At 42.8% G+C, this 251,680-nt stretch overlaps 4 protein-coding genes and 3 non-coding genes across 12 annotated transcripts; 2 read left to right on the forward strand and 5 right to left on the reverse strand.

Annotated features, from left to right (window-relative positions):
- The first annotated feature begins 2,094 nt into the window (after positions 1-2,094).
- Positions 2,095-9,033, forward strand: SERPINH1 (serpin family H member 1). Of its 3 annotated transcripts, none has more exons than XM_049822957.1 (5): positions 2,095-2,213; positions 4,872-5,485; positions 5,670-5,768; positions 6,183-6,415; positions 6,595-9,033. In XM_049822957.1, exons 2-5 carry the CDS (start codon positions 4,903-4,905, stop codon positions 6,895-6,897), a joined length of 1,218 nt encoding a protein of 405 aa, XP_049678914.1. In that variant the 5' UTR covers positions 2,095-2,213; positions 4,872-4,902; the 3' UTR covers positions 6,898-9,033. The 3 variants fall into 3 exon arrangements, with proteins under 3 accessions (XP_049678914.1, XP_049678915.1, XP_049678917.1); XM_049822958.1 differs by having other exon boundaries at positions 2,109-2,213; positions 4,869-5,485; XM_049822960.1 differs by lacking the exon at positions 2,095-2,213 and adding an exon at positions 3,361-3,383.
- Positions 9,034-12,511: 3,478 nt separating this feature from the next.
- On the reverse strand, positions 12,512-18,856 carry RPS3 (ribosomal protein S3). The gene is made up of 7 exons (XM_049822979.1): positions 18,746-18,856; positions 17,709-17,839; positions 17,363-17,456; positions 16,094-16,188; positions 15,037-15,224; positions 13,568-13,764; positions 12,512-12,580 (listed from the first exon to the last, which is right to left on the reverse strand). Exons 1-6 carry the CDS (start codon positions 18,773-18,775, stop codon positions 13,571-13,573), a joined length of 732 nt encoding a protein of 243 aa, XP_049678936.1. The 5' UTR covers positions 18,776-18,856; the 3' UTR covers positions 12,512-12,580; positions 13,568-13,570.
- On the reverse strand, positions 13,233-13,369 carry LOC126048534 (small nucleolar RNA SNORD15). Its single transcript, XR_007508889.1, has one exon. It is a non-coding gene; the product is annotated as a small nucleolar RNA SNORD15 (small nucleolar RNA).
- Positions 14,121-14,268, reverse strand: LOC126048521 (small nucleolar RNA SNORD15). Its single transcript, XR_007508876.1, has one exon. It is a non-coding gene; the product is annotated as a small nucleolar RNA SNORD15 (small nucleolar RNA).
- LOC126048532 (small nucleolar RNA SNORD15) lies at positions 15,563-15,709 on the reverse strand. The gene has a single exon (XR_007508887.1). It is a non-coding gene; the product is annotated as a small nucleolar RNA SNORD15 (small nucleolar RNA).
- Positions 18,857-39,374: 20,518 nt separating the features above from the next.
- Positions 39,375-202,564, reverse strand: FCHSD2 (FCH and double SH3 domains 2). 3 transcript variants are annotated; one of them, XM_049822947.1, is made up of 21 exons: positions 202,284-202,564; positions 199,359-199,456; positions 168,095-168,140; positions 115,062-115,138; positions 113,443-113,587; positions 108,575-108,708; positions 107,146-107,200; positions 106,603-106,731; positions 81,560-81,682; positions 77,402-77,497; positions 76,306-76,377; positions 66,393-66,509; positions 64,773-64,877; positions 51,399-51,560; positions 46,720-46,854; positions 45,816-45,899; positions 45,506-45,683; positions 44,917-45,137; positions 43,790-43,919; positions 43,567-43,649; positions 39,375-41,629 (listed from the first exon to the last, which is right to left on the reverse strand). In XM_049822947.1, the coding sequence occupies exons 1-21, from the start codon at positions 202,302-202,304 to the stop codon at positions 41,546-41,548; spliced, it is 2,295 nt and encodes a 764-aa protein (XP_049678904.1). In that variant the 5' UTR covers positions 202,305-202,564; the 3' UTR covers positions 39,375-41,545. The 3 variants fall into 3 exon arrangements, with proteins under 3 accessions (XP_049678904.1, XP_049678905.1, XP_049678906.1); XM_049822948.1 differs by lacking the exon at positions 202,284-202,564 and adding an exon at positions 201,225-201,390; XM_049822949.1 differs by lacking the exon at positions 76,306-76,377.
- Positions 202,565-231,145: 28,581 nt separating this feature from the next.
- On the forward strand, positions 231,146-241,982 carry P2RY2 (purinergic receptor P2Y2). 2 transcript variants are annotated; one of them, XM_049822972.1, is made up of 2 exons: positions 231,146-231,255; positions 238,466-241,982. In XM_049822972.1, exon 2 carries the CDS (start codon positions 238,470-238,472, stop codon positions 239,544-239,546), a length of 1,077 nt encoding a protein of 358 aa, XP_049678929.1. In that variant the 5' UTR covers positions 231,146-231,255; positions 238,466-238,469; the 3' UTR covers positions 239,547-241,982. The 2 variants fall into 2 exon arrangements, with proteins under 2 accessions (XP_049678929.1, XP_049678930.1); XM_049822973.1 differs by having other exon boundaries at positions 231,149-231,209.
- Positions 241,983-251,680: the final 9,698 nt, after the last annotated feature.

Raw genomic sequence — 251,680 nt, forward strand, 5'->3', positions numbered from 1 at the left:
ATGCTTGGCACCCAAAAGGTCACCCAGTGAGTGAGACCCCTTGGCACTTTTTCCCTATAACAGTTTTTGTGCAAATGACACCGCAAGGATCAATTCAGCCATAATAAAGGCTACTGGGAATGGACGAACGGGACAATCTTTCTCACAGCCAGAAGCAAACACCCAGTGACCAGAACAAACCTCCTGTTATCTGCTACCACTGTTATCAAGGTCTTGTTGCTGCAAACGGTGCTGTGAGCGAAATCATCGTAGAAGAACACATTTTGTTTTGCTATTAGAGCTGATTTATTGCAGCTGGTGGAAAATTTTGTACAGGGAGGTCTCAAAGACCTCCCCTCATTTGAGGTGTGGAGTATCTGCACACACAGCATCATCTGAACAGTTTAGACAGAAGAAAAACGTCACTTTTTGATGCCATCTTCTAGAATCGGTACAGTGATGTTGTGCAGGGAATGCAAGGTGCTTGCAAAACAACAACTCAGGTCTGAGGGCAGAATAGTCAAAGCCAGAAGACAAAATCAGATGCTGTTTTCTACTATAGCAACAAGAGGTAGCAACCTGCGAAGACTCCTGTCTTCCGAGGGAAGCGGAGAAACTTGCAGAGCCAAAACCAGGGAGGAGGGGGGCAATTGAAATTATATGGTGATTAGAAGCAAGGTAAGACATAGACATCAGTTAAACAACGATGCAGCATCCTTCTGCTAATGTGGCAACCACCAATGAGGATGGTGCTTAGTCACGGGGTGGTACCTAGCATATCACTATATCCCAGTTTGCCATTAAAAAAAAATCCCATGCCTGCTTAAAATGTGACAGGGTTGAAACCGAGTGGTGCTCAATACTTGTGACTCAGCGCCGAAACTTCTCTATAGCGCAGAACTTCGCTGCAAGCGCTCTCAGCCAGGCAGTCTGGCACAGGGCGGCATGAGCGTTTAACTCCTTCGACGTTACTTTGGGGCTGCGGATATTTGCAGCCATAACGCCTTTCTAGACTGCCTAAGTTTGCCAGACATGCGGATTTTGCCACGGTGTTACACTACGATATAGAACAGCCCCCAACCGACCTGCTGCTCTCACACCTAGGGTGCAGGGGAGGTTTGGAAGTATGGAAGATGTGATGTTCGCCACTTCAGCAGCCCAGCTGCGGGGGAAAAAGAGGGGGTTTTAGTATGGGGGGGGGAGACGGATGGAAAACCGGTCTCTGTGGGATACAGCAATATGAGGAAACTCTCCCACTGCCTGTAACTTGGCCATCAGGTCCCCGCAAAGCAAATACAGGTCCTCTCGGGTGTCACCGAACTGGGGGGCATTTAAGAACATAGAATCACAGAGACGTAGAACATGGGCAGGGGCATTTTCCACTAGACCAGGTTGCTCCAAGCCCCATCCAGCCTGGCCTTGGACACTGCCAGGGATGGGGCAACCACAGCATCCCTGGGCAACCTGTGCCAGAGCCTCACCACCCTCACAGCGAAGGATTTCTTCCTAATATCTAATCTAAATCTACCCTCTTCCAGTTTAAAGCCATTACCCTTTGTCCTATCACTCCATGCCCTTGGAAAAAGCCCTTCTCCAGCTTTCTTCTAGGCCTCCCTGAGGTGCTGGAAGGGCAAGACATGGCCTGAACCAGGTGCAGACATTAAAAACTCGCTGCCTGTAACTGCTCCGGTCCTGCCTGAAACCCTTTCCAACACCCCTAACCTCACAGAGGATGACACCCCGGGAAAAAAAAAAAAAAAAAAAAAACAAAAAAAAACCAAAAACCCACCAAAACCCAAATAAATCCCCCACCTCACGCACCAACAACCACCCAGCCCCAAGAGGTGCTGGGGTGGGGGCGGTGATAAGAAGGTCCAGAGCCCCGTAAAAATCCAAAAAGCAGCGTTTGGGCTTGGGAAAGCCCCCCCCCGAGCCCTCCCGCAAGGGCTGGCGGCAGAAGGAGGGACCACGCGTGTCCGTCCGTCCGTCCCCCCCCCCCCCCGGACCCCCCCTCCGCTCTGCAGCAGCGGGGCCGGGCGCTCCCTGCTATTGGCGAGAGGCAGGGAATGCTTCCTCGGATCCTCCCCTTCCTCTCCCTCCCCAGGAGTTTTTTTTTTTTTTGCGAGGTTTTTCCCAACTTTCCAGAAGTTTCTCCCCGGCCCCTTATATACCCCCACCGCCGGACCGTGAGGTGCACAGGGGGAGTCGAGCAAAGCAGCACCCCAGCCCCGCAGGTAAAAAAAAAAAAAAAAAAAAAAAAAATACATATATCTATATAAAGGGGTGGTGGGAGGGGGAAACGGGGGCAGCCCGGGTTCGCAGGAGCGCTGCCAGGCAGGGATGTGGCCAAGCTGAGATTGCAGCGGGCTGCCTGTATTTTTGGGGGGTCCTGGCTGACCCCCCCCCCGGGGCAGGGAAGGCGGCGGGGGGGGGGGGGGGGGTATTGCATGGGGAAGAAGGGGGTTGTGTTGGAAGTGGGGTCGGGTCCAGGCTGCCCCACAAGCTGGCTGTGTGGGTTTTTTTTTTTTTTTTGAGAAAAGCCATTAAAAGAGCAGCCCCCGCCTTGCAGTGAAGCCGCACCCTGGTTTTACCCCCAGGAGAAATTTTAAGGGGGTAAAGAAAGAAGAGGGGGGGCGGGGGGGGGGGGTAAGGGAAGCACCAACTTGGTCTAAGTGGTCCCGGAGCTGCCCTGGATGGAGAAAAAAAGCCTCCAGCCCCTGCTCCTGCCCAGCCTGGGAGCCTGCGGGACCCTGGGCACCGGCCCAGCGCAGGAGGGGGGGGGGGGGTCTCACGACAGGCTCCCCCCGACAAGACCGACTAACCCTGCCCTTCTGCCTGCCTTGAAGTGTCACGACCCTCCGCCGACGTGGAAAATAGCCTTTTGCTTGCATGTCTCCATCCTGGGGCTTTGTCTCGGTCCTGGGAGAGATACAGCCCTCGAAGGGGTGCGCGCCTCTGGCCGGCTGTCGTGGGCGATGGTACCTCCAAATCCTGCCAGGAGAGAGGGTCCTGAGCGGCCCCACGGAGGTCTGCGGAATGCCACGTTGGCACAGGGCGTCCCCTTGAAGGGCTGGGCCGTAGAAACACAAGAGAGGATGTTATCGGCTGCGCATTCCCCTACGTTCCCTCTAATTTCACCCTGGGTTATGAATTCACCGGTAATCTCAGCTGTAATCCAAGGATGGGCAAAATTTCTCTGTCTCGCCGCCGCAGGCTGCGTCACTCGTCGCAGCCCAGGGCACCCAGACAAATTTCTCACCAGTCTCTGAAGTAATGAACTTTTTTTAAGCTGAGGATGTAAGAGGTGTGGGCTGCCCGTTGCTCGCAAGAGAATTACTCCATGTATCTGTTTTTTTTCAGAATGAAAAAGGCAAACGTTGACCTCACTATGAAACAGTTTCAAGGTATCTTTAGAAATTAAAGGGAAGAAAAAAAAAAAAACCCCAAAAGAAAAACCCTCAGATTTTAAATGCTTGCCGCACCCGATGCTGTCTGCACCTTAAAAGTGCATCAAGGGCAGTTTTGAGCCCGTTGCACAAATCCGTGCTCTTAGGTAGCCGGGATGGCTCTTCCCTTCAACGGAAGGCTTGCTCCCAAAAGGATTTTAGGATACAAGCTGCCTCCCTCTCTGAGGCTACGTAATTCCCAGCCTGGCAAAGGGTCCCTAGCGCAACTGCGCACTCTTCGCTTCGGGCTGTGTGCGTGTTTCCTTCCATATGTAATCCCAGCGGGCCCTTCGCTTCCTCCTCTGTTGGCTTTAACCCTGAAGCTGCCCCGTTGCAGCCCCTTCTTGTCGCCGCATGCGAGAAGCAGCCTCTGAGGCTGGCCAGGAGCAGGGTGGGAGGAGAGGACCGAGGATCAGAACTTCACGGTAGCCTTGGGCATGATGCAGCTTGTCGAGGAAAAGCTCGCCCAAAAGCTCGCTTCGTGCGTGAGGGTGGAATTTAAGCCCTGAGGATCTGCTGTCAGGAAGGTTTGCTGTGAGCAGCGTGAGGTCGGGAGGGAGGGAAGGTCTGGGGACAGGTCACAGCCTCCGAGGCAGGCGGGATGAGCTCCAAAGAGCTTTCAGGCACGGCATTTAGGACTGGTCAGCCTGCAGATTTATCAAAGCTAGTAGCTCAGAGCCCTCGCCGGGGATGGGTGCACCTACGTTGTAAAGAGATGCATCTACCTAATGCACGAACGTATCGGGAGGGGGCTCTGCTGGGCGAAAGGAGGGCTCCACCACCTTCCTCTGCCCCGGAATCTCCCTGGCAGGGCTGTACAGACAAAACTTAAGTCGGACGAAGCTGACCAGACAGTGCTGGATCTTCTCAAGCGGCCCCTCTGATTTAGCTTGGTGGAAGCTCATGTGCTCCATCTAGTGTCTAGAAAGCTGAGCATTTGGGTACCGAGCTGGGGTCCCCAGAGAGGACGATCCCTGCCGTACACTGACCCCAGTAGCCTCTAGATCGACAGGCAGCACTGTGCTACATGGCCCTTGGGCAAGAGAAACATCCTACTTTTAGCTTTTGCCCCACCGCGGCAGAGGTTTGACCTGCTACTCTGGGGACAGAAATATCTGTTGCTTCCATTCCCTGGCCCCTCCTTAAGTCATTTACTGTACGTGAACATACGGTAATATAGTGAAATTGCTTAAAAAGGAAGCATTCATTCAAAATGCACAGGCTCTGCGTGCCAGAGTGCAGCCTGGACTCTTGAAGATGAACTGTTGCTCAGGGGAAAGCCCCGCGCGGACTTGGGATCGCTGTACCCCAAGCGAAGCGTTGATGCACGTACTCTGGCTATCACTGGAGCCTAGGAGTGGGTTTCACTGGAAGAGCCCCCGGGGTCTCTGAATGCTCCAGGAAGGGCATCAATCGTGCTGACGGTGAGCTCTTCTTGCCCAGCAGGTCCTCGGAGGTGTTGGGTGCCGCTGAAGCCATGTGGATTACTCTGGTGCTCGCTCTCTGCGGCCTCGCTGCGGCCGTGCCGTCGGAGGACAGAAAGCTGAGCGACAAGGCAACAACGCTGGCTGACCGCAGCACAACGCTGGCCTTCAACCTCTACCATGCCATGGCGAAGGACAAGAACATGGAGAACATCCTGCTGTCCCCCGTGGTCGTGGCCTCTTCCCTCGGCCTCGTGTCCCTCGGGGGCAAAGCCACAACCGCCTCCCAAGCCAAGGCAGTGCTCAGCGCGGACAAACTGAATGACGACTACGTGCACAGCGGGTTGTCCGAGCTCCTGAACGAGGTCAGCAACAGCACAGCCCGCAACGTCACCTGGAAGATCGGCAACCGCTTGTACGGCCCTGCCTCCATCAACTTCGCCGATGACTTTGTGAAGAACAGCAAGAAACACTACAACTACGAGCACTCCAAGATCAACTTCCGAGACAAGAGGAGCGCCCTGAAATCCATTAATGAGTGGGCAGCCCAGACCACGGACGGGAAACTCCCAGAGGTCACGAAAGATGTTGAGAAAACCGATGGGGCCCTCATTGTCAATGCCATGTTCTTCAAGCGTAAGTTCTACCTTCAATTCTTGATACAAGTGACCCAAAACCTAGCCTGAGCCAATACAGCAGCCCAAATGGGAAGGTGAACAAACCCTGGGTCCGCTCTTTTTTCAGAGCGAGTAGTTGGGAACTGTGCGTGAGATTACCACCCATTCCCTTTTCTTACAATCTGAATTTCTCTTTCCTGCAGCTCACTGGGATGAGAAGTTCCACCATAAGATGGTGGACAACCGTGGCTTCATGGTGACCCGTTCCTACACTGTGGGAGTTCCTATGATGCATCGCACAGGTAAGTTGCAAACCTCCTGCCCCACGTCAAGACCAACCGGAGTTATGCTTGCTGCTGCTCCGTTACCCAGTTTTCCACCAACTGCTTCCAAGATTGTTTTGCCTGACGGGCATTAAGTGAGAGAGAACAAAGCAGGGTGCGCTTGTTCTGCTGATTCAATCTCTCTGTGAGCCGAGAGAATCCATGTTTCCTATTGGGTGCTTGGCTGTTAGGAATAAATCCTAGCTTATCACGCAAATGAAAGCCGCAGTTTTGAGTTGCTGCCAACTCCAGTAGCGCTGGGCCAGTTCCCGAAACAGCATTCGGACCCGCTTCCCTTGCTGGTCAGGGAAAGCCCAGCGTGAATTCTCAACAAGGCTGTGGGTAGCTTTGCCTCTGCCCCTCATCTTACCGTTTCCTGCTTCTGATTTTAAGGTCTCTACAATTACTATGATGATGAGACAGAGAAGCTCCAGGTGGTAGAGATGCCACTTGCTCACAAGCTCTCCAGCATGATCTTTATCATGCCAAACCACGTGGAGCCTCTGGAGAGGATTGAGAAACTGCTGAACAGGGAGCAGCTAAAGGTCTGGGCTGGCAAGATGAAGAAGAGATCAGTGGCCATCTCGCTGCCTAAGGTCGTCCTGGAAGTCAGCCACGACCTTCAGGTAAAGTTGGTCCTTAAAGAAAACAGTTGGGCCTTGCAGTTCTTTGGGGTGGGAGAGAAGATAGTGGGAAGATTTTTCTGTGCTTGTCATCCTTTTTCCAGCGGCTAGCCTAACCATGGCTGGAAAGGATTGCACTGTGTCATCTCTGGGAGGGTTGCTGACCTCTTTTCTCCTCCTAGAAACATTTGGCTGATCTGGGCCTGACAGAAGCCATTGACAAAACCAAGGCTGACTTGTCAAAGATCTCTGGCAAGAAAGACCTTTACCTGTCCAACGTCTTCCACGCCGCTGCTCTTGAATGGGACACGGAAGGGAACCCCTACGATGCTGACATCTACGGCCGAGAGGAGATGAGGAACCCCAGGCTCTTCTATGCTGACCACCCCTTCATCTTCATGATCAAGGACAGTAAAACCAACTCCATTCTCTTCATTGGCAGGCTCGTGAGGCCCAAAGGGGACAAGATGCGTGATGAGTTGTAGTTAGGGTTTGTTTTTTTTTTTTCCCCAGAGCTTTGGTTTGTGTGTTTTTTAGTGGGGGATTTCAAAAAAGGGGAAACACTATTTTGTATCCTTCTCGAACTATGGGTGCTATTCAGACCAGGGTGCATTGTGATGAGAAACCAGCATACACTTTACCTCACCCCAAAATACTTATTGCACAAACCCACCTCCAGAGAGGAACGGGGAAGCCTGGCACAAGAGGGTCACCAGGAGTGGAAGGGAACCGGCATGCACTGTCTCAGCTACTGGCATTCTCAGCTGAGATGTTCAGGCTGATGCCTAGCTCCTCCCTACACTAGAGTTTAGCCTCCTGCTAAGTACCTTGCTGCTACCATCAGCCCTGCAAAGGCATGAGCCCTCCACCCTTCCATCTCAAAACGCTTCTGCACATTTAACTCTGCCACTTACTTTTCTCCCCCTTTGACGCTATGCGGCACCACACCAGAGCTGCTCTGGTCGCTTTGCAGTTGTTCCTTGCTTCTCTCTTCAGCGGTGTATAACAGAGCACAAAGGGCCAATCCTGCAGTCCAGCCCCCTCTATGGCCCTGGGAGCAGAGCAGAACTGTGACAGCACGTAAGTGCAGAGACTGCACGGAGTTGTGCCCTTCTGTCCTGCCTAACCCTGCTCTGCGTGACCGTTCGTTAGATGCTTCAGCTGCAACGGGTCATCAGCTCCTTAGGTAGAACACTCGCTGCAAAGCCAAGCGCAGCTTTGCTCAACGCTTCACAGAGAAGTAAGTGGCTTAGGGGTGTCAACAGAGAGGCCAAAGAGCAGATGGGCTTCTAGAAAGATAAACCTGAGGTCCCTTCAACACTCTTGCATGACAGAAATGGCCCTCGGGATCACGAAGGGGGCTTTTGGGCCAACATCTGGAATTAAACACGCTGTACTAGGCAGAGGGACTCCACTACTCTTCGTGCTTCTGCATCAGCACATAGGGCTGGGAAAGAGAGAGTTACCACTCTAAAGGGTCTCCCAATTATTGACTAGGGCTGGTACCCATCAGCTCCCGTAGCAGACCAAGGGACTCCTGTGGGCTTCTCATGGGGGGGGTGGATCAGGTTCACTTCCACTTTCTTGTTTAAATACAAAGCTTTAGAGCTGCCGTTACCTGACTTCCTAATGACCCTTTTCTGAAGCTCCTCTCCTCCATGATACTTTAGCTCCCTGTTGGCTGACCTGGATAAGGGCGTGCGGAAAACCAAATGTATTTATCATTATACTCGTATTTATGTCTGATAATTAGCAAGTTTCACAGCCTGCTCCAGCCTAGACTTGGAGGCTAATGCTATCTTCTCTTCAAGGGATATCATCAGGTTAGTACTATTCAAAGAAGTAACTGACACGATCCCACGAGCATTGAAGCATGCGTCAGGTAAGCCTTGCTCTGCACTGAGACATCATAAAGCAAGTAAGGACAAGATTATTGAAATGGGAGAAATCTGTGCGTCACAATCTAAGCGCCAGTTATTTGAAATCAGTAAGGACAGTCACTGCATTGCTTTTGTTTGTTTTTATTTCCCTGCTAATGTGCTTTGTGTCAGGTTGCTACATAGAAGCCAAATACTGCATTTTTTCAGACCATACACAGGACTATTTCCACTTATTTATTAAGTTACGAGTACAAAGTCTCTTATTGGGTGTCTTCTATAGTCAAAAATACGGCAGCTTGACCTGACCATGCCTTCTCCAGGTTTGCAAGGTTACACAATCACAGAAAAGCTCATCTGCCCTAATTTCTATCCAAGCCGGCCGGAATGGGAGATTCTTGTCCTTAAGCCTCTTCCCAGATCATATTCCCAGGTGCTTTCCCCACAGTGTTGGGAGGTAGGAGGCAATCCACAAGGATGTACCCAAATGCACAGGAAGCCTAAAGCCCAGTGTGTATGCGAAGACACTACCCGCTGAATCGGCGCACTGAAACCCACACGCTGTAGCACATTATGGAGGATGGGGGGTGGGTGGGTAAAAGGGGTGGGCAAAGCAAGAACACACTGTGGGATATTGTGAATAATTTGCATCATGTGGATGCAGGCATCTGATGGCTTTTATTGTCTGTTCTTGTACCACACAATGACAGTTGTATAATTTTGCAATAAAACTTTTTCAATGAACCTCCGGCAGCCACAGTCACTTGCAGGGTTTGGGTAGAGGCAAAATACTCTTAAAAGAGCTTAGGGAGGTTCCTTGCCATCCTTAAATCCAATACACATCTCTTAATCTGTTAATTATGGACAAAAATTACACTTAATACACAACAGATGGGTTCTCATGACATGTCTGTTGCTATTAGCAGGTCAGCTTTTCACTTCACTTTAAAATTTTTCTCCTGAAACTGCAAGTATCCAGCATCTTTAATGCTTCACAGGTGAAGGACTTACTGCCCTGCCCTCCTCTGACATTTAACAGAACAGTAAATGGCTGTTAAAATATGGCAGCGTAGGAAGAAAAAGCGAGCTGTTAGCTGCAGGGATCAGCCTTCCTGACCCTACAACTCAAAAGCTTCTCTAGCTGGGATCCAATCGAAGGAAATAGAGGAGGAAAAGGAACTGCAAGAACCTGCACCATTGCCGTAGCCATACAGCTAAATATGACTTCCACAGTTGGAAAATCCAGCAGTGTCAGACCCTGCTGGCCCATGTCCTTCCACTTCTGGGAAGGGATTAACTTTCTGCCGCTCAGTCACAAGCAAAACTAAAGCTACAGACATCTCGCCTCCCCTTTTCCCTGAGCCAAAATAGCACGTCTGGGAAGGACAGGCACCCACATCCGTGTGGAGCTCCTCACAGACTGAAAAAGCACCAGCTGCTTGCCAGATCAGAGTCTTTCACTGCACAAAATTACAGAAGCCATCTCCAGCACCAACCATAGCAGCCCAGGAACACCATCAACCTAGAATAGCAATACTGCAAGTTAAAAGCTTTCCAGAGCTCCTGAGCTCATCCTACCCCCAGCTCATCTTGCAAACAGCTTTAAATACTCGTGTTTTTCATCCCAGGGAAGACAGCACCCTCAAGACACAGGGAAGTGAATGACCCCCCCTACCCCTCCTTTAGCAACTTCTTCTAACAGCTCATGGTGGTGGCATATTCCAACCAATGCGTGCTAGAAAGGTATTCAGTTCACATATGCCAGCCTGCACCATTATGGGACAATCACAGAATCACAGAACGGTTTGGGTTGGAAGGGACCTTTCAAGGTCATCCAGTCCAACCCCCTGCCATAGGCAGGGACACCTTCAACTAGATCACGTTGTTCAGAGCCCCGTCCAACCTGACCTTGAATGTTTCCAGGGACAGGGCATCGACCACCTCTCCGGGCAACCTGTGCCAGGGTTTCACCAACCTCAGTGTAAAAAAATTTCCTTTTATCTAGTCTGAATCTTTCCTCTTTTAGTTTAAAACCGTCACCCCTTGTCCTATCACTACAGGCCCTACTACAAAGTCTGTACCCATCTTTCTTACGAGCCCCCTTTATGTACTGGAGGCCACAGTAAGGTCTCCCTAGAGCCTTCTCCAGGCTGAACAACCCCAACTCTCTCAGCCTGTGCTCACAGCAGAGGTGTTCCAGCCCTCGGATCATTTTGTGGCCTCCTCTGGACCCGCTCCAACAGGTCCATGTCTCTCCTGTGCTGAGGACTCCAAAGCTGGACGCAGAACCACAGGCAGGGTCTCACCAGAGCGGTAATCCTTGATGTTGTCCTCAACTTCTCACAACATGATGGATCTAGCAAGAAGAGAGGTACAGCAATACCACTCTTAAACACACTGCTTGCACATCTCTTGATCTTACATACAAAGCAAACTATAAACACCTCTTGATTCTATCAGTAATTGGCACTGTGAGATTAATAGGCTGATGGACCAGGTTGGAAGGCTTTAAACCAGAAAGAAACTGAGCCATCTCCAGGAAAGCCAGTCGTCACTGGAGGACCGCAGGAGAAGTTTCTAGCTGATCATCGTCTAGTATATTAGGACATTTTAAGAATTTAGACACAGTGTGCAAGGCCTTGCACTGTGTGTCACTCTTACATTGCTTCAGGCCTGCCAGCTTTCATACGTTTCCTGCTCCTATAAAGTGGCAAAGCTGGCCTGTCACTTTTTTTATTCCAAATTCAAATTTATATTTAAAAAAATAAAAAATGAATGTTGATATTACTTACTCTAACACTTAACATGTAATAACTTTTTTTTAAAGCTTTCCACTCAAAGATGTGCACAGAAACCTGAAACCAGACTCACTCTCTGACACCCTGAGAAGGCACATCCGTTTCTCACAGACTTAACCAGCTTCCCGGCCAGCACCCTGCCTGGCTGGGTTTCCAGGAGGCCTGCCAGAGAAGCTGGGAACAGGAAGGCTGAGGCTCACACATCCACACACGCTGCCAGACAGACCAGTTCCTGACACCGTCAGTTTGAAATTCCAGTTCGTACAGTGCCTGCCTAGCTCCTGCAAATCGAAATCTGGATGTAAAAGCTGTTCTTAAGCAACAAATTTTGCAGATTTGTACAAGTTTTGTTAATGTAACAAACAGGTTCTGAGTTTCTCAAAATCAAACAAAACAAAGCCTTGATCTTGTGCATGTGATCTCTTGCGATGTGCCCAACAGTCTCTTCCCATTATGCATCAGACTTTGAAAAACACACTGGGAAAGGAGCTGGCAGAACTAGTATCTCTGCCTGAAACTTAACCAAATGCTCAATCTCACTGCTTTAGCTACGAGGCTTTAGTTTGACCGCAGCAGACAAGAGCATCAAAAGTAATTCATACAGCAATGGAACAGAAGTGAAAACACATCCCACCTACAGACTACGTGTTTCAATAGCTTAAGCAGCCTTGTCATCTATTATCAACTTCAGGATCTACCTGTGTTATCATACAGCTCATTAAAGCCAATTATTAATACATTGACAAATTAATGGACTATCTACTCAAGCCTCAAAGGAAGGAAAGTTTTCCCCCCCCCCAATTGCTTAAATATATTACCATCTCAAAGCTTAGGACAGATGGTTTGAAATCCAGAGTGTACACTTCCCCCGCCCACCAATGTGTAAATACCTACTCAGAAGTTTGTCTCGCCCCACACATTCACCGACTAAGGTTACCTGACCCTAACAGGAGCTATAATGTTCCCATATGGTCTATAGCCTTGAAAGTCACATAGTGAATGTCTTTTCAGTGACAAGGGACGTGGATGCACAGAGGTGAAAAAAGTATTTAGTAGAACATAGTAATATTTCAGTTGAAGCCAGAAAGGTATAAACTACTGCAACTGCTTCAGACATTGATAAAAAAGCTCCCCCTCCTGGAAAACTCGGAGAAAGGGACTGGTATGCAAGTGAAAAGTTACCAGTACTACTCCAGATCATGGGGTGTTATTCATGACCCTCTAAACACTGGATTGCTGCTCCAGCTTTACCTAGAAATCAGCATTTTGTCCCCACTTTGTTTAGATCAGGATCTGGTATGTTCACTCCAAAAGGGTAAGTAACACAAGCTGGAAGAAATGCAACAGAATTTCTTCCATACCAAAGGTGGGAGCAAGGCTTTCCTGGAATACATCTTGCAAAAAAAAAGCACCTCCACAAACACTGTCTTTTGTGATTTTATTAAGAGATGTTTTCAGGACAGTCAAGCTTCTGGCTGCAGATGTTACAAACCCTACAACAAAAAACAAAATACTGAGTGAGATGGTGGCAAACCGTTTCCCATAACCATTCTCCTACCCGAAACACTAAATGAACAAACAGGCTCCAAATTTTCAAATTAAATGGCATCTCTCACTTCTTGCATTTTAGCCAATGATACCCCTTTTGCCCACAGGAACAGACCTTGCTAGTCAGATTCCCTTCTTTCACTGTGGCCCTGCAAGCTCCCTGAACTCTCCCTGTTCACACGAGGCCAGCTTCAGTCAGAGAACACCACAGCCGGGCTCTCACTGGAAGCCAAGGAAGTCTTCTGGAAGAGGCCTTAGGCCCTGTGCCTCCTGCTGCTCTAACTGGAGAAAGCGAGCAAAACTTTTAAAAGCAGCAAGTTGCACATTTTCACTGGGAACAACCCAGAGCAGGTCTCAAGACAATTTCAAGCTATCAATTTCTCTCTTAGAAGCTACTCCTTCAGGGAGACAGGATTTCAAACCTTTATTATTTACTTATGAAACTAGCCTACACATTGTGCTTAACGTTACTGGCTTCTAAATCTATCCTAAACTGGATCCCATGGAGGGTGGGGTATATGAGGAATATATACCCTGTGCTGTCAACTGCACGCTGGTAGCAGGTGGTACAATGTGAAAACATCCAAGGCACTGAACCCTTCTCAGACAAATGCCTCTAAGTCACTCAAATTGTGACCCAAGGTCCCCAAATCCATGCTGTAGAACACAACACAGAATAGGGCACTTGGACAAGCATATTCCCTTTCAGATTTGTCATCTCATCTTCACTGGAGGGTGTACTTAGCCAGTTTGCAGCGTGCCTTAAACCATGCCCCCTTCATCCAGGGCAATACTCTAAACCCAACCCAGCTGATCACTGCGCCTGGTACAATGCAGCAGCTTTTCCTCCCAGTATCCCAGCTACCGTACAGCTTTTTTGGTGACATGACACCTTTTCCACATGGATCCTCCCACCACACGCAGGCACTTACTCCTCAGGCAGTGGGAACCGGCTGAGGCATAGCTGGCTGTTCTGGTTTGCCACCTTTCTGCTCTGAAATGGGGGTGGTGGGCAAGATCTCTTCTTTGGGTTCCACAATGCTGACGTGGTCTGGCAGAGGCTTTTTGGGGCCAATCTTTCCACTCGGGTCCCACGGCAACATAATCTTTACTTTGATGCCCAGTACTCCTGTGAAGAGTGACAGGGTAACACAGACACGCTCATTAGACACAGATCAAGTACACGTTCAGTAGGGACAAGCCCCAAGGTCACAAAATATGCTATCTGCACCAAAAACATCTCCTGACAACACTGAAGATGCAAGCTGATTGACACAAACGGGCTATAGCTTAAAAATCTAATTACTGTGAATTTACATCAGCGTGTTTACCTTTATCCAATTCATTGCCTTTGTTAACTGCAGCCTGGGAATACACTGAAAATGTGCTATATCCTTAAATCATGCTAAGCCTGGTTTTAAACCCTGTCCTTCCTGAGATAACTCAGCTCACTTTCCTAGGAAATTGCACTGGGTTTTTTGCATCCCTTCTCAGACAAATGCCTCTAAATCATCCAATGAGTAGGACATCCTGCCCAAGGCAGCCTTAGCACAGCACCACAGAACATGGCACTGAACAGGCTGCAATGACACAAGGACATCCCTTCTGACTCGTCATCGTATCATCACCGAAGGGAGGGCGGAGAATAGTTTTGTCTATGCTAGTATCCCTATATCAGGTGTTCTGCAATTAAGTAACCCAAAGCCAATTAAGATGCAGAAGTCATTTGTGTTTTACCAGGGGGAAGGACAAGTGTCAGCAGGCTTGGCTAGTTTAGCTGGGAAGACTTGCCAGGTCACAGCTAGGGGGGAAAACTGTCTGACACTTGGTTTTTCATGGGTCTTGTAGCACCCGTGTTCTGTCTGCCTACCCCTGGGAGCCAAGAATCCAAACTGCCAGCAGCTCTTAAACTCCATCAATATGCATTTCAAGTTGTTTGCTACCCAACCTCAGAGGCCACAGGACACAAGTGACAGTATCTGGAAAATCTAAAGCCACATTCTCAACTGGAAAAAACATGCAATCCCCACCACTAGAAAAGTGGATGACCTGGGATGACTACACAAAATTCTGCTGTGTGCTCATGGCCCCTTCTCCATTTCCCATTCACATAAATGCAAATAAAGCTCTACTTCAGATGTAATGTGCAAACTCCACAGCGAGAGCTTAGTTGCAAAAGCCCAAGAGAACAAGAGATTTTCAGAGTCAGAACTACCGGTAGCACAACCGAACCACTTTGCAAGATCAGTGGTGCATCAAAATCATGTGAGTTACCGTCCCAGGTGACAGAGGGAAACCTCCAACCTGCAGGCACGGGATGCCAGGAGTTGAGATCTGGCTCTGAAGCACTGATAGAAGGAACCAACAGAGCTGCAAAGGGATCTGTATCCCAGCCACTCACCCTGCCGGAGAAGGACGTGACGCACAGCTGTGTCAACGTAGTAATTCACTGGGTCTCCACTGTGGATCATCAAGCCATCCACAAACTTCATGGACTTGGCACGCTGACCTCTGAGTTTGCCGGACACAACCACCTCGCAACCCTTGGCACCGCTCTCCATGATGAAGCGGAGGACACCATAGCAGGCTCTGCAGGGAGAGAGCAGCAACAGCCACAGCATTACTCCCACTCTGCCAAATCCACGTGGCTCCGTGGAGGCATTTTACACCAATTTCAAGCACAGACAATCACACTTCAAGTTCTGTTTGTGAGAAGCCTTCCGAACGCACACCCTGTCAATGCTATGCAAAGCAGCAAAAATCTTCACACTGTTTTAGCGGTCAAACCCAGCCTAAGAAAACCCCTGTGACTTATGGTCCTTGTAAGGTTGTGGGAACAGTGATAAGCACACAGTCTTTGTGACACAAAAGCAGCTCCACAGCTGAAGGTGGCCAACACACCCATGTCAGGAGTGCAGCTTCCCATCCCTTCTCAGACAAATGCCTCTAAATCATTCAATGATGACAGGATGCTCCTGCTGAAGAACCACACACAGCATCACAGAACATGACGCTGCCGAGGTACCGCAACAAGAGCCACCCACTTCTGACTCGTCATCTTATCATCACTGAAGGGATCTGAGAAGCAAGGCCACTGTCACCTGAACTACAATTCAGCCAGAAGGCATGAAATTCTATTTCACTCCTCCACCAATTTATTCACAAAGAAATAAATGCAAGCTTTAAGCACACCAGTCAGACAACTTGTAATCTGATCTACTCTAAGACTACAACTTTCATGTCTGACATACATTCTAACAACTACTATCAAAGGTAACTAGGGACTAAACAAAAAGCTTCCATACGGTAGAATTATCAACATAAACTGCCCTCTCCAAGTGCAGCATTACTAGGTTAAATATTCAAACTAAAGATGAGCCGGCAAGGAGGTTTTTTGAAATGGTATTGGAATCCCATGCTTCCTTAGTGTGCCAACACATCCAACTTGCTCTACTCACCGACGCACTGCTAAACCTCCCAGAAGCTTGTACCGCAGGGACTCTGCCTGAGCGATTGCGCACAGACCTCTTGTGGCCACCTTCTCAGCATAGAGCTACAAAGGAGAAGAAGTAAACTCAGAAACAGAGCTGTATTTCAAGACAGTTTTCAGTTAGTCCTTCCCCATTCACATGCAGAAGTTTTTTCCTTGGACACTACACTCCCGTAAGTCCTTCAGCGCCTGTCTCCTACTCCAGGCAGAGCTGAGACACAGTGATGAGACTCCAGTGAAAGTCAGGAGACTATTAAAACGTCCATGCTGCAGTCTCCAAGAGCTGCTGCTTCAAACAGCCCCAGAACATTAAGTATCACTGGAGAGAGGTATCCAGACGATCACAAAAACTTCACTTGAGACACAGTTTTTACAACACATCAGTTACATTAAGTCTGCTTAAGTATTAAAATCAAACCTAAGAAAAGGTTTGATTTTTGAAAGCTGGGAGAGTGAGGTGTATTAAATCTAACATTTCCAAGAGACCAAAGTCTGATACTTCAGAAGAACCAGGCATTCAAAATCACGCACATGATATTCCTAGAACTGACAAATCATGATGCGCTCTGTGAGCGTTTGTGCCATTCAGTGTGTTTAAGCATTTGCTGGAGATAATCGGCAATCTTCACTGTTTAATGGGATCGAGCAACACTGGCCAAGCAGGAATCAATGCAACCACCACACCAGACCACACATTCCCCATCCCCCCCAATTTGTTTTAGAGGAAAGTACTAGTAAGGTACAGATTTCAAACATTAAAAGACCAGAAATAACTGGTGTGTCACTTACACTGTCTATTTCATTACAGTATCATACTCAAAAATCTCAAAGATCCTTCTGCACCAAAAGAATTTCTTTGTAAGGACAGAAGCATTTTGAATACAATAAGGGTAATGGTAACACACGAATACCAAACATTATGCTGTTAGATGAGCTTCTCACCTCAGTATCGGGACAGCGACATTCTCTACAAAACATTACAGGTATGTTTAAAAAGTTTTATCTGCTTCCTCCTTTTTGGGTCATCAGAGAAAACGAGCTGAAGTGACAGTGCTCAAAATACCACACACAGCAAAGCATTTTGTATTTCAGTACAAGAGGGTTTTGTGAGAATAGGTAAAACAGGCCCCAAGTTATCTTCAAGTCAAACTGCCTTTCGGCTGACAACATCCAGACAGTACACAAATTAACTACACAACCCACTTACCACTTACTGTTTTAACCAAGACACTTTTACCTCAACGCTTCCCTCAGGGAAGCCAAACCTCTTCTGCACGACAGCTGTCAGCTCCCGGATGCGGCGTCCCTTTTCGCCCAGGACATTCTGAGTTCTGCAAAAAAAAAGCACAGTACGCCTTAGAAAAGTGTCTCCAGGTCTGAGCCTGTAACCATCCCAAAGAGCTTCCAGCCCGAGCATCTAACTTAGTTGAGGGGTTGTAACAGTGCTGTATCACTAAAGATCACTTCAAGATCTCTTTCTCAAGTAGTTTCCCCTAATATGGACCACTTTAAGCTTCAGCCTGCAGCAGCATCCCTTACAGCCGTGCACAGCACCTGTGAGTCAACAACAGCATCTCAGTTACCTGGTGGCAAGTATGATAATCTCAGTCCTGGTTGGAGTGACCCGGACTTCTACTCCGGAGTACCCATCTTCAGCCAGTTCACGAGTCAGAAACTCATTCAGCTCAGCTTTGAAGATACCATCAGCGACAAACTAAAAAACAAACAGACCAAGTCAAGCTCTATTCAAGTGCTCAACCTGAACACAAGATTTTCACATTCTGAGTTTGGGTGCAACCCACCCTGCACACTGCCAGTCTCTCCCCACAAGGAGAGGAAGCAGCAGTGGCGAGAAATAAAAGCATCTCTGCTGAAGTTCCCAGAGACAATTCACTTCTAGCAGGAGCCTACCCCACTGCCTGATCCACACCTCGCTACAGCCACACTTCCATGCTGAAATCATAGCTTGCTGCTACATCTTGCCATGGCACTTTGATTCGGTATGAATTTATATAAAATAATTACGGGGTAGGTGTGTGTGTGTGTGCGTCCCAACCCTTTACCATCCCCACAGGGGCCTGCTGCTAGGGCTCCCACTCCCACCCTGACAGCGCACAGGCCCCAAGCCCCCCTCCCTCCCTCTCCACGACAGGCAGAGCCCTGCACCCTCCCGCCCCCTCTGACCCACAGAACCAGGGAGTCACTAAACCCAAACTCGTCCCACTAAAGAAAAAAAAAAAAACAACCCACAAGGAAAACCAAGCAAGTTCATCAGCTTCCAGCACCGCTCCGCGTCCCTCAGCACAGCCCCCGCCTGCCTCCCTTCTGCACACAAGCTCGGAGCTCTGTGCAAGCCCCAAGCAGAGCTGGGGGGGTGGATCATGGCTTCCCCCCGCCGGGTCCCGCGCAAGGCCCTCCGCGCCCTCCCTCACTCCGGCCTCCCGCCGCTGCCGCCATGTTCCCCGCCGGGCCGCCGAACCGCATCCGCCGCCATCCTCCCGCATCCGCCGCCATCCCCTCGCCGCCGCCCCGCCCCGGCGACGCTCGGGGCCGCCCCCGGCGCGAATCCACCGATATGGAAGTGCCCCGCGGCCCCGGCGAGCCGGGCCGCCGCCCTCACCTTGCGCTTCTTGGAGATCTGCACCGCCATCTTGAGCCGCGCCGCCCGGCGGAAAGGAGGGAGCGGGCCCTAGAGGGAGGGCTATATCTGCCTTCTGCCGCTTCCCATTGGGCCGGAGGATCACGTGGGCCGGCGGGCGGGGGCCGATGGGAAATGTAGTCTTCCCCGTGCCTTGGCGCGCCGCCATGTTGGGGAGGCTGAACCCTACCGCTGTCAGTGGGGTTTTCCAACCTGTCAGGTTGCTGTGAACGTCCACGGTCTCCATTAAAACTGTTATAAAACCGGCATAAACGGGCACAGGAGCTGGCAGCAAGATAATTCACCCCGATTTGCTACTTGGAGGCCCGCTCTGGCGGTAGAGATGCCCTCCCCTCATGGCACTGTGGCTGGCCGCCCCAGGTGTGAGGGGAGCGCAGCTCGAGGGCCGGCCTGTCTCCTAACAGGCTGCTGCTTCTGTCGTTTTAACCTTTTTTTAGGCAGTCACAGAGGAAGGAAAGGCCCATCAGGAAAAAGCTGTGAAAATCACAGAGAGGCTGTTTGGTTATTTCCAGGGAAACATCAAGAGTCTTTGCTGCCAGAGGATGCTGCACTGTTATCCATTAACTTGCTGCTTAATGTAAATTTTAACAGTAGCTATTAACTATTTATTGGTAACTGTAAATAAGTATGATCGCTAACTGTAAACTTAAAGCTATTGCAGGTCTTCCCTACTCTGTGTGCAGCATCTTGAGCAGCAGGGCTATAGTCCCTATGCCTCGCTGCAAGACAAATGATTCAGTAAATAGGACAGTCGTGGCTCCAGGGCAGATCTTCTGTGGGTTTTTTTGACTCCTATGATGGTATCATCACCTCACCAGTCCAAGCATTGGGTTAAATTAGTAATAGCAGGATGAGATTTCTCGCTTGAAACTTCTGCCGTGGCCAAAGATGGGGAAAGTGGCAAATTTTTTTGGAAATGGTTTAGGGATTGTAGGGGATTACAAGGGTTTGGTTGTGCCATTTCTATTAGAAATAATAATAATGGGCAGAATCGATACATGAAAATACCTGCACACTAGTGGGTAAATATGGTCTGTTTGGGAAGAGTCGGCAAAGGGAAGCCCTGCCTTGCAAACCTCCCAGAAGGGAGCCAGAAGATAGGGGATAAGGGCAAAAAGGTTGAAATGAGCAGCTTGGCTTTCTGTAAGGCTTCTCTTGGAAAGCCTTGCCAGAGGTTTTACAGAAACTGAGCGGCCATGGGCGACGGCAGGGGCATTGCACAGCTCTGCTCCTTACATGGAGCTTACATGCTGCAGGGGTCTGTGCAACAAAAGAAGAAATGAAATGTCAGAATTACCAAAAAAGAAAGAAGAAATGGGAGACCATCATTTCATGGCTCTGTAAATAATTCTGTGGTGTGCCCACTGGGTACATCTGATCCTGTGTCTCCAAAAGGGTAAATGAGACTCGGGAGAGAGTCCGAGCAGTACAGCAGGGATGCTTACAGGTCTGGCAGCACCTATGCGTGAAGTGAGCTGTGCAGGTTGGGACTCAACCTGGGAAAGATAAAATGGGGTCGAAATCTACCAACCCACACAAGCTTTGAGAGGACAGGCAGGGTCTGGCTATTCGCGGTTCTCCCACGAAGAGCAGATGAAGGCAGTGGGAGCTCGGTGGATGCTGCAAACAGGTTTGTCATATTTTCAGTTTTCTTTGGGCTTTTGGCTACAGAAGGAAATGCTGGACTAGATTTCTTCTGAGCAAGCATGGCTGCTCTCTTGTTTGTAGGTAGCTGACAGTAGCGGATTGCTGGTTAGGGCCAGCAGTCGTTCAAAATTAGACAGTTGATGACCCCGTGTCCCCACCAAGAAGCATTGCCACCGGCTGGTCTGCCTGGCAGCCACCTCCACACTGCCTCTGCTTTTGGGCTGGACCGCTTAGACCGTGCAAAGTTGATGAGCAAAGAGTAGTCCCCATAAACATGCTGGGCAGCAATCAGCATCACTCTGGGAACAGCGAGGTGGAGAAAACATCTCTGCTCTGGAGTGGTACCAACCCTTAAAGGGAGGACAGAGAGTGGAGCGGGACCTCTGCCACCCACTCTGAATCCACCCGGGAGTGTGGGTGAGGGTGTCTGACGTGGCCCAGCCCTCCTCTGGCTGTTTAAGCTCTCTCCCAAACAGGGGGGCCACATCCAGACCCCTGTTGCGGTTTGGCACCTGTTAACTCCTGGGCCAAACCCCACCAGGGCCCTGTGAACAGTGTCACTGTGCCAATGACGGTGTTTTGGGGCCCGTCTTTTTTTGGCATCGCTTTGCTGCCTCATTGAGATGTAGCCGGGCAAACCGTGCAGGGAATACCAGTATGACCAGTGCAGCGCTGGTAAAAGACCCCTGCTTCAAACACCCACGCCAGCATCGCCCGTGGGGAGCAGTGGGGAGGCAGCAGCCCCTGGAAGAGGCAGCTCTCTTCTTTACCAGGGAAAGGACTATTTTGCCACTAGATGTCAGTGGAGACGGTTTCTAGAGTGGGAAAAGCTTCGTGTCTCTCCTCTCCTCCCTCTTCCCTCTTTCCCGGGGGTTCATTCGTCCAGAATTTGAGGGATGACGGAGACATGGTGAGACAGAGCCTGTCTGGAGCAGCCCACGGCCCCCTTCACAAGGGCAGCTGCCGGTGAGGCACTTGTGTCCCCTCTTGTCACCAAATACCTTTTTCTTTCACTCCTGCTGTGTCCAACCATCACACCCTGCCCTCAGCCAACTCCTTCCCCTCTCTCTCAGCCTGTCCAAGCTTAGCTGTCCTTCACCCTCCGACTTCTCTCCCCACTCTCTGCAGAGAGCTATGATCTCTCCAGAGAGAAGGGACTCGGCAGGAGACACTGACCCTCACCCCCATCCCCCTTTCCTCGCTCTTGGGCTGCCAAAACACGCTGACCTCAGTGGTCTCTCTGGCAGCCCTGTCCTCCTCTGGTTTCATCTCCATGCTCCTCAAGTGCCAGTTACTGTCCACGGACTCCAGCAGCACTGTCAACGGGGACTTCGTCTTTGCCAAAATTAGGAGCCACAGCTCCACCAATCTCTTCCTGATCTCTCCCCCAGGGGCTGAGGCCGTGGCCAGGATGGAGCCAGGTTGACCACGGATGGATTTGAGGGGCAGTGAGGGACCGGGGCTCAGACTGGGCTGACGTAATGTGGACAGAAATACCTGCTTAGGCACTCAGTGAGCTCCTGGTGCTCTTCTCCATCTGCATCCATGGACACAATGAGACAAAGCCAGCTCCCATCCAGATAGCAGAAAAGGTGCTGGTCCCTTCCTAGCACTGTATAAATCACCACCAACACTCCATCCAAGCCTATACCTGCAACAAATTGGCCTGGGTCTAAAGTACCCTAATTTCTGTCCCCCCCATTTAAGCCTGCAGGTTGCTCCTCACCGTGCTTTCTGAACTGAACCCTCGGAGAGGGACCCACTGAGCCTCATCCTCTGGAGGAGCTGGGGCCGTTGGGCTACGTGGAGCTGTGGCAGATCTGCAGGGGAGTTCAGGAGGGTGCCCAGGATTTAAAGCACGTGGGAAAAGGGGATAGGGTAGCCACCTCATGAGGAGATACTAAAGCCACCAGGCCAGGGATGTACCTCAAACATCCCTCATCCATCTGGATGGACCACAGGACTGACCAACAGTGTTTCTGCACTGGATGCAAACAAGTCTGAGTGCACGTGTGACCTTTCTCCAGCCCATCACCGAGACAGGAGATGAGCAGGAGAAATCTCAGCTCCAAGGAAAGCTTTCCTTTTTTCTTCCAGCATGGTGCAGTATCGCATTTTCCCTGGCAGCGAGGAGGCTTAGAGGAGCTCCCATCTTTCCTCCCTCACCCCTGCCCCTTCCTCCCCCCTTCCCTGGCCCATCCTGCTGTTTCTGGAGCCCGGCTGTCAACCAGCTCCCAGAAACAATCCAACACAAACACACATATATTTTGGAGGTGGTTATTTAAAGCCCTGCTCGTTTCCCTGCTCCAGCCCAGCTCCACAGCAGCTTGTGGGCACCAAGGAGAGGGCAGCAAATTGTGGCAGGGGGATGAGGCCAGGCAAGAACATCTTGCTCAAAAGGCCACAAAGGTGGTCAGGTTCGGGGTGGCACTTGGGGAACCCACAGTCCCAGCACTATGCCAAGTTGAGGGCACGTCTGCGTTTGAGGTCCTCAGCCCAGGATAACACCAGACCATCAGACACTGGCTTTAGAGAAGTGGCCAGGAGCTGAAGATGTCTCTGTGCAGGGATCTGAGCCCAAGACCCTATTAACCAGGGTCTCAAACAATTTTTAAGACCCTCCTAATCTGCACAAAACCCACTCTGTTTGCTGGTTTCCAGCTTGGGACCATGATAATTCCAGAGCAGGAAGTATCTGCCCAATATCATCTTTTTTGGGGGGGCTGAGTTTACCCAGGAGGGGCTCAACCAATATATTTCTGGATCATATAAAGACAGGGAAAGGCATGACATTAGCAAAAAGCCTGGCCCTGACGTGCATCGCCTTTTCCATGCCCTATTAAGGAGAAACTATGTGTTGTGTCAGCATTTCAGGGTCAGCATCCACAACCGGAGTCGGGGTCAAGCTGCACCCTGGTACAAAGCAGGGGCCTCGGTGACTTTCGGCAGCAAGGGAATGTCCCCTCTCCCCCCAGACGTGGCCCAGCTAAGTCAGCGGGCTCCAAGCTGCGGCCTTCGCAGCCGGGAACATTTCAGTCCCTTCCACAAATAGCAATGTGGGATTCCTCCCTCAGCTCTGGCCATCCCCGTCTGCAGCCCAAGCCAGCCGGCGCAGCTCCCAGAGATATGTGGTGATGCTCTGAGATCCTGTTTGCAGCCAAAAGGGGGTGAACTAATCTCCACTCCATCCCTGCTGAAACGGAGGCTGGCAGCATCCCGAAAACGCTGCGACGTGCCCGCAAGCCCTCGCCTTGAGCTCAAATCTGGTCCAACAAAGCAAAGGGGTCCTGGTGGCTTCCCGGCCCCAGTGAGGCCAGTCGGTGGCTTGGTCCGCAGTGGGCCAAGGACTGTCCGTAAACCCCACGACGGGAGCGGCTGTTGCTCAGGTTTCTGGGGCCGAAGGGACCTGGGGAAGGGGCCGCCACCCTTGGGGACTGCAGCCCGGCTGGCCCCCGTTTCCCTGCTGCTGTTGTGTGGAGCCAGCTGTGAGAGGGCAGGGGCTGCCTCCCCACCAAGGAAAGGAGCTCCCTTTGTCCCCAGGGCCCTGGGTGGATGGAAAAAAACCCTTGGGGTTGCGGCAGCAAAAGGAACAGGTCCCCGGCTGCATCCCCAGAGCATTGCCTCAGGGCTCCCCCATACTCCAGGAGCGGGATAAACTGGGGTGGTCAGGAAGGTGCCAGTGATCGCAGCTCTGTGGCAGAGCCTGGCCCCACTCCACTGCTCGGGACCGGGGGTTAGTCCTCGTAGGCTGCCACAACGATGCAGGCTCCGGCTCCGGTCATGACTCTGGCTCCCAGGCACAGGATGGGCACTCCTGACATCCCACCTGCCCCCCAAGTTGGCATTAAAAGCCCCCACTCTTGGCACACAGCACTTGGATCTCCTCTTGCACTCGTGAAACAGGTTCTCTTTCGCAGCCACGGGCAGGAGCAAAGCCAGGGGATGCACGGGAGGGACGCTACCCCCGGCTGTGGCATTTGGTGGCACCAGGGACCCCCCTGTGCCCCCGCCGAGGGCCCCTTGCAGGAGCTGGGGGGTTAGCAGCAGCAGGCTTCCTCGCTGTGGGGGATGCCGGCTTAGAGCAGGTTCGGGAATCGGGAGCTTTCCTGCCTCCTCCCAGCTCCTTTCATTGCCCAGACAGCAACATGGTTTATGGCAGCCGAAGGCCATTGAACAGGCTCAATTAAGCCGGCATCCCCGCGTTTTCTCCCCAGGAACCTGGCTCCTGTTCAGAGCATCCAGGAGGGGCTGGCAGCCCTTCGCAGTGAAGGGGCCAGGACAGCCAGCAGCTTTTCCGGCTTGCAGGCATGCTAGATTTTGGGATACCCCCTGCTTCCTCTGGACGATAGCGAAAGGTGACACTGGGAGCAAAAGTCCTGCCTGGGAAGGTCCCTGACTGCCATTGCTGCTGCTGCTGCTTTCACGCGGCAATAAAATGCTAGCGCTGCAGAGAGATCCTGCAGGCACACAAGGACCGTGCTGGCTCTGCAAAGGAAGAAAGCATCAGAGAACAGCCTGGGGGTCATCAAAATCGCACCCGGACAAATTGGTACGGGCAGAAACACAGGGCCTGTCCCTTCCTACTGTGGCCGAGGCAGCCATTGCCCAGCGACACAGGGCAGCTGCGGCCAGATCCAGCCTCTTCCACCTGCGCTCACAGAGCGAGATGCAAACTGAATTTCACGAGAGAGAGGGAGGTGAGGTAAAACCTCCGCCCTGCGGTCCCTCAAGCTCCGACACCTGCAGGATTTTGCGTTACGAGCTGGGTCCCCATCCAGGACAGGACAGGGCCCATCATCTCACTGAATGTGCCTGAGGAGTTCAGAAACCTCCTTTGCAGGAGCCCGTTTCTTCTGATTTCTCTCCCTGCAAAAACAAGCCGTGGCACGGTCCTTGGGGCCATGCTACGGGGGGATTTCGACAGCCTCGGCAGAGACCTTGTCTCCATTCACGGCAGACCCCTAAAGAGCCCCTCGAGAGCGAGTCCTCACTGTGCGCTCTCTTCTGAGCTCTGGCTCTGAGGACGCACCACCTTCCCCCAAAAAGCTTTTTGGGGTGTTGGAGGGATGTTGCTCCTGCCTCTAAAATCACCCCTTTCATAGCAGATGAGCTTTTCTCCTTGCAGCTGTGGGCAGCAGGAGATGGAGCTGGTCCTAAAGGAAAGGGTGGCTGCTCGGAAGGATTTGTCTGGATATAAATCTACTGACTGAGGCCGATAGATTTGTCTCTAACAGACGGGCTCCCTGGGGCTGGCTGTTCCCCAGCAGGATGGTGTACTACAACCCTGTGCTGTCAGGGCAGAGACTCCTGGACCGAGGACCAGTACGGGGCTCACCAGACCCCAGTCGCCTGGGGAACGGCAAGGAGGAGCTGTGGAAGACCGACATGGCCTCTGCAAGAAAAGAGCTGCCCCCAGCAGCAGGAAATCTGATGATCACTATTACAGGAATAACTAAATCATATAAAGAAGGGGGGGGGGGGGGGCGGGAAAGAAGAAAAAAAAGGCATTTATACCAGTGAGCTCCCAACCACATTTCTCGGTGGCAAGGAAGCTCTCCTGTAACGGGGTTGTCCCAGGGGAGAATGTCTGCTATGGGAAATGGGGGACGGAGCAGAAACCTCAGCCAAAGCCGAGGCCCCGCTGCGGGCCAGGAGCTGCATCACGGCAGCCCAGTGCTGCCAGGACCAGAGAAGGGGACCAGGATGACATACACAAGGAGCCAAGGGCAGAAGCTCTCTTCACCTCCCAAACGGAGGGTGCCAAGCAACCTCTTCACAGAGTGCTTCATTGTGAAAGGAACCACTCCCCTAAAGCAGAGTAATTTGAGCACGAGCAGCCCAAAATACCTACTTGGATGAGTATCTGTTCGGACACATCATTCAGACTGGTTTCCATCAGTTCTGGCCAGCCCGGACAAGAGCTGGGTGCCAGGGCAGGACACAAGACCCAAGAGCTTGATGCAGCTACCCAGCTTTGTGTCTGTAGGATGCTGCTGTCTTCACACGGCCTGTGAGGGGTCCCCAAACTGCACCATCACCATCCTCAGAGGAAGAGGCTGCCTGTCCCACGCTCCCGAGAGCCTAACCCCCATCCAAAGCTCCCGAGCCCTGCTGTGACACCAAGAAACAAGACCAAGGTCAATGCACCAAGTTAAGCCTACGTTGCACCACCTTTTTGTACAGGAGCCAGAGGCCTAGAAAAGAAAAACATCCAAATCGCCATCCCTACAACCAGCAATTTCATCAGACGCACCACAGAGTTAATGAATTTTCCCAGCAAGTAGCTGTGGAAAATGAAACCCAGGGTAGAGATGGACAAGATGAGATAGTTTGCATTAAATGAATGGATACTGGTGCTGGAAAGTAATTCAAGTAGAGATATGATGAATTGCAAGCACCAGTTGTAAAGCATTTGTAAAGTCTGACTCAGATGGGAGTTTTATTGCAAGAGCCACAGTATTATAGTTTATTACTGCAGTTGGAGCAGCTGCTACTGTTGGAGTTGAATTGCCATGTCTGTTATAAATCCCCTCACCAAGTTACTCACAACTCTCTGGCAGCTCTGGAAAAGCTCCTGAGAAATGTGTCCTGCCCCCATGGAGCTGGCTGCCTTATGGGGAGCCCAGGCCTTGCTCTGTTGAGCCTCTTCCCGCACGGAGCAGCCCGAGGAAGCCGTCGGAGCAGGGCGAGATGGAGTGGAAACACAGCCAGGAGGAGCCAGAGTCAGGGCCATGTTCACAGCCTAAATTTTGTAAACATTTCATATGCAGGAGGATTTACTGTTTCTTGGCTTGGCAAGAACATGGGGGGATAAGTCCAGCAAACCTTCCGGCAGCAGTGGAAGGTGGCGTGATCCTGCAGGACACAGAGGGGAAAGGGCACCGTGTTTCCAGGCAGAGACAGCATTCAGCTGCCCCAATCCTGTCTCTTTCCCGGCAGCTGGCTAAAGGAATCCAAGGCCAGGATTAAACTGGAGCAGAAAACTGCTCAGGTCTACGCCAAGGACGAGTAACTGTGGTCTAGTGAAACGCGGCTCTGGAAAATCGTGCGTGAATCTCCAGGAGGAGACTTCACACGTGTGAGAACGTGGTTAAAGCTTTTGAATGAGGAGGCTTCAAAATCAACACCCCTGAACTTACAAATGGGCAAACTTAGAAGTTTTGCACCAGAAGTTCTCTGGACTTAATCCACAAATTGCAGCAATCACCAAACCATTACCGAGGCGCAGAAGTCCTACCCACCAGCCTGACTCGACTATAATCCTGGCCCATTACCTCCATTAAATCTGATAAATTGTTGGCAGCTTTTTAATGGCTGTTCACAAATGGGTCCATCACTCTGACACTTTCCTTTGGGCATCTGCCCTGGTAAACAAGATTTTGCTTCGCTGCCTGGATTCACTTAAAGGACTTTAAGCACATTAGTAAATAATTTATACTTCCTTTAAAAACAGGAAATGAAATAAGGACACTCAGCGTGCTATTTAGCTAGAAATTGTTCGGCTCTTTACTATTTAATGAACCGACTGGCTGCTAACAGAGGTCATTCCAGCAGCTCACACCCTGGCCTTACGGCTCTGTGTGAGGTACGTAAATTGAAACTTTAATGGGCATTTTGAAGAGAGCAGTTTGCCCTGGTAGTATCACTTGAAACCCATCAGCTTAAGTAAGTGGTTCTTAATCAGCTTTCAAGCTCCAGGAAATAAGCAGAGGGCAGGAAGTGGCTGCTCTCCCCTGCATGCCGCATTTTACGATGATTTATGGGTGCATCTGTATCGGAGGCACTGAGATAAGGCCGTTACCTGCTCTTCCGTGCACTCCCTGAAATGGCAGCTCATGGTTTAACCGCTCGCTGTGGTTACATGACACAGGAGGATGTGGAGAGCCCAGGACTCTGTTGAGATGGATGTGGGTGTGCATACACGGAGCATGCACTCAATACGAGGACAAAGTGGGGAGAAATCAAGGGAGAAGGGTTTGCTTTTGCTCCTCTGGCCAGCATGCATGGAACACCGCAGGTATGCTATGCTACCAGCCAGCACAGATCCCGCAGGAGGCATTTTTGCTGCTTTAGATTGAAAAAAAGTGGAGAGTGGTAAAGTGCCGTGGTACCAAGTTTTAGACTCCTCGGTTCCTGCCACCGCTTTTTGCCCTAACCCACAGCAGCACATGGTGCCTGCTCTCGGCAGCGTCGTCTGGAGCGCTCAGGGATGTTCATGCCTCATTAGCTCGTCTGGACAAAACCTCCTGAGCGGATGGCAATCCCAGCCATGGCAGCATCGAGACGATGAGGGGTCTTCCCTGCTGCTGCTGGGTTTCTCGGGCTATCTCTTCATGCAGCTTTTGATTTTCTGCTGGGACGCCGGCCCTCAAGGGAAGTAATACTAATGCCCCAAAGCACAGAGTGAAAAAACACAGCCTGAAACCTTGATGTGCCTTGTCCTCACTGCGCTGCTACCTACAGCGTTATGCTCCTTTCTCTGCTAGGTAATGAGATGATTAAAAGCAGTAATTACAGCAGGAGAAATACAGTGCCAGAAAAATCACACCCCTTTTATATTTTTCACAAAGATGTCGCGCCGCATCGGAGACTTAACTGCAGAGGAGCTTTTCCTCCTGCCAGCAAGCATTTCCTAACAGTCCAGAGGCTCAAACATCGTGGTGGGATCTCTGAGCGTTGCACGCAAGTGCTTTCCCTCTTGCACGCGAGTGGAGGAGAATGTCTGGCTGTGATGCGCTTGCGGGCATGCAGGTCTCTCTGCCCTGGGCTCAGAGAATGACATGTGTTTTCCACACCTACCTAGTGCACGTGTACCCCCCTGCGATGGAAATGTTACTTATTTTACAGTTGTGAAAGGGGACAGGCAAGAGAAGAGTGCACAGGGAGCTGAAGCGGTTCAGTGGAGGAGAGAACACAGGTGCCTCGTCCACTGCACTGGTGCTTCGTTCCCCACACCTCTCCACGTGCACCCCGTCACCGGCTGCAATCAGCTCAGCCCGTATTACTCCCCTCTTCTCCCAAACAGGAGTTGTGCTCCTGTTGTTCCTAACCACCAGTAGCCATATGGCCCAACACGAATCCACGTCTCTGCCGTTCTTCACTCAAAGTTTGGGAAACAGCGCGTTAAGAGCACAGGTTTATAAATACACTTTTAAAATACCTTCCCCCGCCCATGCTTCTGGTAATGGAAAATGTCAGCACTGGCCCCAGCTCCAATGGGAGAATTGCAGGACGCCCGCTGACATCCCACGCCGGCGCTGCGTCATTTGGGGATGATCACGAGCCCACCCCTGTTCTGGGCTCGGCGTGTGGCACTGGCGGGCAGCTCGGGGGTGTCCGAGCCAACGCGCACACCGAGCGCTGAACCCCATTGCTACCGCGGGCGTCAGGTGGGAGCACCAGCATCAGGTTTTGAATGGTTCAACTGGCCTCTTTTTTTTTTCTTCTCTCTTTTTAGCGCAAAGCAAAGCAGTTGGCACAGCTCTGCGGAGCTGCTTCTCTGAGGAGCGCTGGATCCATAGGCTTCCTCCTGCATAGCTGCCCCTTGGTGACGTTCATGCAACCCCAGCTGTGGCCACAATCAGTCGCTGTGGACCCCGCAGCACTGCTATAGGTGCTATAGGGCCTGTTCCAAGCATTCCCTCTTTTTACCTGCTCCGGTGCAGCCTGCAGCCCTCCACGGGCAGCCAAACGCCGCCAGCAGCTTCTACAGCAGCTGCCGGGCCAGGGCTGCAGATCGGCACCGCGCTGCACTCACATTTGTGAAGTCCTCGCTGGCCACAGACTCACAAAAACATTCCTTATTTTCACACTATTACGGTTGAGTGATGATGCCCTGAATAAAACTACAGGCGTATCAACAGCCTGTGTATAACGAGGCCATCAAACAGCAGACACTGAGGCTGGGGGGCAGTAAGTTGGCCGTGCTCAAACAATTTAACTGCCAGTTCGGTCTCTCTATAAACATGTAACACCTACACTCAATGCTGCCCTCATCGCTGGAGCAGGCACGCAGCCACCTTGCAGAGGACATGCCGCTTAAGAATGTGAAATCTGTTACGCTGCAAAGTGATAAGAGATTTTGGGGGTTTTTATGGGAGTCTGGGGATTTGGAGGATGTGGGATTTTCCCTACTCGGGGGAATGAGAGAGGAACAGTGCTCATCCCAGCCTGATTGCGATAAGGTGAATGAAAGCAAAGCTGAAGGTGAAAGAATCCAGGTGGGGAGCACTAACACTCAAGGCTAAAAAGGGCCAGAAATCAGCAACGTTTGCTCTGTCTCCGAGACACTGCACTTCTCCGTGGAGCCGTCCATCTGGGAGGATGGCACCTTCAAAACATTTTAAGAGAACTGGAGGTAAGTACTGGTGAAGTGACTTGGTAGGGCTGCAGCAGGAGGCAGTGGAAGGGCAGGTCTCGACGCCCAGACCTCTGGTCCCAGAGCTGCGCCTCAAAAGATTTCAGCTGCGTCGCCTCCCTGTTTGAGCTAGGGGAAGCAAAACTACTTTGCAATGCAGAGAACGAAGATGAAGGCATCAAAGAGGCAGCATCCTTACTTGTAATCCCACACGAGGGCTCCTCGGGGAGGCTTTCTGATCCAGCGCTGGCTGACCTCCATCCTGCGGTTCCTTCTAACGGCCGTTGGCAAGAGGACAGACTGACTACTAATGGGGCAGAACGCTCTCTGAGGTCCCATCGCCAGCTGAGGCTCGGGGTCCGAGCTCGTCCTTCACAATATGTACATCTGATCTCTGTAACTCATGGTTTGCCAGCCTGCCCGGCTCGGTGAAACCCCGGGTCAGCCAGGAACGCTTCAGGCTCGGGACCGACGGTGTGGCAGCAGAACCAGAGCCGTTGATGAGCAGCCTGGCAATAACCTGGTTCTCGCTTTGCCCTGCTCCCGCAGGCAGTTCTCCACCCCCAAGAAACAGCAAGAGAGCAGCAGGGATAAAATGGCTGTTAGTCTAAGCACAAGGTTATTTTCTAGGACATTAACCAGAGTCCTCAGAAGCCAGCTTGCAAGAGACCCATGAAGAGTGAAAAGACACCTGACCAGAATGCAAAAGCAGAGCCGCAAACTTAACACCCCTTTTTTTTTTTTTTTTTATCTTTTAAAAATAGCTTTAAAGAAAGGGTGAGCTCAAACCAGTGTTAGCGGTTTGAGTGGCTATTTGCTTTAGGAAACAAGCAGTTTCAGCAAAAATATCAAATGACTGCCATCCAGAAAGCTCTTATTTTCAGTATCTCAGCTATTCACATCTCTAAATAAAACATTCAAGCTGCAATACAACACAACTGTTTTGCAGGGGCTAATAAATAAATGAAAAGTATTTACCAAGCTTGCTTTTCTGTGGGAATAATACCCCTAACATCCTAGAATTATCTCTATCTATGTCTGGCTAGGACTTCAAATCAATAAATCGTCTCCTCATCCTCGGATTAGCTCAGTCAGATAATTTCGAAAGCAGCGGCAGCAGTTCCCCACTATTAGTGGTAACAGCTCTGCCAGCTGAATTAACATGAGATCCCCCTTGTTATCCGAGAACAATCACACTCTGCCAGTGTCCTTGGGTAACAATTTGCACTGACCTCGACAACAATTTGCGGTAGCCTGAGAATCGGCTGTGATGCGGGTTTCCTTTCCAGGAACATTAACTGCCTGGCATGCAGTCTTCTCACACCCAGCGTGGCTCTCTACTGCAAGAGCCGGGATGTGGCAACACCGGTTGAGGGAAGCTACGCTGATTTACGGTGCAGGGAGACTCGGCCTCGCGAAGGCAACGGCAATCAAAAGCCAACTAGTAGGAGACGTTCGAGAGATGAGAGCTGGGATAAAGGAGATCACAACAGCGGATTTACCGACGCACCTCTTGGTTCCAGCCACCTCTCTCCTCTGCGGCAATCCCTCAAATGTCACTCCGAGCGAAGAATTCAGCACTCCCTCTTTCAATCTTACAACCATGCAGCTCCTGGGGCTGTGTCCTGCGTTGCAGTGGGCTTCCACTTCAGACCTGTGCAGGCTCACTGCCAGGGGGCTGCTCAAAACGTGGCATGTCTGTTCTGCTCAGAAGTTTAACTAACGTGTCAAAAATAGATATTTATGAAGTTTAAGACTTGGAATGAAATTTCTGTTGAAACTCTGGCAAAAAAAACCCACCTGTTTTGGAAAAACTGGAGGCAGATTCCGTGAATCCCAGATGCCATGACCCAAAAGAGGGTCCCCGTTACTGGCAGGGAAGCCCCATGAGGCATCAAGAGCTTCTTGGCTCTGGACACAGCCAGTCCTTGTCTCTACGTGTTGTTCATTCCAGCTCCCCACAGGCAGCCTGCAGCTGCGATGTTCCTTGACCCTGGTAGGGAGGCCTGTCTTCAGTGGAAACCCGGGAGACCCCAAGGGGACTGGAGTGTGGGCAGGGACTCGGGGGTTCGTGAGCCTCAAATCCGCAGGGAGACAAAGCTTTTCAGCAACGCTCACCAGGCTTTGGGGTGGTCCTCTCCCAAGTTTCCACACAACTGACTGAAGCAGTGAAGTGTTCTGTTTATTTACTGCTACAAATCTTCAAAAGGTTTTGCCAAACCAGAATTTCCTAACAAAATCTGCTTCATTAGAAAAAAAATTCATGTTTTTCTCAGTTTGCTTTTTCGTTTCAGAAACAAGACCCGGCCCAGTGTCCGCCAAGGCAAAGCAGAACCAGCCCTGGCACCAGTTCGTCTCTGCTGAACCAGCTACAACCCATAGCACAGAACTCAGGCCAGCTTTCCCTCGCCGCACTGCCTGCAAGAGGACCTGCAAAACCTGATTTGACACATTAGAGCGACATAGACAGATAAAACCCAGCCTGCTGCTACAGAACTTAAGTTATTGAAGCCTTTTGGACGCATCTGAGCTGGCAGAGGGAGTTTATCTGGACCAGCGCTCCATCTTACGGGGCCATGGCATTCTTGGATTAGCACAAGGTGTCCTAAAGCTGGATTTACTCTATCACTGAACCGTGGCCTCAGAAAGCCTCCTGCCGCTTTCACGTCTTAACAAGTGATTATTATCTGGCTTAGTCTCAGCTCTGCTGGCTCATGCCCCCCAAGAGGAGTGCTCAGATCCTTTCACTGAAGTTCCTGGGAAGTCCAAGCACTCACTGCTTCCCTCTTCCTTCCAAAGCTCTGCCCAAAGGAGCCTCCCTCTGCAAAGTCTTTCTCTTCTGGCATCCGAACACGCTGGCTGGTCGGGTGCTGCCGAGCAGCCCTTCTCTGCCACTCGGTTTGCTGCCTCCCACCGTTACTGATGTTCTCAGTAACTAGGCACGTTCTTCAGCCACAGTCCCCTCTTTGTCTCTTCTCTTTCTGCCATATGGAGCACCCCTTTCTCCTTTTTAAGGAGCGGCAATAATTTGTCACCTCATTCCTGAAAAAAATGCCAATTCTTCTGTTCTAAAATCAACTCTGCTCACTCCACAGCAATGCCTGCAGCAATAAACCAAGGGAGCATAAACAGAAAACCACACAATGCAATGGATCATGCCTCACTTCTCAGAAACCAAGATATTCTTATGAAGGAGGATGAGAAATTAATAATGGAGTATGTATTTTTTAAAAATCCTGTAACCTTACTTTTAAATGATCAGCCTCTCATGTCTCTTCATGCAAGTTTACTCAGCAAGTTGTTGCTGTTTTCTATCCACACTTGATGCCTGCAGACGGTGCCCTCACTTCATCACTCCCCTAATGTTAAACAGGAAGGAGGTCCCAGTCTTAGAGAAATTAATTAGTGCAGTAATTTGCCCGGGACACAGAGGTGAAGCCAAATTTGGCCCACTCTGCAGGATTCAGCTCAGTAAAAAAGACAAATAGCTGTGCTGTGGGATTTTAAAAAGCTGCTGTCAGCATTCCCAATGCAACTAGACCTGGAAATTCATTTGTCTTTCAATAAACAATGGAAAAAGGAGAAGCAATTACAGTAGAGAAAACTCATTACACCAGAGCAGAAGCATACCTCACAGCAACTGCTCTTGAACCTGCATTAGAAATGAAAAATCTAAACCAAAACCACTCCATTAAAAGAAGGTAAAAATTTGGGAGTGGAATAAAAAACAATTTCAAAATAGCAGGGTACTTTATCATGCAGCTCAATAATGCACAGATTTGTCTTTGTAAAGATAAATCTTCAGGTGATGCTGGCACTGCTCTGCAAACAGGACACAGGGGCACAGAGAATTTGTCCAGGGAAGCTAACGTCAGAGCAGGGAGCAGAAATGAGCTCCCAGCTCCTCAATCCAATGTTTTAACGTAACCATTTCTTCCACGCTCAGGCCCATTTCACATTTGGCTCACTCATGCCACAGCCACGACCACTTTTGTGTGGACTGGCAATGCTGCTCTCTCAGCCTGACCTCTTCCTTCAAAGCATGCAGTCGATTTTCTTTCTCTCCTCACGGCAAATCCAGAATGCAACGTAAAATAGTGTATTCTCATGCAGTGAAATCCCATGGGTTGAATTGTAACTATGTAATTCGTGAGCCGTTCTCAGCCGTGTGACGACACGCGGGCGTACTGGTGATCTGAGCCTGACCGCCAGCCTGAGCAGCACACTCTCTCCCAGTGAGCACTGGGAAGAGACCCAGTCTTCTCCATCTGTGGGTATCTACGCTGCCCGTTCCGCATCCAAGCGCGTTGTTGATATGATGTATTTAGGTGCAAGAAGAACTGGAGTAGCTGGGGAAATCACCTGTGGAGCTCAGCTTGCAGACTGGAGGTTGAGTAGCTTCTACTTCTACTGGCAAAGGTGAAGCACTAAAAAGGCAAGCTTACCCATGTCTCCTGTTCTTCACAGCAAATACTGGATGACTCAGGAGAACATTTAAAAGACATTCATGTGGTTACGTTTTTGTTGGGTGAAATGATGTAAGAGAACCCAAAGCTTTCTCTAAGTTGCATTTAATCCTTGGCCACTTCCCAGGCTGTCAAGTAGCAGGGACGGTTTTCATGAGAGGCGATGCCTGCTCAATAGAGCTGGATGGAGATCGCCAGGGCTGCTTCCTCCACCGTGTTCCCTTCAGATACCAGCTGTGAAATTCAGAAGACAGCAAAAGAGGGTTTTAAACAAAGTGGCGGAAGAACCACCGCTTAACACATTTGCGATAGGCCGAGAGGCTGGAAAATTGATTGCAGGGAGCAAACTTGAAACGGGAAGAGAAGGAACAAGATGGGGCTGCAAACTGATCTGGCAGACACCGCAACATGCCTCATTCACTGGTGATGTGGTCCGGACTCGGAATCTGAAAGCCTCCACAAGCCATTTCCAATGTACAAAGTAGCCAGTCTCTATAGTATGTGTTTTCTTCCAAAGTGTTTTTGGGAACAGAAACAAGGCCATGTCAGAACATTTTTTTTGTGGACCATTAAGGAGGTACAATTTGAAGCCTTGATCCTGTAATCCCATTTCTGAGTCTTTGTGGCAACTGCACAGCACCCAACCTAACACACTGTTCAACACAGAGTTTCTCTGTGTCGGACCTCGGAGACTCCAGACCAGCTGAAGCAGCAAACTGGGATCCACAGACAACACCAAGTCCACAGCACTTGCTTTCTGAAAGGTTTCTGGCTGATTTAAATGTTCCCTTTTGCAGGGAGCGCATGCAGAGAGGTACAGAGAAAGGCATTTTCAGCCCGGAGAAGAGAAGGCTCTGGGGAATCTCATCAATGTACGCAAATACCCAAAGGGAGGATGTGACGAGGACGGAGCCAGGCTCTTCTCAGCGGTGCCCAGTGCCAGGACCAGAGGCCATGAGCACAAACCGAAACACAGGAGGGTCCCTCTGAACATCAGGAAACACTTTTTCACCGTGAGGGTGACCGAGCACTGGCACAGGTTGCCCAGGGAGGTTGTGGAGTCTCCATCTTTGGAGATATTCAAAAGTCGTCTGGGCATGGTCCTGGGCAACCGGCTCTGGGTGGCCCTGCTTGAGCATGGGGGGTTGGACCAGACAACCTCCAGAAGTCCCTTCCGACCTCAACCAGTCTGTGATTCTGTGATCCTTTTCCAGACAACAATCTCATCAGCTTTCAAACAAAGCAGCTCCGTATACTTAAGACAGAAAACTTGGTGGTGGCTGTATACAAGAAATAGTTTTAATAATTTACTAGGAGATACTTCTTTCACTCAGCCCGTCTCAATTTTATCCACCGCTGAGTCTGCTGTATGTGATATAAACTAAATCACGGTCTACTACAGATAAAAATAATTCTAGGGTGTATTTTTGAGGGGGGGAGGGCTGAGTTTTCCCTCGGGACATAGAACACATGCCAGCATGGTAAACGACAGCCTGGCGACATGCTGCCTCCACTGCCTGCAGTTTTTCTTCAGCTTGTGTAAGAAGTACAGCTGAAATACGATTGTACCCAGACTCCACACACAGACGCTGCTGTGTTGAAATGGTGAGCGACTGCGCTTGTACTTGAGCAAACCCGTTATCATTCTCCTCTCCTTGCTGCCAACAGAGGGGTGGTTATTCACCGCACGTCTGGTGTTCAACTCCACTAACCACAGAGATTTCTTACCTTCTCCAGTCCAGCGCCGGTATCACTGCAGTGCTTTTATTTTCTGGATGAAATGACCTGCAATGCAGAGGCTCACTTGCTACAGTGATCCCTCCTGAGATCGGTAATCCTCAATCCTCCTGGGTAACGCCTGGAGTAGGAAACTACTTGGTATAGTAAGCACGTCAGCATTTTCCTAGCTGCATTTTTTATTGGCTCATTCACTGCATCCCTGACTTCAGTTAAGTTTTCTTCCCTTTTATCCCTCGCTCTCTCCAACCTCCCCCTGCGCCTTGAACTGAGGTCTCAGTATCCCCAGGCCCACCTCTTGAAGAGAGCTGGCCAGATGTAGGCTAGGAGGGGGAAGAGTACTCCCCCCCATCATTTATACATAGGGCAGCAGATCTGCAAACGGAGAAAATGTGGGGAGACAGGACTCTTCCCATGGCAGCAGCATCTTCCCTCCCAAGCTTCCTGGGAGACTGAAGGGAAGGAAAGGCTGATTAAGGCAGATTTCCTGCTCCTCCTGCCTCTGCTGTGCTGAGATTTGCAGGTTATTAATTATAGGGACCTTGCTGGAAGAGCAAGCAGGAAAAAAGTGCAAGTTGCAGAGCAGCCAGTCCTTCACCTTACAGGCGGAGAAGCAAAAGATCCTTTATTTGGAGAAGAAGGTGGGGGTTTTGTTCTCCTTTTTAATCACTAACAGCGAGAGATGCTTGTGCTATATGGAAAGAGAACTCACTCACATGCCTGGGTTTCCTTTAATATTGCCATGAATCAAACACAAAGAAAGCCCAGCACAATTAATTTGTTGTGAGGTGCATTACATCATTTACCCCCACCACTTCTGTCGAATCTCAGTCTCGTTATCCTTTTTGACAATCTGGGAACCAGAGCCATCAGAGGAAACCCCGGCTCTAACGGAGCCAACGACGGTCCCACTGCCAACTTCCAGAGACCAACATTTCAACCTCTGCACTGGGCAAGTTCCCCATACCGCTTCTCTAAATATCCCAAGCAGAATATATAACCACGGAGCTTTTTTTTTCCCTCAGCACCTTACTTTTGCCTCTAAATGGCCACTGGGTGCTATCAAAATCACAGCCATCTCCCACTTGCAGGCAAATGGCAGCAACGGGGGCTTGCCACAAAGTTGGGAAAGCACTTCAGGGTGAAGAGATTTTCATGGAAATAAGTTATGCTCATGTTAATGGCAAGAATGATGCAATCACAGCACACCTGCTGAACGGGCATTATCTGCTTGGTTTGTTTTGTCATAGCACAGCTTTTAAGGGAGGGGGAAGGAGAAAAAGTAGAGGCATGAAGGGGGCCTGTTAAAAAATGGAAGAAATGAAAACTAGCATCATTGGTGGATTGAAGGATTAACATAATTTATAAGCGATACTGACAGTGAAAAGAACCTCAAGCAAAGATGTTTGTGTGTGATGCAGCGAGAAAAGAAGACATGCAACGAGCAAGAAGCTAAGAGGACAAAGCGGTCAAAGCAGCAAGCCAGGACAACAATTTCTGGAGGAGCACCGTGAATGCATATAAAAAGCAGGGGAAGATGGGATTTCTCAAAGGAAGAGGCTGCAGAAGCTCAGGGGAAAAAACCATAATGATGAAAGTCTGTGTAACAGTTCTGTGTGAACAGTGGAAATGAAAGATTAAAGATCTAACCCAACACCGCGGCAATGCCCAGCGGCTGATCGTGCAGCGAGCTGTGTTCAAACAGGGTAAAAGAGTCTCAACTCCAAACAGCTGAAAGCAAGAATTGGGAGGAAATCAGCACGCAGAGCTCACCTATCACTTAGCACCTAACATAAAAAGCACTCGCCTTTGAGAAACTGAAATTAGCCAAGTGAGGAGCTGGTCACCAGAGGGTGGCTTCCGAGTGCCAGTAAGAAAATACAACATGGAAACCCAGAGCAAACAGAGATCCTAAAGATAGAGGGTTTGGGATGCAGTGGCAATACTCCTCACACAATCAGGCAAATCAACCCTGTTAAAGGACAATCACACTGAAGAGTTATTATCAATCACTCTCCCTTGCTTTCTTTACGCAATTATCCTAATTGCTTAAAGGCTATTAAGCAATTATTTTGATAACTGGAGCTTTGTTACTGGCTCTTCATTTCTGGCATAGTTTTGTTCCTCATATAAATACCACCTTAAAGCGATATTTAAAGATCGCTTTAAGTACAGGCGTAAGTGTTTTCCTGAGCAGGAGATTCAAATTTCTGTGTAAAAGCATAAATCATAAAAATGATACCCAAGAAAATGTACATCTTTATCCCCAAATGCCAGGTTCTCCCGTAGTCACAGATCTACGCCGAAATCTTCTACCGACATTTTGCCATAGGCATAGCAGCGGTGTCTGTATCAAGATAACATCATGGATTTAGTTCCACTTTTTTATTATTCAACTTTTTATACATAATAAATACAAACTTTTTACAGCCAATATAAAGAAAGCATTTGCACCTATGCTTTCAGTGTACTGACGCTGTACATGATGATACGTCGAATACATGCCCTGTATGAAGAAATCATAGTTAAAAAGGAGGCATATTTTTACAACTTTTCTTTTTTTTTTTTTTTAAATAAAATTAGCAGCTCTTACAGAAAATATTTTAAAATACAACTAAAGAGACTTTAAATAACACTTTCTGAATTTTGAAAGTCCAGGTATGAAGGACACAGAAAAACTGGCCAAAGAAATTGAACATGAACGTTATGGCAATCAATACTTGCTTTTCTTCTGCATTGTGAAGCTTTCAAAATTTTTGCAAACAGTTAAATCTTTTTTAAAAACTTTTTTTTTTAAACTTAAGAATAAGTTTGATAAACACATAAAAAGACCTCAAACAGATCAACAGGACAAGAGGTGCAAAAGAATGAAAAATATGGAAAAGACTTCATTGGACAGTCACCGATTTCATAACTGATCCATGAATTGTTTTCTTCAAACAGCCCCACTCTTGGTTAAAGATCCCACTGGGAAAGGAGATTGGCAAACACAAATGTCTCAGAGACCCAGCTTGGGTTGGGATTTACAAGTATGTGCAAAGTTTATGATAAAATCTTGTTAGATGATTTTTTTTTTTTTTTTTTTTGTAAATGCAGCCTCAAAAAATAGCCCTTGTTAGTAAACTAAAAGTAGAAAACTTACTGGCTTAGAAAAAAAAAAGACATAAGAGCGCGTTCAATAGAACCCATATAACAGCTCAAAAAAACCAACCCTGTGATGCCTTTTAACTGAAACTTTGACCTGACAGAGATTGCTGAAAATAATTTACTAAGGACACAAAGAAAAACCTGTTTTCATCCAGTTTTTCCCTTTCCTCTGACCATTTCTCTCCACGTTAAACCTCAGAATATCCTCTGTCCTTTTCTTTGAAACAACAACAACAAGCTCCCTTTTCAGAGATCTCCGATTGAAAATTAGCTTTGAAATTCCTTCACTATTTCTTGCCCAAGAGTAATTTGAGACCATAGTCTTGGCCACAAAGGTGGGCTGAAGGCTCCGCAGAAACCAGAGCTTTTCCTGGCTCTCTGGCTTTGGCTAGTTAACGGGCTTCGCATGGGAAAACGCTACAGGACCATCCAATGCAAAAACTAAATAATGCATGTAAATACTCTAAATGTAACTTCTAACTCTAGCCAGATGTTTTGATGACAAAGATACACTGCTAATGTTGGATAATAAAGTACACGGCAATAACTGGGATAAGAGTGACCCAAATACTTTAAAAAAAAAAAAAACCAAAACCCCCAAAATCTGCTAAGAAAAAAATGAAGCTCAATTTCCAGATCTAGACAAAATCTCACTTACTTTTCTACCAGTTGGTTTATGCTATGGAACAAGATGTTGCTACTAATTCAGCACCTCCATATTAGATACTCTATTACTAAATGTACTGCATAAATATTAATACAAAGAACATAACAGTTTAACTGTTAATTATTGAAGAGGTGTGCATTAATGTAATTAACGCCATATGATCTGCATCAGTTTTCCTTATCTATAAGATTATTTTCCGGTTTCTTCCTTTCTGCAAGGGGATTAAAGAGGAGCCAGCCTCTCCTTATACTTATTTTTCAGTTCCCTTTTTCATTCCGCAAGATCTGATTAATACCTAATCAGACAAGTAATGCTACTTGAAGAATTGACAATCTTTAACACATTCCTATGGCAACAGTAATATACTGTACTAATGCACGTGATCGAAGTATGCTATGACTAAGTTGCATGAATGAGGCTCTTTCCTCAGCCTCTGTACAAAAATTGACCATCTTCAGCCAAGAGAGAAACCTGCTCCAAGGCAATTCCTCTGCTCGCTGTTTGGCCGGTCTTGGTTTGTGCTAAGAGAGGAAGAATGATGTATATAAATCAAACCAAAAAAAAGGCACAAAATATTCATGACTGTGGGAAGGAATCCGCCATGTCACTGTCACATAAAATCCTCCCTATCTCTTGCTCTATAGTAAAAGTCTTCATCATGCAAAGGTGCCTAAAACCGAGATTGACCAAATACCGCGTTTGGTCTTGATTGTAGCACTACTACTTAACTAGTCCAATCATTACACCAGAGTAATTTCCACGTCCTCTATCTTCTCTGTTGTCCGGCGATGATGCTGTGTAGGGGGTGGTGGAGCTGCTCGCACCTGCAACAGCCAGAACCAGCCTGTAACTATCAGAAAACTGTCAAAATTTCAGAATTTGTATAGACTAAAACTGCAACTTTGGGCTCATACCTCAAGATGATGCAAACGTATTGAGATCAACAGAACTACAATGAGTAACCAGGTCCAGTGGTCTCCAATTAAGCCATCGAGGCTCTTCCTTATAACCTGTCACCACTCTCAGGTGATTTTTCTCCAGGATGACTAGCAGTCATGACAGGGCAAATGCACATTGTGAAATAACTTATCTATTCTGCCTGTACCCATGGATAATCCGGTACGTAAACCTGGGACAGACTTTGGACTTTACACCAAATGCTGAAATCTGCTGACGCCCTTGCCTGGAACTTACGCGGACTGGAAACTACAAGAACGCCTTGTTGCATCTATGTGGCTTACTCATATTTAACCAATCACTGACCTGAACAATACACAGCTGAAATCTGATGCTATTTTTACACTCTGCCACATCAATAAAGTTATTCATGCTCCTAATAGAGATTACCTTAAGCGCTAACAGCATTTCATGAAGCAGGGTTTTTATCACATGGTTTCAGAATTAACCAGAGCGACTTGCTATGGAAAACATGAATTGCGGAGCAATACCATAACAAACTTCACAATATTTTCAAACCAGGCATATTCAAAATGCAATACTAACAAAATCCTCTCAATTAAGGCCTGACGCTGTAGTATTATCTTGAAAAGACAGTAAATGGCAAGAAACTTATGAAGAAAACATAAATCTACAAAATGGAAAAGCTGAATCAGTGTGGTTTTACACAGGAATAAGACAATGTGGAACTTCTCTGTTCAATACTTAAATACTCAACGATGCAGTACTACCTCTGCCTTGCCTGTATCAAGGAATAAGGCTAACTCACTGACTACTGGAATATTCAGAATATAATTTCTGAATATCCAAAAATGCTCTTTTTCTACAACCTCATTCATTGAGAATACCAGGAAAATACAGAAGTTACATCTTAATATGATTTGGTTTAGGACTTTGAAACCCCCAAAACTTGATTTCAAAGTTAATCAGAGGAGATGCATTTTGCAAGTTCTAAGTGATTAAATTCTTCCGATCCTTTTCTGGCAAAATCCCTCTTTCTAGGCAGCAAAAACATCACAAAATATATAGATCTTATTGTCAATAACTTTTAATCCAAACCTCTTATATCAAGGGGTTTGGAAATAAATGTAACACTAAACGCAACGGAGTCCCAAGGACTGCATATTACGTCAAACTGCTGGCAAACACATTTGTCTGCCAGCACAGCAGAGAAGAAGCAGTTGTACAAATCATATCATTAACTGTTCTCACATTTATTCACCACCTCTTTTTTAGTTCTGTTTAGGGGTTATTACATGTGGCAAGAACAGAAAAAACCTCCCAGTGCCTGAAAAGGCAGTATAAGTTGATTGACTAACATCTATTTTACTATCATTATAGATGTAATTGCCTCCCAGGTTAGATTTCATGATTCATATGCCTCACACAGAGACATGCAGGTATTACATCCATGAAGGCAGATACAGGAGGGCAGGTTAGATGAAGCATAGGGGACAGATGAGATTCAAGGTCATCTTTAAACACAGTGACTTACTGTTTAAACAAGTGCAGCTTTGTTTTGTTCTTGTGTTCACTTAATCTCAAATAGCTCTCACGTTCTATAGCTTTTTGACACATCTATGGTATTATCAAAGGGGAGTAAACAGACCTTTCCTTGCGCCATTCATCTGAGATACCGCTTTTTTTTTTAATACGTAGTAATTGGATTTGCAGAACACAGAGCGCCAATTCATCAGGTGCTCTATCACCACCCTGCTTTGAATGTATCTATCCTGATTTACCTAGGCTTGGCCTTATGACTTTGTAGCATCAATAAAAACAACAGCATTTAGTTTTAACTTACAGGTCGCAGTTTGCCATATGAAGTTTCCGGAGGAATTCGCGGAGGCTGTGAGAATGCAGGGGACTCTGAACTGAAGCTGTTTTCTGAAGGAGTAAGCAACAACCCATCACAAACAAGTCACTCAGTATTGCTGAATTAACTCTGTCTTGCAAAAAAGCTTCCTGCCCGCCACTGAAATGTGAACATTCTAAATTAAACATTTAGTTATCACAAAATTTCTTACCGTTAGTTGACGGTGATCTGGGGAAGTACTGAGAACCTCTTTTATCCGGACTGTGGTAGGGACTAGTGGGAGGCTGGTCATACAGTGGCAGTGGTGGAAGGGCATTATTAGGCTTCGGAGTTGGGGATACCTGTGTTAAAAAAAGACAGGGGTTGCAGAAAGCCTTACTCCTCAACAATTTTTATGTACACACCAAGGTGCAGCAAGTTCTGTGACACATCAGGGTGCTAGGAACTTTCATCTGGAGAAAAACTATCTGTCAAAAGTGCTGTCTGGTACGTTTGGGAAGGAAAGCCAAGTTATCCAACAGTGATTATATTTTTTTTGAATCACAGGTTGCCACTGAGCAGAAATTTTCATCCTCTCCCAGATAATTTAGACAGACTTTTTGAAGGTTATTTGAAAAAAGTCAATTGGCCAGGTGTGCTTCTCCACTTATATTTACACAAAAGCATTAAGATAGTGAGTTTTATCCCAATTCAGTTACATATATATCATTTCAGTGTTAAATTTTCATGGTCTTTTCAAATCAAAGAATAAAAATACTGGAGAAATTACTTTGTAGGAAACATAGAAGTCCACTTTCTAGCACCACGATTACACATGAGAATGTGTCTGATTTTCTAGTATGATATAAGGATTACAGAACTATGCTGGAATGAGGACGTTTTTGCAAAAATTACTGTAATACAATATTTGGCAGTATTCTGCCCTTCAAAAATTGAGAGGATACAGAACAGATTTAAGTATGAAAACATTAAATTAGGGCTGAGAGAGCCTGTAATTCTCTTTTTGCCAGGTTCTGTTTGATGTCTCAGTCTATGCCATAAATTAATTACAGGAAGTAGACTGTGAATTTTCTCCTTTAGTTCATTTCCTTTCTACCCAAATACTTGCCTTTATTCACAAATCTGTTAGTTTTGCCAAAATATATCAGCTGATAATTATTAGGCTGGGTAAGAAACTAAAAGGTAAGCACCCAGCGTTGGTTGTTCCCCTCGCCCGCCCTTAAATTGGTTCTGATTTTTTTTTCCCTCTAAAGTAGTAGCAGATCTTTGCAGCCTGGCAAAATTGCCCTCACAACGTAATATCACATGTGCAAGCTAGCACCTCAACTCTTTACATACCTGAATATCTCCAATCCACTGAGTCTCTCCGTTTTCTGAGGCTGTAAGCTCTTCAACTAATACTGATGGGAACACCCCAATGCGTCCATTGAATTCTCCTTCCCAAAAGCCATCATCATCTTGATTTTCCTTGTTCAAGATGCGGATGATCGCTCCTTCTGGGAAGGACAGCTCATCATCTGTCTGGCCCTCGTAATCATAAAGTGCTTTTACAAAACAGACTGAAGAATGGAGGAGGAAAAAAAACAGTGTAATTGGCATGAGCGTAAAAAAAAAATAACAGGTACTATACATACTTCTACGGTTGGACTCGATGATCTTAAAGGTCTTTTTTAACCTAAATGATTCTATAATCCTATAATTGCTGAGTCAAATTATTTCAGTTTTCCTTAATTTTAGCTAATCTCAACTCTATGAGATAGGCAGGTACATTTCACAGATTTGGTATCAGATAGATAATTATTGAGAACAGTTGTACTCAGTTACAGGTCAAATATCAGAAATTCTCATGTGTGACATCCAAACTCGATATGCAGAACGCTTTCGAGAACAAGCTTAATACACTATTTATTTGTTTATTGGTATTTACCACCGGAGTCTCCATTCAGGCTGCCTGAGACTAAGTCGGCTTCAGTGGAGTTATTTGAGGTGTGTGATCGACTGTCCAGTGCCGCAAGGGACTGCAGCATACTCAGCAGACTGCTGGATGTCGGGAACTGCAGGTACTTCTCTGGCACATAACCCACTTGACCCGCTTTATTTCGTGCCTGTAAGTAAATGACATAAAAGATGCTCTGCTTTTGCATACTACTATGAAAATAATCCAAATACTTTCTCCCGTTCCAAGTTCTATTTCTAAAAGTGATAGTGAAAAGAAAACAATCTCAGAAAAATGGTACCTTTACCCAGTCTTCCATATCTCCATCTTCAATAACCTCCAATACCTCATGTTCCTCTATGGTCAATTCATCTGGCTGAGAAGCCTGAAGTATATAACAGGAAGATTAGAAAATAAAAGTGTTTTCAGGTGCATGGGACAGGCAGTGTAAAGAACATTCTCATCCAGACTTTTACTAAAACTTATGATTTTTAAAAATTTGAAAATTTAATGATGTAGCATACTTTGAAATGTCTTCATAAGGGTTCTTCTGTATACCTGCTGACATTCACAAGACCCTTTTTCACTCAAGAGGATAGATGGAAGCACCCTGAATACCACCCAGCGTGTCAAACCCTATTTACTTTTGAAACCCTAATTACTCCCTACCCCAAGACTACGTCGGCCACTGGCTTCAGCTACCGCAGTGGTGTGATTTACAGCTGACCTAGCAGTGCTAGCAGAAGTAAAGAGCATGAATGCAGTTTGTCAGCAAAGCTTTGACTCATGAATGGTGGTTTCACTATTATAGTACAAAGAAGAGCTTTGTCGTACAGCATACAAGCATGCCTAGCACTGAGAAGGCGTTTCTAATATAGCCACACCGGCTCAGCAACAAAAATTAGAACGTCTTCTAATGGCAGGCACACAACTGGTCTCCTTGAAGCCAGACAGAGACGTGTCTACAATTCATGCACAGACTTCAGCACCCTGCTGAACTGCAGTTTAAATGTGTTTCACAATGACATGGATTTCACACTGCTGCAGTGTTTCAAAACTAGATGTTAGATACATTTAATGTGCACCATTATTGAGCCAAATGCTGACATTCTACCCCAAACTCCCACAGAACAGTTACATCTGTTACTTGTTTGTTGCATAATTCATTTTGCTAATCAAATTAAAAAAATAATAATATCACAAACCTTATATGAATAAACAACTTTGCAGGTGAGAGGATAATTTCTTAGAGTACCAGAAGGACTAGAACTACTGTCATCAAAAACATCCATGCTGTCTTCAAACTCTTCACCTTCTTCCTTTTCTGCATCAGCATTAATCTATTAAAACAAATTAAATTTGGCATTGTACTATCAAATAAAAATAAGTGAAGAAATAACAATAAAAATTAATTGATCAATATTCTTCAGTGTGGTTTCTTTACTACTTACGATTATTGAAACTGGACAAAAAAGAAGACTAAATAATATCCAATGTACAATTCTCGCATAACACCAAGAAAGCAGCCATCAAACAGAGCAAACACAGGGAAGCAAAAGAATAAGAGCTGTCACCAAATTACATATTTGCTTAACTCAGCTGTACTTCTTCATTCAATCACAGGCTTGTGGACTTTAAACAGAACTGTAGAAGATTTTGGAAGCTCCAACTCAACTGATGGACATTTATCTATTTTTTACATAAGCTGTGAAACAGTGACTAATGTACTTTGAGATGCCTTTTCAGAGGCATAGCAAATGCTTGAATGGAAAAAAGAGTCATTTACTGAGAATTTATACTACTAAGAGATTAAGGTACCTGTGACCACAAGTTATGAAATGAAACTGCAGTGGAAATACTTAAACTTGAAAAAATAAATTAAAAATATCAGCGTTCCAGCTGGTATATTCTGCACAATAGATTTGCTCCAGTTTATTAAAAAAAAAAAAAAAAAAATCCTTAGAAAAAGAATGATTACTAAAAACTAGCTATAAAAGTCTAAATAAAACCTGAAGTCAATACACTGGAAAAACACAAGTTTCTATAAATGTAGGTTGGGCAACATTGACATGAGCTGTGCTTTGGCCCTGTGCCTGGATTAAATTTTGAATAAACACTTTATCTCATGTGAAAATAGGCAAGTCCTTCGAATCAAAGGCAACACTGTTACACATTTGCCATCTTCCCTGTACTTATTCCTTTCAGTTTGGGACTGAATTTGGTATTCCTCATGAAAACTAAAAGGCTGATAAATCAACAAAGAGACCAACAAGGCACTGTGCATGCTCCCTAAACCAGCTGTCTCCATACCTCTGCTCTGTAACATCTTTCTTCTTCTAGACCTGGAGTAGAAGAGCACAAAGCTTCATCATTTTATGACTTATATTAATTTTTATGTTACGATTTCTAGACTACATCCTTGTAATTCATATGATTTTTTCTCCGCTCATTTTTATTCAAGTGCAGCTTGCGTCCTTTGCTATTTAAATGCATTCATGGATGTTGTGGTAACAAAAAAATCACTGTCCTGCCTAGCTAATGCTTTGATATATTACCAACCAACTACAAATTACGGCAAATTTAAGGTTTCCCCCTCCAGTTTCTAACTGCCTTTTGCTGTGCATGGTCTACGTCCCAGCAGCCAAAGCTGACATTCAGCTGACAGCCATACGAAACATCATGGAAATTAGTGTATCATGTCTAGAAAGACTCGTTAGTAAAACATCTGGTCCTGGTTTTCTAACATGAGGAGAAAAAATACATTTTAATTTTCAGTGTGTGGGCTGCTCAAACTCCTTGAATAGGATCGTTTGCAAAGTAGGCACATAGAAGGAAAACAGCATTAATGACACAGAAAACTTAGCAGTTTGTTTAATAAAGCTCATCTTTCTACGAAGTCTGGTAATGAAAGACAGCGTAAGCGAAGACTAAATACATCAGCCACAATTATACTGAAGGTATGTAACAGACAGCAAATAAAAGAATAAATGCAGGTAAGAAGGTGACAAGAGAGCTTGATTATACATATGAAAAAAGGTATGCAAATATATATCTATATAGATCTTGTTTTGTTGTATATCCTACACGAAAACACAAAAGAGATCTGATACAAAAAGAATACCAAGAGCCCTTTTTTTTTTTGTCCTCCGAAATGCAGACACCCTGGCAACAACAGAGAACACATTTATACTAAACCACCTCCAGTCTGATTTGGCTGTATGACCTGTAGGAGCTAAAAAAGGCTAAAATTTCCTGCCAATTCGCTAACAAAGTGGTCCGCCGGAGCACCCAAACGTATCGATCAGTCAGATGCAGTCTGCAATACGTGCATTTAGGGACTGAAACCACAATTTGTTTCACACAGGTTACTGGTATCAGATGACAATCAGACTTGAATATGAACCAGTAGCCTAACAGTTGAAAGATGCTATAACCTTTTACAAATAAAAGATGCTATGTCCCTGTACAGTTAAAAGCATCCATTTTCATGTTCAGAGTAAACGTACCAACTGCAAACTTTATTTCTAACTCTGCAATACTGTACTTCTACTGTACAAATGTTTCTTGTAATTGTAGCAAATACAGCAAATACAAAACAAAACACAAAACCCATAAAGACATTATTCTCTCTTCCTTTTTTGAATAAATTACATAGTGTTTACAATATATTTGTTGTACGCAGCATAGGCACTGCATACGTTTTTCAGGTGACATTAAAATTCAAAATGCCAGTGAACTGTTTGGTGGCATGTACACTGGAAAAAAAAAAAAAAAAAAGTATTCCCTCCCAAGATTATGCATTTCATCATTACATCAGAAAGTTAGCCAACTGGGTAGGTGATGGGATATTAACTCCTTCAGCTCGTTACATTACCATAATAGGTTAAATAAATACAGCGGTATCAAGGCATCAATGTTGTTTTCTTCTTTTTAGCTCTTTAAAAGAAAATGTATCAAGAGCTTTGCTGAACAAATTATGTCATGACAAGTACTGGCACAAAGAGCAAAGGTGCGCACACCGTAAGGATGGCAGATAGCTGCTTTCTGAACATTAACCACTGCCTGCTCTTCAAGGATGAAGTGGAAGTGCTGCTTGCTATATGCTGCAGTAATTGTTCTAATAACTGCGAGCAGCGTAATTTCGGTAACAGTTCGAAGAATTCCATCTATGGGCTGTCCTCATCTGGCCTGCCAAGGTCAACAGTGCCTTTTTTAATATGGGACCATACGTAAGTGTAAAAGGGGAAAATAAGAATCAGAGTTTAACCTCCCACACTGTGGCATCTGCTGGCTCACCAGGGACTAGCACGGGGTTTGGCTCCAGGGCCAAGTGTTGGCACGTCTGATGAAACAGAGAACAAGGTACTGGGCACAATCCAACATGCACAATGGGAAGTTAAAGGAGGTGGAGTACAAGAACAAAGGGTAAAAAACGCTGTTAAACACAGCTATGTAACATATCCTCATCTATCCCGGCTAGAAAGGATATGAAATGAAACTCAGCACAAGAACTCCTTTGGGATTTGGGAAGGCTGAAGCCTGGATCTGCATACAACAACTGTAATCTCTAATTATACTACTAACCACGAGAATAAAGCCTGCAGAGCAGTGATTATAACAACCTTTACCGCAAATCACTGTCAATGTGTTTGAGCTCTGCACGCAACGTCCTAGAAGAAACATCCTAACACCCTGAAGAAAGCAAAAAGTGGATTCAGGAGTCTCAGGATTTGTTGAGACTCTATTCAGCGCTCGCTCACTTTTTTGAACTAAAGTTGACACAAATGAAAATAGCTGTACATCCAAAAAAACCTTTCCCTCTAAGAGTTTGCCACCATTACCAAGAAAACAATAAAGTAGTAGAAAAGCAGGAAGAAACAGGAATGAGCAGGATTTTTTGTGTGTAGATAGCACATACTTGCTGAAATGGAGATTTTGTTTCTCTTAGGTGGTCAGCAAAAGCAAGCCATTCTCCAAATCATCTGCAATGCAATGAAAAACCACATCCCCATGCCCCCTGAAAGCTTTGTTATACAGAAGATATATTCTAGCTGTCCAAAGCATTTAAGATTAAAAAGAAAGTGTAAATGAAGTAATTTTAATAGTGTATGAAGACTATAGTTAGGAAAGTATCCACATGCAAATTGAGACTTTATAAAAGCCTCTGAATTTTGTTAAATAGTAAATATATAAATATGCACAGAAATTTTATAATTTGTTTGAGGCGAACTGACCAAACATTCAGGAATTTTATTTTAGTTGGTCACCAGTGAAAAGCAACAGATTGGTTAGTTTTACTGCCAAAGGTGACAGCTCAGCATCGCGTGCCATGTAGGGGGATTTAAGAAAAAAGAAGAAGAAAAAAAAAAGGTGGTATTATGAGCTTTATGAGCTCTTTTAGCAGTTCCTCTTTTCTGAACAGCATTTCTTCATTCAAGCAGCTGTTCGATTCAGCCATCACTATTTATTTTGAAACACTTCATTCTTCGGGGGGGGGGGCAATTTGGAAGAATAAAGCCTTTTATCCAAGTATCTCAGATAACATCGTAAACTATTAATGAAACTTCAAAGAAACATGCAGACTTTTTCTTTTTGGGAGATGACAAATAAATGTTATGGCACTTATCCAAGGTCAGAAAAATCATTCTAAAGTAAACTCAGCAACAGAACCCAGAAATCCTTTTTTTGTTGTTGTTGTTGGTTGGGTTTTTTTCATGAAGTTCAGACACATGCTTCAGCCATGTGAAGCTACAAGATTCTTCCAGTTAGCTAACAAACTACCAAATATTATCAATTTTGTTTTATATTCAATATTAAGTTAGGAGTTGCTACTAGGAAAGAGCCACGTGGAGACGAGGTGAGGTTTACGTGTTGGAAACCGTACCAGGTGTGAAGAGCCGTTGTTGGTCACTGAAGGCAGGCTGGCCCAGCGTTCGTTTTCCAGTTCTTCCATCACTTGGTTCATGGCGCTTTTTAGCCAAGTATCCACGGACACACCGATCTGCTTCAGCAGATCGAGACGGGCTTCTGCTTTCAGCTTAATTATCTGAGAAAATAAACATGCACAGGTCAGAATTCTTTCAAGATTACATTTCACTCCTTGCCACGATTCAAATGCGTTATTTCCTGATCCGCAAATTACTCAGGTGGCTCCGAAAGCTGCTCCATGCGGAAACAAGTCCAGTTCTTCATTTCCTTGCCTGCAGGAATGTGGTGTGAGCCAAGAGACAGGGAATGGTTTTCTAGAGATGTAAAACTACAGGCACAGCCAATTTCACAAGTTGGTGTTTTTAAAATAACAACTCTTAGTTTATGCTAACTTTCTATTCATATATTCTAGTGGTCGGTTAGTTTAGATTAGTTTCAAAGTGCAAAAACCCAGACAAAACCCAGTGCTTCACAGTATTTTTAAAATTAGGAATACTCCTGGGCTGCAGGCCCTGGATGCTCTTTTGGCTGGTGACTAAACTGGATGTGATACACAAATAAATCTGATGTGATAAACACACACAAACCCCCCACATCAGCACTTGCCAGAGATCATAGGGACCTTATTCGTTATGGAAATGGAATACCCTAATAATTCCAAAATCAAATAAATATCAGACTTCAACAAACAGTTGCATGTTTTTTGTCTTTAGAACAGAATGAAAATTCAGGTTTTCTGACAGCTGGGTTCACTTCCGCATCCTGGCACGCTTTCTGGCCGATGGAGCCAAGGCTTTAACAAATTCATGGCAAACCACCACCCTGATCCAAATTATTTAACAGTCTAAACAGAAGAAATGGAAAAAGTAGCATGAAGAAATTCAGGAGTACAAGAAATGCAAAATTCAGAATTTCAAGAAAACAAAACCAGAATTTCAAAGATCACATCAAGAAGTAGGGGCAAACCTAGAAGTAAAATCGAGGATATTTATGTCCAGTCCAGCGCGATCACAATCATCCTGTTGCACTTGTTCACCAAAGGAACAAAAAAATCAAGTGATTTATCAAAGGTCCTTCAGCAAGTCACTGATGGAGGCAACAACAGAAACCCACTGAACTGCCCTGGAGTTTTTCCTGCATTTCCTTTCACAGCATTGTTCATTCTTAGCATGTTACTGTGCAAGCAGCCAAGTTTCATCTCTGTTCTCACCCTTCCAGCCCCTTCTGGGGGGATCAGAAGCACCTTACTTCCGCATCTCTGCCTGTATTGACGCATCACGTTGTCATTGGCACTGGGAAACCAAGCAAAACCAGCAAAAATAGATGGGTCTAAGCAAAAATTAGAGGGAAAATTTCTTTTCTGTAGCGGCTGAAGCACAGTAGACTATGCAAGAATGTATGTCAAAATGCCAATTAGTGCTACATAGATTTTTTTTCTCTCTTCTGCATATCCTTACTATATACAAAATTTTGTGTTGAACTGAAATGACACTGGTATTTTTCTTGTTTTTGACATGCTGCTACACTTTATTATTATCTTTCTATTAAGAAGATAAGTCAGAAAATAAATGACTATTATTTTCATATAGTTAAACCTCCAAACATGGATCCATTTTCATTTTAAAACTATTTGCAAAGGTGACTTTAAGCCTGTTTCAAACCATGAAACTACTTTTGAGAGATACTATTTTTAATTATGTTTAGAAGAAATGTGATTTTTAAAAAGCAGGTAAGTTATTAGAGTAAAATTTATTATGTGAAATGTATCTTCATATGGGTACAGCTGCATGCACGCACTCTCCCACATAATTAGGTATGGAGACTGAAAGATTGGACAAGTTTGAGAAGTATTTCCCATGGGAAAAGCCAAAGCGACTTAGCCAAGTGAAGTTTTCCACTCCTCCTTGCAAGCGGTCTTCAGGTGAATGATTAACAGGTATCGTAAATACTGTTCAGATATCCGGGAAAATGAGGAAAAAGGTAAAATATATGAATATGCATCACACTACTTCAGTCAAGATTCAGAAAATACTGATTTAAAAAGAATAAAAATTCCAAAGATCAATCCACACATCAGCATTTACATTTGAAAGGCAGATCCTTTCAATTCAATTGCGGCATCGAGCATCTTCTGAAAACCTTGTAAGTTAGTATGGCCTAAGACCCAACCTGAAATTTGTAAATATTTACAAAAGCAATACCTATGAGAAGGTGTGAAATCGGAAGCATTAGATGGTGTTAGAGCTTTGAGTTCCAGGGGCAAATGGAGTAGGGATTTTATTCCTTTACTGGTCTTAGAAGGTAATACCTCTCACTTAGGTTTTTTCCTTTTGCCCCTACTTACATTAGTTTGTATATTTTAAAGCTATAAGAACATGGAAACAATAATAATTTTAATTAACCATTAAACTTTTCTTTGGACAAATTTGTTCTAGGAGCACTTATCAAATTGAGAAGTGGATTTCTCACGGTATCAAGCGAAACACTTTTAAACCCAAGATCTTAGCACAGAAGGGTTGCACCAAAAAAGCTGAATCCAGGGATGCCAATTCCTGCACGTGAACACACCTCTCTCCTGTAAATAAGTATTCAAGATTTTGAACAAAACCACTTTCTAACCACATCTGCTTTGAAAGAAGGGGAGATGAGTGGCTCTACAGCACCCAGTGAAGACGAGCACTGATCCTGCCTCTCATTTGGGTGCTCCTACACCCAAGATGAACTACCTGCTAGCACGATGCTGGAGCATGGTCAGCTCCAACCTCGGCAGCTGCACATTAACATGCAGATGCAGACAGCTGTAGTGTGAGAACAACCTCCTCGAAGGCAATTGATTCATGTGGGGTTGATTTGTGACCGTGGTAGGGTATAGGTGGGTTAGCGGCTTTGGTGGACACGTCCTTTTATTGGTTTTCTTTGAAACTGTGATAGATTGACTTAATGCAGGTCAATGCAAGTCATTGGCTTTAGCTTGTTAATGAGAAAGTCCCCATTTTATCATGTTACCAAGCTGAGGTACCTCCGTGTTTATATATACCTGTAAAGTAGCTATCCCCTAATATGTCTTTATATTCTTACATTATATTACGAGGACTTTCCATATGCCTTCAACCAGAGTTGCCTAGGAAATGATCAGACTAGTTGTTTTGCTGTTTTACCTTGTTATGCAATTTCCAATTAGCTTGAGTTATGCAACAGCAATAAACATTAGTCTAGGCATGCTATAAACATTTGTAGTTCATATTAGTACTCAGTCTGCTGTAAACCATGTTGTTTGTGCAAACTTGTTAGCTAAAATAAACAAGCTGCTCCAAGATCCTTGACTGTACTTGCTAAGGGTCAGACAAGAGTTTTTAATTCAAGGTACCCAGCAAATCCAACCGAGTTACCCCACTCTATTTATGCATAGGAGTCTTAAGAGTCAACAAATGTTTGTTCCAAACCACAAATGTTTTGAGCTTCATTCCATTGCAGACAAGCCATAAAAGTACTTACAGTATTAGGTCAGGCCTGCACTTGAAAGATGTATAACACTATTTACAAGCATACATACATACTTTTACCCAAATAATCATACTGGTAGACCAGGGTTAACAGCTTCCTACTTACATGAAAAAAACCAACCACCAACCCCACACCGAAAAACCAGACAGTAGTATAACTTTATTCTGCTGCTCACACAGGAACAGCTACATATTTAAAAATAAAAGCACTTCATTCAAATATCACTATGTCCAAGTTAGGTGGGGTTTGATGCTTTCATTAAGCTGGAATAAAATGTTGAGTAAGAGGGAAACAAGGGATGACCCAGTGGAAATATTGGTGTTTTCACCAGCATCAGGTCACGCAACAAGCTTTTCTGTATGTGTACCCAGACACAAGGTACGCTCTTCCCTTTGGAAGGGGAGGTTTCTGCAAGCTGGAGTCCTGACTTCATCAAGGAGGGACCCACCTTGCACAAAGGATGCAACTTCAGATTGTCCAGTCTTCTTTCAGTTTTTGATGTGGGAAAATAGCCAGAAAGTGATGCATTGAAATAGGAAGAGACATGGTGTACTTTCTGACAAATCACAGATTTGTCTTACGTTGCAGAACCACACAAGACTACAATACCCTTAACGGATGCACTTGCTCTCAAAGCCTTGTTCCCTCAAAAAGATCATATATTTCAAATTAAAAACTAAACAATGCTTTAATCATTGATTTTCTCTCTCGACAAAATGGGACGCTAGCAGACACACATGCCGCACTTCCCGACTGAGTGACCTCCGCTGACAGAAGCTCACAGACCTGAAAAAATTTTATATCAAGTAACCACTTATATTCCCAGCAATACTAAGTATCTCCAGGAAGGCAGCTGAGTTTTGAAAGCACAGGAATGCTGGAATCCAGCACTCGCTCCAAAATCTGGGTGCTGCCCAAATTTCATTGTTATTAAGTCTCACTGAAGAACAAATATTTTCCCATTTAATAGTGAAATTGCTATTTACAATTACTACTTACCTATTACTATTTAATAGCTAAGGACTGGGATATCTTTACATGGATTTAAAACCATCAGCCACCCACAAAGTTTACAAACAGTGTTCTGGGTGGTTCCTGCTTCTCTGGGCTGTTCTTTTGCCTTAGCTGATGGTAGGTTATACGAAGATGAAAGGAAAAAACTCCAAAGTTGTAAAAAATATAAATACTGTTATCTGTTTCTCACATACCTATCGTTGCTCTACATGGAAGAAAGCATAGCTTTGTTTATTTACTGTTCCAGTCTTAATTAAGCAAAGGCTTTAGACCTACAGCTTGCACAAGATGAAGATAAACAACATGGAAATTAAAACCAGCCAGAATACATTACATAGCTGCTCTCTGTTCCCAGAAAAAAAAGGGCCTATAAGAAACCAAGTGTTCATTTACATCCCACAAACACCTCGGTTACAAGTCTTTTAAAGTAATTTATAAAAGTGTTGGTGTAAAAAGCAAACACAGAAATATACCAAAGCTGATCTAATGTGGCCCCTTAAATATTTTGGTTTATGGTTGTTAGATCAGTTTTGAATGGAGTTTCTTGAAAACAGAGTTGCTTTATTTTCCATGATTTTTCAAGGGGCAGAACAAGACCATGACCCCAGCCCATCAGAGTGTGCTTCTCTCCCTGCTGTACATCCCTGCCCTTTTTGATCTGTACTAAAGCCACCTGAAGCCCACTGCCCAGCCCATATTTTTTCTCTTAAAGAATTCAGAATTATTTATTTTAGACAAAGGTTATACTTATGAGCACATTCAGATATTAAAATCAGATTAAATTAGGATTACAAGTAGGCCTAAAACATCTTTTGTGAGAAGCGTTTTATGCCATTGCAACCTTTTTCTAGTGGCAGGAACAAAATTAGTGGGTTGGATAGTCTCATTTGGCAAGTTGTTTTAGCCAAGAAGAAAACAACATGGAAAGGTTGGAAAGAGATTATCTTTATTTTTCCCATGTAGAGTAATTTTTGTTTAAATTCTAGGCTTTTTTAATTAAAAAAGTATGAAAATGAAACCATTCTTTTAATGAGAAATGCTGTACATTGAAATTTTGGGCCACCAGAATTATTTGCACAGTGATAGGTAGAAGTAACTGTGAGTACAGTAAAAACAAATATTGGAATGCCACAAATTTCTCGCAACCCAATGTAAGCCCTCCCCTGCAAATCAGTTTTAAATCGGAGTCCAAGGAGCCAATAATCCCTGAAGTTCAACCTTCACTGCCTTGTTGATGTCTGGGGTGGAAAGTGAGCTATGGCTATGCCAAAACCACCCCAAGCAAAAAAAAAAAAAAAAAAAAATCCTATCCAACCTGACACCTAAAATTTTGATCCCTGAGGCACAAACTTGAGCTCAGCCTTGAAAGGGGAGTGTATCAGTAATTTTAGCTGTACAATGTTCATCTGCAGTACTGTAAATCAAGACCATATGATGCCAGAGATTTATAAAAAAACAGGTAAGAAGGACATTCTGCTCCTACCTGTGTTTCCTTCGTCTTCTCTGCAGCCAAAAAAATACACTTGCCACCTGGCTCCAGGTGAAGCTCAGCCACTGCTTGCATCAGAGCAGAGTCCTGCAGCAACCTGGAAGCACCTGCCCCTAGGAATTCACCTGGCCAGGACAGAAAACCCCCAACCCAACACTTTTTCTGCACCAGCTAGGGAACTAGCTAATAAATGACATTTTTCAATACAACACTGAGTGGTTTTTTTAAGCAGGAGGATGGGCAGGAAGTTTCTACAGATATTACAGCAGAGTTAGTTAATTTATATGCTAAATATTCTGCGTGGAGTTAAATCAAACAAGACTGTTAGGGTGAAGCAAACAGGAAATGAAACGCTGACACAGATAACGTGTCTCAAGAGTGAATGCCAAGCGTAAGAAAACAGAAGTGAAGCTATTAGTGGAGAAGAGCCCACCTGCGTAGCTCCAGCCCAACTGGCAGGCTGATTTTTCCCTAGCTCAAGCATAAAAAAAACATTAGAGATTCCTAAACAGAAAAGGCAGTTGGTGGGGAAGGAGATTGAGAGTAGATGAGAGCAGTATCGAAGCATTTTGTACAGTTTAAGAAGTTGTTCCCAGGCTACTGGTAATGGGGCTGAATGGAAATTACCCAAATTCCTAAGTAGAAAATGAAATGTATATAAAAGGTATGTATGCAAACCTTTATTAACACATTTCTTCAGTCCTGGTAATAAATACTGGTTCTTAATATAGTGAAAGACCTATACATTTCGTAGTCAAAAGATTCAGTAAGATTTAAGCAGAGGCTGGACCAGAGACATCCCCAAAGCCCCTAACCTGAAGGACCCTATGAAATGACACTGCATTCAAACCGCAGGTTTAAGGAACCGAGTTGGATTTTCAGTGTGATCCACCTTTCAAAAGAACTAAATAAAAAAAAAGGACAAAAAGAAAATCTACAAAACAAGCAACATTAATATTCTTGTAGGCCAGACTAATCCCTGATCCCTTTACCAAAAAGATCTGAAAGAGAGTCTACTGCCTGAAGTCCTACAGCAATTATTCTTCATCTCAGCAACATTTAAAGTCATGATGACTATTATCTGTAGGATGTTTTCAAAATGACTTATCCATTTGTTTCCATAAATAAGGATATCTAGCCTTTAGAGTACATAGGGATCTGTAAGATATATAGAGAGCAAATATGGCTCTTCAGTTGACTATATCCTTACAGGAATCTTTACAACTGTATTTCATCATTAGCTTCGAAACATCTGTGTTTTTTCCTACCTCTTCACCCCACAAAATACCTTCCTCTGTTAAATGTCCACTAATGAAAAACATACCCTTTATTACTATGTGAATTCATATACCCCAGTCTTCTAAAGACTTCCTTTCTCATCGCTCATACCAGAACAGGCACGTTTGTCAAAAAAATATACTGTGAAATATTTAAGCAGGATCTGAGCATACTGCATGCTCTCCAAATTTCTCACTTACAGCAAGTCCCTGAAAAATAATTATCATAAAGTATTAATTCAAGATAAAAACTCTCAAATGCGACAGTATAATTTTTGCAACACTGCAGTCAGAATGATTAAATGTTTGGATACAGCTGATAAAGTACTAAGACTTGTACATCTTCATAATACCATAATACAGCTTCAGGGCTCTGCTGCTGTTCTTCTCAACAACGACATTCTCATCTCTGCAGATGCCTTCACTAAACTGCTTTTCACCAAAAGAGTTCAAAATTCGTGATCTGGGGATGTCGGCGGCATTTTTCCAGGCTAGTCCTCATTCCACCTAGCCAGAAAGACTAACAGCTCCTACAAATCTCATACTGAGAAGGCAATCTGTTTACTTAGCACAGCTCTCCCAAGCATATGTTTCCTGAGCAAAGCTATAGATGGTAGCAAGTGACATTTTACAAATTCAGCTTTTGGGGGGTTGGTAGCCTTATTCCTTTTCATTTATTTTAGTGAAGCATATGGAATTAGCTTTTCTCACATTTCTTATGAGCAGAGAATGACACCACTCTTGCAGTTGAAAGGTTCAACTGCAAGAACACACTAATAACAACAGGCTGAAACGTAGCTACGTCTACTTGAGATGCAGTAGGACCACATGCAGCATACAATTAATAGATTAGATCCTAAGATAGAACAGGAGCCCAGCCAGCAAACACAACTGTTATCACAGCACAGTAATAAATATTCATAACCAAATATAAGGGGAGGGAGAAAACAGCCTTCCATTTACAATTAAAAATGGACCTAAGCTTCTGAACTAATCAAACGAAGTAAGCAGCACCATAATGAGTCTTAATCAAATCTTATCTGGTACGAATACTCTCTTGAGAGTTGTAGATATCCTAATGATGAGACAAAATACATCCCCCTATAATTAAGTGGAAATAGGACTAATTGCTGTGGAGACCCCAAGACCTTCCTTGAGTATAGAACTGAGCCCAAATGGGAAATCTCCCATCATCACTGAGAAAAATTATGTCAGCCCTGGGACCAACAATACTGCTTGGTGAGACTCACACCAGGCTATCGAAGTATTGGAGTCTTTAGTTTGATAGAGACAAAGTAAGATGAGAGGAAGAATTCAAGTAACCCAGCTTCAGGGTCCAGATGCAGGCTGAAAGAAGGATTACAGAAACCAAAGAAATAGCTTCAACTTTTTTTTCCCCTTATTTCTGTACCACACATCAGTGGAGAGAGTAAATTTTTGTCTCCAATAGTTTAAAGATAAAGGGACGCAGGCAGAGGAGAAATGGAAAGCTATTTTAAGGCAAATCAGATCTATCCAAGTGGCTGAACTAACAGCTGTAAAACGCCCAGCAACCAACCTTACTGTTGTCACAAAAATGAAACCTTAAAATACAGAAGTTATAGTTCAGTTACCTGAGTTGGTTGGTTCAGTGCCAAGGAGCTACACGAATAGTTTATTTTCTCAAATTATTGAATTACAAAGGTGTTGACCTCCTTTACAGATGACGCTTGAATCGTACCACCTTCAATTTAAACAAGCACCCTCAGTGCTTGCCTTTATCAAAATCCATCCCTGACGCAGCAGTGGTCAAATGCTGTTTTGACAAGGATGGAGTTCCTCTGGATCTAAACTCTATGGTGTAGCATTAACCACAGTCAATTTTAGCACTCTGCCAGTGCCAGAGGTATTATCAGACATATTCTAACACTCCTTTAAAACAAGTGAGCAAAACAAACAAAAAACATTTAACAAAACAGAAACTTCCAATTTTTAAGAAGAAAATATGTGTTCTGGTTATCAGTTACAGTCATTGTATATCATCTGCCATGTATCAATTGTACAGGAGCACTCTGGTGTAAGCTATATTTTTCTCCAAACTTTAATCACAGAGTCTGCTCCCTGAAACATCACAAGGAAAAATACCTCCTATCCCAGGGAGAAAAAGATCAAAAATAACCCACTGAGCTGTGAATGTGCCAATCTAAGTTTTTATGTTCAGGCAATGCATCTTGCAGAAGATGAAAAACTTCAGTTTCTTCAATATGTCTTGATCCTATGCACACTTTTACTCTAGTTCCTTGCCGTACCTTCAAATTACGCCTGCTTCCACACCCGTCGTGCTTGTCAGAGAACATGTAAGTTATACATGGGGTACAGTTTCTCAGTTCCTCTCAGTTATTAGATTTCAAAGGATTCAGGGTCTCTGAGGAAAAGGGCAATGAGATGAATACATCTATGCACAATACACCCTGGAGAAACTGCATTACCAATATATAACATCTCTAAAATGTTCTGACTCAGCTCACATTGTATTAGATGGCACATACAGACCAGTTTGTCTTCTGATAGTTAAGCAGGCTGGCACTGGAGCGATGTGTCAATAATGTAGAATTCAGGGAGAAACGTGCAAGTGGAAGCATCTAGCAATGACCAAAATAGCTTTGCCAGAAGAAAGGCAAAATTTAATCCCAATGTGCTTGTGAAGTTATCTTCCCCTCCAGAAATGATGAAGAAACAAAAGGAGGAAGAGAGTAGATTTGCAAAGGAAAAAGCACCAAAGAGCGGGTCAGGAAGCCAAATTGGGATAGAACAACAGGCACGCTACTCCAGAAAGGAAATAAAAAGTGTTTCAAGAGAAAAACACACAAAAAAAACCCAAAAGGAAGAAGAGAGACCACCTCTGGAATGAGGACGACAGTACACACTAACACACCACAAGAGGAGAGAAAGTGTGTGTACGTACACACACACACGCGAGTTACAAATAACATTCAGCAAAATGTCCGTGTCTTCAAAGCGCTAGCAGTACACGCACATGATCATTTAGAAACAGTAAGTCCTACACACACTGCTCTGTAGGTATCGCAGGCTGATGCAACCATTGACTTGAGAAAATTATCTCAAGGTTACAAAATTCCTACCCAGCAACCCTTGTCATCTTCTAGGTGTACTATCCTCTAGCTGCTTTACTTAATTAGAATAAAAGGGAGATTTCCACATCTGAGACTTGACCTTCATGGCAAGAAACAACAGTACAGTAGCCAACACTTGTTGCAGTTGCGAGCAAAGTTGCTTTGCTACGCTCCCAATAAAACACTTTGGTTTTTTTTAACGAAAGAAAATCTACATGTTACCATCAAACACTTTCAGACATGGCACCAGAACATATTACTCTTCCAGTTACAATCACAGCAGTATCCACAAAGTTTTGCAGATGGTAAGGTTTAATGTGACAAGGTGATCATGAACTAACTAGTGTTAAAGGGCTAATTACTTTGGCTGTTCACACAGGTACAACCATGTATGGTATCAGGTAACTGTAAAATACTATGCCTTCAGTAACAGCTGCAAAAGTAAATCCAATTAACAGTTCTTTGCATGTTTTGGGGACTTTTTTTTTCTGTTTTATTTTATAAAATACATACATCAAAACTGACTTTCACAAAAAAGAAACAAAGCCTGTATAATCTTTCTTTTTCTACTTTTCAAGTCCTGTTTTTCTACTAACATGGAGGTGCTGAAAAATCTTTCTCCTTCCTAAGTCAGGTCCTTTCAATAATTGGCTGTTGACTCCTGCCAACTCTCCAGACACCCTTCTTTCCCCACTTGCTATCCTGAGAAGGACATCTTTGAAGCAGTGTGCTAAATCAGGGGTCTCTCTGCTTTGCTTTACTTACCAGCTGCAGCTCCTTGATCCAAATGCAGTGCAGCAGGACAGGGAAAGGGCAGTTCCACAGCTCCCCTACAGCCTATATATGTGATTGTAACCTTCTGCAGAAATACCATTCCCCTACCCAACCACCAGCAATTCCAGCTTAATCAGCTGCACTTAAATATGCAGGAATGCTGCAAGTGTCTCATTTTCACATACTGAAAAGAATTATAATTGCATTACAAAAGAAAACATTTTTACTCAAAGTTTACATAGTTTATTCTTCTATGGATCGTATGTGTGCAAAAATCTCTTGTCTAATTAATGGTCCTGAAACTACTTAATAGTGCCACTTAGAGGAGTGGGGATTAATAAGGGTTGAAGCTAGAAGAAAAGGCCACCCCTAAGCAAAAGTAAAAAAGCTTACCAAATTCAATTAGTAGCTTCTCTTAAAAAAATTCTATACTATAAATAATGTTTCCCAGTGGAGCTCTATCCATCCCTCTGCTCTTGGAAAAGACTGCTGCCTTCTACAGTACACTACAGGGTTTATTTCAGATCTCGCATCTCTTTTTTTTTTACATAAACCTTCCACTTCTTGGCACTTTCCTTCTATTCTCAGTTATATTTTGTGGCTGCGGCCAAGGCAACTTGCAATTTTGTCTCAAGCTCTTTTAACCAATTCTCTCAAGAAAAGCCAACCTTGTGCTGGGCAAAAGTCCTCGTGCTCTTAAATTTCTTCTTCGCTGTATCTGCATAGATAATAACTGGCGTATTAGCCCTGCCTTTGTGCTCTCTGTATCATTCATACAGGACCATGGCCTAATTTCTACTGCGGTGATCCTTCTTAGCCATTACTATTGTGGCAATTACTTTCAAAGTTCTAACTTACTAGAATTTAACAAATAAAAAAATACTCCTGTCAATTTTTGTCTCCACCACCTCCACCAAGGAAACATGTTATCAATTTGCTCAGTTTCCACTGATTCATTGGGTTCTTTTAGTTATGCATTCTTAAGCCTTGCAAACACTTAAGTTCCAGACTGATTTCATTTGTAGTTTTTATAATACCTTTATGTGAGAACCTTCTCCTCTGCAACTTCTTATCTTGATTTTATTTCTTTCTGCTGCTGCTTGTATCTTTCATTCTCATGCTCTCTGTCCTTGCATATTTAATTATTAACTATATATACACTGAAGTACTTTGGAGTATAAGTCTATCTGAAATAGTTTACTCAAAATAAAAGCCTATTGCATTTTAAAACACTTCCTGTTAAGAGAGCATATTCTGGATTTATTTTAATAAGAGAGCCTAACATTTATCACACCCATAGGAGGCATATTTTTACTCTACATTTTCTAACCTCTTGAACTGTAAATCACATTCCTAATTACATCAGGTACTCTGAATATCTAGCAGTATGAGAAGCACTTAACTGAAACAATTACGTTTGCTCTACAGTTTTAATTAAGCAACCCACTCAGCCGAAAACTAATAGATTAGTTCCTGTTGCTTGCAATATGCTTTTTGAATCACTGGCCATGAAAACAGTTAACTTTTACCAATCCAACACTGGCAGTCAAGTATGAAGCTAGTTTATCTTTTCTTGAGTCTTTCTTAACCCAGAACAGGTCCCATAAAGCTCTGTAACCTTTTCAAAAGTACCTCAGAGTAAAAGCTGAAAGACATGCCACGATTATTTGAAATGTTTTCCCATCAAAATTACAAATTAACACGTATATCAAAAAATACTAGAATAGAAAGGCACATCAGCATGTGGCAGTTCCTTCTAGGAGCCAGAACGTGTGAAGATAGAGGTATGATCACCATTTTCTGGTATTAATTCCTTCAGGCAGAAGGAAACTAGTAAACTTGAGATTGTTTTTTTTCTCTATTAAAGACAAAGACCCTAAATACAGAGATTCTTGACCTTCGCACAATAACGGAAAATGCAGCAAGTTTAATCACTCTTCATCAGGAGGTTTTTTTAATATTACTCTTCTAATCTCAAGTCTTATGATTAAGCTGATTCAGTGATTTGAGAAGGATGAAATCAAGGGAAAAAAGGACATCTTGAAATTCCCTGATTTTTGATACTAAAAGCTTACATTTCCACAAACAAAATTAAATAGCTGTAACATAAATCCTTCTGTGGTAAGAAGCTGAACATGCCAAAATAATTTCCTTCTTACCTCAGCCTTGCGTATACTCTCTCTGGCTTCATCTATTTTCTGCTCCAGTTCTGCTCGGGTTTGCTCAGACATCACAGGCCCATGGCATTCTAGCTCTTCAAGTGTCTGTCAGAAATAAGAAAAAACACCACAGATGTAGTAAATGCTAGCAAGCCATTTACAAGGTAAATATTTACAACAAGTGAGGGAAATTATTTTTTGATTAGATGCTGGGTTGACCAACAATAGTCCAACACCAGGAAAAAAAGATGATGACCAAGACAAAACACCATATAAAAGCACAGTATTTCACATGGAAATTCCACTTAGGGAAACGCTTCAACATCTTCACAAAAACATGATATTGTGGCATGAATCAACTCATCTATATGTTGATAATTAAATATTTAAAATGGGTGTGTTGCTCTGCATTTCCATCAGGATGAAAAATTGCATCTTCAACATGGAGAAAAAGTTGCTCATGGTAGCCCTGCTGTAGAGGAAGCCAAGACAGGTTTCCTGCATTTGCAGGAACATTATGTCCAGAGGAGAATTTGCTGAATCACAGAAGACATATTGGAGTTTCTTAGGTTCACGTACATGTTTGTTGACTGTACAGATGAAAAATAACAAAAGCATGTGACTGCACAAATCATCACCAGCTGTCTGCAAGACTGTGCCTGTTTATGCATTTTGTGTTAAACAGTCTTTGGGGAAAGAGTAGAAGGAGCATCAGGTGCATTCTCCTGAGTAGTTTGAGGAATGGCTCAAATCTCTAAAGACTAAAGTGGAACTAGAAGCCAGGTCCCCCACTTCCTGGGCAGCCGCTCATTGAATATTACAGATATTGTAGTATAGACTCATTAACTTAATTTAGTCTATGCACGTTAGGCTTAGTATGGCTAAGCATGTGAAACACATGTTTTTAGTCAGAAGTTAGCACAAGAAGGTAGCTTGAGTACGAACATTCTCTCTCACCAAGAGCATGAGAGCCTTGATACAGATGTTTAAGGAATTTGGCGACCCAAGGGATGCATTTCTACTGGCTGATTTTATTCTCACTCCTAGGCAGTCTCAGCTGCATTCCAAAATACAGCTACCTGAAGCCTCAGTTAGGACACCCAAATACAGCCCTAGGTTCTTCTATGTTGAGCCACATATGTAGAAATGAATTTAACAATACAGTCTTAATTTTGTGTCTTCACATTAGATTTAAGTGCACATTACTCGTGGATTTTCCTAGTGTTGAGAAGACTTTTGATATCCAATTGAATGTATTTTTTCCTATGGATAATATATACATGATATAGTGGAGGTAAGAGAATCCTTGAAACTTTAGTTTGAACAGAAGGATGCTGTGCAGAGTAGAGGTAGGCCTGTAAGTTATTTGCAGTAAAGTAGAAGCCGTAACTTCAGATTTGTATGGGAATAACAAAACGTATTGATGAACGAAAAAGTTTGAGAGGCTGCTAACATAGCCGTTTGAGTGTATCATATCGAGAAAGGCTAAGATGAAAATGGCAGGTTGCCCAGAGAGATAACAGGACAAAAGTAATTCCCTAGTGCTTGCAGCAGCTCCTCTTTCATGCAGTGGGGAGCTGCAACAAATAAAATCTGCAAACGAATGTTTTCCTAACCTACCCGCTGACTGTGGATGATGTTTTTGTGCTCACGGGCTACACGGGTAGCCCATTTCCGAGCCTCCTTGTTGAGGCTGTGCTCTTCAGTTGTTCCAGTTTCCGATTCCAGTTGTCGACTCTGCAACAGAAAACAAGAGAACGAGTCATGACATAGACCCGGGGCTAATTCTGTAGATACGATGATATTTAGTTACAGGATAACTTTATATTACATTTATCAGCCTGGGATCTTGTTTCATACAAAACAAGAGGTTCAATTAAAACAACTCTCTTCCTTATGAACTTTGTGATGGTACCATGTTGTGGAAAGCCAACTACGAAAGCAAATCAAAGTTCACAAGAATTAACAACTCAACTGTTTCAGGAAGATCAGCATGACAGTGAATAGCAAACACAGTTCTATTGCAATGAAAGGCATTCATGATGAATAAAACTGAAATACTGTTTCACCCATACAACGTACCAAAGAAACGAAGGGTAGCTAGCCAAGGAAGACACCTAATTTCTAAAGTGAACATGCATCATAGGAAGCAAAGTTGAAAGGTTAAGTGTGATCCAATGGGCCATTTGGGCTCATTTTTTGTAATTTGTGATCAAATCATAATGCCATCAAGCATTTTAGAATAGCACAGCAATTTCTGTCCAAAAAAAATTGTCTGCAAAACAGCAACTCACATTTCAAGTGACATTTTTTGATATTGTTTCATCTCATGCCTGCTTTTATTGTGTCAATAACAACAAAAATTCTCCCCCTCAAGAAATTCCAGCTAAACCAAGATGAAGTAGCTCTCCACTGTCTACGAATTTAACAGAACACACTTGAAACTCTGAAAACAGACTTCCCAGAATTTAATTACAGAAATAATTCCCGATCTTTCTATAATTTCCATTAGTGCACTACCCAGTGCATTTACATATACATCTCAGTGTTTAGGATGTAAATCAGTCTCCACCTTTCCACTAAAGCAGGCTTCCTGATATTCCTTCTATATTTGTGGGTATGGTGTACACATTTAGCACACCTATAATGCATAAGGATGACTAGTAAAAAAGATTCATGGAGAGAGTCCAACAAAGGGCCACGAAGACTGGAGCATCTCTCCTGTGAGGAAAGGCTGAGAGAGCTGGAACGGTTCAGCCCGGAGAAGAGAAGGCTCCGGGGGATCTCATCAATGCATATCAATACTTGAAGGGAGGGTGCGAAGATGATGGAGCCAGGCTCTACTCAGCGGTGCCCAGTGCCAGGACCAGGACATGGGCACAAACTGAAACACAGGAGGGTCCCTCCGAACATCAGGAAACACTTTTTCGCTGTGAGGGTGACCGAGCACTGGCACAGGTTGCCCAGACTCAAAAGTCATCTGGGCATGGTCCTGGGCAACCGGCTCCAGACCAGATGACCTCCAGAGGTCCCTTCCAACCTCAACCACTCTGTGATTCTATGACTTTTTTTTTTATGAGCCAGTCTCATACTCTTCCCATCAATAAAATTAGTTGTCAGGAGACATTATATTCACCCCACCTTCCCAGGGTGTGCTCCTGGCACAACAGAAGAGATTCTCACAACAGGCATTTCAGTGGTTTCTCCAATTTAAGTGAATCAGTACTCTGAAGGGGATCCTCAAAACCAACTCCTTTTCCTGGAGGACTTGCTGACTCATGCACATCTCCCTCCCGAGACAGTCACTGCAGCGCAGAGCCACCCTGCACTCCTTTTTATCACAAGTCCTCTTCAGGCTGATATAACCTTGCACGACCCTTGAGATCAACTGAAAAAAATCCCCTTACAAATTATCATTCAAGAAGAGAGAGTATGCTTAGTGCTGCTCAAAACAAACCGAGATTGCGTATGCATGTGTGAAAGAAATGTCTGTTTCATGAATTTCTCGCTCTATGGTTCAAAAGACAGGATTTTTCTTCATCAGGTGTAGCTTGAAACTAGAGAAGATTCCACAAGTATGCAGAAGTTGTTTAGGAAGGAGAAATTCAAGGTTAGGCAGCAGGAAAAGGGTAAGCAAGAGAGCAGAAAGACAAGGAATTATTTTCAGGTTAGGCGAGAGGCCCCCAGCAGATGCAGAAGGGATGGTGTTATCAGGTATTTTAGCTGGCAAAGTGGTACAATTTGTGTCAAGGAAGGAAGACAATTTTAATACCAGCATTTGGTATAGACTGTAAAGTAAAATCAAGAGATACCAGGAAGCAAACCGAAGTGATACTGAAAGCACAATTTTTAAGCCTTTAGATTACGCTGCCCTCATGGGAGAGGCAATAATACTAACTTATGCTAACATCCTATCAGAGGATTTAATTGAAAATGAGGCAAAAATTCGTTCAGCTTGTTATTTTGTTCAGCTAAGCTCCTTTTCATCAGAATTGAATCTGGCCTTTATTCTTATTCATCCTCTTATTACAAGAACCCACCACAGGGCTCTGAAATATATCCAATGGTTCAGACGACTCCTGGGCCACTTTCTGCCTCTAGTTCAAGAAGCTGTAACTCAGCCAAGATGCTTGCAGTGCTTCAACTTGTCCCTAGAGAATGCCTTAAGGTATACATTAATAGACAACAAAAGAGGGGCAGAGGGGAGGTAGCATCCCTGTGCTCCTCACGGTGACCAAAAAAACCCCCCAAACCCAAGAGGCTTTTACAGTCCAGCATAAGATGTCAAGGCATTTTAGCTCAAAGCCAGAAATAAACATTTCCATGAAGTTCACCCACTGGAGTGGGACAGAGCCACAAAACCTGTGTTAATGGTATTTTCAGAGTAAAAGCAATTGTTAGACAAGACATAGAGCAGCCAAGAAGAGGAGGAGGTAAGCTATAAGCACATGGTTAGCTCTGGCATAAACAGGTAGGAAGGCAAAGCTGGCTCCCAAGCAAAGAACAAACAGGTGCAGCTCTCTACACCTATCCCCTCACTTTAAATATTAAGTTGGCTTTTGCCTGCTTTTATTGAGGTGGCTTTATACGATCTTGTTTCTCCGTTACTGTTCGACCTCTTCAATTACCTACGTCAAACTACTCCACTAGGTCACTGCAAAATGTAAAGAGGACAGACACACTGATTTATTTAGGCACATCCAGTCCTTCAGATAACATTTGACCTCTGTTTTTTTCCCCAGCTTACTGGAGTAAGCATTTTTTTACAGCTTCTTCCACAGTTTCCAGCTGAGTCTTAACAGCTGCAAATCTGAGCAGAATCATTTGACATTGCCTCTCCCCTACAAAACATCTCATAATGAATTTTCAACGTTCCCATTGGTCTTGCTCCTACTCAGCATCTCATTTTCATTAAGAAGGAATACAGACTTCTTTTCAGTGGCTTGATAACCTTCTGCATTATCCCAAGTGTGTTTTCGGTTTTTAATCTATTTATCAAAAGCACTTGATCAGAAAAATGAATGCAAACTTTGTGGCTACTCCTAAGGGCATACTAAAAAAGAAATGAATTGTTATTGGATCAGAGTGGTTATATTAGTTATTCATAAAGCAGTATTGTATCCAAGCAGACCTCACCCTTGCTTAAAGGTCTAAAAAAAAAAAAAACCAACGTAAAAATGAGGTAATAAAATGAGTTGGGGAGAAACCTAGAGCTGTGGTCTGTGTGGATACCAAAAATACAGGCAAAAGCAGGAGACAAGATCTAGAGGCAAAATTTAGTCTCCTGGGGAAGCAGCTGAAAACAGGGACTCCGAAGCTGGACAAAACCAGAGAAAGCGGTGGAAAATGCACAGCCTGAATACTTGGCTGAGAAGACAGTGCAAGGAGAAAGGTTTCAAACCCGTCAGGACCTGGAATGCTTCCTGAATAAATGGAGCTGGTATGCCATGGAGGGACTTCACCCGACCTGTAAAAGACCACGCTGCTGGTGCTTAAGAAAGCTTGTGAAGGACCTCAGAAGCAGAGGAGCAGTAGCAAGCTGACTGGCAGGGAAGAATACACACTTCAGGAGGACTTCAAGGATGACCCGAGAAGTCTGTATCCTCAGGTAAAGATAGGCTAGTGGGGTACATCAAGTAAGAAATGAAAAACCAACTGCCATTTAAATAGGGATGAAGAAAGGAGCTAAAACAGAGATATATCTGCTATAGACAAAAAAATCAAAATGGGAGGAAAGAAGGTGGGGGAACTCAAGTACCTGGTCCTAACTTGATTTACTAAATTAAGCGCTTGCTTAAGTGTTTTCAGGACTGGAACTTGGTGGTGGCAAGATGTCCAATGACTCAATTTAACCTCTTTCCAAAAAGAGGGAAACCAAACCCACTTACCATGGCCGAGGAATGAAGGAAGAGCCAAAAAACCTGAGCTAAACATAGATGGACATTCTGCCGTTCTCTAAGGGTTTGGATTACAGCAAAAGCAGTGTTTAGTGCTAAAAATTCAATCAGTAAACCAACTGAAAGTACTAGATGACTCCAACCAGCTAAAGAGCTTAGAGGCTAGCAATGCTGGTTCTTAAATTAACAAATGCATTTAGTCTGTAGACACATGTCGCTTCTCCATTTTTGTCTGAAATGTTGTTGCAGGTGCAGAAGTTGCCTTATGACAGGATCAAACAGACGGCTTGCATTCTCTTATTTATGCAGTTATATCTGGATGCAGATGGCACATATACAGTTTTAAGAGCAAAAAAGAAGTTGGCCCTTGAGCCTAAAAGCTCCTTATTTTTGTAGCTGCAGACCAAAAATGTTCACTTCAACACAGGAAAAAAAGCAGTAACATTTATTGCATGCAAATCACCAACACAAAACACACCTAAAAATCAGCCATTTCTTCTAAAGAGCTGAAAACAAGAGGTTACCATGCCAATGTTGAAAAGCAAGCTCAGCCTTCTGATCAACACTTCTAGGGAGGAGGAAGGAATATGCATGACATTTTTCACACAACTCACAGCTAAACACAGCAGTTATAGGAATGTCGTGAGTCAAAGTTTGGTGCTCATTTTAGTCTATTATTCTAGAACAAATTTAATATTAGTTTAGCCGAGAGTGAGCTAGGACTAAGTTGCATTTCAGTAAATTTTCAACGTTACAAACAGGACAGGCCCCATGTTTAAAAATGAAAGATTATTTGCATACAGGGTTTTTTTTTTTCCACTCAGAAGAATAAAAAAGGACCTCCATTCACTATTAATAGGTTATGTAAACCTCTGTACATATGTTATGATAAAGCTAAAAACAAGCCAACCTACTACTGCTGCTTTATATAACTACATTCTGCTTTTTAATCTAATAAATTAACATCTCACAGTGGTGAGTGCTGGGGGCTGCAGAAGGATAAGGAACATCCTATCAGGCAGGGAATAAAGAAAATAATTACATTTAAACTTATCACAAGAAAGATGGTTGTGGGATATCTGAACAGAGAAAGGGGATCCTGGGACTTCTTGACATCACCTGGGCTGAAATATAGTCCCACCGCGATTGCATGTTTTTTACTAAAAGCAAATAGCAAAATTTTCTATAGCAAAATATTTAAATGCCAACAAATACTGAAGGTATTGTCTGACATCTGGTGTAACCGAAATTCTCCTTACTAAAAGTACCCATGAAAGGAACAGTTGTACAGCCATACGTATGAAATAATTTATCCAGTTGGTTTTTAGGGGGCTGTTTATTTTTAATTCTGGTTCAATAATTATTTGGGGGGATCACTGACCATTAGCTAGAAATCTCCTCTGAAACATACTATGCACACAGACTGTTGTAGCAGCTGATGCCAAACATGTTAGGATACGGTTACTGTAAAGGTTGTAGCTCTGTTTCTTCCCAGCTCTGGGGATTGGGATTTTTTTGGAAAGACTAGAATCTTAAAAGTACTGGGTTTTGTTAGATGTCGGTGATTAATACAGCTTCGTTGTTCCTACTGCCTTATGGTTTTGTATTAAGCACTTCTGTTATACAGCAGAGATTAAAAGCCACAAATATTTTTGTTGTTGTTGTTTTAATCTTATATATTTTTAAAGGTTTTTAATCTTCTCACTGAAATTAATTTTGAAATTAGAGTGCAGTACATTTTCGTTAGTGTACTTACATTCTCACCCTCATAATTATTGTCATTTGCCTCAGCTATCACAGCAGCTGCATTCACATCCAACTTTTGCAAAAATCTATAGTGCATTCTAATATAACTAGAAATACAGAAAAATTGCTCTCATTAGGCAACCAAAGGAAAAAAAAGAGTACCTTTTGAATCAACTTTGACACAAAGAAATTGATTTCATAGATATTTTCAATGCAATATAAACAAAGATCTATTTCTTAAGTGGCCACTTCTTTCAAGTATGACTTCTGCTCTCTAGTCTCACTGTTAGAAATTATTCAGAGCTTTGCTTCAATAGTGTTACCCGACTGTAAAAAAAAAAAAAAAGAATACTAACAGTGTGCTCTTCAAGTGAAAATAAAATCAATTAGGTAGTGAGCTAATTTCAGCTCATTATACTTAAAGTAAATCAGAAACGATGTTAACATTCAACCCGAGGTAAGAGAGCCAGTAACTCTAGGGTGTGGACTTCCCCTTTTCTTCAAACTAACCTTTCAGCATCAACCTCAAATACGAGTATTGTATCTCAGACCTTATTTTACCCATGACTGGGGAGGGAGGAATTAAGTAAAATTGGTTTTAGTCACGTTGGCCATGCACAAGACATGTCAAATTATACAGGGAATGTACAGCTTTGCCAGGCTCCCACTTGCATCAACTGAGCATTTCTTTACCTGAATGGCTGTATTTCTCCTCGGCAGAAATTCGTAGTACTTTATACACTGATAAAATTGAATAATAACTTTCTTCTTTCTATATTTAGCTTAAAAAAAGTTATAGTTAAAACCAGTCACCTTACTCTGTTCTGGTGTTAAAAGCAGAGGCTACTCGAAATACAAAGTAGTGCATTCTCTGAACTTGTTAGTTTGGGCTAACTTACATGAGGGATTATTTTGTACTAGCAGTTTATATTTCATGAACCTTTTTTGTATTTAAATATTTAGATCAAACATAAAATATTTATATTCAATAATTGTAAAAATAGAATATGTTATTTAGAAAACAAAGGAATTTTAAAATATTTAAACATATTTAATATTAAGTTTTTAATATATTTTAAATATTTAAATAAATTCAATAATAAATGCTGAAATGTGTAAATACCTCTGCCTCTGTATGCATGCACAGAAACCTGCTAAAAGTAGTCTGACAAAGTAGACCTTGACTGAGTCCTGATTCCTATTTACACAGTAATTTCTACTTACTTTGAAACCCCTGAGCACTTGCTGAGCTGAGAAAACATGCCTTGCCACAAGCAAGAATGATGTCCTTTAGTAAGTACAGCTAACATAACTTCTATTATATGGCTTAATATAAGCTGCTCAGAAATTCAAGATACTCTTCTGCATATGATAGTGAAGTGAAATTCTCACAATCTAGCCATAAGACTTGTATATCCAAGTAAGAAGGGGTGACCCTGCAAAACTTCCCACTGATCTTACTGAGATGTTGTTTTTCTGCAAATTACAGTGAGAAAAATGTAATTTTTTCATGTCGATAAGCTGTCATGCAATTAGATTTGGCTACTTTTTTTACTTGCGTGCTCAAACAAAACAACAGCATCAGTAATGTACAGGGGAAACTATAGTCCCAGGCAACACGCAGATAAAAAACAGGAAAAAAGACATCAGAAGTTTAGTGTCAGCTTTTTGTTGCCATTATCCTCCCGCACTATGGACATGCGTTTTGTCGTCTGGCTCATTTTCTCACATGATAACACACGATTCAAAGAAAAAGAATCTTTTCCAAACAGGAAACAGAGAAAAGCTGGCTAATTTCCTTTATATTTCACCCTGTTCTTACTGCTAGGGCTTATCTGTGAAGCATGGGGACAGTATGTTTTCAACGCAATAGATTTCTACGGACTTAATAAATACCATTTGCCTCGTGGGAGGATGTTTGATGATTAAACTATCACTACACTGAATATAACAGCAGCCTCTGTGTAAGGTCAGCATATACTGACTGGTTTTTCTTGTGAGGTTCAAGGTATTTCAAAAGACTCTTATTTTTTCCATTTTGCCATCCGTAAAGGCCCAATCTGTTTTGTGAATTCATTTATTAAAAGGATTAAAGCTGGTTAGGAATCTATCAATGATTTCTTAGTGTTTCCTTAAGAGAAAATGGTTTAAAAAAATTTCAGAACTGTTTTTAAAAAATATGAATTTATGTCAGTCGAAATTAACCAAGACACTGAAAGAATCTGAGTAATTTAGTAACATGAACAAATGTACAAAGTCCAAGCTCAAAACAATTTATTACATAATGGAAAACAGCTGATAGATGCAAAATATTTTGTAGTGGCCTTCTCCTTCGTGGACACTCAAGAAGTCTACATTTCAGCCAGTGTTAGTGTGATGTTGGGAAAACAAAAATCCTGAGAACTTATAGAAAACCATTTCATACCTACCTTTCTTAGGAACAGACTCTTTTGGAGGCTCTGACTGTGCACGTTGAGAGTATTTTGAAAGTAAATGGAGCTGTGGGCTTTGTACCCGACTCGAGGATTGCATGGCAATCCATTCTGCGTTACTCTTTGGCAACAGCTCTCCCATCATAAAACAAAATTTTGAGATGGACCATGTAAAACTAGATTTACAAAAGCATTCAGTGTTTTCCATATAGGTGAGTTCCACATCCATGTTGTTTATGACATTCTTCTTGCCTACAATACTCAAAATTTCATTCCAGTAATGCTCCAATCTTTGACCTCAGTCACAGTGGATCAGGTGTTTAGTTTGAAGAGAGGCCATAATTTGTTCTTGGGAAAGGTTAATATTAAACATTTGATTAGATGTATTAATCACTCCGCTTATATTTCTTTCAGTGTTAAGTCTTCAGTGTGAAAATTATCATGCATAACCCACAAAAGCCAACTGATAGTCTCTGCAGATCATCTACAAAGAGAATATGTGGCAAAAGAATGCTTGATAATTTTTCTTCAATGAAATGTTGTTCAATTAATTAGAAAACATACAATTTCTGACAGATTTAAAAGCCTGCGCAAAAGCCCTCATTCTCTTGTACCTATCGATTAAAAATGGTGAAAGTGTAACCTCCAATTGACAAGGCAGGATCCTGTTAGCTGAGCATAACTGTATGGATCATAAAGAAGCCTGCATAATTTATTTATTTTTGTGAAAACTGGTTACAGCATAAGCAACTAGAAGCTCAAAAGATGCAGTGCAATGAAGAAATGCAGTAATTCTACAGCCCAAATGGGTCAGCCAAGTTAAGAAGTCACTGCACCTGAGGTACTGAGACAGCTTTAGACATGAACGACCCATTCATTGCCTTCTAAAAAGCTCCTGAAGTTGAGCAGTACAAGCAGCGCACGTGTACACTGTCAGACCACACAAGTGCCATGTCAAAGAATCATGTAATTTTTAATGTTGTGGAGTTTAATAAGAGTGAATTACAGTTCTTTTTACATGGGGATAGCCCTCTGGAAAAAGAATAAAATTAAATTAGTAATAGGAGTGCATTTCATCAGTGCATACTAATAGCCTCCAGTTGTTATACAAGCTTCCCCATTCACATTAGAGAAGTAACCAATTATACACATCACTATCTTGAGCTGTGAAATTTTAATTCATGCCCCCAAAAGATTAGAATATCAATTATAAACGCTGTGCAAGTGCAAAAGATAAGTGTGAAGCTGATCCCCACAAATAACACAGTTAAATTGCTTTTTCCTTCTTTAACTTAAGTCTTATCGTGGAAAAAGCTTTTTTTTTCTTTTTACATATATATATATATATATATATTTGATGCATTCTGTTGCCACCTCTACACGAGTGTAAATTCAGCATCCCGAGCCACATGCATACTAATAAGGTCACAAACACCAAAGTCTGATTGTAAATACTACCTCTGCTATAGTCATTCTCATAGCACTGACAGGTGAGGGCTCAATATCCACCAGCTGAACTGCATTAAAACTCTAGATGCAGAGATTGCACAAGGATGAAAACACACAGCAGCAAAGGTTAGAAAGGCAGGGCAAAGACAGTTAGAAAGATTCTGCTCACTCTATTAAGAACAACCCAAAACTTTATGGAAATAACTGACTCTATACAAAGGAGCTGGAAGAAAAATAAAAATCAGTTTGTTAAAATGGAAAGACAAAGGAAACTGTGTTATAGGTGTTGGTATGTCTGGAAAAATCACTCTTGCTTATCTGTTAACAGGGTTCTTGAATTTAATCACCCGAATTGGAGATTAAGACATCTCCATCCAAGTCAGTTTACTAATGAATTCAAGTAATAAAAAGCTGCACAAGGTTAACTTTTTTAAAGATCTAGACTTATTTTAAACTTATTTCTTAAAATAGCATTAGTAAAGTCGGTGGGACATCAACAATCCACTTTTCCTAAATTGCTGTTTGGAAATGTATTTACATACTATGATTTACTCAATTTTAATGTCATTAATACTTGCTTTGGAAGCAACACATACACCAAAATAATATTTTCTGAGATTATTTTGGAATACAATGGTTTAACAGTATTCTTTCTAAATCAATAATTTCTTATATGGATCTCTAGGTATTCCTTGAGCAATTTAAAGGTACACAGACACTTTATTTGACACAGCATCACACATGTAACCCAGTATTAGTGAATTTTATGAGAACCTCACCGGCATGATAAAAAGCTAACAAAATGTAGTAAGAATTACGCTGAAAGCAGAGAAACACAGGACTGCTAGTCACAATCTGGAAGCAAAAAAAGATTCTGCTCCTCTGTGGATGATGTTGAGCCTGTTTGATGCTTTTGTTATGATTACCCACCTACTGTAAGCAGAGCTGGTGGAATCAGGCCACTCGCCCCTTCTTTTCCAAAAATACAGAATGAGGTTAAACCAGACTGGGATACCTGTGAGCACTATTCTCTTACCCATTTGTAACAACATTCTTTAAAATAGAGCAAGAACAAATAAATCAAGGAATTCAGCAGGGTTCTTACAGTGTCGCTGTCACTTGGTTGGAACTGGAAAGGCTGCGGTTTGTGAAACACAGAGTTCTCCTGTAAAAACAGCTGTAGATTGTAATCCCGCACCACCTGAGAAAATAAAAAACAGCATTTAGATTCGTTATTTTGTAAACTTGAAAACATGTTCTATAGTAAAATTAGTACAGTGTTTCAAACAGAGACCAAACCTGCAGCAGAACCTTGAATGCAACAAAAGGAAATATAGGACCCGATTCTGGACAGTACTACCCACAGTTATTGAAAAGTGACTGGCAGGACACACGCTGGGTGACAAAGACCTAAAATATACCTGCCATTAACCTACAAAAAATACCACAAATTCAAAACGGGGGGGAAAAAAGCCAACTACCAAGTGTACAGTATGTGGTGTCACTACCATAAATATTTTCCTCTCCTCTTGCGGATAATTTCTTGTGCACAATTCTTTCTTAAGCAGAAACATCTTATTTTTTACACAAATTACTAGTTGCAGGAGCTGAAAAGACTATTTGGAATAATGTAGACAAAATCAGTTACAAAATTCATCTCTTTTTATTAAATGGCTTTCAGAGAAAACTCTCAAAGCTTGCATTTTGCTAAACCAAAACTACTTCAGCTACTAAATTTGTTTAATGATACATTTCAGATAGCATGACACACATCCCTAAACAAATCTCTTATGTCACAATTTACACATATTTACAAAGAAAAACTCAGTGATTGCAATATGAAAAAATAGTATCACTGGCTGAATAACTAGAGAATATTCACTGCTTCAATTGATGAAAATGCGTAAATAGCAGCATGAAATTATAAAAATCTACTACCAAACTGAGGGTTTAAATGTACAGAAGTGTATAATAAAGATGGTATTTATCCAGAAATAGCAGCAGCATTGTGTATGACCAAGAATTCTGAATACACTATACGCACAATGGTAAACACAACATGTTCTCTAACGCATCAAAATGTTGATGCTTGTGTTAACGAAATACTGAACTGTAAAAAATTAATCTTCAGTTAAAGAAAGTAAATAGTCCTCCAGGGCCAATAAGGCACTCATTTAAAACAGTAAAGTACATAATTACTGTGCCAATTTGAGCAGTTGTATGTAAACACATTCAAATGCGTAGAAAACATACAGAGAAGGCATACGGGGAGTCTATATCAGGAATTCCCATAAATAGAAATTCAGAACATACTAAAGAAGGAATCATCTGCAGCTTCAGATGATGCTCAGCACTGACCATGGCATCAAGATCATTTATGTTAAACAGCTCCAGCCTTCACATGGTTCTCTAGATGTATGTGAACACCAACCGTAGTGCACAACTCTGTGCCATGTCAAATATCTGTCACTATTTTAAACCAACTTCAACTAGGAACAACCCCAAAGCGTAGTTACTGAGGACGTGAAAACCTATACAGTTATTTTAACGCAATAAGTTTTCACTGTAGACCTCTAACCCAAAAGCAACTCAGTTCTTCCCTCAAAGCAACAATACTTAGTTATAAATGAGAACAACTGTTATCACAACATGAGACTTGGAAGAGTGTGCAAGTCCAGTAAATTAATACCCAGGAGCATTTTGCACAATATATTTGACAATTGTTAGAAAGAAAATAAAAAGACTCCTAAGCAGCACAGTAGTCTCAGGATTAAGCAGCAACTTTTCCAGATGGATTTCCAGTTATTCAGAAATGAAGTCAACGTTCTCACACAGTTTCTTTATGAAGTCAATGTCAATTGACATGTTAGAATAGACTTGAAATCAAATGTTAAATATATACCATATGCAGAAAGAAGGATAGTCAGAGACGCACATAAATGAAATTATTTGTCCTAGGCTGGTGAAGCTTCTTACCAGAAACATCACAGAAATGTAACTCAAAACAGCAAATGGAATTTCAGAAAATGTTCCAAAGAAAATCAGATTTTTTCCATAAGAGAAGTGCAAGAAGGACAAGTCTTGAATAAGGCTGTTCGAGTGAAAAGGAAGTTAAATGGCTTTTTCATATGCTCAGTGTCAGAGGGTAATACTTCCTTGACGTGCCAGAGGCATGACGTGGGTCACCCCAACCTAGCAGTAATAAAACCTCCAAAGCTGCAACAAATGATGCTACGATAAACTGGGAGAAACCTTCATTTTATACAGAAAAGTTGTTTTTGAGACGTTTCCCTCCATCTGCATTAGCATTAGGTGACTGACAATCTCCTAAGCAGCTGAATACGACACAGTCCTGCCCATCCACAGCAGCCACCTCTGGCTCGCAACTTGTCTCATTCTAAAGCAAAAATAATTTAATTCCATCCTGTAAACAGAAATACAGTCCAGATGGAAAAACGAAAGCATTCCTACCAATGATCTAAATGTCTTTTCTAAACGTGTGATCTCTTTTTCAAGCTTGTGATCTTGTACTTTAACAAAGAACAGGTGAGTATTAAAAAACCTCCAATAAATATTTCAAATCTTTGCTTTGATGGCAGGCTGGTTTTTATCCCAAATTACTGAATTGCTAACAAATTTGTTACATGTTTAACACTCAAGCTACTTCTGAAACACATGCATTGCTTTTGATACAGACTTTCTACTCTGGATTCACCTCTTCTTTTTGAGTTGACTGATTCCTGCAACATGGACCTACAGGAAATGCTGAAAGTTCAAAAGAAAGGATGAGCAAAGCCCTTGTCCGTGGAATAATCCACCAATTAATGTGTTAGTATTTCAGAGCAAGACACACGTTTTCAGTAGTAGTGCAATACAAATTTTTCTTTTCTGCATTCTTGAACTGCAAGGAGAGAAGAAAATTGGTGCCGATAAGCTATAAACCAGTTGTAAAAATCCTGTTCAGACCTGACAGCTGTATTTACATTTTTTTCATTCTCCAGGCATTGTACTAACTTAGTAAAGCAGAAACAGAACTATTTTCCTCAAACATACAGCATGACGTTGTTACTGTGTAAAATAAGCCAGACCTGCAGGCTTCTGGCCACACAGAGGCTTGCTAACACAAGCTATCACAAGCTCAGTGTACACAAACATACGACGAAGGTATTCCTACGCAATGAGCTGTTTGGAAACGACAGTTTAGTTAGCTGAAAGTCCCAGCCAGGCAGCACTCCAAGTATTCTGAACCCAAAGGATTTAAGGCAATATTGAGAAATTGATTATGAAGATGAAGACATCATATATAAGCATCTTTAGTTGCAAGATTCAAACCCAGCATTTGCGGGGAAGATATTTTAAGCTGACCTGAATGGTATACACCAAGGTAAATTACTGAAAGTCCTTTTCCAACAGAAGATAAAATGGTGTTTGCATTATCTTTACATTTGCTGCCAAGTAAATTCAAAGACAAGCTAGCGTGAAGCCAATTTCTAATCCACTCACTTTATACCTAATAAGGTGCGAGTTAGCGTGCTTGTAGGTGAGTAAGGAACGTGTTAAATATGCTTTTTCTAGCTAAGTCCCTGCATAAATGAGCTCTGTTTCTGTGAGGGTGGTTAAGGTAAATGTATAAAGGAATATTATGACTGCACCAAAGCAGCTCGTTTGAGCTCAATGGCAATTATTTTTTTTTTAGCCCGTCAGATGAATTATTTAAGTATCAAAATTATCCTGGAAGCGATCACGTATTTCTGATTCTGGCTGCTTGACAAAGCAAACAAACCACATCTATGACAAGACTCTAATCTGTTTTCTGTATTTGCCATTCTTAATTCAAGGGAGAAAACACCGTAATATTTTGGTTTTTAAGTTGACAGTCAATTATTAAGAAATGATCCAAACAGCTTCCCAGGGCTTTACTGTGATGGATGACTAATGTGGTTCCAGATTACACAGTGCAGAACTCTCAGCTGCAATTTCTCTTTCCAAACATGCAAAGCGAGTATAACTGAGCATCTCTTGATCGCTGTTCTCTAAAGATCTTGTACGGTTTAAATGCACTCAAGAGAATGCAATCTGGGTGGCAATAGGAAAAATTCTCCCCAAGAAAACTGTCTCGTTTCTTTTAACTTAATACCACTCAGGAGTAACCAAAAATAATAACCCTTCAGTTTTGTCATTATTTTGGAAGCAAATCTTAAGCCTGGGAACTTATATATGCTGTAAGTATTCAGTTACAAAGGTTCATTCAGTTAAAACTTACCCTGCTGGAAGTCTCCAGTAAAAACTGGAATGTGTTTTGTACAGCTTGGCATGACTCTAGTTCAGTCCGGCTGAATGCCATTAAATAATCCTTAAGGTGATCATATACATTTCCATCAAGAGCCTGTAGGAGGGAAAAAATTTAAGAAAATTAAGAAAAGCAGTAGGTACTTTTGTCTATGATTTATTAGTATTCATGTTTAGATTTGCAAGATGCTCATACAATTTTTTTTAACACATATTCCCCTATAATTATTAGCCTGGATAGTGACAGGTGGGCGTCTTTCATTTTTGACAAGGGAATGACAGTGCCTTATTTCCATTAGATGGCACCACAGAGCACCATAACAATATCACATTATATTAAATGATTTCCATCCAGTTGTGTAATACAGCCATAGCAGAACAGTGAGGTCAGGTTTGGAGAAGTGAATACACTCAGGGAGATGTCATTTATGTCAAGAAAGGGACCTAGTAACTCTGAGGATATGGGGCTTCTACAGCCACAGCACTCCTCAAGTCACTGCACAGCGCGCCAAACGCCATTACTGAGACATTCAACGTCTGTATGCTTCAGATACACAGCTATGTGCTTACTAAAACCCACTGACCGATAGCTGCCATTTCACATAAACACAACATATCCCTTTTGTGCACAGAAATACCAAATACATAACAAAAATTTATCACAAACTTTGTAGTTACCAGAGGACAACATCAAAGTTCAATCTCAAAAGCCCTGTTGTAACCAGAGCCGTAAAATCACATCGCATGGCATACGTCACATGTAGGTTTAAGGCAAGTTCTGTATTAACATGTATGACTTTGCAAGTGACTGACAATTTCCTTTAAATATTCAACTCTGGATATATTTAAATATATATTATATGTATTTTTCAATATACCACATTGCACTGAGAGCCATTTAAAGAGTATACTCATTGACACATTTCAACAGATTCACGAATGCATTTCTGTATAAAATTGCATTTGATTATTTAAATAATTTTGAAAAGTCAGAGGCGGGGGGAAGTGAAATTGTACAAGCCTTAAGAAATAGTTTCTGCCCCAGCAAAATCAAGCCCAACATTTAAGACGAGGCTAACAGACACATGTAAATCAGGGACAAATCATTCAGAACTTAGGATGAACAGAAAAGACTTTCCTTCTGCAAAAAAAGTTTCAGCAACCAGCAGATGAAATTAAAACTTAACATACAGACGTCCTCAGTGAAAGATGCTTTGAGGAAAATAATAAAATTGTGTGACTGGAATTCTTGTGTTCAAAATTTTATAGCCAAAATCTACTTTATGCTACACTATTTTCTTCATCCTCCACCTACCAAGAGTAAAGTACTTCCTAGGACAGGCTGATTTCTTTCCTTCAACCGTAGACGTTAAACCTGCCTTAAACTTGCTAGCGCAAAGACTACGGCCATCAGAAAACAGATAGGCCGCCATGCCAAACCAGCAGCAAACATGGGGATTTCTTTCAAGGAACCACAATGTAGCCGGCTCACTCAGCCATGCTGCCAGCTCCCCGAATCAAAGGCCGGGCTCGCGGGGTCAGCAGCCAGGGCACCTACTTGAGGCCCCCAGCGACGGGACGGCTCTGTTAAGCGAAGGAAGACGCACTGTACGGCTGGGAAAGAGCTATAGGTTAACTTCTCCAGGCTCTTACAAGTTATGTCAGCTCCACCAAACACTCCGTTAAGCATAATTAAAAAAACCCCAATTCTTATTAAAAGAATTATATAATATGAGTATAGGGCTGGGATGTTCAACTGATAAAAATGTCAGGAAATTCCCAACTGCAAATCCATAAAAAACCCCACAGTGATACACATATGCAGCTTCAGTTCTTGTCTGTCTTGGTATAGGCACAGCTTTACTGGAATTCATCTTGCAATGCACATTTACTTCATAAGGCGTAGTCCTAGGTTAGCATGAGGATTTTAACACTTCGTGTGCTTTTATAACGCTAAAGGGATAAGACCCCACTATCACAGTTGTATGAGCACGAAAGTTACCATCCCATTTCAAGGGCATTTTTTTTTTTTTTTTTTTCACATCAAACACACACAGTCCCAATAGCAGATCTGTCTTGCACTTTCAGGGAATACAAATGATGTATAAAATTGCTAAGACTAGTTGTGTTCTCAGGAGAATTGCTGCATGACGACAGCAATCCTGAAACTCCCCCAAAACAGAACTTGCAGACGTTTATGATCAAGCATATCTGTTCCTAAAGCTTTTCAGATCAAACACCAGGCTGGAGTGCAACTCTGCTAATAAATGTAAATAAATAGCTTAAAGTTGGCAAAGCAATTATAAGTGCTCAGTTTGCAAAGCAGCTGTGATTTTTTCATTCCAGTATGCTATAAACAAGTATTTCAGCGCTCGCTCCCCCTGCCTTCGTATCAAGCCCATATGTTCTTTTTATGTTAAACTCAGCAGGAGGGGTTCATGTCATTTAACGTAAGACTTCTACAGTGCAGACATCTACATCAGAGTTTGTCACTCTAGGTCCTTTTTAGAGTCAATGGAGAGAAGTTGGTACTTCTGTGGTGTGATTCACCTCCCTCTAAGATAGATGGCTAAAATAGGTCAGATGAAACGCAGCATGCTAAGTGCCTATTCCTCTTCACTGACCGTAAATAGCGCCCAGACAATTAGCTTAGATATACACGTCTACACAGGGGTCATATAAAGAAAGCTGAGTGAGATGAAGCCCATCGCAACACGTGTTTCTTCTCTGCAACTATTACCTATGGAGCATTAGAAATTAATTTCTCTACAGTTGCCTTTTGTAGTTCTAGGAATATAAAAAGATATGTAACTATTAACTTCATTATTTCCCCACTCCTCTTGCAATGACCACAGCTCTGAAGTTTTGTGCTGAGATGCCAGAATACGCACCCCCGAGTGTGATACAGAGATAGATAAGAAAGATAAATAAGAAAGAACATCAAAGTGTAGCAAAACATTAGGAAGCATACAAATCTGTCAGCATGTGAAAACTGCATTACAGCCGTTCACCTTTCATTAATTAAAAGTGGTTTCAATATGATGAAGTTCTTAAATACTGATGAGAGCTGCCAGAATTGAAGTTATTAAAGTCAGTGCAATACAACCCAGGCATATTTGTCAGCCAAGTAAACCCACGGCTAAGCGTGCAGCTCCAACACATGCTAAAAACCCCACAGTTGCACAGAAAACGTGACATCCCAGCAGTTACAGGATTAGAGAGCTGGTTGGCTACAGTTGCTTTCAATGATAATGTATCTATTCATTCTATAAAATGGTAATTACTATATCAAGCTGGATATGTTAATATTAAAACAGAAGACATGACTTGCCGAACTACATAATACAAATTAACATTCATGTGGGATTTTATAATCTGAATCTCATTTACTCACAAACACTCTGACCCAAACCACTGAACGTATCAACTTAGGTTTGAAATAAGAAGTCTTTTCAAAATTTCTGATCACACAACTTGAAGGGGAAGCTGAAAAAAAATTTTTTTTACAAAAAACCTAACACACATTATTCCACTACAATGGCTTTTGTTCTCTTTCTGAATCTCAAAAGATTACTAAACCACTTAACTGTATTAAAATCAGACTGAAAAACCTGTCTCTTTTTTCAGCCTCAAAAGGAAATCAAGGCTTTTTTTGAAACAAAACTGGCATCAGAACTAAGATAATATAAAGTTAAGTACCACAGAATTACAATTTCCAAGGATAGAAAAAAGTCAACGTTTTTTAAGAAATAATTTTTTTACCGTGGAATTGTCATACTTGCAAAACTACTTCCCCACCTGAGTCCAAGCTTTAGAAGTTAACGGATGAAATTAGACCTGAGAAGAACCAAAACTGTTAACGAAGGCAATGGATACACAACCAAATTAAAGCATATTTTTGTAACAAATCCTGTACATTAATTCAAATCAATAAAATTATGTGGGAGGGGGGCAGGACAAGAACATTTTTCCGATTTCAACAGAAAGTTTCAAGTATAACATAGCACCGTTTTCCTAGGAAAAAATATCAGTCCCAGTTCAGATCACCATTTTTAGGAAGTTTTTCTTTTTAATTCAAGAGATTATATTAAACATTTTAGGAACTTGGATGCATTGGCTTTAATCATTCTACATTCTACAAATACTTCCTCAAAAGCAAAGATGTAAATAAAACTATTTTAGACATTGTTAGTACATTTGGTTGCCTTTGGGACATTGTTCTTAATCTAAGATGAAAATGCGGAAAGTAGAAAAGACACTGTTGAACATATCATGTTCATTCACGTAACTTGCTTCCAGGTCTCTTCACTAGAACTACAGGTCTCAGTCATACTCCATTTAAAAATTACCATTTCAATTTTTTAGAGCAGACGGAGAACAAGCTAAACTACTATTTATTTTTTACTTTAGAAGACTCATTCCTTCTCAAATCCCAAAGAAAAAATGGAAACTATGTGACCCACGCATAACACAGACCAGAGTCGTGCAAAGCCACCAAGGCAAGTCTTCCATTTTTATCTCATTTATTTCTGAAATATTCCTGTTGTTCTATTCATGTTTGTCTTGCACAGAAACTGCTAAGCTGTGCTGAAGCTCTGCATAATATTTTCACAGTTTAAACTCAGGTGTTCAAATTAAGCCTCTCATTTAGAATCTGAATCCACCAGGCACCACCAAAACCTGGACCTTACAGTACTAAGTTAAAAAAACACAATTAAAACCACACTTGTAAAGCCAAGTGTGTTTTCACTTACTAATTTACACTAGTCTCATCTGAATCATCACTGCCCAGAAATAATTATGTATTTTGAAACACTAGCATTTATATTTTTATATATTTTTGAACTCTCTAACCCTCACTGGAACTCCACTCTTTCAGTAAGATGACCATCGTAGATCAAATTAAGTTTTCACCTGTAAACATCCATCCTTTTGTGAGTTGATGCAACTCAACAGTTGACCTGTGCTAATTTTGCCTATGCCGAGCATTAAAAACCTTGACAAATACTTCGTACGCTGCTACCACTTTGCCGGAAACAATATAGCTGATGTTGAAGGCAAAGAATTTCCTTACATGGGTGGAGGTAACAACAAAATTAGACCTAACCCTACCCCACCCCGACTACAGTCTGAAAATGAAAAGATAAGGAAAAGTTTTAAATGAACTGAACAAAAATCATTGTGTTCATGGAGTGATAACTTTTCTATGAAGTCAATGGTATTGCATCACAGTAATTTGACATATGTTCCTGTTTACTAATCATAGCAAAACCCCTAAATAAAGAGAGATCCATATCATAGATGCTGCCTTCTATCTATTTTAGGTAGCCTATTAAAAATGAAAATTAAGTTCTTATTCTCATTTGGTTTAGAAACCCTGTTTTACTTATCCCTGATCTGTTTTGTTTTTAAAACCTGTAACCCATTAAGAAAGGGACTCTCATTTTTCATCCGTATTTTCTGTAACAGTACTCCAAACTTTTTCTTACTTAACATTAAAAAAAAAATAAAAAATTACATAACAAGCATGCTGAGTAAAGCTTTTTGAGTGTTTGTGTTTAAAACTTATGCCTATAATCCATTAAATAAACAGTGCGATCTCATGGATGGTACAGTCTGGGAATTTTCAGTTGAATGATTTTGGTAAATGAGACTCCACGTGTTTTAATTTTTATCCGCAAATACCTCAGAATATAAAAAGGAAAGGTTGGGGTAGGTACACTAATAGCTGAATTGTTAACAGGAATTATTACTATTAAGACATTAGCTTAAGTGTCTTTCTGGGTCTATGAGAGGTTAAGAACAAAAGTAGTTAGCATGTATTTTATCCCAAGCATAGCAGTGGATCTCATATTATTTGACAGTGAAGGATAGACTATTTTGAAAAACCTGTCTAAAACTCAGAAGTAATAAAGGCAACCACTTGATTCAGCTGGCTTTGCTGAACTCAGCCGTATTCAGATCAGTGATGCGTAACAGCATTTCCCAAGGACACGGGGAAAGAAAGGAAGGAAGGTCAGGAAAACCCTTCCTTTTCAGTTAACAGTTACATTCCACAGTGATTTTCCCTTAAAAATGCTGATTCCTGGTAGTAATTTATTCTAGGCATCAATTTCTCCTAATACAGAAGAGGAGCTTGCTTTCTGTACGTCTTTTTCTTTTTAAATTCTTCCATCACTGCAGTATCTGTCACTGCTGAAATACCCGTCTTCTCCATCAAGACATCCTAACATGAAAGTAAATCAGGTCTGTGACTATTTGTCAACAAAACACAACTTCTATATACAAATTACCAACAAACCCAAGATCAAAGCAATAAAAGTGTCCCTGAACAGCATGCCTGCAGCAACCACGTATCAGCTGACATAAAACTATTGCGAGCTTCTGCATTTCTCACTCATTGCAATCCTGTAAGAACAACTGTGGAGTGTCTGCACCGATCACGACACCGAAGTCTGAAGTCTGACTTAAAAGTGACTACAAGTCTGCTGCCTAGCCTGCCCTTTACAGGGTAAGCATTTGATAAAAATCCTACTTTTCTGGTAAACGATATGCGCAAATAGATAAAGCTGCTAAGAAAAGCGGATGACAAAAACCTACCCTCTTGTCTGGATCAAAAAGTTAGTGCTGGATCTCCTCAGCCTGCAAGGAGAAAGGACCATCTAAGGTTAGCTCTGCAAAATCAGAATTTCAACTTAGCGGTAGTGCAGCCACACAGTCTGCATCCAACGCAAAGTAATGTGAAGCTAAGGCCATAAAATTCTGCATATCCCAGGAAAATCATGCACATCCAGAGCTGCTGTGGTGATAAGCCTCCTTCACAGTGAGGTCCTGGTCCAACTCACTCTCAGTGAAGTAACACTAGCCAGCTCTGCTTGTGAACATCTGGAATCTAGTGGGGTGCCACAAAAGGGAAACACAACTACCCTAAAGATGACGCATCTGGACAGAGCGAGGAAGGCCTCTATTTAATTCGGGGCAGGCAGCTGCTACTCAAAATGCAGAGCTGCAAGAGCTGGGAGCAGTCCCAAAGGGCTAAGTGTAAAAGGCAGGATGGGACTGGAAGTCTTGGGTTTTCTTAAATGACTGCTGCCAGGCACCTACCTGGGATGTGAACAGGGAAAAAAGCTTTCTAAATAACAACAGGGTTCCACCAGCATTTGCTACTTACCCAAGGCGTGCATTCCTCTGCAGAATACTGCTCATCTGCTTATGCTGGTCCCTTCAACACTTTGTAGAAATTAAATAATGCAGCAAAACCACTCTACTTTTACTACCAATTAAAATTGCTTTTGATTGCTTCCTCTGTAACATGACATCTTCAGCTCTACTCTGAAGTATTTCCGTAGATAACCAACCCTAAAGAACGGGTGGACAGCCAAGTGTCCTGGGCACCTCAGTTGCCCTCAAGTCCTGCAGCAGGTAGTTTCTTTGAACCTCAAGCATTATCAGACACAAAGCAGCAGCCAAAACAAACAAACAGAGTAGTAACTTGCAGACATTTTTACTCTGCTAGCCCTTACAGCAAACTCTTCTACCTCCCCAGCCACCAACCTGTTCTTACCTCCTTGAAATGAAGAAAGTTTTGGCCCCGTAACTCAAGAGTCCCTACACAAAGATCCTCTGCCACCTCTCCAGCTTCTGCTCCTTCTTGCAGTTTCATAGAAAATAATTTTAAGGAATTTTTATAACTGTCTTACTGTACTGTTGCTGTCAAGCTAATTAGCTTCTCCTGTTTCTTTTTATTTTCTTTTTCTTAAATCAACATCCTGCATGACTGCCTTCAGAAGTACATTCTTAAACAGCCAGCTGTGAACTAGGAAGCGAAAGACATTCCAGGGACATACCCATACTGCTCAGGAGTGGAGAAATGATAAAAAAATCTGGGAATGAGTGGAAATAAAAAAAAAGCAGACCAAACGGTAGGAAGAGAATGTGATGGAAAAGGCTGCAAAATATATAAAGCATCTATTTCAATCAACAAAGGCTGCAGAAGCTATCTTAAGTTTCCTCCTCTCATCCCCCAACCTAGAGAAGGAGCTTTCATCACGGCAAACAGGGGAACAACAAACACCAGAAGACAAGTGCCCTGACTTCTGTTTGCTTGCCTTTCAGCTTGGTGCTCATAAGCACGCTTTGCACTTTCCTTTACCCCAGAGCTTTGTATTTTCTAATGTCAATAGTTTTGGGCTTGTTTGCAAGTTCTTTGTTTGGTCTCATTAGTCACTTGATGATTGTTCTGCACATCATTTTGTTCCTTTACAATTTAGGCTGGGTCATTGTTTTTAATGACGAAACTTTTGTTGCTGGTGCACTGAAGTCTACTCTGAGCACAGAAAAACATGGAATGGCAACAGATGCCCATCACCCAACCCAACCAACAGATGCCCATCACCCTCCTCCAATCCCGAGAAAAAGTCCCTTCGAAACAAGTATAAGCAAAACTAATGATAATATGAAGTACTCCTCCTAGATTTGCCTCCACAGATCTCATGGTAGTACCCTGTAGTTGTCACATTTAATGATGAGGGTCTGGTAGGTGAACACAGGCATAGAAGGAAATCTCCTGTATAATTCTTTGCCCCACGAGGCAAGACAGCCATGAGAGAGTTACCTGATGAAGACAGCGCTAAATTAACACTTCAGGGTTCAAGAATAATTCCACTTAAATCAGTGGGAATACCCTGATGTAAAATTGCCATAAGAATGGAAAAGCAGATCTTCAAATTCTACCATATAAGGCTTAAAAAACCCTGGAAGATTAAAACAGATTCTTTATAATCTAGAAACACACCTACTTTCCCCAAAAGTTTTAAAGTATCATCGCCAAAGACTTCTTGGCCCTATTTTGCTTTTTCCTTCATAGCACTGGAATAAATCCCACGGGATCCTTCTTCTGACATGACTAATTTTCAATAAATTGCACTGGTGCAATCATCTTTGCTTTTGTACTTCCTCATTCTTGGAAAAAAAATTTCTGGCTCGAATCCAACAGTCAGAAGAACACTTTGTGGCATACTGTCACCGTCACGTTACCTTCATATCTGAAAAATACTCTATACTGTTCCTGCCAATAATATTTGGCTTCCTTCACGTGGAAAAATGTATATTGAAATCATTCAGCATTTTGCTACTGATTTCTGCTATTCAAGGGTTATTATGCTGACCACATCATCATCATCATAACGACTGCAGAACAGCAGTGGAGTATGTGCTATGTCTAACAATTGCAGCTGGCTTTCTTATTTTTTTCTTCAGTAGGAAAACGTATCCAACAACAAATTATTTTGTTTTGCAGTTTAAAAAGTACACATATACTTTTACATAATTTGGAAGGTAGGCTAAAGAAATGTACTTTGCTCGAGAATAGGCTAGAACCATGACAATTCTTAGCTCCTACAGGATTTGATCACACACAAACACAGACCCATCTCCGAGAAAGCTCTTGAAATTTCCCCTTATTACAGACTTCCACTGTGTCAAAGATGTGGATTTACCAGCAAGTCTCCATATAAGCCTTCATACTATAGATGAAACATCCTTGACTCAGACACACCAGCTCTTCTGGATAAGTGCAAAATATTCTGTGTTCTACGAGAGTATAGACTAAGGAACAGAAACCTTAAATTGACACAAATATGCATATGAAAATGCTTTTCACACCAAATCCCATGTTTCTTAATAGTTAAAAATACTCCCTTGGCAGATAAAATGCATAAAAAAGTGTAAAAAAGAATCAGATACTCATCATATGCATTCCTCATGAGCTTTTCTTTACTCTTTTGCATTTTCCATTTTTTAACCATCTATTTTGCCATTGCTGGTTTTAGTTTTTATTCAGTTGATTCAATCTCTATATTATCATTTTAACAGCAGTTAATTTTTTTGTCCAGTGCGCTTTTCATTTACTTCTTCAAATAAATCTGTTGAACAAAACCTTTTCTGCTCCAACACAGGCTGTTGTTCCCAATTGCTATTTGGATTTATCACTTCCATATGGGTTTTCTTTCTGTACACGGGTTTAAAGTTACCTGTCACTTCCAGCAAACTATTCAGTGAACAGGCTTTTCAAAAGATGATTACAGAGTAAGTTTAGGGATGGCAATATTGCAATATAAGAAACTTCAATAAATTTAATCTATTACTGAGCATTTCAGATTCTTATCACACCAAACAGACATAACCAGCAGTTGATGTGGTCCATGTAACATTGCAATGTCTAATCCACAACACAAAGGGTCTTTTCAGGATAATGAAGACATTTTCCAACTCAAATTAAAATGCATGTTTTAAATTTTCTATTAAAATGACAATTAACTGAACAGTATGAAAAAGGCAGAGCATACTTCATACAGCAAACCCCACATCCCTGAAAAGGCACTCTACTAAAGGATTACTAACTAGTCCTTACCAGTCATACTAAAACTCAAGGACCAAAGCAAGTGAAACTATTTTTAGAAATTTTTGTAATCTACACAAATGAGAAACATGTTCTTAAAAGGAAAATGGCTCAGAGTCACGGGACTGTGATTATTGTAATAATTATAGAATCATAGAACAATGAAAGAAATTATCTCAAACAATAAAGGAAAAAACATCATAGGGGTATGCCAAAGGTATAGCAGCTGCATTGCAGCATAGAAGATTAATCTGTTTCCCAAATATCGCTCGGGAATTCCACGTGCCAATTATGCTTTATTACTTTCAGTAGTCCATTCTCATTTATTCCCAGGGGAATCATGCTAACAATTTATGCGTGCACTCCTTATAAGCACCAGTGGGTGAGGAGAAAGATAATTTTAGTCTGAAGTCTGTAATTAAAAATATTGTGAAAGGTTTCTCCCCTTCAAACAGATTGCCCCCACTCTCAACATAAAGCCTGGCACAAAAAAACCTGTTACAAGCAGTATTCCTAAACAAGCATTGATGGGTTTATTGGTTGTACCATTTTCTCCAGAAGCTGACAGTATTTTATAAGCTTTTACTATTTGATACACAACAGTGATGGGTAACAAAAATGAAAAGTCAACAAAATGGGATCTGGTGGTGTTAAACTATCTTTTAATTAAATCACTTTTTAAGCATGGCCTGATTGAAAACACCTAAATATATTTTACTCTCATAACATCATTTGATGAACATAGTTGCATTAAAGTAAGCTTCTTTTCAAACTTATTTCAACAGTGCTGCACACTCTATGATTAACGCTTGAACCTCTTCAAAAACTACTTAATTTCACAATAATACTGCTCAGATGTCCTAATGACAATACACAGTCAGAATAGCGCAAGCAATGTTTAAATCACATAGGAAGAGATGTCCCAAGAATCTGGTAGGCTCGGGATTTCTTTGATACAAGGCTATCTTTAATACCTAGTCTTTCCTATTAAATAAATTGAAACAATCACCAAAGTTAATTCGATGAACACTGTTTCTGACATCCCCTTTTAAACCTGAAATGGGGCTTCTAGACCCAGCTAGATAGCAGGGTCTGTGGTAAACCTTCACATTAATGTTGATACATAGAATTTAAATACAGACATTCGTACTTGAAATCACACATGCGTACCATAAAACCAGACTATAATAATCCAACACAATCAATGCCCATTGAGAAGAGCAAGGTATGACAGAAGTGGGTCAACTATTATGACTTGTTAAATTATTTGGGTATTCATGTAATAGTAACAAATATTTGTGAAGATATTTTACTTAGAAACAAGATGCGTCTCAGATTTGCCCTCTTCTTTTTATCCATCTTTTTCCTAGGGCTCCACAACATCTTTAATTTCTCTTTTATTAAACTGAATTCTCATCTATTAAATGAAATCATTATATCTAAGGTCTAGGACAAAACACTGAACAATCTGATTAATAGGAGCAGTTGAAAATTTTTTTTTTCTAATATCCTTTAGCTGGAACTAGCAACGGATTTCTGCCCATCTCCACATACGTTGTTTTATACTTCAGTCAAAAGTAGCTTCTCCAAGTAAATTTAGGCACCCAAAAATCAGGATATTGTCATGATTCTTTCAACAAATTTTCTTCCAGGATCTGTAGATCATTTTCAGCTCCCATAACTTTGAGTTATGAGAGATTAAAACCCTTGAAGCTAAGCATTTAACCTTTCCTGAAGTTTTTTAAATCTATTAAGGTTTTTAAAAGGCACTAATGGGAGAGTGCTGCTCAACGCTTCTGGACAATGCTGCTGCCAAGGGGGAAGCGAGTGCACACACAGCAGACAGGGTTCAGCTGCACTGACCAGGTTCTTCCCATTAATGATGAGCAACACTGGGTATACCAGAGGGACTTTTAATTAGCATTCAAATCCTATGAGCAGTTACCTTAGTGCTTCAGTAATTTGTAAAACATTACATAATAATATCCTTGGTCGGCTGGACTACACTGTTCCAGCTAGTCAGTTGTATGGCATTACGGATCTAATGGATCTACTGTTAGGGAATATTTGCTTCCCTTTCATGACAAGGGGGTTTATCCTAGCTATAAACCCTTTTTAGCAGAGGACAACTTGAACAGATGGGAATTTTTTTTTTGTCTGTATGAAAACTAGCAGGTAGATGGACAAATCATATTGCAGGATTCCCCCTCCTCCTCCTCCCTTGACCAAGCTTTTCAGCCAGCTTTCCAATCAATTATCTCCCTAGCAATTTGTAAATGCTAAATAGGAATTTCTTGCCTCCTAATGCTCTTCTGTGGCTTAATTCCAATGGTGCATGGATCAGCTCTGTTCGTGTCCTTTCAGAGCAGCTCACAGTGAAGGAACATTTCTCTCTTCTAATACCAGCTGCACACCCCATTCATTGCTGATGGAGCCCTGAGCTATTTACTGACCTCTCAAAAGGAGCTGAAACCCAACGTTGTGTTGCCTTTTGAGCGTGTGCTGCAAGCCACAGCACCTGTAAAGGTTCACAAGCACAAGCCAAGAATTCAGCTGCAGGAAGGGATCCCAAGGCAAGAGAGTTTTCTAGAGACTGTAGCAAAAAATACAGCTCAAACGGCCATTGTCCACAGGTCCTTACCTCCATCCACCCATACTAGTAAAACATACCTCCACTGTCACCAAACGGACTTATGTTGAAACAGAGGAGCAAAGCTTTTGAAGGTGTAAGAACAAAAAGCATCTCACAATTTGGCAGCTATACCCTGTATAAACCTTCTCAATTCTGTAAAAACTCTTACCAGGTTTGCCTCCCTCCAGGGAGACACCAAGATGCAAAAAAATAATAAATTAGAAGCCATTTTCCCAATAACTTTTTTTAAAGGATTTAATTACGCTTCAAATTCAGTGTGACGTTTTCCATCTTAAACTTATTGGGCTTGTGCTATTTTGGGTCTTATCTCCTTATAACTCCTCTACCTCTTTCACAAGTTTAGCCTCTCAGAAATGTTTTCTCCTGCCGTTGACATACAAGACACTACATCAGCCCTCACAGGCTCCATCAAAAGATGGTGATTATAACATGTTTTGCCTTCTTCTAAACCGCTTTCCATGTTCCTTGAAGACAACAAAATCTATAGCAAGACTGTGCTTCAAACACTTTTAAAATTTTTTTCTACCATTCCCAGAGGCTTCGGTAGAGGATTAAAACCAGCTCACCTTTGCAGCTAGCTCCGATGCGTCCAGATAACCACCTTCAATTTGCAATCTATATTAGCTAAGTATCATCAAAAATGAAATAACTAGCAAGACAGCTAGACAACTAGATCTTTCCTTTTTGATGAAGCAGCAGTTATTCACAGAAACCTTTGGATTTCACTTCAAATCACCCAACAGAGCATCTGAACATTTTCAGTACCAACTCCATTCTCATTTCAGTCCTAAACTGCTCTGGGGGCACAGGACAGTTCATTTCTCATATAGACTTGAGTCCTACAGACTGCCATTCAGATCATGCACACTATTAGCTGACTGTTTCAATGATGTTTATAGTTAGTATCTCACTTAACAGGACAAAACCTGCGCACACACATTCAATTTTAAAAACAGGACATGAGGTTTTCACATAGTTTCCATATAAGTATGTGTAAATTCCAAGTAACTCACTGAAACACTGCATGGTTATAAGTGATAGCAGATAAAAATGCTTTTTAAAAAAAAAAAAAAGCATTTCTTCCCTTGCATCTTAATTCCTCAAGTGAATCCAGAGTTGCTAAAAACAAAAAACCCCAACTAAACAAAACCCTGTGAATGATCTGTTCGGGATGTCTGACTCCATGACTTCTAAAAAAGGAATGTCGCATGTTTCTAGTTAAAACTTCTCAACACAGCCCCACCTGCCTCCAAACTGGAGCACACCAGGTGCTTCCTGAGTTTGGTTATTTCTCCTGCTAGCTACAGAGTGACTCGAAGGCATGCAGGCTGCTTTCTGGCAGGGCAAAGTATTTCGGGAACCGTTGTTATTGTATTACAGCACGGCTTTGAAACAAGATGGCAAAGTTTCATTTCCTGTTAAAAACGGGTAGTTTTATGACATTTGACAGAAAAATCTCAGAGCCCAATTCAAATCCTAAATGGTTTCTACATAAAATCTTTAAAAGCCAAAAAAAAAAAAAAAAAAAAAAGTTTTAAAGTTTTCTTTTAACTCCTTAAACTAGATTTCTCACAAAACTGCCCAGATTCCTGTCAAGTACCCCCTTTTTGGCCTTAACCCTTACAGTGCTTTCCTTGTGCCCTCTTCCTAGCAGTCATTTTGAATTTTTTTTGGCTTTCCAGTTATTTTCCTTGTTCTACCACATTGCTTTCAACCTTCAACACTGATTATTTCTCTTTATTCCTTCCCAAGTCACTCCCACTCACTGCACCAACAATACCAGCCTCCTGTTAACTTTCTCATATAAATACATCCATGGCTTCTTCTGCATAAGTCCTATACAGGAAATACCTTTCACGAGCATCTGTACAATCACACTACATTTTTCGCAATCAACCCTTTTCTAAAGTAATTTCTGTCAATATGCCAAAGAAAAACTCACTGACAAGTCAGACGTATTATCAAGAAATAGTTTTATTATCCCATGAAAAATGATTATTAAGATAATTAAGTTGCCCTGATTTATATATTAGGCTTTGCTACGCTCTGTCTTTACACTATACACTCACCACCCATGAAGGAATAAACACTTAGCCCCCTGGAAACAAAGAGCCTTTTTGGACCAAATACTTAAACAAGGAATTGACTTGTGGTTAAAACACGAGGCGAGACAAAGCTGACTGTCATAAGGCAAACGTGACCATCGCTCAGTTTTTCACATGCACAACAGAAATAGTTGTGATTCAGACCCACTCTTTCATCTCGAGTTCGCTTGTAAAGCCTGTGTGATGAGTAACATGACCTTTCAGCAGTGGATCCGAAATTGAAAATATTAGATGCTACCATAGCTAGTGGTGGCAGCACCACTTACTGTTAAGGCCATCTAAACTTCCCTTGCTTGTTATTTTGCCAAAATTGCCACCAGAAGTAGTGGGAAGCCTCTTTTCACTTCCCTATAAATGTTTACTCACAGTCAGCCAGAATATAAGTGCTCAAAAGTGAAGGAGCTAAAGTTCTCCAAAGCAGCACTTCGGTATCAACTGGGAAGTGTGATATATGAGCATTTAAGAGAAAGCCTAAACAAGAGAGCACAATTTTGTATTAATTATTCAACAATTTACGTGGATGCGTAATCACACTACAAACAGGGCCTTTAATAAGGAATCGATTTCCCCAAGGTTTTATGTGCACGTATGCACACAGACTGATGTCCCTGGAAGGGAAAATAGCGTGGTATCCCCTATTGTGAAGCCTACAATGAGCATCTTCTGGAACACTCATATCATGTGTTGGGCAACTGCCTCCCTTCACTCATCCTCCATTCATAGGAATGAACATGAGAAAGCAAGGCACATTCATCGACCGTCTGTAAAGGAAAGTTACTGTGCCCATCTGATACTGTAGATAACGCAATCTATGGCTGGCTTAATTGTAATTAGAAAATATTTGTGGCTTGAAGCTCACAAGAACGGGAAGTGAAACAATAGTTCTTTCACTTACATAAATTCCCTCTACATTTTAAAGGGAGTATTACAGGATCTTAAAAGAATAGCTAGTACTGAATTAATAAAAGAGATTTATAGAAGAAAATGGAAACCTCTCGTGACTTCAAAATTATTTTATCTTAATGCTATTTTTTCATTTAGGACAGAATCTCCATTTTAGAAAAGTAATTCCCTGGGTGCTTCTAAATCATTCTAAAAAACATAAAACAATAACGTGTATGTAAAATGATATCTTACAGCGATAGTATTGGTTCTGCTTCTTCTGGAGTCCACAGAAATATGCACTCATGCAAATGTTAACCTTTTATTTATACAGGACACACAGTGGCCGACCATTGCTAGGATAACATTCCTGAGACAACAGAAGACCTTCAGCTAACATGTCAACTTACTTTTCAAGTCAAACAGAGTCACCAGAGGAAAGAACTGTTTGCTATACACATCATATTAATTTCTGGGCATAAATGAAATTCTTAACTGAAAACCATCAAGTCCTCAATCTTGGGTCATTTTTATAAACACTGCCAGCTTCAGCTGAATCTCATTTGTACAAGTAATGTTTGGAGTCTGTATTTACATTTGTCTTAAATGATCATTGAAAGTGTTCCATAAAAGTGGTGGATGACTATGCTGAAAACACAGATGTCGACTTGGCTTCACAAAAACTCCCAATAATGCTAATAAGGAAAAAACAGGGATCATCAAAACATGAATATTCTAGCACTGCTGGCTCATGCAGTTACTCCAGTTAATGGCAGACACCCCCCCCCGAAACTAGAAGTTAGGAGCTCCCAAGCAGAATCTTCCTAACAGAAAATGTTATTTCACGAAATCATAGAATAATTTAGGTTGAAAGGGAGATATCAGTCCAACCTCTGCTCAGAGCAGGACCAAATAGATCAGGTTGCTCAAGGCTGTGTCCAGTCAAGTTCTGAATGTCTCCAAGGTGTGACATTCCTACCCTCCCCGAGCCCCTGTTTCTGTTTGACCACCTTCATGGTAAAACTTTTCCTTATATTTAATCAGAATTTCCTGGTTTCAATTTGTCCACCCCCCATCATGCCATCACCTTCAAAAAAATAAACCTGGTTCAGTCATCTCCATATGTTCCCCACTAGGTAGTTGTAGATCATTAAGACTGTTAATAGATCCCTTTTCTTAGGCTGAGCAAAATCAGTTTTGCCAGCGTCGTCGTCTTCATCATGTGCCCCAGGTACAATATACTCACTCGTGGTGTTCCCTTGCAATGGCTCAACCACTACTCATGTTAATCCTCATGACTGCCAGCTCATTCCTCAGAAGCCAGACAGATCTCTTCCTCTAGCAGAACCCTTTAAGACAGTGCTTAAAAACAGGCAAGGATGTGAAAACAGTACACATAACCTGTAATTTAAAAACCTGATGTCTCGAATTAAAAAAGCAATGCTGTAACATGTCTCTGTATCATCACCCATGCATAAGTAAAGATCTGTTCCAGGGAAATTACGTAACATGAAGTTTCTCTTTAAACCTGCCAAATCACCACAAGAACTCTGATCAAGAGCAAGAGCCAAATTATACAACTGCACTTCCTCATGTCAAGCAAACTGGAAAGTACAGAAAAAAACAGAAAAGATGACTGATACTTACAACAATATAAAAAACCTTAGTGAAACCACAAGGACAAAAAAAAAAAAAAAAAGGCAAAGCACACTAGCTTTTGATACTATTCCTCCAACAGTCTTCAAACACCAAAGACCACACAAGGTATGATATGAAATAAATTTTTTTAAAAAGCAGAAAGCTTTATTCAGAAATGCCTGCTGCTACTGCTTGCTACCTTATTGAGAGTTTTTCATTGTTCATAAAAAATGCATCACTATCTGTAAACAGTTCCCCAACATTAAGATCACACTCGATTGCCAATTGTTTGGTGGGGTTTCTTTCTTTATTTCTTTTTTTTTTTTTTTTAAATTACATCCTAAGATACCATTCAGGATCCTTAAAGAGTGTTTAGCTACAAAGGTGACTGTATGTTTGGCATCAACCCCGAAGCTCTGCTGATGACCGAGCTCTATAAAATACCTTTGAAATCTTAAGGCAGATTTTCTTTAAAGGTTTCAACTTTGAAATACAAGCATTAACAGGGAAACACTTGAGAGCAACAGATTTTGAAATACAAGCATTAACAGGGAAACACTTGAGAGCAACAGATTTTGAAAACATACCAGAGAAACAAAATAAAATACATTATTAAAATATTTTACATTGTGTCAAAGACCTTGGTTCGTGTGAAACTCAAACGAGACAGTCCTGAGCCCCATGCCTCGCATGCACACGTGTGCACCCACCTGCCACAGGCTGCAATGGAATAAACTGCTAAGTTGTCATCTATAAAAGTCTAGACTTTGAAATCAATTTAAGTTTTAGTTCTCTTTTTCTACTAAAAATAATCCAAGAATTTTTTTTAAAATATTCATGACGCCTCCTTTTTTTCAGATCAACATTTCCTCGTTATAAGTTGCTTTATAAAGTCATTTTCTGAGGTGGTTCATGAGAGGAACTTACAGAGGAGTTAAGAGCAGAGCAGTAAAAAATGAAATCCAGTAACAATAAAGTTTCTAAAAAGACAGGTATCAAACCAGCCCTGAATTTACTTCAACCATCGTCTTATACTTCCTTCCGACCTCAGTTTAAACTTCCGCAGAAGCCTGAGCACCAGGCAGGCAACTTATGCTTAAAGGGTCTGCAGAGTGTATCTCAGCAATCAGGTGATGGCAACTGTTCTTTAGCAGCTTGTGAGGAAACTGGCAAAGAATAAAACATTACAATGTTTTAGTCTATGCTTTTTTTTTTTAATTTAAATTTGACTACAGAGATTGAAATGCAGAGCTCAGGTCTATGTCACAACTTTGCTACATCCAGATGTAAATTCTGGACAAAAAGGACAGGTACAGAAAAAGGCAATAGGATTCATATTTTTCCTAAAGAGAGATCTAGAATGGTTTTGTTTCTCATTTACTGATGTAACCGATAAACTAGGATGGCACTGTAAAAGTAATTCTCAATTCTTTTAAAAATGCTGGAAGCATTTCGTATTTTCTTTCTGAGCATCTCTGTTTTGTTTGTGATGGCTTTCACAGTTACAAACACAGCAGAGTGAATCATTTTTTCTTCTTTGCATAAAAATGTTTCAGACTAAAGTAATATATTCTAAAGTACCAAAAATTATCAGAAGCTGTATGTGACCAGGAATCTCGTTAATGAAAATGTCGATTTGTTGCCTGGTACAGAAAACTAAGTAAGGCCACGACACAGATATGTGATTCACTTGTTACAGGACAGTACAACAGCAGTATTTCTGAGTCAGGTACAAGAAACAAAACCAGCGCTGGCTTCCTCTGAACACAGAGTAGCCCAAGGTGTCTCCAACCCAACACACATTTTGCTTTCCCAACAATAGTTTCGCAAATACCTTGTGCCAGCATAAACCAACGCTGTTACTGCAAAAATATCACTACCCCTCCTTTCTCTTAACAATAGTATGAACTTTTATTGGATTTTATTGCTTATAAAACTACTGGTGAACATGCTATTGTCTAGACTGTCGGCAAGCCGAGGTATGCATTAATGTTACCCGTCTGCGTTCAGTTCAACTTGTACAGGATGCAACGACCAACCTTGGATGTACGCATCCTATAATAAACTTCAGTGTTTTGCCCTCTTCACTGAGTAGGAGTCAAGGGACATGTGTAGCAAAGAGTTCTTGACAGCTGGGTACTATAAAACTGAAGGCATAATTATAGAATTACAACTTAGTTAAATGCGCACAAAAGCCTTTAAGAAAAGTCACAGAAATTGCCACTTTTGGATCGAATGTCATTAAAAAAGACATTGTCTTTAATTTTTAGCAAATTAAAACCAAAGGTAATTTAATACAAGAAGAAAACAGATAGAAACAGACAGCCAAATCAGCTTATTTATTTTAATTCACTATTTATCAATGTATACAAGTTGATGTCCAAGTTAGTAAAGTTTCAAGTTTTCTAGGAAAGTGAGCACTGTTTGCACACGCAGATGGTCCAAAGTGATGGTTTCAGAGTGCTACACTACAGCTCAAACCCAAAGCCAGCAGCAGGCAGCGTTTCATGGCCAGACACTGGCTGCGTTCCAGCCAAGCCAACCCCAGCTTCAAACAAGCCAGAGGCTGATGATTCTCTCACCAACAAAACCCACACAGTACAAATCTCATTCTGGAAACAATAACTCCACTAAAACTAAAACCTACAAAGAAATTGTTTGTGATGGACGCAAACAGAAACAGTCTCTGAAATATTTGTAAATAAGCACAAGCTTTACTTTCTTACAGAGTCATATTGCCAAGTATCAGCTGAAATGTCTTCCCAGCTTTTTCCATTTCTAAAGTTTTTACCATCTTTGGGTAACGTAACTAGAAGAACATGGAAAGCTTCGACTCTTTAGTGAAATCCATACTGATGCGCTCCAAAGGAGCAGTACCAAGAAGCCATCATTTATTATCTAAATGCCATTTAAAACAACTGTTCTAGACAAAGGATATATAAGATCTGTCTTTAAAAACAGAACAACATTACACACACACACACACCCCCCCAACTTTCAACGTGATTTTTAATGGCTCTGTTGTAAAACTGATCTTCAGCTAAGGAGTAGGGAGATTTTGAAGGCAGGGGAGGTGGGGTAGTTTGTTTTTCAAATCTGAAGGTTACTATATTAAACAAGTAACATTCTGAAGTATTATTTAGATAAAGGATTTATCTACAGGTTACTGAATAACTCAAAAACCAGCCTGCAAATAATTTAAAATGTACATATCTGCCACATACAAAAATAGTTGCCCCGACGAAAAGGTGAAGTCATAAACCTGATTTCAAAAAAAAACCTGGATGAAACTGGTACTACAGTCATATCTCACTATATAGATGGTGTGGGTTACAGGAATCTCACCTGGTCTACAGAGTGCAGATAATCGCCAATTTGCAGAACTCATCCTGAAAGAGTAGACGCTAAATAACTGAATAAGCCCTATCATCTTTGAGCTGCTACTGATTCCACTCAACAATGCCAACTTGTTCCCTACAGAAGTCAGTCTCTCAGTTTACTTTTAAATGGGGCAGCTGGTACGAGAAGTGACTTTTTCAGGAATGGTTACTCTGTCTTGGAAGGTCTTGGGCAAGAGAGAACCAAGAAAAGAAGCCGATTATCTGCAAGAAGGCAGTAACTTCAAAGGTGCTGCAAGACAGATAAAAGCTGAACAGTTAAAGGAGAAATTTGATGTGATTTAGAAAGGTGGACAGCCCTGCAGAGTCCAAACAGAAGGAGGTGTATCAGCTCAAGGTGTATCAGATAGCAAGGTGGCCACCACTACAGGAATACCTAAGGACTTTTTAACATTAAGATGCATTTTTAGAACGTTAAGCTTTACATGTAAATGAACATGTTTAGTTTGGACACTACAACTGTATTATAGCATGTAACATATATGGGGTCACACAGCCACTCAACCTACTAAAAAAAGAACTGTGCTGCCTAGAAAGGGTTTTAATAGCCTTTCAAAATACCTCCCTTGCTAGTGATGCTACCTAGAGGAAGGATTAGAAACATTTAATAGAAAATGTCTTCATTTCTTTATCCTTCAATCCATTTTCCAGTTCTAGTATCTCTTTTATAAATAGTAATGGCTATTCACAAATCTTTATTCTGTAGGCAGCAATTTTCTCCCCAACTGACTGCTTTTCTCTTTTTAACATGTGCTATTTTAATTTCATGTGCTATTTTCTTGCCTGGTCAACCAAAATTATCAAGATCTTACTCCACCTCTTGGTCTTAAGCTTTACATTTGCTTATACTGAATGATTCTTCACCTTCAAATTACCACCTCTCTCTTCGGGTCCTTCTCCATATTGTTTATGTTAAATCATTACGCTAAATAAAATAATCATTTTGTCAGTACGTTAAACAGCATGGTTCCCACACGCATTTCAGGAGGAGGAGATAGGTAAGAGAGAAACCAGGACCTTGCTAGCAATTCTCCTTCCCTTATAATTCTTAAGTATTTACTTTAATCCCACATCTTCTGTATCTCTTCATCAGTTATTAATCTATGAGAAAACCCTCACCGCCCTACCTGTAACAACGTTATTCTTTTACGTAAGCAGAGACTGAGTGGGAAGTTTGTTGAGAGCTCCCGGCAAATTCGAGACATTAAATCAGATGAATCACCCTTATCCCCAGGCTTACTGACTCCTTCAAGATCTCTTTTTGAAGGATGCTTTCCCTCTTCAAAAAAGCATGTTGATTGTTCCCACCGTATCATACCTATCTGCGTGTGAACTGACTCCATTCATCACTGCACTTGTTTTATTAGCCTGCCTGGTAGGGAAGTCGGATTTCTTCATCTATAATTCACAGGGCCCCTCCTGGAGCCCTTTTCAAAGGCTGGGACAAACTTGTTGCTTTCTGTTGGCATTGAGGCAGGTTTTAGCACTACTGTTGTTTATATTTAAGCAGTTTCACATTTGAATTTACATTAGAGCTCTTGGATAAATGCAGTTGGAGCCCAGTGATACATTACATTTGATTTTCCTGAGGATTTTGCCCCTGTCTTCTAAAACGCATTCAGTAGCCATTTCAGTTTGAGACTTTGCCTTTGACTTATTCTCCCCCTTGCTCCAAAGAATGACCCTGTCGCAAGAACATGTGGGTGTGCTCCCACGTATTTTTTGCTCGTGAACAACAGCGCAAACCCCCCAAATTTACAGTTCTGCATTAAGAACACAGTTGTTTACTAGACGAGGACATTCAACTGCTATAAATATCTGAGAAAGATGCTGAAAAAAACCCCCTGAATGTTGCCCTTTGCTTCCAAAGTAATTTGGCTCGATGAAAGTACTTGCAACTTAAGTTTTCAGTAAACCACAATTATTTATATACAAGAATAGGTTGCACAGAGAGGTTTCCTTATCAAAAAAGTTCACCTTGAAAAAAGCTTCAAAACGAATTCTGCAAAAGAAAGGACCAGATAATAGGGAGCCCAATAACTGGGTAAAGAAACCACCATAGATCAGCAACAACTTTAGCAACTGGAGCCCGTGCACATAGAACATCTATGGACAACAGCACACATGCACAGGAACGGCACCAGCAGGACTTGGGTTTCCATTGCTGTATTTTTTCAGTCTTTCAAAAATGATTCAACAGTTTTTAGTTGAATAAAACCCCACTTATAACTTAAAAACCCTCCACATTCCTGGGGTATCTGCAGGTTTCTAACACCACGGTACGGAAAGCCCACACCATCCAAAACACATAAACATTTATGGAAACTCAAAGAGATGAAGGTCCTGCCTAGCTCACTATGTGCTTAGTTTGTCATACACGCAAAATGTAGCCAGACATACAGAGGAAACAAGAATCCCTTTGCAGGGATTATGTTACAACGCCCTGAGACGAAAGCAGCCATAACCCACCAGAGCCAGTCATAATTTTACCTAGGCTATCTGCTGGGTATTTTTAATTATTATTTCAAATGTCCTTTTTGGTTGTTTTGTTGTGAACATATTAAATTCACTCTGGCATTACTCCCAAGTAAGAGTGTTAACTGATGACAGCCAACCATGCATGTAAGGATGGAATTATCTTGTGTAAGCATCAACTAATAACTTTATCTCCAGTATTATAAGAAAATATTTACTTTATAACCATTACCATGTACTAAACATTTAGTCAGCACAAATATTCATGTTTTACTAATAGAAAAGCACAACCACACACACACGTACAGAGCAACGACAGGGTTGCTGCCTCAAGTACGATCAGCCCTGCATGGCCTCTGAGATGCCCAGACCTGATTTAGCCTTCCAGGAAGTCAGATATTAGGCATAGCAATGAATTTATAACACGGGCTGTGACAGACTCTAAAAGGCACGCATATATTGCTGGAGGAGTGGTTAACTAAGTCAAGATATAATGGAATTACATAGAAGAATCCCTTGGAGGCCTCCTTCTGTGCTCTCATTTTCTACTTAGGTTACGTGCTTTTCACATCAATATTTTTTTCCGCTAGTATGCAAAAGCATGCTGATAATACAGTGATTTGTTATAATACAGTGATAGTTCTTCAATAAAGCAATTTTAAATGCAAATTACAGACTTCTAAGTTGCCATGCCTGATTGCATCGCCTGGACATAGTTTGTAGATAGCAAATTTAAATAAATTTGAAAATGTCAATAGATGAAATGCAACTACATAAAGTATGAATTAGCTTTAAATAGCTGATTTTACAGATTTTACAATTTCTCTCTAACTACCTAATTCTAAGACACAGGAATAGCATACATTTAAGTAATTCTCGGATGATATTAAAAAAAACCCAAAACTGTGAGCAATCATATTTGAACTTTTTAAGTATATAATTTCCTATGAGTTCAAGTATCTAATCCTAGCTCGACTTGGCAAGCTGCCACGTGTGAGAACAGCAATGCTGATTTGCTGTTCTCTAAAATTCATAGTTTGAAACCAAGATATTTAGTGATTATATTTTCATTAATCATACCATGAACAATTGTTCTGATCAGATAACTGGATACATATCCCATGGGATATGCTGCTGAAAAACTACAAAATTTCCAGCTTACTTAAGGTCAACTACAATAGGAAAATACAGGTCTAAGTTTTACAAACGTGATTCCTTTATGCAAGTGAGTTTTTCAGAAAAAAAGTGAATTAAAAAGTAAAGGTGACTGCTTAGCTTTGGGCCTTGATAACTGGTACCACACACTACTGCAGAATCTATTATTACTACACTGCGCTCTCATCTATTGGAGCACGTTGGAAAAGTCAACATCGCTGTTGCAAAGCAACCCAAGATTTTGTACTTCACTCATTTTGCTTTCCAGATTTTCATACTTCCCAACTCCCGTAAATAAATTAGCTTCCTTACCTTCATAATGTTTACTAAGTCTGTTTGATAATAGCGATCTTGGTGTGCATTAGCAGCTGCTAAAGTGAGAAGATAATCATTCCTTGCATGGATAGCCTTGGAATTACACTCGGATCGTCGCGCTTTTAACTACAACAAGAAATGGAAGTTAAAAGAGAGGTACTAATGATAAGTTAAATGACCAAACATGTATAAATAATAAATTAATATGCATATGTACATATTAATATAGTCAAAACTTTAAGGGATTAATAGCTTAACAGTTTTGTTAACAGTAAGGGGATTTCTAATGTATTTTTCTCTCATGCAGTTGTAATTTCACATGCGGTCTTCAAAGAACACTTAAAACTTTATTAGAAAAAAATCTCCTTGTAAACTTGGTCATATGTAATTCTGCACACTGACTGCTGAGAGAGTGCTCTTATCTCATCGCTGGTTCTAACAATATACCTTCCAAAATGTCAGTCATCTCTAGATTCCAGACAACTTTGGTGATATGCCTCATGAAATTAGCACCAAAATTTAACTTCTTCTTAAACTCACCTTTACACTTGCCTTCTGCAAGCTTATTCTTGACTGAAAAAGACTAAGTTTGGACCTGAAACAGAAATTAACAGAAGATATTACTGTCTTACACCATTTCTATAAAAGTACAGGATAAACAGTCCATTGCACTTCACTTCTGCAAAATTTTCATTTAAATAACTGTTTATGCCTAAATTTTTATTTGTAAAGTTTTAAGTAAAGCTTAAGGATAGAGGAAAATATTACAAACTATCCTCTGCTACATCAATAGTATCTTCATTGTATGTTCTGAAATCTTTTGCGCACCTTACCCTGATTTTGGAACAAAATTTAAATACATTGTGAAAGAGGAATTGGGTGGCAGCTGCAATTCAAGTCATTTTGGTGTTTGATGGATTTTAAGTTAGCTCTCCAGACACAAAGTGCTATAAATTTGAACTACTGGTCATCTGAAGGGATATTAATGTAAAACCATTAGTAATTATATTCCAGGAAGCTAGAAGAGTACCCACATACAGACACATTTTTTTAAAAGCATAATTGGCTTGATTTTCACATTTGGATTCATGAAAAAGAATTAAGAGAACTACTCAGCTATTTGAAACATGGTGGTTTAAAAAGTAAGAAAGCAAAATCAAGTAAATAGCTATTTTAAACTGCCCAATACTGCAGCATGAATCTGTCCACAAATTCTCAAGCTCAAGGTTTTGATTGTTTTGCTTGTTTCTTTGGTGTTTTTTTTTTTACTTTCTTCAGGTATTACAGGTAATCTTGTTAAAGTTCTTCTTTTCGTCATCCAGCCCCCATAAAGTGAAGAGAGAAAAATTCTCTAATGAAACCATAATTTCTTTTCATTCCCTGAGAATGATTCTGAGTAATTTCTAAAAATATAAAAAAATAAATAAATTTGGAAAAAAGGGTCAGGCAAATTCCCACAAGACAGGCCAAACTCCAAACTGAAAACATGTGAGTTACTTCTTTCCTGAACGGAAGGAAATCAACCTCTTTAGAATGTCAAGGAGCATAAAAACCTAAAGCTTCAGAAATTTATCTTCAAAAATGGAAAACAGTGTCCCATCTCCTCTCCCCCTCCAAATGGACTGATACCAAATTTGAGATATGTGGAGAGAAAAGGAAGTAAGCAGCCTTTAATATCAAAAAGAGTGCCAGCTCACACACTGTTCTTTGAAATTTCAATTTAAAGCAGTTAGTTTAAACTCCTTCCTAAAGAAACCAGCCCAAGTAAGTTATACTTTACTATCAGGGTAGTAGCATGCTTGAAATGGTTACAAAAACGTATATATGCAAAAAGAAAAAAAATTGGTATAAGCTCATTGAAAGCAATTATCTTTCTTCCAACATAATATCAAGTATAAAAAACAATACAAGTACAAGTCTGCTTTATAAGCATGCAATTATTTATACATATGCTATTATAAAAACATACTTGGCCTCAATATCAGCTTTCTCCCGCACTGCTTGAGCCATCTGTTCAGTCTCAAAATATTTCTTTTTGCCTTTAGCTAAATCTTTTACTGTCTCTTGTAATTCAGCTTGGATCCTTGTCAACTGGTCCACGCACTAAAAAAAAGCATCCAGGAAACAAAACATTAATTTTTTTTGCATCCAAATAATACTATCATCACAATTTTACTACATTTATTTAATACATTTTACATGAAACAACACGGTCTCCAAGTCACTCTTGGTCAATTATTCATGCCTTTCTTTTAAAGCTGATCAGAACGTAAAATCATATTTCTTTCTTTCTACTGCTGTTTATTCAAATTCAACGATAACTTGCAAATTAAACATAAAAGTTCTGAAAGCTTTGGATGAGGTAATTAGTTGAAATAATTGGAATACAATTGGGAAAAATCCAAAGGCAATCTACTGGAGGTGATACAAAAAATAATTAATCTTTCCTTCTCTAAAATGTACAACATATGAGAAAAGCTTCCATGTAAACACAACAACACAACAGCAACAAGAACCATTTGATTAACATTATTTTAAGAGCTCATTTTTCTTTAACTATTTTGAGAGCTTTTCAACAAATAGGGTTATATCAGAAAGCAGTGTCATTCACGAAGAAAACTTAGAGGCTTAAGATGTATAGCAAGCTAGTCAAGGAGTGAAAATAATTCCATCCATTTTCCGTATGACCCAACCAGTGTTACCACATACATTTTAATGCAAAAAAAAAAATATTCAAAAGAATAGCAGAAAAATTACTGTACTGGTTTTGGCTGGGAGAGTATTAATTTTCTGCATAGTAGCTGGTATGGTGCTATGTTTTGGATTTGTGACCACAACTGTGTTAAATAACACCGGGATATTTTAGCTGTTGCTGAGCAGTGCTTACACAGTGGCAAGGTCTCTTCTGTTTCTCGTGCTGCCCTGCCAGCAAGTAGGCTGCGGGTGCACAAGAGGGTGGGAGGGGACACAGTGGGGACAGCTGACCCCCACTGACCAAAGGGTATCCCATCCCATACAACGCCGTGCTCAGCAATAAAAGCCGGGGGAAGAAGGAGGAAGGGGGGGACATTCGGAGTTTGGATATCTGTCCTCCCAAGTCACTGTTATGCCTGATGGAGCCCTGCTTCCCTGGAGCTGGCTGAACACCTGCCTGCCAGTGGGAATGACTGAATGAATTCCTTATTTTGCTCTGCCTAATAAACTGTCTTTATCTCAACCCACAAGTTTTCACACTTGTACCCTTCCAATTCTTTCCCCCATCCTGCGAGAGCAGAGTGAGCGAGCGGCTGCCTGGGCTGCACTGCTGACCGTAGTTAACCCACAACTACCAAAATGTTCAGCAATTCTTCAAACATCCTATCAGCTTCAAAAAAAATTTCTGGGAAAGGATCTATGTTAAACAGAAAGAATCTACTTAACAAACCAAATGTGAGTTATCAATATTTAGAATTATACTATCTTTAAAAAGAGATTTGTAAAGATTTTCTTTACCCAAACTAGCTTAAGTACATATAAGAGCGATAGTTCAATACATTTATATTTAATTATAGATATTACAGGCTAGATGTGGTCAACGAAGGCTCCAGGCAATACTTAGAGGCATAGCCTCAAGCTAGCTTAAGGAAACCAGTTTGCCTTTCAATTTGCCTTTCTGTCCTTCAAAGACTAGACCCAAGGTCCCACCTCTTTTCACACCATTATCACATACCCAGCTTCTCCCATGCAAGGTGCCACATGTTGTCCTCTTACTGAACACCCCTCCTAAACACCCAAGGTTTTTCATTACGCTAATTATTAATGCACGTAACCTCTTTTACAAGCACTGCAAGACTAATAAGGTGATGTAATCTAACAATGTAACATTAATTTCACAGTATTCAACAACTGTTAAAAGTAATATCCAGCCACCTGCAAAAAAGAAACTTTTTGTTTCAGTCAATAGAAATTGCTCATCTTCCCATCACACAATTCTGGTCTCACTAAAAGTGTCAAATTCCTTTCTGGCTCTTAAGTACGTAAAAATTCATATAAGTACACACTAAAACCAGTATTTGATGTGGGCAGAGCAATAAAGCAATGGGCTCCGTAAGGTAAGCTTCGCAGTGGGTGGTTTGTGGAGTGGCTGAGGACAGGATTGGGTTTTTTTAAGACCCCTGAGTGTATGATAGAAAAATGAAAGGTAGAAAAATCTGTATATATTGGACAGCTGAAAGAGACCTAAAATCATTTCAAAAGGACTGGGTTTCTGCTACATCAATCGGTATTTTGATCCCTGAAGTCTCCTGCCGGCATCAAAAAATTAAAATATCAAATAACCCTAGTTGTTAACACAATCATTTTAAAAGCATAAAATAATCTTGCTTTGGCATCTCTTAAGAATAAAAAACTGTCAGGAGACTGGATGTCATTTAGGGGTTTTGGGTTGGGTATACACAGGTTGTATGTAAAAAGCTGTTTCAGAGAGCTGACGGAGATGATTCCTTGATGCAATGCCTCCATGCAGAGCGATTTTATTCCGTTTGCCTTTCAGTCTTCTGATACAGATCCGTGCGAACGTCTGCAAGGGTGGCCACATCATCTTTCCTGAAGATACCTGAAGATACCTGATGGAACGCACACGGCAACTCTCTGCCTTGTCTTCCAAGGCCGACGTATCAAACCACACATCACTTACGGGATAAGCTTACAAGCTCTCTGGGGAAAGAGAATGGCAGAGGGGGCTGCTGCGCTCTGAACAGCCTTCTCGTCTGTGTCCAAGAGCTGCTGAGTGAGGGCAGGGGATCGGTTTTCTTAAGCGGTCAGACGTGGTCTACAGGAGACACATTTATTACCCCTGCTCCAGAGTCACTTTGCAATTTAGCAATATTTTTCAGCAAATTATGAAGAGGTTTTCTGAAATTGTTCCAGTTTAGTATTAAAATGGGTCATAAAAATGAAGTTTCTATATGCTACCAAGTCCTGGAAGTAAAAGTTTACAGAAACATCTGGAAAATAAAGATGACATCTCATCAAGAGCAACTCAATACCTACTGCAACCTTGGAAGGAGACGCTGTCTCTAATAGAAACTCGATTTTAGATGGGCATTCCAGTGTAACGTTACAAGTATTTTACTGACTCTGAATTTCAATTTTGATAAGCTTTGTCTGAATGGAGGTCAGTATAAAATATCATTTATCTGTTTGGAAATCCAAAGGAAAGGGTGACAGACTGCACTGTATAAAACAATAAACTTATTGTGGAGGAAAATTAATACCACCAAGTGGATGGTTATTCCACATTGCAGAAAAAGCGTATCACTGTTAGAATACTTTGAAGCAGAAGTACCTCCCCGATAATTTTAATAACTTGTTCTGCTAATTCAAAAGTGCAGGAAAAAAGGAACCTCTATCTTTTGTATAAATTTAAGGAAGTGGTCCCCACTTCTACTGCAGACTCCTAAACACTGAACTATCAGCACTTGCAGAAAGATAAAACTGGAGATAATTTACCCAGTAAGGATACTATAAAAGTGCTACAGCATTGTCTGGAAAGCTTCACAGAAAAATGAAATTCCGCAGAACAATAAAACAACATTAATAAAGTTAGGTTTTCCTCCAGAAAAACAGATATTACACACGCTTCTAAAAGCTGTATAATAACTTGTTCAGAAAATGAGAACTCGTGCTACACTAACATCTATTTAGAAGTTTGTAGCCAAATATTTTACAAAATACTGCTCTAGAACATGTAACTAGGTGAGTTACCGTTAGTTGTCATCACTTTTAGCAAACAAAACTGAAATGGTGCATTGTTTCGGTTTGGGGTTTTTTTCTTTTACCTTGAATGGATCATTCAGCCTACCTCAAATTAAATGCAGATGTGATATTAATAAATGCTCAATAATAATGTACAGAAGAAATATTTATAACTACTAACTAATGCCTGAGAAAGTATCTTCCATGAGCATTTCTATTTCCCTCCTTATGTTATGTTTCATCTAAGGCACACACTGAGCATTTGAAAAGAATCATTCTTGAAAACTTCCAAAAATGTATTTTTGGTGCAGTAGTGACTTCTTGTAAACTATTCTCACTCTTTAAAACAGAATGCTTTCTCCTTGCTCCAGCAAAATCCGCAGAACACAAACACAAAATAATTAAAATATGAAGAGTACTTAGCTTTACATAAATACACATCACTGTATTTTAAAAATATGTGCTTTACTGCCTTATGGAAACAGATGGAACCTAGCATTATATTTGAAACGCATTCTGTATTAAGAGGTATGGTAGAGATCTCTTAAGACATAAATGACTTTCAAAGGCAACAACCAATTAAATGAAAGTCAAGCTTACTTTTTTCCTTGAACTACACTATTTTTTCTTCATGGATTAACAAATCAATTATAGCAGCTTTTGGAATACTTACTTGCGATACCTTTACAGGAGATGGCTGGATAACCTGCATTCTACATCTTGAAGACTGCCTAAGTCATTCCTTCAGGTTTAAGATAAGCCTTTTCTTAAAATCAGAACCTATTCTAACAAAACCCACTTGCAATTGTCACTGCAAAACCAATTCAATGTAATTGCCACAGCATGATGTTAGATTTGCAGAGACAGTTTTGACCAACGGCATATCACATTTTAAAAGACTCATTTCCAGGCAACTTTGATTTCAGATAACATAGCTCAGATCTTCAACAAGCTGGCTATTTACTTCTATAACAACATGCGTAGGAAGACACTGAAAAGTACATACGTATTTTAGAAGTGCCCTACTAAAAGATTTCTAAAAACCATTTTTTTCTAAATAAAACACACATAAGTTTAAATAACTTCTTAAAGAGCAAATACCTTCTTCAACTGCTGCTCCTTAAAGCACCGTACAGTCCTGGCTGGTTCAGAAATTAAGTTTTTATAGTTCTCACAGATACTGAGTCGGGATTGGGCCACTTGCATCGTGCCTTCTAAAAGTGATTTCCAAACTGAGTACATGCTCCTAAAATAATGAAACACAGAAAGGTTATGGGAAGGAAGAAAGGGAGGCCAGGCAATACACTGAAAATACGGGTTGGTTTACATAATAGCAGCACAATTCTTTGAAGGATTGCTTTCAGAAATAAAGCTAAAGCACAGTCCTTCATGCTGATCTTGCAAATACCTGCACTTTTAACAAAAATTTTAACTGAAATGTTACCAAAAGTAAAAATTTTCCCTCCTGTCCCTGCTTAGTGAGTGAATTTTTTGGCAAACATTTTCGGTTGAACCTGTTGCTCCAATGGAACAGACCCTACAGAATCCAGCAGCCAAAGCCAGACAATTTTTTATAAGAATATGGATTTTATGATTTTGGGCATCTTGCAATCAAGCAAATAGTTCTAGACTGCTAATCAATTTTGCCTCAGCTACCTGTAGTTTCTTCATCATGTGTAACAGGCCAAAGACAACTGTAGCTGTGTAGTGCGCTTTGCAGGGCCCCAATAATTTACAAAAGCTCAGAAGCGTCCAGGTCAGAAGGAGAAGGTGGAGCAGGGAGAGCAGGGGAAGAAGATGACAAAATGTCCCCTGCAGCTGGCAGAAAGGAAAGATTGCTGGAGCTTGCAGAGCCCAAGTACTTGGCGATAAGAAGGGAGGGGAGGCAGGTATTTGGAGAAGATCTCTGCGCACCATGGGTGTATCTGATGGCATGAAAGGTTTGCTGAGTGGGGAGCAAACTGCAGGTAGGAGGGGTCTGTGTGTTATGGGAGCATTTTATATACACTTAAGACTGATAATTCAGTTTATTCCTTCTCAGATACACAAGTGGTATGAAGGTGCTGAAAGTCCAAAACACAAATCTATCAACATTTTTTCCTGTTTGAAATAAAACTTGTCAGAATACAAAGAACACATTAAAATAAAGTATCTTAAAACTTTTTCAAAATATTTAGGAGGTACTATACAAAGGTAGGAGGCTTTCAGCAACCGAGTCATTTCTGTTTTCATGTTATGATCCACCTTTCATGTTAATGAAACAAAGTTTGTAAACAACTGTTTCTTGCTTTGCGTCCTCCTTGCTGTCAGATGTGATCTGTGATCTTCATGAAGAATGGCCTCCTAAAAAGAAATTTGTTGCTGTCTTTTCCTGTGAAGAAATCCACATGCTTATTACTCTAACCGTAAAGCTATTTACTAAAATATATATTCAGATACAAGCATTAATACCCAAACAGGGTGCATAACTGCAGTTGTTGTCCTGTCTTGCCATTTTGTTTTTCCAATCTTCCTAAATTATTCAAATAATAAACATCTATTTAAGACTAATCCCAGAATTTCAGGGGAAAACAAAGCTTCACTTTTAACAGGCAATGCTCTACAAAAAAAGAAAAAAAATAACTACCTACAGAAGAGCAGTGTTTCATTGTTGACTAAAATAATTATACAAATTGAAATTATAAAGACAGCTATTTTGAGATATCCAACTGTTAAATTACCTATAATCACTTCGTTCATCAGCTTTTATTCCAAGCCAGTCCTTCTTTAAGTATTGGCTAGCCAGCTTCTGAATGCTCTGTTAAAAGAAGGAAAAAGCAAAAGTTAAAAATAAGAGGTACCTAAAATAACATTTTTACTCCCGTATCAGACAAATTATAACCTGACATATAAAGAAGCAATCAATCTATAGTATTAGCAAACTACTGCATTGCAAGACTGTTATTTTTACCCCTTTTTATATTTTCGTTTGACTTTAGTTTCTGTTGAGGACAATTAATGAGTTTCATGTTAATGTTTTAAATCAGAGGGACTCTAGCTGAGATCGACACATGCACACCTCAGCTCTGAAAGTATTTCTGCATGTGACTAACCCCTGTGAGACCAATAGTACAGAACATGTTTGAGCAGTGTGTGGCAGAATCAGAAGCAGGAATATTGCAAGAAAAATGTCTCAATTTGTCACAGCTATAAGAATCAAGATTTTTATTTATCTGAATGAGGACATGGGGTTCTGAGAAGCAATGACATATTTGGCCATTTATCGGCCCAAACCAAAATGCACAACTTTCATCATTTATGGTTGCACCATTATCAGTGAATCAAAGAAGCTCTACTGCTCACAGGATCAAGCCTTTGCTCAGAGGATTACAACAGACTAGAGATTGAAAAATGCAGTTCATTTTTAACTATTAATGTTAATTACGCTCTTTAGTCTCTACGTTTCACTTTGCACCATCTTCGAAAATCAATAACAACATTTTCATATTCCAGCTCAGAGAGCAGCAAAACTGAATTTGTAAACAATGCGAGGGAGGGGGAGTCGCTGTAGCAGCAGTCCCTCCTTCGGCTTGTAATCTCCTTTAACAGTATATATCACTTATGAATTGAGTACCGTCACATGCAAAAGAGGATGTATATTATCCAACTCCTGGAGTCATATGACAGGTTTATGAACACTGAGCAGCGTTCCCCCTTCTTCAAAAGAGCCATCACCAGAGAAGCACTCTCCAGCTTTTGTATAAAAGTCTACTTAGCAAAGAAGTGGGAGACGTGGGTTGAAATTCCCTTTCCAGCCAAGAAAAATCAAACCCGCAGATGCTGTCCAGAAGAGTGTATCCTGGAGAAAAGCCTGCAATGAGACTCCTTCGCATCCAACCTACTCAATGAGAGGCACGGTGCAGCACCATTTGTTTACATTTTCCATACTACACTTAGGATGCTATCACCTGCTAGGACAGCCTTTAAGTTCTCCTAGAGAAAAATATCAGAACTATCTCAAAAAGCACAACCAGATTTCATTCTTGTCTTACCAGCCCATTTGATGCTAAAATTTACTACCAAGCTTACAATCTGATTTACACTTTCACACTGAAAAATGTTAATTGTTGCTAATACGTCATTAGTGGAAAACTTAGGCTCCCTCATATTAAATACATCTATTTCACCTCACAGTCCAACTCCAACTGCTCTGAACCAGTCTGCTGAGCTGGGTACCAGTTTTCAGTGTTAACAATGCTTCCAGACAGGTTTATGCGAATAGTCCTTGTGAAGCTAATTTCTTAACGCGAAACTCATTCGTAAGTGTCCCAATGTGCTGCTATTTCCCATTCCAAGCTTCCACACCTTCCCAAGTTACCTTCCCCAATTTCCATTGCATTTTTTGCTTAGTTAAGGGTCATTTTCAAATTCCACGTTGGTATTTCATTCTGACGTGTTCATGTATACAGTCAGTAATACCTTCCACAGGTAAAGTTATGCCTGTAACCATAAATTCTTGCATTTCCATTGCAGTTTCTTCCATTTTTTTTTAAAAATGCACAAATTGCGTTAGGTAGCTATTAAAAATTCCAGATAAAAGGAAAAATAACATTTCCTTTAACTCTGGTAGAGGAATTTGTGATGAGATTTGGAACTTTATTAGGTACTCCCACCTGGTGCTATTTTCATGTTTCCATCCCTTCTGTATCAGACTCTACCTACAAGATCTGCCCTAAGATGCTGGACATTCACAAACACAAAACTAACTATGAAAAAAAGCTAACTGGCAGTTAAGGGCAAGCTACGCCAAAATGAAAGATGCAAGAAAGTCACAACAGGGATAGATAAAGCCATTTTTGCACACAGAAACCTTATTACTGATGTCAGCAAATCAAATATAAAACTAGCACGATTATATGAGCTTAGCCATTTATTTCCAAACTGAACAAGCTCGCCACCAAAATCAATGAAACATCAAACAGAAGGCTACAGCTGCATGTCAAAGGTGTCTGATCATTTAGTACCCATTCATGAAAACTGATAAACCAAGCGTTGGCATTTCATACAAAACTGCTGTCGGCGAACGTATAGTTTTTAATTAGACCAGTACAGTAGGTTTGCTTTCTTAAAATTTATGCTGAATGTAAATTTTTTGTATGAGATCCTCCTTGTTCTATTCTCAATAACACTTCTTGTTTCGCTCTACCGAAACAAAGATACCACTGTCAGGCTCAAGCAGGGAAGTCAACTGATTGTTTAACCTTTGGCATTGCCCAACTTCACCCACAGCCTAGGACTGTGCTTGTTTTTTCCTCAAAGGTGCACACTGATCACGTTTAACAGGCTTGAGATAATTATATTTAAACACAAGAATAAACTTGTAGAGAGGCAAGAACAGAAGTCCGTGCAGAATGCTCTCCTGATTTCAATAATGTTTGATGGCACATTTCCTTATTATTTATTTAAAAGTAACTTTAGAGAATGGAACAGAGCTTCACTGAGTAAAGGCGCTATCAAAAATTACAACATAAATCCCCATCCAAAGTTGAGTGAAATCCATAAAACCTCTTGTTCCTCTCAGTTTCACTGGGCTACAGACAGTCAGAGTGTCGTGACTTAAAATCCTGTTCAGGAGAAGCAATATTGCGAGGTCGGTGTATCTGCATCCCCAGCTGCCACGTGGCTCACGAGCCCTGGGTCCCAGTGTGCTGGGCACCTCCATGTACCATGCAAAGGCACGGGCCTGCCTTCAAAACCTTTGCTATCTGAAGAAACACTAAAACCATTTTTAGTATAAATAAAACCACAATTCTCCAAAACTACAAAAACAGTCTGCTCTGAAGGCTGTCAAACAAGAAAGTTTTCTGATTTAATTTTTTCCACTTCATTCTATGGTGTATATCATTGAATTTGAAAAAAGTTCAGTTATTTCTTTTTTAATGGTAATGACAATTGACTTCTTTTAAAGTAAACTATTTTTAATCAATAATTATTGACATGAAAGGTCAAAAATGTCTGAAATCCCCTGCAAGCACTGTGCGACCTCTGCTCACCCTTTGTCAAAAGAAATGTACTCGGTGACTTCGCTTGTGCGTGTTATTAGCAAATTAAGCAGGATTTAGAAATAGCAAATATAAAACAGTGTAAACAGACTGGCTGTCACATAAACCCAATTTTAATTCATCTGAAGATGCATATCCTTCCTCCACATCTTGGTTTTCCCTTCCTCCCCCCATCAAAATGTATGTTATATTTCTATGCTACAAACACATTAATATTACATATTCATGGGTACTTCAACTGTTTGCCAATCTGCCTAACAGATGGATGGATGGGACATAAAATTGTGTCAATCAATCATCCAAGGAATCAACACCTATAAATGAAATTCTGCTGAACGGGAAGGCCATCCAAAAATCAGCACAGTTTCACGTATGCTCACATTCATATTTCCCCATGCTGCAGCTCCTATTTGATGATCCCTATCACCAGATCTTACCCTCAAGTCGATTTATTGGTATTTTCTAATAAAGCCAGTTGTGACAGATATTGGGGGAGGAAAAAAAAATTTAAAAATGCTGTAATACTAACAGAAAGTAATTACCAGCAGAAAAGGAAAGATGTCCTAAATTAAAAGATCACCGATAGAAAAGTATGCGTCTTTTTAAAAGGTATAGGAATGATGCTTTTCAAAGCAGTCCTAAGAACTTTATCTGTAATAATTGAGAGGTGTTGATGACAGCCAGGTCCCCTAAAACCTATTATTGATTGCAGAAAGCATGGCAGACACTAGCTGATGTAACACTGCATTTTGGAAAATATCTGTCAACCAGACAAATTTAGTGCTCTTTTTCATTCAGGTGGTTTCAGTATCTTGCATCATTTTGATCACTTCTCTTTATCAGAGCAGAATCCATCAACCAACCCTTTATAACTTCCATTTCTACAAATAAATCTACACTCTGCTATTACTATTGCATTAAAAAGGAACCTTGAATTGAGGACAAAGAAATACTGTCCTCTGAGTTTATCTCTAATACTCAGCGATCCAAGGAACTCCAACATAGGCTGTAAGCAAATGGCCCAAATAATCCCTCTGAGTGGGAAAAAGGAAATGGATGGTAGAAAAAGCCCAGCCAGAAGGTAAGGCCTTAGGCACACGCTAAATCTGAGGCTGGCAGATAAGAAGGGCATATGGACAGCAGCTGCTGTAACAAGCCTATGATTGAAAAGCTTCCTCCAGCCGTGCCGTTTGCAGCGGTGCTGGGACCTTGAAACAGCCAGTGATGGAGAAGATACAAAGGAATATGAAAGCAGGAGAAGAGGGGTGAGTTCCTACCTGAAGCCAAGTACGAGTTGGGAAGATGATGTCCTGTGTGTTTAATATTCGTTAGCTACTACATGATGTTAATACACTATTATTCTAGTTCGAAGAACAACTTTTCCAAGAGCTGATCACTGACAAGAGACAAAAAATAATGCGCGCTTTTTTTCCCCCCAGGGATGCATGCATGGCAATTTGCTTGACTGATCCTCGAGATCACTGCCTATGTATTATGTGCCACAGCAACAGCTTTCTGACATTATTTTGTTTACTAAGTGACATTACTTTGTTTGCTAAGTACTCTTCTGGCAGGCAGACACTCCACAGGGGAAAGGTTTTTAGCATCTCTTTACTTGACTTCTTCTCTGCGAGGAATGAGGTTATTCACAGTTCAACTGACTTCACAGAAGTTTGGAAGCCAGTTGTACTATTCAACACCTGCAAATTAAGGCTCTCTAATAGCAGCAAGAAAAAGCAATAGTTTTGCTATGTATAAATTCTTATTATCAGACCCATCCATTGTTTACGCATGAGTAAGCTTTGTTCTGCTTTGTTTTTAAATGAAAAAAAAAAAAATGTTTGGTAATGTTGGACCATTATTATTGTGATTTGCATGTAAGATGGAAAATTTTAGTTTATTTCAGTACTTCTGGTTCTTAAAAAATAAAACTAAGTTACATTAAGACTTTCTTGCCGTTGTAAAAGCAGCAGTTGACTGATATCAGATATTTTTAAAATCACATTTTTAGTTGTAGGAGAGTAAGAATGGCTGAGAATGAAGAGAAACTGCCATATATAGAGAATCCTCCAAAACGAGAAGAAATAAGCCCCCACACAACTGAGCTATGTGAAATTTCTCAATTTGTAATAATGCTTCTACTACAAAAACGAAAAAAATTAGATGCATCCAAAGAAGACATTTCAGATGCTTGTGCTTCCCTAATGTTCTCAGATTCTTTTCTTAAATCAGTGAGATTTTACATGACTTTAGCTAGCTCAATGAGTCTGATTCACGGAAACATCGAAAGACTTGGTGCCAAAAATTTTGTAGACAGCTTTATCAATCATACAGATGTTGGGTTTTTTTTCACGAGCTTGAAGAGTAACTTGAAACGTATTTTACGCTGTTGCCAATCTCTTCAAAACATTTGGCCAGGGAGAGGGAATGTGTGGGAGCGGAAAATGCAATGCAGCCTGCATGGTGAGAAGAGGACTCCAGTTCCTGAATACAGAACAATTTAGTCTCAATATTAAATTCGAAGATAGTTATTAAGTGTTCACAGTGATTATTTAAAGTGGTATTTTATTTACTAGAGCTAGATTGAATAAAAGCTTTAACGGTTTAATGAGAATGAACTCAGTTCAGCATGGACTCAATTCAGGGATTCCACACAGGATGTGACTTGGTCCACTTTACATCATAAGCTGACAACAAAAACACTGTCAGGCACAATTATTTTGCTTGGAGGTTACACAGGGCCTTAGGCAATAAGACCGTGACTAAAGTGCTGCTGCAGCACAAATAAAAATGAAAACAAACCACAAACCAGGCAGCACATGGACTTCTACAGCACATCCTAATACTTTCTAAAAAGTGCAGATCAAAACTATGCCGGGACTGTTTATCTGCATTGCCTTTAATACAGTTAAACGACCGATAAAAGAGGTTTCTGTGTGCCTGCAGCATCAATTGTAAAACTCCCCAGAAATATTATGAAAGGCTGGTTATCTAATGTAAAGCTGCATCTCTAATCATGTTGCTTCTCCTTCCTGGAGATGGGGTACTCCTTCCTACCATTACATTATTCCAGTTCCAGAAAATATCGAGTTTCATTCTTTCATTTGCAATTTCTTTCCAAGCTGCTCCATTTCTTATTTTTTTTTAATATTTGAAGCATGACAAGAAGGCAAAGGAAAACAAAGGGAAAAGCTGAAAAATTAATTTATAGCAGTTAAATATCACTTAGAGCACTCTTGCAATCAGGTTTAACAAAGGAAGTGTCAAATCTCTTATCCTTCACGAATTTTGTCATGTTAGGTTAAAGTTAAAGAGTTAAAACAATTACTTCACTGGAAGCATGTCGATTCTTTCCAAAACATCTTACTCCTGGAGTTTATCATTACTTTCTATATTTGATCCTTTAAAAGGGATTAAAAAAATATGAAACAAACCCCCAAGAACTGCTTAGTCCATTTGTAGAAGGAGTATCTGTGGGATCCTGCAGAAAGGAAAGGCAGAAGGCCATCTACGTGACAGTTCCCCAGGTTCAGGGAGGAATGATCCTACACCAGTGAAGACCATTTGGGAAAGATTGTGGAATCTTATCCCAATCCCTAACTTTTTTTATTTTAATGTGGCTAATATAACTTACTTCAATTTGCAGCACATTATGCAGCAGATCAACCAAAAAAATTACAACAGTCTTTTCAGTGTTTCAAGACTTCCTTAATGCTTTAGAGTAAACATGTGCCTTTTCATTCAAACCTAAATTTTTCAGTCTTAATTTGTAACCTGCTTATTTTCTTTGTCCTTGATTTTCACTGCTTTCCTCTGGCCTCTCTCCAGTTGGTCCAAATCTTCCTTGAAATGTAGCAGGCAAAACTTGAAAGACAGTATGCTGATTTTTCAAGCTGTTTTTGAACTTCAATACTGTTGGTAGACATACCTGCCACCCATCCTGAGTCAGAATCAGTAAATTTAATAGGCATACATCCTATTCGCTCCTCCAGGCTATAAATGATAATGCTGGCCACTACCAGATTAAAGGCAGGCCCTAAGAAACCTCATTCATTTTAGCAAAGAACTATTTGATATCTAAATGATTTTCCAAATGTTTTTCATCATTGTTTTGTCATTTTATCCAGACCACACTTCCCTAGCATGCATTTTAGACCACCACATGAAAGAATCAATAACCTCCCTAAAGTTAAGACAGCCAGCACCTTCTGTATTTACAGACCTGTTACCCTGCAACTGCAAAAAAGAAGTCAAAACATTATACCAAACTGGTGTTAAACATTTTTTCTTAACGCTTTTGTTGCTGCAATGCTTTTCTAGGAATTTAAATTAACCTGAATGATACATAACTTCACTCTTCCTCCATCAGCACTCCTTTTAAAAAAAAACCTGGCACTGAGTTTACCTCTTTTTTCAAAGGTTTCAAAGACAACACTCACAGCTTTAAGACGGGAAATTATTGGAGGCTAAATCCTCTGCAACCAAGCTGACTGGACCTAGAGCCAATTCAGACTTATTCATCAAAATATCCTCTAACCTATTATATTCCTGATCTTTCATCAGGCCAAGATAGATATATAACCTAGGGATTAATAGGAGCCAATCTACAAACAGTGCTCTACTTCACTTGGCAGAAAATAAAAGTTGGAAGTTTCTTTATCTGTGTATCTCCATTATTAAGATTATCCTGACAGATCAGTTAAACAAATTTTAAGTAACAAACCCATACTTCACTAAACTTCAAACTGTTTGCTTTTTCTCCAAGTTCTCCTGCCTTTGGCTTCCACATTTTAGGATTTTAGGCACTCAAAAAAATAAGTGTCATCTTCATGATGTGGCATCATGTCCATAACTAAATTGCAGATCCTTCCAACTCTGAGCAAGTTACAAACTAGAATAAAACCAGTTACAATGACCAAGCTAAGTATTCATCTATATAAATTATTTTCACTTTCTAAATTATATATTTTGAATTGCTAAACTAGAGATATGTTGCCATTCAGAAACATTCCAGGTTATTTTTAAGGCCTTTTGCTAAAGTACTCAAAAAAAAAAGTCTCTGTTGATGCAAAACTGTCTTACTGCACGGTCCAGTGAACATTTCAACATATTTTCTCTTCTGAACCCAAACTGTAGGGTTGTCTGACTGGCATTGAGAGCCAGCTTCAAGTTTAGGGCCTCTCTTCTTGCAGACACAGCAATTTCTAGCTCTGCAACCTGTGAGGAGGTACACACGTATGCCAAGCAAACAGACATCCCCCGTCTCTCCGAGACACCAACAGAAACAGAAGCAGGCTGAGCAAAATTACCCTGCAGTCTTGAAATGTGGGAAACTGCCAAAAATTTTTTTTAGTCTTCAAAATAGAAGTAGCTTGTGTTTAGTCCATATACATTTACTCTTCCCTATACTTGCAATAATTTTTTCTAGATAGTGAAGCTGTTCTTCATAAACCTAAATACAGAGTCTTTCTTCATAGCTAGCTTTCTTAAAGTCCCTATGAAACTGTTAGAAAACCTCAGGAAAGGGCAGAGCCTTAGATTATATTAAACAAATTCAGAAGGTTCCCACCACTTCACTTTTCTGTGTAGCTGAAAGCAGATTAGCAGCTCTGGAGAAGAAATTTGTTTGCCTCTTGGTTCCAAAGTCTATGCTTCTGGAGCAAATCCCCACTCCTAATAGATAAACCAAAGTGCTGTATAGTATTACTGAATGGGGTACCATTGCTTTACACAGTTTCTTACAAAGTAGATCTCTTTTCCATCATACTGCGCTAGAAAATAAAATTTTTGGCTGAGTTCATTTTATACTTTTAAGTAAACTTTTACCAACCTTTGGACCTTGACTAGCACATCTAGACATTAAAGCCTCTGAAATCCATTTAGTATTCCACGAACATCCAGCATAGAGAATGACTGATGAGATTTTGTTAGATGAACTGCTTTCTATCAGCAAGTGTTAGAAAGTGTCAGGTGCCACACTGCAACAGAAAGGCCTGCAGAACCCCGTATCTGTAGATGGAAGATATTTTACCTTTGGAGCCCACAAAGCAGAAGAAGCGCCAGCACCGTAATTTAACTGACCTCCGACAAAGAAGAAGACTGCACTTTCTTCCAACCCCCCCTTCTCAACCAGCGTTTGGGAGAACGTGCCAAGATGCCAGCAGAGAAGTGCTACCAGCTCTGCTGCTCCCAGCCAGCCGTCGCAGACTGCTGCAACTCCTGCAGCCGCTCAAAACTGTTTAAATGACTCAAGATCTTCTCGAGGCTCCAGCATAGTTGGGAATCAAGAGGGCACAAACCACCATTCCCTCGCTCTAGGTTTTGAGGCACAGACCATATAAAACTGGTATTAAAAGACTGAAGAAAAGGAAGTCATGGCTAAACATCTGGTTTTCTCCATTTACAGGTCTCATTGCTAGTGTTAATTCAAAGTAAAGTTTCTCAGGACACAGCATCTTCACCTATGTAAAATATAATCCAAATACCACGTTTGTAAGTAAAAAAGCAGTTGTATCATTCACTCAAAAGAGGAACTACTTTCACACTTACTGGACCCACCAGTCTCCCCTGCCTTCTGTGAAACAAATGCCACATCCTTCCTCTGTCTCAAACAAGCCGTTTACACAAACCTTATCTGAGAAGCACCGCCTGTGAAGGAGGAGATGGGAGAGATCTGTATCACTTTCCCCCCATCATTTTCTGCTGTTTTAAAGGATACAAGACAAAAGCACCTCTTTAATATGACTTTGAAGGCACTTGATGTGGGGTTTCAACTAGCGCTGCTGTCAGGCAGAGTTATTTTTCTTCTCTGCACAACTTTGAACTGCTGAGAAATGTCACTTGCAGCAAGTACAAAACTGACTCTAATGACTCCTGAAATGCTGATTGTCTCTTCACCCCACCCAAGTGAGAGCTCCATGGTGGTGGAGAGACAGACAAGGATCATGATCTGGTGCTGTGGGAAAAAGCAAAGCACCAATTAGGATCAAAAAAAAGAAGCAGCATCTTCCCAAATTCTCACCTTCCCCATAATTATCTCCACAAGTTCTGTTTTGCTGAGTGAGACCATAACCTGGCACTTCCCAGCTTTTAATGTGTAAGGATTTAGTGTAGTGTTAAATTCCAAATTTCCTGTAATTCAGATCTTGAGTGGCTGATGGAGTATAGCAGCAATTTCATCCTTTACAGTATTTTTGGCTGTAGAGAATAATGTGACAACCACTCCTCTACAAAACAGAAGAATCAGGACAGGATCTCGTAGGCAAAGACTGAACTAGGGATTAAAACTTGACATTAACTAGTTCACTTGCCTGATGGAAGAATTTGAAAGAAAAACACCTTTCTCATCCTTTCAGTGAAACAGTTCTAACAGCATTCATCCGCACCAGTGAACACCTCTGCACGAGCGCTTTCAACACCACCACTGGAACCAGTTTCTCATTCAAGACATTTGTTAAAGAACGTAGCAAAAAGGTTGACATAGCTCTGTACCCTCCCAAATCCGATGACCCATTCATGCAGCTCTCCTGCCCTTGATAACTTCAACTTGTCATAGTCAACACTTGCTATTTTTTTCCTTCTACAAAGGGAAATGCTCTCTTTACCCCCACCCCAAAAAAGAAGGAAAAAAAAAATAGAAGACATTTATAATCTAACAAAACTCTTTTTGGAGGAGACTGGTCAAGCAGTGTTGCCAGCTGATGCTGACTCTTAAGCCTGGTTTGTAAAAGGAACCTGAAAATCCAAACTTCTGCTTCCAAAGTAGTGCTTACTGCTTGATGGCAGAGAAGTGGTTGAAAACAGGATAAGCACATACTCTTGCACACGCTGCAAGTTCAAATGTGTTTTTTTGAAGCGACTTAATGGTTGAGTCAATTCTGTAATTCTGTAGTGATTTTCTGGGAGGTGAAAGGATGCCCAATTCATGCAGACGTGCAGAAAAATTAAGCAAAAGAAGAGAACCGTACAAGAATGGTACAATGGGACACTGGATGGGACACTAAAAACATAGCAAATTAAGTCATAGTAGAATATAACATTACAGAATGTATGTATTTTCTTACATAATTACATTCAAATGTAGAAAGATATAAAAAGAAAGTGTAAATTGAGAACACAGGCTGGTAATTATCTGAAAATATGATGATAAAATTACATGATAGATCAATCATCTACAAAGATTAAGCAACAATAAAACCAAGACTCTTCAAAATTAGAGATTTACAGAGACTGCAAGAAAGGGGATTTTAAGAAAATTTGAAAAACACATATGACATCAAAAGTAGTATGTTAACTGATGAAGTTCAGTTAAGGAAAATGCCACAGTCCAATTTTACTTCCACTTGATCACAAGGTTATAAAACACATGTAGCTGAATCTTGACGTGGTGAAATACAGAGGTTCAGGAAAGAATTAAATAAATGAGAAGTTCAAATTAAAACCAGCTTTAAAAGCCTGCAAGTGCAGTATCACAGAAAGATGAAAATATTCTAATAGCTGCAGTCACTGTTTGAGACTATTAATGAAATGCAGAATGATGAACTAAGCAGCATAAGAACCTTACCAAAATTAAATACATTAATCTTCAGTTTATTTAAAGAAAACAGATGTATATGGAAAGAGCATGTGATTAAGAACAATAGTTTAAGAGACTCGGGACAGGAGACAGAAGGGATGATACCTGTTAAAACTAAATATTTATATTACCAAATACAGATGAAACCCACCAAAGAATCAGCAGCTACAAATTAAAGAAAGTAAGCGTACAGCAATAGGCAATTTCAGTTATCCAATACACTTATTAAAAAAACCAAAACATTGCAGATATTAACATATAAAAGCACGGTAGACACAAGTTAAACATGACAGTGTCTCTCAGTGAAAGCCAAAACATATTAAGAATTGTTCTTGAAAACACTTCTAATTCAATAGCTGCCACTGATATAATTTAATATTGATGGTCAGCTAGAAAATATTTAGTACAGTGCCAAAAGAAGTTACAGAAATGTATATTGGGGTAAAGACAAAACAGAGTATTTACTAAGACCAACAAGGAGGATAAAAAACGTAGATAACCTCAGTGAAGATCATACAGAGATATTTCTATAAATTCAGGAGCATAACTACGCCAAGAAGACTTCTTTGGCTTTATCAATAGTAGCAACAGCATCTCAGCCACCAAACTGGCTTATAAAGCTACACAACTTATCTCTTGAATCTGAAATGTTATTGTATTTTCTAAAAAACTGCAGGCAAATAAATCCATCCCAGCCTACTAGATTCAGTTTCCATGCTAAGGCTACTTTTTGCCCCCAGGCAAGCACCACTCACTACAGATCAATTCACTTGCATAACTGTCCCTTGATAACATGCGGTACAGCTGAATTTCGGATGCTTTGGCAAAAGGTGACATTTTGAAGAAATCAGGAGTACAGAGGAATACACAACTTGGAATTATTTATTAGCTGGCATACAGGAATATAGACTTGGCATCTCTTAACCTATCTCAAATTAGTATAGTATAAGGTAACAAATTTACTGAAATATCCCATGTACACACAAACCAACATACTGTGTAACCTTAACATATTTGTTTGCTTTAAAGTTACTTTGAACTAGTTCAAAAAGCAGTGAAACATTAGAAGAGCTAAAAAGACAGCATATAGGAATGCCTGACTAAAACAAAGACTGGTTAGTGATCTCTCTATCTTGTTTCAGAGACAGACTGCTACTGAAAATTGTATTTAAGACTTTACCAAGTCAGCCACAGAGCCTGGGATTGTAAAATTATAGTCCTCATCCTTGTCCTGAGACTTTGCATTTATACATATATAAGCCATAAATATGTGTAGGGGTTTTTTTAAATAATGCCATTCATGAGAATTCAATTTTTGAATATTTAGTATTTTGAAAACACATAACAATTGGAAATACTAGCATTTAATGTCATGGTTATATTAGCATTTTAAGGAATCACAGAAGGTAAGGAACTGCAAAACATTTCTGGCACCTATTCTTTCCAAGTTATTAGAGCTCTCGGAGAACCTGAACCCTCATCTATAATATAATAAGCATTTCTTAAAAGATTCCATATTTTATTGGACTAGAAGCTGACTACCAAACATTACTTCTTTCCATTCTCCATCTGCAGGGGAATACATCCTACATTCACTTTCTTCCACGTTGTAAAAAAACATTTCTGAATTGGTTTTATTCTCTGAAGTGCCATTACCAGCCGTTTCTGAAGTTGCTCGGTGTTATTCATTGTCAGTGTCTTCACAACTGAGCAGGTCGGCATTTTCTATTCTGTGGGAACTTCTTAATTAAAGGTTCACATGATTACAAAGCATTGACACAGCTCCATGTTTTATGTAGCACAAAGCTTTTTTTTTTTTCCTATCCTAAACCAGCTGGCAAATAACTATTAAATTTTTTGGGCTTCACATAATATTTATTGATCAGTTCATAACAACTGAAATGTTACTATTCTGAAGGTTACCACACTAGAGTATCAAAATTAATTTTGCATTTGGTAATTAGCTTCTGAGCTTGTTATATCTTCAGAATATGGAACCTGTAATCTTTTACATTCAAATTTTGTAAGTCAGTTTTCAACATTAGTTTAAATGTGTACATCACATATTGGGGGGGAAACACAATAATCTGTCTAAAAACACAATACCATATATTTAATGAATTTAGTATATGGTGTATTTTGGTATGTCTGGCAAAGTTTACATGAACAAATTTCGCTCTTGAAATCATTATCATCACTATTCAGACTTCACAGTTTTCTTGATTCTTTTTTTTTTTTTACTAATATTTCTTGTCCATTCTGTTTCAAGTTTTCTTTTTAAACAGCAAACCCTGAAAGTGTACTTATAGCATTGTTGAAATCTTACATCCACTGATACAAGATGATGATAAGATTGTGCATAGCCAGTGTGATTCTACAGCTATGTATTTATAAACTTACGTAGTTTAGGTCTAACTGAGCAAAGCACCTTTTCCTCAAGTATCTCAGAATACACATACTTGCATGGAAAATGGATCACCTAATTCTACATTCACGCACTGCAGGTGTTACTGGTACCCCCATCCCACCACAGCACAACATTGCCTCCACCTGCCCCACAACCATCACAAAAGGTCTGATTAATGCAGTTTTCTCCAAGAAACTTTTATTTTCTATAACAGTGTCCTTGATGCCAGATCTCTTTTAGTTTTGGGGAGTATTTCACATATTCTCATTGGAAAAGGAGTATCCTGATAAGGACAAATTACAATGCTTATTATGAAATACAGACATTAAATACAAGCATTTATATAGAGCCATAGAATCAGAGAATGGTTCGGGTTGGAAGGGACCTTTCAAGGTCATCCAGTCCAACCCCCCTGCCATGAGCAGGGACATCTTCAACCAGATCAGGTTGCTCAGAGCCCCGTCCAACCTGACCTTGAATGCTCCCAGGGATGGGGCATCGACCACCTCTCTGGGCAACCTGGGCCAGGGTTTCACCACCCTCAGTGTAAACCAATTCTTCCTTATATCTAGTCTGAATCTCCCCTCTTTTAGTTTAAAACCATTACCCCTTGTCCTATCACTACAGGCCCTACTAAAAAGTCCATCCCCATCTTTCTTACAAGCCCCCTTTAGGTACTAGAAGGCTGCTATAAGGTCTCTCCAGAGCCTTCTCTTCTCCAGGCTGAACAACCCCAACTCTCTCAGCCTGTCCTCACAGCAGAGGTGTTCCAGCCCTCTGATCGTTTTCGTGTCCCTCCTCTGGACCCGCTCCAACAGGTCCCTGTCTCTCCTGTGCTGAGGACCCCAGAGCTGGACGCAGAACCGCAGGTGGGGTCTCACCCGATCGGAGCAGAGGGGCAGAATCCCCTCCCTCGACCTGCTGGCCACGCTGCTGGCGATGCAGCCCAGGACACGGTTGGCTTTCTGGGCTGCAAACACACATTGCTGGGTCATGTTGAGCTTTTCATCCACTGGTACTGCCAAGTCCTCCTCGGCAGGGCTGCTCTCCTTCCCTCCATCCCCCAGTCTGTATGAATACTGGGGGTTGCCCCAACCCAGTTTGATGATGTGAAGAGGCACAAGGCCAAACCTATCCAATTCAGCAGTCAAACATCTGTCACTTCCAAGTCTTGCTCAGTACCATCTTCCCTTCCTCTGCCCCTCCAGCTTATTTTTGACCAATACAACAGCCAAGGAGGAGGAAAGGTTTGCCACTTCTTGTGTAGTTATACATGGATCAGTAAAATAATTAACAGGCTGCTTCAGACAGTGAATTTCATCTCGAGACTGATGGTTTATTTTGAACAATTAAGATGAATTTTAAGTGTAGAAGACAAAGAGACAAAGATCTGCAATTTTTTAAAAACAAATGAAGATGATTCACCTCAGCTAGGCAACTCTTTCAGCTGAACAAACAACCCAATTGCTCTCTGGAAATCAGAAAGAAAAGCGTGCATGCTTACATCTGCAAGTAAGTTTTGGCATCGTGATCCAGTTATGGAAAACAAAGGTTTAGACTTCCTAAGTAAACCAGCTGGATTAATCAGCCAGCTTGAGGAGGAGGCGAGTATGAGTCCACGCATATCTAACACTATTTTCAAAATTCAAGGTCAGCAGACATTGAAGCTACTTTCTTCTACTGATTAGTGAAGTTTGAAAATTGACAAACAAGAAGGGATTAATGATCTATTTCTCAATAATTTCAGTGGAGATCATTCATGTGTTGTGGTGGAGAAAAGGAAGAATAAGTACATTCTGGGTGAGGGGAATGCCCTCTAAGTGGTTTTTCAGAAAGAATCTACATTCATGTAAGGACATAAAAAATGATGTGATGGTGTTCCACAGGGAAATACAGAAGAAACTGAGAAGCTCAAGAAATGTAATTTCAGGAGAAATGTGACCAAGGATAGTTTGGGGTTTTTTTCCCCAGTCGCTGACTGGCCTGCTCATGACAGCTGATCTGCAAGCTGATGCGAGCTGCTAATTGGATTAACGGGCCTTTAAGAATGAAAAAAAAATAATCTCACTTTCCACTTCCACAGGCAGGAGATTTTGGATGATATTCCCAACAAGAATAGAATACAAGTATTGTTTTCTTCCCGTAACTTCAAACTTCAGCCTTTATTATGCATCAGAGAAACACACTCCTGATGACTTGGAACATCTCAAATTTTTGCAATTTCTATTTTTCAACACCAACAGAAGTTTCTTCGATCTTTCAGTTGAGCTGAGTTGAAAAATTACATTCTCGAGAATCTTTAACCCATAGTCTGCTACGCCAGTTAGTGTCTGAACCACTACCAGTAGATTGCCACATCACGTATTTGACACTGCAGTGCACAAAATGCTAGGTGCCAATGCAGCATTCAAATTGAAATGATGAGAAATTAACTGTTTGCCCAAAATCGTCAACGTGCGTATCCCAAGATGATAGAATTGAGCCAAGATGTCCCAACGCTAAATGCAAAACTGAATTTTACACTCCTGGGATGAATATAAAAGTCACTTTAGAAAACCAAGCTTGCTGCTTCTCACATGTTGCTGATGATGAGAAAGGACAGCGGTTTCTCTGCGCCTCCTGAGTCTTCTTGGCATGGCAGCAGGTCCAGCTGTCCTGGAGAGGCAGTGGGGCTTGCGCTCACCCAGCACTGTGGTGCAGTCATAGAATCATTTAGATCGATCATCAAATTCAACCGTTAACCTAACACTGCCAAGTCCAGCATTAAACCATGTCCCCAAGCACCACATCTACACGTCTTTTCAATACCTCCAGGGATGGTGACTCAACCACCTCCCTGGGCAGCCTGTTCCAATGCTTGGCAAGCCTTTTGGTGAAGTTTTTCCTAATATCCAATCTAAACCTCCCCTGGCACAACTTCAGGGTTTCCTCTCTTGTTCCTTGGGAGAAGAGACTGATCCCCATCTCATTACACCCTCCTTTCAGGCAGTTGTAGAGGGCGATCAGGTCTCCCCTCAGCCTCCTTTTCTCCAGGCTGAACAACCCCAGTTCCCTCAGCCGCTCCCCATCAGACTTGTGCTCCAGGCCCTTCACCAGCTTCGTTGCCCTTCTCTGGACATGCTCCAGAACCTCAGTGTCTTTCTTGTAGCGAGTGGCCAAAACTGGACACAGTATTCAAGGTGCAGCCTCACCAGTGCCAATTACATGTGGACGATCACTCCCCTGGTCCTGCTGGCCACACGATTTCTGACACAAGCCGGGATGCCATTGGCCTTCTTGGCCACCTGGGCACACTGCCGGCTATCTGCATCCCAGCTATCTGCAGCTCTACGCAACTATTTTCTTTGCTCTAAAGACACGTATGTTCAACTGTGAAAAGGTCTGAATGCACTGGTTGCATTGTATTTTTCAATGTGTCTCATTCTATCCCTGCAAATAGATTGGCAGAATTGATTTATTTATTTTTTTTTAAAGAAGCAATTAAAACAAAACCACTTCAGGTCCATGAAAATCATACGCCCTGCTTACTAAAAACCCTTGGGAACTTTTTTCTGTAGAGCAGTAAAAGTAAGCAATGCCCATAATACCTGTGAAGCTACAAAAAATTTGCTGTGAAAAGGTCTGAGGTAAACGTACCATGCCAACACTACTGTAAATAATTAAACAAGGTCTAAAGGTGATCACTAATACCAGCACTCCTCAAGCAAGTTGGCTCCAAAGCTCACATCCTGCTTTTAAAAGGCAGCAGCAACTTTCAGGGTTCACAGTCTTTGTTTTTCCCTTATCGAGGGCCCTCACCATATAAAATTTCCCACCTTCCTAAGACTCCACATCAACTCTGAGTGGAAGTAGAATATAATTTAACAGTAATATTACTTAGTGAAAAGCACTCATCTAGAATGCCTGCCCTCATATATCCTACAAGTCACGCAAGAAACATTCGAATGACATCCACATTCCTTAATCTTACCTTAAAAAGTACTAGTATATATTTACTGTGTTTTACTTTGCCCTTTTAAAATCAAACAGAAGCAGAGACACATCTTTGAACATGGATATTCAGACTATGCAAAATTATAAGTAGGTTTTGAGTAACCGTAAACTGTCTTTACTAGCATTTCAAGTTTACCAAGGGTAAATTTGGTATCTCGAAGGTATCTTGGTACCTTAAATCAAGGGTATCTTTTTTAAAAAACATATTCCTATTTTCAACAGGACAGAAGAGCAGGCAGTTGCAACTACCACAGCAATGCTAAAAGTTGTGTTCATGTTCAAACATCTGTAGCAAAAAAACCCCCTCCACAGCCCAGGATACAGGTGCCAAAGCACTCACTAAGGGGAAAAACGGTCTATCAGAAAATATTTTTTCTCTGAAGTTATAAGCAAGCCAACTCTTGTAAAAGCTGCCAAGAGCATCCAAGTCCAACTCAGTTTGACTTCATTCATATAAAAAAAAATTTCCTTCCTGCTCATTTAAGAAAGAATTTAACAGGAACAATTCAGGAAAAAAAAAAATCATCAAGCTAATCTCCGCACAAAAAACAAACTGGTGAAAACCAGTCAGAAGAGAAGGAAAGCTTGTCTTCGGGTACTTACAACACAAATTTATTCAGTCTCAACATTTGCAATGTACAGGTCCACCCACAGGAACTTTTATTTTTAATATATATGTATAAAAATATACATATATAATTTTCACATGTGAAACTCATGGACTTGGTATTATCAGACAAACAGAACAACTGAGAAAAGCAAGAAAATGCCCAGGGACAGGGGAAACGGACCATCTGGTCTCAAACACACCAACACAATAGGGAAGGAGTCGAGTTTGGCAGCTAAGGACTGGAAAGCATATGGTACGTTTCCTCTTAACTGGGCATTTTCTGGCTTTTCTTAGTTTGTGTCAGAAACTTAACAGACCTTGCGTAGTCTGTATTAAGCTTTCTCATACTGAAAATTAAACCATAGAGAGCCTCAGAGTTCTTCACTTTGGGTAATTCTGAAGCAGGGTAAGTAGGAAATAGAAGTACAAAAATCTCTGTAATCTTTTGAGATTGTTGTGTTGGTATTTTTTTTGCTTTCTGAATGGGTTGTATGCTAATTTTTCATCAGGGACATGCGCATGTCCTCCTATACTATTTTCAAAATTAGATATGGCAAATTCCCTAGTCTGCTTCCAGGTCAGTGGTGGCAGGGGAGGTAAGGCAAGACTGAAATACTGCAGTGAAAGCATACTAAGATTATTTGCACCAAACTTACTTGGGCTTAGAGTAAGTTTATTCTAAAAAAAGCAAAGTTAATCTTTGTATTTGTGTATTTACTAATGGTTACAAGACAAGCTCTCAAGCACCGACTTCACTCATGTTTTGATAAAACAAATCAGATAAGTCTGAAATTACCACAAATGGAAGGTTTAAAAGTTTATGCTGGTAGCAAATATACTATATTTTAAGGTAAAATTAGCTGAGTACAGGACTGAAATTACTTACTTGGAAACAGATTCATATTTCACAGACACTCACACTAGTATTATAGACAGCATCTCAGTTTTTTTGTCCATCCAGTTTATCATAAGGTTTCGCTTCAACAGTAAATGGAAGTTCTTAATTATATTTTCAGATCAGCAATTTAAATGAGATAAACGCATATTGCTGTAGATTTTTTCTACTGTGGTGTCTGGGAGCACCAGTACCCTCTGTATGGGTCAGCAGTCTAGAACACCAGGGTGGAAAGATAGAGACCAAAACCTCCAAAAATCAAATACAGTAACAACTCAAGTTTAAGACAGAAATTATATACAAACATTAATCTAATGTAAACAAATCAAGCACAGGAGAGAATGAGACATTAGTCAACACAACACTGATCTCAGCACAGCAACACCTTAATTGGAGATTACACAGCAGTTATGTCAAGTTGCACTATTTCACATTGCAGTATGTTCCACTATTATGTACTCAAAGTAAAGTCTTGAGTATTTAACATTACTTTTTTGTACCTAGCAGCAACTTTCACTTTGCAAAGATTAGTAAGTATTATTTTTAACCTTGTATCTAAAAATCTGCAACTTCCAGGAATAAGTATTAGCAACTACTATAAGTTTATTCCAACAAAAATAGCCTTGTACAAAACTGCTTAGAAAACCACAAATTGTTCTTATCAAAAACAATGCAGATGAGCTGAAGGGGAAAACTGCGTTTGCAAAGATGCAGCCAACAGAACTGTCTGACCCTTTCAGATGCTGTGTCTTCACTGCTAAAATAAATATTCAGTAGACTTTCAGGATGTAATCATGATGAAACAGCCAAAAAATTAAGCTTACTATGCGTCAACTGTGTGCACGGTCTTAACCAGTGACAAATACAAGACCAGATTCATTCAGCGCAGAGTTGAACTGTTGATCCAGCAGATGTGTTAAAAAAGTAATTGCTTGGGGGCAAACACAGCTACACTGCAATTGGCAGCTGGAGCTGAGCTCTGTGGAAACTGTAGCTTTCCTGTGCTAAGCAGCATGATTGAGCATTTTATTCTTCCAATGGCTCAACTGCTTGAAGTTAATGGTAACTGCTTCAACCACCCTGCTTGCTTTGAAAGCAATCATGTGCTGAACGCTCACAGCGGCTGATGGCACCGGCCAAGAGCACACCAAGAGTAACCCAGGCTTAGCTGATGCATAAAACCAGGTTACAGCACGGTAGCATGATCGTGAGCTCCACTACTTCTTTACCTAGAGCTGACTTTTGAGTTACTCGTACATACAACAATGAACATCAGCATTACACCTAGCAAAGTCATTCTACGACTACCAATACATCAAAGGTAGTATTTCTTACATGAATATTTGCATTTCAGTACCTTCAGAAAAAAAAAAATCACAACTCAAATGGAAATATTCCAATCCTTAAAGTAGAAATAATATTATCCAAAGAGTACTATGAAGCACACTCAAAGGGGGAGTGGGGAGCTCTCAAGCTGCAGGTTGAAAGTTTTTAGGAAAAAACCAACGAAATTTAACATTGGTATTGCAAGAGACACTGTGCAATGAAGACCAGCTCCCCCAAAGCAGAGAGTCTTTGGAAAAGAGATGAGTTTGACTGCAAAAAGGGAACAGGCAGAATACAGTAAGGAAAAGTGAATCCATGCTGTAATTCTGGAAACCGTGTGGTAGTTCAGAATCAAATTCAAAGCAATATGGAAGAAAATACAGGTCTACATCTTGAATAATATCCTTACAACAACTGGAATAAGCCAAAGAAACAACTATTGAATACGGTCATCAAAATGTCTCCTATCATCTGTATAATTTCAGTGTTAGAATAACAGCAGAACTAAAACTGAGCAAAGCAGCAGCTCATCAACTGGAAATGGAAGTGTCACATCCAAGAGCATCAGCAATACATTTCATAAATATTTCTTCTCTAGACAAATGCTTGAGAGACCATCATTAGAAATCGCTCATAACTTTTTAATTTTATAACATTTATAGAAATGGAAAAAGCTTACAGAAAAACTCTTTTACTTAGGGAAATGGGATAGCGTTTACAGACAGTATTTTGTACAAGGAGCTCTGGACTGTATTTCTGGTTCTCTTTCCCTTTGCACATCTTCAAGCAACTTGGTCTAACAGCACTTCATTTTCCTGCACCTGAAAACCCAGGTGCATTTTTTTTTTCTTTGATATAGCAAAGGCTGGGAATCTCAGTATCTTGTTAAATATTAAAACTACTAGAAAATATTTCACTGTAAGGTGTCCATACAATTTCTAAGAACAGTAACTCATATAAACACCCAAGTATACTGAAATTACCATCTAACAGATAGGCAATTGCTTTCCTCCCTTCCCCAGCATTATTCCCCCCCAGCTTAATATAATATTTAAGGTTACAGAACACAAAAAATGTTACCAAGCTACAAGCAAATTCAGCTGAAAGGAATTTAACAAAAGTATCTGACAAAATTTGCAGAAAAATATTGTTGTTCATTTTCTGCTTCACAAAGGTTTTTATGTATTCGCAATACACTGTAGCTCAGAGATCTGAGCAAACTGTTACATTTTGGTAGCAACATAAAGCATTAATTAATAGATGACAAAGTCATCTGGTTCTGTATTCTCCACTGTTCTTCAAAGGAAAATAATTTCTAACCTAAATACAGGCTTCATAGAAAGCACCGAAAGGTTAAACAAAAACCTCTTCAGTCAAAATGCTTACAACTCTTAAGACAGCAAGCTATAAATTATTAAGTAGCTTGTCTAATTGCTTCATGATGGCATCCAAAGATTCCAGTCTCCCCCTACCCCCACATCCCAAGACGCAATTCCAGCTGGATGCACTTTCAACACAGACCATTATTCACAAGAGTCCGCTCTAATGTTAAAATGAGGTACCAGAGGTCAGGCTCCTAATAAGAAAACAAAGAGTAAGATTCCCATACCCACATAACATCCTAAATCTCGAAGCTACATCAGCAAGCTGACAACTGGAAAACCTAGGAAACCTCATCAATAAGTAATGGAGAAAGGAATCGGATTACACTGAACAGTCAGATTTTAAATCCTCCAAATTAAGTCATATACAGAGAACTGCTCCTATAAACACTGCTCTGAACCACAGCTGTAAATCAGAAACTTAAACTAAGAGAATTAGGGAACTTTCAGGTCTTCAGTCAGAGGACAATAACATAAAAAGTGAACTCAATTTCCAGTTGTTATGGAAGAGATAGGCAAAACAGGAAAAAACAGCACAAGATTAAAAAAAAGGTCCAATTTATCAACACACACAGATTTTCCAATTCACTAGAGTTTGTTGGTTTTCAAACAACACATTTCAGGCAGAGAAAATGCATATTTAATGACTCAGAGCAAACTATAGCATGGTTTGCAAATCAAGCAAAATAGCTCTTTTTTTTACTGGGTAATGGTAAGTAACAACATTCATAATTTTATAAAATATATAAATAAATCATCCATTCACACAAAATTAAACGATACGTGAAAATGTTAACTGCTGAAGTAGTAAGTCTTGTCTTGAAACTTCTTGTCTTCTTAATTCACAGATGTTAAATATTTATTCTTTTCTGCCTACCATCTTTCACTGTAATGAAATTATTTTTCATTATAGCAAAATGCAATTGATTGATTTTAGCGCTCTCCCTCAGAAAAAGAAACATGTAATCTGGCAGACATAGTTAGCTTTCTTTAAACCAGCACTACTGACCATCAAGCTTCCCCATTTGAGGGACAGAATAGCCAGTCTTTCCACACAGTTTTCATACCAAAGTCCACAGTAATTCAAATACCTGCACAACTGGTATTACTGACACGTAAGTCACCTGTAAATAGTAATGTACAATGTTCATTGGAAGTGTTACCAAATGATTGCTAACTAAGGGAAGTAAAAGAGCAGGAGCAGCTCTATACCCATTCAAACGGCGCTACACGTGTATCAGGAACAAGATAGAAGCAAAACAAGGCAGTAAATGTCTGTGGTGTATGTCTTGTCTCAAGGATGTCACTGCAAGAGCAGTTGATGATTGACAGAGATCTCCCATCCACTTATCCACTGCCACCAAACAGCAATCATAAATGCCATTGACACTGTAGAGCATTGAATAACGGCTCAAAGAGAGTTAAATAATAATGTTCTATTGGCTCAGTGCATCTCTTAACTGCTACTGGAAAGAAGAAAGACAGGGCAAGAAAAAAAAACACCTATGTCCCTCTTATTCATAACTTACTAACGATTACTTAGACAAACTTTGGCCAATTGTTTTTCAATATGGCCAGAATAACCCAGCAGTAAAAGATACAAGTATGGAGGTAAAAAAGAGCAATATGGAAATCTTTCTTTCCAGGTTAACTTGCCTGCCATTTCCAGCCAAAAAAAGTATGGAAGGCTTCATTTTGCTTTATTGTAACGCAGCAATCGAAACTCAATCTTTGTATACCGAGACACTCTCAGTGCAAAGGTTGATGCACAATAAAACCTGGCACCAAGAGTTTGTCCTTCCTACACCTTGGCTATCAAAAGCACCAACCCTACACGAAAGAATGCATTTTATAGTTTTGTCCTTAAAAGTGGAAATTAAAATTAGTTTGTTACTGCATCTTTAGTCATAGGGGTACAAAAGATCAAGAAACAACATTCATACATGCAAAAGTCAAAAAAATGTGTATCGCGAACAAGCTTAATTCTTGCAGTGAAGCACTGGCGGGGTAATGTCCTCAGCACCCCTTCCTACCCTCCTCTTCTTCCCTCGTTAAGAACTCAATTGTTTAATTAATTGTTTTACATAGGTGAAATGGACCATTAGAAAACATTAGACAACACTTAATTTATCATTTATACAAGGATGAATGCAAATCATTTTGAGGTTTGGGGTTTTTTCTTCCCACACCCCTAATTAATATTCATGAGGATAATTTCACAAAGGCAGTTATAAAACTATGTCAGAGGCAGCTTAAAAATATAGTTGTGCTAACACAGAAAGAGGAAACTCTCTCCCCCCACCCCACCCCCCCCCGCCCTGAAAGGGGGGGAATTTAAACCCAACGCAAATATTTACTGAATGATGGGGTTTTATAATATTTTAATCGAGTTATTCATTACACAAAAATAACACTGTGGAAAACCAGATAACGTTATACAAAAGCTAAGTTCATTTGTTCTGGACAGGTGGCCAGTCTGCAACTCCGTGCCGGCATCCAAAGCCCGCCCACAATAGCACTAAAGACGATTATGCAAATGTTCCCTATTCCCTGCTATTTTCCCAGGAATGGGAGAAGGGCTCCATGTGGAAGAAGCAATTGTTTCCCAGTCATGTGGAAAACAAACCAAGAGAAAGAAGGGAGGGAATGTGAACAGGAGATAGAAACACATACCCTTAGCAGGCCAGTCTTCTGCTCGCTCTCGCTGAAAAATGCTTGAACTGATCATAACAGTAACGTGATTTCCATACTGGAGTGCGGATAGCAAGGGTCAGACACAGAGTTCAGAGCCCAGGAAATGTATTCTTCATACACAGCTATTCTACATTTTCCCTTGTATTCTACCGAGGGACAAAGCAGTTAAAAGATGGTAACTCTCCTTCAGTTGTAATACATCACTTAAATGTGAATGGTGGGGCTGCGTGATGCTTTACTAGAACAAGTAGAAAGTTTGTAAAAGGTGAGCAGCAGATCAGATCACCTAGCTATCTGGGAGCTGGAATTTTGTCTGGATTTCATGCTGTTGAAGGATTTTTTTCTAATTCCACACATCGATCACAGAGTAATTAAAAACCAAATGTGAAATCTAAGTCAATGAATTTGCTTCACTTCAGTCCTTCAATGATTATTAATTTAAACATGTTTTGCTAAGATACAGCACCTTTTACCACAATATAGACTAGTGTAAAGGTACGTAAAATTTATTCTTTAAAAGTACTACAATGGTTCTTGTATTTCAAACACAGCTCCAAACCCCATGGCTTAAATCACCCATTTCTACATAAAATGCTTTTCACCTCTCCCAAGTATCAATTTTCCACCCAAGTACCCACCCAAATAATTCAGCTATCCTTCTGCTTATGTGCTAACTGTATCTTATAGGATTCAGCAGGACACAAAAAAGACTGTAAGCAAATGAACTTGATGCAACTAACTAGCAGCCTGGAACTTTATTAATTATAAGTTAGGCATGACTAATTATAATTATAATGGCATGCCTGTCGCTCTCCTCCCACAAAGCACCCGGCATTAAATGGATCCAGAGCAGCCTTAATGGGCTAGAAGTTGTAACAGATAAACAACCTGTCCCATTAGCATTAACTTTTACGCAGGTTGCTGATTCGGCTCCGCAGCTGAACCCTTCCAGCTGCAAACGGGTACAGGAGCAGCCGCATTAGTTGGAGGCAGGTTCCCCATCCACCACAACAAACAGGGCCAGGACAGCTGCCTCCCGCTGAGATTTGCTCCAGTAACCGGTTTCATTCAAGCTGGACAAGCACCACAAGTTGTGATACTTGGTTCAAGAATCATTATTTTTTCTTCAATTACCTATTAGTCTGTATGCTTACTATTCTAAAGGAACCAGGTTTCTACAGCTGGTATCAGGAGACTAAAATAAGAAATGATCATCTGGTTAACCTTGCTCAAATGAAAAATGAAATAAAAATCTTCCCTTGTTCTCCGCCCCCCCCCCCCCCCCCAAAAGACATGGCAATCAGAGTTACAGTGACCCTCAAAGTTTGTTGAGTATAACTTCTAGGAGCAGTGTTAACGATAATCCTTATTTGGTGATTTAAAGACCAATACCTCCTCTGCTTCAGGTAAAGCAACACAGCTTTTCACCCTATTCCAGCCTGTAATTTGAGCTAGTAAAGATAAAAGCTGCCTCCTATACAAACTTTTTTTTTTTTTTTTTAACTTTTAAAAGTAAGGGGGTTTTATGGTTCTTTTTGCTTCACCTCAACACCATTTAATCCCTGAGCCAGGTTTCCAAAGCATACATGCTTTGCTTTCCCAGTTGCTGGAAGTTTGTTTCCACTTCCCATCACTACCACTTCTTCATTCAGATCCCGACAACTGAAAGACTTCACGCTGATCTTCAAAAGAATTTCTTGGCAGTTTCTGCCATTGCTTTGAAGCGATTAATAAAATCCTCCTTACGACGTCACTGATACTATTGCTACTTTTCCTCATTCAACAGAATTTACAAATAACACTGTTGAGTGAACACTCTTGCTCATATGTTCATCATATGTACTCTGCCTTTTCCACGTCTCCTGCCTGTCTATACTTACTCTGTGGTTATTTTGACACTCCTTAGAATTTATATTCTTCCTTTTTTCCCAAGCTATCAAGTGCTTTGCATTTCCATTAGCTCCACTGTTCTCTCCCTCTTTCTTGTAGGAAGCTCCTCCACCATCAGCCTACCTATTGGCTTTTGGGTGCTCTGTAGATCTTCCAAATATCTTTCAACTATTTCTTTTTGTGCGCTTGCTTGTTCTCAATTACTACTTGTCTTTCAGCACTGACATTTTCAATTTGAATGCTCCACCTTGAGTTCTCTTATCTTGCGATCCAGGTCATTTCAGGTTTCTCTCCACAGACTTTTCTGAACATTCTTCCCCTACCCAGGCATTTCTCTATTCCATTTTCAACACCAACTAGCTGCTCAATGTCTTGAATATCTTTTTCTCCGCCCCCCCCCCCCCCCCCCCAAACTTCTAACACTTTCCAGCTCAGCAGCCCTTCGTTCTTTACCCACCTCTATTTCTTTGTCTTGGTCTGGTGACACAAAACTTGATCAGCCATTCCTATAATCTCATTTTTTATGCTGTTCCACAGCTCTTCACCATTCATTTCTTCTTTCACCAGAGACAAAATTCCACCCCCCAACTCCTTTGTTTTCTTTCCTGTATCTGGCTCTTTCCATCTGTGCTTATCATAGATCTTCATTCCTGACACTTTTTTGGTTGCTCTTAGCTTCACTGATGCCAGCACTAACTTTAGCTCTGGAGGTAATTCTGTGAGAGAGGAAGCCTTCGACAGCCTCAGGAACATACCCTGATTTAGTGCATACTCCCTCTGGAGTTATCAATTCTTGTTCGCTGTCATGTGCAATTCACCGAATCTTTAGAGGACAGGGATTATTTTGAGGCTGAACTATATACTTGGTCATGTAAATAATCAGGAATTTCAGAGAGAGTTAAAAAGCTAAGCACAAGCATGGCTAAAAAAATATACACGTTTCCTATTTTAATTAAAGCATGCCTGCAGGTCATGGCAGCATTTGTATTGCTTTGGGGGTTATTTCTGCATATCAGAAAATTTTTTGCATATGAGAATACCACTACCAGCTGTAATTATATGACCGTACGTAATTGGATTTTACTAAAAGTTCTACTCTGTGTTTCATTGAGTAATTTTATATAGTAATTATTATTGGTCTTCTTCCTAGGTATTCAGAAAATATGTTGACAGAGGGACAAAAAGCATTTAGAACATAAAAATAGGTTGACAGAGACAATACTGTTTACTAAAGCAGGAACAAACCCAGCCTGCTGTAACAAAGTATAATCCACAGTCTTCTCCCCATCACTTTTCTTCCACCCAAAATTCCCATAACCATGACCAGAAATCACGTCCCATGAGTTGCTGCAGTGCTCCGTATGCTGTCCCTCTCAGGATTGTGTTTCTTCCACTACCACACTGGCATGTCACCAGGCATACATCCATAATGGGACCCATGCACAGATGCTCCCCCTCTCTCCTCCTTTGCAATTATTTGACAAATCCATTTGACTAAAGAGACACTTGCTGAGCTACACAGCCAGGGACTGGCACAGGACATGCCCATGCTCCAGCTATTGTCCACCCAGCCCAGTGACACACAGACTCTTACAGGCACTCTCAACAATCCAAAAATTAATAGTTAAGAGTGCACTTTTGCTAATAAAAATACCATAACAAATTCTCTTTTGAAAATGAGATCCAAATAGCCACTTTTTCTTATTCCTAGCATCATTATACACATACCTGAGAGAAAAACTAATTTTTCCCCTTTTTTGGCATCATAAAAACCTTATGATCAGTTTAGCATGTAATTAACATGTTTGTCAACTCCTTGTTTCACTGTAGGCCTCTAGCCCAATATTTTCTGTACAGCTGTATAGTTAGTGCCACCATTGATTATTCAAAGGTACTGCTGCAAACCAAAGATGTCCTGGTAAATAACAGTTTTGGACTTATTACAAGGTGAGTAATGTTTGAGTTTCCAGTTGTTACAGGTAAGCCAGCTACTCATTCTTAAAGTATTTTTGCTCTTTGTGTGTTATTCGGAGTTGCGTAGAGAAAAATCTTCGCTACAAGCCATAGGGAGAAGAGCAAAAAGAAATTCATTGTAAATAATCAGCTGCTCCTGGGAGACAGAGACATTGCAGTGCGCCAAGTCAAATTAATCCCAGACACAAAGATGTGAATAAAGCTTTAAAACTGAGATAAAGCAGGGAAATTAAATAGATCACTTAGAGAAATAAAACTAACTTCATTCGGTACTGTATTTTACACACTGGCTAATGTGTGCCTAAAATTCAAAGTTTCTGCAAAGGAAAATGCTCTTCACATGAATGCTTGAAGCCAAAAAGAAGAGAGTACTGTATATAGAGACTGGAGAATGCAGATGGGCTTTCAGAAGCCTTGTTTTAAGCAAATGCATCAAGAACAAATTTCTGCTAAGAAAAGCCAACAATATATGTTTTTAAAATATCTGAAATAAAATCAGAACCAAAGTGAACTGCATTCATATTGAAGTCAGCATTGCTAGATAATAGATTTTAAAAGAACAACTTTTATTTAGCCTAGGGCAAGTTTCAAATTTGCAGTCTGGTCTCATCTCTCCACTCAAACCTTTCTTTATCACATTTTTCATTTTGACTCCTTTAAATAAATGGTGTGTTTCTGAACACAAGACTTCAAACTCAGCTCTGATGTGACTTAATTAACTTCTACAGGGGGGTAGGTCATTAGAAAACATTTATACATTGTTGCAAATTTACATAGCGGTGTACAAACACAGAAGGAAACAGATTTCCTACCTGGAAGCACTTACAACACAAATAAACCCACCAATAACCAGGATAATCAGAGTATGTTTTGACCTGGCAGATGCAGAAATTAGGCAGTGTTTTATGGGCACAGAACAGTATCATTGAATGCAAAATAGTCAAGAGATTGACAGAAGTGAACTAAAACCAGAGGCAAGCTAATACACAAGGGCATGACGGTTTAGAACTTAACAAACAAGGAGCTTCACTGTGATAGAGTAAAGGACACAAAAACACTCGTGCATAGAAGCAAAGCACATGAATCTATATCCAATATTTCCATGAACATTGAAAGTTTTAGTTCAAATCATTTCAGTTGCTACATAAGGGATGTTAGTACTTCCACAACTGAGAAAGACATTCTGGTAATAATAGAGAGGCAAAAATGAATCACAACATATGTGAAATATGAAAAAAATGATCACTAAGGAAGATGGTATCTCCCTGTTTTCCAAATTAGAATCTAATTTGTTTGAGAAAGGAAAGACAAAAGGGCAGATCTGGAAATTAAAAGCAAATACAGTGATGGTTAAAGGCAGGGAAGATCTACTTAAGACAGGACTGAAATCACAACACTGTACACTTGAATATAACAAAATAGGATTCACTGAACCATTTGCTCACTCACTGCGGTATACAATGTGTGGGCAAGAAAACCCAGGGATGACCAAAAACTGAATCAGCTCTGGAAAAGCTTTCAGATAAATCAAGCATCATAAAACCAAAGACTATAACAACCACCACCACCTAAATACATACATACATAAAACAACCTTAGCAGCAGCACATGAAGGATTTAATGAGTCCACATGCAAGCAGGGATGATTAAAAATGTTCTGGTATCATGTGATATTGATGTAAATGAGGGGCGACTAATGGGACTAAATTGCTTCTCAGCTTTAAACAAATGTCCTAAAACCATGCATGATTTTTCTTCATTTATTTTTGTATCCCATTCTTTTGCGAATATGACGTTCTGTGAAATTTGATCACAAGCAGTATTGAGGTTATGAAAAAATGTGTACATGAGGTCATCTTCACATGGTATTTTCTCTGTGCATTTGGCTAATGTATTTGTATTTTTATTAGTATTGGTATTTGGTAGTGTATCTGCACGTACAAGCAAATACATCTTCCAGACACTCTGAAAGGCAGCAGTGGCAGTTCTTAATTTTGTTCTTCATTCTCCACTCCTACAACAGTGAAATTTCTGGGCACCTTGCCAAATGATATTTAATTAAAAGCTACTCTGCTTTTGATTCTTTAGTAACTTGGTTACCAGCTCTGTTGACCATTTATGCAGTGAAAGGAATTTGATATAAAACTGGTTTTCTATTGTGTTTACAGAACCGGTGACAGTATAATTTTGAGTGTAGAGACAGCTGGTGGTAGTTTGCTTAGAAAAACCTCAGAGAGGTAAAATATAGAAAAAGTAGAGATAGAAGAACCCCATAATCAATGGAGTGTTAGGTACGTTAATGCTGTACAAATGCTATTTATTTTAGTTTACCATTTAGCAAACCAATGAACCTGTTTTCTTCGGCAGAGAGGCAGTTCTCCCAGAGCACCTCAATAATGCCAAAGCTATCAATTCCTGTGTTGCAGCCTGATATCAAAAAGAAGGAAAAAAAAGGATCTTTGATTTAAACTACATTTCCTGCACTCAGAGAGGGCTGATACAGAGACACACACCAATGGAGTGTATAAACATTTCTTGGAGAATAAAGGGATAAAATGACTGGCTGAAGAATGCACTAGTTTTTTTATTTCAAGGCTGGGTTTGCTCTGTCTTTTTTAAATGGCAGAAAAATATCTCTGATCCTATCAGTAGCCTCTGGTCATGGTTTTAAACACCTGAAATCGTATCTTAGCCTCAGCAAACTAACTAGTGGCCCTTCTGATAACCTGGGGACAACAGCATTTATAACCCAGTCCACATAAACACCTACAGAAAAGCTCACTCCAAACATTTCTCAGTGCAGCAACCACACGAGTAACTGAGGAAAACCAATGACTTTTCCCAAAACTAGTAAGGCAAAGTGAATTTCAACATCAGAAGCCTGAGCAAAATGAAGGGAACCAATACAAGCGATACCTTCAGAAGAGCTGGCACTGTATTTTCAATCTTAACGCCAAAAAAAGGAAAAACAGACAATACTGCGTGAGCAGGGTTGAACACACATGCACAGTAGAACAACCTCAGATGTTCTCCTGTCTTTACTAGAAGATACTTTTCTTTTTAAATATGCTGAACGCTTATACTTAAAACTGCATATTATATCAGAAAAATAATAAAATATCAGAAAAAACATTGAATACATCTAAACAACAGAATTAACGTAGGACCTATTCCTGCATCCCACAGTGCTGAAGACGCATGCTGATACCATCAGCCAGCCAGGCTACACTTGTGCTCACACCAAGTCTAAATGCCAGCAATGCTTCCTCAGCATGTCCCAATCCTGCCATGAATCATCAAGCATTTCATGGTCCTGAACTTGGATAAACTGTAAGAATAATCAGAGAGAAACTTTGTCAAACACGACATTAGAAATTGGTTGAAAGAGTAAATCACTGTTCATTCCGGTTACACACAACCCTGTGAGGCTTAGAGCTGGTGGAATTTTACAGCTTGCTTAGTGCATACAGTTTTGGTGAAGAAAATATCATCACCGTTTAGTGAAAAGAAATTTTTGTAAACCAGAGTATTTTATTTTTAAACTCTAGTCTATGACTCAAATTTAGCTACCTTTAATATCTTAATTTGGAAGTTAAGCCTCACTTCAGCTCTGTGGCTTACCAAAAAAGCACAAATATTAGGAACTGAACATTATTTCAGAAGGTTGTTTTCAATATTTCTACCTTACAAGCTCTTTACCTAAATTCTTAATGCCTGAGACACATAGGAAAAAAACAAACAAACAAAAAACTTAGATAAACTGTACAAACTTGCAAAGCAAGCAGTAAGATACAGCTTTTTTTAGATTAAAGAGCTCAGTTTACTAACACACAGCAACAACCCTTCTCACAAATTTTAAATAAACAAAGCGTTCACAGCAAAAGCGTGAAAGTCGCTGTAAAACAGATAACTGGTTACAAGATCCAAAGCAGAGGCATGGCATAAGCTCCAGCAGTGGACAGGACTTTGCGCTGGGACTCAGCTGTTACGTATGTTTATGAAGGGCCTGCAGAAGGTGAGGAGCAACAAGTTGACATCTGCTGACAACAGTTATTCAGAGCAGTAATGTTAAGGGCAAATATCAAGAACTGGAAAGGAATTTTAATGAGACTGAGTCACAGGATAACAAAATAAAACTGAAATTCAATATAAATAAATGTAAAGAGATGCAAACAAGGAAAAAACCAGTATGCTAGGTGGACCATTTCCACGCAGGGTCAAGATCTTGGGGTCACAACAGATAGATGCATGAAAAACATCTATGGCTATTAGAAGTAAAAAAAAACCCAATCCAAAATAAAAAAAATGCAACAGTGATAGGAGTTAAGACAGGAAGGAAGAACATAACACAGATTATTGCTATCACTGCAGGAATAGATGGAGCATCATCTCGGAAGTCTGTGTGCTGTTGTGGCCTTTCCCTCTGCTCCAACTCGAAGAGATAGAGAAGAGGCAGAGAAGAACAAGGATGGTAAAAACGCATGGATCACTGGCCACATCAGGAACGACTCAGAGAGCTTGGACTCCTCAGTTGTCATAGGAAACCAGACAACTGAAAGGATGGGAGAATATGATGTTGGTTTATGAAGTCATGACCAACATGGTAACAATAGATGGAAATGAACTGTTTTCTCTTTCTCCAATACACTGATGGCACCAGATGAAACTAGCAGAAGTAAGGTTCAAAGGACACATTAGCCAGGTTGCATCAACAACAGAAGGTGCTGTAAGCTCCTGAGTTCCAGCCAAACAACCAACCTCTTTTAATCCAGAAGCACTATCATAAGAAAGAAAGAAATCCACTTAAAATTTCAAGGGGAAAAAATTAGCAACCTAAAATATCTTACACTGGCTAGATATCAAGACCAAGATGAAAGCTGACACATGGGCTATGACGTTCATTCCTAAAGAATGCCCTAAAGTAAAATCACAGTAAGAGTGGGAACACAGGCAGAAATCTAAAGCAAAGGAGCCTAAAGCCCACTGTGTCCCTGCCATGTTGTTGACATGGCTACAGGTTCTCCATATTATCTCATAGAGGTTTTCTTTGAGACTTGTCCTAACGTCTTCTATCTTTTGAAAGGAACTGAGGTGACATCCGTGCTGCTCCAGAACATGAAGGATATCAGGGATTTCATATTAAGTTGCTTTGGAAGATTGGTGAAACAGTACCAGGGGAAATAGGCATAATGAGCAGGTCATTTAGAGCAGAGACAGGCAGCATATGGATGCCAAAACTGTTAGGTGGCAAATTTTCAACGATGTCATGCAATAGTACTAGTAGTGGAGGGCTGTCAGCTGTTAATATCTATAGTAAAGCACCTAGAAGAACAACTCGCCAGAAGGCAGAAATACTGCCTTGTACTTAGGTAATACTTTTACTTATTAAATGATCAACACATCTTGCTTCTGTCACTTTGACTGCCTCAGCTTTCTTGTAATCTGAAACATCTTGACCACAGCATAAGGACCCTCTGAGGCCCTTCAGGGTTCTCTGTCCCCTATTTTGTGTGGCCTCCTTAACACACGATCTGTTCACCGGCCACAACACATAGGTTGTACCTCATACCAGGAACATATGACCTGGGTTATACGTAGAGGACACCAGCTACCTCTCATGGAAACAGTCTGTTCAGCAGGTCTTGCCATGGTATGCATCCTGATGCAGTCCTCAAATGTCAGCCCCAGCAGACCCAATGACTCACTTCACCCTGCAGAATTACATGCTCGTTTTCACATAGCTTGGTTCCAGTGATCATCAGTGACAACTGCAACATCAAGAGCTATGAAGATTCAGTGGTCAATGCAGATCGCATGGGGAGGATTTCTGAAAATATGAGTAGCCAAATATGTTAGTACAACTGTAGAATAGATGCATTTTCAACCACGACCTGGAGCAGAGGCATTAATGTAGAAAACCCGAAGCAGAAAGGAGATCAAGCACAGAAGGATAATAGCAACTGATCCAAACGTTTTTCACCATTTGGAGTATTAGAGAGAGGAACAAGAAGATATAATTTGTGTTTTTACTGAAATTTAGAAAAAATATGCTTATAAAATTTATGCTTTATATATTATGATGGCTGGTGCCATTATTGTCCTTTCCTTCACAGATGTTCAAATGGGCAATCAAAAAGGGTTTCTCTTTTTTGAGAAAAAAAAAAAAGAAACCCTTTTTTGAGTCAGTTTTTCCACTGCCATCAATCACAGAAAAAAAAACCACCACAGCTCACGAGAAATAAAAGGCTGGAAGAGAACAAACTGAAATGCTCATCTTTACTCTAGGTTTTACAAAGCAGTCTCCACATATCAAAACAGCTAGTTAAGTACCATGATTTCTTCTTGCAATCAAACCTTTTTATTTCTCTCTGGAGCCTACTGCAAGAACAGAATCGTATGACGCTCCTCTGCAATTGGAGACTTCACTTAAGAGCACACTGCATGAATGCAAGGTGATGCAATGAATAGAGATCATGTCAAAAGTAAGGGTGTTAATGCCAGAAATTAATTCTGTAGTATGGATGAAGACCTCAGATTTGCCAGCAGCTCTAAGTTTCGCCTTCAAAAAATAAAGACCTCTGCCCTCCCTCACCTCCCCCATTTTTATACCTGCGAAAATACCTTCATTGTTATATGAAGTCTTGCACTGCTGCTGCAACATAAAAATGCTTATCCAGAGATATCACAGTACCAGAAGAATTCATTTGTTAAAAAATAAAATAAAAAAGGGGGACTAAACTTTTAATAGTCTGCAAGCTACATGAAAACACATTTCATTGTTGTACAGTAAGTTAAACAGGTAGGATCTATCCAATTCCAATTAATATTTTTATTTTATACTATTTTCAAGAATTTCCAGGAAAAATAAAAGGGCAGTGGAACTCCCCAAGTCTTCACTATTTTTAATAGAAGTATTTAAATCTACTCTTTAATAGAACACCAAAGCACACAGTCCATGCCAACTTAGAATCACAGGACGGTTTGGGTTGGAAGGGACCTTTCAAGGCTGTCTAGTCCAAACCCCCTGCCATGAGTGGGGACACCTTCAACCAGACCAGGTTGCTCAGAGCCCCGTCCAGCCTGACCTCGAATGTTTCCAGGGATGGGGCATCGACCACTGCTCTGGACAACCTGGGACAGGGTTCCACCAAACTTCGGTAGATCTTTTGTGCAATCTCAGCTTGTCAGCTTCCTAAATTCTAGAAAGCAAGTTTCAAAACATGAAAAATGTATTTCCTCATTTCTCAAAGCTATGTAGGTACCAAAATAGCCTGGTAGACACATTTGCACAAACCCTATGAGGCAGAATCTTTATTCAAACCTTAAAATATCTTGAGCTACTTGAAATAGTTATTGAAAGAATATTACACAACTCATTTTTTTGGCTACTAAATTCCTAGTATTTCATTTGTTTAGAAAAAAAATCACAGAATGACAGAATGGTTGAGGTTAGAAGGGATGTTTGGAGATCATCTGGTCGAACCCCACCCCTAACAGTAACCTATAAAACATTAGAAATGTCCTTTTATATTCCTAGAAATAACTTCTGCAAAGAGGCCATCTAACAAACAACTCTTGAGGATGGTCAGCTTAGACTGAAAGAAGGGGATGGGAGAGGAGGTAACCCAAGACTTCCATCATTAAAAAAGCCCTATTGTTAAGAAAATAAGCAAAAAAAAAAATAAATCCCCTGAAACCATGATTCTTACCTTTATTTGGTATGTAATTATTGCAACAAAGGAAATTAAATCAGCTTTGAAGTCAAGAACCCTCATTTCTTTATATTTAGAGGCAAAGGAGATGTATTTTTACTCCAGATAATCAATGTGGTGTTATTTTTTGTTCTTTTTCTATGGAAAAAAAATCTACCTCTATAGGAGTGAGCTATCAACATTAGTAAAAAATCAGTTTTTGCAAAGTATGATTCTGTCTGTCTTGTGCAACTGTTACTAGGTAAGACTGTAAAGTGATTGCCAAATCCCTCTTCCCAAGGAAAGCTGGTTCAGCCATCAGACTTATATGTTGGATGAGCCCTTCTGGTTCCTATCAAGAAATACCATTTTGATTCTGTAAATTGAAAAAGGGAACAGGGCAGATATCACACAGCATAAAATTCCCTGAAATAGCCCCGAGGCAAGAGGTACATCTCTTTGAAAAAAAAAAAAAAAAAAAAAAAGTGACAGGATGTAGTTTTAGCAATGTCTTGGTTATTTCTTAAAGATATTTCTAAGAACTCATGGTGGTGCCCTCATCCCAAAGCCTTCTGCACGAGACTTTCCAGAAGTCATCTGCACCTAGATTCAAACTTCCTAGCTTTTTTTTTGTTGCTGTCAAAGCCACTATGAGGGGGATTTTGCTTCTAGATGGAAGAGATACAAGATCTAACACGCTACCTATAGGCTAAAAGAATGATCAGAAATAAACATTTTCATAGATTTCAGCTGTTTGTCTCTACACAAACCCTTTAAAGAGAGAGCAAGCATTATGTAGCTGATGAACAGAGATCTTCACACTGATGCTGTGTCTTTTATCTAAAAGCATACAACGTAAAGGAATAAAATGGAAGGCTGTGTTTAAAGGGACTTTTGATCTTTGATCCTCATGTCCCTTTGAGAACCTTCTCTTGGCCATCAATTGGGAGAAAACCTTTTGTTTCTGACTATGAGGAATAACTCATAGTGGTGGCGTGCTTGGTGGCAAAGAAAACTGAAGCAGAACATGGCAGGATAGTTGTAGTGTATCTTCACTGCTCAGACCTTAGATGTAAGAGTAGAGGTGAATGATGATCTTTCAAAAAAAGGGATGTTTATTTACTCTTTCCTTTTACACATACGACCCTCTCTATGGAAGATGTAGGTTAGTTTTACAGGAGTATACACCATTCTGGTTTCATTCATGTTCTGTCATAGCCTCCAAAACCTGGATGAATTTGTTCAGCTTGCTTTGTTTTTCTATCCATCTAACAGCAGCATGTGCATATTTACAGCGCGTTTTCAAAACCAAAGGCCTAAAAATGGGCACATCAGCCCAAGTGTGCTTTCGCCCCTCAATTTTCACCAGATAATCTTATAAAAGTAAAAAATTGTATCATCATTACATCTGATGACAGTTCTATACTTGAAAGCTCTTTTTAAAAAGGTAGATAGTGTATTATCCTTCTTATCCAGAAGAAGATACCTTTACGTACACACAGAAAAAGTAACCCTACTCACAAACCCCAACCACATATACTGGAGGACATTCACACAGATGCTTTGCTCTGCCTTAAGTGAACAGAAACTATCAGGAAACCACACAGAAAGAGAAAACCAACACTAGACACAAAATGTCTTTCAAGAAAGACACTACTAGAAACAGAAGAAAAATAATTTGATAGGAAAAATGCTAATTTCTCACTAGCCTATTTGGATAGACAATCAAAAAGCAAACACAGATGTACTTGGCATCCTGAACAGAAATAAATCCAGGAAACCTAGTAGCTCACAATTTCATATCTCAAAAAAAATGTGACCAGATCTTACTATTTTTTTATTTTAAATTACCTCTTTATGGTTTGTGAAGGTAAAAAAAAGCTTTGAGCCACATTTGTACACAATCAGAGCTAAGAAAACCAGTGCTGAGATTTTTTTTCATAAATCTGCAGACTTCCTCCTACTCAATTAGTTTCTGTTTCCAACCAGTACGAAATATGCTTTCATTCTTGTTGAAAAATATGACAAACTACCCTTTAAACTGAAAAAGGCAGAGTATAAAGTATATGGCTAGTGAAATGAACAGCAGTAAGAATATCTGTCAAGCAGAAAATACAGAATAATATTACAAAAATCAAAAAGGGATAGGAGGAATAAGTCTATACAATCATCAAAATGATTTGGTGACTGAAAGGAATGTTTTACATATATAAATTAAAATACAAATCGATGTTAAGGATTTGTTCCTGCACTATACTTCCATTAGATTTCCACTTCATGCGTGACATTCACATTTACTGATGATGTCACTAACTTACCAGTCAAACCATATTTTAAAATGTTTGCTCAATACAACAGAAATACAGAGTTAATTATTTTAATATAGATGGAAATTTCCCAACATAAAGCTTATTGCACACGCTAATTTTATTTTTCATGGAAAACACTGAAAAATTATTATCCAGTTTCTCCAGTACACTGCTGCAACTAACAGGATACAAACCAATGAACACTAGTAAACAAAGATAAGTCACAAGTTTCAGACATTAAGAAAATAACCACCATGCCACTTTCATTGAAAATGCAAGAGACTAACCCACAGTATGTTTTCACTATTTCAGACCTGTATTTAGGAGATTCATTTGCGTACATGAATTTTATGTAATTAGAATGGATGCCATAATACAAATTTCTTCCCTATTTTGGCTTCAATTCAGTATTGTACTTCAAGAACATGCTTACATCTATCCCAATTTTTTACAGCTAAGGCAAGTAACTGTTCTGTTGAATTTGCCCAAAATTTCATGACTTGGTTAAAACCTTTCACTTAAGTAGCAAACAACTGTTGACTTACATTTAAATTTCACTGAGTGCTCTAGACAACACCTCAGGGGGGTTTGTTTAAGTAGTAGTATTATTTCAGTGATAGTGCCAATCCAGTAAACAAGAGGAGCACATCATCTATGTGGACTGTATACCAGGCCCCATATTTTTTCCAGAATCTGGCTGGACAGCATGCTCCCTCATCAGTGTTAGTTTTGTATTTAAAAAAAAATAATCCTAAACAAAACACTATTTTAGCATTTTATTTAAAAATAAACAAACCAAAACACTAAAATAATGTTTTATTTAAAACAAAACAAACCGAACAGTTCTAAACTGGCATCTTCAAGATCTTTGGCACTGCATCGACAAAAAACTGAAAACATCCAAGCTTTTAAGGTACTGTTATTTATTCCTTCTAAAACCACGTGGGAATGGCCCAGCTGAGGTGAGCTTCACCGCTGGCCACGCAGACTTGACCATATAACGATAAATGTTTGAGGCAACAGCCCTTTTTTGGTGAACTATCAGCAATAGTCCCCTAGGATCTAAAAGCTGATGTGATACCTACTTTTTGTTCATGTTTTGCAACAGTTCCTTTAAATATGGGCAAATCGCTTTATTTTTAAATGAAAGCTTACATATTACTCGTAAAGAATAAGAAGATGTAAAAGTTTCTCATCTACTGTTTATAAATATACCATGTCTTTATCATAAAGCATGCAAGTCAATGACACAGTTGCACAGGTGTAGCTCCAGAGCCTGCAGTGGACATGAAGAATAAGACTTATTTCCTTAACACATGCGAGAAACACCCTAGACATTTACTTATATATATATTTACCGAAGGAGTAAGCCATACAAACAGCAGCACACACTCTCTTGCCTAGATCATAGACAGACTTCTTTGCTTCTAGCACATATTTGTCAGATTAGCACTACCTCTTTTATTACTTTGTAGCTGCCATTTGGACTCCTCTCCTGCACTGGCCTGAGTAACCTTAGGCTTCCTTTCTCCCTCCTCTTTCTTGGGAGAGTAGGCAGGACTGGCTGATAAAAGGCCTTTTATCTGTATGAAACCGAACAAGTCGACTACTGTGCATTTAGGGTCTTACACTGAATAACCATTTATGGTAGATTTGACTTAAACATTCTGTCTCTGTTTTGGGGGGGGGGTTTATAGTTGTCAACACGTTCTGGTTTGTACAGGTCTGAAAGCATAACTTCCAAGGTTGAAAAGAGGAAGAAGGGAGTGCAATTTTTAAAAATAGTTAAGAACATGTCTACTGTGCCCTTTGAAGTAATCATCGGTCTAAGACAAACAGCTTTAGTAGCCAAGAAGGTCTGCCCAGTTTACCTTACATTCATCTAATAAACTTCTAAGTGTCAAGCGTAAAATCTGGATCACTGGGGTCAGGGACTGCTCTAGAAGGGAAAGGATGACATGCTGTTCCTGTAAAAGTATGTTCAGGCATTTTTACAGCATACAAAGCTATGTATTTTAATTGTTGTACAGTGGGTTAAATGAGCTTTTCTTTTTTTAAAACAATGGAGACTTTACCCTCAGTATAATTAAGGTAATGATCTAAGAAACATGAAAAGTAATAACAACTTCTCAGGAACTTCACTACCTAAAATACATGGAGTCACATATAGTCCAAAAAACACTCTAGTTATTGTGCAGAAGATGCAATCAAACATTTCCTTGAAGTCTCACAGAAGAAAGGAATAACTCTTATGAATTACCTTTGTCTACCTAACATTTGAAAACCAGATGAACTAGTTGAATTGCAGAAAACTTAATCAGCTGAATTAACTACCTGAACTTCAGGATAAAACAAAGAATGAAACTCTACATACCTTTATTTCTGTATGTGTCATTTTTTTTAAACAAACATTTGCTTTTTAATTACACTCTCCAGAGTACCATTCTCAGGCAGTTCAGTGATTGCTGTTTTTCCCTAAATTATGGCCTTTTGACTGTAACAGACAACATGCCCATTAGGTAAAGAAACAGTGTTATGTTGTAATACAAAGGATTTCTTTTAAAATTGAAGGTTCCAGAGCAAATGCAGTGCTAAGTGAGAAAGTGCATAAATGCAAACAGAAGACAAAAGTTAAGAGACAAATGGCTTTTGACCTGTTTATGGTGTGCTAGAAAATATAAGGAAGGATGATAGGTGATGCTCACCCACCAAATATTTGCCTTCTTACCTAGAAAAACTTTGGGGATTTTAAAAAATAAAACAAACAAAAAAACCCCAACCCCCCCCCCCCCCCCCAACAACCAACAATAAAGAAACCACAACACACACCCAGAGCATTCATAGGCATATTGACAGCTTGTGGGTCTCTGCACAGAAATCTCCAGCAGCGGTTTGCAAACCAGGATGCGTCTCCCCCTCCTGAGGAAACGATACCAGCCCAAAAGCTGAGAACAAGGGCAGAACAGAACAAAGCGCAGAAAGGAAGGCACAGCCATTACCGGGGGACCATGAAAAAGGAGGGGGGGGTAAATGGCCAAAGAGATGGCTTGGGTAGGGCCTAGGCTATCAAACAGCCCCATGAGAACGAGGACATGTTTTTCATGAGGGTGGTCAAATGCTGGAACAGCCCCACAGAAGTTTGGGAATCTCCATGCTCCAAGATTTTCCAAACTTAAAAAGGATGAGGGCCTCACCAATCTCACTGAACTTTAAAGTCAGCCCAGCTTTGACCAGGAGGTTGGACCAGACGACCTCCAGGAATATCTTCCACCCAAAATTATCCTGATTCTAAAATGAAGAGTAGAAACAGAGCTCCATTACTCAGCAAGAGTCCCACGAAAGGAAGAGGCAGTCGTGATTGTGACTGAAAGAGGGACAAGGTAAGGCAATGATACCACCTTCATTCCTGACCTCCAAACTGCCTAACCCACCACCACTGCCTGCTCTCCATTCCAATTTTTCTCAAGAGTGTTCTCGCTACATACCTGACCCAGACACTTTGTCCCAATCCATTTTCAGGTCCACCTCCCCTTGCCTTTCAGCCATCTCCTCTCCTACTGCACCCCAGAAACATGTCAGGGATAATCCTGCTACCCATCTCCTTGGATGTAAGAACCAGTTTTTGATCAAGGGAAGGAAGGGCATGTGAACTAGGAAGAAACAAATGGTCATTAAAATACGTTTGGTTTTTTTTTTCCTTGGGTTTGGTTTTTTTTTTAAAAAAAAAAATGACTAGGACATGGGCTCTTTTACTGTAAGCTGTATGCCTCACCTTAGTGGTAATTTTTCACATGTTTGAAAATACAGCACAAGTGTATCCCGCTCCTTTCTCCCAAGTCATTCCTAAGGTTTAAAAGAAATAGGTACAAAGTATTTGTATTAGGGGGGTGACATAAAGCCAGACTTCAATAACTCTGAGATGAATAGTGGCGCGTGTGAGGCATATCGATATGGATAGCTATGAAATAAAAAACAGCCTTCCTCTTCTATACCCAGGACAAGATACATGAAAAGGCACACATGAAAGGAATCCAAACAGAGGTGGAAAAGACTAGGTAGTGTATTCCTGTTATGGACTTATGACTCACTGCTGCTATTGCTACTACCTTGGAGGCCCAAAGTTTCCACTTTGTTTATTTTTAAAGCATTGAGTTGTGACTAGCCTGCCCTCTTAAATAACAGGAAAGAAAAAAGCAGATATTGGGAAGTATGACTGTCTGGATTGAATGTGTTAGAAAAAAAATTGCACTTCTTGTGTAATCTGAAAAAAGCTGAAATGCTGATGCCATTAGGAGAAAAAAACCAAAACCAAAACAAAAACACACACAACCTACAGTAGAGAAAACAGTGATGTACACAGAAGCAGCTCACAATTAACTCCACAGTCTGAAAGATACACTGGTTCACCAAAACCAAAATACCAAGTAAAAATGAACAGCTTGTAAGAATAAAGTTTTTCATCTGAAAGTAGAGCACTTACATGTATCAAAATTCCAGGCAGTGGATGCTTATGAGCACAGTAATTGGAAAGAAAAATAACAGCTAAAAGCAGGCTAAGAGAAATTTGCTTGCATCAGTTCAGCAAAAAACATAGCTTCTTTATGAAGGGCTTTCTTTGTAGAAACAGCGTAATTCTAAGCTTAGCGACCTCTTTATAAGGAACTAGATGTTTTCACTGAAAATAGAAGCTGACAGTCCACCTCTGTTCTTAAAGAAATATTATTTTAACCTAAAGAATTCCATAAAACCTGTAGCAGATAGCTTTGCATTTTTAAAAGGCTGCCATTTAAAATTCTTTTCAAATGGACAAATATTTCAATATAAGGCATTTAAATTTTTCATCTAACAGAACAGACAGTGAGGCAAGACCTAAATCAGATACCTGAGTTTTTTTCCCCACTTTAAGTGCTGGCATGTGCTTATTGGAGAAGAAAAAGTACACAAACAACAATGTGAAATCTACATAAAAGGAGAAGGTCACCGATAATATTGTTTGGAATGTCACACGCAGACCCATAGTCTTTGTTCCACGCAAAGTATATTATATTAAGTGTTAAACGGACATTTAATATAGAGAATTCTAAAGAGCTTGTTGTTTTGCAGTTAAAAGGGAAATGTGCACTAAGAGGTTGAACTGTGACAAGTGCAGAATAGTATCAATAATCCCATTACAACACCTGATTTGTCAAACTTGTCTCTACAAGTTATTCTAAAATTCACAATAGTGTTCTTAACCATTTATGAAATGGAGCAGATCATGTCTTTGTAGCATTCACGGCCACTGATTCTCCATGCTTTGTTGGAAAGAATGGCTTGAATGGCTACCAAGTCTTACACTTCATTTTCTTCAAGCTCTTATTGATATCCTGGTGTTTTGAATAGTGTTCGACTGTAGGAGACTACAATACAAAGGTAGTATCAAGCAGGTGTTTTCCTTCTGGAACCAGTAAGTTCTGTTGATGTATTATGTGGCATCATGGCTTTACAGACCAAATCAGGTCATCAATATGCATGACCTCCACATCGGGCAGTGACCAGGAAGCGGAATGGATTCTCTCCTGAAAAATGGCAAATCTGTTGAGCTGAGATTTAAGACAAACCAACAGAACAGTCCAGGCTCCAGGTGTATCTGAAATCATGTGCATACACACATTCCACACCAAATATGAGATTTTTCAGGAAAATGACAAGGAATACTCATTAATAATACATATTTCTCAATCCAGGTTGAAAAACAGGTTTTCCTCAGTTTTGTACCTTAATTGAATGAATCCAAAGCTGTTTTAGAGATCACCACAGATTATCCAGAAGAAATATCATGAACTAAATGATGGCATAAAATAAAGAAAACTTATTTTGCCAAGGAAATACTTTAAAGAAACTTTTTCCCTGGTAGAAAATTTTCTTCCAGAAAAATGTTTTGGGAGCTATTGCTAATTGCAGGACACCTCTAGAAAGTAAAAGATGAGAAGGTTCTTAAATTATAAGGTTAATTTTTAAACAGAAAATGAAAGCATACAGCAAGACAACTAGACTTTCATTTAGCCAAAGATTATTAAGTTCTTGGACTGGAATATAGGGATGCCTTATAGATCACTGATTTTAACCTGATTAAGTTGTGTAAGCAGAGGAAGTTTCAAAAAGATACGCAACAATTCCCTCTAGCTCTTTAAAAGAAATTAATTATTCCAAAATAATTAAAATGAACAAAACTAACAATGAGCAAAAATTTAGACAGACTGGGACAAATAAATGTGTCAGGTAACTAAGCAAGAGTCACAATTCGTGTAGAAGGCTTTAAGAAAAAAATATATACAACATGGAAAAAGAGGAGATAGAGGCTACTGCGAAATTCAAACTGAGGAAGTTCTGTTGGCTGATGGAATGATGTACCATAAATTGGTATTAGCAGTAATACAGGCCCACTATCAGGAACAAAGATTAAATTTATAAATGGTCTTTGAAAAAGCAAACACGATCAATATTCTGTATTTGGAAAGCAGCAGTTTGCTTATGTTTCTAACACAAGCAAGCATGTTAGTACCATGGAGAATGTGCAACATTAATGAGGAGAAAGACTTTCTAATCAACACACCCATAAAGCTCACATCTTAAAAGAGAAAACTTTTGACCCACTGATGTTCATTTTTATAAATGCTGGAATATCAGAAGACAAGGTCAATGTACATGGAGATGCTCTTCCTCATATAAGAAAACACTATTTAATAAACATTTGGACCAACTGGATTCTGCTTTTTACAAAAATAAAACAGGTAATATTTTCATCAGAACCGCTCTTGAACATTTCCTACCATTTTTTCCACTTGATTCCTATGTCAGTGTCATAGCTAATGGAGTCATAGGTCAGTATGTGAAGACTGCCAATCTATTATGCATTAATGAGGTAGATACAACACATTTTCATGAAGCATTTGTCTTAGTACCTAATGAAATTTTAATTTAAAAACATTAGATACCAGTAACTAAGACTTCAAAACACAATTGTCAAAAGAATCATTGATCTAAGCCATGATCAGTTGAGTTTTCCAAGCACCTGCACAAGGCCCTCTTAGTATTCTGTGCTTTCATCAACTAAAGACAACAAAAATCAGCAAAGGAATAACTAACCAAGAGAAGAAAAACAATTTGAGTTGCTCAGTAAACTAGGGAAGTTCAAACAAAATGCATTCTTCAGGCTTGCATCAAGCATGCATGTAGTAAAGTGCTTCAGGAGTAAGAGATGCCCACAGGCAGGACCACTGGAGCTGGAGAATGAGAACTCTCACAGGTTGTCCTCTGCTTCAAGTGCCAGTGGTGACATGAATGTCAACCAAAGACAACATCTCCCAGAAAGCATCAGCCACTTGTGAAGGCTCTACATTCCCCCCTAGTTTCTAGGGTTAATAAAAGAGCATACTTTTTTCCACCTCCCCCCCGAAATCTGCTCAGTTTTTTATATTTTTACTTACAAAGTAGGAAGAAATCTACAGAAAGAAGCACACAGTATGTTTACAAGTAAACCTGTCTGACATGGTTTTCTATGACAGATGGGATCAACCAGAGCAAGATTCCAAAGTGCGAGGAACAGAGCAGTCTGACAGCCCCCAACTATACATGAAGGAATATCACTCAGTGCAGGAACAGGCCTGAATGGCTCCAGCATTTTTGCATTTGGATCCGGAGGTTTCTTGGATACAGCTTCTCCCCCTCCCCCAAGTAGCTGTTCCAACAAGGCTTAAGGGAGTAACATCCAAAATAAAGTCATACACAAAGCTTCAGTGGGTCTGCTGGCTTTTCCTATAAAAATTCCTACAATGAGAAAGGCAGAAAATTCAATTCAGACCTTGGATTTTAAGATTTCAGTAGCTTTTATCTTCTGTACAGGCAAGAAATGAACTCTCCTATGTCAAAGAGGTGCCATATTCACACAGCTGCTGCAGGAAACAACTGAAGCTGGATAAAGGCCATGCAGAAAGACTCCCTCCAGGCTCTAATGGTGAGACCACAGCTCTGGCTTGGGAGAACATTTCCCAGCACTGGCAGACAAAAATGTGGTTTTCATATTCAGTTAAAAAAAAAAACACTGAAAGATTATTAAAATGCTATGCAATACTACTGATAAAACAGAATTAAGCTACCTCAAACCTATTGACATACTTTGCAGTAATGCAAGTGGACCATCTCAAGCCTCCAGGATCACTTCATGCAGCCAGCGTGAGCCAGGCTGGATGTGGCTTTCTAAAGAGATGCAAAACAGGACAGTAAAGATACTGAAAATCTCAAAAGAAGGATTATATGGAGAAAATTCAAAAATTTAAAATGTTTTTTCTAATAATTTTTTTGTCTGTCCTTTAGAATACACAGCAATGATAAAGCTAACACCTGCAGACACGCAGTGAGCTCATTTATGAAAGATTTCACTCTGAATTTTTCCTAGGTCTCCTTCAGAAAGTTTGAAGAGACAATAAATACACAGACGGATTTCAAAGCAATTTTCTGTCTTCCAATTAACTTCTCTCAAGTACATCCAGATATAGCAACCATTCATCTCACTGCCCAGTACGGAAATTTCTACATAGTCTACTCATTTACTACAAGCGGAAGTTTCTCTCCAGAGAAACTGCAGAACGATAGCCAAGTTCCTTCAAAAGATAAGCCTGAGAAAAAAATTAGTTTCCGTATGTGTGCTAATTACCAACTAAACCCTTCCTCACATGATCTGGAGTACAGAAGTCAAAGCTCTTAATTCCCTAAAAGATAAATTATGACTAAGTCTTAATAATACATCTTCCCCACACCCCGAAAAGCTAATTTCACAGGTATTTTTTTAAATTACTGCTTGATTACCAAAGTCATCAATTTCAGCCATAAAGCAAAACCAAGACAAATGACTAAAATATTATGGAAATACTTGAGAGAGATTTACTGCAGTGGTAAATCTAACATCATCCTCAAAGGAAGAAACAAATAATTTAAGTTCACTGGTGAACAAAACAGGCTACTGACCTGTCAACCTACGGCTGCTTCTTCTTTGTCCCCAAGTCAGGGACGCGCCCTTAAAGTCTACAATCTCTTCCTGCTCTCCCTACGGCCACAGTAACCTTCTGTATCCTTTGGGCTGAAAAAAACCCCAAACACTCTGTCCAGACTAGAGGGAATGAACTAATAGAAAGCTGCTTGTCCAATGTTCAAGGCAGGTACCTCAAGTTTATTTTACTGATGCCCCAGGGGTTAGCTAGCTGCTGAGTCAGAGGGAAGACTTCATTTCGCCCTGGAATTTTTTTATTCCAAACCTGTCATAAGGTTGTGTTTGTCAAGCTGCGGTTATTTTGCCATGTGGGATTTCTGAATCAATTCAGGTGACTTGCGTTCAATGCTGAAATGGTTGCCTTTACAGAGCTCTCTAGCACCTTCCCCCAAGCCCCACAGATGTTGCTTTTCCTGTGTAGTGTCTGCCATCCTCCTGCTCTTAGTTAATACTGCAGCATTGCAATAAAACAATGTATTTTCGAGAGAGAAGTACTTTACCTAGCACCTTACTTTTCTTTCTTGGAAGATTCTACTTTTATTGCAAGTTGAGCAATTTGATTTTCAAGAAAGTTGTCCACAATCTACTAAAGCACACCTTACCTCTTTCTGATATGCCAGCACTGGTACTTTACAAATACTTGTACAGGAGTTCTCCTCCATAAACCTCAAAGCATTTTACACGGCAAAGGAAGAAAAATTATTGAAATTCTATTGCTGAAGCAAAAGCTGCATTAATTACCAAAAGCATCTGTTAAAAAAAAAAAATTTTTTTTTTCAAAAGACCAGGGAGCTAGTTCCCACTGTATCAAAAAGACCAGTATTATGTTGGCTAAAATTCACTCAATTTCTCTAATTCCTTATTAGGGAAATACTATCACCTTTCCAGCCTTCACAGTACAAGGATAAATCAGTTAACATTTGCAAAGCATTGGACTACATGGTAAAGAACAGCAAAGAAAAAATATTAGCTATAGCACAAGTTAGTAAGACATGGTGGGAAATCTCCCATTTTAACCCTTAGGATTTTAATCCACTGAAAAATTGTTAAAAAGGCCACTATATCTTAAGTAAAGCAGCCTAACATCCTTGTCAGATGGTAAAAGAAACAGTCAGCTTCTATCTTCTGATTTTAAACAATGGAAAACCAATACAGTAAGGAAAAAACCCAAGCAACTATTTGGGCACAGCAGCCCATAAATAAATTATACATCATATTTATACATATAAGCACACATATAATAAATAATGTATATACACACACACATGGTTACATATACACAAGAATTGCTATTGGAATATTGCACATTTTCATCACTTTTCTAGAAAACAGGTATTCACATATTCTGGTATCTTTAAAGAAGTGTTTTTTCAAGTCTGGTGAGACACTCACAGGGTGAGGAGAAGCTGGTAAAGGCAATCATACTATCTGCTTACATCCACCTTTCCTCCTGCCTTTACTGCTCCTCTCTCCCCTCCACCTCCCCTCGCTCCATCTGCTGCTCTGACAGGCTGCTTTCTCCTTTGGCATTCATTTCATCTTATTTTAAGGCTCCTCTCCTGATTATTGTCATTGATATAAACACCACCAAAGGACGCACTTGCACTTCACTCATAGCTGCCAATAGGAATGTGTTAATAAACACTACGCTACCTTTAATTTCTCCATATTTTAAAATGGTTTAGATGTATCAAGTTTCTCATTGCAACAGACACAGCAATCAACACCAAGTAACCTGTCCGCTCTCTCCAGATCACAGATAAGATAGCTATTTTTACTGAGCACGCACATCTCTTCAATGTTCATTTGACCTCCAGAAGAAACAGATGGGGAAAAAAAATCGTAACAATTACTGCCTTTTTAAAACATCTGAACAGAAACTTCTACTTGCACCTTTGTTCAAATTTAAAGCTCTTGTGCAGCTCAGAGGATGTACTTCTCTACTTTTTTCTACATTATCAATGCCTTCAGTTGAGGTACTACAGTTAGCAACTAATTAACATGCACTGAAATGAGTAGCACGTTTCACAGCTCCATCTCTTTGAGGTTACTTGCAGACCCAAAGAGATACACCACGTTGATTGCCTACAGTCACGTTTTACTCTGAAACAATGACAGCTAAATATCGGGCAAAAACAAAGCATGACAAAACATGACAAGGAAGGTCATCTGTGTGTTCCCAGCACAAGTGACACACTGAAATACTGCTGTTGAGTTAAAAGTGTTAAACAATAATAAAAAGTACAGCAGAGATGTAATTACTATCTCCAAAAAAAACCCCCACCACCCAAAAAAACCAAAACAACAAAACAACACCCACACCATTTTACCTATTTAACATGCTAGGTAAAACAGTTTTTTACTAGGTAGCAGCAAAAGCACACATTCACCAAGTTCTACTTTCATGTAACAAAAGAGTATTCCTAGCCACTGATTTCAGCTAGCTTATTAATCAAGGAGAATAGCTAATAATACAAAATTGCAATTTAAATGATATTACTAGGAATACTGTGAATGGAAAATGAGAGCCTTTCTACACTCTCAATTCTGAATATTAAGGTAAGCCTTTAAGCATATATTAGATAATGTAGTACTGAAAATACAAATGCAATAGCTTAGTGCATATTCACAACAGCTCTAAAAGGACTGCAGAACTACAGTACTAGGGCGGATACAAGTACTTCTCTCATTTCTACTACGGCGCAGCTTAGAAAAGCCAGTAAAGAAACCACTGGAGGCAGACAACACACAGAAAAACAGGTCAAAAAAACTTTGATGGCAACAGGTACAATACAGTGAAAAGAGTCAGTAAAAAAAAAACCTCCCTTGATAAAATAAGACATAAGACAATTTACATACAGATCCTGTAATTCATCACATACATTCAAGCTACTTACCATGTAATTAGGGATAAATTATAAACACTGAACCATGGTGTTTCACTAGCATTTGTACAGGTTCTCCTCCTCCAAACAAAAGCATTCTGTGTATAGAAACTTGGCACCCAAGTGCACTGCATCAGCATACAAGTTTTTTGAAACTGACAAAGCATTCAGTTCTAGGGAACTTCTTTTCACTGTCCATCCTTCCACTCTTTTTTTTTTTTTTTTTAAGCTTGCTGTAAAAGTCATAAATTAGAATATTCTGAGTTCCCTAAGGTGACAAAAGGCATTTGGACAGAGTCTGTGAAAAGGTTTAGAAATCTTGCTTCAGAAACTAACTACTGAGAATTTCCAGTTCCCTTTATAACTAGTTTAAAAGGAATATCTCACTGTTGATGAATACAACTTCACAGTTATTTTGATTACAATTTCTCTCACCAGAAGACTTTATGTGAAATTTTAATACCATCTCAAAAACAGAAATCCTTTTACAGGCCCAAGAAGAAACATCCCACATTGTTCTTGAACTGTACACTTATCAGCAAACCAAGGAAGCGATCCCACAAGACTTCATTCATATAAGCAGCCATTCAATGAATCTCAAATGATGCAGCTGGATTGCTGGAAAGTTGGGGTTTTTTAAATGCAAGTATCTGAAAGCCTCAGTTGTTAAGACTGAGCCTTCCAAATCTGAGAATGTAATTATTTTTCCAACTTATCAAGACTATTCCCTAAATGCAGTGACTGCTGTAAGTGCCTCTGCATATAAAAAACACTCCCAGGGTAGAACGGATAAATGTATTAAGAACTGATCTTAAATTCTCTATGTAATTACACAAATCAGTAAAGAATACATACTTTTAATCAAAGGTTCATGAGGCATATATCGATTCTGTCACTGAAAAATTACTATATTTAATCAAATTAACTGCAACTGACAATGTAATCAATGCATGCTAATGTAAATTCATGTACAATGAAAGAATTGGAGCGCCAATAACTGCAGACCCTTATAGCACTATTTTGAGCGTTTCGATTAAATTCAGGATAAATTTCATTTGACTTACAAAGCTTTTTCAGCTGAGTTTTGGACTGAGACCACATGTAGAAAATATAGGACTAGAAAATGCGTACATTGAGATACAGATATCTTCTTTCATAAACTGACAGTAATGTCTGGCCCACAGAAAACGTTTGTTCTGTATATATTTGTGGGTGATGCAGCACTGATGACTAAAAGGATGCTTAACACAACAGCCTACAAACTACATTTGGAAACACCCTAGCGACAGCTTGTGTTTTCACATTTCACTTCTGTCACTGCCCCAACATCAACAATTGTAACATCAGGCACATCTCCAGTTTTATTTATTGAATATTGAGCCTCACAAGCTTCCTCACTTATATTTTGTTCTACCTTTAATCTATTTTAAAATAAATTAACGTATTTTTAATCTGTTGTAATTGGACTTAGGCTCCAAGAGCCTTTACTGTAAATTAAGCGGGCAGCTGCCCCTTACTAGATACTTTTTAATTTTGGAACAAGGGAGAAAAATCAATCCTCCCTCCTTTCTCACAAACAAATCAAAATTCACCCCACTCCCTAGCACAAGCGTGAGGCCAGATCTGGCTGCTTTTATTTCAGATGAATGGGAAGGTGCTCTTACTAAAGAATGTGAATGTAAATTTATTTTGGACTGAGTACACCAGAACACACTTCCTCTCTCTCTAATTGACCTGATTTTACTTTTTACTCAGGTTTCACACTAACTTCTGAGAAAACCTCAAAGAGTTGAATGACTTTATAACAATTTGAAAAAAATGTTAACGTCTTCTGTAGCCAAGAACTTCCTCAAGTCAAAATGTCCATGGAAACACAGAATGGGTCTAACTCCTGCATAGGCCAAACTGTCTGATTCAGAACTTTAACAGGTACTTTCATAGTAAGCAACTTACAGAAAGGATAACTGAAAAAACATACACTGTGGAAAATTTGCTAACGAATAAATTGCCTCGAGAACAATGCCATAGACATCAAAATTATTCCAGAACCTACCTGTGCATATTCTTTCTCAATTGCGGCTCTTTTCTGACTGAATGCTCTGAAAGAGGAAAAAAAATAAATCCATTAATACATACAGCAAACCACTATAAATTCAATAATTTACTTAAAAGGATTTTCTGCTAGAGAGTCTTTATAGTTAAATGAGCAATAAAAAAGCAAAATTGTTTGACAACTGTATATCAGTAGCCTAGCAACTAGTGCATGTGGACTTCACATATGTGATGTTCAAATTTCCAAGTTTTATTGGACAAATTCAGTTCCCAGGACTACCAGTGTAAATACTGTTTACTTCATTAAAGGCTCATCAGCTTTCCACTGGTATAGCCTAGGGAAGAATTTGGTAGCACAGAACAGAATTTGGCTTTATGCATCTAGATGGACTGACTTACTATTTTTTTAATTTTTTTTATTTTTTTTTTAGAAAAAGTAAAGTAACAGCAACTGAATGTACTAGATTCATAGTTGTAGTCACAAGACTAACAGCCTTTCACTAAACCCATGCTGTCCCACAGCAATATACTGATTTACCATTAATGTAGCTATATTGCATTAGACCCACTTAACTCGGTGCCAATCATAGCATGTCATTCCATATTAACATCAGTGCTGTACTCTCATGTAGGGGTTCAAGATGTACCTTCTTAACGTATTTTAAAATAGAGGGTTTCAACACTATCACTGTTATAACAGGAAGAAGGTTCAAATACCTAGATGTGTCAAGGCTCTTTTTTCAATAGCTTAAGCTATTCCCTCTTTAACACTTGAACAGTGAAAGCAGAGTAATTTTCTTCAAGCTATGCTACAAACTACTAAGCTTAAGGCTACGCCATCAGCAAAAGAAAATCTAATTCTATTTAAATTAGTTACACAATAATTATGGTGACACATTAATAAAAAATCCTCAGGAACATCCTATAATAAGGTTAACTCAATAAACACAAACAAAAGGAGCTCTGAACAGGCTCTTTCTACTCCTGTCTACTCCATTTCACCCATGAAGAGCATCCGCACGCTGATAAGGCTCAGCGTCCTCAATGGGATCTAAAACAAAAGTCTAAAGGCATCGTGATTGCTTAGAATTCTTTCCAGAGTAATGATAGCCCTGAAGATCTGGCCATATTCCAACTCAAATAATTGCATCCCATCTTCCTAAATCCTCCTCGTGTAGCTCAGGTGGGTACAAAGGGCTGTACGACTGTGCCACACAAAACACCTCTGTATGAACAGGTAAAAATTGTCTGAGGTGCCTGTAAATGAATCTACTTTGTAAACCAGTCAAGATATTTCATCTAATATTACAAAACAATTTCTTTTAGGCTCTCCTGTTCCAAAGTCCAATATTCCAGTCAGTGTAGCAAACATCTAAAAACCATCTAAAATCCTTCTAAAAGATCTTACTTTTCTTTTAAAAGTATAAGTAACTGCAGAAGTAACTACTAGGAATAACTGAAGTGTGTTACCAATATTGAAAAGGTGAAAGAAAACAAGCAGCTGGCTTTGAAACATAAATCTGGGAAGACTTTAGGCAAAGGCAGTTATTTTCCAATTCTCAGCTAATCTTATTTGAAAACATATAATCAGAGATAAATGTTAAGGATACTCAGTTTACACAAAACCTGGATATGGAGCTGTGTATTTCACTGTGAGGTTTTTTCCCCCCCATACAAAATAAATTCCACTTAAACTAATTGCATAACAATTGTGACAAGCTGGAAGCCTGAGATATGCCCTAAAAACCTTCTACATTAAAAGGTTTACATTAGAGAAAAAAACCAAACACATTCAACTGGCCCTAGTGTAGAATTATAAAATACCATGCAAATCAAATTTACTCGCAAAACTGACAGAAATCTTGGACTTGGAATGACGGCAAGCTCCAGCACAAAGAAAATGTATTGTACAGTAGCACCTCCATGAATTAGAAACATTTGAGAGTAGTTTCAGATTTTGTTCTATATTTTAAATGGGGTCTTATAAAAAAGTTGGCAGGACAGCACATAATTTATACAATACTTAAATTTGTGCTTGATCTGTGTTTTGGTGAATGAAGTAAATGGTAACTACTGAAAGACCTGCAGAATCAGCCGCCTGTATTCCTTGAAGCTGGTGTTCTCTGCTGCTTTGTGACTGCATTTCCCTCAATTTGTCAAACACAAAGCTGTTTTTAACCTCGGGACAGTTTATACAGGAATCCCTTTATGACAACCATAAATATATTACAAAACACAACGAAATATGAGACTGAACTAGACAAATTTCCCAGGAGAAAATGATTTGAAGCAGGGGAGAAAAAAAAGTGTCTTGACTAATAAATGAATCATAGTTTCTTAACTTGGGAAACCTGAAAACTTTCATGTGTATATCTTGATTTATGTGCAAACCTGGGATATTCTTAACCTTATTGTCATTCAAGATGGAATTTCAAGTTCATTCATATACGGAAAGATTTGGTTCCATAAGCTAATAAAACGTTCTCGAAGTTTTTTAAAAAATGAATTAGCAGGTCTGCAAGAAGGCAGGGACATTATTTAGGGTTTCTTTAAACTAGGAAGTATTAATATCTTCTATTACATCTTTTTCTCAAATTAACCATGAAGTGCAAGAAACATCAGAACTGCATGCCTCAAAAAGTATCCTAGCTTTTGTTTCTGGACAGTAATTCCTAAATATCATCTGTATCCTGCAAACGTTGATTCATACAATACGCTTACTCCCTCTGCCCCACTAAAAATTATTCAAAAGCATTTAAAATCAACAGTTTAAAAAGAGGACAAGACAGAATAAATACAAAGAAATTCAACACTATTTGGTGTATACAGTCAATCTGCAACCATTTTGCATTTTAAGTATGATACTTGCCACAGTCCTCACAGTGCAGGAAAATCCTGACTGAAGTCTCCAAAAAAAGAAAACCAATTAAAAAACCATAAAATTACGCTCATCATCAGGACAAGCCACCGCCATTTATAAAAAATGCTATTTTATTACACATCGAGAGTGTGACCAGGCACCTGTCTTTAAAAGAGCCTGCTGCTAGGGAAGACTGCTGCAAGCCCGAAGGAAAAGTCACACTCGGAAAAGTTACTTCAGTGGTTGCAACATACATCATTTAACATTGAGAGGCAATGCCAGCCACCTACAGCATTTCCTCACACACCACTTCCAAGGTTTACAGCTCTGTATGACTAGAATGAACCTAATCCTGGAGGGATTATGAAGGAATGTTCTTTCCAAAGCACAAAGAGCTAGAGAAGCTCTGCATAGAAGGTTTGTCTTCCTTTGAAATGTCAGCAATTGACCAAGTCTGGTCAAAAACAGAGCAGTGGGGTTAGAGAACAGTTGCTCCTATTGTCATTAGGACAATAAGGACTAAATATGGGGTTAGAAAGGACTTCTCTTTCAGACTAAAAACTAGTAAGAATATCCAAAGAAGAGGAAGGTGGAGATTTTTCTGCTGCCTAGCAGGACTACGCCCACCTACATCTTCTCCTTACATTCCTCATTGGGCTTCTGACCTGGGATAACACATGCCAAGGTGCACCACAAGGCTGAGCTAGTCACTTTGGTTCCTGCGGAAGAAAATTCTTTGGTCTTAATTCATTGGAATTTATGTGACAAAAAATATCTGGATGAAACGTAATAATCTGTGGTATTAAAGAAATCAGATTATGCAATCTAACTTTCCCTTGGGCTCTGTGAAACAGTGGAACTGTAAGGGAGCAGCAGAAAGAAAACTGTACTTACTGTCATCCCTGCTTTGCCCATACTACTCTTACTAGTGCTAAACCCTCACTGTCACTGTAAATTCCCAAAGACAAATTCCAGCAACTGTCAGGTATTTAGATTACTCATATCAATTTAAGGTAACAGATACTATGAAATATTCAGGTGTATTTTTAAATTCTCATTGTAAATAAGCGTAACAATGTGAAGTAAGGAGTCAGGTCAGCGGAGAATGATACTTCAAGAACTCTTCCTATAGAGAAACAGGAGAAACAGACAGGCTCTACTGGGTACTTGGATGTCCACTTGGGTTGGAAACTTCTAAAGCTCCAACGTTCATGAAAAACCAGTATCTTACCATTAAAATATGCATTAGTGTTATATAAAACAATGTTATATTTGCCAAGATTATCCAGTCATACAAATTAAGGATGAAAGTCCCAGCTTGCACAGTAAAAACAGTTAAACAGTGACACCCTGAAAATCAGAAAACTAATTACTCTCTGTATTAAAAAACTAATTTAACTGTATCTAGAGAGCTATGCAAAAACGTAAACAGACACTTCATGTACAGGTCTCTTGAATAAAAGAAGGGGCTAAATTTGCATAGGTGAATGTATTTCCATTTAAAGGCTGAAAAATTCAGCAATGAGCCAAGCAGGGGGCTGAATCACATTTGGAATGAGTCCCTGTACAAGATCACGATAATGGTCAAAAACAGATGTATTAACTGGCAAATTGGTACAACTCGCCTAGCACTAGCAGTTTATGTTAATACAATTTTTTGGCTATGGAGATTCAGAGAAGTTGTTCAGAAATTTTAATTTAAAAAATGCCAAACCTTACAATTTGTACAACTCTGCAAAGCACCAGAAAATGTACAAATTGGTATCACATCTGAAACATCCAAAAGTGTTAGACTAAAGAAATGCATCTGTTTTAACTGACCTTGACCTAAGAGAGTCCCCAACTGCTACACAAACAAAAGCAAGAAGCAGCAAATGAGAAAATAACGCACTCAGCTCTAGGGAGACTGGATTTCCCAGATCAGCAGAACACAGAGCAACAGAATCGACACTTTCAGTGCCATCTATCTGAAAGACAATGGGGGGGGGGGGGGAATTACACATGCACACACTGCATGGTGATGGTAACTCTCCAAAATCTTGTTTTAAACCTTTCAATACAGACTACTGTATCCCTAACAGAATCAAACCAACAAAGTCAGTATAATTTTATCTTTGCTTTACCAACTGTGGATCTCCCAAAGTCAACAAAAAGTGAAACGCACATTAAGCGATGCAGATGCAGATCAATAAAGTAGATCCGTAAAACCCCAATACAATGAGAAAAGGAATGGGAAAAAAAAGGGGGAGGAATAAAGGATTTTCCATTGTTTTGATTTTTTGGGGCAGCAAGACAATTTCAAAATTCAGTTTAAAAATGAATTCATCCCATCAAAAATTCCTGAAGTAAATCTACTTAGGAATGGTAGAGCACATTGCAGCTGATGTTAAACTGACTCAACCCACCAACACTCAAGGAGGTGAAGCAGTGAATTATGAAACACCCCAAAATTTCCAGCTTCCCAAAAAGTACATCAGGAATTATTCATGACATCTAGAACACATGCCAGTGGAAAATTATGACTTTGCAACTTCCGCTTAAAATGTACACTGGTAGCACAAACATTCAGTGTGCAACAGTGCAGCGTCCAAAGTAATACTATACTGGTTTTCTTTTTTAAGATGAAAGTATACACTCACTCCAAAACTTTCTGTTAAGAGACAGCTCTCATTTAAAAAAAAAAAAAAAAAAGAAAAAGAAAAAAAGAGGGGAGGCAACCCCAGAAAACTTAAAAGCTAGTATTATGTATCAAGGTAGAATTACACAGCTGGCTTTGTTCATTCTTTTTGTCCCATTCAGAGACAAAAATCACTACTGAATGATCTCAAACCACCTGTCTAACAGCAAATACATGCATGAACACAGTCTTAGCCCCCGCGAAAATCCCAATCTACCTTTGAAACAAAAACAAACAAAAACCTGCGTGCAGCAAGTTAAAATACAGTGTTAAATATCAATTCCCTACCTGCTTTAACTGACAAACAGGTCTAGAATGCCTTTTACAGTTACAAGATGTATTTATTCTAAGCAAGGGAAATAGATCCTAATACATGAGCAACAGGGGAGAAACCCCGATGGTGAAATACACACACTTGAAATATTTATGTACAAGATGGAATTGAAATTTCCAGCCAGCCGCCCCAGCCTGGCCTGTTGCTCAAGACTGGCGTGTCCCAGGGGCAGGACTTGGCATTTGCCTTTGGTGACCTTCACGAGGTTCCTGCCAGCCCACGTCACCCATCTGTCAAGGTCACTCTGAATGCAGCCCTGCCTCCAGCCTAACTATCAACCATTCTCCCCCAATTTGAAACCCTTCATCAACTTGCTGAGAGCATGCTCCATCCCATCATCCAGGCCGTCATTAAAGTCATTAAATAGTGTTGATCCAGTATTGACCTCTGAGGGATACCCAGCTGCCAAATGGACTTTGCACTGCTCTCCACCACTTCAAGAAGTCCAACCAATTTTCCACCCACTTATCAGTCCATATGTCCCCGATGTGGCTATAAAGGTACTACAGGAGACTGTGTCAAAGGCCTCACTAAAGTCAACACATACAACACACACTGCTGTCACCTTGCCCACATTGCTGGCCTTCCCAGAAGGTAATCAGGCACAATTTGCCCTTGGTAAGTCCACACTGGCTGCTCCCAATTGCCTTCCTGTCCCTTCAAGAAATGGATTCTTGGAAAAGAAACCTTGGAAATGGCTCCTAGGAGGTTTTGCTCTATAATCTTCCTAGGAACTAAGGTAAAACTGACCAGCCTGCTGTTCCCCAGATCCTCCTTCCAGCCATCTTTGAAAACGGCTATGGCATTTGCCTTCTTCAGGTCATCAGGAACCTCTCCTGATTGCCATGACCTTTCAAAGATTGCAGAGTGAACTATCTTACCACACCTCTGTAGTCTCAATAAGCTCACAGCTCTGCAACTGCACACGCATTTTTAATTCCTCCTGTTTGTTTCCCAGCTGCACGGGCTCATGTACAGGCACCGGTGACGGATCCCCAGTCATACTGGGATAAGCCTCTTCCAGGACACTGTACCCCAGACATTAGAGCCTTTGCTTCAGGTTATGGTAACTCTCCCTTAGCAGACTTGGTTTACAGTCTTCCTCACTAGCTAGCTGTTGGTGAAGGTGCTTGTGCCCCACCTTGTCAGATGGATCCCATCCCTCCTCAGCAGTCCTTGTTTCAACAAGGGTCTCAGGTTTATAAGATCCAAAGCCCTGCCTGCAACATCAGCTGCACTGCCAGGTGCTGACCTGCTGGATGTGACCGCTCCTGCCCAAGCCCTTTACCTTCACAGGAAGGACTAAGAACACCCCCCAAGGTCCCCCTGCCCTTCACACTTGTCCCAAGAGTTCTGACATCACTCTTTACACGTTCAAGGTCACCTCTGGCAGCATCCTAGGTGCCCACATGGGGTAACAGTCCCCATGTTGGATGAGCCTTTGTAGTTGTTCTGCAGTATCCTGGATCTAACTCCCCTGCAAAACACAAACCTCCCAAGATACCAAGTCAGCTCAGCACATGGATGCTTCTGTTTCCTGTAGGAGGGAGTCTCCAGAGACCATCACCTGCCTCTGATGGTACGCAGTCTGTTCACTTCCTTCCACAGCTACTACTTTGTGGCACGTCAGTGCTTTATCAGGGCACATCTCCCACAGGGGAGGCCACTGTTGACCCCAGCCCCGGGGAGAGGCACCACACACACCTTGCAGCCCGAGACCTAGACAGCAGCACCCTCTGTCTGGGTTGAGACCTCTGTTGTGCCAGGGGTAGTTGCTCCCATTGACGTTCCCAACACCATCATTGCTCAATTTCAAGCAATTCCACATGTGGAGCAGTCTTTGGCCCACCTTGTGTTCCTGCTGTGCCATCTGCTACCTGTCAGCTGTACTCCAGGCTAGCAGCTATATAGCCACTCTCTAAACATCTGTTGAAGAGTCACTTGACACTGCCTGGTCACTCTGTTGAAGACAAAAGGTTTAAGTACTCCCCTGTCAGGAAACAGCCAAGAGAAGCTGTCTGCTAGAGCCAGCAGCAGCAAGCCAACAGCAGTGGCCAGAAGGTGATTGCTGAAGGAGCCTGAAACGTGCTGCACCAACTGCTATGCCAACTAACGAACTCTGCTGCACTGTCTTGCCAAAGCTAAGGGAAAGCTCACTGGAAGCACATGCACGTGTAAGCAAAACGCAGAGCACACCAGAAGAAACATCTTAACACTTCAAAGGTACAACAGCTAATGTTTAATAGATGGTAGTTACATTTGATATGGTCATAGTTGAATTAAAACATTCTTTGTAATTCCAGCTGCCACTACAAAAATCAAACGGGGAGCAATCCTAAAATACTTGGGGGGAGGGAGAGGGCCAAAACATTTTCCCCTCTTGTAGGAAAACAGGATTTCTTCAGGAATGCTGATGTTCTTGTTTGGAGGTTTAATTCACTGCTTTTATCTGGATGCCTCATGCCACTTTCTCAAGTAACATGAAAAATGCATCATAATGAATCAATATCGTACAACTGAACAAGTGCTTTTACCTGGTTTGTAATTTAAGGACAGGCGTGTCACTAACAAAGGCACAACTGAATTCAAAAGTACTTCAGCTAATATAAATCATCACCATAGCTCAGTTTAGACCAGCGGTTGGCAATAAATGCTGAGATAACATAGCACCCTAGCAGCTGCATGCCTAATTAAGTACTTCAGCAACACCTGTATATGCAAGCAGACTGCATTAAAATTCCCTTTCCATGTCCAGCAGAGACAAAGACGACATACCTGGAGCAATAATTAATCTACAGAAATTATTCATCATGACAAGACTCTCAAACACTGCATGTAATAGGCCCCTCTTCATGTCCTTCTGTTTATACTAAACAGAATTACCACTACCAAAGCATTTTAAGAGACGTGCATAAAATTCTGAGTGTCTGAAGGATAAATTATTTTACAGAAACACTGATTTCTAAAGTTATCTATATAAAAACTTCAGAAGCCATAGTAGCAGCAGCCAGAGCACAACCACCCAGGTTATTAAAATTAGAAACACACTTTTAGTAAGAAGGGGTCTCCTGTTAGCTCCTCTCCACCAGGTAAGCTCATATGTGGCTCTTCAAAGAAAAGAGCAAGCAATGCGCCACTTCAAAGAGGCAATTTAAAACACTACATACAAGGGAGGCAGAACAATCAGAAGCAATTTTCATCACAAAGTACCCACGGCTTCAAATTCAGAGACTTCTGTAGGTTGGGGAGTTCACACAATTACACAAAGGACTGGCTTTCCCTTTTCCAAGCAAAACTCCTCTGAACACAGAAAATGCTATTGTCTTAAGGCAATGGAATAGCCTTGCCTGGAATACAGTAACAGAACCATTTCACTGCCTATAGCATCTAAAAAAATCACCGTCAGCTTTGTGATTCAACACAAGTATCTGACAGACAACTGCAAAGCTCTCTAAGCTTCTTCAGGTTTATATAAAGTTCAAACATGGCATTAGCAGGGAAAAAGAAGATGACGACCTTTCTTTCCTTTACCACCCAGCTAAAGGTAAGCTGAAGCAGGTTCATGGTTGTTGCACTTTCAAAGTTAGATCTACTGCAAAATAGAAAACCAAAACAAGTACAGTGGGAGTGGGTTAAGTGGCCTTACAGAGTGAATTCTGGATTGAAATTATATCAGCATTAATTTTTGGATAATGCTTTGTGCTACCAGTCAAAATGGTAGTGCAGTCCTCTTTTCTCTTCAACAGTGTATTTCCCAGCCCCTTGAACCAGCCCTAAGTCATCAGTCTACCTGCTTTTCAAATAAAGAATTGGTAACTTGGAAATCCATACAGCACTGGTTGGTTTTGGTGATTTTTCTTCAGTTTTAGGGTGCTCCTTTTATTTATAACTTGTATGAAAATCACAGAAGACTGATCCAGTGATGAACATCAAAAAAAGAAATGTATTCAACATGCCTACATACAAAAGTTCAAGAAAGTAGCATTAGTGACCATGTACAGTTTATTTTAATCTTTTCTAGCCATAGCATGTTTCCTGGCACAAATTCTACTTGCCCACCATGCCTACGTTGATCATTGAACACCACTAATAATATTTTACTTACGCATCAGAAAATTCACCTAGGACACAGCATGCAAACTTAATTCTACAGCAAAGCTTTTATCATGACAGTCTCCTTTTTCAAACTAAGTTTATGCCAGCACGTCCATTCACTATTGCTATTGTTCTGGCATCACAACTGAAGTATCTTTTAAAATCTGTTAAATCTAACACAAATTTAACTTCTGCATTGACAGACAGGTATAAATACACCATGAAAAACAAAGCAAGTGACTTGGAAAGCAGCATGGTTCAGAGCGAGACAGGCACAGTGCATGTCTGAAGTTTCACAGGCAGGCCCATATACCTGGTACAAATCTGACAGTTCCTCTGGTCGTGGTCCAAGCTGGCTGAACCTCCAACAGCTCTGATCTGGATGCTCCATACCTAACAGACCTGCCAGCTCTGAGAATAGGGCAAAGTAGCTTATACGTCTGCATCCACCTAGACAGCCCAGTTCAATTGTCTTGGGAAAGTAAGGATAAACCTGTTTTTAAGTATTCTCTACCAGTTAGTGGAAAAGTTTTCTTATCCAAGCAGGCGAATGGGACATTTCCTCCCAGAATCAACCTGGGAAAGGGCAGAGGTACAGAGATGCCCACAAGGGAGCAGTTCCAAGGCTCTTTAGGCAAAGTAAGGCATGAAGTTCCTCCTTCAGCACCCATAGGCAAGGTGAAGTTTCACCTTAATCAGCACATGTATAAGAATTAACTCTTTTATTACAACTTTCTACTGTCAGACCACCTGAAAGTCACTTGCAACCGAAGAGATCTCACCAGGGAGGGCACTGCCCCAAATCACTTTCTGGCTAGCTGGATTCAATCTAAACATCCCTGTATTTCAGTCAAACCAATGTTGCCTCTCTAAGACTAGATTTCACGCCCTCCCTTTTGCAAAAAGGCAACTGAAGAAATTAAGAAGCTGTAAACAAGTAGAAACTCACTTCCATTTCATTTAAGACCATACTCTCCACTGCCCCAGAGTACTTCAGCTTCCTTTCCAGCCATTCCAGGGGAAAAAAAATAAGAAAAAAATCACCAGATGCTATGTTACAGCAAATAGCCTTTATGTTTGGTTTTGAAAAATAACAAACTCTTTTGTTCAATGATCTTATATGACCTGAATGAAACAGATCTCTTCTTAGAAAGGTGACTATTTTATATGCACAGTTACCTTCCAGATTTATCTGATGAAGAATAAGCAATTCGCCAGCATTTTTAACTAGAAGAAAAAGTCTGGATCCCTCAGTGCATACACTTCCTATTCTGTCTCAGGTTTGAATAATATCAGCACTACTACTATTGCCTTTCCTGCTGAAGACTTTGTTCCACCTATTAAATAAACTCTAGAATAAGTTGCTGTACTGTGTTGAGCATTTAATAGCACTGGTCAAACACAGTTCTGCTGCTTAGATTTTGGGTTGGTTTTATTTGTCTGGTCTCCAGCTAAACTTCCTGTCTCATACATTAGCACAAGATCATCATCCATGCCCTTCCACATGGAGAAATGTATGTGCAATCTTCCCCTCAGGTCTTGCAGAAAGATGTTAATCAACATTCATATCAGAGCATTATCACGGCTCTTCTTTCCAAATTGTACGTTAAGCACATAAGTCTAGGTAAAGATTTTGCCTGCAAAGACTGAGAAGAAAAAAATTAAAAATGTTGAGTACTGCAGTCTCTTCCCTAGAGGCCATCACTAGGCCGTCTCCCCTCTTGCCTCTGAAAATGTCTTGCTGCTACCATTCTCGTAGCACCTCCTTTACTACTCTTCATGTCCCTGACCAGCTGTAGGTGTAACTGATACTGCCCTTCAGCAGTCAAGCAAAGCTTTGGAGTATTCTCCTCCTTTACTGCCCACTGTTTTCACCTGTTGTATGCTGTCCTTTAGCTCCTTGCTCAGTCCTGAGGGGCTTCTGCTGAAATTCCTGATCTTTGCACACAAGGCGATGGTTTGCTCCTTAGCTTTCTGGAAGTCTTCCCCAGAAAAACTAAGCTAAAACCATCAATCCAGGCATACTTCCCCTTCCTGGCTGCTTCCCAGGAGATTCTGCCCACCAACTGCATGAACAAGCTGAATTCTGTTCTCATGACAGTGTGTCTCCAGGTCCTGAAGTCAATTTGTGGTCACAGAAGCCCAAGCTACCACTAGTCAGGACAGGACTCCTCAGAGCAAGTTAGGAGTGCCAGCCTTCCTCCCATTACAAGTATGGACAATTTGCAGTTCTTATACCACAAGCATTTCAACGCAGTGTGAATGTGGCCTCCAGGCCAAGATCTTTAACGAGCATTCTAATATGATCATTGCTGGGTAGGCCAAGTTCCCGTCAGCTGTGAAAGCACGCAAGCCAGAAGAAAAAACTCAAAAACACCCGCGCGAGGTCACCCACAGCCTAAACTTTTGCCAACAGTGAAGCTCTATGACCCACCACAAGAAGCCAGTGACATTTCCTGCTTGTGAATCAACTCAAGGTCTGCCTGATCTCAGCAGATGTGTGAAGGACATCCTTATAACTCTTAAAGCACAAATATTCGTAACATCAAGAAACTCTTTGCTTGCTGAGTCAAGATATTCAGCTATCCTCCCTGTAGGGCACTGTTCTTGCAGCTCGTTGGCAAGTCATACCTCACTTTTTCTACTTACCTCAGTATACTTCTCCAGTTCTCTGGCAATGAAAAAAAAAGTGGACTTTTTTGAAACTTGATTTTAATATACTCTCTGTAATATCTCTTCTTTAGTCTTAATCTTAAAATAGCCACCTCTTCTGAATACAGTTTTGTAAGTTCCTGCAGAAAGGTATTAGTTGACAATTCAAACACCCTGTAACGTATCAGAGCTCTTCTCTCTCCTTCATAAATTCCTTACTACAACACGCATCACCATTTTCAAACAGTAGTCTTCCCCAAGCAAATAAAAGCTACAATATCCACCCCCTCCCTTTTATAGCCGAGTACACAGTAATCCCTTGTTGATTCAGCTACTACGGAACATTTCACCGCCCTGAGCGGTCCTGTTACATCTTTCCACCCCTATTTTGCTACGCAGGATTTACAGTAACTCACCAACTGCGTCCGATTCAGCATCTCAGTGCTGCAATTAGAAGTACGTTCTTCCTGCCACTAAAACTAATCATCTTGGGCAGCTTTGCTATGATTTGTCCCTTGAAAAGTTTACTCTTTAAATATCCACTTATTCTCAACTAAGATAAACTACAGTAAAGGAAAATTCTCTTGAATGTAAACAGAGGCATTAAAGCAGAAAACATTCCAACCAATTTGCAGAAAATCTGCTTGTAACTTAAATCAGCATATAGCAAACTATATAACAAAGGTCCTCCTCAATCAAGGAATCAAAGCTGTGCATGGTATCTTTGTGTCAAAAGCAGTCTTCTGCCCTTCCTGCTGGGATTCATCTACAATTCTTTTACTACAGTTTTCACACACAATTTTCAGTATCTAGATCATCCTCTTGCCTTCCCCTCAAGCAACACTCTGAAATGGAAAAAAAAGATTTTTTTTATGCATTGATTCCAGAGGAATTAGAAAAACCCAGAAGTGAGGCAGAGCTACAAATGATCTGCCCCTGCTCAGTTATCATCGAACCCCATCCTTCACACAAAGTATAGCTGTTTCTAAACACAGCTACAGGTCTTCATCATCATTCTTCTGGACACAGGAGAAGCTTATTCTAATTTGGACCCACAGGTAACTAAACCACAGAAGAATTAACCTCATATACAAGAAACAAGTGGCAGCATGCTTCCAAGCCTGAATTTCTCTCAACCTTTTTATTATGAAACAGGTCTTAGTAAAATAATGGAAGTTACTTGGTTTTCTCTATCTCCTGTAGATAGAAACCCTCCAATTGATTCAAGCCTCTTAGCAGTTGGGTACTGCCACCCACACCATCACAAAATTCAAGACCCTCAGCTCTGTTATTACCTTTCAGTCATTGGATTGGCACACAGGTTTAAAAATCGATCAACTGTTGTATTTTTGGCAATCTATGCACTACTGTTCTTCTAATCCCACTCAATTCAAAGGAATAAAAAACCAATTTGCCTTCCATGCCCACTGACAGAGAGCAGATGAGATCTTGCTTTAATACACAAAATTCAGACAGTTTAACTTTGAATTTCTTGACTTCATAATTTCTTGCACATGAATGATTTCCTCCTGTTTAAAAAAACATCCCTCCCTAAAAAGCCCATTTATATTTGAAAGAGTATGTTGCTTATTCAGAATAGTTTAACAGATGTACTTAAAATCTACAACTTCCCCATCAAATGTGTTATGAAGTCACCATTTTTACCAGGACATTTAGAGGTCAATCACAACTGGCATAGGCCTGTGAGTTCAAGTTTAGGTGCTCTTTATAACGTACATAACATACAACTTGGTAACATTTATAACACAAGCTTTTTAATGCCATATGTAATACACACTCAGTAAAAGTTACCCAATTTAGACAAAAATTTTAACACATATTCAAAATACTTAGTGTGACAGTACAAACCTACAAACTGGAGTTTAAACAGGAGATGTTTGTGATTTTTATCAGCACAAGCTTCCAATTTATCAGAAGCTTCTCCTTCATAAACCTATCAAGAATGACAAAGCAATTTTCTCCCAACTTTCAGTTTTAAGTATGCTTCTGAACCAAGATTTTATTCATCATTTTAAATGTTCTAATTCACACAACCTATGATAAACAACTCTTTTGTAAACCATGAAATATCTTTACCTCGTGCCTGAACAATGACCCTCTAGCAATGCACAGAAAAAATTTCCAGACAACATTAAACAGCGAGCAATGTACTCACCATAAATCACATTACTGTACAGTTTGGGATTAGGATGAGTTGCCACTAGCAACAGAGCCAAAAAAAAAAAAAAATCAATTCTGTCACTATATAGAGAGAATTCTTGTAACCTCAAACGTAGTCAATGTTTTCAGCAATTTGTCTCAGAAAAGTATTAGCAGTCCAGCATGTGATCAGAGAAACATGACATGCAGACACAAAACCATGCTAAAACAATAGAGCTTTCCCTTTGGTAGAACAAAAAAGAAAACAAAAAGAACAACCAGAAAGCTGCTGGTAAGCGTGAACATTTCATTCACTATTTTCAAAATAAAAGCACGCCATCTTTATAGCATTAGCATTTACAACAAATATGAAGATTAGTTTTAGAGCTTAAGTGTATTAAAATGATCACTAAGGACTTTTTGTTTTAAATAGGAAACTAAGCAAACAACAGGGAAAGATACAGTTTAGACAAATACAAAGCTTTTTTTATAGCTTACCCAAACCCAATTCATCATATTCAAGACATTTACTATTTCGAAAAAAAACACTAGCATAATTCAGACAGTCTACTAGGAGTTTTTAGAAAACAGGAATATGAGGAGTTTCTTTGATCCCATTTGCTTAACAGGTCTCTGAAGAAGCCAAGACACATTTCATCATTCAAGCAGCTTATTTCATCCTGGAACTGCAAAATGTTTTGTAGCAGGCAACAACCACCTTAAGAGTTTTTATCTTACTTATTTGTCACATTTTAGGAATCTTGATGGTACCACCCAAGTTTATTACAAAGATTTTTCTTCTTTCTTTACCTGTATTTTTAATACAGGCAATTCACTTCTAAGTGACGCCCTTCACAAGGTTTCATTGTCACCAACATTGACATAAGTCAAATTCTGTATTTTAATGTATTCAACAAGTAATAACAACTACCATGTTTTTTTTTCTTCACAGCACAATTGGCCTGTCTTATAAGAATACGGTACACGGACTGTTATTTTTTAAGTCAATAAAATTTAATAGTTCACTGAAAATATGCAGTCCCATTTCTAAAACGTATCTGTAGGCAATATTCACACGCTACTTGCACCCCAGTCATACTGCTCTGTGTGCTAACCCATTTGTACCTTCACAAAAAGCTGTTGTTGCTTAAGAAACAGCAGCTATTTATTGCACATCTCTCCTAGACGCTACCGCACATACAACAGTCGTCGTGGAAAGCACCCACACCTCTGCCACTTCAGTGCAAAGTCTCATAACTTTGCCAAAGAAAGTGGGTTTAAGATGTTTAAGGATGGCTGATGTCCCACAAGCCAGGTGAACAAACCTAACTGCCTACCCCCAGCTGGATACACTCCTCTGTACACCAATGTCATAACAAGACAGCACATTCCTGCTCACCATGTAGCTTTCTGTAAACAATACTGTTCACAGTTTTCCTTCAAAGGATATTTAAGCCTGCCCGTACCTTGGATGCAGGAATTGGATCCGTCAGTCACCGAGAACTGCGAAATGCACGCTTCCTCCCACCACCATCTTCTCACTTCCCTGCCAGAATAATTCAATGCTACATCACTATTACAGGTTGTGGTCCACATACTATGGAAAAACAACTATCTCTACCACCACAAATGCCTGTTCTAAATAAGCATTGGAAAGGTTGCTCAGCTCCCCACTATTCAGCTCATGTACGTTATTCCTGGGCCAGATGGGACTCAGGAAGCAAAAGGAGAAACACTGAAACAGAATTATGCTTTCTGAATTTGGTGATGTTGTTGAAATAATGAGAAAAGGAGCAGAGGCAGCCAAAAGAAAGAATCCTGGCATTTTCTTACTAATGCCACTTGCCACCAGGCCTGGCAGGGTACTGCCTATCCTTGAACTTTTTCTTTTCCAGTTCAGCTCATCTCCTTTTCTGGAATGGTGGGATTCCTTACCTCTGCCCATTTCACCTGGGAAGGTTCTTCTGAGTACAACCAGTCATTTCCAATTCTGCTTTGATCAGTCCCTACCCCAGGGAAAGACAAGCCAGAGTCCCACGCTATCCTTTTTCCAAAAAGCAGAAACTTAAGTCTACTGCCAACGAGCCTCCTGGTAAATATATCTGAAAGTATAAGAAGTCTTTTCTTCTTGCCACTGCCTTTCCTTGATCTTGCTTACTAGCTGCAGTAGCATCAGCTGCTACAAACACCTCTGAGCAGGAAGCCCAACAGAGGATAATCCTCCCCAAGGGCAAACATAGCCCAGGTGCTTAACTGAGAATTAAGAATCAGTTTTCAATATAACTATATTGGAAATTCATTAATGAAAACAGCACTTCTTTGGGGCAGGGCAGGGGGGAACATCATACAGTTAGACTATTTCTCCTGAATGAAAAGCTACAGTAAAATCAGAACACAGTTGCTAATACAGGTCGCCTCTGCGCTGGCAGTTCTCCAGCACAGCTACATGAAGATAAGGCAAAACACGTCTCAAACATCTAGCTCGCTATGTCAACAAAATAGGGCCCAGGCCTACTCTAGGATAATATTGAACTAACCTGCTAAATTTAGAAAGAAAAAAAAATTCAAAACTTCAACAGAAAAACTTCTAAAGCAGGGAGATCGTTTGCTCACTTGAGAGTAGAAGAGTGTCTGGATGCATCTGGACTCACAATAACATCTCTTTGGCTGAAAAGACCTGGTCTCAGTTATTAACTGGACAGCAGCATTGCAGTGCACCTCCATGTGAAGGACTTGGCATGAATCAGCTCCAGCAAGCAGAGAACATCAAAGCACCCCTGCTAAGTAAAACGAACTTTTCAGGGAAGACCAAAACTCAACACACTCCACAATCTAAGCCTGGGGTGTTTAAAAGACTACCCCAAACTCCAGAACAAAGACCACTGTCGACAGTCACATTCCTCTGGCACAGCAGAACTCTGCAGCAGTAGTAAACCTTGGCTGCAGGACACAGAACGCAACTGGTCAGAAGTCCAAGTCTCCCCAGGAAATCAGGAATAACAACATCACCATCCTTGATTTCAAGTAAAAGAAACATACCTTCACTCCTACTTGTACTCATGCACATATGTAAAGATGAAAAGGAAGAGAACAACCTCTCACCAAAAGAAAAGGGAGCGCAAACAGGAAGCACATGCCAAAGAAAGAATTTAAAACCATTTTTATCTGGCTTCACCAACACACTGGATGATGCTCAAACTCTTTATGTAGATTTTTCAGTATTGTTTCTTGAGTACCTAATGCCCAGTAGCTGCTACAGAAGCAATGGAAAAACAGAGGATTTAATTCCCCTGGCATTAGACATAGTCAGGTCACTCCTCCCCAGCAACAGACAAGACAAATACCAACTTCAACAAGTCTTTGGATACTGGCATCAAAATTTTGCTGATTCACAAGTGAAAGACTCATGTAATGACAAAGATTATGTTTCACTTCCTCAGCAGAAAAGCCTAAGCTTCAAGTGCTTAGCAAAACTAGACTATATGGCTTGCTTTGTTTTCTACACAACTGATTAGCTCATAGCAGCTAAACGAATTCTGCTTTCACACAGATTAATAGAAAGATGGATTAACATTTTTCAAAGTTTGGGGGTTTGCTGGTTTGGGGTTTTTTAACCTATCTGAACATAAGGTACATAATTTAAGCTCTGCATACATTTCGATAGATCAGAAGTTTTTAGGCCACCGCATCGTAACAAGTGCTTCTGCACTTTTACACAGCAAGCACAGGGAAAAAATTCAGATGCCCAAAGAGAACTAGTGCACTTCCCAAGTCTGTTACTATATATAGAGGTAGTGATTCGAAAGACTCAACACCTCCCAGATCATTACACTTTTCAGATTTTCACTTGTATTTGAATCACACAGAAAATAGCTAAGCAGCAGATACAAACTAGTCTTACTACAACTGCTCAAGGAAACTGCAGAAATTACTTTTTTTTCCATCTCTTTTCTACTATGGGATAGAAAATGTGGAATACAAGGAATAGCTATAACTTCCACTAACAAACCAAAGATACAAGTTATACAAAATACTTTAATACCCCAAATTATTAATGTTTGCTATACAGAGATCTGAGTGGGTTTTTAACTGCAAAGAAAAGATGAAATTGCTCAAAGATCTAGAAAGGAAAGCAAATCATGAGCCTTGAATCTTTTTTGCTCACAAATTCACACATTTTTGTTATCCTGCTTAGGCACACCTGAAAAGATTCCCTCCCCCTCCCCCCCCGGAAAAAAACCCCAACCAAACAAAAAAAAAACACCAAAAAAACAAACCAAACAAAAAAACCACCACCACACTACAGGCATCTTCTTGCCTGGATTATCAAAGTTTCAAAGAGATCGACTCTAGTAAATTTATTGGCTGCTTTTATATAGAGGAAGAGAAAAAACATCATCTAGCAGTCTAGTATCAAAAGGTTTTTAAACAACCTACGGATAGTTTCAATGAACAGAATTAAATTCTCTGTTATTACGAGGTATTGAAATGCACAACATTCAGCTTTTACAATCCACATTCATACATGACATTACCTTGCTATATAGATACGCTATTTCAACATCGGTACTGCTCCAGACACATAGTCCCATTCAACACTCTTTTCATCTCCAGGAGCATTGAAGGGAGGCAAGGAAAAAAAAGTAGGGTTTTGTAGTCCTCTACTTGAAAATGCATAAATACTACTGGCTGTGTTATCACTAAGCCTAAACTAGAAGGTCCCACCTCTCTGACTGCTTGTTGTCTAGTATGGTCATACAACTTCTCTTCACAAGAAGCCACGTGGAGAAGCCAAGGGGCAACAGTACAAGTTGCACTGGGAGAGGTTTCATCTCAATGTAGGAAAGAAATTTTTTACATGGAGAACAATCGATCACTGGAACAATCTCCCCAGGCATGTGGTAAAGTCCCCATTGCTGGAGGTTTTCAAAATGCAACTGGACAGGGTACTAGGTAATCTCATCTAGGCTCCCTTTTCCACAAAAGGTTGCACCAGATTGTCTTTTGAGGTCCCTTTCAACCTGGGTTGTTCTATGATTCTATGAACTTGTGGACCACAGTTAGCTTGCATTTTCTCAATTTAGAAAGCAAAGCCAGCAAGACCTGCTCCCCACTATTCTGTCTGGACATATTTCTAGATACAGCCTTACACACATTAAAGAAATACAAGTCACCTCAATAGCTTTCATTGCAGAACTCAGCAGGAAGGAAGGGAGAGAGATCATTCCAGTCAAACTATTTTCTCCAATCCAGTATCAGGAAGGACAAACTGCTACTGTCATTCCCCATACGCCAAATTGTAAAGCAGTGCTACATGCAAGTAGAGAGTGGTATAACATCAAACGGACACAGCAAGACCAACTGCTGCAGGCAATTTCATTCCCTCACCTAAGTAGAAAACAGCTGGTTCTGTCAAGGCAATAGTTGCAGCACAGAATGAAGGTGTGGCAGAGTTTGAAATTCTTACTGGTTAGATACCCCAAGGGACATACCTTGGAGGCACATCTGTTTTTAAAGAGCACCTATGTATTCTGGTATTGCCAGTATAGTGAATTAACTTAAGTTTATCCCCTTACACCAATACCACAGGAGCTGGTGAAATAAATCTATTAGAATTCAAAGGTCTGGGCTGTGTTATGACTTGTTAAAATAAACCTTGTGATCATCCCCTCTTAATTTGTTTCTTCTCTCTCTTGTAATTTGGCTGGAACTGGATCCTTAAAGTAATACTAGCATTTCCAGAAATGGCTTGGTTTCCTCCAACTATACAAACATACAAATGCTGTAGCAGAACTTGTACAGAAAATGTGAACACTTTACCTGTGTACTATGCCTCTCGCACAACTATGTGGACTAACAGCATTGAGAAGAAGAGGGAAGAATGAGAAGGTAAAGAGGAAATTCAAAAGCAGGACCAACTTCTAATTAGGTGTTACTAGGCAGCTATATTTACTTGTCCTCTTAGTCAGCTTAGATCACGCAGAGATAATTAGAAACAATCACACAAAACCAATTAACATGAAAGAAAACTTCATAAACAACAAGCACATTAAAATAACATGTAAAGCCGCTGCCATCTACACCCTTTTTCACTAGTGGCAACACAGCTGAAAAAGAGCAAAGTACATTTAGAGATAAGATAGGCTAACACCAGGCAGGGTAGACACCAAAAGTATGAAAAGCAGCTGCTATAAATCAAGACACTGTAATACTGCCTGTTATTGCCTTTCTGAATTTTTTAATTCACGAGTCATTCTAGCCTCTTTCCTCTGTCTCTGCCTGGTTTTAGGATGGACAGATATTGATTTTTAGATCAAATATTAACAGAAATTCAGCAGCCTGACATATGGTATGTTGCAAGACAAAAATTCACAATTATGTCAAGAGAATACAACGATTTTACTATGCTGCTGAAAGTCTGAAAAATGTTTGGGTCAATTTAATTTTTTTTAAAAATTCTGGCCCTCATCTCTGTCATTCTCAAACTCTGAATTAAAACCAAAGTACTTCCACCTTTTATACCCTTAGAAAATAATTTTAAGTAATTTCTCAAAATTCCAGCCTTTCCAAATCTTCCCAGGAATGTCTTACAAAATGGACAAATTCATTTATTCTTATATTCAAACAGCTTTAAAAGCACTTTTGATCTGAGGTCATCTTAAGAGTATCATACCCTTAAGAAAAACTGTGGCTTGTTTGGGTTTTTTGCCTCCTCCTTTTTTTTCTCCTCTCCAAATATGCATACAGAATATAGCAGAGCCAAAAAAACTAACTTACTTATGCTCAGTATTGTATGTATTTAAACATGGTCACAAGTGCCAAAATTTTCTTCACTAACACTGGCTCGCATCTGGCACACAAGCTAGAAATAACTATACTTAGTGGCTTTACCACCATAAATCTTCCAAAGTCTTCTGCATGGCTGAGCTCTTCTCATAAAATTAGACACCAACGCATTTTGTCTTTCTCATTAAAAGAATGCTTGCTGGAGAAAGCGCAGGAGGATAGAGATGTGTGAACAACCTTCTTGGAGCCACTGGAGATTGGACCTGACCACATTCTCACAGGCACGAAGAAAGGAATACGTAAAATAACTCAAAAGATTGTTACAAGGAACATCTCCAAACACTAAGAACTTTAAAAATCTAAGAATAGAATCTACATGCTTACAACAGCATACAGGAAAAAACCCTAGGTTTCAACAGAATTTTTTTTTTTTAGTTACTTTTACTCTCTTCCCTCAAGTATTAATTGGAAATACTGTGTTTATTTCAGAAATAAACACAACCAAATGCTACAAACGTCTATTCAATAAAAAGCCTCCAACTTAATGTATTCCTACTATGCATTTTGGAAAAGATGTTATTAACATTTTAAAACCTACTACAAAAAAAAAACTAACGGAAAAACACTAATTTGAGCTATTATAAACCAGTTTCGTTTACTGCAAACACTTGACTGGAATATCTTTGGTTTGATTAGGTTTTGCCCTTTTTCAAAAATATGAATGCAGAACACCTTTTTTGTGTGCTTTCATATGGCAGAAAGCAACTAAGAATATTAAACAAGCTCACTGAATTTACTAAGACAAAAAATAAAAAAAATCAGATGCATACTCATCAGAAAATGAAAATCACCAACTGCAATACAAGATAACAGCTAGGTTAAAAGTCCACTAGGAGCAGGAGAAGCTGATCTCAATGACCAGCTGGGTATGGCAAGCAAAGTAACATGGTACTAAGTTCTCTACAGCCAAGATAACCACGCTACATTGGCCCCTACCTGAACAAAAAAGAAAAATCTCTCTTTTTACCTCTGCCTCCCCTATGAAGGGTATTTTCATGAGGTATGAACTGATAATAGCGTTTCCCTCATTAGTTAGAACAAGCTTCCCACTTAGCATTGGAAAGATACAAAGTTTTCAAGGTCTCCTGAGAACAGACCAGACCAGCCATTCTCTTCTGATTCCAAAGCTGGACTTGACCTGAATCCAGAAACTCAAACATTAAAAGGAAATCCACATAATACACCATCAGGAGACTGGCCAAACAGGTCTATAACATAAATTCTGTGTATTTCTTAAAGAGGCTCTTCAGCATCCTTTACATAAAGTTCAACTAGCCTTTGAGACGCACAGGCTCCAGTTATAACTTTTAGTAAAAACATAAAAACCACTTCAGATTACGGCAACAACTATCAGATTCTCCAAGTCATATCAGCTTCGATGAAAAGCGGCATCTTTTTTTTTATTATTATTATTACTTTTTAGAAACACCAACCTACAACACTGTTCGCATTAGGGACTGTGAACAAGGTTTTACTTTCTGATTAAACTCCAGCTCTGTGGCACAAACATCGGCATTGCCAAGAATCAGTGTTCACAACGTGCTAGTGGGTATTTTCAGCATGACAAAAATTGAACTGGTTCTGAGCCAGCTTGACACTTCAGTGAAGCCAGTTCTGGTGGTGTAATACCATCTCCTGCTATTCACCACACCCTTCTCGCAGAGGCAAGAGACAAGAATCTGTGCCCGCAAGACAGATAATATAATGGACCATGAACCGGACTAACATGAAATCAGCTTCACTAGCTGATGCACATCTGCATGTTCACCTGTGAATGTCTAAACTTCCAGAGCAAAGACAAGACTGGCACAGAGGGGAAGGGAAGAAAAAAATAACATCTGCAGCCACAAAGCTAGATGAAAAGGGTGGAGTGCCCTCTATCAAGAGCCTCAATGTCCCAAGCCACAGCAGGTATTGTTTACAAAAGTCTTTGTGTAGGTAATGCTAAAAAGGTTGAAAGCACTGTCTGCAAAAGATGCTAAAAGCACTACTGGCAAAGAATACAAAACCTGCAAAATAAACCTTTTCCCACCAAACAAGATGAAACAAATACAACAAAACACCAGAGGAAATTAAGCCAGGCTACACTAATTGTGTCTGGAATGGTAAGAATGCTCTTCCTCTTTCCAGTACAGCTTATCTTGACATTTGTGGTCTGAGCTGAACATCTTCAATTCCTCTTAGTACAGGGTTTTGGAGGTAAGAATGGGGATTAAAAATACTTAGAGCCTCAAAGGGAAAGCCTTCCTCACAGAATCAGGCTTGGGTTTGATCAAGTTGATCACAAGAAGAGCATTTTGTTCCTTTAAAATTATCCTGTACCATATATTCTAATATATATACCCAACTTGGTTGATTTTCAGCTTTGCCTTGCAATTGTCACCATAAAAATCTGTTGCATTGCAACTGCTGGTTTTCTAGAGCTCTGCCAAGTAACATTGTGGTGAAAAATGATAGCTCCAGGAAAGGCCATATTGGATAAAATTCAGAAAAAAAACCACGACCACATGACTTTTCTGCAAGGTAAAGAATTCATTCTTAAAAAGGTGGCACTGAGTCAAAACTGAAAATGCAACCTTTGGCAAAGAATTCATGTGTTGTACTTAGTACCAGAATCATGTTTTTACGGTCTTCCAAGACAAATGCATGCTAAAGGCACAGCGCTCACCAGCTAACATAACAAGCCTGAATTCTCCCGAAAGCTTCTAAGGAAACACAAGCCCTTAAAAATCAGACTTCCAGGGCACGTGTTGGAATTGCTTTAATAAACAAAAGCTCATTCAAATGCAAACCTTAAAGGTAAAATGGAGAAAAAAAAATTAATTTTCTCTCCAGTGTGAGAAATGGTTTGTTGTTTTGTTTTTTTTACACTATTACTTCTGCTACAAAAAAAAAAAAAAAAAAAAAGCCCAAAGAATCTTTTGACAATTTAACCTTCATCAGTTAACCAAAACCCGTAAAGCTACTTGGAAATAGTGAAACAGGAGATCCATTACTTTTTGTATGTCAGGGATAAAAAAAAATAAAAACGAAGGAGTGTGGTCCATTTCTCAATTTCACTGTGCCAAGATAGGCCTGAATCATTACACTGTGGCTATGTTTATACTGAACGTTACTTTTTTTTTTCCCTTCCCCTCAAAACTTGGACTTCCACACCCAGTAGGCAACAGTTTTTTTAAGTACATTCCAAGCTTCCCTCAAACAGTTCCAGTCAAAACACCACCAGATCTTAATTCCGTCAAGAATGTGAGCATCTCATTAAAGGACTGCCTAATTATAGGTAACGTGCCCAGACCACAGATTCTGTGGTATCTTTATATGGAATATTATTCAGAAGCAACACCACCAGCTTTTCTCAAAATTTTCTGAAACTTCTGCATATTTAGTGTCATAGCAAAGAATTATGCTGTGTGTCCTCAACTAATTAACAGAGCTAGGGGAAAAAAAAATTAAAAATTAATTCAGACTACTCACTAGTGGTGAGAAAGATCAAACCAAGAGGAAAGAAACGTCATCAACTCCTAAGAAAATTGCAAGCTTTAAAGAAAAAAAAATTAAGCCTCTAAATCCACTAGTTGCACAAGGAAAGCCTTTTCAAGTGCGAGTCAAGCCCAGACTAAAACAATACCGTGCATACAGCTTTCATGAGTTTTTCTAATTCTTCTGCTGTTTTCCGCTTTGGCAGGTTGCAGATTTCAGAACCTGTAAGCACATAAAATCACTCTGCTCCTACTTAAATAATGCCATGAACATCAGAGGCAAGCATTGCATCTGCTGAATGGAGTGAATGACCTTAAAGGAAAAAGGAAAGGTGGCAATCGGGAACAAATTTCTGAGCAGTATAAAGGAAAAAAAGATGACCTCCTTATGAAAAGAAAGGAATTTAAAAAGAAGGCCTTATCAGATTCCCACTAGCCAGAGGCAAACACGCTCTGGAGCCCAATACAGGGTTCAAGAATATCCAAACAAATTGCATTCCCTGCAGCTGAAGACCGGAAAGAACAGGAAGAAAGGTAAACTCCTCACTACCACTTTGCCTCAGGACAGGAAAAGTAAAGCTTTCTCATAATTTTCAGAATCTCTTACAGCATCGTAATGTATATGGCTATATACATATATAAATACATATGTTTTCTTTTCCAGTTATTTATCCTTCTGCAGCACTATTCATACTGTGACAAGACTTTTCCCTAACACAGTATCTGTTAAGTGATCTCCATTGTAGCTGCTATATTAGATTCGCTGGTTTTAAAATTGGAACTGCAGTTAGCTTCTACTTCAGTAGCTTGACTCATAGCCAAAGTTGCCATAAACCTTATCATGAACCTACCAACATAATCAGTGAGATTACAGAAGCGCAGTCAAATTCCACTGGAAAGCACAAAGTATATTCATAGCAAAAGGTTACGTGCAACTTTATTAAGTGGAACACAATACATAAAATGACATGTTAAAACTAGCAGCAACTAGCTATCTACAGATACATATTCATTCATACTTCTACTTTCTTTTTTCTTTTTTTTTTTTTAATATCTGTACTGTTCACTCAGACTTGTTATGACAGGAATGGGACACCAAGTTAGACACGTCGAAGAAGTACTGTGTACTCACACTGGGCACATAAACACAAATCCCCAGTAACTTCCTCCTTCGCTCACCCACATAGTCCACATCTAACCTGCCACATCTCAGCAGAGCAGAAGCAGGTGACAGCCTAGCTGGCTGGGCAACAGCATCCAAGACCAGAAAGGGCTCGGATTGTTAAGGAAGAGCCACAAGAAGATCTCCCCACTTAGCAAGTAAACACAGAGGCTTAACAAACCTAGCAGGTGTAAAGCGGTACTGCTGAACATTAAATACAAAAGCATCTCAGAAATAGAGGCGATGCCCAAGAACTAACTAAAATTCACAAGCTCAGAATTCGATACAGAAAGGACTAGGGGAGAGATGAAGTATCTGGGAGGAAAACCAAAAAATAAGTTGACAGACTGGAAGGAGGGAACAGTCTTCAGAGGGCAGAGCTTTGGATGAGAGCACGGAAGATAGAAAGTACCACACGAAGGCAAGGCAGCAGCAGGAGAAAGGCAGATGACACAGAAATAGAATAAGAAGAGAGTGTAGCTTTTGAAAAGAAAAAAGTTGAATGCGTTTATAGGATACATTACACTGTGATACATGCTAGACTGAACAACGAGAAGATATTTTAAATAAGAAAAAGGAGGGAGAAACCACAAGGACAGAAGGAAAGAAACAGAAGGAGGTATCTGTACACATATTTGCATCTGTATCAGGAGCACACGAAGATTATAAGCCTATGACTTTGGCAATTCCTTTTACACTATGAATTTAGTTGAAAGTGATGAAAAACTAAATTCGAGACCCAACACATGAAAGGACTGTATTGCTATTCCATTTCAGCCAGAAATCATGCAATCTTTACGTCTATTTTCAACACACTGTAAACTGACTTAAAATGATGAAGCAACACAGGATCAACACATTCAGACCACAGAAAATTAGCTAAGACTTAAATAAGGTGGCCTTTCCAGCTCTGTAATTCACAAAGCAGCAGCTGTGCCTTCTACAGGAGCATTAGCATTAGGCTGTGGTTACACAGTGACTTTAATCCCACGTGAACCTGGGCTGCTACTGCACAGTCTTGCTTTCCCTCTCCTTCCTCAGGTACTCATTCCTCCTCCCTCTCATCCTAGCAGCAACACTTGTGCAGCCATGCAGCAAGCTGGATCGAGGAATAGATTTATCCAAAAATTATCCCTTTGGGGGAGAAGAGTCGGGTAAGGTTTGATTTCAGGTGGGTAAATTCCCTAATCCACATGGTTCACCCATCCTTGTGCTCCCACAGGGAGACAGGAGAAACAGTTGGCAAGTGGAGCTGGTCCTTCAGCAGCAGTCCAGACTTCAGAACAGATTAATACAGCCATGTAACCACAACCTCATTCTCACTGGCAAAGCATGAAAGCAAAGAAGTTTTTTATAAAAAAGACATTTTACAATACATTAGCAAAAACTGTAAAGGCATATAAAGTTCTTTTGAAAAGCAGGCCTTGAGATAATGCTTAAGGTAAAGCAACTATCACCTAACAAGTCTATGAAGTCTATAGCATATAAATACACTACAGAAATACCAAATTGAATTGAAATGCGGATCATATAGAGCTCTCTCCAATTTGCAGACACATGCACACACATAAAAGGAAAGTATGCCTATGTCCCAGCAAACTAAGGGCAATTTCAAACTACTACGTGTGACTTATTTACTACCACCAGTCAAATAACGCAATCTTTAAAACCAAACCAAAATACATGAAAACTGCCAACACCTCTGATAAATTCAGGCATTCATAACTCAGTTGGCCCCTGGGGTGGGGGGGTGGGGGGATTAACTTGCTGTCTAAAAGCAGCCAGGAGTTGATAGAGTGAAGAAGTACTTCTAGCCATAGAGAAACTCTGAAGGATTTCTGGTTCACACCAACAAAGCCTACATTTACCTTTCAGGGGGAAAAAAACCCTCTTTCTCCATCACAGTTGCAGAAAGACAATCTTTTTATAGTAATGCCAGCACAGATCTACCACATGAAAGGATATGGTAGGTTTAGTGAGCTACAGAAGATAAACATATGTCATGCCTAAAACTGAGCCAATGATCCTAAAAGCATCCTGAATCACTTGTTCCACAAATTCCCCAGTCACCAAGTACGAAAAAATGTAACGCAGAGAGCCAAACACAGAAATGTATTTTTAAGCCTATTTGCTAACGCATTTCAAAACACATTTTTTATTATAGTCTTGTCAAGTCATGAAAAGATACTTCAGCTTTACTGCTACTAAGCTTCCACAGAGAAGAGAAACACAACACAGTTTCTAAGACTGCAATGGATACTTGATTTTATTTTTTTTTAATAGATAATAGAACTTTACGTTGTGTCAGAAGTTGTCCAACTCCCAGGGAAGCTTTCCACTCAACTACCGGCAGGTAGTTTTGTCAAATCCGAGGCATGCTTTCCACAAGCAAAACATGTTGCCTTTTCTTCCTGGCCTCCAGGACCTGAATCTACATCCTTGCGTACAAAACACTGTATTATCACTCAAAAAGACGACGTATTTTAGATTTAAATAAACACAGTGGTTTTGTTTATGCACAGCCCTCAATGAGATTAAGTATCTGCAGAAGGGCTGGAGAAAAGGTAGTTATACCTATATGCCTCAACCCTAACTAAGAATCCCGTTTGGAATAAACAGTAGTTCAGTCTTCATCCTCTCCAAAAGAAATAGCTTAAGCCTTCAAACTACAAACATTTAAAGCAGTGCTCAGTTTTGCATAAAGATATCAAAGCTATTGGAATGGCAAGTATGCTTATGATCTGGTAGGCTGCCAAAAAAAACCTGCTAATATACTAAACAATAGATGTATTCTGCTAGAACTCCTAAGAGAACTTTCGGATCTTTTCCTTGTAATGCTTCTTTTTAGTTGTATACAAAACTGAACTGAAATGATATAAAAAAATGTAATTAAGAGTTTTAAATCCTATACAAATACTACGGTTTATAAGTATTACATATGTGATTTGAATGCTTGCATTTATATGCTAACAAATACAGTAATTATTTGTAATAATTTAACATTTTAAAATATGCATTCTTAATCACTAGCTTGCAAGCTATGTATTCAGAGTTCCTTGTTGCCACTGCAGCAGTGTAGAATTCAGAGCAGCATAAAACAAGAGCATGAAGTTGTACTCTTGCAGTGCCTGAAAGCTCCAACAGTGCTACGAAAGGACCCAAAATCTCTCAAGCCTTGATAAACAAACAGTGTTCAGTTAAAATTTAATACTTTTGGATAACAGCAGGGTGCTTTCTATAAAAATAATTCTTCATTCCAGAGACAAAAAGATCCTGTGTGTGGTTCCAGTGAGCATTGCTTTCTGGAATACTCCGGAATCACGGTGGCTGCATATCCTGAATACAGTCATAAATACACAAGTAATGGAATGACGAGGTTAACACCCAACTTCTCACACAAGTGTCACACACTGACCGGCGGCGCAGTATCAAGACTACCAAGTCTTCAAAGCCCAGTTCCTCCTCCACAGCTAGATGCAATTAAAAGGCTTCTGCATCACAAACCAAGATCAGGGGTTTTTTTCAGCAAATGTTTTTAAGCAAAAATTCTCTTGTTCTCTCTTACTGTTATCTGATATTTGAACAAATCCTTGACACGATGGAGCTGTCATATGCTATCACATCATTCCATGTTTAAAGAATGTTTTAATCTGTAAATCCATGCAGTGATCCTGTAAACGCAGACTGCTTGCAACAAAAATGCTGAATAGAGACTATGTACGTTTAGTGACCATGTTAGTGAATTAAATATATTAACCCAGTTTCTTAATCCATAACATTAAAATTTACAAATTAATTTAACTGTAGAAATTAAATTACATTAAAGAAAAATATTTTAAGCCAGCAGTTTCATATTTTCCTGGTTTTATATCCACAGGCTAATGATGCTTATGATGTCTTTCAGCAGAATACAGACTGAAGTGATTATAAGCTCCTGAAAAATAGGAAATGGTAAAAAAACCTGGACTAGAGCAGCAGTACCTGGCCTAGATGTTCTAAAAACAAGATTCTATCTAGGGGAAAAAGTTCCTTGAATCAGTCTGTTACTTATTATTCAGCATTTGCTTGTTAAACACTGCAGAGCCCCTAATTTTAATCTAAGGAAATGAACACTGTGATCTTTCCCATATAAGAGTGTTTCAACACATACAGAGGAGAGAAGGCTTAAGCCCCAACATTCTGATTTATGAAGAGAAGACACTGTGAGAGTGAGACAAACAGTACGTCGTCTGTCAAAGTTAACACGTTTGTATTTTATACACAAATATGAAGCAAGAAATCTCATTTGAATAATTAACAGGTAGACTATATGCTGCCAGAAAGAACAGGACAGCAGTGGACTTACTGGTGAATATCTTACAAAAGACCTATCCTAGAAATTGATTCTCTCCAAACAGAATGATTAATCCTCTGTATAATACCAGGTATCCACTACCACCATATTTTGTTAAAAGCGAACTTTTAACTTCAAGAGAAGCAATCGCATTAGGTAAAATGAATAATAAAACCCCCACAACTGATGTCATGTAGATTTGCCCTACTGATTTTAACCTGTGCAGAGTTTTAAATTATAAATGCAAATAGCTTCTTATAAGTTTCTGGTAAAAAATACAATCTATTTAAAAGTGCTGTTCAAAGCTATCTCTAGTGAGACATAAATCATCAGTGGTTTTAAAATATTTTAATAATTTTAGCAATCTTACAAGCAGTAAATCAAAGTCTTAGTCTATTATACAGAAAAATATTGCTGAAAAGACCAATGCTTTTTGTATGTTGTTTGTGACTTTTTTTTTAACATTTCCCCCATTGAAGAGAAGAAAAAATGGTTTGCATTGTGTTAGCTCCAGTTATAATTTCCAGCTGTGTCAAAACTTTAACAGTCTAAAAGCAGGAAATCCAAAGAGGAAATTCCATCGTCAGTTCCTGAAGTTTTGTAACTCAAATGTTCTTCCAAAAACCGGATCTTAAAGGAATTTTGGTAGCATTTTCTGTAACCTTACCTGATATCTTCAAGTAGCTCACATTCTGCCTGATGCTTGGCCTGAAGTTTTGTCATCTGCTCAACCTGAATGTTTTTTAGCTCTTGTGTAACTTTCACCTACAAAAAAACCACAGACCACATATATTTTCTGTAGAGTTTAAGTCAAATTTCAACATGAAAAAAAACAATTCGTGTCTTTCATCTCTTTTGAAATTGCACATTTCAGTGGAAAATTCAAACGCAGAGTTAAGAGTGCAGTTTAACCACACACAACATTCATAAAGGCTGATTTCAGTAAGTGCTGTCACCCCAGCAGGCTTACACTGTGCATGGCAAGAACTTCATGCTTATGCCCAACCATTAACTAAAGTGCAATTTTATTCCAAAACCTGGGAAGATAGCTTGTGTGCAACAAAAGAGTTTTGCCTATCAAAAAAAGAAAAAGCAGGCCACAAGGGAAAAAAATTAAATTTTAGCGTATACATTTAGCACTTCAGTGAAAGTCACACAATTATGAAATTTATTAAACTGTCCTAAAATTGCCATCATTTAAAGATAACTTAAACATCAAGTTGTTTTTTGATTGTGCATCACATCAGAAGAGCCCTCTATAAAAGGCTTCAGAAGGTTGGCCTTACATTTTTAGTATTGGCGGGCGCAATTTTCCTTTGAACCTTGTGATCACAAAGCTAAAATTTCAATACTTTGGGAACCTACTTGATAACTGGCAGACAGCACCACTGGCACAGGTATCAGGAATTATTTGATTTTGGAAGGGAACCTTGGGGTGGTTTTGTTCTTGTTTTTATAAAACAAGAGGTCTTGACATTTAAGCCCTCTAGTGATCACAGTGAATCCATGTATCGGCCTAAAAAACGATCACCAGCATAGCTGAAGCCATTATGCATTCATGAGGACAGAAATGCCAAACAGTTACCATAATTGGGGGAAAGAGATGAAAAATTCAGAGAGCAAGAAGACACAGATCTCCCTCTTCTTTGGTAGTCAGGCAAAAAAAACCTAGATCTCATCAGCTAGCAAAAGCCTCCTCAATTTTTACTCTGAAAATAATCCCCCAGAAACAAGCACCCTTTAATCACAACATGATATAAAGGCAAGTTTTTCACATGATACAAAGGACATGTATGCCCCTGACTTTAAGCAGAAGTAGTATCTAGTTTTAACATGAACTTTCAGCGTTTTTGTTTTCATCTGTATATGACAAAAACCCTACTTAAAATAAATAAACCCACACCAGATGACCCACGTAATGGAAATAATCTCAAATGAAATAATATAGGCAAAGAATGACACACATGTAATATAAATAAGCCACCAAATGCAAACAAAAATAGAAATAAAAACTGTTTAACAAAAGCAGAGTCCACCCGCAAAACAAGAGGTCGAGAGGCAAGAATGAACCAAGGAGAGATCTTCACTGCAGCTGCCTGCCAGGGCTACTGGGGAGCTGGGGGGGATGACAAGGGATTTCTGTTTACGCTCCCTCTCAAGTCTTCCTCCCCTCCCAGTCTCTCCTAGTCGCTATTATACAGTTCTCCACTCGGCAAACCCCTGCAATCTCCTCTCCTCATCGAGAAATCTCAGCATCACATATGAAATCTCAAACATCTACGACGAGCTAAGACAATCAGACTGTAAACGGTTACAGCCCAAACCACCCTAATCGGGCAGCATCGCTAAGAATATGTAACGCGCACAAATCTCAAAACCACAAAACTCCCTTCCACGGTGTCTGTAAAGGAGCAGCCTCTCCATCCTGAGACCTGCTTCGCCGTCTCTAGCTCCCCCTTTCTCCCCACACACCAACCATTGCATACAACCCTCAAAATAACTACCCCATAAATCTCCATGTATCAGTACTTACACGCAGCTTAAGACCCCACTACAGCTCAAGTCTCCCAGATAACAACCTGCCTACACAGACAAGGCACACTAGGAACAGCCTTTTCTCCAAATCTACATTCCTTCTTACGCCTCTTCCCACACCAGCCGCCCCTAATGCAAAGCACCCCCTGTTCCCATGGCCCGCACGGACACAAAAAAGCCTCCCCGCTGCATTTGCAGATTGTTCCCATCACACATATGTTGCACATTTTTGGCTGTCCCTGTTCGCCCGCGCTCCTGATACATGCCGGGATAGCCTGCATCCTTGCATCAACTCCAGACGTGACCTTCTGCTCCAAGACAGCCAACCCATCCCTCTTGGCACCAACCCACCATAGTACCCGAACGCAGCTGAGCCCCCAAAACACAGCCGGTAGCCCCCCACAACTGGTACAGACTTGTCTCAACACCTCCGTGCAGCCAAGCCCTCCGCAGCCATTGACCCCCTTCCAGCCCAACCCAGCCATTGCTCTCCTTCATTTGGAGAACCTCCCCTGGGTATGGGGGTGGCCCAGCCACGGCCACCCCAACACCCACTGCCCCCCCCCCCCAACCCCTTTCCTCACCAACCCTTTCCCATGCCCCGTCCTGCCTCCAGAGCTCACCTCCCACACCTGACCCATCCCACCCCCCCACCACCCATCGCCCCCAACGTCCAGTTTCCAACACCCCCCCCCCCCCCCAAGACATTTTCCCCTTACCCACCTTGTACGGCCACTCTCACTAAGGCCCCCCACACACACCCCCCTTCCCTCCTCACACTTGCTCTACCTCTCCTAACCTGCTTCCAGACTCCACCACTGCACATCCCACCCGGCGCCCAACCTGCTGTCCCCACTCCCCCCCCCCCCTGAGACCCCCACATCCACCCCACACACCCTATCCCCAGGCCCCACCACCCTGCCCCATCCCAGTCTGCCCCCCCCCCCTCCAAAAACCAGTCCTCAGCCCCACTCGGCCCACCACCTTCCCCCCCACCTCCTCCACACACAGCCCCAGCCCCTCGCCTCCCCCCCTGAGGGGGGGGGGGGGCCCTCACCTTCCTCGGCGGGGGCTGCATGGTGCTGCGCTGGGTCTCCACATCAATTCCCTCCCCCCCGGCAGCAGGATGCGGCCCCCGCTGCAGGAGGAGGAGGAGGAGGAGGAGGAGGAGGAGGAGGAAGGGGCAGAGACCGTCTCCCTCCCGGTTCGGGGCGAGTCCCGGTCGGCGGGAGGGGCGGGTGGGGAGAAGCCGGGGGGGGGGGGGGTGGGGGGGGTGAGGCCGCCTTTTCCTCACAGGCAGCGGCGGGCGGGCGGGCGCCGAGCAGCGTCCCGAGTGCCGGGCCCTGGGGAGCGGGGAGGGAAAGGAGGCAGCGGAGGGAAGGCGGGGACGAGGAGAGACTTCGGGGGAGGAAAGAAAAAAAAAAAAAAAAAAAAGGAAAAGGAGTTAAAAAAAAAATAAATAAAAGGAGGCGGCGGAGCGCGGCTCGGGAGCGCCCCACTGAGGGGACACGCGCCCCACCAACGGCCCGCCCCGCCACCGTCGGGAGGCCTCCCAGCCGCCTAGAGCGGCTACCATAGAGTGGCGGGCGAGGAAAGAGAGACGGGTTGGACACGCCCCCCGCCTTCCCCCCACGGCGCCCCGCCCTGCCGGAGCGCCGGCTCCCGCTGCGGCCGCTGGGGGGCGCCGTGAGCAGAGCGGGGGGCGGGGCGAGGGGCGGGGCGAGGGGTGCGCAGGGGGGGTGCAGGGGGGGGTCAGGGGGTGCACAAGGAGGGTGCGGGGGGGGTGCCAGGGGGTGCACAGGGTGGGTGCAGGGGGGTTCAGGGGGTGCACGGGGGGGGTGCAGGGGGGTACCAGGGGGTGCACAGGGGGGGTGCAGGGGGGGTGCAGGGGGTGCACAAGGAAGGTGCGGGGGGGGTGCCAGGGGGTGCACAGGGGGGGTGCAGGGGGGTTCAGGGGGTGCACGGGGGGGGTGCAGGGGGGGTGCCAGGGGGTGCACAAGGTGGGTGCAGGGGGGGTGCAGGGGTTGCACAAGGAGGGTGCAGGGGGGTTCAGGGGGTGCACAGGGAGGGTGCAGGGGGTGTGCGAGGGGTTGCACAGGATGGGTGCAGGGTGGGGTGCACAGGGGGGGTGCAGCTTGTGCACAGGGAGGGTGCGGGGGGCTTCCAGGGGGTGCACAGGGGAGTGCAGAGGGGTGTACGCGGGGAGGGTGCAGGGTTTGCACGAAGGGGTGCAAGGCTGCGCGCGGGAGCGTGTGCAGTGGGGCGCACGGAGCGCGGGGGGGGGCGCAAGGGGGGGGTGCAGGGGTGCGCATATGGGGTACAGGGGGGGTGCCCAGCACCGCTGCCCACCTGCGTGCTGCTGCGTGTTGGCCCAGGCTCCAAGGCGTGGGTCCACCGCAGGATCCGGCCACGCAGATTGGGGTGCGGGGGGCCAGCCCCTGCTACCCCGGAGGGGCAGCCGGGGGAGCTGACGCGCTCTGCGCTGGAGGAAAACCAGCCATCGCCTTCCCTCCAGAACTTTCCGGGCTGGCCAAGCAAAGTGGGGCAGCAAGAGCCAGACCTGAGCTGGAGTTGGAGTTCGTAAGAGACCGTCACCCTCAGACCCTGGGGACGACGACTGGAGCGGTCCCTTGGGGCTGGCACCCAGATCCCGGCGCGTCCCAAAACCGTCGCAGCGGGAGCAGAGCGCCCGAACACGCGACGGCCGACAAGCCTTTTGCAGGAGGTTGCTTTTCATCAAAGGAGAATAAAATGAAGCTGAGCTTTTGAGCGTCGCAGACGCTGGTGAGATGCGGGAGAGCCCCGGAGGCAGAAATGATGTTCCCCGCCACGCAATGTCATGTTTCGCTGGGTGTGAATTAAAAATCCCTGATCAGACATGCTTCCCCCCTCATCCCAGTACTTAGGTTGTTTGGCTTAGCTTATTAGATCTGCTGCAATAAAATCTTGAAAATATTAAAGTGCATTTGGATGTTTCCTTTAAGCAAATTACCAGGGCAGTTTGCAGAGCGTAAGGCAATTCTCATAATTGCATTTTCCCAAGTGCTGCAGCGTTGCTGCTGCTCCATCACTGGCTCTTTTATTATTGATGAACTGCTTTACTCCAGCTCCCAGAAAATGACCCCTCGCCTTTAAAGACGTTTTAACCATCTTGAACGCTTTAAAAAACTAAAATGCAACTTGAATTTTCCTTTCTCCTCCAGCTATTAGTTTATTTAGTGCTGCTAATTAGTCTAACTCATTCTCCCCGGGAAACCTTCTCTAAATGAGGAGTGAGAAGCAGTGCATCAACAGATACTGTGAAAATATATTGCATCTCCCTGTTTGAGCTACATGACCTGCAGCCCCCTGAAGGTGTTCTTGCAAGACCATGCCCCGTGCCCAGTAGCAAGTTTAAGTGCATCCAAAGCATTTCCTACACACCCACATATAGCTGGGAAAGTGCTTGGAGAAGACCAAAGCATTGAGTGCAGCCGTTCTTTAATAAATCTGTTGCAGCTCCTGCATGCAGTGTGGTGCTCAAAGCCAGAACAAGCAAATGCAATGGGGTGCACTCAGCGGGGATGCAGAGGATGCTTCATTCGAGCAAGAGGGTAGAAAAATGGGTTGGAAAAAAGGATTTTGCTGGGCTAGGAAAAGTTAGCTGGTGCTCTGGAAGCCACGGCTTGCAGGGGGAGCGGGTTTTTGCAGATAAACTCTTAAGTCAATAGCGCAACGTGCAACGATCTGCTTCCCCAGCAATAAAATCATCGCGCTGAACCGATGTGAAATGCAACCTCTGCCGAGCTCCCGGTGTTTTAACTCATTGCCCCAAAACTGAGTCATCCTGCAGAAGTTTTGCATCTCGTACTTCATTCTTCCAACCATCCTGAAGGACTTTCCTCCTAAATTATCTCAAAGTAGTATCTGCGCACACAACCCTTCGCATGCGCAGACGTAAATCATCCACAGGCTTTTGCATGCAGGACCGAGAAGTGTTTTAGGTATGACGCCTGCAAAAAGATGCATCATCCTCCTCTATCATGCACAGCAGTAGTTTTTCCACCATTTGCCTGTATTCTTCCATTAATAATTTAATTTTATATATTCGACCGCAGATTCCCTGAAGCCTGACCCACGGGGCACTGCAGGTTCAACGTGGGTCCCGGGGGAGTTTGCATCTTCGGTGATAAATCACGATGGAGCTGCCTCTTGTAGCTGTCCATAGCACTTCCACGTCTTTATCACACTGATAATAATCACCATTGGGGGGAAAAAAGACATGAAATGAAGATGATCAAAAAGTAAATAGTGTAAGTGTCTAAATGCTGTGTATTTTATCAAAAATGCTTGTTTTCATGGCATAACTTGAGTTCAAGCTGCATATTCTGAGCCTTTCCCCCTTGATTTCTTCTTTTTGATCACACAAATGTAAGCAGGGCTTGAAGGTAGCTGAGTAACCTGCAAACCCAGATGATTATAGACAAGCCCAGCTGAATCTGAACATCACAACTGAAGCTAGCAGGGGTGTGTGTGTGCGTGTGTATTTCCTTAAGTCATATATGGCAAGAAAGTTCCTGGCCAGCTGTTGGAAATATAATAATTAATCCTCTACCAGGCTGGCTTGGTGGCCTGCATCCCAATCAACCCCCATCTGCTACATCCACCCACTAATACAGCTGCACCAGATGTTGCTGGCACACGCTCCAACCTTCCTCGCTGCCGGAAAATAACCTCTGAGTTGCAGCAGCTCAACCGACAACCGACCCAAAAGAGCAAAAGGGAGTTTCTGCTGCTCATTTTGGGCATCGCATGAAGGTTTGCACCGAGCTAACGCGAGCTCGGTGCTTCTCTGCCCTCCAAAAAGGTGGACCCACTGACGGGTTTTTAGAGGATGGAACAATTGTAGGGTTAATAGTATCGCGGGGCATATTCAGAAACCACTGCCTGGATGTGCTGTGTCTAAAGTCTGAGATAAATTTTAATTCTGGTGGTATTTATTTGCTTTGCATTGGTGGGAGGTAGTTAAGGCCGTATAGCTCGAGGTGGTTCAGCCCCTAATATTCGCAGAATAATCACTGCAGGAGGTTTATTGAGGGCTTCGTTCTCTAGGGTCTCCACAAGTAACGAGCGTATTCACCATGAAAAACCAAACAATAAAGTAAATGGACCCACTGCTACAGAAATAGAGTTATTAATGGCAGGGGGTGGGCTGGATTAGTTAAATAATCTTTGAGGAGGGAGATGCGGCATCATTTAAAAAGGGAAATGCAGCCAAAGGACTTTTATAGTTTTCTAAATAGTCATTTGTCTTACTTTTTCTCCAAACGAGAAGCACATGAAACATTTCTAATGAAACCTGACATTTCCATGAAGCCAGGCCAAGCTTTAAGCAGAGATTTACGGCTCCAGAAGGCGCTGGCGTTGGCTTGCAGCTGGCAAACGGGGCCGTTTTGGGTTGATGTTGCTTCTCCCTCGGTCGGGGATGCTCAAAGTGCAACTCATGGTGTGATGAACCGGTATCCTTCAGACACCGTTCTGTGTGCTGAGGTCTTTTAAAAAGCTTTTCCGTGAGGAAATGGAGGGTTTTGATCAGCACCCACTGCAGCTGCCTGGCTCCTCATGGGTTAATCTGCCCTGTCAGCTAACAAGACAGAGAAATCCCAAACAAGACATGAATAATTCCTCCTCCATCCAGGAGAAAAACCCAGCCTGGGACTGATCCTGGCCCAGCAGCCTGGAACTGGTTCCCAGTCCCTGGCTTAGAGCTGCTCCCCCACTAACCGGGACCCAGTTCATCTCCATCACTGCGAAACTGGGAGCTGGATGTGCCAGGAACTGGCTGCGTATTGGCAAGAAGAGGGAAATTTGTTAATTGGGTATTGAGATAAAAACCTCCCAGCGATGGGCATGAGCAAATAATCCCCCGGCATTCCTCGGAGCAGTCACGCATCCCTAATTCCCTGAGCGATGCACAGCACAGCGAGCAAATAAGCAAGAAAAGGACCTGAGTTATGAGCTGGTAAAAGTAAGGTATAGCTGTTTTGGCTAAAAAATAGGAAAAATAAATCATGGTTCTCATTGGGATAAGCAGCTCCTGGGGTATGAGCATCTGTGCTGGTGAGGAAGAGCTTTCCCAGGTCAGGGGTTGCCCTGGGTGGTGATTGTCCTGGTTTCAGGTGGGATAGAGTTAATTTTCTGTTTAGTAGCTAGTACAGTGTTATCTTTTGGGTTCAGTATGAGAAGAATGCTGATAACACACTGATGTTTTCAGTTGTTGCTAAGTGGTGTTTATACTAAGTCAAGGATTTTTCAGCCTCTGATGCCCAGCCAGCGAGAAGGCTGGAGGGGCACAAGGAGTTGGGAGGGGACATGGTCAGGACAGCTGACCCCAACTGGCCAGTGGGGTTTTCCATACCATGTGACGTCATCCCCAGTATATAAACTGGGGGGAGTTGGCCCAGGGGGGATCGCTGCTCGGGAACTAACTGGGCATCGGTTGGTGAGTGGTGAGCAATTGCAGTGCGCATCACTTGTTTTGTATATTCCAGTCCTATTATTATTATTATTTTCTTCTTCATTTCTGTTCTACTAAACTGTTCTTATCTCAAGCCATGAGTTTTGCCTTTTTCCTTCCGATCCTCTCCCCCATCCCACTGGCTGGGGGGAAGTGAGTGAGCGTCTGCGTGGTGCTTAGTTGCTGGCTGGGGTTAAACCACGACAGGGATGGAGCGGCCCCAGCTGAGCTGGCCGGTGGCTTTCCTATCAAATCCTGCTGCGGAAATGAGATCCCAAAGGATCTGCCTTCCCTCAGGGATCTGCCCGTGCTGCCAGGTCATGCCTGTGCAGACAGCTTTCATGCCTGCCTGCCTGCTTTCATGAAGAAAGTGGCTCCCAAAATCCATCAAAAAGGTGGGATCCAAGATGCCATCCCACATGGTGAGCAAAAAAGGTATTGCGTGTGTCAGCGGCAGGGAGCTGAGGAAGACCTAAGGAATGAAGGAACGAGCGTTTTGGGGTACCTACGCTCCATTTGGGAACCCCTCTTCCTCATAAGCCAAGGGGAGGCTGTGTGCTTCCCCATCCCCACGTCTCTCTGCCGTGCAACCCTCCTGCTTATAGAATCACAGAATCATAGACCACATAGGTTGGAAAAGACCTTTAAGATCATTGAGTCCAACCATCAACCTAACACTGCCAAGTCCACCACTAAACCATGTCCCTAAGCACCACATCTACACGTCTTTTAAATATCTCCAGGGATGGTGACTCCACCACTTCCCTGGACAGCCTGGGCCAATGCTTGACAATCCTTTTGGTGAACAAGTTTTTCCTAGTATCCAGTCTAAACCTTTCCTACCAGAACCTGAGGCCATTTACTCTTGCCCTAGCACTTGTTCTTTGGGAGAAGAGACCGACCCCCACCTCGCTACACCCTCCTTTCAGGCAGTTGTAGAGGGCGATCAGGTCTCCCCTCAGCCTCCTTTTCTCCGGGCTGAACAACCCCAGTTCCCTCAGCCGCTCCCCATCAGACTTGTGCTCCAGGCCCTTCACCAGCTTCGTTGCCCTTCTCTGGACACGCTCCAGCACCTCAATGTCTTCCTTGTAGTGACTTTGTTGTCTGTCACATCATGTCACGTCGTGTGCTTACATGCACGATTGTCCTTTGTCTCAAATAAATCGGGTTATAGATCCCAGTCCCAACCTGCTTTGGGTCCCCAACCAAGGCGCAAGGTCCAGCACCTGGGCTGGCTCTGGCAATAGTTCTGTTGCCCAGAGAGGTGGTCGATGCCCCATCCCTGGAAACATTCAAGGTCCGGTTGGACGGGGCTCTGAGCAACCTGGTCGGGTTGAAGATGTCCTTGCCCATGGCAGGGGGGTTGGACGAGATGACCTTGAAAGGTCCCTTCCAACCCGAACCATTCTCTGATTCTATGATAGCAGGGGACCACACACAAGGGTGGGGGACCCCAAGGAGAGCAGGCTGTGGATGCTCCCCGACACCTTCACCCTAAGTCTGGCTTTGCCCCGTGTCACCTCGCCAAGGAGTCAACATGGAAACAGCCACAGGAGCCACCCAGGGTTTCCTGGCCAGCACATCCCATGGAGGGAGAGAAATAAAACACAACCGTGCTCCGAGCGGTTAAGGAAACAATTTGTCAGCCCTGTTGATGTTTAATCTTATGGAATAGTTTTTGTAAATCTGGGTGTTTGCAAAGTTTTATCCCCTCCCTGCAACATCTCCAGGAGGGACCGAGTCCTCGTGAGGATGCTCAGGGTGTTAATACTCTGGTTTCCCTTTGGATATGCTGGTGGGAATAGGGAGCTGCTTCCTTGGGGTCCACACCAGAGCGAGGAGGGGCATGAGATATTGGGGGAGATCAACATTGAATTAGCTGAGAAAGGCAGGATCTCATCACACTGTCACTAAGCCAAGTAGAATAAACAGCTTTTTAAAAAAAAATATTTTATGTATTCTTGTATTTTATTATTACTTCATATTTTAATTTTATGTATTATTTTATTTTATTTTACTTCATGTATTTTATTTTATTTTATTTTATTCTATTTTATATGAAAGAGGGTACAGAATATGGACCCAAAGAGATACATAACGCCCAGGGAACCCCAACAGAGATGAGACATAAAGGTTGGAAACCCCAAAAGCCAAATACCAGCTGATGGTGACGACCCACAGCTGAAAATAGCAGTGTATTCCCTCATACAAAAAAAAAAAAAAAAAAAAAAAAAAAGAAAGAGAGAATCTGGCCATAAAAGCAACATATGGAGATGAACCCCAAGGAGTGGAGGCTCACTCGAGTCCCATCCTCATGCAGCTCCCTTGGTGTAAAAGGCATCGCTTTGGAGTTGGGCTCCCAAGTGGCCGTTTCCCCATGTGCCTCTTTATTCTTCACATCTGAATTTAATCCCTGAAGAGGTTTAAACCTTTTTAAGTACAAAAAGCTCACAGCAAGCGAGGAAAAAGCTTTGCATTTAAGGACTCTTGGCTGCAAGGATGCGCTTCAGAGCAAAAACCGGCATGTTTTAACCCACGCTACGGGGAGGGTGATTAATGCATGAGGCAGCTTTGGCTGAGAAAGCCTCAGCAGAGGAACATTTCCACCAGCAAATCCAAGCAGTTGCTGATAAAGCAGATTTTGCCTGCTGAACTGGCAGGAGTTTTCCTGGCAGAAGGATTTGCTCGCCAATGGAAACCACGGTGGGAGGGGGCTGCCCATGCAGCAGTTGCTGGTCAGTGAGGTCCTCCCTGTCCTGGGGAGATGATATGGGAACTGCTTCCTCTGGGGAAGGCAGCTTTTCATGTTAAATATGAATACACATAGGACTATATAGGAATCTGTATTTTTATATTAAATAGGAATATATAGGAATATGTATTTTTACGTTAAATAGGAATATTCAATATTAATATATAAGAAATAAAAAGTTTAATAGCTATTATAGACAGACAGGTAAGTAGATCTATGAATAGATAGATAGATGGGTAGACAGATGGATGGATAGATAGACAGATAGATAAGAACAAAAGAATGACAAAATCAAAAGGAAAAAAATGAATGAAAGTATAAAAAAAAAAAAAAAGAAAGAAAAAACAAAATTATCTGTAACAATTAACCATGATATCCTGGGGGATGACACAACCATTCTCTTCCCCGCCTGTGTCTTTGCCAGTACGGGAGCCAACCGCTCCAAGCAGCAGGTAAAGCCAAAAATTGAGCTTGGGTTTATCTGACGGCCGCGTTTTTGTTCTGTGTGTTTCTCCCAGGGCTTCAAAGGTCATGGTGGCACCGAACCAGATGTTTCCAGCGTCCAGATGTTGTGCCTCCAGATGATTCCAGCTCTTCCTTTCTCCTCCAGCCCTTGCCACTGATCCGATAAGATGGGGACAGGTTTTTGGAGGCCACGGAGATGCCTTGCCATGTGCACATCTCAGGCTGGGGGTAATTCTAGCATCTGTTGGGGGGGGGGTCCTCACACCCTTCTGCTTCCCGGGATGCGGTGAAACACGAGGGATGGCGGGTCCTGGTCCCACCTTCGTTGTTCAAAGCACCCCACATGCTCAAGCAATGATGCTGGCATGCACCTTGCACTGCCCCAGCAGAGGTTTCCCAGCACAGTGGCTGTTTTCCCTGGATTTCCCTGAATTAATTATTTGATTTCTATTCCACCTCTCCATCAGAAGGAAAATATCAGGCTGGTGATGGAGCCTCCAGGCTTTCCCCACGTGGGGGTGCCATGCGGATGTGAATCGGGCTGGTGTGCGTGTCCTACAGCCACGGCAAGGCAAAAGGTGACACCTAAGCACAGAGACGGCTCTTTTTTTTTTTTGCCATTAAAAAAAAAAAAAGAAAGTTGATTTGGAAACAGTAAGATTCATAAAGCAGGCAAAAAGCAAGAAATTATACGGATTGGGAAAAATAAAATTCACAGAGCGTGCTTTAAGCATCTGTATAATTTCTTGCTTTTTGCATGCTTTGGTGTTCCCCAGCAGAAGAAAAAAGTCCTTCTTTGGAGCTTGCTGTAACCTGGTGCGAATTGAAGAAACTTTGAAGTGGCTCTTCAGGAGCCCAGGGGATGAATCAGCCTCCTCCAGGTTAAACTGGGGCGGAACGACTCATCCTGCAGGCGAGATGGCTGCGGGGGGATAGAGGTCCGGCCGAGCAAGAAGAGAGCCCATACAGCCCTACCACGTCCTGCTTGGGCCTGTTCCACCACATTTCGGTGAAGGCTGGTACACCCAAACAGCTTTGTTCCCCATGCTCTGCTGTCCTGGCCTCTCCCCATTCCTCGCTTACAATGTTTACCATACCTGGAGGGGTGAGACTGGGATTAATTTCCATGAGAACACGTCAAAAGAGTACATATCTCCGAGCAGGGATGCTTGACAGGTTTATGGGGTTTGTTTTCCTCCAAGACCTGGCAGCTTTCCTGCTCTTTTTCTGGTTGCTTGTGACCAGACGTGAACATCAGGGTCCGTGGATGCAGGAGGCATCTGCCCATCTGGAGCAGGACGCCGTCTCTGCCCTTTGTCCCGTCCCAGCGTGGGACCATAAGTGTTTCCAAGTCTATCCCGGAGGTACTTCTTGGCGCTTTCAAATGGAGGTGACCTTTCTGCTGGTGTAAATCAGGTAAGCCCTAGCACATCCTTCTCCTTTCACTGTGGTTTTCTCCCCTCCTGCGAGCTGGGAGCAGACGGGAGGAGGCGAAGAGAGGAGGTGAGGGTTATGTCTAGTGATGGGTTTTAGCCTTTGGGTGGGAGCGAATCTGCGGGGCTGCTATGGTCTGGTGTAGGAGTCGGACCCACAGAGCACAGCCCCATGGGGTCGCATCAAACATTCATCAGTTGCTTTTCTGATGCGGAGCTGCGCTCCACCAGCAGCACCTCAGGAGCAGGAGGCGGGAGGTCACCGATACTACTGGAGTAGAGGAAATATAAGAAGAGTCTCCAAGAGTCATCCAACGATGCTCCTGAGGTTTGGGAGTATTTTGACAGCAGGCACGGCTTCATAGGCTCACAGTGTGGATCACACTACCCCTGGGACGTGGGCAACCAGTGATGGGTGCAGGGTCTTCTGCCAAGACCCAGCCCCACGCGTTCACCATCTCTGGGTGTAACTCCAGGAACGCATGTCTGCGTTCAACCAGAAGTCGTCAGCATAACTTCTGTGGAGCTGGGATGGGATCTGAGGTGTTACTGCCACCAGCCTTCCTCCTGAGGGTCATCTCCAGGGTCCAGGGACTGGGGCATCAGCAAGCCTCCACCAGCCTCTTTCCTCCAAACTCTTCCACATGACATGGACATGGACATGGACTGGGACATGGACATCCCAGTGAGCAGCAAGATCACCTGAAGACCTGTTCAGGGTCCTCAGGGTTGGGACACACCTGCTGAGCTGCTCCTGAGAGGCAGTTGTTGAATTTGTCTTTGGCCTTCACCTTCCCGAATGTGACCTCGAAGGAGTTGACATAACCATCAGGAAATTACGGCAGTAAGGAAGGGTGGGACAGTAAGAAAAAAGTGATGAAAGAAAAGACAAAAGCTCTGAAGGGACGAGAGACAAGAGGAGGCTTGGACCAGGGAAGAAGAGAAAGGACATTGAGGGAGGAGACAGGTTGTAAAAACAAGGGAGGAACACTGGAGTTGCGAAGAGTTGAGGTGTGTGACAGCAAATACGAAGATGATGATGCTACTTGGCTCTTCTTAAAGCCCTAGAAGGACCCTGGGGTCTTGTGGATGCTTTCTGCGTTGTAAGAACCTTCCCTGCTTGCTTGGTACATGCAGGAGGACGAGGTTGAGGACACACTCACTGGGCCAGAGCTACAAATCCCCAAAAACTGTTTCTGTGTGTTCAGGGCTCTCCCAGAACAGATGTCCCAGCTTGTTTTCATCGGGGAAGAACCAAGGTTGTGTGCTCCGGGGCTGTGTTTCCAGAGCAAACCAATGTGCAGTAGGTGGAATAATCAGGGCAGGCACTGAAAAACTGCTTGTTGCTCTGAATTAAAATGTTGCCTTTGAGTCCTGTGCGCTCAGCAGTGCAGAATTCCTCCGTGCTGCCCCACCACATCATCCATAGCAGGAAATACGCCTTCGACAGTGGAGGAGGCATCACACCATGTGCATTCTATAGAGGTTACCGTGTCCATGCCTGAACATCCTCCAAGATGTGTCCCCTTTTTAACAGAGGATGATTTGGGAAGAAGAATGGTTGCACGCACAATGGTCGTGGAGAGAAGTCTGGTGGACACATTGGAGACCCCTTCCCCATGGTAGAGCCCAGAGCCAAGCTCATGTGTCTGGCTGTCTCCAGGCGGTGTGTTCACAAGTCAAGGAGGTGTGGATTTCTCCGAGCTGCCCGGCTTTGTTGTGAGAAAAGACAGGAAAGGATGAGGGTGGTTCCAATGTAATAAGGCAGACTTGCAGGCATGCTCAGCAATGATGAAACTGGACCCCTGAAGCTGCTCAGAGGGTGGCCAGGAGATCCCGCTCTGAGATAAGGCTGAGCTGAGGGCCTCGGCAGGCTCCAAAAATGGAGGTGCTGCTCATGGATGGCAGATCTCCAGCTGGCTTTTATATCTTTAGCAACCAGTGCCTGTGTTGAGGTGCAAGGTCAGAGCTGTAAGAGCATCTTCTCAGCTTTCTGAGAACTCCTCCACGTTTGGAGGTTTCCCACGCCTTCCTTGGAAGTACGAGCTGTCGTCAGACTGACAAACTCCTACTCTAAATTGACTCTGGCCTGATGGACGTGGATCTGATCCCAAAAACAGTGTTTGCCCTGCCTACCTGGGCACACTCTCAGTGTCTCCAGCTCACAGAGACCTGCTGCTGCCGGCCCTGGCTTGTGCAGGAGCACATCGGGACGGGGCTGTCCCTACCGTCGTCCCCTCTGCGTGAGCGGAGCAACGTGTGCATTCCTGCTATAAATTCCCCTGCCCATCCGTGCGTCACCGCTGCTCTCCCCCATTTCTTGTTAATGTGTAACTTGAAACTCGCTGGGGCGCATTTCTGCGATCGCAAGGTTATCTGTTCCCGGCTGGATGCATCCCTGCCTGCTCGGACCACGGGTATTTTTATCTGCAGGTAGATGGTATCGTGTGAAGGGCAGTGGGTGGGGAGGGCTGAGCATGCTGGAAGGTTTTCCTGGATCCCTCCAGGGCAACCATGGAAAAGTCCTTCCTGGACAGAGGGTAAATAACCACCTGGAGAGACGTTCTACAAAAACGTGTCTGAGAGCCGTTTTGGGGACCAGGAGCTCAACAGGGCTCTAGGCTGTTGTGGGGCTGGGAGAAGAGGTGGGAAGCCCTTCTCCTCCTTATTTGCCAGCTGCAGAGGGAAAGGGACTGTTGGATTGCTTTCTGTGTCCATGGCAGATGTTCTGGAAGTACATGGCACCAGCAGCACTGGATGGTTTTTAGAGCAGACACGTGCTGAGCAGGAGTGGTGTGGGTAGAGCTGGTTGACCCACAGAGCGGGGGGACGGTGGAGATGCTGGCACCTCGCTGCACCCTCTCATTATCAGGGCACTGCTTTGCGCCAAGGGCTTGTCTACACGGGGACCGTATCAGCCTGCGACTGCCTGGGCTGGACGGAGATGGCCCGTTTCCAGCGATCCTCACTTGGTCATGTCCCGTCGCAGCCCTGGTTATCAACACCGGCCATCCCCACCACCCTGGCACTGACGTTTCTCCTGGTGCTTTTGCATGCAGACATCTCCATTCACCCTGACCAGCCTTAATATCTCTGTTTCACCTCTCTGCCTCTCTTCCTACAGCCAGGGACAACTGAAGGGAGGAAGAAGCAGTGTCCTGCTGGGGGATAAGCCCCTTCCGACCCCAAACGCTCCCACCTTTGAAGCCCAGGAGAACGGCTGTTGTTCAGCTAAGGGGAATTGCGTGCCTTAGGGTCTGGATGCAGCCTCAGATCCTGCAAGGACCTTTTCCCAGCACCTTCTCCAAACGAAAGGTGACTCTGGCAAGTCTCCTCCTGACATTATGGCCACGAGCCCAACCCTACCTTCTTTTATGCTTCATATTTTGCACGATGTTACCATCTCGACCACTGAAGCGATGGTTGGACCAGGAGTATTTCTTCCTTATAATTTTTTTTACTGCTTCTGACCACAGCACTTCTGTAGTGCAACTCAGCAACATTCACATCCCTTCCTCTCTCATTTCTTGGAAACGTCACTCTCTGATTCCTTTTCCTCTATTTCAGTCTTTCCCAAAAAGGGGGGTGAGACCCCAACACTGAATATTACATCCAGTCGTATAAGGTTTTTCTTGCTTGGGCAAGAGGCTGCAGGAGCCAAGAGCATCCTTACAGGGAGGGATCCCATGACTGTTGGCTCCTCCAAGGAAGGGCCTGTCCCTGGGTGCCAGTCAGGGAAAGAAAACAGAGATGAAGCTCCTAAGAAAACTCAAGGGGAACTGTGACCTTCGTGGTCATTGGCTGGACTCTGCTCCAGAGGGAGCACCTAGAAGGAGACAGGAGGAGAGGGCATCAGGAGATGGATGGGGGGCCTTGGAGGTGCCCACCTATGGATGGGTGGAGATCTTGGAGCTGCCCATCCTCTGCCAAGGCTAGGAAGGAAGTGAAACTAGGTTTGAAGCTGGAAGTGTGGTGCGAGCCAAGTTCAGCACTTTTTTCCCCATTTTGTGGGAGGGCCTGCCATGCTTCTTCGAGAGGGTGGGTGCGGGGGAGACATGGGCTTAGAGCCGGGCTTTGGCAAGCAAGAAGGGAACCGAAACTTGCCCTGCGAAGGAGAAACGGTGGGAGCGATGTGCTGATGTGTCTGTCTCTAGCTGCTTTGATTTAATTCCTGTTAAACTCTTCTCTACGAAGACCTGCATGTCTTTCACGGAGATGATGCTTCGTGGTCAAGCATCGTACTCGCTAAAGCAAAGTGACTGCGAAGCACTGGCCTGAGAGAAAAAAGTGGTTTATCCCTGTTGTAAATGAGCAAAGGTGCAGAGATCAGCCCCAATCCTGCCTGCTTTTCTTTTCTGCTGCTTGCCTTTGCCAGTGAAATGATCTTATTTGGGGGGCGAGGCTTTGAGGCACGTGGAGAGATGAAAACCCCAATTTGTGAAAGAAAATAAACCAAATGGCCCCAGCCATTTTTATTCTCGTGGAGCAGACCATGCACTGAGAAAAGAGATTGTGGCTGTAATTATCAGATCTAGTCAAAGTGCTTTAACAATAACTAATCTCCTAATTTAACTTCCAAATGTAAAAACACAGACATATTGAGTGTTTTGAGTTTTTTATGAGCACACTCATCTTGCTGCTTTTAGCCTAAGCATCAGAAAGCAGCAATAAAACCCATATAAATACTAATTTCAGAGCTGATTTCTCATCCATACAAAAGGAAGAACAGCCTCACGTTGCTCTCCCAAAGGTGAATTCGTTCAACAGCTTCCCAGCAGCACTAAATAAACCTGGGCTCAGGTGTGCTGGTTGAAAGGCTGCTGGATTTATACATCACCTGCATAAAACCAGCCCTGCTATTTTCTGGAGCAAATTGTTTTTGCTGCTTCGAGCACATTGTTCATGCTCTGTGAAAGTTTTTTCTTCTCCAGGAACTGTTGATAGGTTACAGTGGCAAACAGTAAAATCCACTTACCAAGCCCACTCTTACACAATAGCCACTCTGCAGAGTGAGTTTTCATCTCTGAGTCATAGGGGAAATGAAAGAAGAATTTATTTTGGTTTTTAACGGCATGAAATATTTAATCCATTTACTTTGCCCGTTCACAAATGCAGATCGTACATCCGGAAAGTCCCAGCACTGAGGCATAAACATGAGCTTAGCTAAGCCTTATCCTGGCCCTTCAGCATACAGAGAGAAGATGCACCTCTGGAAGTGCAGGGCTTAACAAAGCTCAGAAGAAGGGCTCAATCTGGCCAGCGTTTGCATGAGCAAAGTTGTGCCGTGAAGCCCAAGACCTTACAGGTGTGCTCATGGCATGGATGCATCTAAAACACGCAATATGAGGTTTTTCATCATTGCTTGTTGTTGCTGCTGCTGCCTTCACAGGCACATTTTGCTGCTGGTGTTTGCTTTTCTACATGCCCAGACTCCCAAAAAATGTCATGCAGGACTGGCTGCGTTGTGGAGAATGTCTGACTCATTTGCTGTGCCCAGCTCGCTCGCTGATCGCGGCAGGTCCCAGTTCAGGCTGGAACACGACAGGGAGCTCTGCAACTGCAACGTGGGAACGCCCTGAGCAGCCCTGTACCATTAACACCCCCAGCTCCTGGCTCCGGGATAGCATCTGGGATATACATTAGTGGTTATAGGACGTGAGTAGCCTCCACGGTTGCACAAGCTGAGGTGAACTTTGTAGGCACAGAACATCCCCGTGCCCCGGGTGAGATGGATTCGCCACCCAAGGTCGGGAAGAAAACACTGCCTGGGGGTGACGGTTGCCCTTGCCAGGACGTGGGAGCATTTTTCCTCTCCTGAGCATCCCTCTTCCAGTTGCAAAAGGTATTGCCCAGGGCTGGGTGGTCCTTTGGACCAATCTGCTTCTGATCTTGCTGAGCCCTAAATGAGCCCTTTGCTTTGCCCATTTTTTTTTGTCAGCCCTCCATGGCCTCCCCTTGTCCCGCTCCTCCCCAAAGGTCCAGTCATTCGTGACTGTCCTGTTGGGGTCACCTGCCTACAGCCCATGCATGGGGACCCCAAACAAGGGTGTCATTGGGTGGCACAGGGACATGGCCTAGATGCTGTCCTCTAAAAGCAGGACTAAATCTGGCCATGTAGATGCTGCTGTGTCTTGAGGTGATGTCCATAAGAGCTAGATTTGGCACTTTGGCAGAGTGTAAGGCAGTGCCAAGCTGACCCCACAAGACCTCGACACGCATGCATGAGGAGCATGAAACTCCTCTTAAATCCAAGCGTAAACTCCCGATGACTTTTCCTCTCTCTTGCCTGATGATGAAATGCCATGAACTGCTCAGGAAGCAAATTGGACAGCTGCGAGGAGAAGGGATGCGATGTGTTAATCCAATTTCTGGCTGCGGGCTGTCAATCCCCCAGATGCAATATCCCACTGCAGCTGCACTTCTGATAGCCTCTCGTGCACACTCCAGGGAGACCTGGAGGACCAGGGCGTGTTCAAGGGCTCTTTTAACAACCTCCATCACTCTTGTAACTGCCTGCGTGATGGGATAGAGAATGCTCAGCGAGTTTGGGAACAACACCAATTTGGGGAGCATGGTTGACTTGCTGGAGGCAGGGCTGCTGGAGAGACCTGAAGAGGTTCAACAAGGACAAGTGCAGGGCCCTGCCTCTGGGACATGCTGGCCTAGTGCAACAGACAAGGCTGGGGTGGCCAAATGGAAGCAGTTGGTAGCCACAAGTTGCCCCCAAATCAGAAGCGTGCATTTGTAGCAGCGAAAGTCAACCATGCCCTGGGTGGCATTTGCAAGAATGCAGCCAGCAGGGCCAAGGCAGTGATTCCTGCTCTCTCCTTGGCACTGGTGAGACCATGTCTGGGCAGTGGGTCCAGTCTGGGGCTTCCCAGGACCAGGCAGAGGGTGACAAATGGGCCCAGAGGGGCCACCAAGCTGGAGCTCAGGACTTGGAAGGAAAGGCTGAGACATGGGTGTGCAGCAGAAAGGAAAAGGCCAAGGGTCTTTTTGCTGCCTGCAGCTCCCCGCTGGGATGGTGCGGAGGAGGTGGAGATGGAGGTGCCCAGTGGTGGGACAAGAAGCAGTGTCACAAGTTGCAAAAAGGGAAACTTCCATTAGATATTAGGAAAAAATCCCATAAGGGTGGTCAAACCTTGGAAGACAGCCCAGACAGCAGGAAAATCTCCATCCTTGCAGACAGTCAAGACTGTCCTTGACACAGCCTGACCTTGTTGAAGGTCAGGCTTGGAGCAGACTTGGGGCAGAGGTCCAGAAGGTCAGACTTGGAGCAGAGACCCCAGGTGACTCCCCAGCCTCAGTTATTCTGTGAATCCCCCATGCTGTGCTGAAGCTTGGGCTCACACAGACAAGGTCTCCTGGCAATAAGTCCCCAACAGTGAGGAAGAAAGCCACCCAGGGCCTGCTAACAGGGGAGCAGGGATGGAGGACACAGGCATGCCCCCACCCTGAGCACGAAGGGACCCCCTGCTCCGTCCATGCCGTGGCTCCCCAGCATTCACTGGGCTTTTGGGTTTTTTTCCCACCAAAAGCCAAGTGATGCCTCATTTCCTCCACCTGTAAACAAGTTGAGCTCCTCCATAGTCAACAGGCTCTGAAGCCAATTAATTTCTCCTTTGACATATCCCTCAGGGGGCCTTTGGAGACCTGCACCCACCTCCATTGGGAAACGCTCTCCACCTGCTCCAAGGTGTCCACTATCCCTCAGGACCTCATCAGCTCTTGGTGGAGCGGGACGGGGACATGCGGTCACCAGCAGCTCCATCCTCCCTGTAGAGCATCTCCTGGGGCTCACAGGGGAAACAATGGCAGTACCCGGACTGGACCAGAGCCTGTGTCCTGCTGCTGTCACCCCATTTCTTAGGCTGGTCCTCAAAAGTGAGGAGGAGCCCCCAGGGCTGAAACCAAGACAGCAAAAATGTGATAACATGCAAAGTGATTCCCTGGCTGTTGTAAACAATGGGAAAATAACATGGAGATGTAATTAGCTAAGGCAGTTAAATTGTTTCGCTTCATTCCACTGACATGGTTTTGATTTAGGCTCCTGAGGAGGTGTGGAGGTGGTACTTGCTCCATACTCACCTTTAACAGATGGGGAAACTGAGGCACGGGCTTTCCCTGGTGATAAGTAACCAGTGTGGCCAGCAAGCATGCATATACGTGATGACAGGACCAAGAATATCGCTGGCTGCCCCATCCCTGAGTCCCAGAGCAAAGACACCCTCCTCCTGAGCAATCCCTCCACCCGTGGTGCTGCTCTCCGTCCAGTACAGAGCTCACGGGCATCTTGGAGGAGATCAAAGCTTGGTGTAGATCTCGTGCCCCAATTGCTGGGGAGGCTGGTCCCACACTTCTGCCCTTCCACCCCTCGACATTGCCGAGCTGGCTTTTAGGGTTACTTTGGGAGCTGAATTTCAGAGCAGAGGACACCCATCAGCCTGGCAGTAGGTCCTCCAGATGCCCTAAAACCATGTCGATGTGAGAAGACCATGTCCCACCTCCTCGTGGCCCATGGAAGATGACCACAGATCCCTCACCCCAGCCTTTGTGGGGACATGCGGAGGTTGCCTTGGGCTCCAGGGCTCCGCAGACCTGGTTAGCCTGAGCAGTGAGCCTTGCCCAGAGTTGCCCATCAGCTTTTCCCACTGGTCCAAGCTGTTGCCATCACCCCGTCGCCATGGTGGGACAGGGAGCCAGAGTGGTATAGAGGATCACCACTGTGCCAGGGATTCCCCAGCCCACGCTGTTGGCCCCAGGGGACATGGGAAGAAGCAGAGCATTGTATCCCAAAATAGCTGTCTTGTTACAAAGGAAAGGTCCGTGGAGAGCCAATCCGTAGGGTTTCCTCCTGCCACAGGAAGGCGAGTGACTCACTCCTATGGAAACTGGAGGGACGGGAGAGAGGCAATCCCTCTCCCTGGCAGTTATCTATCTGGAAATAAATCTCCATCCACTTCCCTTGCAAATACCTGCTCCTGAAAATATTTATTCCTGGGGTTTTCTTATCAGATGTTCTATTTATTCTGAAAATCATAGAGCCCCGAGGGTCCTTGCTGTGGCTCCAAACACATCCCAAGGCTTTGCCATGGCCACCCCATGAATGACGCATTGACAGGGAGACCCAGCCAGTCCCCATGCCTGGAAACACCAGGAAACACCTGCAAGCACTTAGCTAAGGGAAGGGTCTTCCTCGTGGTGTTTTCTAACCAGGATGAGGTAGATCCCGGTGACGATGAGATGGTCTGTTGTTTCTACATGAGACTGTGATTCAGTTTGAATGACAGCTACCAGCTTGAGGGTAATGGTGGGTTAATGGTCCAGACCATGTCCAGGGCGTCCTTCAACCTGCTAATGTGTAAACTGTGCACTGTGCCCCAGGCCCTGTCCAGGATACACCACGATGGGTGGTACCAATCTTGAAAGGGAGCAAAGCCATCATCTCTTTTCCACGGGTCCATCTCTCACTGTAAACCCAAAGCTTTCCCCTTGACTTGAAACTGGCTGGGAAGTGTCTGCTGGTGACCACCCTCCACCCATTCATGTAGCAGTCCAGAAAAGGCCAGCTCAGTTTCTCCTTCCCGAAAAGACTTCCCTGAATTGCTAAAAGGAAGATCAGGATCCAGCTTGCATGACACAAGGCGCTATGTCATGTGTCAAAGGGCCCTTTGGTCACTAGATGTCTAAGTTAGACACATGCTCATGTTAAATAAGGCACAAAATGTTAATCCATAGGGAAGACACTGTGGGAAAAAGCAGTTAAATGAAAAGACCATCTTGGCAAGAGGCAGTGGGGTCTCCCCATGGATGTCTCGAGCACAAGACGGGATGCCTTTCTAACAGAGATCAACCCAAGCACTAGCTAATGGCTTTCGTGAGAGGTTGCAGGGTGACATTCAAGTGGCAGCTAAAAAAAATGGACCTGGTTATCTACTGGTCTCAGCAAAACTTGCTGGCACTCACCCAGTTTGAGACAGAGACTTAGGGCTCAGCGCAGTGGAGCCACAATGGACTGGGCCATGGTGCTGCTCCATCACTGGCATGTGTCGGCACCTTCAACCTGACCTGTCTGCTGGGATCCCCTGATCAGGGGCTGACAGGATAACTTGGGTTCGAAGGGACCTCAGGAGGTCTCCAGTCCAACCTCCTGGTCATGGCAGGGGCAGCTCTGTGGTCAGACCAGGTTGTGCAGGGCTTTATTCAGTTGGGTATTGAAAATCTCCAAGGACGGAGGTTGCGCAACCTGCTCATGGTGGAGCAGTTTTCCTGCCTTTTCTAACCTTGGTCTCTTGGCCCTCATCATGGGAAGAGAACGAAGGCAGCAATCCCAAGGAGCACCACCATCACCTCTCCTGGGAAAGCCGCATTGGCACCAGGAGCAGACCTCGGGCACATGGTGAAGGAGCACTTCTAGTTAAAGCGTGTCCCAGGCTGCTTCTTGCATATTTGGATGCCACAGCTTTGGTCCATCCAGCTGAAAAACATTATGCTGTTTTAAAGGTTTATGTGTCTTTGCAGAGGACACACTGCAGGTCCCACTATCCTTCCTCCCCCTTCTTCTGTGTCACAGACTATCAACTGTCTCTCTCTTTCCTTGGGGATAATGGCATCATCATTTCTCTTCCCCTTCCCTCTCTCCTTGCCTACACGTTCCCTGCTCCTTAGGCACAATTTATCTTTTCATTTAGATATGGCCTAACCGATACCCACTTCATTAAGCACTCAATTGCTTTCCGCTTGTATTTAGCTTGGAAACCCGTTCCTTTGATTCCAGGACTTGTCTGGGCAAAAACCAAGCACAGGACCAACTGTACAAGTCGGTCAAATAAACATTATTACTTCCAAAGCTTGTTTTGCACATCCGGACTTCCAGGACTGCTCAGCTGAGGGTTAGAAGCAGATTTACAAGGAAATAACCATTTGATGTGGAGGAATTGGCTTCTGTTTAGCTAAGTCTCGCTGATAGATACATCCCCAGCTTGCCGAGGATATTGAACCTGGTGCTGGCGACAAACCCACTCCCAGCCCGGGGGATTTCCAGCACTGGGAGCGCAGACCCAGCACCGTGATGCTCTTGCTCTGCATCAGTCCCATCAGCAATCTTAAGCCAAGGAGCCAGCCTGAGAGACTCCGGATTAATCCCTGGAACGTGACCTTTAAATGCTGGGAGTGGTAGGAGAGTTATTTTAACTGCGGTGGCAAAGATCCAAATAAGAAACACCAGCCAGGCCCTAGATAACAATATTGGACTCCTGACAAGGACACCGGTTGGGAGCGAGCCTTTGGGCTGCTTTCCCTCCTGGGGAGTGGGTTATCATGGGGCAGACACGGGAAAGCAAGTGTCTCCTATCTTGCCTGGTTGGAGGTTAAAAAAAATACACATCCATGGTGGAGCACCCAACCATCAGCCTGTGTTTCCCCAGGAGAAATCCATGTGGACACAATTTCCCACCTCCCTGATTACTCTGACCCTGCTCCAGCCATGGCCAGGGAAATAGGTGCAAGTCGCAGAGCTCTGTGCTCCACAGGGTGGGCTTTGTGAGCCCAGTTTGGGTTTAATTGGTGTTTTAAATGAGAAAATACAGGAAAATGCAAGAAAATTAATCTTGATGGTAAGAGGGGTTTTAAAATGGAGTAGCTGAATTGCATCCATCCTCTGCGGGGAGGTTTTCCTGCCCAGGGAGGTGGTTGACTCACCATCCCTGGAGGTATTTAAAAGATGTGTAGACATGGTGCTTCAGGACATGGTTTAGTGTTGGACTTGGCAGTATTAGGTTTACAGTTGGACTCGATGATCTTAAAGGTCTTTTCCAACCTAAATGATTCTGTGATTCTATGATTTTTATTGAGAATTGAGGTGCACCCAATGTTGGTCTGCTTCAAATGGGGTTTGTGTCCATGGGGAAGCTCGTAAGGGATGACCTGGGTGCAGGAGGATGCCACCAACCTTCTATGAAAAAGCAGAAAGCAGGATGGGTCCCCAAGGAGGGTTGTTGGGGTATCGTGAAGATGTAATGCTGCATTTCCCATCCTCACCCACTCATCAACCCAGGGTGTGTTCAGTCTGGGGTCTAAAGAGGGACTCAGTGAGGTTCCTTCCCCCATTTGAAATGTTAATTTGGATGGACATGTCCAGGGGACCATGCACAGGCTGGACTCATCCTGGCATCGCTCATGTGGGGGCTCTCCCAGCCCTGCCTGGGCAGTCGGGCTGAGCAGAACTCTTGTTTTCTGGGCTGAGCTGGACAAGGAGCATCCCCCACTGCATGGCATCCACAAGGAGCTGTGGCTTTCTGGGGTCCACACGTCCATCTGCCCTCCCAACATCATGCCCTGGGTTGTCTCAGCATGAATCTTCCGGAGGACACAAAGGTTATTTTGGAGCAGGAGGGGAAGGAAGTGAATTCAAAAGCCCCATATTGAAAACAAGTATTTTTTTGGAAACAAAGGGATTCCAGGGTGGGACCCTGTGCTGGTCCCCACGGTCTCACTGCTTGGAGCCGAGAACAAGAAAAATGACCCAGAAAACTACTGCAAAATGGCTTTTCCCCAGCCTCCGATGGGAACTTGCTCCTGAGCATCTCTGTGGCTCTTGACTGCTGGGTCCTTCATGAGGAACAGATAAAAAATGGGAGACAAGGGATGATATGGGGGTCCTGCCACCCCATCCCATAAACCAACCCCCGGTTGGAGGAGCCAGAGCAAAATCCGCTGTGGTGGCAGGCTGTGCTTCCACCTTCAGGCTGAGCTGCTGCCGGGTCAGTTGAGCAGTGACCCCACAAAATTTGGGGGATGATTGGATCCCATGGTCCAGCTGCCCATGCCCACTGTGTCCCACCACGTTGCTACAAGGGGTCCATGCATGGTTGGACCCATGCCTGCCTGGCTCTTCACCAGCTCTGCAAATAGAGAAATGAGCCTTTTTTAGGGCAGCCTCTCCCTGAGCACTATTTTAAGCTTGGACCGTTACGTGGATGGGTCACAGCTGCTGGTTTTAGGAAGACTTGGTTTCAGGACACGTGTTTACCTCCTCTCTTGGACACCAGGATCAGTGCACAACCCCTTCCAGCAACACCAGCCATGCTCAGGGCAACATCTCTCCTCCTGCCCACTTCTTCCAGCACCTCCTGTTGTTGCATCTCGCTCAAAGCCCCCAAACCCCAGCTCTTGAGCAAGACCTTGTGGGGCTTTTTAAATCTCAGTCTTATTTACTATTTTCTGGGCAATCCCAGAGGAAGATGCAGAAGCAGCAGCAAAGACCATCATGAAATTTGGCAGAAAACTCACCATCTCCCCTTCTAAGAAAGCCATTGGTGGGGTCAGCAGCAGCAGAGCTGAGGATGACACCCGCCGGGGAGGAAGGCTGACCCCACCAGCCCCGGGGGTTTTGTGGCATCATTGCGATGCTCCCCCCTCCCTCCACCGGCTGCAGTGCAGAACCACGTCCGCTCCTGCCGCACGCCTGCTGGGAACCAGCCTGCGCTGCCCACAGCACACGTAGTCCAAGCCGATGGGTTAATTTTAACATGCCTGCCCTGGTACGTCGTGTTTATTTAAGGCCTTTATAGAAGCAACGCTGTCAGCCACAACGGGGTCCTTGTGCTTCGGGGCCCAGCAGCCAGGTCCTGCCGCCTGGGAGGTCGTGGCAGCACCCGAATGGCTCTCTGCAAGCAACCTTCTGAGGGAGGGGGATGCGCTTGGAGTTTGCAAACGCCTCTCAAAAAGCTGGGTTATGTAGGAGCTTGGAGGAAAAGTGAGCGGCTCGAAGGCAGGCACCTCCATCACCCTCCTGGTCTGAAGCCCCGCGGTTGCTGGAGGAGGAGGGTTGGGGCATCACATGCGCACGGTGGGGAGGAAATGAAAGCTGGGCTAAAAAAAAACCACCCAACTGCTGCTAGAGAATAAAAAATAGACACTCAGATAGCTAAAACCACAGAGCAAAGCCCCCTCTGCACTGAAGCAATGTGGAAAAGATCAAGTCTCGCTGCCTCCAGCTGCTTGCTCCAGTGAACGTCGTGTGCATCAGGTCCCCTCCAAGTGCCCCCTTCAGCAAGCTGTCCCTGCTGGATGCAGCCCCGGACAGCAAAGGTCCCCTGTGCCCCATCTGCACCCACTTATCAGTTCTTGTTGCAGGGATGATTGGAAAAAGGGTGGAGGGTGCCTTTCTGTGCTCAGCACCCACCCACCCAGCACCATGGCTGTGGGTCTTGGGTGCTACTTCCCCAAATGCCGTCAGCCTCAGGGATGGCAGGAGGAGATTCATACAGGACCACGTGCGTATGATGGATGGACAGAGGGACTGGCTCGTGGTGCTTTTTCAGCCCCAACTCCCACCTCCAACACCTCTTTCTCTAATCAACCCTGCTTTGGAGCTCAGCTGGCTTCTGGGCAGGTCCTCCCATGTCTCCAAAGCACCAACCCCACCTGACCTCATCCCCTGCACACCCCGTTGGTGTTCGCCACCATGAACAGATGCTTCATCCTCCAGCTGGGTTGTTTTTTGCTGCCTCTTATGTACCTTTAAGAGTTGCTGATGGTCCTGAATTAGAGCATCCTGGAGGGAAATTGCAGCCAACCTGGGAAGCTGCAATATTTTATGTGCTCTCATGGGATGTCTGTCCTGCTCCCCTGGGATGTCCCTCCTTGGTCCCATAGGATGTCCCTCCTGCATGCCCAGTCACACGGGGCACATTTCTGCCTCCCAGTTAGGTGGCTGAACATCTTACCAGCCAAGACACCACAAGAATTGATCAAAAGCTGATGGCCAGGTTGGATCAAGGCATCAGTTTGCACTTACACGGATTTAGATGAGTGTTCATGACCTTTCCTGCCCCACCAACAAACGTGAGGCAGGTCTGCAGGCTCAACCCAACACATGTCTGCAAACTTTCCTCCTTGCTTCCACGAATGCTTTAAAAAAAAGCAAGAAAAAGAGATCTAATATATCCCAACTTGTCTCAAGCACTTCTGCTGGTGTCTCCTTGCACATACCACAGGTTTAAGCTGCACCCATGGGTGCAGCACAGGGCTTTGCTGTGGCCACCCTGACCTTCCCTGTTCTCCTGTTCCTGTATCGCATTCTTTCCCGCTAGACAAGATGGAAATGTTTTGAAAGCGTCTTAGAAACCTGCATCGCTGCCAAAACAGTTGAAAAATGAAGCTGTGAAGGGAAACGTGGGGCTGCTTTCCAGCTCGGCTCAAACGGGTATTGCCGCTTGCCTCCATCCTCTGCACTGCAGCTGCACAAATCATTTGCTTCTCAACAGGATTTAAAACATCTGCCTCTTTCTTTGGCTTGTTTGAGCTGCTTTGGAGCTGGAAAATGGAGATTTTGGGGGAGGGAGGCTCTTGGTTTGGGTCCCCTGGGCAATGGGTTACCACCACCTGCATGAAGCATGAAAATGAGTAAGGTGGGTTAGGGTGGACATCAGAGGGTAACAACCCTCCTCCCATCTCCCTCGCACCCAAATGAGTGGAGAAAGGTGAGAAAATACAAAAGAATGGGAAGGAAAGGCTTTTCCTTGCAGTGGGCAGTGAAGTTGGGAAACTCCTGCTTGCTGGAAGCTGCTGCAACTTCAACCAGGCTTGGGAAAGGTCTGATGGGAAGAGGACTCTCCAGGGGACCGCTTCCCTGCTCCAAACAAGCTTTTAGAAAAACATCTCCTCTTGCTTGTTGAAGCATCCAGCAACAAGCTGCCAACCAAACCTCGTAGCCAGTCGTGGCCATAATTAATCACCCTTTGACATGAAAATGCTGCTTGCCTCTTGTCTTGGGTTGTTTGGCTTTATCTTGCAGTGGAAGAGCTGTGGGTTTCAGATCTGAGAGGATCAGGCTGGGGGAAACGGCAGCAGGCAAGGGCTGCTGAGCAGCAGCGGCTGCCCCATGAGTGAAAGCTTATGCAAGGACACACAACAAATCTCTGGACATCAGCCACAACTCCATCCATCATCTCCGGACATATCCTTCCTTCAGAGGGAACCAGGGCGAAGGATTTGGAGGATGAAACCAGGGTGCTATGGTCCGGTTAATCCAAGAAGTGTTTCCAAATCCCAGAGAGAGGGGCTTAACTCAGCACCATGCTGGCATCCCAGCAGAGCACTGCTAGGCAGCTTCACCGGCCGCAACCTCACTCAACAGCTCTGCCCTGGCATCTCCCTCCCTCTCTGCAAGCAACAAGCTTGTCCTTCCTCCCTTATCAGCCCCAAATAGCTGCGACGTGATGTATTGTTTTCCCTCCTCAAACAAATTACATCAGAAGAAGGAAACAGGCTCTTTTTTTGTTGTTTTCTGGCATGGAGGTCCGTCAGCAAGATCTCTGCAGCACCGTTTCCGTGCCAGATTTTCATATCCTTTTTGCACCGGCTAATGCCTCCTCTAGCCGGCTGCCACTTTCTGCGTTTGAATAATAGATGGCATGGATGCCCTTCCCCACCTCCCCTGGGGGCTGTGTGTCCCCCCCAGCCATATCCAGGCAGCTCAAGGAGCCCCCGCGGAGATTGGATCCAGCTGCAGAAGGAGGATCTGGCTTACGCCCACAGACGCCGATGGGGAATACACGGGGGAGCGCCGGGGCTCACTCTGCGCTCGCTCATGGTGGAAAACAACTGGGCCACCTACACGTGATTTGGTGGGGCTTGTTCTTCGGCCTCATCCTGCCCAGAAACCCTCCAGCTCCCCCAAATTTGGAGGTTTTTCAGCCCAACAGAATAAGCCCCACTGGGGAGGTAGGGTTGAATGCGGCCACTGCTTCACTTGGGCATCAATCGTCTGCAGGGAGAGGCCAGGCTATGAGGATGGTGGTGGCTCTCAAAAGCTTCCTGCAGCTTCTTGGGAGGCCATGTTGTGCCAGGACTCAGTGGGGACAGCCCCCAGAGCATCTCCATAGGGTATTGGAGGGATATGGGGGACACAACCCCCCAACTGACACCCATGGTACCCAAACTCAATGTATTTCCTAGAAATTTAGGGCAGGCTACAAAGCCAGTGGTGGTCCTCCAAAGCTTCCTGCAGCTTCTTGGGAGGCGATGTCGTGCCAAGGCTGAATGGAGACAGACTCCAGAGCATCTCCACAGCGTGTCTGGGGGACACGGGGGATACGATTCCCCAGCTCACACCCACAGCACCTAAACTCAGTGTATTTCCTAGAAGTCTAGGACACTCGAAGGACTTCTGTTCCATAGTGTGGTCCAGTTTGCCTTTACGTTTCTGTAGACGTTTTGCATCCCGGCAGAGGCATTTTGACAGGTCTGCTGCCTTCTGCAGGAGCTGGACCCCCATTTGTGGATGAACCCAGCCCCCAGCAGTTCATGGGAGAAGATACGGCAAGGAGCAAACCTTCTGCTACATCCTCCTGGCTCCAGCAATCTCTTCCCTGGATGAAAAGTCCTAACACTGGGATGCAAGAGGAGCAGCATCCCCTCTCGCAAGGGCTTACCTGTATCGCCAAGGAAGAAGTGTTTTGCTGGCACATGGCTCCTGGGAAAATGAGAGTGGAGCAGGAGAAGCTGCAATGAATCAGGCACCCAAAGGTACTCTTCTCTAAAATAAATTCCCCACTCCAGGGAGTTCATGGCAAGGCAGCTGGGTTTGACTTCATGGCTCACTGACTGGTCTGTGGGAACAGGTCTTGAGAGAGAAAATTAGAGCCCAAATTGGCCTCAAAGTCCCTTTATGATCTCATGGCCCCCATCCCTCTGCTCCCCTTGGAAATGAAGCCGGTTTGCGGCAAAGGATGTGCTGCAGGGCATCACCTGAGGTCCATTGGTACCCTCCCAGGGCTCGATGGGGCACAGCTTAGAATCATAGAATTATAGAATCATAGAATCATTTAGGTTGGAAAAGACCTTCAAGATCATCAATTCCAACCATCACCCATGCTCACTAAACCATGTTACTAAACCATGTTCTGGAGTACCCCGTCTACGCGCTTTTTGAATACCTCCAGGGATGGTGACTCAACCACTTCCCTGGGCAGCCTGTTCCAGTGTCTGACAACCCTCTCAGTAAAGGAATTTTTCCTAATATCTAACCTAAACCTCCTTGCCACAACCTGAGGCCGTTTCCTTTTGTCCTATCTCCAGCCACCTGACGGAAGAGACCAGCCCCCTCCTCACCACAACCCCCCTTCAGGTAGAGAGCCTGGTGTCACCAAGGGTGGGACAGTGTCCCAAATCAGGGTGTCCATGGCAGGACCCCCAAGTAGGACTCATCCACCTGGTCCAGAGGCATTTCTTCCCCTCCAGGGCTGGTCCTGGGACCCCCTTTACCCCTGTGCAGCTGCTCCATGTCCCAGGTAAGGGACTGTGAGCTCCAGTACCAGGACACCCCAGGATGGATGGATTGGGGGGGGGGGGGGGGATCTCCAGGGCATTCCCGGGGGAAAGCAGCTCTCTGGGAACCCTGGAGTCTGCTACGGACTGGGGGAGGTTGGATGCAACGGGGGTGGCTGGTCCCAGCCCCAGGCAGGTGGGCTGGCTCCTGCCCGGGTCCCATCCTGCCCCCCGGGGCTGGGGGGGGGGGGGGGGGGGGGTGGTTTAAGCCGGTCCCAGCCCCGTTCCCAGTCCAGGGGAGGGCGGTCCTGCCCCGGTCCTGCCCCGTTCCCAGCCCCGGGGAGGGCGGTGCGGTCCCACCCCCATCCTCCCCGTGTGTGTGTCCCCCCCCCTGTTGCCCGGCTCACACCCGGCGGCAGCGGCGACCGGGGACCGGGAGCTGAGGGGGGGGGTGGTGGTGGTGGTGGTGGTGGTGGGCTGGTGGGGGGGGGGGGGGGGGTGGAAAGAAGGAGCCCCGGGCATGGAACTGCCTCCGCCGGCTGCTTGAAGGGAGCGGGACGATCGGTACGGAGCTGCCCGGCACGGGAACCACCGGCTCGGGCATCGCCCGGTGAGCGGGGGCGGGGGGGGGGGTGGGTGGGATACGGGACCGGGGAGGGGGGTGAGTGTTCTGGCCACGAAGGAGGGTGTGCGAGACCTGGGTGGGTGATGCAGGGTCCCCACGCACCCAAAGCAGAGAGCGGGGCAAGGTAAGGGCAGAGCTGAACCCCAATTCTCCTCCTCATCGGGGCGGGGGCAGCTCACGCCTCCCCCCCGTACTGACACTAAAACTGACCCCCAAACCCCCAAACCGACCCAAAGACGAGGTGGTCGGAGCAGCGGTGGGCAGCGAGCCGCTGGCACGGGCCGGTGTTGGCATGAACGGTTCAAGCCGGGCACTCGAGGGAGGCTCCTGGGCTCCCTTTGCTCCTCTTTGCCTGAATTATTTGATTGTTTATGCATTAATTCCCAATAATGTCTTTTGCCGCTCCGTTTCTCCCTTCCCAGGGGAATTCGCTGGCTGTTTATCAGGGGTTTCCTGTACACACCTCTGGGAAAAGCCACGGAGCTGACTCGCCGCTTCGCTCCGGCTTGTGTTTTTCCACCTCTTTGCATGCTGAGGTCCCTGTGTAATTTATTTGGGGGTGTTTTAATTTGCACTGGGATCGGTGACACTCTAGTTTCAAACCTTTTGACTTCTTTTAATAGCTCCTAACCCACAAACACCTTCTTCCCCAGAGCTGGGCACTGGGTGGCATCACTGCAGGAGCAACTTGAAGGGCGAAACCTCTTATTTCTCTTTCTGTTCCAGTTTTCTTATCAGCTTATTGCAAAAACCATTTGGCAACCTGCTGCCTTCCTGTGCACGAGGCGGGGAGAAGCAAACCCCGCTCCCGGGGGGCCACCGGCGCTGGGGAACGGTGCCCCCGGCACAGGGCTCGTGGCTGCTGAAATTGGGCCATTTCATTACCACCCGGCATGTGCCCCCAGTTCCTCTTCCTCATTTACACCCAAGCAAAGGGAACTTGGTGGCTGATGGGCTAAGGAGCTGCACTGCAAAGGGGGAGACCCCGAAATATGCTGCTGAGCCCTGGAATGCAGCTGCATGCCGGGGCTTAGTGGGTTATAAAACCCCGAGAAGTATTTTTGAATGTCCTGGCACTGAGTGGCTTTACCCTGTCTCTGCCCGATGTGATTTTTATCTCTGGTTGTTGACATAAAGCCAAAGCTGTGAATCGTTCGCTGGCAGCGGAGCGTGCTGCCGGCCTCGCCGTTGTCCCTCCTTAACTCTGAACATCCTCCGTTAAAGCTTTAACGGGAACCGGTCCACAAAGCAAAGGCCCTTTTGCTCCCACAGGATGCTCCTCATAGAGGAGCAAATTATCCCCCAAAGTCCACCCTGCATGGGTTCTTCTGGGATTTGGTGCTGCTTTGGCTTTGCAGTAACTGCCGGTGCTGTGGTCGAGCCGATAATTGTGTTATCCCCAGTCTTGGATGCTGGTTATCACCCAGACAGAGAGAGTGCACTTGGTTTTGCTGGAGGCGTTGTGGTGTTGATGGGTGACTCCCTCAGTTTGGGCAGGAGGCTGTTAGGTTTCTGTGGAAATGTCATTTCTCCCAGATACAGGGCTTGTAGGGTGAAACAGTTAACAAAAGCAGGTGATCGACCAAGAACTCTTCTCCAGGTCTGACCATTTCTTCCTCCAGCGAGCACCAGAAAATCGTGGAGGGCAAAACCAAAGTCAAACTCCTGGTATGAAAACCAGCACAGGGCTCCTTTCTATCTGCAGGAAGCCTAAAGGATGTGAGCACCCTGTTTTCCCCCTGTGATAAATAAAAATCAAGATTTGGGGGCTCACATAAGATGTGCCTCCAACCCCGTGGGTTGCTGCAAGGTCTCCTGGAGGGCAGGTGCTGTAGGGCTGTAGGGAAAAAACATGCAGGGACCATCACCTTTGCTGTAGCACCAAGGGAAATGTTGAAGGGATTAAATATTGGCCAGGGTGATTTTTGCTCCCAGCAGGATCTGTCCCCGGAGACCTGCCGTGCTGGGAATCGAGTCAGGTTCAATCAAACGAAGGCGTCTTTAATTATGCACGAACGCCGGCACCGATGGGTTTAATCGAATTCGCTCTAAAGCCACAGCTTTGATTAATCTGGATGGACTTTCCACGATGTGGGAAAAGGCAGGAGATTTTGGTACCACCTGGGAAGCAGAGGCTTGAAGGGGGATTGATTCAGGGAAGAATTCAGGGAGTTTCTCCAGGGAAACCAGAAATTCCCAGAAAAAGTCATTTGGCTTAAAGGAAAACATTTTATTTGATCTACAAACAAGGTCATAAAGTTCTTTTTAAGTTATTATATCATTTATCCAAACTCCCTCTCCCCTTTCTAGCTTGGGTAAAGTTACTGAAAAACCCTCTAGGAAACCAAAAGTCCCCCAGAAAAAATACTTGTCATGGAGAAAACAAATTTAACTGTGCTGCTTCTCAGCCTGGGGGCAGGAGGGGAAACTGAGTCACAAGGCTACTTCAGTGGAGCAGCTCTGTTTCTTCCAGCCAGAGCGGAGCTGCCCAATGCCCTCCAAGGTGCTTTTTGGGGGGAAAAGAAGAGAAACACAGATTCTGTGCAAGGTTATTTTGGGAGGAGTGAGGTTTTCTGGCTATTTTTGGGGTGGGGGAAGGGGTAAGTCAGACCCATGGGGGTTAAAAGAGGGGCATTGCCTGGGGCTCAGGGCAGGGAGGTGGGTAAAGCCCCTCAAGCTGCTTAAAGCTTGCTTTTGGGTGTCTCGGAAATGTATCTTGGCGGTATCTTGCCTTGGGATGGCTGAAGAGAAGCCCCGGAGAGCGGTGGAGAGGGTGGGACCGGGACGGCTGGGGATGTCCCCAGCCCATGCTGGTGGCCAGAGCAAGCCTGGAGGAGAAAGGAGCTGAAGGTCACCAGGGCAGAAAGGAGCCAAATGGAAAGGGCAGATGAAAACCAGGCAGTTTGGCCAGGGTCAAATTTCAGCCTGGTCCCATCTCACGTTTCCCAACCAGACAGGCTTGGTAGCATCCAAATGCGCCATCTGTTTGCTTTTGGTTGTGGAGAGTTTCAACCACGGTCCCAAAGGAGAGAAAAACGATGCCAGGTCGTTTGCTTCCCAGCGTCTCGAGTAGTTCCTGATCTGGAGTGAGGATTTTGTTGAGTCTATGAAATGCCTATAAATTAGGGCAGGGAAAACACCCACACTCTCCTGATGTCTGTTGCAAAGGAGTTGGTGGGGAAGATTCAGTAAATGGATCGTGGTTTCGACCTCCAGCGTAAAATGATGGGAGCTGCGGTCACAGTCAGTGCGACTGGGTTCGATTTCCCAGGGATTTGCACCGGCAGAATGAAGGGCTGCATCTGTGAGGTCCTGCCGGTAAATTAATCCACATTAATTATTGGGGAAGGTCAATTAAACCTCATCAACCCCCCCGTGAAAATGCATTCATCTCAGCCGTGATTCGGTTGCGCTTTGTTTGCTTCCGTGACTTTGCTTCTGCTGGCAGGCTCCCAAGCACAAAACACCGCGGGATGGATGATGACCTCTTGGGATGGCACCAGGAATGCTGAAAAGTGGGGCAGAAACCAGGATTAAAGCCCTTTACTCAGTGATTCAGTGTCCAACCCGTGGTCCCCCTGTGCTGGCCCTGGGTGCTGCCCATCCCTCGACTGCCCGTGACCTTCTCCGATGACAGCCCCCTCCTTCCCCATATTGACTCATCTAAATATCCCCTGCCTGGTCATGGTAGATACTGTTACGGGAGCATTTTGGGATGCTGCCATCACACGCACATGCCTGTGGGTATATATATTTGAGGGCATGTGGCTGCCGGGATTGTAACACCAGTCTGCCTGGGCTCTTTTCATCACAGAGCTCCTCTCCCGTGCTTCCTTCATCCACTGTAGCTGAGGGTACCCGTTTTCTGGAAAAAAAAAAACCCACGTCCCCTGGGATAAACACGTCCAAGGCCACACTGCAGAGAGACATGGTCCAGCGGTTGCAACCAGGTTCATCCAGACCCGACACGTGGTCCAATATGGAGGAAGCTGGTCGGGGCGATGCCCTTGCTGTGCACAGGTAGCTGGAGGGCACCTAAAAAGCTGTGCGTGCTCACCTGCATTCAACACCAGAGAAAAAAACCTCCTGCCATCACCCTGGGAAGGGCTGGGAGAGCTGATGTAGCAGATGCAGGTGGTCCTCACCAAAGCATCGTGGTGGGTTTGCTTTTGGTAGTCACAGGAGCATTTATCCTGCTTGGCATCCTCAGGGGTTGCTGTTGCTTTCTCCCTAACCCCTCATCCCCGCGGGGGGCTCGATGCATCACTGTAAGAGCTGGCGTTCGTGCCATCCAGCCCGTAGGCAGAGGAAAGGGCAGCTGCCAGCTTTTGTGCCTTCACACGCCTTGGCTGGCTGTGTCCTCTGCGGCTCGCTCGCTGTGGATGCAACGGGACCGGGGGCGAGGGGGTGGACTGCAGCCATGGCCCCGACAGACACAGCAGGTTTTGTCCTAGGGATTCTGGACAAAAGTAGGGGAAAAAAAAAAAAAAAGAAAAAGGCTTTTGCATTTCCAGAAGGAAAAGGAGGGAGAGCATGACGGCAAGGACAAGGCTGCCTTGTGAGCAGGGTTTTGTCTCCGTGATTACCCCATTCAAGCTGACCAGAGAGCCCTGTTTGCTCCTTGTCCTGAAGATGGAGATGTGCATCTTGACACATCCATGGCTGCGGTATGGCCTGGGGCAGCCTGTGCTGCCCTGAACGCTGGAAGAGATTCCCCACCTTGGCTTATGGATGGGTTTCAAATGCTGGTTGGGTTTTCTAGATGGGTTGCAGGAGCCTGCAGGGGGGGTGGGCTGGAAGATGGGGTGACCTTGCCCCCATCAGTGCTTCAGAGCTGGGGGATGGGTTGTCTGCAGGGGACAGAGGGGATGCAGATGTAAAGGCACAGAGAAACCACGTGCGAGGCTGAAGCCTCTGGAGCTCTGTAACCCTTCCCTGTGCCTTTTAGGGCACCTTGTGTGGCTTCTTTCGGTCGCGGTGGCCTGTCCAACCCATTTAATTGGCTGCCAGGTCTGCGGGCAACCTCCGTCTCATTGGCCGCAGATCTCCAAAGCTCAGAGGGAAGGAAGAAGTTGGGGAGAAGAACAGCTGGAAAGTGCTTTCCCTTTTGCCGGAGCACTGCCAATCCTCTCCATCTGCAGGGATAACCCTGTTGCCAAGGACTTGAGGGAAGCAGGATGAAGGGTGATGGGGCCAAAGCTGAATGGGACACAGGAAAAGCAAAACTCTGGGGCCAGGAGAGAGCACGATCAGTCCTGGCTCCTCATGTTCATCGCAGAGTGGTTCCCAAAGTTATATTTGGGTTCTGGCAGATGTTGCAGATTAGTCAGGGTGTGAGCGTGTGTGTGGTTTCTGCCCACATCCTTGGGAAGCGTGAGCCTCGGCCAGCGCTGCTTGTGGTCTGCAGGGGCAAAGCAGCAAAACGGGGGAAACATCATCAGGGATCATGTCTGTACCATACCTGGACAGGTTGTTTGATCCAGTCTCTGGAGCAAGGACTGGACTTATCCCCATGTGATAGGCTGGAGGCATCACTTCACCCCTTCTCCATCAGCTATGAGTTGTCAAGGTGCTTTTTAATGCCATAGTGCTTCGCTTCGGTAAGAGATCATCCAGGTTGGCAACTTCTAGGAGACCCTCATTGCCTCCTTCCCTACAGGATCTGAATTGGAGGTAGGCGCAGGATAGCTCTGGATCGTTTTGTGCTTTTCTGCAAGAAAGGGCATGCCCACGCTGTCCCACAGCATGGTGGCATCAGGTTAGAGCTGAACCATTTAGCTGAGAAGGCTGGTATTGCTCTTTTCCACCTAAAATCATGGGGAGATTTGGATCAGGGTACATCCCATGTACTCATTCAAAGAGCAACTTTTCTCAAACGTTTTCTCCTGCAGTAGCTCCCAGTCTCTGAGCTCCCACGCTGGGTTCATCTCCCTATATCCCTGTTTCCGCAGGCTCCCCATGACAGGGTACAGCACTGTGATCAAACCAGCCTGTTTTACGGGAAGGGAGGCAAATGCATTTTAATTCGATTCCTGGCTGATGGGCTTGCTGAGAGATCATGTGTCAGCTGGGTCGTGGGCTGTCCCTGACACACAAAAGGGCCCTTGTCCCTCCTGACAGAGACAGTGCCGTTCTCTGTGTGTCTGCAGAGACTCTTTCAAGTCCATTTTTCTCATCTCAACTGGCCATTCCCATGCATAAAGCAGCTTTGCACAAGCATAGGCAGACTTTCTGGGGGTGAAGCTGAAGGAGCAGGTCTCAAGGCCGGGAAGCAGGACCGGCGAGATGGCCACCATCGGCCCAACACTAAACCCATTAAAAACCCGTCCTCATCATGAACAGCCAACCTAGGCAGGGCCCCTGTGGGGGACAACGTGCTCCCTTTGGCAAGGTCTGATTACAGGGGCCTCCAGACATTGTGGTGGTGTTTGCTCTACCAGAAGGAGCTGAGGACCTCTGAAATCAGGGCCCTGCCAGTCACAGGGATTGCTCACTGAAGAACATGGTTCCTTTTTCTTGCCCGTTCTGCCTGGGGTTTAGTAGGACCCACCTTTCATGGTGCTCAGCTGAGTCACTTCTCGTGGATGGTTAAACACAGAATAGAGCATCTTTCCTGTTCTGTAGCGCCTGAGACCAAGTTTCTGTGTGAACCTGGTGGGAAGGGTCGACTGGGATATCGAACTGGCCTGCAGGAGATCCGAGTTGGACTTCCAGGTGTGGTCTGGGATTTGTTAGTGACTTTAGAGCAGCTTGGTTCCTCCTCTGTGCTCCAGATCCAAAATGAGGATAAATAAACCTCCCTTCATCTGCTTGACCATAAGTCCTCCATGCTAGGGACTACCTCAGTTGTGTCAACACCCAACTCAATGAGGCCATGGTCTTTGTGGGCATGTGGTGTGCTGGCAGGAGACCTGCATTGCCACCTCTCGAGTCATTGTCACCTGCACTGAGATGGCACTGCCTGCCAGACGGCTTGCCGTGCTTGCAGGTAGCTTTTGGATAGACACAGCTAAGTGTTGTTGGCAACCTTGACAGGAGGAGAAGGGAAGGGTATAGTAATAGTATATAGTAATAATGACAGCAAGGGCCACACAATGTGTCACAGTGTTGTGGCACAGGCATTTTCTCATCTAACCCACCTCGTCCAGGGACTCCTTACCTCCGTGTCCTTACAGCCTCTTTGCTTTCCCCCCAGGGTGATGGCGAACCTAACAACTCCTCCAGCCTGGACCAGAGTCATCAACAGCTCCTTAGACCCAGGGGGTGCAGGAAACAACGCCTACAAGTGCGTATTTGTTGAGGACTTCAAGTATGTCCTGCTGCCCGTCTCCTACGGCATCGTGTGCGTGGTGGGGCTCTTTCTCAACCTGCTGGCCCTCTACGTCTTCATCTTCAGGATCAAGACCTGGAACGCCTCCACCACATACATGTTCAACCTGGCCGTGTCCGACACGCTCTACGTGGTCTCCCTGCCCCTCCTGGTGTATTATTACGCCATGGGGGACAACTGGCCCTTCAGCGTGGGCTTGTGTAAGATAGTCCGCTTCTTGTTTTACACCAACCTCTACTGCAGCATCCTTTTCCTTCTCTGTATCAGCATCCATCGATTCCTGGGCATCTGCTTCCCCCTGAAGTCACTGCAGTGGGGACATGTTCGCTACGCCCGGAGGGTGTCAGTCATCGTGTGGGTGGTGACCGTCGTGTGCCAGTCGCCTGTGCTCTTCTTCGTCACCACCAGCGTGAAGCGTGACACCATCACCTGCCACGATACATCCAGGAAGGACCTCTTTGGCCAGTTTGTCATTTACAGTTCGGTGATGCTGGTGCTGCTTTTCTGCATCCCCTTCCTCATCATCATCGTCTGCTACTGCCTAATGGCCCGGAGGCTACTGCAGCCCACACGGGGGATCTCCCGGCTGTCCCGATCCAAAAAGAAGTCGGTCAAGATGATAATCATCGTCTTGGTGGTCTTCATCGTTTGTTTTCTTCCTTTCCATGTCACTCGTACCTTGTACTACTCCTTCCGGAGCTGGGACTTGAGCTGTCAGACCCTCAATGCTATCAATTTAGTCTATAAGGTGACTCGTCCCCTAGCTAGCACCAACAGCTGCTTGGATCCCATTTTGTATTTCTTAGCAGGACAACGATTTATGAAGTTTGCAGGCAACAAAATGCCAGGGAAGCCTCAAAATGAAATGGCACTGGGCATTGTGCCTACCAGTCACCTGGGAACCAGTGACAACGTAGACATATTATCCAAGGAGGTGAAATCCTAGCTCTGCTCCGGCACGGGCAGCACCATCTCCGCGACAGAAGGTTTTATCCCAGCTATGAAGGGAGGTCAGGATGCTTTGGGGCCTGAGGCTTTTGGTGCTTGCGGTGCATTGGCTTGCACCCACTTCAGCATGGTCCGTGTTAAATGCAGTCCTCTGCTCGTTGCTGTTTCAAACATATTTTTTCAGGAAGATGCTGCTGTGGTTACACACACAAACCCCATATCTCTGCCTCGTCATCCAGGCCTGCCTCTCCTTTCAATGCTGAATGGCATCTCTCCACCAGTGAGGCTGGGTAACCTCTATCATGGTGGCCAAATCTGCTAAAAATATCATGCCATGAATGTCTTAGATCCTTTTCTAAAGCAGAAACTTTGTGTGAAAAAGGTCCCTCTAAAGAAATCCATCTGCCTTTCTCCAGATTCCCTGGCAGAGAGGTAGCAAGAGTTTCTATATGCCTTGGCAAGGGAGGAAAGGCTTTTGGCTGATGAGGACAGTCAGCTGCGGTTCTGCTAAACAGGTTGATGAAAATGTCAAGTGCAAATACCACCCGCAGCGGGAAAGGATTTCCCACAGCTTTGCATCCCTGAAGAAGTGCTCTCCCAGCTTCAAGTCCTGGCATCTGCTGGCAGAGCCGGGAGGGGACTCCTAGCTCCTGTCCAAGGGCTGGCTTCCCATTAAAAAGGGTGCTGGTGGGCCTTCCATCCTACTGGAGTATACCGGTACCATCCCACTGGAGTCTACTGGTACTATCAAGCAAGTCCCCTGTAGTTTTCTCCAGTGGAGTCAACAACTTCCAAAAGGTCCATTAAGTGCTTCCCAACAGCAACATTCACCCTTAAAAAGCTTTTAGGAACCCATACCTTTCTTTCAGCTGCTAACTTTAATAATCATCTCCAGCTCATTAAGATTTAGGTTAAGCTCTCCAGGTCTTGTTTTTAACCCCCTTAGTAGTGACTCATGTTTCTAGAAAGAAGCGAAGACCGTTGCTCATCCCCTTGGCTGAGTGCTGCCACATCCTCATTGCTGCTCGGAGGTGATGCCCTCTGGGACCTTTAGCAGCTTGCTGTGACCCAAAATGCTGCCCAAATGTTGCTGTCTGGTCTCCTCATAATCCCAGTGCTCCACTGAAGCCAGTCAGCTTATCCCTTACTGACAGTGTGGACCTTCCCTGGGAAATCTGGCAGCACTAAACCCTGGGTTTAGGAGCCATACCAATAAATGTGGTGCTAAGCTTAACCCCAGTCCTGTCTGGATTTGGCCTTGCATCCCCCATCAGCCAGGACAGTTCAAAGTAAACTGGAGAAAATATCCACAAAACACTTCACCAGAAGGTCCACTTGGTCTTTCTTTCTGTAATTGTTGGGTTAGACAGCCAAGAGCCCAGGTCCACGTTTTCCTTGCCCAGCCTTGCCACGAGGATGCTGATTCCTCACCCCAAAAATGAAAATTGCTTGTTCTGCAGCACTGGACAAGTCATTTTTGTAAAAGCAGCCTCGGGTCTATTTTAGGATTAGACAAACACATTTGATCCTGGTTTAGACCGATTCCTCAGACGTCTTCTTATTTTCTCCCATCCCTCTTTCTTATGAAGTGGCTTGGTGGAGATAAAGACATGCCACGATGTAACCAGCGGAGTTCAGTCAGGGGTGACTGGGACCATTCAGGGTTAACTGGGAGGTTCCCGTGGTCCCGGCTCAGCGGAGCCGTGGTCCCGTGCAGGGCTCTTGGCCCAACCAACAATGTCACAACCACAGGAGGCAAAGGAGGGGACTGTTTCAGCTCTGAGCACCGTCGGCAAAGAAAAACAGCACATTTGTGGGGTGGTTCATCTCATCCTTGAGTGAACTTTTAGGACAGGGTTGGGTTAAGATAGGACTTGCACCGTGGCAGCACCTTTTTTTCCTTGTGCCTGTGAAGGAAGCTTGACTTTATGAGGAGGGTCACGGCATAGTCACCGGGGCGAGACAAACAGTTGGGAGAAATTAATTCAACCAAAGCACTGAACTGGTACAAACATTACTCCAGGCCAGGTCTTGCGTGGTCTCCCACACTTGCCAAAACCCAACATGAACACCAAGTAACGTGCTCTGAATAATTCAACAAAAATGTGCTCAAAGTTCATTCCTGCTTGGTGATCCCACCTTTCTCCAAGCTGGCATCAGCCAGCTTCAAACCACCACCTTGGGCAACACTGCCAGCCCCACCAGGGGGGTCCCTTTGTGATCCTGATCCCGCACAAGCTAACGGCACTGTTCAGACGCAGAGCAGTTGGAGAGGTACCAACTGGAAATTTATATATAGATTTTTTTTGTTTGTAAAAGCACTAACTTATACTAAAAAAAAAAAAAAAGAAGTGGATTTTGTGACAATGACTGTACATTTTTATTTTTGTAACATGCAAACATCTCAGATTTCTTATAGTAAATAAATTTATTTCTACTATGAGTGTTCTTCTGCTGTCTCCTCTGATATGTACAGAGGGCATACTGGGGATAGAAACTGGGTCGTTGAATGTCATAAATGTATTTCAGGCTCCAGGTACAGCTGTCCAGGTGTGGGCCCTCCAGCATCTGAACTCCTGTAGCAGTCTGTGGAGGAGTTGGTCACCCCAAGAGACAAGTCTTCTCATCCTTGCTCAAGGTGAGATGGAGCTGAGATGGAAAGGGCTGCTGGAGCACCCCCAAACCCAGCAGCTCACTGGGGAGAGTTTCACTGTATCTTGCTGCTGTCTCCCCTTTTCCAGAAAGCTCAGTAGCACCTGTGTTTGTCCCGCATCCTCACTTCTCAGAGATGGGAAGACCCCGAGGAACAACTCAACTGTCTCAGATGAGAACTTGCTGTGGAGACAGGTTGGAGCATCCTAGTACACTCCAGGACAGCTCCTTATAGCTGGTCAGACCAAACCTCTGGACCTCAAAAGCCACCGAGCAGGTCTTCAGTCCTCTCTCTAACCCATCCCGAGTGGGATCGTGCATCTCCTTGCAGTGTGCCCATGGGCACTGCACTGCAGAGCCTTAAAGCACTGCCCCGTAACTGCAACGGGCTGACCCGAAACCTCTGATTTACCCCTTAAAGGTCTGGCAAAGATTCAGGCAGGGTAGAAAATGCCCCAGAAGAGACCACTGCTCCTGGAATCCATCTGCCAAGCAAAACCTCCTCTGTGAATCTTGACCTCCACCTAATGTCTCTTGAATTCAATGCTTTCAGGGGGCTGATAAGCAAAACTCAGGTGCAAAGACAAAGTTCAGTTCAAAGTTCAGTTTTTCAGTTTGGGCAAAACTCAGGTGCAGAGACAGCTGTATGGTCACAAGGGCCAAAAACCCTGGTAGCATGACAAATTTAGTAGCCAATCTCTTTGGTTGTATCTCCATGGATTTGGTGGATAGCTTCTCCTACGCCACTCCTGTTGAAGACCAGAAGAAATTGCTAGATTAAGTAATTAATTAATGAACCTCTAAGTAATTGATCTCCCATCCCATAGACCACATTTTTTTCTGGTTCACCCACAGCTCACGGAGCCAGCAAACCAAGAGGTTTCACTCCACATGCTGAAACCTCTTGTTCTCAAAGGCTTCTCACCTTCCCCTACAGACACCAGGAGAACAAGGTTTCCTGAGCCTAACCACAGTCCCCATGAAAAAAATACATTTTGTGTTCTATTGCAATTTATCTGCCACTTCCTCTCTCGCCTGGTTTTTGCTGGGCCTTTCTCTGCCGACAAAATGAGGCTCTTAGGACACACTCATCTCCACTGATGAATTTATTACAAACTGTAATCAAGTCACCTTGAAATCTGCTTGGCAACAATCTGAGCAGCTCAAATTCCTTTGCTCTTATCCCAAAGCCAATTTCTCCAGCCTTCAAATTAGTTTACACCTGATCTCCCAGCCATGTCTTTAAGACACAGTAACTGCCCACATCCCTGCGGTGTGGGACAGAAGCACTTCATGGTCCCCTGCACCATGGGAGAAAGCCCTGCCTTGGTTTCTCTTTTAAAGAACTTTCCAGCCCTTATAGTTGCCAAAACATGAAGATTCAAAAGCATAAAGCCAAAGAAATAGTTGCAAGCCCCCAAATTGCTAAATTAGACATCTCAAAATACACTCTCTGAAAAACCCCTCTTGATTTTCAGCCCAGGTTTTGGAGTCCCACCCCGGGGTGAATGCGATGCAGACGAAGGGCTTGCACATGAACAGCTTTAGCTCGTGGGTTTTACAGCATCACACCCAACGTTTTCCTTCCCTTCTTCACAGAATGACTTCTGTGCAGCTCTTGCTAGCGCTGACTTGTGTGAGTCACTCAAACCCAAGAATGAGAATTAAGCAAGAATAATATCCATTGACGGGGAACACAGAGGTTGTGCAGTTACTTCAAAGAAACAGAAAAAAACCCCAAACCCTAAACCACTTTTTCTAAATACCTCTTAGCACTGGGAGCATAAAGAGAAAGTTAAGAGCATTGGTGGTTTCCCGCCAAGCAAGCAAATCTGCCACGTGGGCTGGAGGGATGCGCATTTCTGCTAGACCTTCCCAGCATCTAGTACAGGGCTTTTTCTTCTTGATCATGCCTTTCTAGGAAGCAGGCCCTTAATCTGGCAGAGACAGGCAGTAGGTCATGTTGTTACTGTAAGCCACTTGGCACGTCCACTTCTGTTTCGAGTAGTGAGTCCTGGCTTCATTTTTCTTCTGTTTTTCTTCCTTGGGGCTTGATGTTCTAAGGAATAGGTCTGTCTGGCCCTCCAAGTCATTTCTGATCTAGCTGGCCAATTCAATAGAGGGACAAAGTCTCTGCACTATTGAACTCCTACAAGCTTCATAGAAAACAGCTTGCCACGCGAAGGAGAAAGAGCCAAAGGAGTCTCACCCAACAGATCAACCTTTATATTAGACACCAGAGAATCCACACTCACTTTCTCCCATGCTACAGCCTGTGGTGGCTTGGGAAGGTGTCCATCACACCATCAATGGTGAGCGAGGAAAGGTGACAGATGGTGCCCCAAAGCCATCCAGGAGACCAATGTTGTGTTCAAAGGGAGACGGTTCCCAAATCCCACAAACTAATCATGTTATGGCAGAAAATGGATGGGCCAAAGCAGCATTTTCTTCGGAAGAAATCAAACCAGTGGGTGTTTGAAATAACACGCCAATCACCCAGCTTTGTGAGGAGTTTATTTTAAGGCTTTTATGGGTTTAATACCAATATTTGCAGACTCCTTGGCAAATAAATGCTCAGGAAAGCCTGGAAGTTTAAAATATCTTTTCTTTTTTTTCTTTCTCCCCAAATACTTGCAATTTTAAGCACTGGATAAACACCAACACCTTGGTGCATGCTTTGGGGAGCAGCTGGACTGTCACACTGCGTACGCACATATATATGCACACAAGTACACATATATAAGTACATACATGCCCACAAAGCATCCTTCCCACACTCCAGGAGAGGAGAAAGGATTGAGTCCTTGTGCCTGAGCCCTGCCCAGAGCCTGCCCTCCCAAGGGCATGGGAAAGCATGCAAAACAGCCCTCTGTAGCCCAAAACTTCCTAATTTATACAAGAACATCAACTTTTCAAACCCTCCCAGCCACCTGAAAGCTGCCTGGCTGTGGCTCATCACCCATGAAATGAGCTGCAAGGTCTCAGCTTGGTGCTGGAGGCTCCTGCCTTTGCAGCAAAGGATGTGCTGAAGCAGCCCCCCCCCCCCCCCCCCAAAAAAATAAAAACCATCTTGCCTGAGTGGGTTTTGCAGCCCCATTTGACGCTGCAGGAGATCCCCCGCCAGTTGCTGCTCCTCTGCTTATACCACCCGCTGTGAAAAGACATGTCACAACCCCATTTCCATCCCCACTCCCACCCCCAAATCCCGGGGGAGCCCTGAGGTGCCCTCAAACCGCCAAGCTCCCACCCTTGAACTTGGAAAGAAAGGTGCGGCAGAGGGGGTGTTCCAGCTGAGATCCCAGCTGGTGGGATGCCCAGTGGGAGACCTTGGAAGATGGTGGAAGATGCACAGAAGACTGCGGTCCCCATAGTGCAAAAACCAGGCCAGCATCCTGCGCTGATTTTTAATATGAAAACTATTTAGCTGAATAGGCTGAACCCTGCTGCAGCAGAGTCCTCTGCTGGTGCTAAGGGGATGTGGCAGCAAGGAGCAAGGGGTCCCCACGACCACCCCAGGGGAAAATGGGGTCACCCGTGGGAGCGCTAACGATGCCCTAGGAACACCCCAGGACCACACCAACGGTGGGAGCAGAGTCCCAGGCTAGTGATGGGACCATCGGGATGCCAGCAGCGGGTCCCTGTCCCCACGCTGGGATTTCCGCCCAGGCACACATGGCCACTCAAGGCAGGGTCCTGGTTTTCATCCACGGGACTTTCCAAGGGGTGGAGATGTTTTCTATTTGCTTTGAAGTTCCCCCTTGCATAAGCCGAGATGCAGCGTGTGAGACAGCCGGGCAATCAGCCTCTCCTCCTGTGACCTGTGGTTTTAAGGGCAAGGAAAGAGCCTGGTCACCAACTGCCTTTCATCCAGCTGCCCACCCACTGCTCCAGCTCCATCCCCATCCATGCATAAAGGCTCGATGCTCCTTTAACAAACTTTTATCCTTTTCTCATCAAAACTGGGGCAAGTGGGTTGGAAACCAGCTGGCCACCATTGGGAAAAGAGCCCAAGTGCAAGTCCAAGCACATGGATGGAAGTGGAGGCCATTTGGGATCCACGTTGGGAAGGGCCTTGGTGCATGTCCTTCATGATGGGGATTTGCCACCATCTCTGCATTTGAAAACAGGTTTATTTTGGAAGGATGTCCCTGATCAGCCATTTACCTGGGCTATGAACCTCTCTGTACAACCTCGTCCTTGACCGGACTTCTGGGCCAGCCGTCCTGGTCCCCTGAGCACTCCTGCAATGCCCTTAGTGAAGCTGTGAGCCCAGCACCGGGATGTGGGATGCAAGCCAAGCACTGGCAGGTGCCTGCAAACCTCCTCTGCTGGGATGCAAGAGGATGCAATGCCTTTCTGAAGACCTTATTTAGGTGAAGCAGCTCCACCACCCCCAGCCAGAAGCAGTTCTTCTGCTCCCGATTCGTGGCTTAGTGCATTTTGCAGCCTGGCAGCAGCACAAGATGCCACATGGGTGCCAGCACAGCCTGTTTGCAAATAGGGTGTGGGTGCAATGCCCCAGCAGAGTGGCTGTTCCTCATGGCCTGTTGAACGAGTCCATCTAGTCCCAAATGAGCAAATGGGCCTGAGCACCTTGGGATGGGGTTGCAAAGCAAGTTGTTAACTTCTGGGGGGCGGCCAGCTCTTCAATAGGATGCTGCAATTTGCAGGGCCAAGTAGAAAGGCTGCAAGAAGGGGAAGGTGCTCAGGGGATGACCACGTTTGGTTAGCAGAGCTTCTGGTCCTCCTTGGGCAAAGGATTTGACAACCTTAGCCTTCAAGCTAGGAGAAAGGAATGTTGCTGTGGCTTTCAGGGAGCGGCTGGACACCCCAGAGCCTGCTACATGTCCTCGTCCCCCTGTGCAGAACCCATGATCACAAAGAGAGGATGCATTTCAGGTCCCCAGGGATACGTATCCCACCTGAGCAGACCTCCAAGCATCAGTGGAAGGCACAGGAGACCAGTTGCTCCTCTGCCAGCCCTATGGGAAACCAGGGGATCTACTCTGGCAAAGCCACCTGCGTTGGTGGCACCTCCATTGAGGTAGCTGCCTGGAGTCCCTCAGAATAGGGTCAGAGACAATCTAGGAAAGGGATCTGTGGAGGTCTTAAGTCCAACTCCCTGCTCAGAACAGGGCTGGCTCCAAAATCAGAGCATCCTGGACATCACTCAAGGCACCCCAGAGCTGCATCTCAAAGGGGGTCCATGAGTGCATGACCCAGAAATGCCTTTTCATCTCCACTGGCTTTCAAGAAGGCCTGGCTGGCCACTGTTAAATGACACAAATTGCCCCTAAAGAGCCTCTGCAGCACCGCCGGGGCCCTGTGCTCAGCAAGATGCTGATACTTCTATGTCTCACCCTTCTAGCATCCTCCCAGGATTAGCTCGCAGGGCTGAGACTTAAAAATAATCCATCGGGGGCAGCGGGTGGGTGGGCATCACAGTCACCGCACCATCACTAACGTCAGCTTCCCCAAACCCATCTGCACGCCGATGCTGGCCACAAACTCCATCCGGCACGCCGCGGCTGCGTGAAGGCATCCGAGAAACCACAGGGGTTTGCCAAGGAAGTATCAAAAGCCCTGGAGCAGCCTCCCCGCTGATGCCTCCCCATCTGTTCTTCGTTAGGCAAATGAGCTGTGGGCTCCTGGCTGGGTGGTCTGGGCTTGGGGACCCCTCTGTGGTCGGCTCCTGGGGTGATACACTAGCAGTGGGGAGCAACGACAGTGCTGGGGTGTGTGTGTAATTTTTGGAACTGTGGGCCTGGATCGAGCAGCATCCGTATAGATGATGCCTCCAGCCAGGGCTGTGGGCAGCGGCGCACGCCTGTGTCCCATGGCACCGGTTCCAGCTGGTGATTAATATCTCACTGTCCTGAGCCTCATCCAGACTTTCTGGGATCATTTCCTAGAAATTCATCATCCCTTCCCAGGCAATACTTCCCAGATGTTGCAGACCATCTCTGCGTTTCGCCATCTGGCTGGTGATGCGAGGCTGTCCTCTCCACAGCATGAAGCCTGGAGGAAGAACAGCACTTTATGACAACCCCTTGCAGCATCGAAATCACCCTCATCTCCAAAATATTTCCATTTTTTGTCCCAATTAGCAAAGGACTCCTGAGTTATGGTAACTCCTCAACCATCTCCAGAAGGCAGCTGGGTTGAAACGTGATGTAAAAATTAATTTGTAGCAGCTGTTCTTCCCCCTAGTTGCCCATAGATGGAGGAAGAGAGCTTCACCCCTTTGGGTTCCCTCCTTCAGCGATCTGCTTGATGAGGTTGCATGGTGTTTTGGGGCTCTCCTCCTCTCTGCTTTGCCCCATCAGATGCTCGGTTTGGGTGTTTTAATGCCAATCCTGGGAAAGACGTTGGCCATGCGTTGTGCAAGACCCTACTACCCGATGCCATGTGAACCCACATGGAAGAGATGGTCCCTCCAGGAGCCCACATACCCTCTTGAGACACTCAAGATGCCGCAAGAAACGCGGCCCCAAGATAAGCAATGGTGCCAGGATAAGCAAATGCAGCTCCTCCTGGCTACGGCTGTGCCGGTCCGTGGGGCAATCCAGGACCCATCTTCTGGGTACACATCCCATAGGGTTACTCCCTCACCACCCTGACCTGGGTGGCCACATCCAACCCACTGGTGGGCATCCCGTAAAAGAGCTGCTTTGGAGGAGTCAAAGTCCAAACCATGCCAGTGATGGTGCAATGATTAATCTGGACATTCATAGCCCAGGGGCATGGATCTGGCCAACGATGTCCCAGGAGGCTGAGTCATGCCAGGTGAGCACCACAGAGAACCAGGGCTTGATGGAGAGAAAGATTTCTCCCAAAGAGTTGTTCTGCTGCTCAGAGACCAATATTAGTTTAGGATGGAGATATTCTGGGGGGAAGAACTCAATTCCCAGAACATGTCATAATTTTGGGAGATTTTAATTCTTTTCTTCCAAAATGGAGCGATTTGTTTGGGAGGCGTGGAAGTATTCCCTTCCCCCTTTTCTGAGACAAAGCACTTGACTTTTCACTTCAAAAAGACACTTTTTCAACAAAAAACCCACTCATCTTTTTTTAAGTGAGCAAACCAAAATAGGCAAGGGTTAAAAAAGCCCAACAGAAAATATTCGCTTTGACCTCCCTTTGACCGGGATCATGTTTTCCTCCCAAATTTTGGTTCAACCACCCAGTCAAAAAATGCCTCCTGCCCCAGCCTCGCCGCTCAGGCCGGCTTTGTGGGTTTTGTCCGGTTGCGAGTTAATGGGATTATTGTGAAACTGGTGGATGCATGCTTGACGTCGACCCTGTGTGGGAGGAGGAATCAGTTAGAAGACTGTAAGAGACCCAATTTAGTAGGAAAAGAGCAAAAGAAAGACTTTGTTGCTTCATTATCCCGCAGATAAAGCATTCACAAAAGCAGAGAAAGATAAAGCAATCCTTTTCCAGTAAGAGCAAATGTTTACCCTGCACGATGCAAACTGACCCCAGGTAATCTCAAGTTTAACGACATGGTTTAATACCATCGAAAAGGGCCTCTTTTGTATTTCTCAGGCTGCCATCCGGAGATGTCCTACCCTCCGGGGGATTTCCTACGGGTATCTGAAGAGATCCTGGTAACGGCAGTGACACTTTTTAAACATGTTGTGAAATATGTGTTATATATAAATACATAATTTTTGTGTGTGTGTTGTGCATTTTTTTATATATATATTTACATAAGCCCCAGCACCCCATCGCTGGCAGAGGCCACTGGGAAAGGGACAGGGGTAAGGAATGAGCAATGTGATACCTGCTCTGAATCACGCCCTGCTTTTGTGGCTGCAGGATTTTGTGAGACAGAGGTTGGGTTACTGTACTTTATAATCTCCGGAAAATTTCCCTGCCTTAGAAACTTTTCCACTTTTATTACTTCCACACATTGCCCTGCCTCCTCCATTTAGGACACTGGGTGGGCGATGGAGGATGAGACCCGGCAGCTGTCACCCCCATGCTCCATCTCTTGGCGATGTCAATATGGGTCTTGGACAGGTCTTTTACACCCATGAGGAGCAGAATAATTACTGGGGGAGATCTTCATCCCTGCCTTGGGGCTTGTTACAGCTCCAGCCCATCTCCCTGTGGGACAGCAGGACAGGGACAGCTCATGGGAGATGCTGGCACCTCCTCAGCACCATGCAATTCAGCACAACGAATTTTATTCAACAACATGAAGCTCTGCAGCTCTTCACTGTGGGCTTTTGGTTCCTGTTAACTTATTTTTCAGCTTTTAGCAAGTTGTTCCCCAAAATCTTCCATGGACATTCAGGTGGGTTTTTGCATTCAGCTTACAGTGTTCATGACCTCTTCCATGCCTCCCTCTTTGGTGGTGGCATGAACCTTCTGCAGGAGATTTTCTATCTTCTAATGACATTTTTCACCCTGCTGTTTAGCTCTGGCTGCCTTGGGGAACCTTTTTATGGCCTTTTTGAATCAATGCTTTGCATTTGCATCCTCAGTCCACTTCCACTCCTTCTGCAAACATTTCATCCTTGTGTTCAGCTGCCTAATTCTGAGGAGTTTCCTCATTTCTCTGTAATTTCCCTTTTTGCAGTCAAACACTGCAGTAATAGGTTTTTTTCCACTGCAAATACTTTATGGTCACTGCACCTCCTCTGCTAAATCCATACTACTTGCTAACCATGGCCAGGCAGGGATTTAGCCTGTGCCAACTCAAACCTATCAAGATAATGCCCAAGCACAGTCAACCCTATAGGCTGGCCGTACAGCTGTCCTCTCCAGGGATGGAGCACACACCTGGGGCTAGATCAGAAGGGATTTCAGGACCTGAAAGCTTTAAAGGTTTTTACAGAGGTTGAACTGTTATGGACCTCCACAAGGAAAAGCCAAGAGCATCTTGCAGCAGACACATCCAGTGGACCAACTCTACTTGGGACTGTCCCAATAAGAGAGGGGAAATTATATTGACTCAAAAGCAAATGTTGTTGCAGAAAATGCCTTTTTCAGATTATCATGGTCTAGGGCAGGATCCAGGGGATCTCGCCACCATCAACATCTTCCCAGGGCAAGGCTGGTGGAGATAGTGAGAGCCTGGCCAAACTGGTCATCCTGGGGGACACTCCCTGAAACACACAAAGTTCTGGAACAACCAGAGCTGGTGGGAACAAAAGGGTGCTTCAGACAGGAGCACATTTCCATGGACATTTCTGGTCTGGGGCTTGGGGTTTTGCCCAGCAGAGACAGTGTGGTGACCCTGCTTAGGGATGACAGTGCCCTCTGACCACACTCCTCCAGGGACAACCTCTCCAGACCTCTGCTCCAGCCAGCAGACTCTGGGCAGGCAGTGACTTTCCCGACACGTAGCCTCAGTCTAATTAGTCTAAGAGGAATATTTGTTCTGGCTTTGCCCAGAGGAGTTGGCTGTGGGCCAGGACATTTTAACTTCCCAGCCTGAGCCCTGGAGAGTCACCGCTCAGACCGTCGCAG

Source organism: Accipiter gentilis, chromosome 19, assembly GCF_929443795.1.
Source record: "Accipiter gentilis chromosome 19, bAccGen1.1, whole genome shotgun sequence".
NCBI lineage: Eukaryota > Metazoa > Chordata > Aves > Accipitriformes > Accipitridae > Astur > Astur gentilis.

Excerpts from the sequence above, each read along its gene's own strand:
- FCHSD2 (XM_049822947.1), bottom strand. The coding sequence starts at position 202,304 with ATGCAGCCCCCGCCGAGGAAG. Across the intron at positions 81,683-106,602 it reads ACTTAGTAAACATTATGAAG|GCTCTTGATGGAAATGTATA; the intron begins GTAAGGAAGCTA and ends TCCCTCCTACAG. Across the intron at positions 43,650-43,789 it reads CAGATCACCGTCAACTAACG|AAAACAGCTTCAGTTCAGAG; the intron begins GTAAGAAATTTT and ends TTACTCCTTCAG.
- P2RY2 (XM_049822972.1), top strand. The coding sequence starts at position 238,470 with ATGGCGAACCTAACAACTCCTCCAGCCTGGACCAGAGTCATCAACAGC.
- RPS3 (XM_049822979.1), bottom strand. The coding sequence starts at position 18,775 with ATGGCGGTGCAGATCTCCAAGAAGCGCAAG. Across the intron at positions 16,189-17,362 it reads TCCCTGAGGGAAGCGTTGAG|CTCTATGCTGAGAAGGTGGC; the intron begins GTAAAAGTGTCT and ends TCTCCTTTGTAG. Across the intron at positions 15,225-16,093 it reads GGAGGTTTAGCAGTGCGTCG|AGCCTGCTATGGTGTCCTCC; the intron begins GTGAGTAGAGCA and ends CTCTCCCTGCAG.
- SERPINH1 (XM_049822957.1), top strand. The coding sequence starts at position 4,903 with ATGTGGATTACTCTGGTGCTCGCTCTCTGCGGCCTCGCTGCGGCCGTG. Across the intron at positions 5,486-5,669 it reads CAATGCCATGTTCTTCAAGC|CTCACTGGGATGAGAAGTTC; the intron begins GTAAGTTCTACC and ends TCTTTCCTGCAG. Across the intron at positions 6,416-6,594 it reads AAGTCAGCCACGACCTTCAG|AAACATTTGGCTGATCTGGG; the intron begins GTAAAGTTGGTC and ends TTCTCCTCCTAG.